This window comes from Diabrotica undecimpunctata, chromosome 9 (genome assembly GCF_040954645.1).
Source record: "Diabrotica undecimpunctata isolate CICGRU chromosome 9, icDiaUnde3, whole genome shotgun sequence".
Classification (NCBI taxonomy): Eukaryota; Metazoa; Arthropoda; class Insecta; order Coleoptera; family Chrysomelidae; genus Diabrotica; species Diabrotica undecimpunctata.
The window spans coordinates 103,554,434-103,842,791 of NC_092811.1; the positions used below are offsets into that span (position 1 = coordinate 103,554,434).

Genomic DNA, 288,358 nt, shown 5'->3' on the forward strand with positions numbered 1-288,358 from the left:
ATTTATAGTTTATGGTTGTAAAAAAATAAAGTCATAAAAAAACTCTCTAGATCTACACTATAAAAGCAGTCATACCAAAATGTAACAAATCTCGTATTTGATTCAAGATTTTTGGCCAGATTTTACTATGCCTTTACTCTTAACGTTATTGAACCATTGCTTATTATCACACACATCCATTGTATGTGCACTAATTAAATCGAAATGTTAAATTTTTTATGACTTAAAATATGACAAGTTGTTGGTAACCATAATTTATTGTGATTATGTCAAAATTTAGGTGGTATACATATTTTCTTATTATTTAAACACACTGATCGTTATAATATTTAATTTTAATACAGCTTTTATCGAGCCTTTTACTTCCTCTACTTTGTCAGCTATTAATTTACATACCATTTATAACTGCATTCTGCTAGGATACTTTACATTTTTGTTACCCGAAATAGTTTTGCAATGCACTGACCTCCCATTTCCTAGATTTTATAGTAAAAGTCCTTTTAAAATAGCATGATAAGAGAATAATAACAAAGTGTAGATACTTGGAACTGATGGCCAAACCATGCGCTGAGTAGCATAGTGAATTTAAGGATCGTATGCCCGCGAAGACCAGAAAAGAAAAAAATTGAATGCAGTATGCAGTAATCAAATATGATTTAGCTAAAATGCAATTATTAATAAACTCGTCTTCCCAAAATAAGAACTAAAACCCAATATCTAAGTTGCAAAAGCTTTCTTGATCCTATTTCTTCGGAGTTTTTTCCTGAGTCTTCTTAAAATATCTATAGCCAACTAGATCTTGGTCTTTCCCTTTCCTTTCTTCCTTATGGATTCCATCCAATCATCGCATTTACTGCTTCATCTCCTGCTCAACAGATGTGACTTAGCCGTCTAGTTCTACATTGCTTTATTTTGGTCACGATATCTTCTTTCAGTACTTTCTTAATCTTCCCATTTATTCTGCATCTATTTTGATCTGGTTTGATTGGTCCCAGTATGATTCTCATGATCTTCCTTTTCACGTTCCTTCTTCCTATTTGTAAATCTTCTCTATATATTTTATTAATTGTCATTGTTACTTTTGCGTATAACAATATTGTCACTCACGGGTATTTGAAGTGTTTACTTCTTTAAATTCTGATTTCATTATTTTGGTTTTTTTCTTTTTTTTTTCTCAATTGTAATATTCATACATTGATATACCAGTAAAATTGTTCAATGAAATTTTCTATTCGAAAAAGCTTTGGCACTAGAGAAGCATGATTTACCATACAAACACTCATAGACAATATCTAGATGTCAACTGTGAAGCATTCAAATATCTTGTTGACTTTGAGAAAGCCTTCCACAAAATGCAAAATAGAGGGCTTGCAAAGATATTACGGAAGACAGAAATAGATGATCAGAATGTAAGAATCATTACTTACTGATAGCGGAAAGCTATATCACTGGAAGAACAACAAAAATCTAAAAATATACCTATAAGAAGAGGTGTATGATAATGATGTGTACTATTCCCTCGACTTTTTAATATGTGTTCAGAAAAAATGTTTAAATATTTACTAGAAGACATCAATACAAATACAAAAACAAAAAACACGATTGTCAGTAAGAAAAATATCGAAGACGAAACAATCTATGGATCTACGGTAAAGGAAAAGCTTTAGTAGAAAAAGTACCCAAATACACTTACTTGGGTTGTGAGCTAAATAAACAATGGGATAGCAGCATTAAATTGAAACGATTATTGAGATGTTCAGAAGCGCTTTTAACAAGATAAAAACAGTATTATGCAATGAAAACTGGCTCTCTACCCTTTTGTATGGAGTTGAAGCCAGGAAGTCAGACTTGCCATCTTTGAGATGTTGTGTTATCGACGAATGTGGAAAATATAATGAACACAGCCAGTAACACGGAAACATCCGGAAATATAAAAAAAAGGAATACTCAACACTCACTAGAGTTAATGCGATTGTTTATACAGGAAAAAGTGGACGGAAAAGGACCAGAAAAACAACGCAAGTCCTGGTTGAAAAATTTAAAGCAGTGTAGTGGAACACCAAACAATAGAACACTTCAGAACTGCTGCAGGCAGAGTAAAATGGCCCTTAATGATCGCCAATGTCCTTAATGGATGAGGCACATGAAGAAAAATAATTCTTTGTACTGATTTTCGGCTCAATTAGGCCAAAATATATCACCTCTTGTGGTTGACTAAAGTTTCTTAAGTCTACAATTTGTAGAGGCAATATATTTGGGAACTACAAACAGTTTGTTAAACAACTAAAGAAGCAAAACAAAGTAATTTTAATTACTGGTAACGAAATTGCTTATACTATTGCTAAAGAACGATCTATAACTTTTAGTAAACCAGAACCATTCTGACGTATCACAAAAATCCCAATCCTGAAATACGTCCGAAAATGGAAAACAAAACGGAAATCGTAGTCTAATGGGAAAATATTTCAGGCAAAAGCAAAAAGGATATAACAATATTTTGTCTACGCGAAAATACTATTAGAGTTTCAGAAAATTGAACTTGAACTAAAATTCTGCTAAAATTAAGAGGAAACGGTCGATCATATTTTCTACAATTGCAAGGTAATTATTCGACAACAATATAAATATCTATATCATAGCTTTTTAAAATCTGATCAGTACACAAACTTAGCTTTGAAAAATATAATAAGGTTTCATAGAAATCTAGGTCATTTGGAGTCAGAAGATCTTTTAGATAACATTAAAACAAGGTCTAAGAGACCCAACGATTCCTTTGAAATATAAATTAAAAATTATTTTGAGACGTGTGAAATAAATATTTTGTAAACTTTAATTACAATATATAAATATAGTAAACTAGACAAATTGCAGAGCAGAGCAGCAGCATCTAAGATCAGAATAGCCATGATGATTGCCAACCTCCGTCGCGGAGATGGCACGTGAAGAAGAAGACAAATTGCAACGTCTTTCTTAGACCATTTAATTTTTTAAAAGATACTCTTTTCAAATATATTCTTCCTATGGATACTTTTAGTATAAGTCTTTAAATAACTTATTAATCTTTAAAATTTTAGCTCTGTTAGGATCAAATTATTAAAAACAAAAATCTATTCAAATTCGTTTGTTTTAGTCTAATGTATGTTTGATTCTAATTTGGGTAATAGGTTGTCAATATAGCGATCAATGTGTTAATATAATAATTATACATTCTTCATTACTTCAAACAGTTTCGGTTGTTTACTCAATTTTAAAATTGCAAAAACTCTATATCGTAAGAATACTCCAATAAATTAAATTAATTCTTAAGTACTTTTTTCGTGCCAGACACTACGTAATTAAGTACCAAAGGATATTTAAATAAAATCTAATTAATAACTAAAAAATAAGTACAATATAGACCGTTGCATCAGCAGGAGCAGGAAAATTAGAGTTCGCGTCTGGCATTCAAAATCGTAAACCAGAGACAATTTTGATATAAAGTATTAAATATCTACATCCGAATTAAAGTTAAAAAATGAATGAAATGTATTTATTAAATATATATTTATAATTTATTAATAAATAAAGTTTTTGCAATTCTTTATAATTATCTAATTTAATAAAATTATTCTAGACTCTATTTTCAATAAGCATATCCGCCTCCAGGACTATATTTCTGTCTATTATCTGGTGGTAAGTATCCAGGCCCGGGTCGACCGGGTGTAGGAAAAGGCGGTCCGGTTGGTCTGCCACTGGGATATCCTGGACCTGGAGAGGGACTTGGGTAGCTTGGAGAGGGACCTGGGTAGCTTGGTGTGGGCCTTGGGTAGCTTGGAGACGGACTTGGGTAGCTTGGTGTGGGCCTTGGGTAGCTTGGTGATGGACTGGGGTAGCTTGGAGAAGGCCTTGGGTAGCCTGGAGAGGGACTTGGGTAGCTTGGTGTGGGCCTTGGGTAGCTTGGGGACGGACTTGGGTAGCTTGGAGTGGGCCTTGGGTAGCTTGGAGATGGACCAGGGTAGCTTGGAGAAGGCCTTGGGTAGCCTGGAGAGGGACTTGGGTAGGTAGGAATTCCTGGTCCTGGACCTGGCGCTGGTCTGGGATATCCGGGAGTTGGACCAACAGGGACTGATGGTCTATTGTTAGGGAATGAGGGGTAGTTAGGCGTTCCTTCGTAGCTTATCTGTAAGTTTAAAATAAATAATTGTATGATATTTTAGATTGTTGTTAGATGTATAATAAACTTTTAATTAATTAATTCTTTTTTATTTTTGTGCAATCATTGCTTATCAACGTCGTGGTTTGCATATTTATTTTTATTTTACTCTTTTACTAAAAATAATGAATAAAAAAATAAAACAAAGCGCAAAATCACAATCAGGATTAATGATATATAAACTCTAACATATGACCTGGGCCAGGTTGATGCTGGGCCAGGGTAAGCATTGAATCGGAGTGGGAATCTCAAACTGAATGAATTAACACTCAATATCAAACAGGTCATCGGGTGAATTTTAACTATAGCGTCATTTGTTTCTGTAAACCAAGAATTATTCAAGAACCCATTGAAATTAAAAATAATTGACTACTTTAATAAAAGGAACGACGGATTTAACACGGAGACTTCTTCACAAGTACAATAAATCACTGTTGGTTCCATACAATAATTGACCCTTTGTTTTCAATACTATTTGAGGTATATCCAACCAAATACTACACCAGTGTCACCATTACAGCGCCACGTAATAACGACAGGAATTGATTGAATGATGAACTGACTGGTAGTCAAGTGATAAAAAATTAGGATCCTAAAAGTCTTGATAAAGATTCCAGAGACAGAGTCGAAAGCTCAGAGTAGCAAAATGTGACCCAGTCCAACACGGAAACTAAATATTGGTATTCATTTCTATAATTATCTAATAATTTATTGCCCGTAATATTTCTTTTGTAAACGACAATAATTATTCTAATGAGAAAAACAAAAGCAATTCAAAAACCACTCAAGAAAGAGAATATCGATCACGAATGTATGTAAAAGAGAATAATGCTAATAAAAATTTAAAATTAGTTCCAAAACCAATCAGTCAACCAAGCCATATTCTGCAAAATGCAGTAAGATCTGCTTACTCATATTAAAAGAGGAAGTTAACAAAAGGAAAATACCACTATTAATAAGTCAGTAACATATCGATACATCATTTATGATATTTATATATACCACGTCGGGATAGTAGTATGAGGTTTTTTTCCTGTTTTTTCCTCATGATTTACGATGGAATCACTAACAGGAGAATTTTACTGTCATCATGGCATTCGGTTGTCTTATTAAATACGAATCATATACTACGATTTTTCTGACAAATATTCTCAAGTTAAAGTTGATTTCATGTAATCGAATGAACTCTTACAATAAAGTCGTCTCAGGAACGCAACTCAGCTATATTGTCAATATAAATGAGTCAGATAAAATTAAATTATTACCTACAAGAATTTTTCACCAAGTAACAAAAAACAAAATTTGTTTAATTTAATAATGTTTGTATTGTAAAAACGATTTCCGAAGTGGAAATTAAAACGTCCATAAACTTATTTTAAACTTTATTCGTGGCTTATTATAATACTTGATTAAAATTTAGTACATTTACTTCAGTAAAATAGTATGTAATTGCTTTAAAAATGTAATATTGCATTTAAAAAGGTGGCTGTATCTTCTAAATTAATAATTTTAGAAACAAATACAAAGAGACAAAAAATTGGTAAAATAGATATATCATTCTATTGACGTCCCGTTTTTAATACAATATTATACAGCAAAAAATTTGGAGGGAGGGAAGGTAAAACTGGTCGCTACTTTGGTTTTATTGGTCGTGGAATACTAACACAATATAAATGTTCATAAAAACAATTTAAGGCGCTTTGGGTTTTTGAAAAGATTTGAAATACTTTTGACGTGTCTTAGATTTGACAATAGCATGGATCACGAAGAGCGGAAGAAAACTGATAAAACAGCGACTATTTAAAATATTTTTAATAATTTTGTGACTAATTGCCAGAGGCTATACACGTTCTAACCGACATATTACTGCTGACAACTATTTTTCTTCAATAGAGTTAGTCACAGAGTTGCAAAAACGCCATTTCACGTATGTGGGTACAGTAAAAAAAATAAGCGAGAAGTTCCTTTGGAATTCCAGGCTAATAAAAGTAGGGAAATTGGTATAACATTCTATAGTTTCTCCAATGACATAACCTTGATATCATATGTACCGAAAAAAAAAGTAAAGCTGTTCTTTTATTATCCTTTATGCATCACAGCAAAGACAATGAATTAGGAAAACCAGAAATAATTCGACCCTATAATAATACAAAATCGGGAGTATTTTAGATATGAAGTGTGCCAATTATAGTGCAAACCGCCAAACAAGGCGTTGGCCCTTATTTTATAGACTTATAAATATAAGTTCAGTCAACAGTTACATACTTTATCTTTGTTACAAAGATAATAAATTACTTTCACGTTTTAAATTTGTAAAAGATTTGGCCTTTGAACTAATTCAGCCTCATCTAAGGCAAAGACTTGAAACAAATCTTCCCCTAGACCTTAGAAAGCAGATAGAGATTTTTTTGGGAATAAATCCCGAAGTGCTTGTAGAGAATATCGGCGACAATGTTCCAGATGATAAACTTCCTAAAAGAAAATTTTGTAGCATTTGTCCATCAACAAAAATGAGGAAGACAAATTATAAATGTGTGCGTTGCTCAAATGCTATTTGTTTGTAGTGTAGTAGAAAGGTTTGCGTTACCAGTCTTCAAAATTAGTGGGTAGCTGTAGTATATTTTTTGTTTTATCTGGAAATATATATGTTTGTTTACTTAATTACGCCTAATAATGTTGTTTTCTATATTACACATTTTCTTTTATGTAAGTATTATATATGAATAAGTTTTTTTTGCTCGTTTATACCAAATAAACTCTTTAATATTTTGCTTTTCTCTTCAAATGCTACATTTGTTTTTGATTTATTTCAATTTTTACCTATACTGGTCCAATAGACCATTTGTTTCGCATTAGCAATAAAAGTACTATGTTTCGGGTTAAAGGTTAAATTCTTCAATAAAGCTTATGTTGATTGAGACTGGCTGAATGATAATTATTGTCCAAGCTAACAAAAATGTCGTCATTCATTCAATAACAAATTTGAGGATATCCTTATGTTTTTTTTTGCTTCATAATGTCGTTTATTTCTGTATTTCTTTGTTTCATCTACCAATTTAGGGACGTTGTGTCTAATTCGTTTTCACTTTAGTTTGGCAATTCTTAATTATCGTAGCGCATCGATCATCGTCTAGAATTTTTTCCAGATTCTAGCAGTCGGTACTTTCTTACATGCATAATATCTAATATGGTTTAAATGTCTTCTATTAATTAAAATTCTCTTATTTTCTCAGTCCAGTGATACCATTACAATTTTTGTTTTACTTTTTTTATTTTTTTGTATCTATTTTAAGACACATTTTAATTGCTTTTTAGATTAGCGTAGTGTGTTAGTAGTAGTTGTTGGTAAATTTTACTAATTAACAATAAAACTATTAAAGTGATGAATAAAATACCATCGAAAAGATACACACAACACAACTTTTTTGCCCGTTTCTGCTCGGTATCGAATGGACGTCTTCCGTTAACTGATAAGAACAACTCCCGATTTTCTTGTTCTTATTGTGGGAGGTATACAGGGCGTTTTAGAAATAGGTTTCAGGAATAGGATCAGATTCTATACACTTTTTGTCAAATATCCAACAATATAACAAATGCTTTCAAATGACGTCGTTTGTGGCATCCATCCAAGAGTTGCACCGAGAAAACTGTATGATCTCAACACTTTGACTGAATTAATTCAAACAAATCTTCCGCTATCGAATGAACAACAGAAGTATGTATTTAATACACTTATGAAAGTAACAAATGATAAAACAGGAGAGATTTACTTCTTAGATGCACCTGGTGGTACAGGAAAAACTTTTTTGATTTCATTGATATTAGCAACAATTCGCTGACAAAATAAAATTGCACTTGCACTCGCTTCGTCGGGAACCGCGGCAACGTTGCTTTAAGGTGGTCGAACAGCCCATTCAGCACTAAAATTGCCATTGAACATGCAAAGTAACGAAACTCCAACCTGCAACATTTCGAAGAACTCTGCAATGGCAAAGGTTTTGCAGCAATGTGAATTGATTGTTTGGGATGAATGCAAGAATGCAAAGAAAAATCTTTGGAGGCTTTAGATTGAACCTTACAAAATCTAAAAAAAATCATAACCCATTTGGTGGTGCAATGATTTTATTAGCAGGAGATTTTCGTCAAATATTGCCAGTGATTCCACGATCAACGTCAGCTGATGAACTCAATGCATGGTTAAAGTCCTCCAATTTGTGGAAACATGGCAAGGTATTACACTTAAGCAAGAATATGTGTGTCGAGTTGCAAAATGACCAATCTGGAGACATATTCTCTAAGCAACTCATTGACATAGGTAATGGCAAATTTCCTATAGACACCTTGACTGGTTGCATTAACTTTGCAACTAAGTTTTTGTCAGTGAACTCGATCAAAAGATGAACTTATTCAAAAGGTGTTTCCAGATGTTGCTTAAAATTACAGAAACCATGATTGGTTTAGCGAACGGGCTATATTAGCTGCAAAAAGCATAAATGTAAATGAATTAAATTTTAAATTTCAAGAACAAATTACAGGCGAATTGAGGATATATAAATCAGTTGATTCGGCTACTAACCAAGATGATGACGTCAACTATCCGCCTGAATTTTTAAACTCGCTGGATTTACCAGGATTGCCACCTCACAATCTTCAATTAAAGGTTGGATCGGTAGTTATAATGTTGAAACATATTAACCAACCGCGTCTTTGCAACGGCACACGGTTAGCGATAAAAAAATTAATGAACAACGTGATAGAAGCAACTATACTGAAAGGAAAGTATAAAGAAGAAGACGTTTTCATACCACGCATCCCAATGATTCCGACTTTTCCTGTTGCTTTTGTTTTTAGTGGATCCAAAGGGTGGCCAAGGTTCGTGAAAGCGAAGATACTTAGGTCACCCGAGCTGACCCTCACACACCGCCCTATTATCATGGTGACGGTTCTGTTCAGGAGAATTAAAGAAATAAACTGCCACATTCCAAATCTATTTGACAAAACGAAGCTGTCGGGTCCGCTAGTTAGTAATAATTTTAAGTGAACTTAAACATACAATTTTACACCAAGAAGTAATTTTGGTAAAACTCGATACTGTGTATTGTTTTCGGAATATTTATAAATTTAAAAATTATGAAGTAATAACCGATTTTGGTATAAAGTTCTAAAAGTTATATCTCAATTTTCTCTTTGCCAAGGAAAACTTGACAAACTTAGAGAAAACAAGACATTTATTGATTGTTATGACGATAAGTCAACAATAATTAGGTTTTTGAACCATTTTTACTTGTAAAATTATATATCATTAATCCAAACGTATTCAAATGTTGAATACACTGACATGTTATTAAACTTAGGCGAGTATTTAGGAAACTGTAATGCAGCTTTTACGCGTTATGCTGAAAAGTTTCGTAGAAAAAACCAAGTAAAAAACATTAACAGCCGTTGGACGACGTTGTCGAGAAATTGGGAATGTGAGACCAAATTAAAAGAAATTCTGGTAGACCAAGAACAATTAATTTACAATTTAGAACAATTTACTTGATCAAGATCCAATAGTTAGCATAAGGAATATGGCAAGACAAACAAATACGTCTTCTTCAAAAAGATAACACCGTCGGGTACTTAAGGAGTAGCAACTACATCCTTATCATTACAGACAAGTCCAAGAGATCTTACCAGAAGAATCTACCGATCTACTGGTTATAGCGGATTTTTGTCAAAAATTGCAAGAAAGAACAGCCCTCAATCCAATTTTTTAAAAATGCAGTCCCTTTACGGACACGGCCACCTTTACGCGACAATGTATTTTTAACTCCCATAGTGCACAATACAAGTGTAATGAGAATCCATGAGTCAAAAAGGTATCGCGTTACCAACACTCATGTAAATCTAATGCTTGGGAAGCAGCTTTAGCTAACAAATTAATAGGTTATCATATTCTAAATGGAAATTTAAATGGTGATATGTACCTTGATTTTTTAAACAATTACTTATTCGAAATATAAGAAGCTTTAAAGACAAGTGAGCGAAGGTCTATATTTTTTATGCACGCGTGCAATTTTGGTTAATAATTCTACCCTTAAAAAAGTTATGTTGAATAATACTTGGTACAAACCTTGTAACTAGTGCCCTATAAGAGAGTTAGATATAAAAACAAAATCATGAGACATTGTAGTAGTTTCGCCAAAATCGTAAACATTTTTTCTTCAACTCCCTTTATCTTGAAAACAAATGGCGTTATAAAAATTTTTTACCAAGCAAACCTACATTATTTTCCTATCCTACAGACGGTGTAACCTTTTTTTTTAATAACTTTAAAATATTTAAAAATATATTACTTTTGCGTGGAATCCTGTGGCCCAATCAGCTGTATATTTGACAACCTGGGTTCTGCCGTCTGGAAGCTGAACTCTGTATTCGCCGTTAGTCTGGTCACCGTTGTTAATAGCGTTATGTGAGTAATCGTTCCCGTAGGATGGTTCTTTTACTTCGTAGTTGAATTGGAATGGTTCTGCGGGTTTGTGTGGAAGTTTTAGATGGTCGTCCTAAAAACATAATATCAAAATTATTACAATTAACCTATTAAGCTACGATTAAATTTTTATTTAATTTTATTTTATTTAAAAAATATTTATTTATGTAAGAAATATGTAAAGAATATAATAGACTTACAACAAAGCAAAACAAAGCCAAAGATAGAAAGGAGACATTAAATACACTGAAATCACAGAGGAGAGGCAAAGCCAAAATAGCAAGAATAATAAGAAGCACAGCCAAAAGAACTATATCGGACTGGGTGGAACAGATCAAATTTAATCACTAGTACTAAGAAATAAGCCTTAAACAGTCGAAGGATTTTATACATGAACCTTCCAAGAAGAGATCCAAAGATCTATTGAATAGAAATAATCTCCAGTTTTTTGGGTTCGAACTTGAAATTTTGTGTCTTGTTTTTTGTTGTTATTTGATAATAAAATAGAGAAAGATTTTTTTATCTTGCTTGTTGATTGCTGGGCCTGACATTCAGCAGCCGTGCTCATCAATGTGTTACCACTTATACAAGTATATTGCCCGGCTGGATTTAAAAAGCCGCATTTGGTATTATGTCATTAATCCTTTTTATTCATCGTCTTGCTACCGAAGACATAAGAATGGAATTCATATTAAATTCGAGGGTTGATTGTACTAGCTGATTTTAAGTGAGTGAGCAAATATTTGATTTAGACATTTTATATGACCCACATGAACGGGGTACTGTGGGATAGACAGATTACCAGATATACAAAGAAGAGAATTTATAACACCTTGGTATGCAGTATAATGACCTATGGAGCAGAGAATTGGATAATAAATAAACGAAACAGATCCAAAATCACAGCAACTAAAATGGAGTTAATGAGAAGAAGCTGCAGAGTGACAAAAATAGATCGCATCAGAAATGAGGAGATAAAACGAAGAATGGCAGAAGAAACGTTTAATTTGGTATGGACATGTGAGAAGAACAGATCATACAAGGTGGATAGCAAAGATTTCGAATTGGAGCCCAATAGGAAGGAGGAAAAGAGGTAAACCCCGAAGATCATGGAGGAATGAAGTGGACGAGGCCATGGACAGACGAGACCTTAGAGATGGAGAATGGCAGAACAGAAAGAACTGGAGACGTTGGCTGAAAGAAAAAGAGAATATTTAAGAGTTTATTTAGTATTATGGAAATTAAAAAATACCATTTACCTTAGAACAATGGTTTTATTTTGATTTATTTGAGATGATTTCAAGTAAAACGTAAAGCGAGTTACAACAAAGAAAGATCGAAGAAGTTGTTAATCTATGAAAAATCTTAAATAACATTTACCCATACGGATTTTTATTATTTATTTAAAGTGACCATTTACGTTAACAACTATAACTTTATTGCATCCGATAAATTGTCTTAAGGGACAACGTTTATTAGATCTTAGTTGAAAAATACAAATAAGATATTACTTTAAGTTTTAAAGAAGTTGAAAATAATAAACATTGGTAGTGCCAATAAAGGTCAGAATCAAAATAAGATCCAAACAACTTAATAGAAAGATCGACAAAAACATAGGCAGTATGGCTACAGCAAAAATACAAGAAGAGGAACACTTCAAGTAGAATACAGGAAGAAAGCATTCCACAAAAAGAATAAGGATGTCGCACGAATTTGGAAAACTAAAATTAAATACATTTTTAAAAACAAGGAAATAGAACCTATTCAGAAAAACAAAAGGATATTTGAAACAGATATCTTGCAAACCTATTCAAAGGTGATAAACCAACAAAATATCCCAAAGTTAATATTAATGAAGCGGTCCACATATTAGTGAAGGAACAGTCGGGGTAACACAAGCTATGAGAAATAAAGCACGTAAACCAATAATAATAGAAACAGAAATCAACGAATGATGAAAGGAATACTTTCGAAGCATACTGAATATTGTAAGTGGGATGGTGGAAGCAGATATTCTATTCTGCGGATGTAAAAATGTCAGGACTAACACTGCAAGAAGTAAAAAATGCGATAGCATCTCTTAAAGATCACAAAGCGCCAGGATATGATGATACAACTGGAGAATTGATAAAAAAAGAGGAAACGTTCAACATCATCAATTGTATTACATTATTCTGAGAGTATAGCAAAAACAGAAAATGCCTAGGGAATGTAATGGAAGCCTTATAATACTCATACATAAGAAGGGAGATAAAGAACAATTTCGAAATTATAGAGGCATATCGCTTATTAACACAGCATATACAGTTCTATCAATTATCTTGCTAGAGAAACTCACTCCGTATTCGAAAGATATTCTACGCGACTACCAATGCGGTTTTCGTGCTGGAAGGTCAACAATAGATCAAATATTTACGATCCGACAAAGATTAGTAAGCATATAATTCGATAAAAAAAACAGACTATGGCTAGCAATGCTAGAAATGGGAATACCAAGAAAATTAGTGGAGCTAACTCAAATGTGCGTGACAGACTCATATGTACAGCTATAGATAAGAAACAAAACATTATATATTATGCTATTCAATTTGGACTTAGAATATGCAATAAGTAACATATCGTCTAAGCTGACTAGACAGTGGGATTTGCAAATCGAGGATCAAAACTATTGTTGGTGTTTGCTGATTATCTAAATGCAGTCGCTCATCCTACAAGAGACGTAAGAGAGGTATTTTCACAACTCGAGGAGGAAGCAGGTAGTCTGGGTATTTAAGTAAATAAAGAGAAGACGACAAAGATGCTAGTAACCAAAAATTCAAGACCAAGAGTTAGGCAGAACATAACTATTAATGACTACAACTTTAAAGTAGTAAAAGAATTTTAGCAAGGATAGATGAAAGGAATTATTATACCATTATACTCTCTAACATTATTATTAAGATCTAATCTGCTAAAAATAAAATCTAAATTAAAAGTATACAATTCAATTATTCGCCCAGTTGTTACATATGGAAGTGAAACATGGACTCTACATCAGCGTTAAATAAATAAGCTGCTGTTATTTAAAAGGCAAGTTCGCAGAACGAGATTTGAACCTCAAAGAGATGAATTAACAGAAGAGTGAAGAAGGAGCCGCATTGCTGAATTGGTGACTCTGTATGGTAACGAAAACATCGTCAGACATAAAAGCTAACCGAATAAGATTTGCAGGTCATGTGCTAAGATTAAAGAAAAATAGAGTGCTAAAGACAGTGTTTTTTAAAAGACCAGACGCTAGAAGATCAGTAGACCGTTCCAGAAAAATATGTAAGGATGATGTTGAAGCCAATATATCTAGGATTGGGGTACAACAATTGGAAATGGAAGCGCAAGATCAGCGAAGATAGAGAGCTATAGTGGTTGTGGCGGAGACTAGCCCCGAGTTGTAAAGGCAGTCAATAAGAAGAAGAATCATAGGCAACTTTAACAAAACAAAGGTTCTTGTAATATAAAATCTAAAATTTGCTGCCAAATTAATTCCACTGTTTTGAGAGCACGAGTCGACCATGATCTATATTTTATCGAATTTGATCATATCATTTGACAATATTGTAAATAGTTCTTTTGAATTTACTATTGCTATTGAGTACACTAGTTTGTAATACAGAAGTAAGTCCAAGACAAAGATTCGTCTTTAGCAAATTCAAAACATTGTTGCCAAGTCTTGTCCGACAGTTTATTATAATTATTTTATTTATAACGAGAAAAACAATTTACAATAAATCGAAACGTACAGCAAGTGTTTAGAGTGGGTAATCGTCAAACTCAGAAATTCCCGATACAACGCGGAGTACCTGAGGAAGACACCATATCACCGAAACTGTTCACTGCGCTTTTGAAATTTATATGTAAAGGGGCAAAACTGACCGAGAAGGGCATAAATATAAATGGAGAAAAACCTAGCCACCGTAGGTTTGCAGACGATATTGTGCTCATAGCTGATGGGATATATGTCGCCGAAGAAATTCTAAATTAGCCCTACCTTTTTTCGCTATAAGGAGGATTGAAAATAAATATATCTAAAACCCAGATAATGACAAGGGTTGTAGTCAGCGAAGATATATGCATAGGAACAAGATCCATAGACCAGGTAATGGCCTATAAATAACTACGTCACGAAATTCGCATAGCAAAAGATAACCAAACTGTTGTGCTTCTTCGTCGTATAAGACTGATTTGGGCAGCGTTTGGCAAGTTAAAACACATTTTTATATCGTCCGACATACATCTCACGGACTTACGGAGCGGAAACGTTGACTGTGATAAGGAGAATAGTGAAAAAGATCCGTGTGGCTCAAAGAGCGATGGAGAGTGCTATGTTCGGTGTTTCCCTGCGAGACAAGATCCTAAACCGCCAGCTATGACAAAAATCAGGAATGGATGATGCTGTAGAGAGATTAGCAACACTGAAGTGGAACTAGGCAGGTCACGTGGCTCGAGTGACAGATAACAGATAGACAAAGCGAATACTGGAATGGAGACCAGGAGATAATGCCTACTGATGCAAAAGTCGTCCACCAACCCGTTGGACGGAAGATCTAAAACGTTGCCATAGGAATTGGATGTAAGAGGCACAAGGTCGAAACAGATTGAAAATTATGAAAGAAAATCTATATCCACCAGTGGACAAGCGATGATTGAATTAAAATACTTCTTGTATTAAATCTAAGATCTCTTAAGTCATTTTTGTTTATGTAGTATGTTTTCTAAGTTCTTGTGCATCCAAAATTGCACTACTTTATTAAAATGAAACTTCAAGTCTGCACTATGCTTCTTTCAATTTTTATAGGTTCGATTTCTGTATTTTATTGAATTTAACGGTTGTTTATTGAGTTTTCAAAAAACTGCTTTTTTGCTGTCATCTAACATTTCTATGGCATCAAGTTCTTTTATGAGTATTTTTAGCCACACTTGTATTTGTTCTGCCACGGGATTGTGATTTGACTCCACGCCTATACCAAGGTAAAATTTTATACTATGAATGACGTTTCCCTATTTTTTTTGTGCTAGCTCACAGTCAAATTTATTTCTGAATGATCCTGGTATCTTGGAGAATCTTTATGTATAAAGGCTTCTTAAGTATAGTTTGAACAGGGTGCTAGAGATCAACTTTGTGTCATCTTGGCAGAATTTTATAGTAAAAACAATAATATAGTAGGTATTAAAAATAAATGTTATTAAAAAAAATTGTATTTAATATTAAAGGTATACGTACAGGTCCATTTCCTGGTATGGGTCCGCCAGGTTTGAATGGAACTATTGGTCCTCTTGTTGGTGGTGTTCCTGGAATTGGTGGTTGACGAGTTCCAGGTATTGGAGGAGGTCCATATGTTGGCCTTGGTGTAGGCTGAGTTACAGGAGGTCCAACTGGTGGTCTGTAGGGAGGTCCATATGTTGGTCTTGGAGGTTGAGTTACAGGGGGCCTGTAAGGCGGCTGAGTAACTGGAGGTCTATAAGGAGGTTGGGTAACTGGAGGTCTGTAGGGTGGTTGAGTGACTGGTGGTCTGTAAGGAGGTTGTGTTACGGGAGGCCTGTAGGGTGGTTGAGTGACCGGTGGTCTATAAGGAGGTTGTGTAACGGGAGGTCTGTATGGTGGTTGAGTGACTGGTGGTCTATAAGGTGGTTGTGTTACTGGAGGTCTATATGGCGGTTGCGTTACTGGCGGTCTATAAGGAGGTTGAGTAACTGGAGGTCTGTAAGGAGGTTGGGTAACTGGTGGTCGGTATGGAGGAGACGTTGGTGGTAGTGTAGCAATGGGAGGTCTACTTGGGAATGGTATGGGAGGAACAGGATATTCGTAGCCTTTTTTTGGAGGTAGATATGCATTTTCCCCGGGTGCTATGGCAGCAAAAGCTGCTGCAGTTAAGCAGCAAAGTACTGCCGGAATCTGCAAATTAAAACATGAATAATTAATTATAGATCGATATATTGATGTTAAACTGATAAAACCAACAGTAATAAAGGTATTAAATAATGTAGTAAGATAAAAAATAGTATTTCTTCTCAAACCTTATTTTCACTACTACATTTCAATTTAAAATATGTCATAGATAGCAGAAAAAAATGTATGTCTGTGATTATTTGTCGAAGAAAACTATATCATCAACATATATGCATATATTCACACATTTTATTATGTCACATATTTATTTAATTCGCATTTATTAAAAAAAATAATCGAATTAAAAGCTTTATTTGGTATTTAAATTCTTTCTAAGGCATTGAAAGACAATCGTTTATTAGCAAGGCATAGGTACGTTTGATGCCACAATTTCAGGTAAGTTTTACAGATCTTGTATGAATTGTGATCGCTTTTTATTCCTGCTAAGATCCTTTGGATTTGATAGCAAAGAAACAAGAGAAGAGAGAAAGACAAATGATCAGTTTACATAGATTCGAGAAATTTCGAACTTTTTTATCGATACGTGTGGAACATCATCGTATTATCTATCCTCATACGTCACAATTGATGAACAACTTTTGGCATTTCGAGGACGCTGTCATTTTAGAAGGTATATTTCGAACAAGCGAGCGAAGTATAAGATAAAAATTGATACGACATGCGATTTCTCAACCAAATATATGGTAGATGCAAGTCCTTACTTGAATTTTATGTAAACGAGTTGACTAAATCAATTCACGGTATGCATGGCAACATAACTATGGACAACTGGTTGATATCGGTTTCTCTCGCTGACCAATTGTTACAAGATCCCTACAAATTAAACATGATAGGAACTATGCGTAAGAATAAGAAGGAGATTCCTTAGGAGTTCTTGAAAGTAAAAGACCGAAATTGTACTACGTCAGTGTTTTATTTCGATCGAAAAAAGACGTTAGTATCTTACACGCCAAAGAGAAACAAAATTCGACCAAATGTATTCTAATGTGAGTTCCAGCAGAAAAACACGGAGTTGGCCATTATGCGTATTCTATATTCTATCTATCTATCTAATTAGCCTTCTTCGGTCTATCTTTGGACATAGGCCTCCCCAATCCTTTTCCATTCTTCTCTGTCTGTCGCTACAGTCATCCACCTAGAGCCCACGTGCTTCTTGATATCATCTGCCCATCTCATTTGGGGCCATCCTCTGCTTCGTTTATATTCCCACTTATAATTCCCACTGTTTATATACAACTTATAAGAATTTTGTTCCATCGGTCTTCTTTTTATATTGTGTCCGGCAAATCTCCATTTTAATTTTGCAACTTGTCTAATATTCCTCACTTTTGTTTTCTCTCTTATCCACTCGTTTTTCTTTTTATCCATTAATCTTATGTGCAACATTTGTCTTTCCACTGCTCTTTGGGTTTTTATAATTTTGTCCATGTTTGCTTTTGGAAATGTCCACATTTGGGAACCATAAGTGAGAACAGGGAGTACGCATTAATTGTATACTTTGGTCTTAAGATGCTGTGGATATCTTTTGTGTTTAAGAATATAGCTTATTTTGCCAAATGCCGCCCATGCCAGTCTAACTTGTCTTTTTATCTCTGCTGTTTGGTTTTCTTTGTTAAGTTTTATAGTTTGATCCAGATATATATAATCCTGAACTTGTTCTATTTCATCTTGTCTGATCCTCATTGTGATGTCTTCATCTGTATTTGTTATGATTTTGGTTTTGCTGTAATTCATATTAAGGCCTATCTTCCAGTTTTTTCATCAATTCAAATAATTCTTCTTTTTTATCGGTTATTAATGCGATGTCATCAGCGTACCTTAGATGGTTCAAGCGTTGTCCACAAATTTTTATACCTTTTTCTTCCCATTCTAATCTTTTAAAAATATCTTCCAGAGCCTATTGAAAAGTTTCGGTGATATTGTGTCACCCTGTCTCACGCCTCTATTTATTTGTATCGATTTTGTTCCTTCTATATATATTTTAATTGTTGTTTTGGCTTCCTTATATATATATTGGCTATTAGTTCCGTATATCTGTGGTCAATTCTGCTGTTAATCAAAGAACTTTTAACTGCCCAATGTTCGACACAGTCGAAAGCCTTTTCGAAATCTATGAACGCTATATATAGAGGAATATGGTATTCATTTTCTCGTTCTATAAGTATTTTCATACTTAGTAAATGGTCACTTGTTTTTACTGTCCAAGAAAAAAAAGGCGTATGACCTCCAACTATTGCAAGGAATGCAAGAAGCCAATTTGCGGAGAACAACGAAGAGATATTTGTGCCATATGTTCCTAAAAATACCTAAATATGTTTCTTCGTAATTTTATGCTTTTTTTACTGAGAATCTTTTTCTTCTTAGAGTGCCATATCCCTACGGATCGTCGGCGACTACCATGCTTATAATATTTTTATACTGATCTCGGTCTTGCGCTACGTGTAGCAATTGGTCCGCTGTCAAACCTGTCCACTGCCGCAAATTCCTCAATCAAGAGAGTTTCTTCCGTCCTATCCATTTCTTTCCTTCGATTTTACCGTTGAGAATTAGCCGAAGGAACTCATATCTTGGTCCTCTGATTATATGTCCAAGATATTCTAGTTTACGCCTCTTAATAATATTTAATAGAGTTCGTTGATGTCCCATTCTTCGAAGAACTTCTTCGTTTCTGGTTCTACTAGTCCATGGAATTTTTAGTATCCTTCTATACAACCACATCTCAAACGCCTCGATTTTATTCATGATATCGGCGTTTAAAGTCCAAGTTTCACATCCATACAAAAGTACAGACCACACGTAACATCTTGTAAACTTTTCACGGATTTCCAAATTTAATGAGTTATTGGATAATAGAGGCTTGAATTTTTGAAATGAGTTTCTTGCCTGTTCAATTCTACATCGAATTTCGAAGGATGGATCTAGATTTTGGGTAATCCAACATCCAAGGTATTTGAATCTCTGAACTCTCTGCAGCGGTTGTTGGTTTAATATCAGTTGGGTTGCGCCGATATTTATCGACAGTCCCCAATTTGTGCATTCCATGTCAACTCTATTGATTAGCTCCTGCAGATCGTCGATGTTTTCAGCTAGAATCACAGTATCGTCGGCGTACCGTATATTGTTAATTATTTCTCCTCCTATGATAATTCCTTTTTGATCTTTTAAAGCTTCCCTAAATAGATTCTCAGAATACACGTTAAAGAGGGTGGGAGATAGTATACAGCCTTGTCTTACGCCTCGTTCAATACTGATTGGCTTTGATTCTCTGTTGTTGGTATTAATAATGGCTGTTTGGTTCCAGTAAAGTTTGGCAATAAGTTTGATGTCTTTCTCATCTAGTTGGATGCTCTGCAAGGCGGTAATTAGTCTGGTATGCTGAACGCGATCAAATGCCTTTTCAAAATCAATGAAGCACATATATACGGGTTTTCTTACCTCCCAACATCGTTGAAGGAGTGTTTGCATAGAAAATAGTGCTTCTCTAGTTCCAAGGCATCTCCGGAACCCGAACTGCTCTTGACTAATTATTTCTTCGCACCTGTTGTTAATTCGGTTTAGAAGAATATGCAACAGTATTTTAACGGCATGGCTCATTAAACTAATGAGTCTACAATCGCTACATTTCTTAACGTGTGGTTTCTTAGGTAGAGGAATAAAGATCGACTTTAGCCAGTCCGATGGAATTTCACTGGTATCATATACTTGATTGAAAAGTACAGTGAGTTCTTTTATATTGTCATTTGAGAGTAATTTTAGCCATTCGCTGTATATTTGATCTGGTCCACTGGCTTTGTTGTTTTTGGCTTGGTGTATGGCTTTTTCCACTTCAGCGTTTAAGATTGATGGTCCTGTATTTGCACTTAAGTTAGGTAGTGATCCTCGATCATCCTTAAATAATGCTTTAATGTAGTTTTCCCATTCCTCCATTACTTCGTCTTCTAGGGATAGTGCATGAACTTCATTATTCGTTAATGTTATGGGTGTATTTGTTTTGTGTACTGTAACTTCTTTTATTTTCTTATGTGTGTTAAATTCGTCATGTTTTCGTTGCAATTCTTCTAATTCCTCACATTTTGCTCGCATCCATAACTCTTTGGCTTCCCTGATTTTTCTTCGAATCAGATTATGCTTTCGTTTATACTCTGAGTTATTTCTATTTTTAAGCTGTCTTCTTTCGTCCATCATTTCGATTATTTCATCTTTCATCCACGCTTGCTTTTTATAATGGGTGACAGTTTCACTTTGCGTTGCTGTATCGATGATACTATTTTTTATGTTATCCCATCTTTCTTCGACTGTTGGTATATTGTATACTTATGTGATGTCTCGAATTTTTTTATTCATTGTCTGTTCAAAGTGATGTTTAAATTGTTCTTCTTTTAGTTTTTGTCTATCGTATTTCTTTGTAATGGAAGGCTTTTTGATTGTCTTTAATTTTAGGTTGATTCTTCTTCTTTTAGTTTTTGTCTATCGTATTTCTTTGTAATGGAAGGCTTTTTGATTGTCTTTAATTTTAGGTTGATTCTAGATGCCAGTAAATTGTGATCGGTGGCTGCGTCGGCACTTGGATATGTCATTTACATGAGTTTCGAAATCTATTGTTATTTATGATATAATCTATTTGGTTACGCATTACACTACCATGGCCATCTCTCGGTGATATCCATGTATAGAGACGTCTTTTTGGTCGTTTAAAACATGTGTTGGTGATAACAAAGTTTTTCTCTTGGCAGAACTCCACCAATCTATCACCTCTTTCGTTTCTTTCCCCAAGACCGAATCCTCCAGTAACTCCGGAAGTTATGTCTTCTGAGAATCAGTAATGAAAACAAAATTTAAAATAAAAAAATATAGGCTTTTTTCGATAGAGTAGTAAAATTTACGATAGCCTCGTATTTACGTAGTAGTTAAAAGAAACCCCCAACTGATACAGCTTCTTATACTTGATTACCGACTAGGAAAAATCTTCACGTTACAAAAGAACACTTTTATTTTCATTACTGTAGTTATATAAAATCTTAATGTAGACGTTTCAACATCTTGTAACAATCCTCGGTAATGACGCTTATCTAAAATTACACGCCATCCAAATGATATCATATGTTATTGTTAATAATTGCCCGAAGTACTTTGTTCAATGATTGATGACTTGTCTTCTATTATATCATGTTGTCTTGTATGTATAGATAACTCAACGTTAACGATATTTATTGTGTCTCGTTATTTGTGTACAAGCGTTATGCGAACATAAATCGATTAGACCGAAGACAACTTATAGAATACAGAAGCAGGTAGTTGTCAAAACAACAAATTTAAGTGTCTAAAAGTTGATATGAGCACTTGATTTTTTAATTAACATTTTTGTGATTTGTTTTATTTTGATTGGGACTTAATAAAGAGGTTCTTAAATTTTTTATATATAATTTAAATAAATAAAGAGATATTGCTTGAGAAAGTTCCCTGTTTAACGTCGCGTTGATTTTATTTGCTTTATGTATACTTGCTATAGTTTTGCTCAGTTTATTCGGTATTTGCAAAGATGTTTGGCATTTAAGTCAACTCAAAAGATTTTTTAGTTATGATGCATGAATGAAGAGTTGAGCATGTCAAATGATGTTTATGCATTTGTACAAACATTTTACAAACAAAAAATATACGTTTAATCTTCTTCATCCAGAAAGTAATACAGGTAGAGGTTTTCACTGTTTTTATTATCGGCTTGAGATGTAGTAAACTTATTATAAAAAGTCCTGGTATCTGAGTTGATCAACAATCGTATAAAATGTTGCAGGTCACTGAGCTTGTGTTGAGAAATCGAGAAGAGGGCTTTTCAAGATTTCCTCTTAATGGAGCATGTTTTTCTTTGTTTTTTCTTGTTTTGGGTGGTTTCCACACAGCATTTGCGCTCAAGTATGTACCGTAGAATGCCTTTCGATAAAAAAACTGTTGTTTGCCTGCTCTAACTTTTAAACAACGCATTAGCCTGGTAAGGAAAGGGCATTTCTTTTGGTAAATTGGTGCCAAGTATTTGGTTTAGTCACTAAAAAAGCTCTTTTTTAGTTAATTACAGCGAATGGTGAGGGCTTTTTTCTGCTTTGCTTGATAATTTCTCCCCATCCATTACGTAATTCAACCTAAGACTTTTGGTTGATGTAGCTCATGTTTTTATTCCATTTAAGATGTGAGTGCCCTCGAGTAGGTAAACATACTTAAATGCTGTCGAAAAACAATATTTTACAGTAACGAGGTAGTGGAATTAGCGAATGACAGTATAGTTTTTGTTTTGCCCTCCGCAAGACTCGCAAAAAATTTGTAATTGACGAATTTCGTGAGACAAAAGTTTTTCCACAAAACTGTTGAGCATAGAACATACACCATCCGACCCCTTACGAGCATCTGTTTTATCACATGTGTAAAAGGCTGCATCTACACTGAATAGAATGTGAATATTGAAGCTGTAGAAACTCAGTTGTCTTCTGTAATAGACATCATTGGTAGTGATTTAATTCATCATGAGTCGGAAGATTTCTTTGGAAATTCATAGTAATAGATACTACAGTGTTTTTCTTTCTACTGATTTTCTTGGATCTCTTTTTAACTGAATAAAAATTTTAAGATTTTGCAACGTGAAGTTTGTATTCTCTTTCCAGGTTCTTTAGTTCTTTTACTCGAATCAATTTTTCTGGATCAAGGAGACCGTCGTTTTCTGCTTTTAGCCTAGCTTTCTGAGACTTTAAAGTATGTTATTTACTACATGTATCTTTTCGGGGAAATTGATCCAAATGTGTCATAATGAACAGCTTTATCAGGGTAGGAGTTATTGTAAATTTTTCTCCTTATGTCAATCGAGTCAATCACCGATGTATAATTTTCTTCTAAAACTTTATGTGGTCAGTTTAAATGTTTCCCCTCCCATCTTTTGAGCTACACCCACAAGCCAGGAGCGATTTCTGAATTTCTGATTTCACAGTTTGCGCTTTTGCATAGGAATCAGAGTAAATAAGAACGGCAGTACAAAATTTCGAATTAAAAAATAATAGAGCCCTAGGATGGACAGTCTCTGTGCCAAACTCTTTAAACAAAGTGGCGACATAATGGTAAAACACATAGGTAAGTCAATAAATGAAATCTGGCTTAGGATAGAAAATAGGACGCCAAACGCGGAATTGACCAAATAAATCAACTTCTTCTTCTTTTAGTGCCGACTCCACTAATGAAAGTTGGCTATACCCATTACAAATTTGTCTTTATCTTCTGCTTTTCTTAAAAACGTCTATGTATTTAACCCGGCTCAGTCGCGAATGTTTTTCAGCAAGGATATTTTCTTTTTAATTTTCCCCTCCATAATCAGCAGCAACAACTCGTACTTCTATTTCTAAGTATGTGCCCCAAATATGCTCTCTTTGTTCTTTAAATGGTGGTCAAAAGTTCTCTGTCTCTTCCCATTCTGTGTAACACCATTTCGTTCGTAATATGATCGGTAAATCGTATTTTTAAAACTCTTCTAAAAAGCCACATCTCAAAAGCTTCCAAAGAAGAATAGAGTGGATATAACATTTTACCACACGATATCGGATTTGCAGATTAAGACTTTGGTTACTTAGTAATTATCTCATCTTCAAAAAGGTTACTCTTGATTGGTCTATTCTTGATCGAATTTCTGATTTTGGATTAAGATCTTTAGTAATCCATACTCCTAAGTACATACAAGTAAAGCAAACATATAATTGACTAAAAGTAATATTCAGAAGTTTAAAGCTTCGTGGGCATATGTTAATAAGTAAAGAGACACGATGATAAAAAAGTTAGGTATGCAAATGTTTCGCCATTTTGTCTAATAAACCTTGCGAATGTAATTTTAGACGTCTTTTAATGTCTTCACAAATTTAAGGCACTGCTTGCATGATGGTGCGCTACTGGTATATTCAAGTAGGGAAGTGTATTTTAAACAGTAATTATTATTTCGCCTCTAGCGGTCTTTCACAGACTCTGTAGTAGCTTTATCAAGAGTAAAATGCCGATGGCATGCAGAACAATTGATTAATACATTGAGATTTTTATGATTGTCAAGGATACCAAATCAGGATGCAAATCGTGATTAAATAACATGCGGAAAGATGGGTATATAGATATTTAACAGTACTTATTGATTGTGGGAATACTGCTGTTTGATTTAAGTTAATAGGTTTTGTTAGAAAAGGATACAGAATTAAGTTTAAAAAAAATATTTTTTTTAGAAAAAAGAAACTAAGAGACTAAAACGATTTAAATCGATTTTCAACCGACATTTATTTTGCTTATTGACAAATAAAAAAGCCAATTAAAAGGAAAGCAATGCTGAATAGAGAGTACCTGATCAATTTAATTAGATATATATTTAAAATATTAGAAAGACAGTTAAGATTTGATTTCACGTATATGTCTCTTTATATTCGCTTCAACGTATTTTATTCTTACAGGAATCATCAAAGCGACTGCTACTGAAGCTCTAAACGTCAAAACAAATCTCCATCGAAAGAAGCAACAATTAAATGGCTTCAGTATGCACGCTACAGAGAATCTAAAAGTTGCATTCCACGGTATATCTCCTCATTTAAGCAAAAATCCTTGGCGAATTGGTTTCTAGTACTCATAAAGAGTATATCGAAATAAAAGAAAGACAGTTAAGATTTGATTTCACGTACAGTGCCTATCTATATTCGCTTAGACGTATTTCATCCTAACAGGAATTATTAGAGCGACTGGTACCTTCCATCTTTTAGCATCGTCTGTTTTGCAATTCTTAGAAGGCACAGATTAAAGCAAAAATCTAAATCTTAGTTTCGTCAATAGCAATCTCCGGATTTCTACTTTTGTGATTTAAAATATTCTTAAAAATTATAAACAACAGAATTGTTACAACTTCTGAATAGGACAGTAATGATACACAATTTGGTTCTACAATGATATGGGCATAAAACAAACTTACTCTCGTTTGAATCTGCTGTCCTAGAAATGTATAAAGATTAAGCAAATTATTAACTTCCGTTTTGTAGAAGCTTTGTAGTCTTTTTTTAGAACCTAACTATAGGTTTTAGAACTAAATCAACATACCGGCGAGTTGTTTAAATTTGTTGGATGGAAATTAAGGGAGTTTTTTCACCGATCATATCACCTCTCCAGAACATGATATGTCCTCCTTTAAATCTGTGAACAGATCTGTCAGTTTCTGTTTTTGCTTGTCTTCCTCGCCCCTAAGTGCACGAACTCATCGGTCATCTGATTTTACATAAATCCTGGTTTCGTTTGAAAATAGCACATGTTACCTACTTCCAATGTTTTAGTGTTGGTGTTGAAGACACTAATTTAGACGATCAATCTTGTGCTGCTTGGATAATTCGGGAACCCGTAACTGTTTACTGCTACACTTGAAGGTTCCAAAAGTTATCTTTGGAGCTGCGAATGAGAAACTGTTGAGTCTTTTCTAGCGACTTAAATGATTTGAACGTACTCAAAAGTTTGGGGAGATTTAGGGCTGCACACCCCCCTTAAAATTTTTCTGTGCGCTTAGATTTTGTTGTTCCTTTTTTATGAAAAATGATTTCAGAACAAAAAAGTAATGTGTCCATTTTTATTACAAAATGTCAAGTAGTTTAGGAGATAATGCAAAAAACAATTTTTATGTTGTAACTTCAAAGGGCTGTAACTTTTTTTGTGTAGACTTTTGTACAAAAGTAAGTTGGATTCAATCAATTTATTTTTGTCCCCGGAATGCGTAATTTAATTTATGACATACCCTTTTAAAACACCCTGAATAACGTACCGTTCGATAAAGTACGACATAAACAATTAATGAATGTCCCGAAATCAAAAAAGATTGATTAAAATGACCTCAGAATTATATCAAATTTATACTATAAACAGCGAGCAAAAGTACGTGTTAACTAACAGCTGTCAGAAGAAATTGAAATTAGATGTGGAGTGAGACAGGGATGCGTATTGTCGCCAATTCTTTTTAATGCCTACTCTAAAGAGATCCTAAAAACCGCTCTTGAGGGTGAAACCATTAACAACATTAGATATGCGGACGACACTGTGATCTTACCCGAAAATATTAAAGATCTTCAGAGACTGGTGACCAGAATAGCGGAGTATGGAAAAGAGTATGGTCTAACAATGAATGTCAAGAAGAAGAAATTTATGAGAATATCGAAAACTCAAAAGAAATAACGAGAATCTTCTAATAAACGGAACCAACGTCGAACAAGTGGACAAATATGCATATCTGGAAACAACGATTAACTCTAGAAATGATTACATTCAAGAGATCAAAATCAGAATAGAAAAGGCTAGAGCAAATTTCAACAAAATGAGAAGAGTGCTATGTACAAGGGATTTAAAATTGGAACTTAGTGTTAGATTGGCGAGGTGCTATGTTTTTTCGACTTTATTTTATGGAATGGAATCTTGGACCTTGAATGCGACATCAATGAAAAAACTATAATCATTCGAGCTGTGGGTGTATAGAAGAATTCTGAAAATATCGTGGACAGAACACGTCACAAACAAAGAGGTTTTTGAGGAGGATGAATAAAGAAGTAGAAATTTTAAATATAATTAAAACAAGAAAATTGGAATATCTCAAACATATTACACGTGGAGAGAAATACACCTTGCTCAAACTGATTATGCAGGGAAAGATCCAAGGAAAGAGAAGCATAGAGAGGCGTAGAATGTCATGGCTGCGCAACCTGAGAGAGTGGTACGGATGTACATCAAATGCACTTTTCAGAGCAGCCGTCTCAAAAGTCCGAATAGCTATGATGATTGCCGACCTCCGCCGCGGAGATGGCACTTGAAGAAGAAGATAACGTACCGAGATGTGTTATCTAAATATTATATCTGTTTGCTTATTTTCAATAAAAATCTTTAGTTTTGCAACAATAACAAGTTTTTTCAAAAGAAATAAGTATACATAGATCGATGACTCCAGGTAAAATATAGGTCGCTCAATTCCGTGAACATTTTTAATCCAGTTAATGCGGTGGACTTGTCCGCATATATTCATTAGGCTATTTTTCAAAAATTTTTATTTTTTTTTGCTTTGTCTACAACCTGTTTCCACTCTCTCCAGTCGTGAATCTTTTCTGTCCACTTTGCAATTTTCATCTTTGATATATCCTCTAGTAGTTGGTCTTTCCATCATATTTTTGGTCTTTCTTTTGGTCTGTGTATTACTGATTCTCATCTCAGCCTTTGTGCTTTAATGAATTTAACTATGGCGTCCCCTTCGGTTATATTTATTATTCCATGGTGCACCAGTTTTCTACATTTTCCCTGTTCTGACTTTATTGGGCCATGTATTCTGCTCAAAATTTTTCTTTTAAGTATTCTTTGTTTTTCTGTATCTATTTTCGTAAGACACATTACTTCCACTCCATATGTATCTCCGGTCTAATTGCTGCTTTATGTATTTTTGACTTTGATTTTTTTGCTCAGATTTTTATCTTTAAGTGGTTGGTGACATTTCCAATACACCCCGTTTCCCTATTTAATTTTTTCGCTTATTTCTCCAATTCTTTTCACTTTTGCCATCCACTAAAATCACCAAGTATTTAAAATAATCGACCCTTTGGAATTTATGTTCACCGATTATTATTTCTATTATTATGTTTACATCGTCTTTTCTTTTCCTTTTTCTTTTTCTTCTTCTTCTTCTTCTTTTTATGTAGACATGACTCTGTCTGTTTTTTAAAGTGCCTCCAGTAAGTTGTCGTTCCATCGTTTTCGTGGTCTTCCTACTGATCGTCTTTCTATCGGGGAACCGTCTATTGCCGTCTTTACTACTCTAATTGTTGTCAATTAGCTTATATGACCGTTATATTCTACTCCTCTATTTCTTACCCAGTTCTTGATGTTCTTCACCTTGCATCTACGTCTTGCATCACCTTCTAATTGATTATTAGTTATCGGTTCTTTGCTTCTCTTATTAACGTTAGAAGTGTTTCTTCTAGCTTTTATTTGTCACGCGCTACCAATGCTAGGTCGTCCGCGTATCCTATGATTTGTGTTGAACTTTGAATAATTGATTGTTTCAGCCCTGCGTCTCTGATTACTCCTTTTAGTATGATATTAAATAGCGCCGTTGATAGACTATCTCCTTGTCTTATGTCTCTTTCTATAATAATGACGTTTGTCTCTCCTTTGATTATTGTGGCTCTTGCTGAGGAGTCCTTCATTGTCATCCTAGTCAGTCTTAGTAACTTTGCTGATATTTCCAATCTTTTCATTTCTTTTAATAATAATTATTGTCTGTATATGCTATCGAATTCCTGTTGAAAGTCAATGAACGATATGTGTAGTTTCATGTGATGTTTGTAGCTTTTCTTCATTTTCTAAACCCCTGTTGATAGTGTCCTATATTGTTTTCTACCTAACAAGTTAGTCGGTTTCTGATGATTCTAATCAGGATCTTATACGTTGTGTTCAGTAACATAATAGCTCTATAGTTTTGTACTTATTTGGATCGATTTCTTAAATATTTGCGTAACAATAATAACATTTACAAATTTTAACGATTAGTTTGTACATCAGTTTCAGCAGTTTCTCTCCTCCGTTTATGATCAGTTCGTCGTTAATTTCATCTGGCCCCGGAGTTTTGTTTAGTTTTAGTTGTTTACAACATCTATTAATTCTGAATAGGTAGATGCGTCTTCCTTTGCGTCTCTATTGTCTGCTATATCTTCGTCTTCTGCATATGTCTCTTTTTATAGTTTTATATAGATCCGTAAAATATGTTTCCCAATCTTTTGTGTTTATTTTCATAGTTGTTTTTTTGGTACTATACTGTAATTTTATATATTCGAACAGTCTTTTGTTATCCTTATTATTTATTTCTAGCTCTTTCATTTGTTCAAAGATCAATGTCTCTTTCTTTCATCTATAGAGCTTCGTAGCTCCCTGCTTTTCGGTTCGGTATTGTTTTAGTTGTTCCTGCCTTTCATTCTCTAACCATTAGTTTCCCGCGAGGTTTTTAGTTTGATTTTTTTGTTACATTCTTCATCAAACCATTCTTTTGATTTTTTGTTTTATTGGAGTCCTATTATTTGTCTGCCGTTTCTATTATGCTGTTTTTATGTTGTTCTATTCCTTTTCTATGTCTTTATTGTTGTATCTTTTTAGTTTCTCTCCCAAATCTTTAGTATACTTTTGTTTTGTTTCTTATGTTTTCATTTTATCATTGTTCTATTTTTTCTGTTCCTTTTCTTGTTAATATTTGTTTTGATTATTTTCATCTTTAATTTTGCTATTAATAGTATGTAATCAATGCTCGCATTTGCTTTTCTATAAGATCTCACATCTTGTACTATTTGTGTCCACTTTTTCGAAAAAAACATATGGTCTCTTTGATTGCCATCCGTTTTTCCCGGTATCGTCCACGTTACCTTGTGTTATCTTTTGTGTTTTTGTTTTGTACTGACCATAATATGTGTTTGTTGCAGATGCTAGGTGATATATTGTTTCTTTGTCTGCTGCATTTCGGTTATCATCTTCCCTTCCCACCTTTCCATTTAAGTCGCCCAATCATAATAATATATCATTTCTAATTATATTTTTCTAGGTTTCTTTTAAGATATTATAAAATGCTACTTTATCTTCTTGGACTGCTTCTTCTGTAGGGGCGTAGTAGTTGAGTGTCGATATGGTTGCTTCTTTATTCTCTATTCTCATATAGTATATCCTTTTATTAACTGCTTTGAGTTGTATTACTTTTTTTCTTAATCTTCTATTCACCATAATGACTGTCCCATTTTCCCCTGTTTGTTTTCTCCCAAATAGTACATAGTACTATTTTTTTTCCTTAATTTTTCCTTGATTCTTCCATCGTATTTCCTCCAGAGCTAAAATTTTTAGTTCATATTTTTTCATGTTTAGGGCTAGTTCTTGCATCTTACCAATGGCAAACATGGTTTTTATAACCCAGGATCCGATTTTATTGGGCTTTGTTCTTTTCTTCCTATTACGTTTCTTTTTTTCTTCTGTGCGTCTTGTTTTGTTATTTTTACCAGGTTTTTCTATTGCCGGGTCTGTTGTCTTACTCGTCATAATTATAGGTATCGTCTCTTCATTCCGTATTAGTTTTTTGAGAGGCCTTTCTCGGTGGTTTCTGTTCTTTCGGTCAGTTTACCATTTTCTTTATCATATTTTAATTCTTTTCTGTTAATATTTAGCTTTTTTCTTCCTTTGCTATTTTTATAATTATTGCCTGCATCTCTCAATTCGTTTTTGCCATGTCAGATTCCATATATTATTTTTATTTTGTCCAGATGTAATCCATCTTCCGTATGATAGAGCAGTTTCCCTAAATATTATAAAAACTTTTGAAAACATTTACCAAAACAACAAAATGGAAGTCAGAATATGTAGATGCACAACTTACAGAACCTTTAAAAATAGGCAGCGGAATAAGACAAGGGGACTCATTGGGGCACATATTTAACATAAGAGCAAAAGAATTTATTATGACAATCTCATCCCAGAAAACTAAAACAATAGTAATCAGCAAAAATCCAACCAGATGAAAAATAGAAATTGATGGCATCAGTATTAAACAAGTAATGAAAATAAAATACCTTGGAGTAACATTGTCCAGCTATGGAGACCTGGACAAAGAAGTGAGAAACCAAGTACAAAAAGCAAATAGACTGGTAGGATGCCTTTAACACTATATGGCGAAACAGACACTGAGATGAAGTTAATAATTTATAAAGCCAGTGTAAGACCAATATTGACATATGCCTCAGAAACAAGACCCGATACAGCTACAACACAAAGGCTACTGGAAACGGCAGAGATGAGAGTACTGAGAAGAATTACAGGAAATACGCTGAGAGGTTGAAAGAGAAGTGAAGACATTAGAAGAAAATGTAACGTAAAGTGAATAAATGAAGATGAAGATGAAATGATGACACAAAATAGAAAAAAAGAATGGAATAACCACATAAGTAGAATAGGGAAGACCCGCGTTGTCAAGATAGCAAGAGATAAGTCACTAATCGACAGAAGAAGTATCGGACAACCACGGAAAAGATGGAGTGACAACCTTCCATAGAGATATTAATCAGCTAATAACCAAGCAGAATTGCTTATAAAGAGGAAGAAGAAGAAGAAGATTTGTTTTGTCCTGATATATGTTTGAGTTTTTACATTGTTTGAAATGGTTGGATTTCTGTGAAATTTTGTGAAGAGACAAGATGTATAAAAACAGTTATTGTAATAAATTCAGTATTACTGGGTGTTATTTTTTCAATTTAACTTAGTATATTGACATTGAGATCAAAGAGTAAAGTAAGAGCTGACAACCAGGATACAAGAGTCATATTAAAATATATTATGGAGTCTGTCGGGATAGCTGACTGACCCTACTGCTCTTCAGTGTTTACAGTAAATGGTACTTAAAATTTTCAGTAATGTTATGCAGATGATACAGTATTATAGTGCGCCACAACAATAATTTACAGAACGTAATTGCAACGCCTCAATGCATGATCTAATAAATAAGGTCAGCAGTTGCAAATCATTAGTCAGCAGTTGCAAACATCCAACTGGTCATTGAGAATATTGCTATTAAGAGGGTGGGTACCTACAAATACTTAGAAACGTGATACCATCGATGATTACTCATACAAGAGCCAATTTTGGACGTCCTTCATGACGTGTGAATTCACCGATTTAATGTGTATCTTAAAAAGACAAACATTGCCAACGCTGTTATATTCGACATTTCTAGTTATAATTTTTATTATAACCAACTAGAAACTTGCATTAAAGGAGTAAAAATTTAGAGTTACAATAGTTACAAAATTTAGAGAATTCTTCAAATTCTTCTTTATACTTCTTCAAAAGGAAGTATTAAAAAATTTAAATATTATTCTGTGTTGTCTATGTTCAATTATATTTTATTGACAAATAAAACTGTTCAACTTGTGCCTTATACTGTACTGTCATATGCTAAATAATGCATTAATACTTATCACATATTTATAGATTGAAGTTGAATGTAGAGTACGAATTTAGTCTGAACCTTTTAAAACGAATAACTGCGACATGAATACCCTTTCTCCTGTAAACTGTTCAGTCTGGCTCCGAAAAAAGTAATACGTATGTCCTGTACGTCCGTAATTGTATACCTGGGAGCGCTCCTTACAACTGAAAAAAATACTACCGCAGAGATAAATCGCAGAATTTGCACGGCCAACAGATGCTATTTTGGGCTCAATCTCCTCCTTAAATGCACAATTATATCGAGAAATGCCAAAATAAAACTCTACAAAACAATAATACGCCCAGTCCTAACATATGGTTCAGAGACCTGGATTCTGTCTAAAAAATAATGAAAACATGTTAGGATGTTTCGAAAGAAAAGTACTAAGGCGAATCTATAAAGCACTGAATGACAATGGAGTGTAGAGAAGGATACAACTTGAAACTTTATAGAATGTACCAGGAACCTGATATCGTAAAACATATTAAGATATAATGTGTGAGGTGGATAGGGCATGTAATGCAGATGGAACAAAATGACCCAGCTAGAAAAACGCTCCTTGATATACCCATTGGTCAGAGAAGAAGAGGAAGACCCAGAACAAGGTTCCTTGAAAACATCGATGAAGACATGAGAAATATGGGAATACGTGCTTGGCGGAGAAAAGCGATGGATAGGGACGACTGGAGAGAAATTCTTGAGTAGGCTAGGACCCACGCAGGGTTGTAAAGCCAGAATGATGATAATGATGACGATGAATGAAGCACTAAAAAGCACAAAATCCAAAAACTTTACGCAGCAATATGAATCGGAATGCAGCTTTTTGCATTTGATTCGGAAAAGTGTCAGGAAAATTTTTAAACAAAACTCATGGTGGTAAAATTTCATTTTTTGCATAAGGAAAGTAATGCATTTACAAAGTGAATAAAAAATAAAATATATGCAGCTGGGAAAATATCGACAGAAATTAGTTCCATTTTGTTATTGGGCGGTTTTCGAGGCCGCTGAACACGAATATGATAACGACGATGATTCCCGAGGTACCTGATGTCCAGGGTGTAACTCTTCTTCTGGAGTATGTTAATTTTATTATAAATCAGTCGTCAGTCATTACTCGTGGCGTTTTTTGGGTAATTACTTGGGTAATGACAAAAACTAATTACGCAAGTAATGACTTTTGACCGGTTTTGAATAAAAATAACATAAAACAACTCCAGAAGATAAAATCTACCATGGGCTCGAGGATCATTCATCATCATCTTTGGCTCGACAATCCTCTGTGTATCCTGCCTGCTCTAAGATTCGTCGCCATTCTGTTTGGCTTCTGGCAACGTGTTGCCATCTTCTGATCTCTAGTATCCCTAAGTTGTTCTCAACTTCATCTAACCACCTAATTCACGGTTGGCATTTCCTTCTTCTTCCTATAGGTGTTCCTGTCATTAGCTTTTTAGCAATCATATTTTCATGCATTCATATTATGTGTCCAGCCCATCTAAGTCGCTATATTTTAATGAACGTTATGACATCTGGATTATTAAAGAGTTGGTATAATTCGAAATGATATCTTTTGCGCCACTGCCCTTGATCGTTTATAACTCCAAATATTTTACCGAGTATTTTTGGAGGATCATTGTCGTTAGAACATTCATGATCAGCGACATTTAAAACCCCTAAGTAATGACGTTCGACCGATTTTGAATAAAAAATAACTTAAAACTCCAAGAGACGAGGTCCACCATGGGCACTACGTAGCTCAAGGTCCATCGTCGGTATAATATTCGTGTTCAGCTACCTCAAAATCCCCAAACAACAAATTGAACTCATTTTTCATTTCTGTTGATATTTTTTGTTGCGAATGTTCCATTTTCTACGCAATGCAAATGCATTTGCCTTATGCACAAAATACAATTTTCATTTTACCACCATGGATTTTGTTTATAAACTTTCCTGACACTTTTTCAAATCGAATGTAAACATTTACACAGTGATCTTGCTGTGGAAAATTGGTAGGCTTAGTGCTCCGTTGCTTCACGTAGTTATAGATTTATGAATGCTAATACCATGGACCTGCTTTTCGCCTGATCTAATAAGCGATTCATTAACAAATAAACATAATATTTAAAAATAAAATAAGCTCAAAATGCTATCGGAAAGTGATAGAAGGTTTGATCTTGAGTTTAAGTACTTGATGATTTCAAAAATATTATCTATTACTCGTGTTTTTAAGCCTTGAAAATCTTCAATTTACAGAAGATATTTTTCCAAAAATAAAAAAAAATAAGAGAATTGTTAAAGTCAAATAAATTGATTTTTACAATTTTTTGTTACAAAAATAGTTTAAATAAAATTGGGTCCACTTTTTGCATAGGAACTTCTTGAATCTTATTCTAGGTGTCTTACGAATTTCATTATACAAAACTATTTTATGATCATTTTTGACTTATCTAATGTGCTTACGGAGTGACATGAATCTACGGACCATGCGGACTGCTACCTGTTACTTTTTTGGCACTGTCCTTTTATCCGATAAACGAACATATTGAATATAATCGAACCATTTTGTTCCCACAAAACGTTGAAGAGTTACCAGCAAACAATTAAATTTTACAAACATTAATTTCTAATATTTTGTTTTTAAAAAAAGATTAAAAATCTGTCGAATGCATCAAACTCACGTCCTATTTATGTTATCGATCGTATGAACTCACAACACTATTTCTACAGCATATAGTAACGTTAATAATTTTTGTGCTCGCCACTTACTTTTCCAATTACAGTAACTAGTAGTGAACATGAACTTTTCTGCGAATACTTTGAAAATGTCAAGAAGTGAACTTATAATCGTGTCCAACTGAAGCAGAATAATAACATAAAAACTTGATCGGATAACTGTATTACAATAGCTCTCAGTTTCAGGTGTGGTGGTCGATAACTATCCCATAAATTACGATTTATAAATGCTGTAATCAAATCTGAGATCTCTTAAATATAGAATGATAGATGCAAAAGTACGAGATTGTAGTTTTTAATATAACAAAAGGAGGTTTAAAATATAAACTATTTGTAAATGAAGGTCATTTATCTAATAAAATCCATCTGCTAGTTCTTTGTAAGAGTGTGACATTATTTACGAAATATTTTTTATAGTACGTCTTTTTGTATTTACAGTAGGAAAATCCGAGAAAAATTAATGAACTAAAGTAGATCTGACAGAAAAGCTTTCTTTAATTTGCTTATTACATAAAGTGGTATTCTTATCTAAAGCATGTTATTTAACCCTTTACCGCTCTCTGGTAGCTATATATACCACAAACTATTACGACTTATTTTGTCATTAGAGTTGAGGTGAAAACAATCCTTATAGGCGTAGTCTTTACAATGAATGCTTGCTGGTAGGTAGGTATAAATAAGGAAAATCTGTAAGCGGCGTGGCAAACACGTGCTTTTCTCAAAACTGGTACGATAGCTTGCCTTACTGCAACAGTCTATGTAAAAAATTGTTAAATTTTATTTTTGTTTTTTTGCACACGTGTCACTTGAACAAAAATTAAAGGTAAGTGTCAAGTGTGCTGTTTTCATTATTTTTTACTAGCAGATAATTAAAGTAAGCATTACTGCATACTAGCAGTAAACTCATGAATGGCAAATGACAAGTAAAGTAAACAAACTTACTGATTATGGAGCACGGATTCCAAGATCAAGGGGAGGAATAACTGTTGATCACAGGGCCTCCCAGGTCGTAAACCAGAGAAATCCCTGTGCAGTTAAGACATTGAAAATAGCAACCTGGAATGTCAGAAGTCTTTACGCAAGTGGTAAATTAGCGAACGTACTGCTTGAAATGGAAAACCTTCAAATTTATGTTTTAGGTATAAGTGACGTACAGTGGCCAGGTTCAGGCAAACAAATGGCAAATAATGGAACCATGTATTATTCATGTAACAACGAGGTCAACCATCGCTATGGTGTTATCTTAGTTGCAAAAAAAAGTCAATTACTCTGTGAGCAGTTTTACTCCTTATTCTGATAGGATCTTATCAATACAACTTCAGTCTAAAAAAGGTACAGTAAATTTTATTCAAGTTTGTGCTCCCACGGCAGAAAAAGATGACGACGATATCGAACTATTTTACCATGATTTGGAACAAGTCTTAAAATCAATGAAGAAACATCACACTACAATAGTAATGGGCGACTTCAATGCCAAAGTTGGCCAGGGAAGAGTGGATGGATATGTGGGGGAATATGGTCTAGAAATGAACGTGGTGACCGTTTGATACAATTTTGCCAGACGGAAAACTTTGTAATACCTAATACACTTTTTAAGCTACCAAAAAGAAGATTGTATACATGGAAATCTCCCGATGACACAACGAATAGAATAATCCGAAATCAAATTGACTTTGTCCTCATTAGACAAAGATTTCGTAATTCTATACTATCTGCCAAAACTTACCCTGGAGTAGATATCGGTTCAGACCATAACCTCATAGTAGTCACATTACCAACCAAATTGAAACTGGTTAAAAAACCCACACAAAGTAGAATTTATATTAAGAGATTAAGGGAACCACAAACAAAGGAACAAACTATAAAAACTCTTACTGAAAATCTACGTAATGCCCAAGAACTGAATAAGAGTTGTTATAACATTAATCAGAAATGGGAAAATATAAAAGTAGCAATAATTAAAACAGCAAATGAAAACTTAAAATCAAAGAAAATAAAACATAAAGACTGGATGACTGAAGAAATACTACTATTAATGAATGAAAGAAAATCATTCAAAACAAAAAATCCAATTAAATATAATGAAACTGATCAATTAATTAAAAAAAAAATAAAAGAATCTAAGGAGAGAATGTTACATGAGCAGTGCCAAGAACTAGAAGAAATTGAGAGAGAAAATATGACTTTTTTAACATGCATTAAAGAATTAGAGAATTAACAGGAATGAGAAAAACACTTTAAACTAGGCAACTAAGAGATAAAAGTGGTGCACATATAACAAATATAAACAAAAAAATGCAGAGATGAACACAATATATAGCACAACTTTTTGAAGACAAAGAGAGAACAGAAACACCAAAAGAATTTAAGGATGATACTGGGCCTGTCATTATACGAGAAGAAATTGAATATGCAATGAAACAAGCTAAAGGTGGTAAATCTCCCTTGCCTGATGAAGTTCCTATCGAATTACTCAAAATTTTGAATACTGAATCTATTGATCTTCTTTTGGATCTATTAAATACCATTTATAGAACAGGTATAATACCTAAAGAATGGCTCCAATCAACATTCATACTGCTACCCAAAAAAGCCAATGCAAAGGAGTGAAATGAACATCGCACCATAGCCTTAATGAGTCATGTCTTGAAATTGTTTTTAAAAGTAATTCACAGTAGAATACATAAGAAATTAGATGAAGGCATAAGTAATACACAAATGGGATTTAGGAAAGGACTGGGAACACGAGATGCACTGTTTGCAGTAAGTGTTCTTTCGCAGAGATGCTTAGATATAAATCAGGAAGTATATGCCTGTTTAGGCTTAAAGAAATTTTATTAAATAAAAACATAGACAGTAGAGACATTAGAATCATATGTAACCGCTATTGGAACCAAACAGCAAAATTAAAGTGAAAGTTGAAAATGAACTAACCGAGGATATCCAGATTCGCCGTGGGGTCCGGTAAGGGTGTATTTTATCACCCTTGTTATTCAATTTATACAGTGAAGCCATCTCAGAATTAGCGCTTGCCAAAGTCAGTAAGGGCTTTATAATAAACGGTGAGCCACTTAATAACATAAGATATGCTGACGACACTATCCTTCTGGCAGGAACACTAGAAGAACTGCAACACCTTGCTGAACAACTTAATATATATTGCAACGATTATGGACTAAAAATAAATTTGAAGAAAACCAAGTTCATGATATTTACAAAAGTACAAAACATCAAAGTTAAGCTAGTACTAGATAATACAGAAATTGAACAAATATCTTCGTACAAATACCTTGGAGCATGGATCACAGAAGATACTGATCGGACAAAGGAAATAAGATGCCGCATTGAAATTGCACGGTCAACTTTTAATAGAATGAGAAAACTTTTTTGTAATCGCGATATCAATATATCGCTCCGAATAAGAATGCTTCGATGTTATATTTTCTCTACCCTTTTGTATGGGGTTGAAGCTTGGACACTTAAAAAATTCAACATTAAAAATCTAGAAGCATTCGAAATGTGGTGTTACCGAAGTATTTTGAAAATATCATGGATGGATCGCAAAACAAACGAACAAGTTCTCGAACAACTAGAAAAACAATGCGAAGTTTTAAATTCCATAAACATCAGGAAATTGGAATACTTGGGGCACATCATGAGAGGTGAAAAATACGAACTACTAAGGAATATAATGCAGGGTAAAATCAAAAGCAGAAGAAGCGTAGGTAGACGTAAAATCTCGTGGCTACGCAATCTCCGTGAATGGTTTGGATGCAGTTCAATTGAACTATTCAGGCGCGTAACCAAAAAAATTATAATTGCCAGAATGATTTCCAATCTCCGATAGGAGCGGAACATGAAGAAGAAGAAGCAGATAATTCTTTAAAGCATATTGGCATATTTTCAAACAATATAAGGATAATATCATCATCATCATCATTGGCTTTTACAACTCTTCGTGAGTTTTTGCCGCGTTTACTATTGCCTTCCATTGATTCCGATCCTGTGCTATTATTTCACATGGCCTTACTTCCATCTTCTCCAGGTCTTCCCTGACTGCGTCTTTCCACCTTTTTCTAGGCCTTCCTGTCGATCTTCTACCATTTGATCTTTCCCAAAACACATTGCTAATCAGTCTGTCGTCATCACTCCGTACCACGTGGCCTGCCCATCTTAATCTATTGGCTTTTATGTATCTTACGATGTTTCCTTTTCCGAAGAGAGTCTCTATTTCATTGTTGTATCTGCTCCTCCATTCATTTGTCACGCTGTCCTTGCAAGGACCATATATAATTCGACCATATATAAGGATAATATGGGTATCATTAATTTAAACAATTTATTCGGGGAAAGTCAATTCGGTTTGTCTTCAAACAGTAAACAATGTGTTGCGCCGAAAGTGGGTATACTTTTATACCGAAATATACACTAGAGAAAAGGAATGATGAGCATGAAGTCCAAGGTTGAGGAGCATCTATGATACTGAATAATATATCTGTTATCGAAAAACCATCAAACCACGTCTTCTATTTTGATAATTTTTTCACAAGTTTTAACTTAATGAAGATTTTAACTGACAAAAATAGCAGCCACAGGTACAGTGAGATCTAACAGAATGAACAATTGTTCGCTAAAGTCAGAAACCGACTTGAAGAAGGAAGACCGAGGTGCCATAGAATATATATTTGATACCAAAAATAAAATGTTTGGTGTCATGGAAAGACAATAAATGTGTCAGAATGTAGTCAAACCACCAAGGGATGAGTCCATTAGACAAATTAAATCGATGGCCACGGACTCAAAAAAAAAACAGATCAACGTTACACAACCTCACTGTATACATAATTACAATACATTCATGGGTGGCTTGGATAAGTTGGATTGGTACATCAATAAATATCGATTACAACTATTGGCCAAAAAATTGTATTTTCCCATTTTTACAAACATTATTGATGTAATAGTTGTCATTGCATATGTAGTGTATTGTCACGCTAATAAGACTATACCGCTCTTAGAATTAAGAAAGCAAATAGTTAGAGCTTATTTTCAAGTAAAATTTTTTTTCAAGTAAAATTTTTTCAAAAAAAATTTCCAATCCAAAAAATCTTGGCCGGCCCTCATTGCAAAAGATATCTCAAAAACGTGTTTAACAGTCAGTTAGGAAAGATCCTACAGGTCACTTTTTAAAAAAGACCAACGGGAAAACAGAGAAAATATGCAATATGTAAGACTAATGTAAAACAATGCATCAAATGTAATATCGGATTACATATAGAATGTATGGTAAAATGGCATTCGTAAATATATTGAGTTTAGTGTAAATTAATACCTTCAATAAAATACTTTTTCGAAAATAATTTTTCTTTCATGGCACTTGCCACTACTGGTGCACTAAAAAAACACAAAAATTAATAAAATGTCGATTTTTTAATTTTATTTAATAAACTATTTTTCTTTTTAGACAAGAAGGCAACCTTTTAAGAAAACAAAACAGAAAAAAGAGTTGGGCAGGGAATCGGTTAATTTTAATTCCATCGTAATTTGGCCCGGTAAGTCAATTTTACAATATATATATTCGGCCATTTTGTTATATCTCTAAAATGATTTATTGTCATATTTCCTTCCTTTTCATAAGAAATATTTTATTTATGTCATATTATATTAAGAATAAATTATTTTTTAATAATTTTGTTTTTATTTTAGATCCTGAAAATCGTATAATTATTCTAATTTATCAAAGGACGTAGCATTAAGTTTTTTTTGTCAGCACCAAACCAATTTCTTTTGCGAACTTTTATCTCTTTACAAGTAAAAACCTTGTTGTTTTTTTTGTACCTTTTGCCCTACATAAAGAGAACGAAAATTAATAGGAGCTATAGTCTTTTTAGCCGGTTCCCCCTAAAACACATCATCACATACACCATAAGTAACACTGGACAGAAAGTTTATTTAATTTGAGGCTGTGTTTTCTGTTTTTTTTTTTAAGTTATACTTCTATACGCGCGTTCGATGTTGGAAATTTGTATGGGAGTGAATTGGCAAAACCATTAAATATGTAAGATATAGGTAAGAGAGAGACAGAAGATATTTACTCCCTCTTTCTCTCTCGAGAATAAAAAATATATTTATTATTTATTAATATTATTATTATTTTATATTAATTCGGTAGATATATACATTTGGCCAAAGTCTTTTGCAAATAATTATTCTTTCTGGAACTTCTATGATTCGTAATAACCTTTCCATTTTTGGAATACAATAAATAAATAAACACAAACACAAAATACAACCAAAAAACTGACATAATGTTCTTGACAATTAATGACATTGATTAACCACCTTATAGATTAAGGTTTCTAGTCGAATGAGTTGAGGCGCGGTATTTAGAACCAGAAGTCGCGAGTTCAATGCTAATAAAGGAATATATTTTTTTAATTATTATGTTCTGATTTTTGTCACTTTGGTTTTAAAAATCAAAGAATGGAGAAATCATAATATATTTTTTAATATTGTTTCGCTAATTTTATGCATTATTTAATTTTCCAAACTATTTTATTTATCATTGAATATTTAGTACATATAGTAGTCATGAGCGCAGAGATAAAAGGGACAAATATAATGATTGTTATTTTAAATTTCTTTTATGTATATGTTTATATGCATGACATAAATTTCAAAAAAGGTCGATTTTATTTTTAAATTATGATTTTTGCCATATATATGATACTAGTGACGTTATCCATCTGGGAAGAAAGAATTATTCTTTCACCGAAACTTAATTTAAGATTTTCACAATTTGGTGATTTTGAGACGGTGTCATACAGAATAAATAAATCCAGGACCTAATGATTTATACAAGTGCTTTCAAATAATATATTAATTTCTTTATGGTCTCATTTAAAAGTATCTTACAAAATGGCGCCAAGGCGCTATTAATAAAACTGAGGCTTAGTTCGGTTGCCTAAAAATTTAGTAATTCAAGTTTGAAGGTTCAGAAAAGAGTTGTTTGGGTGGGACTTATTTCGTTTTTGAAGTTATACTTCTATACGCGCGTTCGACGTTAGAAATTTTTATGGGAGTCAATCGGCAAAATCATTACATATGTATGGTAAGAGAGGTATGGTAAGATATAGGTAAGAGAGAGACAGAAGATATATTTTCTCTCTCTTTCTCTCTAGAGAATAAAAATGTTCTTTTTGTAAATATATTTAATATTTATTAATATTATTATTATTTTTTTATTAATATTATCATGGTAAATTAAACTATTATAGATCCTGAGTAGATCTTGAGTTTTCCGACTATCAATTGAAAATTAAGATCATGAGAATTATTTAATATTATACAAAGTTTTTGTATACCAGTGTACTTATCCTCGTATAACAGTTAAAACAATTGTATATGATTTGTAAAGAATCTTAAACAACGAAGTAATTCATGAGAAATGATTAAGATAACAATACATTTGCATAATGTAATCATGTGTGAAAGATGAATTAACTTCATATTACATAAGTTAGATAGTAACGATCAACTATTACTATTTCCCATAAAATAGAAAAAATGTAATATGTTTTAACTAATGAATTGAAGATGGGAAGATTAGAACAGACGCTATGTGAATACATTTTCACACATTAAGTTTTAAGATAGATAACCTTGGATTTAAAGTAATTGCCTACTTTGCAATATAAGAAAATGTGCGTAATAATTTATGCAGTTGAAATATGCCATTGAAATATCAATACAAAGTCTAAAATATGCAATTTTTGGTTATTAAATCCCGTACTACCAGTTGAAACTCTGTAAACACAAAATATGGTGGAATAAGGGATCATAAATGCTACTTGAAATATATGAAAGATGTATAACAATAAAATACTGAAAACTTTTGTTTTCAAAATTTCTCCAAATTTATTATAAATTCTTATCACTACAACTGTTTCGACAGCCTGCCTTTCTCATGTGGTCTATTTTTGGTTGTTTACACTTTATAGTCTTTAACTGAATATATTGAGGAGGGGAGAACTGTTTGTTTTAAGTTGGTCATTCAGAATTATGTCTCTATTTTTTAATTTGTTGATTTCCATAAATTATAATAAAGATAGCTTATGGCCTTTATTTTGGATGTGAAATCTGTTTTTCTATTATCGAAAGTCCTTTTATGTTCTGCAATACGTTTGTTAAAAGTTCTACCAGTTTGACCTATGTAAGTTTTTGTGCAGTCGCCACATTTTATTTTGTACACACCACTGTCTATTTGCTTTTTCTATTGGCTTTTGTTAACTTTAAGATATTTGCCCTAAGCAAGTTGTTATTTGTTCTAAAAGCTGATGTTATTGTTTTCCTTTTTAGGTGTTTGGCTATTTTGGTTGATATCTTGCCTTTATATGTAATTGAGCAGAAAGTACTGGGTTTTTTCTCTGGCGGTAATAATACTAATTTCGGGTCTTTCTTATGTAGTTTTGGATTTAAAATTTTACAATTTTATATATTGTTTGTTCGTTGTATCCATTGTTTACTGCTAATTACTTAATGATGTTTAATTCTATATCAAAGTTGTTTTTTGACATTTAAATTTCTATTAATATAATTATGTAAGATGCTATGGTAGGCTGCCAATTTATGTTGTGTAGGATGGGATGATGAATTGTATATAGGAGTTTCAGTATGGGTAGATTTATGAAATATGGAAAACTCATGTTTGTTTTTAAGTCTGATTATTTTTAAATCTAGAAAAAATTATGGATTGATTTTGTTCTGTTTTTATTGTAAATTCAATATGACTATAAAGTGAATTAATATACAAAAAAATTGATCAAGTTGCCTGTTAGTTCCTGTAAAATATACCAGTACATCGTCTAGGTATCTCCACCAATCTAAAAAGTGTTTGAATACAGGACGTTTTGAAATCTTTGTTTCTAGATGATCCATAAAAAAATCTGTAGCAATGGGTTTAGAGGATTATCCATTATAAGTCCTGTACTATCATTCGTATATATTTGATTATTAAATTCAAAGTAGTCCTGGATTAGGGAAAGCGCCCAACAAACTGGAATGACAAGTGGCAAGTAGAAAGTAGCGCGAGTCTAGCATGTTACTTAAATGTAACCAAAGCAAACGAATGATTCAGCGCACACCAAAATGACAGTGACAATGGCGTTATGCAGTTTGCTACGACACTTCGTTAAAAATAGAACTGGTTCTACTTTTTGCCACGTGCTACTTGCATTTTGCATGTGTGTTTATTAAAAAATTTAAATATGAAACAGAGCAGAATGTAATATCCGTTTTGATTCATTAATTAAGAAATTTTTAGGTATCTATGACAAGACAAGTCCGGAATTTTTTAATTCTTTAAATACATTAAATCTACTATGCCCTTGCATCTCTTTCCAGTAAAGGTGTACCCAAAACTGACGTTGCGAGTATTGTTCATATTGTTGACGTTTAAAAGCGTTAGCATAACTTTATCCTCAAGGAGAGATATTTTGAATTTAACTACCCTTTTTAATGTCATGCTACTTTAGTGTGCGCTACCTGCCATGCTAGTGCCGTGATCGTACTATGTCACTGCCATGTCACATGTCACGCCAGTTTGATGGGTGATCTCACTTATGCAAATTTCAAGAAGATGAACAATTTCAGATGTAATGATTGGATTGGTAATATTATGGTCTAAAATAGCGACTAATAAGTCAAAACAAATCAGCTGCCCTGCTGGCCCAGCGCCAACAGATGACCTTGCATTTCACGAAAATCACCGAACATTCACACTCGTTTGTTGCAAAAAGAATGCAGGTCCGGAGCTGTACCCTTCTTGCACCACATGAGTGAGGAGGCAGATCCATAAAGACGTATAATTCCTTTATTCTCGGATCTGCATCGTTCTTATACCAGTAAATCCGCCATTTTTTTTTTTTATTTATGGCATATTTTTCCACCCAAAATGGTCTAAATATGGAGCTGCATCCTTTTTACAGCAAGCTTCTCAATTATTCTTATCAAGTTGTGTGTATTATATTCTAGTAAATCTTATAGTCGTTTTTTGGCAAAAAATATTATTTTTACTGGCAAAAATTCAAATATTATCATATAATTTAACTGGTCTTTTGCTGTTATTGAAAGAAACATGAGCGTCTCCAATAGTTATTGTTGAAAAAATTATTAGGAAAATAACAAATAAATATATCTTCTTGTTATTTCTATTTGCAGTAAAACCAATAGATAGCAGTGTAAAATATATACATAATGTATATACGTAATATACTGTAAAAGAATCTTCTTGTTTTACGATTTGTAGGTTTGCCGATAATTACAACATACGAGAAATAATGAAATATCACTAAAAATTCTTCAAAAAAATTCTACTATAAAATGTGCAATCGTTCTTTAAATGGATATAAGGAATTTTGTTTTAGCAATACATTAATTAAAGATTCCTTCATTTTACATGGAATGTAATAACAAATGAGCAGAATTTTTTAACACAACTATCGAGATCTAAATAAATAATCAATTAAAAAACTTTCATGTCTGTGTAGATTGACAATTTTATTGTTTGTTGGTAACGTTTGTGCTAGTATTTTCTGATGCTAGAAATTTAGTATCGTCAACACAAGTGGTATTGTACTTCAACTTAGACAAGTGTCTTATATGTATTTTACGTTACACAGCAGTGACTTTTTCTTTCTTTCTATACTCATATTTCGTTCTAATATTAGTTGAATTTGTTAAGATTTATTAGATGTCCAAGACATGATACTCTTTTATGTTAACCCCTTACCGCATAGTGGGTCGTATATGGCACAATACTTAGTTTTATACCTAACCGTTAGAGATCGAATCTTATTTTAAAGTATTTATGCACGACATGTCCATATTTCGTATAACCGGTAATAAAGCGCCATCTCAATGCAGCAAAGTGAACTTTTATGAAAATTTGGAAATGACCGCGGTCTGATAGCTGTTCATAAGAATTGTGCAATTTGATATTCAATTATCGAAGTTTCTACTGAATATTTTTGTACAAAAATAAAAATAGCGACATCAAAGATAGACCTCAAGAAAGAATTTCTGTAAGTATTTTTACGTATTTCTTTATATTTTGGTATTTTTTGATTACAAATATGCTTGTGCCTGCACAATCGTGAACTCTCTTTCACATCGACTGGTCCAACGAAGACTGTAGTAACTCATTTTTTATGTAATTGAGATAATTATAAAAATGTATTTACACTGTTACCAAAATTCATTAATCTATTATATGGATGTTTTTATAGCATTAAGTGATACTTTTAATAATGATCTTACAAGGGTAAAACAGATTTAAGACAGAAATGGTCATAAGTGACTTTTGAATGAGTTACTATAGTTTTCGATGGAGATATTTTTAAAGTAATAAATACCAGAATTATTTGTTTCTTAACTTTATTTATATAAAATGCTACATTTTGAAGAAACTACTGATATAATTTGCAGTTTTATATTTTAATTCAATTTTCCTCATCCGACTCTTCTTCGCTCTCAACTGAATCAACTTCGAGCTCGACTTTAGGAGGTACATAACTCTTTGAAATAAGATTTTTATAAAATCCATGGTACATTGTGGGTATTTTGCCGGTATTACACAGCCACAGTAATCCTTTTAGCTTTTTTTCTTCAATTGGTAATGGCGCATCATACAGTTTCGGTGGAAATTTGATAGTAGTGGAAGGCCGTCCTCTGCATTTTCGATTTAATTTTATGTCACAACCTCTAAAACCATCATCGAATTCGTATTTAAACATTATAGAATTTTGGTGTTCATGCGAAAATTTTATTTCTCGTATTTTGCTAACTTTTATTGATTTCTTTTTGTTGTCAAGTTTCCAATTCTCGGTATCAGTCAGTTTTTTAAAATTAAAAAAATTATCTTGGGACATTTCCGTAACATCATAAACTCTTCCTGTAGTTTTAGCCATTCTAATTAATGTAACCCACTGTTCTGGCACATATACAACCGATTGCCTTTTCTTTGCATTTTCGATAACAGCATGCATACTGTCACCCTCGTTCTGAGTGTGGCCTTTTTCCAGAAATCTGTGAACAATATCAATATGAAAATGAGCAGCACCAAAAGCAAACATCGAAAACACAAAACGATTCCTATTTTGTCCCCCACAGTTGTCTGAGTAGAATATTATCGTTTTAACACTTTGTTGTGCCTTGAGATCTAAAAATTTCCAGAGGCAACTGGCAATTTCATTAGGACCTCTTTTAGCCACCTGCTCGTGCCATACATAGCAGTAACCCTGATTATTTCCAACATCATAAACTGTAAAGTTATATGTAGAGTATTTGCTTTTGTAGTAAAAATCACTTACGTTAGACAAAGGGGTAGCTAAAACCTTTTGAAGGTCAAAGCAAGCCACATACAAGCTCTTATCATCTAGTGCAAGCTGTTTCTCTATGTCTTTTAAGTTTCTGATAACTTCTTTGTTTTTCATGGGACTCATATTGTTCGAGCAATTTTGCTTCTTCAGCATCACTAGCCATATTAAAAACAGAACAAACAGTACACTGGTCCTTTTTTGGTTTAAAGAACCCAATATTGAACTGTTCATTGAAAATATCTCTATACTGGCGTGACGTGGCAGCTGTAGTGATGTTATTTTTTTCGCAATGGTCGTGGTACAATCGGTACATTTTCTGGATAGTTAGCCCTTCTTCAAGGTACATCTTCATCGTATTCTTACGGGTATTTTTTACGTTGTGTATAAGTTGTCTATAAGTTCTGGTGATAGTTTATGTGGTCTGTTAGTGTGCTTTCCACGTTTATCTTCCTCTAAAGATCCACCATCTTTCAGTTTCCTTAATGCTGTAGTGATCCAAGTTTCTGAAACGTTAAGGGTTTCCAAAAACATAGTTTTGCAAACACGTTGTTTTTCATTGCGAATGTAGAAGTAATATTCTCGAGAGTAATTTCTTCGAGACCGTTGTTCTGCAGTAATAGTTACTTGTTTTTTGGCAACCTGTCTCACATGACGAGCAATAAAATCCCACTTTCTCGTATGATCTTTTAACTTCCAAAATTCATTGAAAAAAAGGTCTCTATCTTCTTTAGCTATTTTGGTAGCACATTTTAGTCTACATGTGTTTGCGCATGGTGCACCCATCTGTCTTCCTTTAATTTGAATACCTTTTCGATTTTCATGTTCAAGTCCCAGGTTTAGACTTGTTTTAGATTTTTCATCCGCCCACTTACTAACGTCTCTAATTCTTTTCCTACTTACTCTCTCTATATTGCCTCTGCTTCTTCTCTTTCTATTTGTGGTTGCTTTAGTTATATTCTTATTAGGTTCAATTATTACTTCAGGGATGTTTTTGTCTTCTGTCGGAATGTAATCTGGGTCAGTATCAGAGTCTGCATGAAATGGTTCCTCATCGCTTTCCTTCTCAATTATGTCATTTTCATTCCTATTGGCTTCATTCTCTTCTAAGCTTACTAAAATTAAACAAAAATGAGGTAAATGCCTACGTAATATTTTTTCATGCGGAATTTAAACCAACCTGTAGAACATTCAGGATTAATATCAGTCTCGTGGTCACCAGGATCCTCATTCGTCTTTTTGTATTTGCTTTCTTCTACAATACTTTCAGCAATATGTTTGCCTTAAAAAATAAGTAGGTTTTTACTTTGCTGTTATTATTTTAAATAAAGTTTATTATAAATTTACCTTCAAAAGAACGATAAGAAATATCTGTTTCAGTGTTTTTATACGCTTTCTCAGCTAATTCCAATATTAACTCACTTCTGGAACACATTATGGCAATTACAACAAAACTAAACTTTTGAACATAACCTTAAACTAACGCAGAATACCGTAGTAACTCATGTTACGATACCTATGCTATCGCCTCAGATAACAACGAAGACTATTGTAACTCAAGATACGATGATTTTCTACGGTTGTTTTTCATAAATCGGAGATACTATAAAAGTCTTACACGTAATATTGGTTGCATAACTACGTTTACTGAGATACGATTCTTTCCTGGGGAAGATATCATTATGTTTTATTGTTTTGCGCTAGTAACTCAAAAAGTGGAAAATTTGAGTTACTACAGTCTTCGTTGGTCCAGTCGACATATGGCACAATATGCGTTCTGAACTAGGTATTATTTTTTTTTATTTTAGGTAATGGATCCAAAAATTTTTATGGTGACCTCTTATGGTAGTAGTGGACATACCAGATGGTAGTGAAGACTAGGCTAGGCTAGTTAGCTATTATATTAGCCATAGAGTTAGACTATGAAGATAATATAATAGATAATATTGAATCGGATATTATTATCTCAGAGACGGATTTAGAAAGCAGTTCGGATAAAGAAGATATTTCTTTGGACGAATTACGACGGAATCTAATAAAGCATATTGGGGAAAACCAAACCAGTTAAAGAAAACGAATGGTTTGACAAGGAGTGCCAAGAAGCAACAGATAACAAAAACAGGGCACACTTAAAGACAAATCAAGCTGGATGCACAAGAAGAGCAAAGGAAGAATACCGGACCCTAAGAAGAGAAGAAAAACGATAACATAGAAGAAAAAAAAGACAATCTGAGCAAAAGCAGTTGAAAAGCACAGAATGGCTAAGAAATCAAAATGAAACTCGAAAGTTCTACAGAAATCTAAACAAAATGCGCAAAGAGTTTAAGCCAAGAATAAGGAGCTGTAAGGATGTAGAAGGAAACATCCTAAATGATACGGCCTCAATCCTAAACAGATGGGTTGAATTTTTCGATGCAAAATTTAATGGCCATCATATCGAAAAAGCAGATAATACCCTAGCAAATCGAAATGATTGGAATCCTTTCAACCCAAACGAAAGACCACCTACCATCGAAAACGTTGCTTAAGCCATTAAAAAGCCTAAAAATAATAAATCACCAGGAATTGATCAAATTTGAAGTGAGCTCTACAAGAATGGTGGCGATGCCCTACTACAGACACTGCATAAGCTTTTACTTCTTGTTTGGCATAATGAGACCATGCCTTGTGAATGGTCTCAAGGCGTGATATGCCCGTTACATAAAAAATGTGACCAGCTCCAGTGTGACAACTATAGAGGTATAACCCTGTTAACAACTGCTTACAAAATCTTCTTCTTCTTCTTCTAATGGCGCTACAACCCTTTGTGAGTCTTGGCCTGCTTAACAATGTTCTTCCATTCTGCCCTGTCGGATACTTTCCTTCGCCACTGCCTGATGTTCATGGTTTTAAGATCCTTCTCTACGTCGTCTATCCATCTTTTACGGGGCCTTCCTCTTGTTCTGTTTCCTTGGGGCTTCCATCTCTGGACTACTTTTACAGCTCGATTATCTGGCATTCTTTCTAGGTGACCAAGCCAGTTTAGTCTTTGTGATTTTACAAATCTGACAATATCTGCGCTCTGCATTAGTTCATCCAGCTCGTGGTTCATTTTAATTCTCCACGAACTATCGCTGCATTATGTTGGTCCAAATATCTTCCTTAGTATTTTGCGCTCAAATATTCTCAGTTGATTTTCATCAGTGGTTGGGAGGGTCCACGTTTCACATCCATATGTGGCCACTACAGACACTGCATAAGCTTTTACTTCTTGTTTGGCATAATGAGACGATGCCTTGTGAATGGTCTCAATGCGTGATATGCCCGTTACATAAAAAATGTGACCAGCTCCAGTGTGACAACTATAGAGGTATAACCCTGTTAACAACTGCTTACAAAATACTAGCAAATATTCTCTACGAAATGCTGCAAGTTTACACAGTGGGCATAGTTGGTAAATATCAAGCTGGATTCACTCCAGAAACATCAACAATTGACCAGATTCATTCAAAAAGACAGATTCTCGAGAAAACATTAGAATTCAATATTGAAACCCATCACCTATTCGTCGACTTCAAGGCCGCATACGACAGTGTCAAGAGAACAGTGCTATACCAATCAATGCATGAGTTTGGTATACCAGAGAAACTTATCCGACTAACCAGAATGACAATGTCTAACTTAGAAGCCACTGTTAGAATACAGGGAGAGAATTCTAGATCCTTTGAGATAAAGGATGGCCTCAGACAGGGGGATGCTCTGGCTTGCCTCCTATTTAATATTGCCCTAGAAAAGGTAGTCCGAGATACACGAATTAGGGACGGCGGTACTATTTACAATAGATCGATACAAGTCTTAGCATATGCTGATGACATTGACATAATAGGGCGTAGCAAGCGAGATGTTGAGCAATATCTCCTAGAATTGGAAATAGCGGCGAAACAGGTCGGTCTAGTCATCAACGAAGACAAAACCAAGTACATGTTGGTTACAAAGGATCCGATAGCAAATGAGGAACGAGAAACAGTCTTTGGAAGTCATACCTGTGGACGTATTGACAACTTCACATACCTTGGGTCGCTATTGACTGCTACCAATAAAACAAGCGAAGAAATCAAAAGACGAATAAATCTTACAAATAGGGCATACTATGGACTCCAAAAGCATTTCCACTCAAGAAACATTCAAAGAAGAATTAAAATTATTATATACAAAACATTGCTGAGGCCGGTCCTCACATATGGAGCAGAAACATGGACTCTAACGCAGAAAGATGAAAGACTTTTGGGAATATTTGAGCGTAAAATACTCCGCAAAATATTTGGAGCTATAAACGACCAAGTGCAGTGGCGCAGAAGATATAATTTTGAATTGTATCAGCTCTTTGATGAGTCAGATGTCATAACGTTCATTAAAACACATGACTTAGATGGGCTGGACACATAATACGAATGCCAGAAAATACGATTGCTAAAAAGCTAACCACAGGAACACCTGTAGGAAGAAGAAGCAAAGGCCGACCGCGAATTAGGTGGTTAGATGAAGTTGAAACCGACTTACGGATATTAAAAATCAGAAGATGCCACGAATGGCGACGAATCTTAGAGCAGGCCAAGATCCACAGAGGATTGTCGAGCCAAAGATGATGATGATAAAGAATAGAAATAAAAATCATTCAACTTGGAAAAAAGGAAATTTGGTAACATCAGATGATGATATGATTTCTCGGTTCTAGTGACTTGCCACCATCCGCTTGCAACAAGCAGATTCCCCTTACAGGGGAATCTGCTTGTTGCAGAGATGATCAAAGTTATAGTTTATCAAACTATATTAAATTCAGTGAAAAACAGACCTCAAAAACTTTTAAAACTTTCTAAAAATGAGCTAGAACAGTTCGTAGGAACCTGTATTTATATGTAAATAGTGCAATTGCCAAGCGCTAGAAGGAATTTCTAACTCCAGCCTTAATTGATTGATCTCAGATGTTATGTCATGCAGTAGATAGAAAGAAATAAAACGTTTTTTACATTTTGCGAAAAATAACAATGTTATTGCTGCCGGTAATCCTGGTCATGATAAACTTTTTAAAATTCGACCTCTACTAAATAAACTAAGGAATCGGTTACTCAAAGTTCCGAAAGAGGAGTTGGCACAAATGGGGATATAAGGCGTTTGTTCTTAATGGTGTTTTGTAGAACTGAATGCCCGCTTTTATTCCATTGATGAATGTATTTAAATGTTATTCGATTTTAATTTTTATATATAAATATTTTTTTGAAAAAGACAGAAAAGATTTGATTTCACGTTCAAAGCGTCTATGTATCTGTTGATACGTATTTCGACTTAATAAGTCTCATCAGAACAGTTATTCATAGCCGTTCTTAACGTGAAAAATAATCTTCTCTGTCTTATTAGGAAGCAACAATAAAATGGCTTATTTATGGACGCAATAGCGACATCTGATAGAAAAATCGGTAAGATAGTTTCGAAACAAATTCAGATTTGTGCTTTAATCTGGAGCCTTCTAAAAATTGCAAGGCATAGCCAGACGTTGATAAAGATGTTAATAGAGACATGGGGAATCTAAAATTTGCATTCCACGACATGTCTCCTCAACTAAGCAGAAATCCTTAACGAATTTGTTTCTTGTACTCATACAGAGTAGATTCGAATAAAATGAAAAAGACAGAAAAGATTTGATTTCACGTTCAAAGCGTCTATGTATCTGTTGATACGTATTTCGACTTAATAAGTCTCATCAGAACAGTTATTCATAGCCGTTCTTAACGTGAAAAATAATCTTCTCTGTCTTATTATGAAGCAACAATAAAATGGCTTCGTTATGGACGCAATAGCGACATCTGATAGAAAAATCGGTAAGATAGTTTCGAAACAAATTCAGATTTCTGCTTTAATCTGGAGCCTTCTAAAAATTGCAACGCATAGCCAGACGTTGATAAAGATGTTAATACAGACATGGGGAATCTAAAATTTGCATTCCACGACATGTCTCCTCAACTAAGCAGAAATCCTTAACGAATTTGTTTCTTGTACTCATACAGAGTAGATTCGAATAAAATGAAAAAGACAGAAAAGATTTGATTTCACGTTCAAAGCGTCTATGTATCTGTTGATACGTATTTCGACTTAATAAGTCTCATCAGAACAGTTATTCATAGCCGTTCTTAACGTGAAAAATAATCTTCTCTGTCTTATTATGAAGCAACAATAAAATGGCTTCGTTATGGACGCAATAGCGACATCTGATAGAAAAATCGGTAAGATAGTTTCGAAACAAATTCAGATTTCTGCTTTAATCGGGAGCCTTCTAAAAATTGCAACGCATAGCCAGACGTTGATAAAGATGTTAATAGAGACATGGGGAATCTAAAATTTGCATTCCACGACATGTCTCCTCAACTAAGCAGAAATCCTTAACGAATTTGTTTCTTGTACTCATACAAAATATTTTTTTGTGCAGTATTTTTGCCGCCCTCTCACAATTTGCCACCCTAGGCAACTGCCTGTATTGCCTAATGGATAAAGCGACCCTGCATAAGCATTATGCTTAGTTATTATTATTATTTATATAATTGTTATTGCAATATGTTGTTAATATTTATGTAATTGTTACAATATTTAATTTTTGTATGCATCCATCTTCTGTTTTGTTGTAAGAAATTTGAACGCTTAATTTTTCACCTAACCTTAAAGCTGAGTGCTCAGGAATTTAACCAGTATTAATTACAGTCGCAACCTCCGAAATTTACTGTGTTTATATTTTAAACTTGATGACTTTCGTAATGATAATGATTTCAACGGTATCTCCAAGATATTGTAGAATGTGAAGAGGTATAATCAACTTTCTTTTGTATATTGATATGATGACTTTAATTGTATTTTATGTTTAAATGATAATTTAAAAACAAGCAAGTATTATTATCCTCTTGGTTTATTATATAAGATTGTAAATAAAATATGGCATATGTAAAATATTTTATTGTGGTGTTGATTTGACTTTCTTGACTGATAAATTTTACGACTGTAACTGAGAATCAAGTCATAAATCGTCAAGAAGATCATGAAAAGAGATTCATCAAGGACAAAAATCTATTTATTTACATTTATGTTTCACAAGCAAGGATTAGTGTTCGGTTAAGTAAAATATATTCCTTTTTTGCATATATTGTAGATGCTGGTAATTTTGGTAATAATTTTTTTAGTCTGGTTTTGGTCTTGTTCTGATTCGGATAAAAGATTCGGCTTCTTCTGATTTTAAGTTATGATCTAGCTTTTTCTATAAATATCGACACCTGACATGAATAACATTGTAACTCTACTTAAATATTTTTTAACTATGGATTATAATCGGTTCACTTTATTATATATATATAATAAAGTGTATTACGACAATAATTATTTGTCGATCGCTCACTACAAGTTTAACCCTAATTAGACAACTGAAATACAGAGAGGATAGGTAATACGATATAATAGTAAAAACCAACCTGAAACTGACGGTTTAAGATATTTTCGACTAACCCACCTTGTATCTGAAGGAATACAATACCTTATAATCCGATTACGAAAACATTTTGAACGGTTACCGATGACCGACCGGTGTCGTAGAATATATCATTGAAACATTTATTTGAACTAAATAAATATATTTTTTAAATTGTACTTATGTAAATTGTATTTTTTAATAAAACTTCTTTATTTTATTCAAAAATAAAAAGTTTCTTGCCATTAGTAAAAGATACATTTATTTAATTAAGGGGAAAGGCGCCAAATGTCGCCTGGCAAAATTTCCAATGTGTTAAATGTATCCATTATTTTCGAATCCGGAGAAAACTAATAAATATTTTTGAAAAATTTAAACGCAGAATGAAAGATTACATTATTACTGAGGGCAGAAAGTCCCTGAAAACTTCTACAATGTTTACTTTAATATGTTATGTAACAGGGGTTTGATACCAAAAAATTAGAGGCATTTGAACTGTGGATGTATCGCAGAATCCTGAGAATATCATGGACCGAGAGAGTCACAAATGTCGAGGTCTTGAGAAGAATGAATAAAGAAAAGGAAGTCATATTTACGATCAATAAACGAAAACTGCAATACTTGGGACACATTACAAGAGGCGAAAGATATGAACTGCTTCGAATAATTATGCAAGGGAAAATAGCAGGAAAAAGGTCCATAGGAAGAAGACGAAACTCCTGGCTAAAGAATCTACGGGAATGGTATAGCTGTAGCAGCAACGAATTGTTTCGGTCAGCAGTTTCGAAAACACGTATAGCCCTGATGATCGCCAACCTTCGGAACGAAGATGACACTTGAAGAAGAAGTAACAGTATAGTATAATTTGTAGTAACATGTAGTAACATATAGTATAATTTTTAATTGAAAATATTGCATGCAAAAGAAACTTTTTATTTATTCTAATAAATATTTCATTCTGCCTTTAAATTTTGCAAAAATGCTTTTTAGTTTTCTCAGGATTTAAAAAAAATGGATACATTTAAAATACATTGAACATTTTGACAAGCGACATTTTGCGCTTTTCCCCTTTAATACCTTACGATTACAACTACTATTACTTACCTACCTTATATAATTACGATTGGAAAACTATTCAAAATAAATAGGATCAACTTCGGAATCCGATTCGTCTTGAGGGTTAATAATTAGCGGTTGTGTCTCTACGGTCGCATCAATTATGTTATCAAGATCCCACATTTTTTGTTCTTCTTCTATTACATATCTTACTGCATCTTTCCAGTTTTGTTCTGTAATATGTTGTAAAGACTCGTATAACAATTCACGTACAGCATGTATTTTATATGACGTATTTTTTCTAGCCACATAACTTTTCATTTGTGCCCAAATGAGTTCAATTGGATTTATTTCGCAGTGGTAGGGTGGAAGTCTAAGGACTGTGATGTTTCGCCTTTCCGCCATTTTGTCAACTAAATATTTCATGAACTTAGATTTGTGTTGCCGGGTAATTTTTAAAAGTTTTGCTTTTACCATTCCATCTTCGTAAGGCAGATACTTATTCCGCAGCCAGTCAAGAATATTCTGTTTCTTCCACGCAGTCGTTGGAAGTCTTTCTACTAGTCGTGAATGATAAGGTGCATTATCTAATACTATAATTGAATTTGGTGGTATGTGTTCAATCATCTGCTCAAAATACTCTTCGAAAACATCAGCTGTCATCTCCTCGTGATAGTCTTTTGTGCTCTGGACTGAAATTCCAACAAACCATGCATAACAAATCCTTTTTCACTGCCAATGTGAGAAATTATTAATCTACTGCCTTTCCAGAAGGTGGGGAGATACCAGTAGACCAACCTTCCATAAAGGCTTGCCTGGAGCTTAATATATTTTTATCTGACCAAATTTTTTTTAGAGTATGACCTGAGTTTACCCACGTTTCATCCTGGTAGAATATTGGCCTTCCTTCAGCCCGGAATTTTCGTATGGATCTTAGATAATTTCTTCTCCAACATATTATCTCCTCCCGGTCAGTCAAAAGTGATTTTCGGTCTGATTTCTCCCACCGGAAATTTAATTCTTTTAAAACTTGCCACAATTTAGTTCGTCCGATATGAGGCAAATCTGGGTCGTGATGGCAAATAACCAACATTAGCCGTGAAAGTTTTAATTGTTTTTTTGCTAAATATATTAGTATTAAAATATTATTATTTAATGAATAAACACCTCAGGAACGCCTATGATTTACGACCGTTTTATGAGTTTGAGGCACATTTCGTGTTCTCAACCATTTGTGAACGGAGAATAAATGACTTCCATAAAGGATAACCTTTATTTTGGTTTAATAACTTTTATCCTATCTTATGCAAATATAAAGTTATTTAACAAAATAACCTCATTGTAAGTGCCAATTTTTAAATCATTTGGAGGAAAAAACATTGTAACCAATGTTACAATAATGAAAAATTTTGTTATTGATGAATATTTTTATAAAAACATTGTAACATTATATACAATATTTTGCTCAAAAAATTTATTGAGCAAGTTTTTACAACTTTATTGTAAGTTTTGATACAAGAAAGCAAGGAATTCAAATTAACGGAGAATATGTCAATAACATTAGATACGCAGATGTCATGGTGGTATTCGCTGACAATTATGAAGCCCTCCAGGAGTTAATAAATAGAATCACAGGAGTAAGTCAGAGATATGGACTTTCACTGAACATTAAGAAAACAAAATTTATGATGATCTCTAAGAAGGAACAGCAAATTGAAAGAATCAGTGTGAATAGTCTACCAATAGAAAGAGTAAAAGTATACACCTATCTTGGTACAAACGTCAATGAAAATTGAGACCATTCCCTAGAAATCAAATGTAGGATAGAGTAAGCAATATTTGCATTTTAAAAAATGACTAAGCTATTCAAATGCCATGATTTATGAGTACCCATAAAATTCAGGTTACTACGATGTTATATCTTTCCGATACTGTTGTACGGAGTTGAGCAGTGGACTCTACCTGGAAAAAAATTGAGGCTTTCGAAATTTGGCTTTATCTTCGAATCCTGAAAATATCGTATACCGACCACGTTACCAACCAGGACGTTTTATTAAGAATGTAAAAAGGAAAAGAGTTGTTCACCACAATAAAACAGCCAAAATCGAATACCTCGGTCACATCATGAGAAACAGCAAAAGACACGGGTTTCTGCAATTAATTCTACAATCTAATTCTACAAGTGAAGGATTTTGTGCCTCAAGAATCTACATACGTGGGTTAATACAACAACCACAAGTTTCTTCAGAGCAGCAGTATGCAAAATACAGATTGTCATGATGGTTGCCAACATCCGAAACAGATAGGCACTACAAGAAAAAGAAGACATCTGGTTGGAAGATAAATAAAATAGGCAAAGAATATTTTGGTGGACAAAAAATTTGAGGCATTAAGCGATAGTATGGTTGACAAACATTGCAAACATGCAGGCTGCGTGTTTGGAGTTCGAAACTGCAAATATGTAGATCTTTTAGTAATTATACAAATCTATGAGTTCCTTGCCACTCTATTTAACTTTGATTGTAGTCGGGTATACAATATTTTCATTTTCCAATTATTATCTAACATATTTCAAGTTATATATCGATCTACGCTTCCACGTCCTACAAAATAACTAAAAATACTTTATTTCCTGAACATAAAAGTTATGCCTAGATTTTGTTGTTGATTATAATTAAATGCACTTAAGATCTTTTCTATTCTAATCTGTTAAAATCTGTTAAATCATTAATTAAGTCGTTAGCACCTTATTAATAAATAATAAAAAACCAAATTATTCCAATATTTCTCAATACCGTTGAACTTAGTCTAACCTCGAGTCAATAACGGACTAAGCGAACAAAAATTATTAAAATTTCTCAACATCAAGCTTTATAATTTATTATCACAGCACCAGAGATTCGTGTAGTATTAAAGAAATTTCCTCGTGTTGCCTCATACGAGATTATGTTCAGGATCAAGGCATGTCGAAGTGTTTAGTGGTCTACGGTCAACTTGTCTTCTAAATCTTGTTTAAGCATGGCATTTGACCACTGTGATGGCGCCTAGTGATTGTATAATTGTCCACAACTTAATATTATTATCTTTAAGGCTCATTGGATTATTAATTTATGGTCCAGATTTAGGAACTGAGCGACAAAATAAATTTTATCGGAAATGGTTATGTATACAATAAAATTGACATTTTACGATAGTTTAAAAAAATATTACATAGAAAAAAAAAACAATTTAATAACTTGGATTTTTAGCTTCTATTATCAAGTTAAGCTTATATAGGATGGACACAATTATGTTATAGTTTATTTTTATGAACGAGAGAGTAATTAGCATAATTTTAACTGGTAGCTCCGACCACTCCATGGGCGTGCTCAAGATTAATTGAAAAATTACTTTGAATAATTGTAAAAAATAAATGAATTATTTCAGTGTTATAAAGTGTTATGTGTATGTAAACAAAAGTGACCTCTTTTATCACACACTATATTAGAACTGACTGGCCTACATTAAAAAGGGTTTTAAAAAATTCACATTTTTTTTAATTTTTAAAAATTACAAAAGAGAAAAAGAGTTTTTAAAACCGTCTAAGGTATGTTAAATAGATGAATAAAAATATTAATATAAAACTTACAGCTACTTGTTACAAATCCAAATCAGATTCAGAAGATGAACTTTCAGAACCAAGATTTATAATAACTGGCTCGATCATTTTATCAGTAATATTGTCCAGCTTCCACATTTTTTCCTCTTCTTTAATAGTGTGATTTACTGCCTTTTCCCAGTTTTCAGGTTTTACATTATTTACGGCCTCCAAAAACTACTGTTTAACATCATGAATTTTAAAAGTGGTATTTTTTCTTGAAACTTCACTCTTTATCTGTGCCCATACCAGTTCAATCGGGTTTAATTCACAATGATATGGTGGGGATCTAAGTACTGTCATTCCACGATTTTTGGCAATTTCATCAATTTCGTATTTTTTAAATTTTTCTTTATGAAGGGCACACAACGAATAAAGTTCCTTTCTTATAGATCCGGGATGGTACGTAATATTTTTTGAACTCAGCCAATTCTGCAAGTCTTTTTTTAACCACTTGGTTGTGGGCAGTCCTTCTATAAGTCTGGAGTGATAACTTGCATTATCCATTACTATTACACAGTTCTTAGGAAGAAGATCTATCATTTGTTCGAACCATTCTTGAAAGACATCAGCGTTCATGTCTTCATGGTAGTCACCGGTACGAGTTGATTCAAAAGTTAATAAACCACCTTCAACAAAACCGTCTGAACTGCCAATGTGTACTATTATCAGCCTGCGTCCCTTTCCTGATGGTGGGTTTAAACCAGTAGATAAGTTATTTACAAAAGCGTGCCTTTGACTTGTAACAGTTTCATCCTGCCAAAATTTATTTGGTGTATGACCCTCGTTGATCCATGTTTCATCAAGATAAAATATTTTTCTTTTTTGGTTTCTCATTTCCTTTATGGTTCTTAGAAAATGTCTTCTCCATATGACAATATCGCTTCTTTCTAATAAAATAGACTTTCTGGGATTCTTTTTCCAGCGGAAGCCTATTTCTTTTAAAAGTTTCCATAACGTACTTCGACTCATTTCTGGGTAATCCTTATCATCTCGAACTGAGACAAGAACTTTATCCAATGTTGGAAATTCTTGTCTAAAGAAGAATTCATGCACTTTCCGTCGAAGTCCTTCTTTAAAATGATATTCTATTTGAAATTTTGGTTTCCCTGGAGCATTACGTGGCATTTGAAAACTACCACATTTCTCTTCTTTAATAACTCTGTAAATCGTAGATTTCCCAACACCAAGTGTACTGCTAACTAACTCAACGGTCTCATCAACACTTTCACAGAAATGTTTGTCTGTAAATGATTTAAAACAATTAAATATTAATGTTTTTTCATTAACTGTTAGAGGACCAATTTTTCGGCGTTTACACGGCACTTCCAAATTTTCCATAACACTAGTATACACAATAAACTGCACCTTGCAACTGAAGTACCTACTTTTAGTGAACTGTTAAGAATTTTTAATACGCCACTTGGACCTTCCTATATACAAAATGGAAAAACCCACTATCACATTTTCTGTGGAATAAGTTTAGAAGGTAATTATCTAGTCAATTACTGTCGTAGATTCCTGGAATTAAAGAATTAAATGTTTGATTGTTGAAACCCTTACTTCGTGAAATGCACTCATTTCAGATAAAATAAAACGTTTTATTTTATCTAAAGAATTAAACTTTATTTTGCAAATAGGCAAAGAATTTAACTTTATTTTGCAAATAGATAAAATAAAACGTTTTATTTTATCTAAAGAATTAAACTTTATTTTGCAAATAGGTAGGTACTTATTAAACTTTTATTGGTTATATATAACCAATAAAATAAACATCTTACATTTCTTGCAAATTCATTAGTACCTGTTAACCTCCATCACTCCGACACTGGCAACCTTATTTAGGGATTAGTAACCCTCACAACTATTGTATTCTATTCTGCTCCAACCTTTATACCTGGTGGTCATACTCAATTTAAAATTGTTTTCCTATATACTTCTGTAAACTTGTTGACCAATATCTGTTTTTCATTGAGTCACCCATATCAACAGTTTAGGGATTTGCATACATAATTTATTGTTTTATTACTCTCTCATACATAAAAATACACTATAAGGTATATTTAGGACAAACAGAAATAACAATAAGTTAAAACATAAAAAAGTTATAATAGAAATTGGAGAAATATAAATGTTCTAAAAGAGGTACTCCAATTGAAATACTTAAAAAACTTTCAGGCAAGAAGGTTTAAAATAAGATGACCTTCCTCTGGTTACGTAAAGTAAAAAAAACAAAAAAAGATTAAGTTGTGTACCATACACAGTGGACTAGTGGGCTAGGTCTTTTATAGAGGTGAGAAACACGCGAAAAACGCAAAATAATAAAAATTAAAATAGAAAAGAACATGAATGTGTTGCTTGTGTGAGTCCATTTCAAATACGTAAAAGAAATAAAATTAGACTTACAATCAATTTAATTTTACTACCAAAACGACCGGTTTCGCTTTCTAAACTTTGCAAAACATCTTCAGGTCAAACGGTACAAAGTAAATTAAATGCTGAAATAAATATTGCCTTTTTATAATTTCAGCATTTAATTTACTTTGTACCGTTTGACCTGAAGATGCTTTGCAAAGTATAGAAACCGAAACCGGTCGTTTTGGTAGTAAAATTAAATTGATAGTGAGTAAGTCTAATTTTATTTCTTTTGCCTATTAAAAAAGAACAATTATTCACAACAAAATAGGCGCCAGAGTTTTTCGATATTTGATTATAAAAAAAAGGGAATGGGATGTTTCCAATATAAAAGAAAGACTGAAATGAAAATATTAGTAAAATATAGGCAGATAAATTAATATTGAATGCCTTTTCATAGTCGGCAAATATTAAAGCTAGTGGTTTATTATATTCAGTGCATTTTTCTATAAGATTTTTTATTACCAGTAGGTGATCGTTTGTTCCATAGCCTTTTCTAAAACCCGCCTGTTCTATGGGCTGATAAAATTCCAATTTATTTTCTAGTCGTTTCGTAATTATTTTTGTAAATAGTTTATAAATATGTGAAAGTAGACTTAGACTTTCGAAAAGGCATTCGACACCGTCAATCAACAAAAAATTTTAGAAGCCTTGACAGAATGCCGAATTGACTATCGGTATATAAATATAATTAAACACATATACCAAAACGCAACAGCCAGTGTTAGAGTGGGTGATCGTCAAACCCAGAAATTCCCGATACAACGTGGACGAACGTTGGGGACGTACGCCAGGGGGACACCATATCGCCGAAACTGTTCACTACGCTTTTGGAATATATATGTAAAAGGGCAAAACTGACCGACAAGGGCATAAACATAAATGGAGAAAAGCTTAGCCATCTAAGGTTTGCAGATGATATTGTACTAATAGCTGATAGGATAGATGAGGCCAAAGAACTTTTAAATCAGCTCTACCTTTCCTCGCTAGAAGGGGGATTGAAAATAAATATATCTAAAACCCAGATGATGACAAATCTTGTAGTCAGCGAAGATATATGCGTAGGAACAAGATCCAGAGACCAGGTAATGGCCTATAAATACCTTGGTCATGAGATTCGCATAGGAAAAGATAACCAAACCGTTGAGCTTCTCCGTCGTATATGACTGACTTGGGCAGCCTTCGGCAAGCTGAACTATATTTTCAAATCGTCTGATATACCAATATGCCTTAAAAGAAAAACGTTTAATCAGTGTGTTTTGCCAGTGTTAACTTACGGTGCGGAAACGTTTACCATGACAAGGAGAGTAGTTCAAAAGATCCGTGTGTGTCAAAGGGCCATGGAGCGTGCTATGTTAGGCGTTTCACTACGAGACAAGATCCCAAATCGCCAGCTACGACAAAGAACAGGAGTGGCTGATGCAGTAGAGAGAGTAGCAACACTGAAATGGAACTGGGCAGGTCACGTGGCTCGAATGACAGATAATAGATGGACAAAACGGATACTGGAATGGAGACCAAGAGATAATGCCTACCGAAGCAGAGGTCGTCCACCAACACGTTGGACTGACGATCTAAAACGTTGTCACAGGAATTGGATGCAAGAGGCACAAGATCGAAATAGATGGAAAATTATGAGGGAGATCTATGTCCAGCAGTGGATAAGCGAAGATTGTATGATGATGAAATTAATATTACTCAGATGTAAGCAAAGAACAAATAACATAAAATTAAAAACGGTAAAATTCACTATATAAAACATCAAGTATCATATATAGTTCTAGTCAAAAATCCCTCCCCCTCTCGTATCTTTTGAACGGTTAACTTATAATAGTGAAATTTGGAGGGAGGTAATAAACAGACGTAGGCTTCTTAACTAGTCATAACAAGTGACGTCATAGTGACAAATGATGTTACAGCGCCACTGTGACAGATAATTTTAAATAGCAAGTGATACGTCGGTTGAAAGGTATCGAAAATACCTAGTCAACCATACTAATTTTATTTGAGTTTAAGCTCATTTTGATGAATAGATTAAATAAATACTAAAATTGTAGTTTTGCATTTAATTAATAAATATTAAAACCTCCGCCTCTGGGTACTTATCAAAACGTTGACGTTTTTTAATTCTCTGATTGTTTTTCAACGTCAACTTTTTTGACAATTAACCAGAGGCGAACGTTAGAAGATTTATTAAATATTCAATGCAAAACTACAATTATTTTAATATACCTATTCAATCATACTAATTTTGTTTGGATTTAAGATGATTTTGACGAATAAATTAAATATTTAGTTTTTCTGTTTCTGCTTAGTTTAGTCAATTCAAGTTTAGTCAAGTTGTTTTTAGTTAGTTGTTTTTAATTAATATTTAGTTTAATTACTAGCGGACCAACTCGACATCGAGTTTTTTAAATGAAATTTTTATTTTGCGAGAAAAATATACAATATATACAATGACCGGAAGTAAAAATATTTTTATCAATAACTCAAAAACTATAAATGATAATTTCGTGAACTTACATTTTTGAACTCTACGTTGAATTCTCTATTGATTTGACTAATAAAAACGAAACCGGAAGTCGACCTCAAAACCGGAATGCAATTTTTAGTTCATCAAATGTCGACATGGATATCATTTAGCAGTTAATTTTGCATGCTGATCACGAATCCGGTGTCAGATTTGCTCTATCTTGACGTTTTATGCGCGTTTCGGGTCACTTCCGGTATCGGATCGCAACCGGAAGTACATATTTAGATTCGTCTCGACGAGACCTTTCGATCCATATATACATTGTGGGGTCTAAAACTTAAATTAAATTTTAAATTCCGGTCATCTCAAAACCGGAAGTGAATTTTTGTACCAAAAGTATATCTTGACAATCTCATACATAATACTAATAATATTCCGAAAAAATATTTTAATTATCTAATATGGTTTTTAAGTAAAGTGGTGGACAAGAAAAGGGCTTAGCGTTTTAGTATATAAGAGGTCTAAAACTTAAAGTAAATTTTAACTTCCGGTCATGTCAAAACTGGAAGTGAATTTTTGTACCAAAAGTATATCTTGACAATCTCATACGTAATACTAATAATATTCCGAAAAAATATTTTAATTATCTAATATGGTTTTTGAATAAAGTGGTGGACAAGAAAGGGGCTTAGCGTTTTAGTATATAAGATTGTTTAACAAGACTTAAATTTTTACAAAGGCAGAATGATACGTTTGCGGTTTCTTCAATGTGGAAATAATTTTCATGCAGCGGATCGTCCTTTTAATGAGAGGTACCCAGATCGCCCTACATCGAGAGCTTATTTGAGGAAGCTTCTTCGGAAGTTTAAACAAACAGGTAGTATTCAAGATGCCAAACGATCTGGTCGACCAGCAATTCGTGATCACAAAAAAATTTACATAATTTCAGAAACGGTAGTGAACCCTACTTCTTCTACAGCCCAAGTTGCATCTATCTATGGAATCAGTCAAGAGAGTGTACACCGAGTGTTACCTGAAAACAAATTTCATTCATACAAATTAAAAATTGTGCACCAACTTTCAGATGATGACGAAAGTACTTTTTCTTTCAATGGAAATGTTAACACACACAATATGAGGTATTGGAGTGACACAAATCCTCACGTCTTTCGTGAAACAACATCAACTTCCAAAAAAAAAAATAAATGTTTGGGCAGGTATTTTGGGAAACCACATAGTTGGGCCTGTTTTTCTCAATAGTAACTTAACCGGTGAAATGTATCTAGAGATGTTTTAAAATGCAATTGAACCGATAATGCTTGAAATTCTGAAGAATAATCCAGATGAATTCGGCAACTTGGAAAAACCGTTTCAACAAGATGGTGCTCCTGCACACCATTATGGGGCAGTAAGACGTTACCTAGATGAGGAACATCATGGTAGATGGATTGGACGACGAGGTACGATAGAATGGCCAGCTCGGTCACTGCACCTCACACTATTAGATTTTTTCTATGAGGATAGTTGAAATCTAAAGTTTATGCTACAGCACCCGCCAATATTGACATTTTGAAACAACGAATTGTTGAAGAATGTAGAGCTATTTCCTCCGACACATTTCAACGAGTACGGTAAGAGTTTAGAAACAGTATGAATTACTGTCAGGAAGTAGATGGAGTACATTTTGAAGACTTAGTATAAGAACTGTTTGTTAAATATTTATTAATTAAATGAGAAGCTACAATTTTAGTATTTATTTAATTTATTCATCACAATGAGCTTGAACTCAAACAAAATTATTATGACTGACTAGATATTTATCTTAAGCAACCGCTACCTAAGCGTTAACCTCCGATGGTGCGCCACGTAATGCTACGTACTCTCTACGCTACTTTACGGAGTTGAAGGGTGGACAATAACAGCAGCAACTGTAAAGAAGTTGGCGGCTCTACAAATGTGCACTGTATAAATTCAAGTATGCACACTACAAATTTAAATAAGGTGTTAACCTAGTCAGGGACAATATTATTCCAAAGGATGAAACGGTTGCTGATGTGAGCACATATTCATGACTATTGGGGACTAGGGTCTTATACTCACAATCTATCTAAGGTTGTAGATTTTTATTAAACGAAAAATTGGGGTCAATCAAAAAATAAAAATTACCTTAAAAATAAATAAAACATTACGAGGAATTAATTTCATTAAAACTTGTATATACTTACTGCTATAGGTATCTGTAAATTTAGTTTACCTGAAACAAATAATATATATTAAGTCTAACTCATATATTTGTATATTTATAATAACACTAAAAATAGGATAATCAGAAATTATGTAAAATTATTGTGTTTTTTGTAGTGGCTTATGTGCTTTTTTTAGATCTTTTTATAAAAAAATTTACAAATTTTTTTTACTGTTAAAGAAAAATTTTGTATTTTTCACCAAGGAGATCCCTCTTTAGTAGTGGTACTTTATAATTTTGACCATAGCCCTGAGAATGGCTTTGTAAACTGAAAGCGCTTGTAGCATAATATTGAATATTGACCATTAAATATATTATGATTTATTTGATATACCCCTGGCTGATGCCGTGACAGCGACGTGAGGCTATTTGCTTCTCAAGGTTTTTTTCGAATAAGCTGAAAACAAAGTGTGTGGTGAGAAGAAGGTGATTTAAGGATAAGATACAGTATGGCAATCTTTTAAATGTGAATTATTCGTCGTTTAGTATAAGCTGTACCCTGTGTCAAGGGATTTGATAACGACTTTCTGAGGGCTAAGTAAGCCGACATTGTTTTCAGCGGAGAATAAGTAGCCGAGTTTGAAGGATTTGTGATATTTTTAATAATATCTTCCAGAATTTGTCCAGCCTCCATCTTGTGTTTGGCAAGGGTCGGAGTTTGGTTGCTTGATTATTTTATATATATATATATATAAAATACTGAAGTATGCATTTACTTATCTAATATTATTACCACAACTTTCAAAGTTAACATTAAGCTAATAGATATTACTGGAATAGATGCAATTCACCTATCTGTTACTAAAAATTCTTTTTGCCTTAATTTAGTATGTATATATCGTCCACCTATTACACTACTTGCACACGATAATGTTTTCTTCAGAAAACTTGAAGAACTATCATCTCTTGATAATCTTATCATTACTGGAGATTTTCACTTCCCAGAGATCACCTGGACAATAACTTCATTATCTGACGCCGAAAACGCTCATAATTTATTTAAAAGCCTTGTAGTAAATTCAAACCTAATAAAACTCATTACAGAACCTACTAGATTTAGAAATAATAACCAACCATCTACTTTAGATCTAGTGCTTATTAATGACGAACAGCTGATTTCATCTCTCGAAGTCAGTTCTCCTATAGGAAAGTCAGATCATGCAGTTATAACGGCTCACATTCAGTTCAATCAAATATTACCCCGAAAAAATAATATTGTAACATATGCTACTACCGACTTTTCTGAAGTGGACATTGAACTCCTCCATGACGTCTAAAGTTTCCATTCCTCTACTTCAAAAATCCAACCAGATTTTGTGCTCTTCTGAAAAAGAATCTTCCGAAACTCTCTCTTTAGCATTTTCACAGGTTTTTACTAAATAATCGAATGATGGTTATCTACCTGCTATTAACTGTAATCGTATCGGCGCATCCTTACAGCAAGTTGAATTCACAGTGGATCATGTCAAACAACACTTAATTAAACTTCGCACTGCCGCTTCACCCGGTTTAGATGGTTTAACACCAAAACTGTTAAAAAGGTGCGCAGACACGCTTGCAATACCCTTAACGTTAATTATGCAAACTTCTTTCATCCAGAGCTCCTTACCCCCTAGTTGGAAATTAGCTTCCGTTACCCCTATTTTTAAAAAAAGGCAACAAACTCGACCCCAACAATTATCGTCCGATTAGCTTGCTGCCAGTAGTTGAAAAAATTATGGAAGCCATTATCTCCGAGGAGATGACCAAATTCCTTCTCCAGGAACATGTTATTCCAACACGACAACATGGATTTGTCTCTGGTCGCTCTACTCTAACCAATCTCTTACATTGTGTTAACGACTGGACGTCATCCCTTAACAGTTCGCAGGCGGTCGACGTTGTTTATCTAGATTTCTCTAAAGCTTTTGACCATGTACCTAAGCGCAGATTTCTACATAAGCTAAAACATTTCGTAGTTCGCGGTACTTTACTTCGTTGGATAGATGATTTTCTGACAGATCGATATTACAAAGTTAGACTTGGCGAATATTTCTCACAGGACAGGTTAGTGGAAAGTGGAGTGCCTCAGGGTTCCGTCCTTGGACCTCTGCTGTTTACGGTTTACACCAGCGATGTTCCTTATTATGTCTCAAGTAAAATATCGTTCTACGCTGATGACACAAAATATATGCAAGTCCAATCACAAACCAGCTAACCCTCCAAATGGACTTGGACTCTATTTTAACTTGGTGTTCCCAGTGGTTACTACCCTTAAACGCGGTAAAATGTGTAGTGCTTCGAATTGGTAAAAGTAACCAACTTGTGCCGTACTTTGTTAACGGGCAGCCATTATATTTTGTGTTTTCATATAACAATCTAGGTGTTATCATAAACCGCAGCCTAACTTGGTCCGACCATATTACCTCTATTTGTAAACGTGCGAATTCCAGACTGTATTTTATTGGGAGGTGTTTTTCGAGGGTTTCAATGCAATCATTCTGTAAACCTTACACTCTGTACGTAAAACCCATACTTGAATACGCTGGAACAACGTGGTATCCTGATCTGGTTCGAGACAAGACTATGTTGGAAAACGTCCAAAGAAAAGCCACTCAAATTTCTTTGGGACCGAGAAGACCTTCTTATGCAGAAATTTTAGAAATCTCGATGAAATGTTTACCATTAATCAAGATTAACACCTCAGAGGTCATCAGTTCAAACTGAAAAAAGAAAATTTTTCTACTAGATCAAGGCAGAACTTTTCCCAAATAGAGTTTTTGAGTGCTGGAATAACCTTAACGATAACATTGTATCTGCTCCCTCTACAAACTCGTTTAAAAACAGACTTGACCGTTTTACATTATAGTTAAAATATTGTTTTTCTTTTAAACCATAAATTGTAATTTTATTTCTTTTATTTGTAATTTTTGTTTTTTACTAGTAGGTTATTAATTAAATTTCTTTGTTTTTGAGCATAATAGGGACTTAGTTCCTCTGCCCTCGCTTATGTATAATAATAATATATAATATATATATATATATATATATATATATATATATATATATATATATATATATATATATATATACTGTCTATAGTGAAAGCATTTGTCAGGAATTGTTATTAAGGAGAGGTTGTAAACAATATTCGATATGAAGACTATACTGTCCTAGTTACAAGAATAGCAGAAGACTTACGACTTCTTACAAATATTGCCTGTAATAATTACAGCATAAAAATCAATGTCCAGAAAACCAAGTCAATGGTCTTTACTAAGAACATGATACACCCAACGCGAATAAGTCTAAATGGCACTTAAATTGAGAAAGTATCCAACTACAAGTACTTGAGAACTTTAATATTTAAAATTAGACACAGTGAAATAAAAACAGTTATTGAAATTTCTAGGGATACTTAAATTAAGATAAAGAATTCTTAGGAAATAGGAACCTTAGTATCCTATTAAGATTAATAATGTTCAGGGGCTATTTAACACCCTTTTATACGGTAAAGATACACAGAACAACATAAAAAATATTGAAAGTTTTAAGATGTGGTGCTACCATAAAGTTAATTATAAAGCAAAGAAAACTGGAATATTTGGGCCACCTCATGCGAGCAAAAATACGCAGAGCAATATTTGAACAGTTAACGCAAGAAAAAATAGAAGAAAAAGTGAATCCAGGCCGTAAAAAAATTTTACTGTTGCGGCATTTTTTGGAAAAACCCGATGTCACTTTTTTTTCGGAAATGAACTTACGTCATCTATGGATTGAAGGATTAATTACCTACGTTCCTTACGTAAGACAATTGCATTAAAAATAGTAGTCCAAGATATAAGTGACAAAAATATTGGCGATCCTAAATAAACCCCATATTTCAAGCACAGTTTCTTGCAAAAACTACAATCAATGACAATTTGTGTTTTTGCAGGAAACTTTATTGCTTGGCGATGGGTTTTTATAGGTCAACATTACTTTGAATAGTCGAATTGTGTGATTTTTTTTAATAAACATAACTCGAACGACCAGATTTTGACGTGGACACCACAAGGAAGACGAAAATGAGGAAGTCCGAGAAGAAGCTGGAGAGTGGGAATTGAAAAAGAACTAGAGGAAATAGAAATCCCTCCAGGCCGATGGTTAAATAGAAAAGAATGCGGTTAGGAGTCGGAAGGCGTCGGAGAACGCTGTGAACCGATAGTAGTAGTAGTAGTAACTCGAACGACCAGGTTCAAGTGAAAATGTGCCATTAAAAAAGAAAAGGTAGGTGCAGAGACGTACAAATATAAAGCAGACACCAGTAAAGGGACAAAAACATGTTAATTAAAAGGGCATAGGAAAAGCACAAGTAAAACTAAGTCAAAATTTCAAGTACGTTATAAATAATATTTGTATATTGGTGAGTGAAACATTTATGTTCCTTTCAAATATATCCGGTTTAAAAGTTATTCTAAAATTATTGATGAAGAGAAATCTCGAGTTTTCGATCACTTCTATGCTTTGGAAACTAAAAACCAGCAAAATAGTTTTTGGCAGGTAAAATTTATAGCTGTATATAAACAATTAACATGTAAACAAGTATATTTCACTGTAGGGCTAGTATTTTATCACATTTCAAAGCAAAGAAAAACCCGAAAAAACGACTAACAAAACTTAAAGATGATGCGCCAAGTCAAAGCAATGTGCCACAAACGCTTAAAGACCAACATTCTGAAGTCTATAATTATAAAATAAGCTTAAATAATAAGAGAATAACCACTATGTGTAAAGGCTTTTTGCGGTCTTTATGGAATAACATATGAAAAGTTTCGGAGGCTACAAAAACATGTATTTAATGGTTGAATGAGCACCAAAGAATAAACGAGGCAAGCATTCAAACCAACCAAATAAAACAGCAGAAAATACATTGGCTTTGAGTAAGAATCATATAAAATCTTTTAACAACCGAAAGTATAATCATTTAGAAGAAAAAATCCGAATACTTACTATCTTTTTGAGACCATCTGTGAAAAAGATGTATAAAATATTCACAGCAGAACATCCCGGTGTCAAGTCTTCTTATAAAGTATATTAGAAAATATTCCAAATTTAATCTTAAATTTAGCTTACCGAGAAGTGATACATGTGGTACTTGCGATCGGTATCAAAGTAAACTATTAGCTAGTTGTGACGATCCAGAAGACATGCGAAAATAAGATATTGAAAAAGAACTCCACTTAGTGCTGATCTCAGTGCTGATCCAGAGAACTACAGTTGCTTCTCCTTTGACTATATGCAAAACTTTCCAATGCTACATATACGTACTAATGTAGTTTTCTATGATAGGCAGCTACGGTTATACGTATTTGGTGTGCACAATGATGGAAATAATACTGCAACTATGTTCTCTTACGATAAAAACATTGAAAGAAAAAAACAACACGAAGTAGCTTCATTACTGTTTCAATATTTACCATCTAATGAGGTGACGACAAAGGATATTATCCTAATAAGGGACCGATGTGCCTAACAAAATAAAAACAATGTTCTTATGAAATTTTTGTACCTGCTTGTCCATGGTTTACACATGTTTGAAACTATCACACATGTATTTAGTATTGGAGGCCATTAATTTTTAAGTTTCAACAAAGATTTTTAATTAATTGAAAAGCATAAAAAAACTGAAACCATCGAAATACCTAAAGAATGGGAACACGTTATCAATAATGCGCGGCGCAAACCATCACCGTTTACCGTAACTGATGTTAATCAGTCTATGATATTTAACATTTTTTTTTTATTTAAACATAGAGAACCCACATCAACTACCGAGGGTTATTAGTGGGGGGACATACACAGTAGTACATTTTGATAAATTAAAGTTTATTATAAATGTTTATGTCCTTTAGAAACTGCAATAAATCCGAGATATTTGTCGTAAGCGCAATTCTCAGGTTTCCACTAATTCCTCGGCATGTTCTCTGATGTTGGAACTGCGGGCAGTCGATTATCAGATGCTTCACAGTGAGTTGAGTAGAGCAGTAGGTACAAATCGGAGCTGGTTCTTTATTTAGAAGGTGTTGGTGTGTCAGTATTGTGTGGCCGATTCGAAGACGATTTAACATTTTAGAAGCAGTAATTCCATTTTTTTAGATCAGCTCGTTCTCCAGTGAAAATCAAAACCATGGGTATGTTGAGATATTAAGTTGATCAACCTGGGGTTGTTTTAGTAAGACAGACTTATGCAGGTAACTGGATATCATTTACAAGAAACAAACGTGACATACCGAACGAGTTGGAATTTAAACCGTTATATAGCACGAGTTTGGATATTCTTCAGAGGAAAAAATAAAACCTTGGGGATTTAACCCAATATTTGAAAAAACAGAAGCTCAAAACTTCTATAACCAACTGCTCACAAAATCTGATCATCAGTCTGCAAAGATTACCGATTTAGACGAAGACTATAACAGCAGTGGTGTTAGTGATACAGATAAATATTTTGTATATATTTTAAATAAAAGTTTTCTTAAATTTTTTATTTTGATACTATAAATATCATATTTCCTATAAGTTAATGAGAATTTCCTGCAAAAACACCGTATGAAAAAATAATGTTATTTATATAGTAAAATGTGTTTAATCATCAAAATAATAAATCACTAATATAAGAATTTCCGCAAACTTAATATCGTTCAATCAAATACTTAACTGTTTTTTAATTTTCTTCAATGTTGTAATTAATGACAAATGGGGTTTGTGCAAAGAACGCTTAAATTTGATAGAGCGATTTGTTGCGCCACGAACAAACTCTTTAGATCAACTTTACCTAAGATGAAGATAGCCTTGATGGTTTCAAATCTCCGATAGGAGAAGCAAAACAAGAACAAGAAGAATTAAAAAAAAATGAAGAAGACAATATGTTTTATTTGCTATATCAATTATTAAATTTGTAATTGTTTTATTACTGCAATAATATTACTCTACTAAAAGATAAATTTACATTTATATTATTTTTGTTACCGCTATAGTATATAAATTAATCGCACTTCTGTAGTGTGGTGTTCCGTGTCATAGATATTATTAAATTTCAGAAAAGACTTAATATTCCTTATTTACAATCCCAGCTAATTAAATTTTCATGTTTGTGGCAATTTACGAATATTTTTCTCTGCATAAATTCTCTTGAAATGCGACTATGACATTACCTATTTACATATACGAATATTTCATTTGAAGTACCTGTCAGGAATAACTACAACTTGGAAAAACTTCCTGTATGCTCAATTACATTTTGTAATTAGCATCATTTTATGTTTAGTTTGTTTAATTTTAATCTACCAGCTATCTTGTAATACCAAACACTAATATCATACTCTTACTCGTATATGAGTAGATATTATTACAACTTATAAATCAAGAAATTGCTCTAACGATCTTTATTTAGAGATACTACTCGTTAAATTAAATAATGTATTTATATTTTTTGAAACTCACTTTGTGTTATATAGGGCGATGTCAGGAACAACCTTGCAGTCTGTACAACAGCAAATTTATACTACTACTATCGGTTCACAGCGTTCTCCGACGCCTTCCGACTCCTAACAGCCATTCTTATCTATTTAACCATAGGTCTGGAGGGATTTCTCTTTCCTCTAGTTCTTTTTCAATTCCCTCTCTCCAGCTTCTTCTCGGCCTTCCTCTTTTTCTTCTTCCTTGTGGTGTCCACGTCAAAATCTGTTTCGGAATCCTCTCATCTGCCATTCTCTGTACATGGCCGTACCATATTAACTGTTTTGTTTTTATGTCATCAACTATTGTATGCTTGACTCCCATCATTTCTCGTATTCACTCATTTGGTATCCGATCTCTTCTTGCTTTGCCTGCTGCTCTTCTCCAGAAGTCCATTTCTGTTGCTAGTATCAGTTTCTCTGTTCTTTATTTCATTGACTAAACTTCACTACCATATGTGATTACACTTTTAAGTATGGTGTTGTATATGAGTTGTTTGTTCGCTTTAGATATTGTTTGGTCCCACAGAATGCCGTTCATCATGGATATGGCTTTTCTACCCTGTATGTTTCTGTCTTTTATAGCAGCATCAAGTGTTCCATCTTGAGTTACCTTCATGCCCAGGTACTTGGACTGCGTTGTCCCTCCAATACACATGGTTTCAGTTTTCTTAATGTTGACTTTGAGACCCCATTTGTTATATTCTTCTATTAGCTTCTGAGTCATGTAACTCAAGTCGTCATGATCCTGAGCAATCAGTATTTGGTCATCAGCGAAACATAAAGTGTACAGTGTAGTCTTGTCGTTAAGAGGGATTCCCATGCCATTACATTTTCTTTTTCACAGCTTGAGTGCTTGTTCCAGATAAATTTTGAAAAGGGTAGGCGAAATTTATGAGATTATTATTTATGAGACCTACGTGACTTTGAGACGTAAAAATATGTTGATTTTTTTTATTTAGTCTGTTGCTAAAACCGTATCAGCTATCTTATTATGACCAATTCCCTCATACCGCGGCACCCACAGCAAGTTATTTTGTTAGTTAGTTTTTTAAGGCAATGTTTTCATTTTCACGTTATTAGCGACTCACACGTTGTAGATTTTAGAACTTTCAGTACAACTAGACTGTCCAAGGCAATAAATATTTTGGCAGAGTTGAGGAGTTTTTCCGACATTCTTGGGCATACAAATAGATTGCTATCAGTTCATCTTGAAATATTGTAGGATTATTTCCGAGGGCTTATGAGTGTCGTTTATTATGGCCAATACCTGTTATTCCCAATTTCTCTTGTGTTTTTGACCACATGATGGCACTGATACAGATATAATATCTGTGAGCATCCCCTGGGAGTTGTTTTATTCTACTGAATTAGTAATTATATATACCTTTATAAATGAATTAATTTTTTTAAGTTTCGGACCGCATGTTCTAGCACATGTTTTTCTTATGCATAATCCATGGTTTTTAAGTGGCGACATTTGCAAGGTAAGCATTTCACGGAAGTTTCTAGGGCTGCGAAAAATCTACCGGTTATAATCTAAAACCTGTTTTTTTACTTAGCAATAATCGGTTTTTCCGATTGTTTGTTTGTCCCTGTTATACCCGCTTTTTCTTTTTATAGTAATAACCGGGGAGCAACTGGAGAACAAATACTCACGAAAATAACAGTCTTGAGACAATGATTATAGGAGTTCGACGCCTTTGGAAAGTCATACTCGGGATTATATCTATCCATGAAGGAGTTTTTTAAAGAATTCGGCATCTCTCTGGCTAGAGTTGTTGGCGCCTGCACGGATAGTGGAGCGAACATTGTGGTTGGAATGATGAAGTTTCTCGAAAAGGAAAAAAACCTGCATTGTTTTACATACATATTTCCAATGTGTGTGCAATATGAAAAAATTTAATTACCTAAGTTAAAAGAATAATCACTTTTGCTAAACGTAGCAACGTGTTTATGGAAAAATTTTATGGAGCTTTTGGTACAATCCATACCAACTAAAAGAAGTTCCACCTACTATATGAAATATGCTCCAAAGTTTCGCACTAATGTCTACTTACATAGCTGCAATATTGGCAGATCCTTTAATTAAAAAAGCACTTAGAATAATTTGTGGTGCACACATATAATTATTCAATGAAATTGTAAGCATTTTGTTGCCTTTCGATAAGGCCATAAAGGAGATCTCAGGTTCCCAGTAGATTGCAGCTAACTTGTAATCAGCTTTGTGTCCATCGTCGAAAGGTCGTTAAAAAACCTTTACCCCAAAAACATAGTGCAGCCCAAAGGCTATGCCAAAAACTTGTAACTAGCTTGCAAAATTCCTCTGCTGTGCCATCCTACATACAAGGACCCAAGGTTTAAAAAATTATTTATGAATCCGTTCATAGCGGGCCACAATCCGTTCATAGCCACAACCAATTTAGGCGCAGAAGTGCCTTGCTGTAATTTGAAAACTTTCTCATTTTTGCTCTTTCAAAGGTTCAAAGTTAAACCCTCTTTGGTCTTCACACTATCTGGAGTTTCAGTTTAGGTTCCCTGGAAACAAAGCTTCAAAGTTCTTTATCAAACAAACTCACTCTTTACCCGCAGCAACCTTTGCTGCCGAGATGGAGTGACCAATTTGTATTCTGGTAGCAGAGCAGAATCTGTATGCCAGGTTTGGCTTTTAGCGCCAAAAAATAGATAATCATTACATATCATAATCGTTACATAATAATATTTATGTATATATATTATCGTTTTTATATATATATATATATATATATATATATATATATATATATATATATATATATATATGAAGGGTAAGGGGAAAAAACAAACGATGTCCATTTTATAAGAATTTCAGGTAATCAACTCATTGTGTTGACAATATCCGGTCCCAAACACGTGCTAAATTGTATGGGAATAATACCAACGGTGTCCAAATAAGAAAGCATTAGAAAATACCCATACTGGTTTAAAACAAACGTTGTCCGCGCGGTACTGGTAAACAACCGACGTAGTCCAACTAGTTGCATAGCAACGACAGTTAACAGGGCGTGACAATTTTACGTCATGTTTTGTTCTTTTCGTCTTTCGCGGCAGTTTATGTCAAGATGAGTTCGAGTGAAGAATATTTGTGTGACGATCTGTTAAAAAAAATCAAGAAACGACAGAAAATTGGTCGAACTGCAGATGTAATGAAAAAGTTAAGATTGCAGGCTCACGAGTTAGGAGATGATTGTAAGTGTAAAAGACTGAAGTGTTTTGAAAACACTACTGCTCAAGAGAGGCAAAACATACTTAACAAATTCAATCAACTAGGATCAATTGATGCTCAAAACTGTTATTTAGCTGGATTGATTGCTGTATTGCCAGTTGTAAGACGAAGGTCACGACAAGTCGATGGAGAACAACACCATGATGCTACCTACCGCTACAGAGTACGAGTGAAGAGAGAAAACATAGAAGAAATATCTGTCTGCAGTAGTGCTTTTACTGCAATGCATGGTATTACTAGATCTAAGTTGGTTCATATTCAAGCATCTCTGAAAACATCCGGACTTGCTCCTGTCGACAAAAGAGGAAAGCATTCTTCGAAACATCGTCAGTTAACTTCTGATTTGAGTAACCAAATTCAGCAACATATTGCTTCATTTCGGGGCAGGTTAAGTCATTATAGCATTCAGGACTCGAAAAAAGTGTATTTAAGTGAAGAGTTAAATATTATGAAAATGTTCCAAATGTTTAAAGAAAAGTATCCTATTGCATCTGTTTCATATGACACGTACCGAAATATCTTTAATAACAAATTCAACATTTCATTTGGATACCCAAGGGCAGATACCTGTAGCAAGTGTGATGAGTTTAATGCAAAAATCAAGACTTTTCATTCTGTTGACGATGCAGCACAGATAAAAGCTCTATCTACTGAAAATAACTTGCACAAAAGTCGTGCCCAAGTTTTCTATGATAGAAAACGAGCTGCCCGAATAAAAGCTAGGAGAACTTTTGAATATGAATCAATCGTCATGGACTACCAGAAAAACATTTCGCTACCCAACATCAGCACTAACGATGTTTATTATAGGAGACAACTTTCTATGTTTTCTTTCAACATTCATGTGCCGTCTTCAGGAAAATCCTGTTTTTTTACATATCCTGAATATGTGTCAAGGAAAGGATCCGACGAGGTATCATCGTTTCTCTTCTATTTCATTTTTAATGAACTACCAACAGAAGTCCGTCATCTTCACATTTTCTGCGACTCAGCTGGTGGACAAAATAAAAATTTCACAGTTGTTCGGCTACTTCATTACATTGTCCATGACATAAAGGGTCTAGATACTATTCAAGTTACATTCCCCATTAGAGGACATTCGTATCTAGAATGTGATAAAAACATGGGCTTGATAAATTTGAAGACTAAGATGGAACTATCCGTAGATTGGATAAATGTGTTAAAAGATGCAAGAAAAAAGCCGGAACCGTTCAAAGTTAGAAACGTGGACCAGACATTAACGAAACAGTGGACTACATTTCTCCAAGAAAAATTTATTCGTAAGTGTCCAATAGCTCTGCAACAAGTAAGAGAACTTCGATTGGTGAAAGACAAACGCGGATTGGTTTTTTACCGAACCACTTATAATGGCATTTGGGAAAGCAAGCAAATAACAGGTAGATCAATAAAATCTGTTGTTCCAAGAAAAATGAAAGATGGCGAATTTGAGCTACCAAGTCAAGCATACCATAGACCATTACCGATTTCCCAGGCTAAGTACAACGATTTACAAGTTTTAAAACGATTTTGTCTTCAAAATGCTCAAGAATTTTACGAAACATTGCTATACAAATGAAAAATCTCTGTGTAGGCTTATGTAGAAAGTGGACAACGTTGGTTTTTAACAAGTTATTTGTGACGTTAACGTGCTTTTTTATTTTTTCAACAAAATCTAATAATGTTAAGTTCGTATTCTTTTGTTTAGATATTAATAATATAGTAATAAACTACTTAAAAATATTTGTATGCAGTTTTATTTATTTCTAAGGTCATAACCAGCAGATTAGTAACGTTGATTAACTTTTCTCTGTAAGTTACTTTTGTGACATCGTTTGTTTTTTCCCCTTACCCTTCATATATATATATATATATATATATATATATATATATATATATATATCTATATATATATATATATATATCTATATCTATATATATATATATATATATATATATATATATATATATCTATATCTATATATATATATATATATATATATATATATATATATATATATAACGAGGTTTTCTTAATAGGCTTCCTGAAAAGTCCTGGTCAAACACAATACAAAGTGTCTATTTTATATGATGCATCTTATTTGCAACCTATTTGTGTACTTTTTTACTTAAATTATTACTTTTATTTATCAGTTTTACATATATTAGGTATATTTACGCTACATTATATTTATTAATAAATAAATGTAATCAATAAAATAAACTGTTTTGTTAAAACTTTGTTTTTTATTACATATATTATATTAACGCAAAGTGTCTGAGGAGGCATTAGCATGAATGAAAAAACTGCTTCAATTTCGATCCAAACAACGTTAACAGATCGTAGATATGTAGATTTACCACCTCCACATATTAGCAGAGTACCTACAGACTTCCTTGAAACAGAAGATATCACTGTTCTGCTTGCACACCCAATCTTAACCCTATAGACTATTTGTAAATTATGCCTAAAAGAAAAATTAGAGCTCACTGGCTAACCCACAAAACACCACACAGCTAGTACAAGCTGCTCTTGAAGTTGAAGAATCTAACGACCCACCACAATAAAATGTTGACAATTTTATTAGGAGCATGCCCACGGAATTGAAGGGGTGGTAACACTGACTACTGAAAAAAACGTAACTAAATAAAAACAATTTAAATATTCTTCGTTTTACATTGAAATTTTTTATGTTAATGACTTTAATATGGACCGGGCGGTTCTAGGAGAGCAATAAAAAAGTATGGATTCATAATAGTTTCCAAAATAAGTAAGGTTATTTTTTGCAACAATATTTTCTGTTTTTATTTAACACATAATTGCTTTGTTTACTATAATAAACAAATTGTTCGGACTATTTTAATATACTTCAAGAAGCCATTTTTGGATACTAAATTACTAATAATATACTATTTTCTAATTTGTTTAAATTACTTATTACATTGAATACATAATTATATATCAAAGCACTATTATTATCATTAATTATATATTAGGTGCGTATATCCTTTTCTCGCAATAAACTTATTATTAGCTCAGTAGATTTTGCTAATAGTTTCCTTGTTAGATTGACCACATCGATTATTCGTTTTGTTCAAAGCATTAAGTAGAAAATGAGAAAGTATATGTCTGGTATTCGAAAATAATCAATACTTTATGAATTAAAAATAAAGTCAAATGTTCTGTATTTCTTAAATTTGACAAATAACTTGTATCATTAAATAAAATTAAAACCTTAACGAATCAAACTACTGTCTTATATGAACCTAAATATTTGTGCGACTAGGAAATTAAAATATCTACGAATAATAATAATATCGTATGTTATTTTTGCCAGAGAGATCATTTCGGATTGTTAGGCTAGCCCTCCACTTGCGATTTGTAGTCGCGCGATTGTTTCGTCGCAAAAATTAAACACATTGTTTCATTTGCGTTGTTTCAAATACTTATAAGTCAATCCATTTGCGACTAAACAATCTTAGCCCTTAAGAAAACGTAACCTGTCTTATTTTTACCACGACGCGATAGTCGCCTACCACAATGAATCATACGGACAAGCATAGATATGCATCCACTTACGATTGTTTAGTCGCGATTCTGAAGTCAGCTAAGCTTGGTGTGTCCTCAAAAATATTGAATTTTTATTTTTTTTTTTAAATTGCAGACAACGAGGAGTATGCTGCAAATGTTGGGGGCATTTTGAGTACTATTGATTTTGAGTACTATTGTTTAAATAACATGTAAAACTGTCCTATAAAACTCTTTGATTTGTTAACTGATGAATCCAGTAACTACGCTTTTGTCGTTTAGTTCTGGCCCGACGCAAAAGAGCGATTACACAAGTAGTTTCGATGTTATCCATATTAAAACTGATGTAATTCAGCGATTTATAAATCGCAATGGAGGCACCCTCTAGATTTTCTATAACAGCGATTTTTTTGTCGCTGCGACTAAAAATCGCAAGTGGAGGGCTAGCCTTACAGCGCCAATTGTATATTTAACCCTGTTTCAAGTAGCTAGTGTCGGTGCATCCCAGAGGACCGATGACTTTACGTGCACTCCAATGCACGCTGACTGAAGCTGTCGTTGTTGGAGCCAAAATCGAACTCGTATACTCTGGCTTAGAAAGCCAGTATCTCAGTTGATGAACTACTACTATGTCAACCAATAAAGTTTGTTTTCTTAACATATAGTGAAAATGTGACGGACAGAATTAGCAAACAGTTAAGTAAAGCATACTGTACTGGCCTAAATGTGTACGGTACAGAGATAACCAAAGTCTCCAAGTGTAAATACCTGGGCAGTAGTGAAGATCTAAATATTCTTCTTCATATACCATGTTCTTTCAGAATGTTGGTAACCATCATAGGTATCTTAAATTTATTTACTTGCTTAGCAATCTCGCAAGTTCCCCAACCATGAAGTAGTAAAGGGGCAGCACGGGAACGGGGCCAACTCTTATGGAAATTAACATGGGAAATCGCTAAGGTTCATTCTGCTCATTTTTGACGCTTTTTTTGGTGGAGGCGCGACGGCATATCGGATCGGGACGTGTGAGGTATAGTGCCGTTTTGGCAATGTCTTTGCGGTTGATTTTTATCTTAACATATTCGTTACCCCCTCCCCTTTTCATCGATACCTTACACGTTGTTATACGTTGAGCCGTTTAGACGTTACAAGCTTAGTGCCGTTTTGGCAATGTCTTTGCGTCTCCTTTTTGTCTTAACATATTCGTTCTGACCACCCCTTTCCATCGATACCTTGCACGTTGTTGTACGTTGAGCCGTTTAGACGTTACAAGCTTAGTGCCGTTTTGGCAATATCTATGTTTTATTTTTATCTTAACATATTCTTTATCACCTCCCCTTTCCATCGATACCTTGCACGTTGTTGTACGTTGAGCCGTTTAGACGTTACAAGCTTAGTGTCGTTTTGGTAATGTCTTTGCGGTTGATTTTTATCTTAACATATTCGTTACCCCCTCCCCTTTTCATCGATACCTCACACGTCACGATCCGATATGCCGTCGCGCCTCCACCAAAAAAAGCGTCAAAAATGAGCAGAATGAACCTTAGCGACTTCCCATGTTAATTTCCATAAGAGTTGGCCCCGTTCCCGTGCTGCCCCTTTACTGGAAGTCTTTCTTTGTCATAGACTTGTATTTTCTTATGCATAATATTTTGTAGCAACTCATATTTGGGACCTCTCATTACATGTCCGAAGTACTTCCTCCTCCAAGAAACTTTTAAAATTCTTCTATAGCACCACATTTTGAAAGCTTCTAGGCAATTTCTTTTATTCACAGTCCAATAATCGACACCATAAAGTAAGACCGAGAACACGTTGCAGCGAAGTAGAAGGATCCGCAATGCCAATTTTAGGTATTTATTACATATAATACCTTGGACATCCTTCTAAAAGCGGCTTTGGTCTGCTTAATTCTGGATCTAATTTCACCCGTGCCACTTCGCGTTACAATTTAACTAATGCCCAAGAAAGAACAATTTGGTCAACTAGCTCAAGTTTGGTACTATTTACATATACAGACGGTTGTATATTCTGTTGTTTACTTATTACGAGTATTTTTGTCTTCCATATCTTCAAATCCAGTCCTGCTTCCTTATAACTCTCAACGACACTGTCAAGTAATGTTTGTATAACTTTTAAAGTAAACACTAGGAGTACTGTATCTTCCGCATATCGCAAATTATTGATGACTTCACCGTTCACAATTATTCCTTCTTGATTTTCAAAAAGAGCATTTCTGAAAATTTTTTCGGAGCAAATGTCAAAAAGAAGGGTTGATAAGAGGCATCTCTGCCGAACTTCTCTTTTAATATTTAAAGCCCGTGATTCTAAATTGTCTACTAAAATTGAAGTTGAAACCTCAAATACAAATTTTTAATTATGCGAACGTCTCTGCCATCCAAGCCAATGTCTCACGGAACTTCGATTAATATAGAGTGCTTAATACGATCAAATGTCAATTAAATAACAGTACATGTCTATTGTCTACCTATATACTCACCGGTAAGAAAAACGTAGCACTTGCATTTTTAAAATAAAAACTTTAAATTTTTATTCTCTTTAAATTTTTACTATTATATTAACGTAAACACAAACAAAACAAACTGTTTTAAGTAATTTCTTATAAAACTTAAGTGCTTATCCGAAAAAAAATGCATACAAAATCAGAAGTAAAAAATACACTATTCTTATCACTTTTAAAAGTACAAAGGTAGTTAAATCAAGTGCCAAATACAATTTAAAGTTAAATTACCTTGATTTAATCTCAAGAATTATGGTTGTAAATCCCGAAACAGTGGCTGCTATTGTTGAGTTGCTTCAAGACAGAAGAAGTGAGCGATATGTTGCTTAAAAGTATCAAATATTCAATAGCTCACAGTATTTTTACACGTTTCTTGGATGAACTGGAGCTTACACTAGATGACTGGAACCGGTCCCCAACGAAGCACAAGTCCCCGTGATGATCTCTTCATCCTCTTCCAAAGTCTACGAGATCGTCGTGCTACGGCTGTACAAATCCGAAATCAACTTCAGTACGTCTGAAATACTAACGTTAGTAAACGAATAATTAGACGAAGGCTTTAAGCCTAGCAAATTTAGGCGGTCGCAGACCTGCAACAGGTCTACAACTTCTCAGGCGCCAGCAAATTGCGCGGCTTAAGTTTGTCAGAAACCACTATCATTTTGCTGTAAATAATTGGAGGAACGTTTTATTTATCGATGAGTGTAGGTTTACCTTGCGGTCTCCAGATGGCCATGAGAGGGTATGGCAAAGACGACATGAATGTTTTGCAGAATGTACCTTCAGTAGTAGGGTAGGCTATCCAGGGGGCCCAATTATGGTGTGGGCTGGAATTTCTCTAGAGGCACGTACAAAATTGTACATCATTCTGAGAGGCTCCATAATAGCTGCCAGGTATATTGATGAAATTCTTTAAGATTTTGTTGTGCCTTATGCTGGTTTTATTGGAAATTACTTTGTTTTTATATATGATAATGCCAAGCCTCACAGTGCAAGAATCATTCAACATCACAAACCCTGGACTGCCATAGGTATCCGCATATCAGCCAAGAATATGCGTTCCCTACTAACTGTACATCAAGAAATTTACTACCAACTTCTTTGTCACTGACTATATCTCCAAGTACAGAGGAACTTATGTAAAACTTATCAAAACAGCTAAAAAAATTTACTATCAAAATCGTCTGTAAAGCCCTAAAAATGTTGCAAAAAGAAATTAAGTCTATAATAAACGATCTTCAAAATAAAACTAACACAGTTCAAACATTTTCCCTTTCAAACCCCGAAAATCTCAATAAATACTTCGTTAATACGAGTAAAAATATAATATCAACTATTTTGCCACAACAAGATCCTATTTCCTATCTCCTTAATTCAAAAAAGGTCTCGAATTCATTCTGTATAAGAACAGTGAATAAATCTGAAATGATCCAAACAGTAAGTAGTATCGAAAGCAAATCTTCCTGTCTTGGAAGTCCTGGTCTCAATAATTAATTATTCCTTTAAAAAAGGTATATTTCCGGAGTGTCTAAAGATAGCCATTATTATTCATCTTCATAAGAGTGGTGAAAAATCTAAAGTCTGCAACTATAGACCTATTGCCTAACTACCGGTCCTATCCAAAATTATTGAGAAACTTATACAAGCCCGACTTATGTCCTTTCTCGTTAAAAACAATATTTTATCACAAAGTTCGGTTTTTTATCTAATAAATGTACCAATGATACTATGTTTTCTCTACTACGTGAGGTTACCAGGCCCTAACCAATAATATTTACATTGCCACTGTTTTTTGTAACTATGCCAAAACTTTAGTAACATTTTGATAAAAAAACTAAATCAATCTTACTTGAGGAATAGAAAACAACTAGTTAGAGCAAATAATACTGACTAGTTACAAAAGCATTGTATGTGGAGTACCTTATGGTTCAGTACTGATTCCTCTACTTTTTCTTATCTTTATAGATAACATCACCTTAAAGATCGATGGAAACATATTTCTTTTTGCTGAAGAGACCAGTATCACTTGGAGAAACAGTAATTATGCAACTATAACTTCTGATCTATTTAAAATAAAAACCTGGTTTGACTCTAATTTACTCTCTTTTAACGTGGATAAGACAGTGGCATTATCCTATAAAGGAGCTCTTCAACCTATGCTTCTTAATAACCGCCAGATCAGTATCGTTGATTCTGTAAAATTTCTGGGCATTTTTATAGACATCAACCTTAAATGGTCCCTTCATATCGATTTGTTAAGTAAGAAACTAGCCTCAGCCTGCTATGCAATAACATCTGTTTCGAAGGAAATCAATTTAGCATCTTCCAAAATAATATATTTTTCCTTGCTCGAGTCTCATCTTCGACATGGTCTTCCTTTTTTGGCTTCCAGTACAGCTAGCTGTCCAATTTAGATGTTATTTTTAAATTACAAAAAAGAGCAATACGGTATCTTTTTGGTCTCAGCAGAATAACACATTGCATAAGTTGTTTCAAAAATCAGAGGATGGTAACTCTTCCCTCTTTATATATTTTAGAAACTGTTTGCTTAATTCGTAAATACCTACATGTTTTTCCAGTAAGACCTAATCATGGCTAATCCATCAAAAATTCAACCTCTGATATGTATTTACCGATCCCGTCCACTGAATTAGTCAAGAAATATATATTCGGCAAAAAAATTATACAACTATCTTCATTTGCAACTTAAATCTGCAACTTTTTTCGTAAGTTCTGAAATTGACTTCTGACTGAATCCTGACTTTGAAATCCGAGCCCAAATTGAAATGACCAGTGCAAACTTTTTGAAAATGCGATGCCTCTTATGCGATAGGTCACTCGATCTCCAATTAAGATAGAATTTTGTAACGTGCTACATATATTCCACACTGTTATATGGAGTTACAGCTTGACGCTAAAAGTTGCCAATTTGAACAAACTTGAAGCTATGTTATTTATAACATAAAAAAGCGAATAACGTATGTAATGAGAAACAGCAGATACGATTTTCTATAGCTCCTAATCGACGGTAATATTAAGGGCAAATGAACGAATATAGTACTCCTGGCTTAAAATATACGGGATTGGAAAATCTTGGGCTCGAACAATTTGGTAAAAAAATCCTAACACAGAGAAGAATTTAACAAAATTCCTGCCGATCTTAAATAGGAATATGCACTCGAAGAGTAAGATGAAGAGGACCGTTAAAGACATCAACACAGTGAGCAAAGAATCAACAAAACCAATAAACATATATGCACAAAGAGAAAAAACATTGGATTGGAAAAGGGTTGGAAAATTGTAATCAATAATCATTATTATCTTACCCGTTTTAATTAAAGCTTTTTCTAATTATCACAAGAGCCACCTGGTATACTACCAATCAATCCATCAGTCTTAAAATGGAAATGCTATTATATTATGAAATAAAAAGGCTGAGCTCATCTAGTCTCATCCTTTCTTCACCTTTTTGGGATAATTTCCAAATATCCAGAAAATTACGGATTATAAGGTATAAATGAACTTCTTCTTCTTCTTCTTTGTCTAGCCATTCACGTCCACATCTGAACATAAGCCTCTTCAAGTCTTCCTTTCCATTGTTTTTTATTGTACGCTACTTGTAGACAAATTTTTCCGGCAGTCCTTTTCAGATCATCTGTCCATCTCATAGGAGGTCTGCTTCTGGGTCTTTTGTGTTGGTATGGTCTCCAGGTTAAAATTAATCTGTGCCATTTGTTTAGATCGCTCCTAGCTACATGTCCAGCGTATTCCCATTTCAACTTTAATGATTTTTGCACCACATCGGTGACTTTGGTTTTCTGTCTTATCCATGTGTTTGTTTTCTTGTCCTTAAGTGATATACCTAGCATTGCTCTTTCCATCGCGTGTTGAGTGACTCTACGTATATTCATATTCTTTTTTGTGATTGTCCATGTTTGTGCCGCATAAGTTAATATCGGAATAATGCATGCATCAAAAACTTTAGATCTAAGATGTAATTGAATTTGTTGATTTCTGAGTATATAGTTTAGTTAACCGAATGCTGCCCAAGCTAACTTTCTTCTTCTTTTTATTTCTTCAGTTTAAATCTCCCTATTTAGTATTATTTTTTGTCCTAAGTATATATATTCTTCAACTTTTTCTATAACTTTATCGTTTATTATTGTCACGATGTCTTCGGAGTGCATGACTTTTGTTTTGTTTAAATTCATTTTCAGTCCTATTTTGGAAGATTCGGTATGTAGTTCTAAAAGCATGGTTTGCATTTCTTGTAGGTCAGTAGCTAGGTCAGGATTATGTCATCTGCAAATCGTAGATTACTGAGGTAGCGGCCATTGATGTTTATTCCCTTATATTTCCAATTTAGGTTTTTAAAAACGTCCTCCAAAACTAAGGTGAACAGTTTGGGTGATAAAGTATCTCCCTGTTTGACTCAGCTGTTTAATGGTACAGGGTTCGTGTGTTCATTTTCATTTAGGTAGTATGTAGCTGTAGCTTAGTTCATAGTTTCTTTTATTAAGGTAATATATCTGCTGTCTATTCTACAATTTTGCATTGCGTTTATTACGGCCGTATGTTCTATGGTATCGAAAGCTTTTTCGTAGTCTACAAATGCTAGGAAAACTGGAAACTTGTATTCGTTACATTTTTCTATTAATATTTTTGTGGTTAACAGGTGATCGGAAGTTGAATAGCCTTTTCTAAAAGTAAATGAACTATACAGATAAAATTTTAATACTAATAGTTTGTTAGAATCGCAAATAAACTACTGCCAAATGGATTCGAGCTCAATAGCTTGCACGTTTTTTATACCTCGCCACACCATGATAAGTCTCCATTCACATTCACTATGATTATTGTGCCTTCATGGCCATTTTTTTTTAACTTTAAAAACATTTGTAGTTTTACTACGTTTTTATATACTTTTATAATTAAATTGTTGTTAATTTTTTATATATTCCATACAACGAATAGTTTATGTAGCATTTATTGCCACAGGGAAAAAATTATTCGCAAAATAATAATAAACTATAAAGTAATCACTCACAAATTACATAATTGTTATTAGGTCAAGTGCAAAGAATTAAATCTTAAAACAAAAGAACAAACGGTCGCGCAACATTGCAACTTTAACGTTCTTTTAACATCTCCTTAATATTAGGCCAGTATTTGAATTATTTCAATATGCTACGTACTGAATAATCAAATCAAAACCTCAAATAAAACTGTGAATAGTTACGGTATGTAAATTATTTTAAAAAAGTAAATTTAGAATAATCCTTTATATAGGAATTTCAATAAAAGAACCTAAGTGAAAGGTCTCAAGGAGTGATATGTCCATTACGTAAAAAAAGGCATCAGCTCCAGTGTGACAACTACAGAGGTATAACCCTGTTAACAACTGCTTACAAAATCTTCTGTATTGTTTAATGTAGGTTTTTTCTTTAATTTTCATAGCAAAAACCGATTTCCGTAAGTAATTTCTATAACTTATCTCGGCCAAAGTGAGGAAAATTATTGTCTCTTATTGCCTTTACTATTATATCCAATGTAGGAATATCCTTGTTTAAATAAAACGAATGAACTGTTCTCCGAAGGACATTTCTATGTACGTCAGTGATTTTTATTGGTTATTTCCTTCATGTCTTTTTGGCTTAGTAATGTTTTCCTTTTTTTCATTCGCTTTAAAATCTGTAAATGGTTCTTTCACTAACAACTTGCTGTCATAAAGAGAGCGTTTGATAAAACTACATTCCCAATCATCGCCCATCACCTTAATGTCAAGAATGTTCTCCTGGGCGTGAGCGAATAGATATTCAGTATGCTCTCTAATAGAGCAATAAATATAAATGTAGAAGACGTTTCTGTTAAAGGCATGGTTATGAGGGGGTGTACACAGAGAGGGTTAGTATCACCACTTCTCTGGAACATAGCTCTAGACACCCTGATTGACCATCTAAGCAGCAACGGGTTTTACACAATAGCCTATGCAGACGATATTGTTGTCCTGCAAAGCTGTGTAAGTTTTAGATCACACTATGTGGGAGATTACAAGTTGCTCTTCGGATAATAGAAACATGGTGCAAGGAAATTCATTGTCTATAAATCCTAAAAGACTAAGATGGTCCTCTTCTCCAGAAAAAGAAGAATAACGGTCACAGTCTAAACTTTTTTGACGAGGTGAAAGACCTTGATTTTACCCTTGACAGGAAGTTAATCTTGAACTCCCACTTAGATGGTATCAGTGTCGATGAATGGTCAGACGCACCTAGGGTGATCGCCTGGATCTACACTGCTTTCATTAAGCCAATGCTAACTTATAAAACTATTGCTTGAGAGCCAAAGTGCTACAGGCAACAGCGACTAAAAAACTAAATCATATTTAGGGGATGGCTTGCATGAATATAGCAAGTGCCATGAAAACAACACCAACTGCTGCAATGGAGTTCAATGGTCATCGGCATCACTTCTTACGACATATATGTCAAAGAGGTAGTGATAATGATGTGACTGCGCTCAGCTGGCGCAAACCTTGATGTGGGAATGGGACAATTGAGAACTCGTTTTTGGTAAAAAGAGCGCAACCTCTGCTACAGGCAGGCTGCGACTCAATTAAACCAAGATTTATCTTTGACAAACCCTACAAAATTGAAACAAGACAGTATATGGAGTCAAACGTGGCAACTGCATACTGTATATACACCGATGGCTTCAAAATTAAAGAATCCTCTGAATGCGCGATATACTCTTGTTAACTGGACCTAGTTCATACAGAACTGGCTGGTATCTCCATAGCTGCAAAAGAGATAAACCAAAAAGAGATAGCTAGGAAAACTGTAATAATCTTCACAGATAGCAGACAAGCAGTACTAACCATGAATAGACCACGTGTCACATCAGGGTTAGTAAAGAGGTGTCACGAGTCACAAGCTTCGGATAGTAATCACGTCATCCTGGGGAGGATTAAAGGACACAATAGGAATAAAGGCAACCGCATTGCTGACTAATTAGCTAGGAAGGCGGCAGGCCTAAGACTCTTACCTTGGGATCTTTCTGGTTGGTCAACTACAACAAAAGTACCTAAAAGTAACCTAAAAAACTCAACTAAGTAACCTAAAAAAGTCAGCATCAAAGAAGTTCTTGACAATGACCCGGAAAAACCTACGCTTGACAGTTGGTTTTTTTAAATGGTCATTGTCAACTAAGCAAATATCTCCACACAATGGGGCTAGTAAATAAACCTCTATGCAGAAAGTGTGAATGAGAAGACGAAACTGTAGAGAAAATCCCATGTGAATGCCCGGAGTTATCGTAATACAAGAGTACGCGTTCGGCAAGCCCTGGCCTACACCTGCCTAAATAAGGCAGATGTCCCCTGGTGACTTCTCCACCTTCCTAGAAATTACAGGATGAGCAATGAGCTAGGGACGACCGCTCCTTGGGAGGATGCACAATGGTTCAATTGTGGTCTAAGTGTTGTGGAACTTAACTCACTCTCCCTACTCTACAGATACAGAACACCTGTCATACCGGAGTACATAGTCACTACATTATTAACCGTTGTTAAAGGTTTTTGATGAACAAGGGTGTCATGAACATTTACCACAATAGTTTTTCTCTTAGAAAATACGAGAATACTTGGTCTCGTGAAAATATAATTGAAAAAGAACAGATCTGCGATCTGTGAAGATGGAGAAGAATGTTGCTGTCTTGTGAAAGACGACATACATATCATATGATTTTTTTTACCATATTGCTTTCCAACAAGCAGAAATGCGATAGTCAAACTATATTTTGTCCTTTAGCGACAATCAAACGGCGTTTCGTCCAAAACTAATAAAGATTGTTGTTACTTATAAATAGGGCAAATTAATAATAAAAAAGTATATTTTTTTTTACCTTGTGTTATTTTTAACTTTATTTATTGAGTAACAGTTTTTCTCATTTCCTGAAAAATGTAACAAATTAACAAATTGCGATTTGAAAGTCTACTCCACAAATAATAAACATTAAAATAATAAAGTTATTAACGGATGAGATTCTGGAATTAAATTGAACTGACATAGTTTTATTTCTTTTTTCAAGACAAAATGATTGTTGAACAAATACTGGCCTAGTGTGTGAAAGTGAACGGTCAGTAAAGCAATAAGAAGAGGCTGTTTGTGATCAGCAACAGCAACGAACACCAACCATATCCTTCCGTCCATTGTAGCCCGATACGTCGAAACAACCTTAACCTATGAGTGGTATGCTCAGATCACGATTATTCAAAGTGAGTATCCGGTTGCTGCATGCAATACCTACTTTGGATGAACTTTTATTATCGTTTTGTTGTCTATATCGCAATACTTGGCGAATTCCTGGCGTGGGCAGAGGCACGGTACTAAAAGGTTTTTATCGGTCTCATCAAATTTAAGATCATTGCTTATAATAATAACTTTAAACGTTTATTAGCTCGTTTAATTAGCGGTATAAATAGATCTTTACTATAATAGTAAAGATGTATCATTTTATCTATTATCTGGGCTTTGGTTTATAATAAATTTGTCTTGACCAAGCCTTAAAAAGGAAAAAAACTTTACAGATCCTTGTAAAGTGCAGAAATTTTGCAAGAGAAAATAATGATCGTAATTTAATATTTGTATATTATATGAGGTTGTATACTTTCTCCTCTTCTATTTAATATATCCTGAGAAAAGTTGGTAAAGGAATTGGTACAATTAAATTGGTAAAGCAAAAGTAATTAGTAAAGCAGATGTAGATCTTGCAATCGCAGAATATATAGATCTTGAAAGCTGTTTTAAACGCTATAATCAGGGATTGTTGCAAATAGGGACTAAAATAACTACAAGAAAGGTACTGGCAATCACATGTTATCATGTTTTAATACCTAGCCAAAAGCACTTTCGCGACAATGCTCTCCTTAGGAGTTTTCATATTTCTTAGTTTCGCAGCCACTTCTTCTTTCAATTTCGATTGTTATGTATTCTTTCCAACAAACTTTGATTTGTCAATGAAATCTATTACTTTATAAACTGGATATTATGTATTATCATTACTATTATAAATATAATACAAAAATATATCATTTTAAAGAAAATTGTAGTTTGTTCTCAATGAACATAATAATTTATTATTATAAGCAGAATTATAATATTCTATTATATGCAATGTAAAGTAACCAACAATGACGACTGACTAATTTTATTATTTCTTTGTTATAAAAAGATAACCATACTTTTCTGTGTTATAGAATAGAATAGAATAGAATATTCTTTATTAATCCCATCAGATCACATTGTGATATAGGACAAATCATATAGTACATACAGCATGATCAACAAGTTATATAGGACAATTACATAAAACAAAATCAATACAATATAGATTAATATAAAAAAAAATATGCGATATAGAGCGTCTCTGAACCCGTCGGTCCTCATTCCCTGTAGTCTTTTAGTCAAAGTAATTATTTAGGTTGTAAACGCATAATTGGATCAAGAATGCTTTTAATTTATTTTTGAATTTTTGAATATTATTTTCATTTCTTATAGTATTATATATATTTCATTTTCATATTAAGTGGCAAACAATTGTAAAATTAAGATCCTGCAAAATCAGGGCTAGTTTCAAAGAGAGTTGTGGAGTGTTTACACACGCTTATCAACCTCCCGTGTTTTGTCGGGTAATTATGAAAGTCAGAGTTAAGGGTAAAATTTTGAAATTTAGTTTTGACGTAAATAATACACTTATAAATATATAAAGCATGAAAAGTCACAGTCTGTGTTCAATAAAATATTTACAACATGATTGTCTATTATCAATATTGAATATCAATCTAAGAATTCTCTTTTAAGTTATAAAAACTCTAGAAGAGTTTCTAGAGTTTCCTCACAAGACAACATATGAATAAACCAATGCATAATACACACTTATCAATTGATTGGTGTTAAATAGAGTTTTCAACTGAAGGATCGCATAGTAACCCTTATTCATTGTTTTGCAGACTTTAGTGACATTTTCATCCCATGTCATATTACTTTGTAGAATGCTACCAAGAAATAGTGTTTTATCACTAAAGGGTATTTCCTCAGAACTAACTGTGATTTTGTAACCATGGGATGGCTTACAGGGCGAGTAGAACTGCATACAAATAGTTTTCTTTGCATTTGCCATTAAAGAGTTCCTTTTAAACCAGGTTGTAAATTCCTGTGCTACTAAGTTCATTTTTGAAATGAGTTCGACTTCAGTTGACTCGTCCACTACAATTGTTGAATCATCTGCATAGAGAACTGTATGGTCTGCAGTTAAAAAATTTATCAAATCATTGACATATAAATGAAATATTAAGGGTCCCAATACGAAGCCTTGCGGTACACCTTGATAAAGATTAAAAATAGATGACTTCTTATTATCGATTTTTACTAGGAATTTACGATGTTGTAAGTATGACCTTAACCAGTTTAAGAAATGACCCCAAAAACCAAGGGCTTCTAATTTATACAGTATAATTTCAATGTCAATAGAGTCAAAAGCCTTAGTTAAGTCAAAAAAAGAGTGCACCCACATACCTTTTTCGATCCAAAGCAGCGTGGATATAATTAAATAATGAAATAGAAGCACTCTCTGTAGATTTATTAGGAAGAAACCCATGCTGGCATTTATTTAACATATCATATTTATTCAGAAAATTTAACATTTTACTGTAAATACACTTTTCGATAATCTTAAAAGGTACACTTGTTACGGTGATTGGCCTGTAATTATCAACCAAACATGGATCTCCCTTTTTGAAAATTGGACTAACTACTCCCGTTTTAAGGTCACTTGGAAACTTGCCATCCTTGACAGATAGGTTGATGATGTGAGACAGAACAGGAGATATATATGAAGAAATCTATTTAATTATTTTAGTGGGGATTTGATCAATACCTACTGAGCTGGTATAGTTTAAGGAAGATATAGCATTCTCAATATCAAATGGTGAGACGTCAGAAAAAAAGAATGTGTTGTTAATTGTCATAGTTGTGAAATCGTTAAAGGTATAGTTATTGAAATGTTTTAATAATGTGCGTTTGACTGATGTACAAAAATACTCACCAAATTTGTTTGCTATGTGTTCTGGATGTATCAATAATTTATTATTGTCAGTAATGCTCCACTCAAAATTGTTTTTATTTTTACCAGTTTGACGATTCACAGTTTTCCATATCTCCTTCCTTCTTTTATTATTATTTTGATTATGTGGATAACTTTGATATGAGTTGACTCGCTTTAAACAATGCTATGGGATAAAGGATATAGGACTTCATGAAGTGAAGCTAAGCGGTGACCAACAGGAAAATGAATTTTAACCTTCGTCTTCCCGGGTGGGGTACAGCCCGTACACATTTTTTGTAATATTTTTGAAATTAGCGCCTGTTTCTTTTGGCTAATTTTATTTTGTATCCATTAGAGCATTGCAAATAATATCCTATTCATAAAATCAGTAACGATGTTTCAAATTAAAAACAAATAAATTATGATCGGCTTGGGGTACATCTGTACCCCGCGTGGGAATCTGTGTCATCTGTATTATCGGTGGCTTTGCAAATTATTACGCGCATGTCGCAACTCTAAGAAAAGAATATCGAACGAAATAGATACCACAGATAAGATGGTAAAGCAATACTCTGCTCGTAGGATATGCAACCGATGGCCAATGGCAGTGTTTGGCCAAATATTGGATATTTCTGGCCTGAACGCTTACATCTTAGGGTGTATCAAGTACCCGGATTCATCTAGAGAAAATAAAAGAAAATATTACCAGGCGATATAATGAGGGAGTACGATTAAGTAAGACGTTGAAGCAGTACATGCAAGATGTCGTTCCAGAGTTGGTTGACGTTGCTACTTATGTAGTCGAAATAAAGATCGTAAATCAAGGCAATTATGTAAGCAGTGTAAAAATTTTTTATGTGCATAACACCATATCAAGGAAGTAATTTGCACCCAATGCCAAGAAACTTCAGACTAGTTTTCGGTCCTAAGATTTATTTTTTACTCCTTCACTTAATTTAATTAAATGATGAAAATTATTTTTTTGTTCGATATACCCTTTGATTAAATATACGCATTTTTTTCTCTGGGGTACAAATGGAACCCACATGGGACTCCACGTAATTTTACCGACGTGGTAAGACGAAGGTTAAAGTGAGTTCGAAGAGTTCCTTTCTTCAAATAATCTGAGTTACGAACAAATTTATACTGCAAACCAGACGAATAGGGCCTGTTGTGAAAATGTATTCCGATTTGGATGCTAGCTTTTGCAAGTGAAGGTAAAGCAGAGAGCCAATAAATCCAGCAAAGAACAGACCACCATTATGTCTTGCAGCAACGCTAAAGGAAGTCAGAAACTGAAGATGACGGTGATTGGCAAGGCAAAAAACTAGATCTTTTAATGGCACTAGAGCATAAAAACTACCTGTTAATTACTTCCACCAAAGGAAATAATACATGGATAAAAAAATATTTCAAGAGTGGTTCGAAGTCAAATTTGTACCAGAAGTCAAAAAACATTTAAAAGCAAACAATTTGCCACAAAAAGCTGTCTTGTTAGTTGACAACGCTCCCTCACATCCTGAAACGCGTATGCTTAAGTCTGGTGACGGAAAAATATTTGCCAAATTTTTGCGTCCAAACGCGAGTGCGTTAGTTCAACCTATGGACCAAGGCGTCATTGCATCTAGGAAGAGAAACTGCAGAACAACGATACTTCGCTCAAAAATTGAAGAAGGATATGACTTAAAAAAATTTGTAAGTCATTCACTATTCTCGACTCTATTTACGAAATCGCATCTGCGTGGGAATCTGTAAAGTCTTGAATAATTGTGAAGTCATGGAGAAAACTATTACCAAACCTTAAAAATTGTATCGAACTAGCAGTTGGAGAATATAGAAATAAACTGCCTATCCTTACAAGTTTAATAAATTTAGTTCCTGGGAGAGAGAATGTGGGCGTAGCAAACCTGCAGGAGTGGTTAGACTACGACGTTACCGACCCGGGATTTAAGCATTTAACGGATGAAGGCGTCCTAAAAAAATCACAAAGAGAAAACGAGGAAAGTGACGAAGAAGAAGAGGAGCTTGTACCTGGTGAACGACTGTCTCACGAAACAGCCTTGTACCACGTAAATAAACTTCTAGAATTCCTAGAGTACCAGGACGGCGTGCAACTCGCTGAAAAACTGAGGCTGCGTTAAGTGCAATGTAGAATAAAGAAAAACGTTTTTCACTCAAAGAAGCAGAAACAAGTGACAGACTACTTTCAAAAAGTGTAAAAATGTAAGTACGCATTGAAAATTGTAAATCAAAGCTTTAGGTAAACTTATACGCGATTTTCGTTATCCGCGACAACCATTCTACTCAACCCCATAAATAAACGGGAGTGTTTGTATTTATATTTTACTAGCGTACTATTCTGCTGTAGTTTTCTTTAGTTTAGTTTATTAGTGTTTTTTTATATTTAGCCATATAAAGATCCGAAAACACCGACCAGCTATGAAAGATCGTTTGTATAATAAATTTAATCAAAAAGTATACATTGCAAAAATGTTGTATCGTTAAAAATCTGATAGGCGAAAAGAAACGGGATGTTAGAAATTTGTTTTAATATATCGGGAAAAAATTATTGGTCTTTAAAGTCTCATGGTGCACCACAAATAGGATAAAAACTGCAGCAGCATAGTAGCTACCATGGAAAACTCAATAGCTGAAACTACAAGTTCGATTCTTGGCATCTTCACCAACTTGAGATCTACTCATTCAACTACAATGCATCCAACCAGCATCTGAGACAGTCAAAAAATTATCCTATCAATTACATGAAGGCATAAATATAAATTTTAAATTGTTTGTAAAGCTATAGGCAGGATTGGCTTTGTTGATATTAAAATTTCTTTTTTTAATGTACAATAAATATGACTGGTTAATATTCTGTGTTATTTGTACCAACCAAACTCATTTCTCGTATTTGCAAGTAAGATGAAATGTTCTTACACCTGGGAGACTCAGCTAGATAAACAAAAACAATTGGGTCCCAAGAAGGTTAAGTTTTATTGTAACACATTGGCGCTTAACGTAGTGCTTTGAGCGCTACGTATAGTATTATTATTTTTATTGGGAATAAGCTACAATTTTACTTCAAAATAAGTTGATTTTAACGTTTTTATTTCCACTTCGAAAATAGTTCTCAAAAATACAAAACATTCTTCTTCTTCTTCGTGCGTCTCATCTCTTAAGGCCATTGGTCGTCATTATGGTTTATTTTACTCTGTCTGCAGGAGATCTGAAGAGATTTATTGTTGTTTTTCTACTCCACTTCTTTAAATTTTTCGACCAGGACGTGTGTCGTCTCCAGGGTCCTTTTTTTTCTTGTAATTTTCCTTGTATAACCAATCGCATCAACGCATATTTTTCATTTCTTAGTATGTGACCAAACTAGCTTATTTTTATTTTCTTCATAATGTTGAGAATTTCTTTTTCTTTTTTCATCTTTCATTTTGTTTATGTGTTACGTGTTGTGTCCATGATATTTGCCACATTCTTCGATAACATCAGATCTCAAAGCTGGTCATTTTTTCAATTGCTTCAACTCTATATAAAAAGGTAGAAAATACATAGCATCTCAATACTCCAGTTCTAATTTCTATTGATAAAACAGTAATAAACTAAACCATTTTTTTGTTGTTACTCGATAAACATTCTTCTTATATGTTGATTTTATCTGACTCAATAATTAATATTGTTTAATCTGACGGCATAATCTGACTAACTTTTTAATTTCTTTGTTTATTTTTAAGAATATATTAAATATTGCAAACCTTATGTACTTAATTGTTTTCTTTCATTGTTATACATTCACACAAAAGCGTGATATATTATATGTTTTTAATTTTGTACGTACAAATCGTTAAAATAGCCAAGGGCTTGCCCAATAAGCAAACTTGGTAACCTAAGAAGGTACTACGACGCAGTTGTTAATTTTATCTTCAGCTTTCGTGATGGTGACACGACGGTACCATTCGCAAACGAGCTTTTTGGTGCTTTTATGGAAGAATCTAGCCTTCATTTTGTAGATTACCAAGAAAGTTGTGCAGTAACGAATTGAGTAGCCACTTAAGTCTCCGTGGGTTACCTAAATCCTATAGAACATTATTCAAACGTAAGCGACTTGTGCGTAAGACGTGCATTTTTTTTTTTTTTTCGTTTAAAATGTATTCGTTTTGTTTCGTTTAAAAAGTTTATTCGTTTTCATATTTCCTGCCGTTCTTTTCAATCATATATGTCTTAATTGTCAATATTAATGAATCAGATAAAATTAAATTATTAGAAGGATTTTTTATCAAGTAATAAAAACGGGTGTGGCAGTCCAGTGGGACTGCCGGTGGAAGTTACACTTCTATACTCGCATTCGCCGTTACAAATTTATTTGGGAGTCAATCTGCACGATCATTACATATGTAATTCTATAGGTAAGACATAGCAGAAAGAGAAACAAAATTAATAACAACTTACTAACAATAAAGGATTGAATCAATATTTTGATGAAAATGTATATTTTTATTTTCATATATGTATTAAAGGAGTTGAATGCAAAATTTTTTTACACATACTCTGCAGTAAAATTCATTGTTTATTTTGTTATTAACATAATAATACAATACAAATTAAACTGCAATATTCATAAGTATTTAAAAATGAGAATAATATACATAAAAAAAATACACTACAATACAGTGCAAGATAATTTCATATAATACAATACAAATTAAAATGCAATATCCATAAGTATTTAAAAATGACAATAATGTAATAATATTAATAAAAAAGTCTTCCCCGGCTGGGAATCGAACCCCGGTCTCCCGCGTGATAGGCTGGGATACTGACTACTACACTACCGAGGACATGGCACAAATGTATTTCAAAATTGACAGTTCTGGATCATACAGTGATTTATTGAGATTAATATTTTGAAATACAAAAGAATAATATAATTATGAACATTTAATAAATAATACAAAACATATCACATAAATAATAATATTAATAAATATTTTATTATATGTATAATATAATATGTATATATATATCTTTATATAATACATATATATATATATATATATATATATATATATATATATATATTATATATATATATATATATATATATATATATATATATATATATATATATATATATATATATATATAATATTAAATTATATATACAAAAGGAACATTTTTATATTCGAGAGAGGAAGAGAGAGAGAGATTATATTCTGTCTCATTCTTACTCATTATCTTACATATGTAATGATTTCACAGATTCACTCCCATACAAATTTCCAACGTGGAGCGCGCGTATAGAAGTATAACTTCAAAAACAAAATTTGTTTAATTTCCGAAGTAGAAATCTAAGCGTCAAAATAAACTTATTTTAAAAATAAAATTGTGGCTTATTTCTAATAAAAATAGTAAATTGCATTAAGATGACACAAGGACATTTTTTAATAAATAAAGTTAAAATTCAAATCAAGTTGTGTATAAAAAATTATCCTATCGGTAGTTAATATTATTCAGTTTATGATATTTTTTCATATTCAAGTTTCACTGTGGTCATTTTATACTCTTCACCCACAATGTACTTTTTCATTGATTATTAATAAAGTACAAAGTTGCTATAGCATGTGATCTTACCCAATATCAGCACCACATAATATGCTGTCAGTTAGTCTTCTTTTAAAACAGAAGTACTAATATATTTTATAACGTTCTGTTATTCAAGCGTGTGAAAAAATAATATTTCACTTATTTTTCATTCAAAGCGCACGAGTGCAAGAGCTATGTGACTCTTGTTACGATTTGGGGTAACTATCTGTTACCTTGTTTTTTAAACATAATCTTATATAAAACTTTCTTTATGACTAAATTTATGAAAATATATGGGTGTTTTAAAATTAAGTTCCTGTAGCGGTAATTGTAATTTCCTTATTTATTGTAAACCTTTCAAGCTTTATTATTTATTGCAAATATAATCAGTTATGCACATTCATTTATTCATTTACATTAACCATTATATTATTAAAACACTTAATGTATGTTTTAAAGATTATAATATTCCTTTTTTTTCATATCATTTAAAATTAACCGGAAATGTTGTTATGTCACATTTTATTTAAATCATTCCTTGCAATTTTTCGTCTTTTCTATGTATTCTTCATTATACAGGATTTCTCATCTTATATGGTCGAATATATAAAGGTCACACAGATAATAATTTAAATCCATAGAGTTTATTTGCGAGGTGGACCACTGTCTAAGTGGTATCAATCGCCAAAATTTAATTAGTATGACCTAGAAAGCTTTAACGATAATAGTTATCCTTCAGTAATAACTCACAACTTGCGGTATGGTGAAGATGCTTCATCTTGTTAGAACCATTTTTTATTCAAGATTATTTTTTCTTCTCTGGAAATCAATTATATATAATTATACAATTAAAATATATTGTGGTAAAGAAAAAATTAATGAACAACCGGTTGCTGAAATGGTAGTTATGGAAATGGTTCAACCCTTATTGGATCGGAGTAGGACTCTTGTTACGGACAACTGGTATACATCAGTTAACTTCGCTGAAATTTTGAAAACTAGATCCACTTATCAAATAGAAACGTTGTGGACAAAAGCTTTTGTGGACAGGTCAGGTTAAAAGACAGCTTACTCAAACTGTTTACGAAAGTCTGTCAAATGGTGCAGAAAAGTGGCATTTGTATGATGTATGAAAAGTGTATGCAACTTTTTCAAAGTAGTAATCTACCCCTTAATGTACAAGCTAAAAAAACATGCACTTTCCCAAAATGCTTTAAACAAAAGAGGCACATGCACGATTTGTTACAAAAAAACTTTGAACTACATGGTCGAAATTATGCTGTAAAAAAACACAAAACTAGTAACTTGTCTATGCTACGGATGTAAAGGCAACCATTTTATGTGTTTAGAATGTTTCTTTGCCAACCGTGTTTTCACAAAAAAATATCTACAACATGTACAATAAAATTCACCATCAGTACTTAATTTTCTAGTTAAAAAATACTGCTTTCTACGTTATCTTTAATTATCTTTGCTGCACTGTTACAAAAATAATAAAAACAGTTCATGTGTAGGTAATTTTCATTTTAAGGTCCCTTATACCTTTAAAAATTAAAAAAAAGCCCAGGCTTTTTTTTAATATTATAGTTCCACCTCAGACTCAATTATATTCCTATTTAAATATTCAGTAAATGTATACCAACTACAAATACATGGCCGAAAGGCTGATAAAATCTTACCCAATTACCTATATATGTGCACATGGCAGAGAACTGAAATTGCCTGTGTGTTCATATATGGTACTCGTGGCAGTTAAAGTGTTAATGAGCTGTGTTAATTGATTTGTCATCATTGTTTCGCAATATTTGACTAACTCATTTGTATTTGTTGTTCCGTTTTAAATTCTTCTTGTGCTTCCTCCACTTTCTTTGTTCACTAGTTAAAATTTCTGGTGTCTGTGGTTCTAGTGGTGTTGGTTGGTCTTCTAAGTAGGTACAATATTTTTAAGTAGTCTATTCACGCGTTTGTCTCAATACCTTTAACTGCTACAATTTTTCTCATTTATTTCAACGCTTTCAAGCATTTCCGTTGTTTTTGGTTGTACATAGTGGTATTGTGAATATATTACTATTTAAATGGGGATAAGACACAATTACAGGTTCGAGTAAGTTTATTGACGTTTCAATTTCCACTTCGGAAATCGTTCTCAAAATATAAACTATGAGACTCAGGTGTATAGAAAACCAAAACACACCAACAGATATTTAAATTTCAAATCAAATCATAATATTAATATTAAAAATCATTAAATTCTTATACGATAGAGCCAAAATTGCTTGTTCTAACGAAAATTCATTCTAGGAGGAAAAACATTTTTGTTAACATCTATAAATAGGGAATTTTCAACAATTGACCAAATAGAACATAAACAACTTAGAACGAGATTCTACAGCATACACAAGGAATAGTACGGGGAAAATAACAATACCATACATAAAAGGATTATCAGAAAAACTTAAAGGGATAGGTAATAAATTCAACATTGCAACAACATTCAAAACAACAAACGCATTGAGGTCTATTTTATCTAAAACCAAACGTAACAATGAACAAGAAAGGACAAAGAACTGTATTTATAAAATACCTTGTGAATGCGATAAGTTTTATTTAGGTGAAACATCAAGGCCATTAAATATTAGAATAAGTGAACATCAACCTTATATTAAAAATAGAGAATTTGATAGATCTCAAATATGTAAACACGCATCGGATAATGAACATAGGGTTTAATGGAATGATTAAGTATAGTCCTAAAAGAAATGGATGGCAAAAAGAGAAAAATCAAAGAATCAGCCCTAATTATGCTAAAGAGACCAATTGTGTCGCAAATTCCTCGGCAAAATGTAGTAGGATCTGGTTGCCCATATTAAAAGAGAAAGTTACTAAAGGAAAATACCAGTATTAGTAAGCCAGTATCATATCGGGGATACATCATTTATGTTTTTTAAAGAACAAACATATAACATCAGAATTTGGTATTTATTGAGAGTAAACTAAAAAAATGTAAGACCAAATTCTTACCATGTCGGGATACATTTCCGAAAAGGAAATTGAAACGTCAATAAATTTATTTTAACCTGTAATTGTGGCTTATTCCCATTTAAATAGTCTCTACTTTAAAATGCCACAAGAAATAATCTTAAATAAAAATGCCAGGCCATAATAATATGCTACGTTTTTACTGACATTGTTTCCCAAAAGAGCAGCGACACTTGGGGAATTTTCCAGATCGTCTGATTGCCCAGTCCAAACCTGCTTTGTCCTCCACAGTATTTACGTTAATCGACAACACATATATTAATACAAAATGCTACTACAGAAAGAAAACAATCTTCGTAACACCGGTAAACAATATTATAACTCATACTACAGATATAATTTATACTACACCAGTAATCGTTTTCAGACACGAAAGAGTTCTTCAAGTGTGTTCGAGACATTTTGTAATTGGCAAAAATTTATAGTCATCTACCGATGCGTAATACACCAACAATATTTCATTACTTTCTGTTAATAATTCATACAAAATAATAAATCTCCATGTTGAATGAGTGTACAATTGACGGAAACAACATTAATTGAGTAGTAACCAGTAAATAACAACTACCAAGGAGACTTCTACAATTCGATAAGTGAACTTAGATGTTGTGATTATTAAGGGATTTTGCAATAACAATAAGCAAAACGATATTATTTATGTGGTTTGTGATAATCCAATAAACAAGTACACTAAGTTAATTATTATATTTGTATGGACTTAAGTCACAATTGATTGTAATTAAAATTACATTTTGAACTAAAATGACGTTTGGATTTAAATTATTTAAAAAATGCTGCGAAAATGTATAACCAAAAAAGTTGTTGTAGGTTATGTTTTTTTAGAATTAACGGTTGACTTAATTAACTTCGATCTTGCAGGCAATAGCGCTTAATTAAAAATTATTTGAGGGTGGTATTTGTACTCTTGGAATATCAAATTCTAAATGTGTTGTCTGTTTTTACGTAATATTTGTTTGTGTAATATAACAGCTCTCCTACTTAATGAAGAAAAATATGTAGCAAACTCATTAGCAGAATGTAGCAGGCTTTGGTTGCCAGTACTAAAAGAAGAAGATAACAACAGGTATATACCAACAATAGCAAATTAATAGAAAGTCGGAGACATACCATCTATAATTATACACAACGCACATGCAACAGATATACACAAACATATATTCTAAATTCATCATCATCAGTTGGCGTTACAGTCCTTCCTGAGCCCTGTCCTGCCTGAAAACAATCTTCCATGCTTCTTTGTCGAGTGTCCGTCTTCTCCATCCCCTTACTCCAATCTCCCTTAAATTGTCCTGCACATCGTCGAGATACCTGAGTTCTTCCGAGTGGCCTATTTAGCACAGTTATTTTAAAAGGATCACTTTCATCCAGCCGCATAACGTGGCTGGATGAAATGCTGCATCCATCTTAGGTGGTTAATTTAAATTTAATTGATTTAAAGTTAATTTAAAGTTCGAAATTATATCGCCTTTTCCATATACCCTGTCCTTCATCATCATGCAACCTCTTCTGTCCACTGCTGCACATAGGTCTTTCCCATTTTTCACCACTCTTCACGGTTCTGTGCTTCTTGTTGCCATTTCTTGGATATTCGTCCAATGTCGTCCATCCAGCGTGTTGGTGGTAGTCCTCTGCTGCGTTTGTCTTCTCTTGAGCGCCAGTCAATTAGTTTTCTGGTCCATCTTGTGTCTTTCAGTCTTGCTATGTGACTTGCCCAATTCCATTTCAGCTTGGCTATACGATCGACGACATCACTGATAACTGTTCTTTTCCTTAAGTCTTGATTCCTTATTTTGTCTTTTTTTGTCACGCCGAGAATTGATCTTTCCATGCGTCTTTGTGCCACTCGCATTTTTAGTGCTGTTGTTTTTGTGAGCGTAAGAGTTTCTGCTCCGTATGTCATAATAGGAAGAACGCATTGGTCAAATGTCTTCCGTTTCATAGCTATCGGGATGTTGCTCTTAAAGATGTCTCTTAGTGAACTATACGCCGCCCAAGCAAGTGTTATTCGTCGTTGAAATTCGCAGGTCTGGTTGTCCTTGCCTATTCTGATTTCAACTTTGTTCCTTAAGTCCGCCATATATGATCCTCAATACTTTTCTTTCAAAGATTCGTAGTAACTCTTCATCTCGGGTCGTCATTGTTCATGTTTCCAATTTGTAAGCGATCACTGCGCGTATTATTGTTTTATGAAGTTTGCACTTTGTTGCTCTTGATCTATTTCTCGCTCTTAGTTGAGGGCCCAGGTCAAAATAACAGCGGTTAGCTACGCATATTCTTACTGCTTCTAACGCAGCTCTCACGTTATTTTGTATTCTTGATATAGCCAGCATTTATTTAGTTTTCTAGGAGTAAATCAGATGTCCGATGTTTTCTGTAGCGTTTTTAATACGTGTGAAAGGGTCGGGTTCTTCCAATGATCACGATATCATCAGCATATGCCATTATTTGTATACTACGGGTATATACCGTACTCGTTAAGTTTATTACCGAATCTCTCAGATCGCCTTGCACTCGCACTTTACAATCAACTTTCCTCATTGTAATTTTAATTCATTCTATCAATCCTTTTGGTATTACAAATTCGATCATAGCCGAATATAATTGGAGTCTGTCAACAATATTCTGCTGCATTAAATCAACGAAAATATAGTGGTAGTCTGTCGTACTCCGTTGTTTTTTCTAATATTTGATGGATGATATGTGGTCAAAGGTAGATCCCTTTTGCAAAAAGCCTCTTTGATATGAGACTATTATATTGTCAGTATACTGTGTCAATCATTCGTTAAGTATCAAGGACAAAATTTTGAATGCGTATTATGATGGCGTATTAAGAAATAATAAATATAGCCTTCTGCAGGTCATCATGCAGGGTAGAGTCGATGGCAAAAAGGGAATAGGTAGAAAGAGGAAGTCATGGCTGCGAAATATTCGAGACTGGACAAACATAACTGTAGACGAATTATTCCACGTTGCAAAAGACAGAGAAGCTTTTAAAAATGTGGTCGCCAACCTCCGGTAATGGGGACGGCATAGGAAGAAGAAGATTATGATGGCAAATCATTTCCTTTTTGGTGTATAAGACATATAATTCCAATATTCCAATATTTGGGTAAAGCGCGTTTTTGCCATACCTATAGTAATAGTTTGTGAAAGAGGGTTACAAATATTTGACCACCACATTCAAATATTCCTGCGGGTAGACTATCTGATTCGGGTTACTTGTTTTTGGCTAGAGACTAAATTGATTTATTCATTTCTTCCAAACTTGGTAAAGTTGATAGCTCAGTTTTCTCCTGTTCCAGTTCTATATCATCTTTACCTTAATTCTATTATCTCCATTAAATAGCATACTAAATTATTCCTGCAGTCTTTTCAGTACTTCTGCTTTGTCGTTCAAAAGTATTTCATTATGAGCCTTGACTTGCTTCGCTTGTGGCTTAAAAATTTTTACTTGTTTGTAAAATTTTCTGTATGCGTATTCTCTGTTTAGTTTCTACATTACACAAACAAATAATACATAATAACACACAAGACAGTCATAATTTGATATAAAAAGTGGGTACAAACACCAATCTCAGATATTTTTGCAACTAAAGTCTATTGCATGCAATATCGACGCCAAGTAAGTTAATCGGTTGTAAATAATCAGCTGTGGCTTAATCCCATACAAACATAATATTTATCCATTAAATTAATGGGCAATTTATTCCTTTTTTGGATGACATAATTTTAAATCAGGTGGCAAAGACATACATAAACCTTTATTTTATGTTTTCTTTAAAAGTTCTTAGATAAGAAGTAACTGTGTCCTTTATATGGTCAATATTTGTGTTTAGTATGATTCCGAAACTTGTCGACTAGAAAAATAAACTAGGAAATAGAATGAAATTGAAAAAAAGCAGTTTGACAGCTTATTAAATGAAGAATTTGTGGTCACCATACAATACTTCACTAACACAGCAGTGGTCACCAAAAATAACAAACTGGGAAGTTATTCAAGCACAAAAAAAAGAACGGTGAAGCAGTTGGAAAAGCAGTTGAGCTAGGCTGTCTATGGCAAATTAAGATACTTCTTCAAACCGGGTGTGCTTATCAGTATCAGAGCAAGGACGTTCAACCAGTATATCTTGACAGTTCCTACACACGAAGCCGAAAGTCACCCTTACTAAAAATTAGCCAGACAGTTAAAAATAACTCAAAGAAAAATGGAACCCTCAATACTTGGCATAACGCTGAGGGATATGATAAGAAACGAATAGATACATACAGATAGATACATACAGATAAGATTACAGGTGGATGATGTTTGTCAAGATTCTTGAATAGATGCCACGAAGTAATGAACGCAGCCATCGCAGACCTCCTACCCGATAGTCATGTGAGGTCAAGAAAATCTTGATGAATTGGATTGCGTTAGCATACGACATGAATAATTGAAAAAACTTAAGGAGTCCTATATCTGACATTGGACGCAAACGTATGATGAAAGCAATTGGCCCAGATAATATTCTTGGGAAAGTGTCGACAGCTTAAGGAAAGACAGGAACATGTTTCTTTAATAAGTTGGCAACATGTTTCTTTAATAGAATTATGAAATTGAAACAAATGCCAGATGAATGGAGAAGTAGTATATTAGTACCTGTTGAAAAAAATCAAGGAAAATACTTATATAACAATGGCCAGACTGCAGAACTAGAAAACTATTTAGTAAAACCATGAAAATATAGGAAAAAGTAATAGATAGATGGATACGACGAAACCGAAATATTCGACGATTGGTGTGGTTTTATACAAGGCAGATTAACAACACATGCAATTTTTAGGAAAAACCCGCTGATGGAAAGATACAGTAATAAAGAAACAAACGTTCATATAGTACGAGTTCCTCGAAAGGTTCTGTGAAGGGCGCTTAATAAGAAAGAAGTTCACTTCTGGGGGGAAGATGCTTAGGCAGGATATATCGCTAAAAGGAATTGGTTTTGTAATTAGATAAGTCGTAATAGGAATAAAGGCAAATATATTGATAAAGATAATGACCATTTTTTCAAAATACGTCAAAAATTTGATATAAAATCCAAACATAGCAAGATGTTCCATTAAAAATAACAGAGTTCTTAAAACTTTTTGTATAACTGAAAATGAGAGAGTTCTTGCTGTAAATATTTTAAAAATGTAGATCAGTTCTGCAGCAGCGCAAAATTTCGGATTTCATATCATATTATCGCAGAAACTAAGAAAAACGTCTCATATTATGCATAAAACATACATGTATAAAATATCTATTACAAAACCAAAAGCATGAAGATGTAGGTTAACTAATGTGTATATACTCCATCTCAACGGAAGTGATTACGACTAAGAACATCTTTTGTTAATTGGTATGAGAATTTACAAAAATAACTGAAGTTGTTCTCTTAACGACATTACACTATTATATAATGGTTGTAAAATATTACTTAAATATGTTTAAGTAACAGATTACTTATCAAATCTTACAGAAAAATTTACAGAATTTAGCTTTAATATATTAAAGAAAAATAAAAGTATGACTTTATACTATAATAAAAGGGTTATGTGAAAGAACATAAAATATTTATAAGAGTGTGACCAAGTTATTAAAAGGTTTAGTTATTTTTACATATCTGGTATTAATAAACACGATCCATTAAAGTAACGGAAAGTATCACAAATTGGTTTCGTAATGAATATTTTCTGTTAATAAAAAAAACTCTTTTGTTTTCATGCTGGTAGTTTACAGACGATTTACAGAAGAACCAGCACATTTAAATGGCACTTAGGAATTTTATGATATTGTTGGGTAATTTAAACCTTTTTCGAGCAAAATTTTCTCATTTTTTAAACCATTTAAGAACAAAAAAATTTTCTGTTCTTGATGCATGTTTGATGCTCGTTTATCCTGACATTTAGTGGTTTTGCGGTTTCTCCTACGTAGAAATTGTTGCATTTACAGGGTATTTTATAGATGCAGTTTTACTTGTTTTTTCTCTTTTTAATTTTTCTGATAACCTCTTTACATGTGGTATTGTTGTCATATTTTTGAGCCTCTTCTTGTGAGAGTTTCTGGATTGTTTGTGGTGTTTTATTATTTTCTTTGTTCAATCTTGTGGAATCCCTTATTTATAAATGACAATGGGTAGTTTTTTTTTAGTCAAAACCTTTGTGAGTACTATTTTTTCTTCCTGAAATGCATTTTCATTACAGCAGGTACTTGCTGCTCTAGCACATACTGATTTGATATTTCCTTGTTTGATATTTACGTTATTGTTTGAGTGGTTATTTAAATATCTGTTGATGTGGGCTGGTTTTCTATAGACTTTGGTTGCATATGCTGTATCTTCTTTTGTGATTAGCACATCCAGAAGGGACAGTGAAATAATATTTTTTTGTTCTATGGTGACTTTGATTGATTCTTCTTTATTTTGGATGTTTATCAGAAGTTTATTTAATGCTTCTGGTTTGTGAGGCCAAATTTAAAATTTATTATTTACAAATCTCCGCCATACTCTGGGTTGTTTGTCTTGTTTGTGTAAAAAGTGTTTTGTTTGAAATCCTCCACGAATATATGTGCTAATAACAAAATTTTGCTTATAGAAATCATTATCTAGTTGAAAATAAGTGATATCTTTACAAAGTTTAGTAGCTCCATGATATCTGATATATTCTACAAAAACTAAATTTCTACAGTGGTACATTGGAGAAAAGACTGGTAAAAACACTGACTAACATATTACTGGAATTGTTATCTATTTCTTCTGGTTTTTGGAAAAATTGCTGTGAGTTTTTTTATAAAAGATGTTGTGTTGTATGCTAGAGGCTGTATTATGTCTAGGAGGAACATTTGACAGTCTGTTGCAAGGAAAACCCATGTTTCTGCAAATTGGTCTGTGGGGTACATTTTCTTTGACAATTTTTAAAGTTCGTATGGTTGTGGTGTCCTGCTATAATGTGGTGTTAATGTCCTTCTTTGGTATCCAATATTGTATCCATATTGGTAAACCAAGCGGATCTTTGCCTGATATACAAGAGATTTTTTTTACAAAATTTTAATTGCGAAGCGGTTCCTTTTTTTTTGCTGATAATAGACTATTGTATAGTTCTATTGTATTTGTATATAGATCTAGATTTATTGAAAGAGACATTTTTGGGTCAAAGAGAGATTGAAGAAAAAATGTAAAGAAAAATCTTACCTGAAATACATGTCAACCAAAACACAAGAGACATATCATAATTACAAGACAATTAGAAACGAAACACATACACTTGTAAGAAAAATAAAAAATGATCACTGGGAACGCGTTTCGAAAAAAATGGAACATGATTTTTACGGTCTGCAAAAGGAACTATGGCGCTTCATAAGAGGTCAAAGAACGGAGGTAGAGAAACTAATAGAACCAAAACACATAGAAAAGGATACGTGCATTGACTACCTAAAAATCTCTATGCACAGGAATTACAAACGACGCTAGAACCGGAAACACCAGAAATTACCACAAATGAAGAACTTAATATAAATGTACAGGAAGTTCGGAAAATATTGAAAACTTGAAGAAGAGAAAAGCAGCAGGTAAAGACGGGATACCAAACGAATTGTTGAAATATTGTGGAGCAGTAATAACAGAACAATTAGCAACAGTAATTAATAAAATTATAAAACACAATAAAATACCGGAAGAATGAAGAACGAGCGAACTAATTCTACTATTCAAAAAGGAGATAAAAAAACAGCCAGAAAACTACAGAGGTATAAACTTATTAAATCCTACGCTTAAACTTACAACTAAAATTTTACAATGTTAATAAATTAGAAGATAAGTTTAGCAGATGAACAACAGGGTTCTCGTAGTAAACGATCGTGTATATATGCAATATTCGTTATAAAGCAAATTACTTAGAAATCACTAGAGCATAATAGACCAGCATTTTTGTGTCTGATTGACATAAAGAAAGCGTTTGACAGACTAAGGCTCAAAGATGTAATCCATTTTCTATATAATAGAGAAGTTTTCCTAAATACTACAAAAACTATCGAAAACATCACTATCCAAACAACAAAATGGGAGTCAGAATAGAACCTATAGAAATAGTCAGCAGAATAAGACAAGAGGATTCATTGAGCCCCATACTCTTTAATTTGATCATAAATAAAATCATCAAAAGCGTTAACAAAGGAAGAGGATACAGAATGGAAAACAAAGAAATAAAAATACTCTGTTACGCAGACGATGCAGTATTGATAACCCAAGATGAAGATAGTTGCAAAGACTGGTCCACAGATTTAACATAAGGTCAAAAGAATTTAATCTGACAATCTCATTACAGAAAACTAAAACAATAGCAGTCAGCAAAGAACCAACCAGATGTAAAATAGAAGTACCTGGGATTACCTGGGAAGTGCACTGTCTAGCTACGGAGAAATGGACAAAGAAGTGAGAGATCAAGTACAAAAAGCAAATAGACTGGCAGGATGCCTTAATAACACTCTATAGTATTAACACTGAGATCAAATCCAGAATTTATAAAGTCAGTGTAAGACCAATAATGATATATGACTCAGAAACAAGACCCGATACAGCCGCAACGCAAAGACTACTGGAAACGGCAGAGATGAGAGTACTGAGAAGAATTACAGGAAATAGGCTGAAAGATCAAAAGAGAAGTGAAGACATTAGAAGAAAATGTACGTAAAGTGTATAAATGAATGGCCACAAAATAGAAAAAAGAATCGTATAACCACATAAGCAGAATGGAGGAGGCCCTTGTCGTCAAAATAGCAAGAGATAAATCACCAATCGGTAGAAGAAGTATCAGACGACCGCGCAATAGATGGAGTGACAACCTTTCATAGAGATATTAATCCATCAATGAATAAGCAGAATTTCTTATAAAGAGTAAGAAAAAGAAGAAGAAGAAGAAGCTGTTCGTTTTCTCTTCTTAGGAGCTGTATTTCTGAGGCGCAAACATTAATGTATTAGTTATACATGTTGCGATAGCGTTACTTAAATAAGCAAACTGAGCCATAATTACATTGAAGTGCATTGGGCTAACATCTACTTCTGTTGTACAATTTTCACACTTCCATATCAACAGGCAGGGAGAACGGTACTAAGAACAGGAGAATTTTATTGTCATCGTTGCATGTGGTTGTTCGTTGACATTAAAATGTATAATATAGGTCTAAATTGTCAATATAAATTATTCAGATAAAATTATTATTAGAAGAATTTTTTGTATTACTAAGTAACAAAAACAAAATTTGTTTAATTTGTCTTCTAAGAACTATGTATGAAGTGAAAATTGAAACGTCAAAATAAACATATTTCAAACTATTTTTTTTTTATTTAAAATTAATGTGTCGCGACAGCTTATGGTCATTGACACGGGTACAGTAGTTTACAACATTATACATATTTTATATAGGTATAGGTACAAGAATTTAATATGAACATTTTTTTTTATATGGAAAGATTAAAACAATAAAGCTTATCACTATGCACTGTTTATCTTAGCTGAATTAAACTTGTTTCTTTTAAAAATCTACGAACACTGTTAAAACTGTTTGGAACACTGAGAATGTCTTTTAGATTTCCTTTTAGGCTGTGCTTGTTTCTGGAAGAATCATACTGGCAGCAGTCCACTATCACGTGTTTGATGGAAAGGACGCTATTACTACAGTAGTGGCATACTGGAGGGTTTTCTGATGCCATAAGGTATCCATGTGTGAGACGTGTATGCCCTATTCGTAGTCGGTGAATAACTGATTTTTCTTTCCTGTTTATAGAGGAGATATTGACGCAAGATAAGTTGGGTTGAACGTCATGCAGCTTAGTTTTTGTTTTACTTCACAGGTTCGCCCATGAGCTGAGGATTTTTTGTTTTTTCAATATTTTAAGATCCGTATGGATTTGGACCTCTTTGAAGTCTATGTCAGAAGAACTTGCTGCTTTAGCGGCTTGGTCTGCTTTTTCGTTTCCCAATATACCAGCATGAGATGGAGTCCAGATCATTATGACTTCTGCGGTATAGATACTACAACTTTTAGGCAATCGCACAGAGCTTATTTTCGTCGTCAGTGTGGACACAGCGGAGCCACAACAGTCTTCATTCTTGGACGCATCGGTGTCTAAAATTTCATCAAATTGTGTTAAGTTAAGGATGTTTTGGAAGGATTTTCCAAGGATTGAGTTTGGGGTTTCTGTTTTGTCGAATCTGCATAAATCAGTATTGAATATTGGAAGATTCTGCATCCATGGAGCTGTCTTGTGGGTATAAATAGAAGTATTATTGGAAAGGTTGATGGAATCTAATAAAGGAGATAATGTTTGTGGTAATGTGAGAGACTGATTGGAAGCGTTTGCTGGGGGAGGTTCTATGTGATTGATTAGATTTATTACCGGGTTACTTGGGTTTGCTGATATTCTTACAAAGTATGAAAGTAGAAGCTGCTGCCTTCTTAGATAGAGTGGGGGCTCTGAAGATTCAACGCACAGACTTTCAGCTGGGCTTGATTTGAAAGCACCGAGGCATAGTCGTAGGGGTGTATTTTGAATCGTGTTTAGAGACTTTAGTAGGGAGCTACTAGATGCCATATAAATTTAAAATGATAAATACCTCCATTACTTGAATTAGTCTTTACAACAAAAATGTTTTTTTTAATAAATTATTGCTGGTATTAAAACTTATTCGGTAAGCAGCAAATTAATTATAATATTAATAATCATAAGATAATGTATTTCTATAATTTAATTTAATCTTCTATGTCTAGATCTTGGATATTGACCTGTCCTTCTGCAATTTTTAAAACCATCAAGGACCGCAGTATGCGTAAAAGCTTTATTTACTACTGTTATTTAATATAATGTAAGCTTAAATCGACGTCTTAATTGTTAAATAATTACCTTTCCTACATAATAACCTTTGACACTCTTCATATAAGATACCATCAAACGCATGATTATTAATCTCTACCTTTAGCCACATGCCGTAAGACATACTTTACTGGCATAGCCTTGAGGAAATACCTAACTTTAAGATTAATTATGAAGAAGGTATTAATGGTTTAATGGTTTTCCGACTTCGTAAATTCGCCGACTAAGAAAATTGCAGAAGAAATTTATTACGCTGATAAACAGTAATATTGACGTTTAGCTATTGGAAAATATATAATAACTGTTCAACTAAGCGACAAGTAATGATCAAATAAAATAAATTGGCCGATACTATAGAGGTTTTATTGGAAAAGGTGTTGAACTTGCCTCGAGCTACGCATAGGAATAGAGTTTTTGTGTGATGATAATAACTTGTTATTATGTGTATTTATACACACCTATTTTAGAATTAAAAGATTTATCTGTAGAATACTAATTGGAAAACACAAATAATCTGAAATAACTAACACTTTCCCTACTCCATGAATATTAGAATGAGTTTAAATACTAGATGTTTAGCAGCATAGTATACAAATATTAGTAATATTAACTAAAATACTATTTTTATATCACGTGACCTGAAAACCAGAGGGTTCTAAGTCACAAATCAGAAATTTTACAGGAAAGAAAAGTTTAGAATATTACAGTATCACAGTATATTAATGTTTTTTTTTTAATAAATATTATAAAATAAATTTTAGTCATTTCTTTATGTGAAATGTTAAGATAAAATTGATTTTTTCATTAAAAATTGAGCATATCAGAATAACGTAAAAATTTACTTAGAACCTTGTGGCACTATACATAGAACCTTCTAGTTTTGTATGAATAAAATAGTTAAAAAAGTTAATTATCAAAATATTATTTTAACCACGAATAAGGAACAAGGAAGGAACAATAATAAACGACGATAAGACAATAATGGAAAGATGGATGGAACATTTTTAGCTGATACTGAATGGAAATCAAGCGAATACAATGGAGAAGGAAAGCCACAACAAGAGAGTATCCATGAGAAATACGGAAAATCCAGAAACTATAGAAAAAGAAGAACTGGAAGAAGCAATAAGAAAGATAATGATTGGAAAAGCACCAGGAAGCGATGAAGTAGCACCAGAAATGATGAAATATATAGGAGTCAAAGCAAAAGAAAAATTGTTATACATATATAACCTAATATGGAAGAAAAAAGTAATACCCAGAGAATGGACAAATGCAGTAATTATACCTATATACAAGAAAGAAAACACAAGAGACTGTAAAAACTATAGAGGTATATCACTACTATGTGTAGCAGCAAAAGTATACGAAACCATAATAGAAAGGAAAATTAGAAAAGAAATAGAACATAAATTAGAAGACGTACAAAGTGGATTCGGGAAAGGACGCAACACACAAGACCATATATTCACCATGCAACAAGTAATAAAAAAAGCCTTAAAGAAAAATAAAGAAATATATCTGAGCTTTATAGACATAGAAAAAGCATTCGACTCAGTCAAAAGAAAAGATATATGGGAAAGCCTAAAGAAGAAACAAGTAAGTGAAGAACTAAGAGAAGCAACAAAGAGTATATACATGAAAACAACAAATACAGTAAGAATGTTAAATATACAGTCAGAACCATTTGAAACAACACAAGGAGTTAGACAAGGGGGAAGTCTTAGTGCAGTGCTATTCATAAATGTAATATATGAGATAGTGAAAGAATGTAAGAAAACATTCAAGAAATACTGCATCGGTTGGAACAAAATGCAAATGATAAATGCTGAGATGTGTATATTTGCAGACGACATAGTATTAATTGCGGAAACTGCAGAAAAACTGAAATACAACTTAGAGAAATGGAACCTAGAAGCAAGCAAATATAACTTAAACGTAAACAAAGAGAAGACTCAGATAATGAAAATACCAAGGAAACAAGGGACGGAAGATCAAATGGAAGTAATTATAGACCAACAAAAAATAATACAGACAAATTCATACAAATACTTAGGAACAGTAATCAACAACAAAGGAGACATCGAGGACAATCTTAACAACAGAATGGAAAATACAGGAAAACTATTCCAAGCACTAAATAGCGGATTCCTTAATAACAAAGAAATATCACCAAAGACCAAAATGACAATATATAGACCTACAGTGACATATGGAGCAGAAAATTGGATATTAAACAAAAGACATCGAAGCAGAATTCAGGCAGCAGAAATGAAATACCTCAGAAGAACGATAGGAGTAAAAAGAACTGATAGAATCAGAAATGAAGAAATAAGAGAAAGACTTAAAATCAAACCAATACTCGACTCAATCAAGGAGAAACAATTGGCATGGTTCGGACATCTAACCCGGATGGACAATAATAGACAAGTAAAAAGAGTGTGGGGCGCCAAACCAATAGGGAAGAACAGAAGAGGAAAACCCATTAAAGAATGGAACAGTGACATCTCGCAGATACTGCAGAGTAAGAGTAAGACTTGGCAGGAAGCAACACAGATGGCATCCAATAGGAAGGAATGGAGAAAGTTTGTTAAGAGCTAGGACACCTCAGAAGACTGTCAAATATTGTAATTTAATGAATTGTATTATAAACAGCACAACACCGAAAGGTACAAATCGGTCTACTGATTAAGTAAAGTAAAGTAATGTATTTTAACCACACCAGTTTTCTTAAACTTTATTGATAAAAAAAACAAAACAGGCTACAATCTACTTTTCCTACAAATACTTTAGATTATTGCTAACATGTACTTAGAACCTTGTGGCACTGCACATGCAACCTTCTAGTTCTCAACGTATACAAATACTTTCAAAAATTTAACAAAAAAGCAAATTTAACCTTAACCTTAACTTAACTAAGAAGAAACTGTGATTTAATTTTTCTTTTTTAAAACTGAAATCAATGCTGCCATATAATGTCAGTCTTCGAGGGGCATATTGGAAAAGGAAAACTGAATACTTTCAATTCTCTTATCTGTAAATGATTTATTTTGTTCCTATTTATTACAAGGACATATTGTAGATACCTCTTCCAAATTTCGTCCTCTTTTCTTCCTAATTGTGTAAATGTTAGCAGACAAACTTTCGAATATGGAACTTTACCATAGTGGTACAGTTCTGGGATTTTTTTAAAATCCTTGAAATATTTTGACTACTGGTTACATCTACGTTTGTGCCTATACATAAATCAAACTACGCAAAAAATGTAACGACTTTCGATTAATAAGTCTCATGCCCCATATTCTGAAGCTATTTCTAAAAATTATCCATAACCGAATTTACAAAAAATTCGAAGAAGATATGAAAGTGTCGGGATCAACAAAAAGATATCTACTTGTGCATTATAGATCATGAAAAGGCTTTTGACAAAGTCAAACACGATCAGCTAATAGAATGCTTGCAAAAAAAGAACATGGATGCAAACGACATTAATACAATACGTGAACTCTACTGGAACCAAAACGCCTCTGTCAGAACTGAAATGGGTGATACTGAAACCATAAACATCTAAAGAGGAGTTAGACAAGGTTGTATACTACCACCATTATTAATTAACTTGTACTCAGAGGACATCTTTGCACATGAACTACAAATTCTATTAACCAAAGTAGTGCGAGAAGGAGAACTATACGGCCTTATGGTGAATGTAAAAAAAACCAAAACAATGGTAATTTCAAAAAAACACACACCAGTTATAACCATACTAGTCAACAACAATCTAGTTGAACAAGTGAAAAAGTTTAAGTATCTAGGCTGTTGGATACATGAAATCTTAGACCAAGAACAAGAGGTTAAATGTAGAATAGAAAAGGCAAGAAACACCTTCTTAAAGATGCGACAGTTACTCACTACCCGTAATCTTGATTTGTCTCTACGATACCGCATGAAAAAGTGTTATGTATATAGTGTACTATTACACGGCGTGGAGGCTTGGACGTTAACAGTCAGCTCGTTACGACGTTTAGAGAGCTTTGAGATGTGGGTATTTCGTCGAATGCTGATAATTCCATGGACCGAGCGCGTTAGAACTGAAGAAATTTTAAGTCGTATGAATAGAGAACGTGAACTCACAGAAATTGTCAAGAAGCGTAAAACGTCTTATCTTGGACACATATTTAGACACGACAGGTATAACTTCCTTCAACATATTATAGAAGGGAAAATAGACGGCAGACGCGGCCTGGGTAGACGACAAATGACCTGGCTGCGCAACATCAAAGATTGGACAGGATTAGACTTTCAAAGTTTAATAAGGAAAGTCCAAAACAGGTAAGACTTCGCAGAGGTCATCGCCAACCTTTGCTAGGAAGACGGCACTGAAAGAAGAAGAAATTTTAAAACTTTGACCAATTCTTTGTAACAGTGGTAGCTCTATTTACCATCGACATTGTATTACTGCTCATGTAAGTCACATTTTACATTATTATTCTCCTTTCACTCAACATGAGAGGTCACTTATTGGCCTTCTCTTTTAATTTAAGAGCTTCACCAATACTTTTAAAAAAGTATTACTTTTGCAGATTTCGACTGATGCTGTTTTGTAAGTACAAAACTAAACGTTTCCGCTAATATATGGAATAGTAACATATTGCTTTGTTGCTTTTCTCCTCTTATCTGACTGAGATCTTCAAGAGTTACAGTGTGAAAGGGATTTCCACCCCCTTTCCATTGTTTTATCAATGCTTATTGAGTATAAATATCTATACATATATTTATATGATTTAACATTTTTTTTAACGTGTCTAGTGAGCCATATAATTAAATTCTTCTGATCCAATACAAAAATCATTTAAATACTAACGAAATTTCCGTAATTAAATTACATAAAAACCTCTAAGTAATTCCCTGTTTGTTTTAAAATTATCTAAACTAACAAAGTTCAAAGGATGTTTTCAGTAATTAGTTACGTCTGCTCCTATACTTAAAACGTTAACATTTCGGAATCCTGCATCCAAAGTAGAAGGAAATTGTATACTTGATTAGATGCTTCCAGCAACGTTTTTTACTATTATTTAATCAAAACTCATTTGAAATGAACTTTTAATCCAAAACCAGCGATCGCACGAAACAGTTTAATGTACTTTCTATTTAGTTTAAAGAAAAGCAAGTACTGTGTTGCATACAAGGTATGTTGTAATGAGCTCTGACGAAATATTGAAAGAAATGATAGTTTTGTGACTTGTAAGATGTCTAATTAAATGTGTATGTTTGTTTTTCATGTATAAATTACAGTAACTGATATATGTCTATGTGTAGCTGTTTATGTAAAGCAGTATGTTTGTTTATATACCAGCAGAGTTATAAATGTTTTGTGTAAAATTGTATGTCTTATTAAAGTCTATTATTTAAATCGGAGTTAAATCCTTTATCGATTCTTAAAATAAATATGTTATATTTATTTTACAAGCACACATGAGCGATAAGAGCTCTTTTGCCAATCTATCGGTAGATCAGAGCGGTAGATGGATCGGGCCCTGGATCAGGATAGCACAACAAAAGGGTTAACCTAGTAGTTAAAAATTGGACTGGAATACACTGGTGTATCTGATCAACCAATAGATGAGCACTACAGCAAGAGATGAGAGTTTCTGGGTCAGATGAGAGAGGGTGAAAGATCAAAATATCATGTTGGAATGCAACATGATATGCAAACAGTTACAAAATATGACAATACAAATTTATTACAACAAATAGTTGTAAAATACAAAAATACAAAAAAAAATTTACATGTGTCATCTGTCTACAAATTCCAGGAGTTGGAGATACTACATAAACTTACAAATGTTACCGCACAGAGATTAACCTTATTTTTTAAAACAAACAAAACAAATAAATATCGAAAATAATAAAGCTAGCTGTCATATATTAACATTAAATTTAAAACAAAACTGAACAAATAAAATGACAGCTAAAGTCAAACCATAAAATTTACTACTTTAAATATTACAATTTTTATCCTATATGAAAGCAATTATTACTTTTTTAAAAAAAATGTCTGCTTTACTTTTAAAATTTAAACAAAAGTTACCTGGATTTCACAAAAAACACAAGTTCCTGGAAACTGGAGTTGAATTCTCTGGACACGAACACACGAACAAAAGGACTGCATCTCACACTGCGAATTGAATCGACCATTTGAGGCCGAAGCCGGCACTGGACACAAACTTATGACTCTGCCTCTTAAACAACAGGAACAGGTAGAATTAGACTGCATTAACTAATTAACTGCTACTAAAATTGTTTTCCATAACGTAAAACGAAGATTTCCCTGAAAAGGGATAAAAAAAAGGAAACTACAAATTCGACGTGAATTTGGACATAACGCTGGGGCCTATCACTCTTGACTTGACCGCAGCTCCAGCGAGAGTGACGAAATTATCTTCAAACATTGATCGCATAAGTTGGAATAAACAAAGCACTTTGGGTATAAACAAAACACAACGGAAATTAAGACGTAAATTATTAATTTGAAAACGCAATATCGGGCGGTTTAAACAAAGAAATATTGAAGAATTTGCGCCTGTGACATAAACAAACAATAAAATGATTTATTATCGACTTGGTAACGTGAAAAGAACGAAATATTATTTGGGTCTTAAATTGAAAGATACGAACTAAAAAACATTGAAAAAATTCTTCGTTATTATAATGCATATATAAGTGGATTTCATTTAATACATATACGAGTGGATTTCAAGAAATTTACAACTGCTACACGTTGCCTTCAGGGACTGTTCCATTAAGAAAACCTATTTTCTGGAGCTCATAGTAAACATTATGTAGGACTGACACCATCATAATGCGTGGAGTAATGTTGAATCCTTTCATAACTGCAACAAAATAAACATCCTAATGTCCTTCAGAACGTTTAAACAAGAACGATTCGTCACCAGCTTCAGGAATATCTAGCATTACCAAGTCGACGTGCTGCAAAGAAGCCCTTGCTTGCAAAAGCAATAAAGAAAAAAGATTAGATTTTTGTAAAAGGTATCAGCATTGGACACCTGAACAATGGAAAAAGTCATGTACAGTGACGAAATTACGTTCAGGTTAGTAAGAGAGTTAGAGGAAGCTCCAAATTTGTTCGTAGTTCACACAGCATCAAGGTACGATCCAAAGTTCACAGTTAAAACCGCCGAACATCCTGAAAGTGTAATGGTATGAGGTGTGTTTAGTGGAAATAAAAGAAGAGCAGGGTTGTATTTCTTGCCAAAGAATATTACAATGAGAACAAGCAACTATGTGGCTGTTCAAGAACAACATTTATTGAACTTGTGGGAAATTCACGAATCCGACAAGACAGTGTCAAAGTTCTTGAATGATCACAATATCAACGTATTGGAAAGACCAGCTAACTCGCCTGACCTTAATCCCATCGCGAACGCCTGGAATATGATGAAAAATAAGGTTCAAGAGTGTCGACCGAGCAACATAAATCAGCTAAAAACAGAGTTGAAGAGGGTGTGGGTGACCATGGAAGAAGAAAGTTTCTTGAACCTTGCTCAATTCATGCTCAAGAGAATCCAGCTTGTTATCGACTACAAGAGTGATATAGCAAAGTAATAATTTATAAAATTAAAATAACAATTATCCTAATTTATGTGTTTTATTCACTGTGTAAAGATTTTTTTGTATGCACTGTATGTATTTATGTGTTAAGAGCAATATATACCAAGCTTAAATCCTAGTCAGGCAGAGACAATAAGGCATATACTGGGCATAAACAAGGCTGCCGAACAATTTCGATGAGTTGTCATGTCAGTGTACGAAGACAATTGGTTGGAGTAAGTGAGGAATTCAAGTACCCTGGCAAAACGACAAACTGGCAAATTACAGAACAGCAGTTAAACCAAGTCTGTCTTACTGTATGGCTGTGAAAGTTGGACAATGGACTCCGAAGTAGAAAAAAGAATAGATGCCTTTGAGATGTATATATACAGACGAATGTTGAGGATTCCATGGGTACAAAGAGTTACTAATGTTGAGGTACTTCGTCGCATGTGTAAACAAAAAGAATTACTAAGAATAATCAAAGAGAGGAAAATGCAATACTTGGGTCATGTGCTGAGAGGCGAAAGATATGAATTACTTCAAGTTATACTGGAAGGAAAAGTACAGGGCAAAAGATCAGTAGGAAGACACCAGAACTCGTGACTGAAAGACCTGAGGAGATGGTTCGACCGCTCATCCGCAGAGATCTTTCGCGCAGCAGTTTCCAGAACTACAATTGCCATTTGGATCGCCAACCTTCGAAAGGAGACGGCGCAATGAGAAGAAGAAGTTAAACCAAAATTTAATTTTGCTAAAATATTAGAAAAGTAGGAAAATGATGACAAAGCTCTGACTGATTGTATAAACTGAGACAAGCAAACAGAGAGTAGTGGAAAAGGCAATTCGATGAAATGTCAAGGCTCCATAAAGCTAGCTTAAAGGTATATATTATTAGTATTTCCTCGCTTCAAAAGGAGTATGGCCAATACACTCAGAATTGGGAAAGTTTATAAAAGAACCTTTCAGGCTATACTTTACGGAGTCTAAAACAAAACGGACACCACTACACACATAGCAGCAAACTGGACTGGATACCATGACTGACGTTTCTGCGGAAAACTGGTATATGACAAAAGAGCAGGTACACAGAACCAAATCAAATAGGAAATAAATATATTTGAGTTATATAGGATGCAGACAAGATTTAATTAATAATTCCAAAGACGAGAAATTATATAATGATATGATACTACAGGCTAGTTTAAGACTGGGTGAATAACAAAAGCCTGATGCCTCCTTATAAGGGTTGATACTCAATAAAACAAGCTGTAGATGAATAAACGGCATGCTAAGGAGCGGTGTGATATTCGCAACAGTACTGGGGGATACTGTGTCAGCACAAGAAGCCAGAGGCTGTCCGCAGGGATTCCTATCTCCTTATTCGTGCTATCTGGTCATAGATGGACCGATAGGTTATACTCAGAAACTACAGGCATCCTGACCTGGGCTATACGGATGAACTGAACATCTTACGGCAAATGTATTTTTAAATAATTAAAATAATTGAAATATTTATATGTTCATTAACAATAAATTTCACGGTCCCCTCTAGTTACAGTCTCTTGTTTTCCAAAAGTAGTCACATAATTGAACAAAATCAATCACGGAATGCTGAGACCCGTCGATTTTTATGTCTAAATGTGCTCTTTAAAAACATAAACTTGTACAGGGTGATTCACGCAAGCCTAGCGTAGCCCATAAACTTTATTTTTAATAAAAAACCCGGTATATTTTTATATTTTTTGTAAGCTGCTTAACAGTGTAGGATCTATTATGAACAATACAGGGTGAAATTTTGAAATTATAGTATGGAACGCACGTATGGAAAAATTGGTTGTAACCTTATTTTAGAAAATTACAAAAAACATTGGAATACTTCAATTTTTAAACTCACATGTGCGCTTTTTAAACATAAATTATAAATGTACAGGGTGATTCAGACAAGTTTAGCATAGTATATTGTTTTATTTCTAATGAAATACCCTGTAATTTTTTATGTTTTGAAAAGCGAAGTTGAGGTGACAACCTCATTTCAAAAAAGTATATTATTTTACTCCGTAATATTTACAATAGACCCTACATAATATAGTACGTGGAGATCGTATTGTTAATGAGCTTTATAAGTATAAACAAAAAGTGAATCTTTATATATAAAAATCGGCAGGTCAGCATTTTTTATAATTTTTTAAAACAAGGACAGAAATTATTTTCAGAAGTGATTTCCACCATATATAACGCACAATACGAACATAGGTATATAAGCCTTTACAGGTTGGTTCAGAATATATGGATTGGTGATCCGTCTACCATTCAACCATATCTCAACTCCAAATGGCTTCTTTTTATTGTTGTCTATCTAAAATAAATTATAGGGTATGTTTTAAAAAGCAAGGTTTAGACTTCCTCGGTCTGAAGAGTGAAAAGAGTGCTTCCAAAATTGTTTGAAAGGCATGGAAAAGAGTTATTCAGCAGTAATATTCATTGGTTGCTGATTTTTATTTGTGTTTAATTTTATTTTTTTAAATTTAAGTAAAAAGTAAATGGTTGCTTAAAAGATGTTTTAATTTTATTCCATAATTAAATATCTTCAACTAATTTAAAGTTAAAACACTACATCGTTTTGCCATTCTCATTAAAACCCATAGATCAGCGGAAATTAAATAGAGATCAATACAAATGATAAATAGTATTGTTATGTTTTTTACTTGGAAGAGATGCGTTGCATAACAAAAGAATGCAAAACGTGCATCAAAAAAATGTTTACAACATTGACCTCAAGGATTTTTTTGTACTTTGTAAAATAATGTTTATCCACGAGGATTTATGCAAAATAGTTATTCCGATGGCGTAGACAGAAATTATTACATTTGTTTGTTGTAGCGTATATGTGTCTGTTTCTACATGTAATGTGCATTTCAATGAGTTTTATCATATTGTTCAATTTCTTATATATTCTACAAAAATATTCCCATGAGATTTTTTTGCATATTCACTCTGATGAGATACCCCAGAATTTAGTTCAAGAAGCCGCTGATGCGAAAAGTAACCCTAAAGATTTATTTAAACAATTTTTTTTACAAATTTTTAATTAAAAAAAATTGAAATTAAAATAAGATATATAATAGAGAAAAAATATTGCTGGGTTGTTACAGATTTTATTACCTTAGTAATAAAATTTTTAGTTAGTACCCAAATTTCTTATAGTACGAGTATTTGTTATCCTAAAATTATTTTGCATCTGAGAGTAATTTTCATATGGTTTTATAGCAAGACTGCTACAGAGAGTTATCCGATTTAAGCAGAGTGTTATTATTTTACTGTTATATTAATGTTAGAATGATGTACTTACTTGTTTTCATAAACTTATTGATAGGAACTGTTTATTTTAAAAGCTTACCTGAAAAAAAAAAGATTATTGTTAATAATTTTCTCTTAATTTCAATAACTATAAAAAAATAATTACAAGTATCGAATTGGAAAGAAGAACATAAGTAAATTAAATTGTTGAAACATTAATATAAATCTGTACTTTTACATAAATTTTAAATTTATATCATATCGAGATATCATCATCATCATGGTGCTACAGCCCTTAGACGGCCTCGACCTTCTTAAGCTTTCTACGCCATTCTATTCTGTCCCTCGCTTGCATTTTCCAGTTGCCGACTCCGATCTTCTCGGCATCTTGTTTTACCCCGCCCATCCACCTCAGCTTTGGTCTACCCCGTCTTCTCATTCCCACGGGTTGCGCTGTTAGAATCTTTTTTATCATGTTTGACTCAGGGGCCCGGGCTACACGTCCTGCCCACTGCAGGCGGTTTCGCTTAATTATAGTGGTAATATCTTTACCACCAAACGTATGCTTGTAGATATTCTGCAGTTCAAAGTTATATCTACGCCTCCATATTCCGTTCTCACAGACCGCTCCGAATATCTTGCGTAGCACCTTTCTTTCAAAAATGGATAGAGCGGATTCATCTGTTTTCGTTAGCGTCCATGCCTCTGATCCATATGTGAGAACGGGGACTATCAGTGTTCTATACAGCCTTATACGAGTTTTTTGAGACAGACGTTTGTTAGCTAAGTACTTTGATAGTACTTGTGTTGGTGTTAGTCGCCATGAATTTGGTTTTATTTTGATTTATCTGTAACCCCATTCGTTCTGCTGCTGCTACTAGCTCGGTTAGGATTTCCTCAGTTCTCGCCCTAGTTCTTGTTATAATGTCCACGTCGTCTGCATATGCTAGAATTTGGACTGATCTATTAAATATTGTTCCCCTGCTATCCAAATTAGCGTCTCGTACAACTTTTTCTAAGGCGACATTAAAAAGCTGACACGCCAGCGCATCTCCCTGCCTTAATCCCCTATGTATTTGAAATGGGGTTGACGAGTCATTTTGAATTTTTACTGCTGATAGCATCTTCGCCATTGTCACTTTTATTAAACATATAAGTTTTTTTTGGAATTCCTAACTCATTCATAGCGTTGTAAAGACTTGGTCTTGATATGCCGCTTTAAAATCGACAAAAATATGATACATATCTATGTTAAACTCTTGCGCTTTGTCGAGGATCTGTCGTAGTGTAAAGATCTGGTTAATGGTTGAACGTCCACGCCTGAATTCTGCCTGATATTCTCCTAGAAACAGTTCAGTATAAGGCTTTAATCTCTCGTGCAAAATATTTGACAATATCTTGTATGCTGTATTTATTCCGCGGTAATTATTGCATTCCAGTTGGTTTCCCTTTTTGTGTAACGGGCAAATTAAGCCTAAGCTCCATTCTTCAGGCATTTGCTCCTCAGACCAAATTCTACAAACAATTTCTCGCATCACCTTGGTGAGCTGCTCTTCACCGTGCTTAAATAACTCTGCTGGGATGCCATCGCTACCTGGGGACCTATGGTTCCTTAGTTTTTCTATAGACATTTTCACTTCATCTACCGAGGGGGGTTCCACGAGTTCCTCATTTCGGTATTCCAGCTCTATATTATTAGTAGGTTCCCCTTCCAGCAACTCTCGAAAGTGCTCTACACATCGTAAAAGCATATCCTCTCTGTTGGTAAGTAAGTTACCTTCCTTATCATTACAATAGTTGATTCTTGGTTTGAATTTTTTTCTAATAATATTTATTTGATGATAGAACTTTCTTGTTTCTCCGTGACTCATATGGCTTTCGATATGTCATTTTCCGAGTCTCGTTTCTTTTTTCGGTGTATGCGTTTTTCCTCTCTCTTTAAGTTTTTGTATCTATCTATTGTTGTTCTAGTTTTTCGTTGTTGCATGGTCCTCGCAATGCCTCGTTCTTCTCATCTGTTATTTTTTTGCAGTCTTGGTCGAGCTAGTCGTTTCTTTCTTGGGTTCGGTATATTCCCAATGTGCTTTCGGCTGCTAATTTCAGAGCCTCCTTGCAGTTGTTCCACATTTCCGTGCTTGACTGGTCGACTGCTCAGGTGTGTTCTAGGGTTTCTTTTATATGTGACTGGAACTGTTTCTCTTTGTTTTCATTTTTTAGCATATGTAAATTATATTTTACTTGTCTAGTGCCCCTTTCTTTCTTGGCATTGGAAATTCTTTGTCGTAACTTGGCCCTTACCATGAAATCGTCTGAGTCAATATTTGCGCCTCTGTAACTTCTTACGTCCATTAGGTTTGTAAAGTGCCTTCTGTCAATTATAACATTGTCAATTTGATTTGTGGTGTGTCCATTTGGTGATATCCAAGTTGCTTTATGGATATTCTTATGATTAAAACATGTACTTCCCACAATTAAATATTTTTAAGCTGCCATATCGAGATATGCCCTTTTTAAAAACATATATCGATTTTAAAACGAAAATAAAAGAAAATATTATAAACTAAACGTATCTATCAAATTAAAAATTCTTAGTTTAAAATAATGACAGTATAATATGTTGTTGCAAGATATAAATGACGAAAAACATGCAATTGCTGTTAAAACGAAGAAAATTGTTGATACAAGTAATTTAATCTGACGGTCTGGTAAATCTCTTGTTCTTGTAACATCTTTTGGTATAATTCATGATTATTTCTTAAAAAAATTATGTTATATTTAATAATACGGATGACATGATGGGAAAAGTACAATTTGAGTTATCGAATGGTGAGAAAAATGCTTTATAAGCTGATCCTTATATATTATATCTATACGTACATCGTTTTTAAGTAAGTGTCTAGCTGCAAGTGCAATCAGCTATAGAGACGCTAAAGTACCTACAACGCCAAATAAAGAATTAAAAAGCGGTATGATATCCGTTCGATACAAATACGAGATGCTAAAATACCTACAGCATCAAATATGATATCCGATGGATACAATTTGGAAGATTAATTATATTATCAAATTAAATCCTAACACTGGCTGGGATGATTGCAGGGTGGATCGCGTAACTCTGCGATAAAATGTGAAGGGTGATCGGCAAGGTTAGCAACCTATCAATGGTATTAACCAATACTGCTCAAAGAAACAATGTACAGCCTCAGAACCGGATTGATACTATGAAGACGACCACAGCAAGAAATAAGGACAAGCGAAAAACATTCAAAATCCAGATGAGAATTACTACTTGCAATATCAGATCGCTTAACTTAAGGGACCAAGAAATAACCCAAATGCTGAAAGAGAAAGATATAGACATTTGTGATCCACAGGAAACAAAAAAGAAAGGAAAATGACAATCATAATTAAGTGAATACATCTACAATAATACTATATACTATCAATAATCTACAATGGAGACGCAAAATAAAACAAGGTCAAATAAGGTGTAGCCTTACTAATACACCAAAGGTACCAAAATCACATCAAAGAGTGTCAATACATATTAGAAAGGATTGTAACAGCAAAGATAAGAATGGAGAAGGAAGACCTGAACATCATCTGAGTATACGGCTCAGAAAATAACAAACCTCAAATACCAAGGGAAACGTTTTATGACCAATTACAACAAGTAGTAGATCAAGTCAAAGGATGATAATATTGGGGGATTTTAAAGCTCGAATAGGCAATGAAGTAATATCCGGAATTAAGCAAAAACATAACAAGGATGTTAAAAACGAAAAGGGAGAACTGATGACAAACTTCTGCACGAATAACGAACTTAAAATAAACAATATATTTTTTGACCACAAAGACCAATACAAATATATATACATGTAATAACACCCGTGGACAAATGATAGATTATGTTATAACCAACAGAGATATATATCCAACAAAAATAATCGACTTAAGATGTCTCAGAAAGGATTTAACCAGAAAGGATTTAACTTTGATTATGGGTGATCTAAATACCAAAATTGGTAGGGGACAATCGGGAGAATTCATAGGACAATTTGGACTTGGAGAAAGAAATGAGCGAGCAGACCGACTGGGTGAATTTGTAGCAGAAGAAGAGTTTGTGACTAATAACACTTACTTCAAACTCCCACACAGAAGATTATATACATGGAAATCACCACAAGATACTCCAGGCCGCATAGTGAGAAATCAAATAGATTACATTATGATTAATAAAAGATTCCGGAACAGCATAACATCAGTCGAGACATACCCAGGAGCTGATATCAAATTAGACCATAACTCACTGATTGGCAAAATTAGGCTCAGGCTAAAGAAGGCTAGACGTAGTGTCAATCCAAAATTCGACATCAAGCTATTAAAAGATCAACACACAGAACATAGTGTAAAGCGGTATATACAGTACAATTTCAATACCGTTATTCAATCGGATGTAATGGACCAGGAGCTAGAAAAGTTACATACTGTTTCAAAAGACACGAGAGAAATTTCTGAAACCACCAAAAATAAAGAAGAAATCGTGGATGACAAATGAGATTCTAGATATGATGGAAGAGAGGCGAAAGTTCAAAGATCAAGACATGTCATTATACAAAAGAATCGATAAAAAGATCAAAAAAGCTATTAGAATAGCTAAGAATACACATCTAAGAAAACAGTGTGCGGAAATACAGCAATTGCATCATAAACACGATTCATTTAATATGCAAAAAAACGTTAAAGAAGCCGCAGGCTTATACAAACCTAGAAGAGTTGGGTGTTTGGCAGATAACCAAGGCAAACCACTGTTAACTGTGGAAGAAAAACTAGACACTTGGAAGAATTATGTGGAAGTAACTTTTGCAGATGAAAGGCAGAATACCATTGAAGACACTGAGTGCCAAACAGGACCCCCGATTATCATTGAAGAAGTCACGTCAGCTATTAAAAGAACTAAAGATGGTAAAGCGGTAGGGCCTGACGAGTTTTGTGCAGAATTCCTAAAACTTATGGATGAACAGGGAATAAAATGGATAACAACTGTATTCAACAACATATACGTAACTGGAAAAATACCCCAAAGCTGGTTAAAGTCGACCTTCGTGACCATACCAAAAAAAGTAAATGCCAAGGCATGCGAAGACTACAGAACAATTAGCCTAATGAGCCACTTACTTAAAACGTTCTTGAAAGTGATACATGGCAGAATATATAAAAAATGCGAAGAACAAGTATCATGGACGCAGTCTGGATTCCGCGATTCCTTAGGCACCCGAAAAGCTCTATTCTCTGTCCAAGTGCTTATCCAAAGATGCAGGGATGTTAACTGTGATGTGTATACTTGTTTTATCGACTACAAAAAGGCATTTCATAGAGTAAAGCATGATAAACTTATAAACATCTTGAAAGAAGTGGGGTTAGATGATAGGGACTTAAGAATCATCTATAATTTATATTACAACCAAACAGCCAATAATAAAGAGGATGACCAATTGACAGAGGCAGTCTCCATAGATAGAGGAGTGAGGCAAGGATGCATTCTGTCCCCGGTGTTATTTAATATATACTCTGAATATATCTTCTACAAGAAGGCGTATTAGTCAACGGAATACGTCTAAACAACATTAGATATGCCGACGACGCAGTAGTTTTTGCAGATAGTCTGAACGGTTTGCAAAGAATAATGTCGCGTATATCAGATATAAGTAGAGAACACGAACTTGATCTTAATACGAAGAAAACAAAGTACATGGTAATCAGTAAGCGCGAAATATTAAATACACAGCTTTTGGTTAACCAACATCCAATTGACAGAGTGGACAGCTACACATACCTTGGTACCAACATTAACAGCCAATGGGATCACTCCAGTGAAATAAAACAACGCATAGGAAAAGCGACATCGGCGTTCATAATGATGAAGTCTCTTTTCAGAAGTCACGATTTACCACTTGCTACCAAAATCTCTCTCATAAGATGCTATGTATTTTCTACGTTATTATACGGAGTAGAGGCCTGGACACTTTCCGAAGTTTCTTTAAGAAAAGTCGAGGCATTCGAGATGTGGTGTTACAGACGTATTTTAAGAATTTCATGGCTGGATCGTGTGACTAATGTTTAGGTCCTACGTAGAATAGGCAAGGAATGCGAGATTATTAACACTATCAAAGAGCGCAAACTGGAATATCTTGGCCATGTTATGAGGAATGAACAATACGGCTTGTTGCAACTCATTCTTCAGGGCAAGGTATTTGGAAAGAGAGGACCAAGGAGAAGAAGAATATCTTGGCTTCAAAACCTGAGAAAGTGGTTTAATACATCGACAACCGGACTATTCAGAATAGCAGCAAGCAAAGTTAGGATAGCCATGTTGATCGCCAACATCCGGAACGGATAGGCATCGTAAAAAGAAGAAGAAAGATGTCTCAACTCAGCAGATGTAGGTAGCGACCATAGCCTAGCCATCTCATCATCCTGAAATACTTCACACCCAAGAGAGCGGCGCCAACACAAACAAAAATCAAAGTCGAAGGACTAAATACGGAATCCACAAAATACATATATAGAAAAAACAGTAAACACCGTGGTTTAGAGAGGAAGTGAAGACTAAATGTAAAGAAATTTTCCCAAAAAGACAAAATGCATGGTTACAATAGCAAATTTACTAAGATGTAAATTGGAGCTGGAAGGTCAGATAATAGAACAAGTGATGGAGTTTAAATATCTAGGCATCACATTATCTAGCTACGGAAAGCTCGAAACTGAAATGGAAGATCAAGTGACAAACAGAACCGCAGGCTGCCTGAATGAAACAATATGGAGAAATAAAAATATCAGGAAAGAAAGAAAGGAAGAATTTAAAAAACAGTCATCAGACCAATAATGACATAAGCGGAAGAAACACGACCTAACACAGACAGAACAAAAAGAACAAAAAGAATGTTAAAAACAACAGAGAAGTACATATACACGACGTAGATGCAAGGTGAAGAATGACAACAAATAGAGTAAATACATCAAGAGACGGTTCTCTAATAGTAAGACGACCAGTAGAAAGACCACGAAAACGATTATTTTTGCAATTATTTTTTTGGCTCAAGCATAATACAATTATATTTTAAACAAATTAATTGTTGTAAACATTGTATATTTATAAGGAAAAATTTGTCCCCATTGATCAAAAATTGACCTGTCGCTGGTTTTTCAAAAATGTGGTCTTAGTTCATGATTTCGTTTCGTCCGGACACTCTGTATAATATATGTCTGAATTCTCAATATTAATTGGGCAGATAACGGTGGACGATAGCGAAAATTGGGACGATGAGATGATAAAGTTGAATGGTGAATTGATTGTGAAATATATTAATATAACGGAAAAGACAATTATGAAAAAAGTCATATTATATTAATAAAAATAATATTATGTATATTTTATATATAAGTATAAAAATTCTGATCAAATTCTCAGAAATAATTGATAAATGGTTTAATTTTATCTACATACATTCTGGCGCCTATGCTGTCACCTCATTTATTAAAGAAAAAATTATAGATGGCTTGTCAGATAATAATGAAAAATACAATCTCAAATGTTTTTGTAACATTGACATTCTCAATTCAACCTAATTTTCTATTGTCAGTTAATTATATAATAACACTTCGACACTTCGGCAAAAACAATTGCAAGCTTGGGCGTTTTAGCATTGGCACAAGATGCCTATTATAATCCACCCGCACAATAATTCCGTGTGCGTGTATCACAATGACCTCACGAGATCTATATATGAATACTTCTGACAGCACTGTCTATACATAGTTATTAATGCATTTCCTTTTTGTTACAACATTATTTTCGTCACCACAGATTGGCGAATCTATTTTTCTTAAAAAGGTGGTGGTACTGTAAAAAAAATATAATTAGTATTTTAATGAATATTCATTAAAATAAATCAATGTTTTTATATACTAGTTTTAATTAACATATTAAAATAAATATAAACCTATGCAAACGGTTTTTTTAATGAAAAATTTTTAATTACTTAACTAGTGCATTAAATAATATTCCGTCTGCAGGTTTTTATCCATAACTGGAAGGGATATAACAAAAAAACATGAGACTACAATCGGTTCACAATTTGTTGATAGCTCACTACAAGTTTAACCCTAATTAGAAAACTGAAATACAGAGAGGATAGGTAATACGATATAATAGTAAAAACCAACCTAAAACTGACGGTTTAAGACGTTTTCGACTAACCCACCTTATATTTGAAGGAATACAATACCTTATAATCCTATTACGGGGGTATTTTGAATGGCTAGACATGAACGACCAGTATCGTAGAGTATATGATTGAAACATTTATTTGAACTAAATAAATATATTTTTTGAATTGTACTTATGTAAATTGTATTTTTTAATAAAACTTATTTATTTTATTCAAAAATAAAAAGTTTCTTGCCATTTGTAAAAGATACATTTATTTAATTAAGGAAAAAGGCGCCAAATGTCGCCTGGCAAAATTTCCAATGTGTTTTAAATGTATCCATTATTTTCGAATCCGGAGAAAACTAATAAATATTTTTGAAAAATTTAAACGCAGAATGAAAGATTACATTATTGACGCAGAAAGTCCCTGAAAACTTCTACAATGTTTATTTTAATATGTTATGTAACAGGGGTGAAAATAAAAGAGAAAATATAGTATAATTTTTAATTGAAAATATTGCATGCAAAAGAAACTTTTTATTTATTCTAAAAAATATTTCATTCTGCCTTTAAATTTTTCAAAAATGCTGTTTAGTTTTCTCAGGATTTGAAAAAAAATGGATACATTTAAAACACATTGAACATTTTGACAGGCGACATTTTGCGCCTTTCCCCTTTAATACCTTACGATTACAACTATTATTACTTACCTTATATAATTACGATTAGAAAACTGTTGAAATTCAAAATAAATAGGATCAACTTCGGAATCCGAGTCATCTTGAGGGTTAATAATTAGCGGTTGTGTCTCTACAGTCGCATCAATTATGTTATCAAGATCCCACATTTTTTGTTCTTCTTCTATTACATGCCTTACTGCATCTTTCCAGTTTTGTTTTGTAATATGTTGTAAAGACTCGTATAACAATTCACGTACAGCTTGTATTTTATATAACGTTTTTTTTCTACCCACATAACTTTTCATTTGTGCCCAAATGAGTTCAATTGGATTTATTTCGCAGTGGTAGGGTGGAAGTCTAAGGACTGTAATGTTTCGCCTTTCCGCCATTTTGTCAACTACGTATTCCTTGAACTTAGATTTGTGTTGCCGGGCAATTTTTAGAAGTTCTGCTTTTACCATTCCATCTTCGTAAGGCAGATACTTATTCCGCAGCCAGTCAAGAATATCCTGTTTCTTCCACGCAGTCGTTGGAAGTCTTTCTACTAGTCGTGAATAATAAGGTGCATTATCTAATACTATAATTGAATTTGGTGGTATGTGTTCAATCATCTGCTCAAAATACTCTTCGAAAACATCAGATGTCATCTCCTCGTGATAGTCTTTTGTGCTTTTGGACTGAAATTCCAACAAACCATGCTTAACAAATCCTTTTTCACTGCCAATGTGAGAAATTATTAATCTACTGCCTTTACCAGAAGGTGGGGAGATACCAGTAGACCAACCTTCCATAAAGGCTTGCCTGGAGCTTAATATATTTTTATCTGACCAAATTTTTTTTAGAGTATGACCTGAGTTTACCCACGTTTCATCCTGGTAGAAGATGGGCCTTCCTTCAGCCCGGAATTTTCGTATGGATCTTAGATAATTTCTTCTCCAACATATTATCTCCTCCCGGTCAATCAAAAGTGATTTTCGGTCTGATTTCTCCCACCGGAAATTTAATTCTTTTAAAACTTGCCACAATTTAGTTCGTCCAATATGAGGCAAATCCGGGTCGTCTCTAACTTCTTGTAAAATTTTGTTTAGGTTTGGTATTTCTTTTTTGAAAAAAAAATCCATGAATTTTCCTTCGAATACCAGTTTTGGCAAATTCATCATTTTCAATAGGCTTTTTCCCTCTCTTTAAGTGTTCGTTTGTGTTTGGGTTAGCTATACCGTGTTTTTTTCTTTCTGATAGGAACCTATATATAGTTGACTCTCCTACGCCAGTCATATTGGCACAACTTTCGACTATGTTGCGAACAGTGTTTGTGGGATTCTGAAAAACCAGAGCATCGTGAACATTCAGGACAATAGTCTTCTCTCTTGGTGAATAGACAGACTTACTGACTGTACGCAACAGTACCGGTGTAAAACTTGATGATGTTGATGATGAAGCCATCACAAACAATCCAACAAAACGAGCACGAGCGAAAGGTACGTATATGTTCGTAGGTATATGGAATAAAAAATCACTCTTATTTACAAAATTGTTAATGGTTAAATTCTCATTTTTATTAATATAATATAATTACATAACATTAGCCGTGAAAGTTTTAATTGTTTATTTGCTAAATATATTAGTATTAAAATATTATTAATATTATATCTATAACAGTATTAAAAAATATTATATTATTATTTAATGAATAAACACCTCAGGAACGCCTATGGTTTACGACCGTTTTATGAGTTTGAGGCACATTTCGTGCTCTCAACAATTTATGAACGGAGAATAGGAAACGGAAAATTAAAAATAAAGAATAATGAAAATGAAGTATAAAGTTTTGTAATAGGAGAAAATCAACGATAGTATATACAAAAACACAGATAAGAATATACTGTATAGTAACCTCTTGGTAAGTAGGCATCAGTAATGTATGAAAGTTAAAACTTGGGTGTTAAAACAAAAGAATATAAAAAGGTGGCAAAAATGGAAAACAATTCTTGGCAGGATAAAAAATGTAACCAAACATCATGGAGAAGAAGAATGATTATCAATGTCAGCACGTTATATAATCATCAGAGCATGGTTAAAAAAACTCAAGAAGATATTATGTTGTTTGAGTGTGGTCTACCAAATGGATTTACTCATAATCGATTTTTATTGTAACTAGAACGACTGGTTTTAAGCAAAACAAATTTAGCCCATCACCAGATCCAACGTTAACAAGTTAATTTACCACTAAAAACTAGAAACCTTGAAATATATCTACTTATATTAAAAACAAAATACAAACCTTGGTTCGTTCTAAAGATCAAGATTTATATTTACGAGATCATCATATCAATCAAGAGACTGATGTGGAGACTACATATGTTATATACGACTTTTAGATCCTGAACTTTTGGATTCAGGATCCTGGGGTTAGATCAACCCTCGTATGAACCACAAGAATCAAAAATTTTTCAAGCAGAAGTGATTCATGTGAATATATTTAAAGGAAAAGTGGCTTTCAGTGGCATGGGATAAATAAGGATTAAAATAAGCCCTCTAAGACAGATAGATGAAATTTGTTGATTGATAATACGATGCGAGAAAAAATTTTTACTTCTATAAACAATACTTCCAATTACAAAAGCACAAATAGAGTTAAGATAAAAGCTTTAAGTGGACTTCTTATGTTATATTTAATTATAAAATATTTTTATGAAGATTATTACTATCATCTACTTGTATGCGTCCATTGCTGGATATAGCTCTCCCTTAGCTCTTTCCATGTGTCTCTGTCTTGTGTAGCTTGCATCCAGCTACTGCAAACACGCTTCAGGCCGGCAGTCTTGGTCTTCACTCTACAATATGTTTTGTTAAAAGATTGTCTGATAATCTGGCGACGTGTCCTGCCCAATTTCATTTTAGCGACGCGATTTTTTCGATAGCATCTGTTGTTTTTGTTCCACGACGTATTTCTTCGTTTGGGATTTAGTGTCACAGAGAGACACCCAACAGCTGGCGCTCCATAGCCCTCTGAGTCACGCCAATCTTATTCACTAGCTTTTTTGTGAGTGTTAATGTTTTCGCTCCATAAATTAGTACAGGAAACATACATTCGTCAAAAATTTTCCTTTTGGGGCATATAAGTAGGTCCGATTTAAATACATGGTTTAATTTTCCAGACGCTGCCCAGGCTAATCCTATGTGGCAGCTCATATGTCTGGTTATCTCTGCTTAACCACAATTCATATCTTAAGTCCTTTCATCAACAGCAATATATCGATTTAGCACTAGATTAGTCATTATTTGCGTCTTGTTCATATTAATCTTTTAGTCTGACCTCCAACGAAACGTGATATAATTTTTCAAACATTATTGTATCATCCTTACGATCGCCTATAAGGACAATATCATCTGCAAATTTCAAATGTCTGAGCTCCTCTTCATTTATGTTGAAACTATGCTCGTTCAGATCTGCCTTCTTACAAGTATGTTCTAAAAGCGTCTTGAATAACTTTAGAGAGACGGTGTCTCGTTGCCGTACTCCTCGTAGTATACAGAATTTATTTGGTTTTTTTTTCAGATAGTCTTTCGCTAGCTATGGCGAAAGCTATCGCCATAGCTAGCGAAAGCTATTTTAATTCGCTAGCTATTTTAATTCGGCATTTTGTCAATGCTATTAACATTTTCTGATGGCTTGAGGTATAGAATGCTTTCTCGTAGTATACGAATATTAGTGCCAATGCTTTGTTATATTCTGCAGAGTTTTCTATAGGTTCTTTATCACCAATAAGTAGTTGTTAGTGCCCTATCCCAATTTAAATTCAACTTGTTCTCTAGACTGATAGAAGTTTAACTTAGCGTCCAGTCCTTTTTGATCATTTTTGTGAAGAGCAAACTGATTGGACGATAGTTTTTTAGATCTGTTATGTCTCCTCGCTTGTGTATTAAAACAATTACTGCATTCTTCCATTGAGAAGAAGTTTTTCCTTAGTAGATGCATTTGATGAAAAGCTTGGCAAAAGCCTGGATAATTTTATTTCAAAATCCACAAGGAAAATAAATTCCTGCAGCTAGCTGTATACCGTGTATCACAAAAAGAGGTTTAAATCTTTGTATGTAGGTATATTTAAAAACCCTTAAAGGGCTTCATCAAAAAACACAAACATTTTCGGAATAATAATTCCATTATCAGGTTAAAAAGCAGGTTAACATGCCTGAGCCACCAAAATATTAGAATACAACCCTTTACAAAAAATTTAAGTTACCAAGAAATGTACATGTTGTTGTTTAAAAGTGAGTGATATTTAATACTTTATTAGATTTAACTTCAGGCAACACATAACCATGTCTCACGTGAGTTCCAGCGTCCGGAGAGTAAACCTCTTCAAACGGACATCAGCTGGTAACTGAGTTACCAGCTGATGTCCAGCTGACAACCTCGGGACAATTCATTTTTCTGTTTGACCGAACAGTGCCTACAAGGTTAGTTGTACGGCTCACAATCAGCAAGGGTGACGCGGGTATAATAATTATCTGTGAAGAGAGTACGACCACTATCTAACAACCCTTCCATAAGTGATAGAACAATAGATAAAGAGGCATTTTGACCACCCTGACTATCTTTTCCATAGTAAATTTTGAGGTCATAAGTGTAGCCGTTTTCTAAGCAAAGCTTATATAATTTGATACCAAATTTGTGTTTTTTACTTTTGATATATTGCTTGAATTTTAAGCTACCACGATAAGGTACCATCGTTTCGTCAACACAGATATTTTCTCCTTCTTCTTCTTCTTCTTCAGTGCCTTATCCGGTCCGGATGTTGGCGATCATCAAGGCTATCATGGTTTTGTTGACTGCTCTGCGAAACAGCTCTGCTGAGGTCATCCCAAACCATTGTCGGAGATTTTTCAACCACGAGATACGACGGCGTCCCGGTCCTCTTCTGCCAAATACTTTACCCTGCATAACAAGTTGAAGAATTCGATATTTTTCTTCGTTCCGCATCACGTGGCCGATTTTCTCCTAGAGTAACAATTTGCTGAAATCTAGAAATAAGTTTTTGAACCAACGGAGATATTTTGTGAAGCCGATCAAAATCCGGTGAGTTTGGTTGTGGCGATGTTTCATTATTGTTGAAGTGAATATTTGAAAGTAATTGCTTAAAATATTTCTAGACATTTTGTGTCTTTGTAGTTGGTATTTAACATTTACATTTAGATTTGGCTACAACAGGTCGGCTATTTATCAGTTGATCTGCATATAAATTCGTTTGATCAACTATATAATCGATTAAGTCATCAGTCACAAATAGTTTGTAAAAGAAATAAGGAGTTTCTGTAAAATTATTGTAATATTCCAGTCTTACCCCAGCATTCTGAATAGTCTGCGGAAAATTTTTCAATTTGGAAGTGTTAACTTCGCTCCATAATAAATCTGAACTCTCCCCTTCATCTTCTTCTGCGACAACAGCAAATGCAGAAATCACAGTTTCTATTGTCTGTTGTATCAGGTCATCCTAAACAGAAATTAGGTATGACTTCCCAGAATGAACATAAAAGTTTAGTAAAACTTATCTCATTTTCAACGGCTAAGGCTATTTTTGGTATACCGCTAGGCCCTGGCACTGCAAGATTGCGTTCGTCCGGTACTTCACTGATGCCATGTAATTTTCTCAGATTCCTAGAAATTTCTTCGGAAGAATCCGAGATTTCTGTTTAACTGGGTATATAATCATCTGATGATCCAGAATTTGCATAAGGGTCGTTCACTCCTACGTCTTCATCTGACACAAGCTCTTCGTATAAACTTACAAGTCTTTTCTGTTCTTTTTCGTAGGAATCCATCGAAAAAATTCGTGAAATCTTATATTTTATAGTACACTTATACAATAACCGTACGCAAAGAGCACCGAACAAAGAATGACAGTATAACGTCAAATACTTCAGTCGCTTCAACAAGAATGAACAGGTTTGAGGCATCACGTAAATGCCACGCTGTCCAGACAAACAAATTTATAGTTCTCGGACAGCGAGGCATCAATGTGATGCCCTTAAAAATGTTGTGCAATAACTCGATGGTGAAATATTTTTTTTGAAAATAAATCAGAAATGCGGAAAGGAATTCACGACTCCCGTCTTATTTACAAAAAATAAAATGCTGACCAATGGACAAGAAATTATAAAAAAATTATAACACCGGGACTGAACGTGTTAACTTATGTAACTTACAGTGTATAAATGAATGAACACAAAATAGAAAAAAAGAATGGAATAACCACATAGGCAGACTGGAGGAGACCCGTGTCGTCAAGATAGCAAGAAATTAGTCACCAATCGACAGGAGAAGTAGTATCGGACGACCGTGAAAAAGATAAAGTGACAACCTTCCATAGAGGTATTAATCCGCGCCAATGAACAAGCAGAATTGCTTATAAATAAGAAGAAGAAAAAGAAGAACTATTTTTCTTCAAAAGAGTTCCTCAATGACTTAAAATAACAGATCTTATATAAGATATATAGATAAGGAAACAGGTCTAAAAGAAATGAGGTCATTGTGAAAGTTAAGACAAATCGTTTAAAAAAAGGGAAAATTGAAGAACGTTGAAATCAATGTATTACCCTACAAAATTATTGGTGAATAAGATTGAATATTATCTAAAACTTATCCAAACAGTTAGAAATGTCGTAACGTATCTTGTGAACAACGATTCTTCTTTGTCATAATTTTATTTTACAGTCCAAGACGATACTATCTTATCCCATTAAAGATATTTCTTAAATTTCCCACTATTTTTGTGGCAAACACAATTTGTGTGAAATATGGTACATGGTCAAAAGTATTTTAGTAATTTATTTATTACAAAAGTTAATTAAGATACGATTACTTTTTAGCTAATTACGATGGTTTGTATATAATAATTATTGTTTCTAGTAAAATTTTAACCAGATAGTAATTTAAAAAATTATCAAGTAAAAGTATTCGATAATGGCAATAAAGACAACAAAAGACTTCACATTACGTAAGGTTGGGAACACTATAAAAAATTTTGAATGTATGTCAAATTTTGAAACTTAATATAATATGAAAACAAAATAAAGTAAGTATATTGCATTGCACTCAGGTGCAAAAAATATACCTCAAATTATATCAGCAAGGCTTACTATGTATACATATATATATATATATATATATATATATATATATATATATATATATATATATATACGTGTGTGTGAAAGATTTGTTAAAGGATTCTTCTTTGGGTGCCGTACGCTATATAGCATGTAGGCGTTCATGCTGGTTATCAAATGTACAGGGATCCTTCTTCTGCGCTTCATATTATAGTACTAATGTCAAATACTCCGCACTAGTTTCTCATGTATCTGAAACATGAATATTGCTTTTGCCCAGGTCCTCTTCGACCTTCAAATTTTTCTATCAAGATGAAATTTGGGAGATTATGTCTGTTATTTTAGAAGGAAATCGTTATAAAGGTTTAGAAATATATCCATTCTTGACTCTTTTTACATAAGTCATGACAATACTTTTTACCGGCTAAATCTTTTCATATCTGGATTTAACTGCTACAAAATGCAACACCATTACTCACCAAAAATCTAAATACACTCATATTACAAACTAATCCCCTTCAATTACCGTCGTAGATTTAACCCACACTACATCATTATTATCTTAACAAATCCTTACAACATCCTCAAATAATGTAGGATATACCAACCTAACAAAAAGACATATCACATCGTCTCCTTAAATTAACAAAGATAATTCAAAAACTATCCATCTTCAATATCCCCAAACAATTTAAGCGAGCAAAAAAAATCCAAAACTGATTTCAAAATATCACGGAAAAATCTCATTTACTCATTACTCATAAAAAACAATCAAAGATAAAATCCAAAAAAAAATCATTTCCATTTTTAACAAATTCTAATAAAACATGACTTTCTGCAAAATACCTAATGTCCTCATAAAAAATTTCAAAAGATTACTTCAACGAACCAACTGAAGTAATTATGATCCAAAATTCTGTTTTTTGTTATACACAAAATTCTAGATTAGAAAATATTGTTACCAGGTTAGAAAAAAAAATAATTCCAACCCAATCATTATCACAAGTTAAAGGATATAGGTTTTATGCCCATTATGAACAGTTATACTGTACTTAGCCATAAATTGTGACATGGCGAGTATTCAGATCTAGTAATGTTAATTCAATTAAGTAGTTTCCCAGTGGATATGAATATAATACACGTTTATGCACCAACTGCAGACAAAGAAAATACCGTGATTGAATGGTAAACCGATGGCTACAAGAATCCTGTTTAGAAATTAAGAAACTAGAGCAACGACACGACAGCTTCCATTTGCATAAAAAACTAAAAGAGTGAACAGGCAAAAGCAGAAAGGGAAACGAAGGAAGACTTCTGGACCTTTCTTTCTGGAGAGTAGACATGTTCTAAACACCATACCATTGCTCGGTATGTGTTGGATTCTGGGCAGAGGAATACATCCGAGCTTATTTCCCCCGGGCTAGAGGAGGTCCTGCAAACGGATGTCGTCCTGTTGCCCTACCTACCAACTAAAACCACTCATTCTTTATTAAGACACACCCGTACGTAAAGATCTTCAGAGACTGGTGACCAGAATAGCAGAGTATGGAAAAGAGTATGGTCTAACAATGAATGTCAAGAAGACGAAATTTATGAGAATATCGAAAACTCAAATAAATAACGAGAATCTTCTAATAAACGAAACCAACATCGAACAAGTGGACAAATATGCATACCTGGGAACAATGATTAACTCCACAAATGATTACAACCAGGAGATAAAAATAAGAATAGAAAAGGCTAGAGCAAATTTCAACAAAATGAGAAGAGTTCTATGTATTAGGGATTTAAAACTGGAACTAAGAGTTAGGTTGGCGAGATACTGTGTTTTTTCGACTTTATTTTATGGAATGGAATCTTGGACCTTGAATTTGACATCAATGAAAAAACTGGAATCATTTGAGCTGTGGGTGTACAGAAGAATTCTGAAAATATCATGGACAGAACACGTCACAAACAAAGAGGTTCTGGGAAGGATGAACAAAGAAATGGAAATTTTAAATTCAATAAAAACAAGAAAGTTAGAATATCTCGGACATATTACACGTGGAGAGAAATACACCTTGCTCCAACTGATTATGCAGGGAAAGATCCAAGGAAAGAGAAGCATAGGGAGGCGTAAAATGTCATGGCTGCGCAACCTGAGAAAGTGGTACGGATGTACATCAAATGAACTTTTCAAAGCAGCCGTCTCAAAAGTCCGAATAGCTGTGATGATTGCCGACCTCCGCCGCGGAGATGGCACTTGAAGAAGAAGTACGTATTCAGTTAGTGAACGAAACTTAAGGGTGCTTTGCGCTGTCTAAATTAATTATGGAGATTTGTTGCCGGTTCTTAGCTGGGAGCGGTACGCAACCAGAAGAAAATGTATGTAAAATAGAGACATGGCCTTACCGATGGTATTATATAAGAGAGGTAAGGAACCTGGGGGAAAGTACATGGAATGTATAGGTATACTACGTAACAATAAGGTATTGGAATACTAGGTAATAGGTAATACTAAGTAATAATAAGTAAGTATAGTTAAACAAGTGTAGTATGTACATACGTACACATATACACATATACACATATATACATATTTAAATATACATACATAATATATAATAAGTAAGTAATTTTGATCACTCTCATTGTGTCTCAGTTTCTTTCTCTATCATGTACTTTCTCTTCATAATTTTTGTTACTTGGTCTAGAAGAAATTCAAAGTACTCTCTGCTTTCCATAGCGACATTTATCAAGTTGTCAGAGGATATCTCTCCTAGCTTTGTTCGCATTATATGTTGTTTCGACGCAAACATCTTGCACCTAAAGATACATTGCTCCGCGACGTCTTATACGACACAATTCCCATCGCTGGTTTTTCGAATACGATAAGTATAAGACCTGAAAGATGCATGTCCGGTCAGGAATTGCATAAAATAAAAATTTACTTGCTCGAACTTACATTGTACCACTCTATCACATTGAGTATTAATTTGTTCGTCCATTGTGTCTCATCTATCTGTGCCTCCCATTCTGCTTGCCATTCTGTTAGTAATTTGTTCTCTAATAGTGGCTCTGACCTAAGGTAGGTGGCCGTCTCGAAAGTTATAGAGCGTCTGTCGTCTTTTCACTAGGAGGTGAATGTAGAGCGTACCCGCTATCACCTGTAGGGCCGTCGCTGACCCACCGATTCTAATATCAGAAGTTCAGAAGGCCATTTTCTGAGAGAAACGAAGGAAAGCTGCTGGATCTGACGAAATACCTCTAGAATTGTACCAACTACTATATGATGAGAGTATATCGATTATCAGCTCCTTCTTTAACAAGATATACAGCAGCGGTAAATTGCCAGTCAACTGGTTACAATCATTATTTAAAACTATTCTTAAGAAAAGCAATGCCAGATAGTGTTGCAACTATCGCATTGTCGCATATATAAACTTTGTGAGGGGATAACTGGTGCTGAGTAGTTTGGTTTTCGAAACGGTATGGGAACTCAGTAGGCTCTTTTTTGCATGCGAATACACTTACAAAAGAGTTTATAAAAAATATTTAGGTATGTTTTATAGATTTAAAAAAACCTTTGATAGAGTACCATATACAGTTACTATTTCAATGCTTGGACTCGGATGGTCTGGATACGTATAACATTAGTGTCAGATAGGGATGTGTTGTATCACCGATGTTGTTTAATGGCTACACTGAACCAGATTTTGAGATATAATCGTCGCGAAGGTATTAAAATCGGTGGTGAAATTATTAATAACATCAGATACGTATATTACATCGCCATAATGGGGCGTCTAGAAGACCTTCAAACCCTGTTGAACGCTGTAAACAACGAATGCAGTGAAAAGGGCTTAACAAGGAAAATAAAATGGATGGTGGTCGGAAAAATTAATTTCGAAGACGTAGTACTAAAATTAGATAACAAAATCCTGGAAAGGGCGGATTACTTTAGATATCTGGGTAGTTGGATTGACTGCAGGGTTGAAAGTGACGAGACAATTTCGACCAGAATGGAACTTGCACAAAAAAGCTGTATTAACTGGCGTTCTGTATTGTGCTGTAGAAATCTGCCATTCATTACACGTCTAAGAGTATTGAAGTGCTACATCTGGTCCACTTTTTTCTATGAATGTGAAACCTGGACATCAAAAATAAAAAATCTTAATAAATTAGAAGCGTTTGAGTTGTGGTGTTACTGTCGCATGCTCAGAATCCCGTTGACAGCACACTTATCTAACGAACATGTACTAGAGACTATGCACAAGGAGCTAAAATTGATCAACATCTACAAAATGCAATCGGTCTTTATTGTTTAGGGCAAAATTGAAAGAAAAGCAGGGTCGGAAAAAAACAACTGGTCTGGCTGTGTTTCATTAGACAGAGGACAGGTCAAACGGTCGAGGAATTGTTTCATCTAGCTACCGACCAAGAAACATTTCATCAGCTTAAAACACGATGATAGAAAACGCTTAAAAGCAAGCACAAGAAAAACCCATACATTTTTAATTAAAAAAGCATTTTTGCCAAACTGCAGAAGCTGTTCTCTCCTGTTGATAGTAAAGTATATTCTGATAAAGAAGAAAATATGGAATCTCAACTGATATTAAAATCACCTTGACTACAAATACCGAATATGTATTAAATTATTTAAAAGATTTATTTTTATATACATATATTTAATGTAAGTAAATCGAATCTTTGAGTACGTTACTCCTCTAAAAACTCTGCGTGATTGATATAAATTGTATTTTTTAAATCAGTACCTCAGAGGTGAACTATCGTATCTGCAAATTACACTGTTTTCTGATTATATTTTTAATAGGTACATCCCAACACGAATTTTCTGGGGGTAAAGTACCGTAACTGATACTCTTTGTTCTAGTTTAAAACACAATGAGAAACTATTGTAAACTACTTAAGTACTGCAGTACTAAACTATCGCAAAGGCCGTTACATTTGTTTAGCATAACAATTCGGCCGATAATATGAAAGTGTTTACGTGTTCAACAAACGTAATCGCACTTACGATAGTTTATAATACCATTATTCAACTGTTCGTTAGCTGTTCGTTAGCTGCGTGTTGTCTAAAAAGAATTTGCGAGTTTGGAAATATGAGTGGCAAAAGAAGTCGAAGAATATTGAAGTTAGCTTTATTAGATATGGAGATAAGTGATAAAAGATAATATTTTTGTACTGCATTGCAGCTTTTAGGATATTTTGAATTCTTAGAAACCTAACCTCAAATATCAAGTTTAATTTAGAAGTCTATGTTTACACAGTAATTGTTATTATTAAACTCAATATATCATTCCTAATCTATAATTCATAAATTAGTTCTTTACCCATAGTGTTGAGATTTACAGTTGCAATTTTATATCTTTGGATAATATAGGCCGAATATCTAAAATGCAATTAATTATCGGTCTTTTAATACAATATACAAAAATAACGTTCCTATGAATTTGTCTTTCTTGCTGAGTTCTATAAATAATTTATTGGTTATCGAATTACAACTCGTTGTAATTCTAATCTATAATAATAACAAAAAGTTTAATATGAGTATTAAAAGATTTACGGTCAGATAGCCAAGCGGGCTAGGCGGCCGATTCTCATTAGCTTCACTGTTGACTGGGTCAGTGGATGTGGGTTCGAGCCTCAGCTCGGTGTACAGAAAAATAAAAAAGGCTAACTCAGCAGTTTAAAATTCTAGATGAATCTGCTGCTTAGACTAGAATATGCTGGTGTCTGATCGGCCTATGGTGGAGCAGTACGGCAAGAGATAAGGGCTTGTGGTTCGGTGATACTCCTCCATAGATCCCTACTGGAAGGGCGTGGCGCCTAAATATATATTTATATATATATATATATATATATATATATATATATATATATATATATATATATATTAGAAAAATTACACTTTAAGCAAAAATATTTTATATTTGGTAGTGTTTCGTATTAGTTAGTTATTGCCTTCATACTGGTAAAAATATTTATATTTTGTTAGAAATCATTATAAAATTTGGTTGTTAACTTATCTCATTTATATGATCACTGTTTTCATCATAAGCCGGGTATGAAATTAAGAATATAAAATTATTTCTAACATACATAATGTTTTTAGGCACTGATCAAAAATAAAATTAAATTTAATTTTGTTTATAAGAAAATGCATAAATATGTTTTGTTACAGATTGTTAGAGAAGAAACACCGTCTAATGGAAACGAGGACAATATAATGAATGTATTCCTGAATTTAACAACTCCATGACTGAAGAATCGACTGATATTAAGAGCAATGATTTTATAAATTCGGATGTTGACGATTCACACCAAGATCCCGATTATGAGGTGGATGAAGAATCTACAGACTCATCTGGTGAAGATGTCGTAGCTCAGGAGAATATTCTGACAAAATAATATATCTACCGCATCAACTGTATCAATGAAAAAAAGGGAAGGAAACGTGATTGTGGTAGTTGAAAGTGCAACATCAGCAAAAGAAATAACCTAGCAGGAAACAATATATTTCTAAAAAAGAAAAATTAATAGCAGCAAAAGCAATAAAACCACCGTATCTGCCATTCTGCAAAAAAAGTGTACCAAGAAAATTTCCCATGATGATAGGCAGAATATATTTGACAAGTATTGGCGTGAAGAAAATTCTGATAATGTCAAACGGCAATATGTATCCAACAATATTAAAATAAAACCTGGTTCTCGAAGGTTGGTTACAAACTTAAATACTCCACGGCGAAATGTACGTTACGCTATTTTTTTTTTGTTATAAGAGATACTAAAATACCAGTCTGCAAACATTTCTTCTTAAACACACTCTTCGTATCAGATATGTTTGTGAGAATCGCTTTAGCAAAATAAACGGATACAGGAATCGTTGAACCAGATAATAGAAGAAAGAAACCACCGCCAAATGAAATTAACGACAAAAATTTTTAATATGGAATTCAATCAATGCGTTACATGTGATCATTTTAATATGAAAATTAAAAGTACTGAGGATAAAGGTGAAAAACAAGTTATCCAAACACGATATGAGGAACGTCTGATGGAAGCCAGTCTCCGATATACTCTTAAAAGAACTGATAAGGATATTTCTAAAGAAACTGATTCAAAGAAAATCAAAATTCTCGTAGAGGAACCAATTGGTTAATAGATATTCATCCTGTAAGTAAAGAATTACCGCCCATATCATCTAAAAAGTTGAATGACCTACAACAAGTTTGCAGTGGATCCGTTCATGTTTTTATCATTTCTCAAGAATATACCACATGGAAATAACATCGCTGAATTTCCCGAAGAAAAAGAGCCATAATACTTGTGTGTGCGATATAAGTGAGTAGTTTTCTAAACAAAACTTATACGGAATAATTATAGTTTTTATATTTCTTGTCATATAATATAGTTGTTTCAATTCTTACGTATTTTGTATAATATAACTTAGAAATGTGTAAATTATTCAAGGATATACCGCCTTTTTCCATTTATTTTATGTGAATCTATCTGATAAAAGCTAAATTTTTTCAAGGGTAAACGTAAGTGCTCACATCTCTTAACTGTAAACTGAAATATTACCAGAATGTTATTTTATCAGTAAATCGGCTCTACTGTAAAATTAGTAAAATATTACATACGATAGTTGTTTACCTCTGAGGTACAGAAATATTCTGATGGTAGACAACCTCTTGAGTTTAATATGATGTGAAATAGATATATTTAATCTCAATTGAACAGTTGACCATAGTAACAAAGGCAATACATTAAATTATCTTCACTCAATTTGCAAATACGAAGTTTATGAAATCCCCATATTGGTGCATCGCCTCTGCTTCCAATTGCAAATAATTTATACATTCTTGTTTGTATTAGTCACACCGGCAGGAGGATTAAAACGTACATTAGGTAATTCTGAATTTCCTCCTTCGATAATATTGTGGGTGGGTATCGACGAATTTAAAATTTTCGCCGGTAGACCATGCGACCGACATGTTATTAAAGAGGAACAAGTTTCGTAAAGCCGTTAACCCAAAGATTATGTAATATATTTGAATATGGGTATGCGGAAAATGTCATTAGCGTAATTAATTGGTAAATAGGATAGGTAATTGCTCTAAAATGCTGTTCGAAAATCTAATAGACAAAATCTTCGGTGTTAAGTTATTAAACAAAATGTTTTTTACAAAATTGGAATAAATAATTATAAAAGTAATAAAGATACCAAAGTCGGGATATTAATATTATTTTAATTATATTAAATTTTTACAAACGACTATTTCTGGCGTAAAATATTACTTTGATCCTTATCAATTGTTGAGCACTGTATTATCTCTATAGCCTGGTTTCAAAGATGGCCAACTCCATTTTTTTGAAAATTCAGATATTGACGAATTCTTGTGTAAAATAACATGGGGAATCCAAATCTAAATAGTTTTGGTGTCAAAAATGGCCAGAACAATGTTAAAACTGCATTTGAATAGTACCCTTGGTTACAAAATCGGCCAGCTCTCAAATATGTAGGTGACAAAAACAGCCAACTCACAAAGCACCAAGATGGCTTTATTCTGTCACGTGACTGCGTGACCTCACCGCCTCAGGTAAAACAGAAGACAGCAGTGAACTGAGCTATTCTGGTCTGTTGTGACTGGCGTTGTTTTATTGTTTAGTATTTTAAAGTTTTACTAATATACTAAAAAGATATTACTGTAATACACCTGCAGAAATAACATGGAAGGAACTAATGTTAAAGAATCTCCTTTGTTGAAAGGAAGAAAGAAACTACCAAATCCTTCAAATTGGAAAAGAGCCAAACAGAAGATTTTGAGGTTAATATTAAACCGTAACCTAACATAGAATAAACTAATAGACAAACTTAAATACCATTTATTCAAAGTTACTATTACTTAGGCTTAGGCCTAGTTATTAGAGTGAAAATGGACCAATTTCTGGTAGGCCTAACCTATTCACACGTCACATTATTTTTATTTTTCTTCAACTTATGTTAGAATAAAATAAGTTCTACTGACATAAAACAGTTTGTATTTTGGTTCTGAATCCAATGTTTGTTTTAGGTACAGTTCAAATGGATTACGTGATGCTCCTTCATGTGGCCACAGAGGGAAGAAAAATTGCCGCTTATTGAAGATACAAGATATAAATAGGTTTCATGGTACATTTTATTCTGAATAGACAAAATCCAGCCAAGATGCTTTCATTCTTAAGTATTGCACAGCAGAACAACCAAGAAGAACCAGACCAGGAGATGGATCAAGACATACTAAAGGCGTAACCTACCAATATTGTATTGAAACAACAGCAGGAAATAGATTAGAAATATGTAGGAACACGTTTATTAATGTATTGGGAATCACAAAACACAGAGTTGAAGGTGTTTTCACAAGATTTAAAAAAGACGGATGCCTCATCCCCGTTGAAACTCGAGGTGGTTATAGCAAGGCTAACACATATCAGAAAAAAAATGATTCTGTAATATATTTTGTAAAGCAGTTTAAAGGCACAGAATCACATTGCAGTAGAGCGAGGTGTACTCGGATTTATCTTAATTCCACCGTGTATATTTCTAAAACGTGGAAGATCTACGAAGAATCAGTTGTTGATAAATTTAAAGGTAAATAGTCGTTTTTTCGACACATATTCGTAACTAGGTTCAACATTAGTTTTAAAAGGCCTTCGACAGCTGTGTGTTCAACCTGTCTTCAGTTCAAAGAAAAAATTAAAGTTGAAAAAAATGAGGCAATACTGCAAACGCTTAAAGCAGAGTACACTGTTCACACTATTCGTACTAAAGAGTTTTGTAACCTTTTGAAAAAAGATGAAGCTAATGTTGCTATAATGTCGTACGACATGCAAAAAAATGTCTCTGCTAAAGCTAGCAGATCAGAGTGTGTACTATTCAAGACAGTTATACTGCTATAATCTGACGATAGTTTCTGGATATTCTACTGGAACCGAAGCTTTACGCAAAGAAAATGTATCAATTTACTCTTAGGCCGAACACGAAATGAAAATTTGTTTCTGACTGTTCTACTGGAACCGAAGCTTTACGGAAAGAAAATGTATCAATTTACTCTTGGGCCGAACACGAAATGAAAAAGTCTTCGAATGAAATAGCCTTTGCAGTGTTTGAAGAACTTGAGTTCAGATCTAAATCTGGTTACTTTGAAGGAAAAGGCACCTTAAGACTGGTAGCTGATGAGTGTCCAGGCCAAAACAAGAATACTAGTATATTAACGATGTACATTGCTTGGCTGCACAGGAATAAAACTTCAATCACAACAGTGGAGCTTGTATTTCCTGTTACCGGTCACTCATATATGCCTAGTGATAGAATTTTTGGTGGCATAGAACGAAGTGTAAAGAAAAGAGATACAATTGTGCAGCTTGAAGAGTATCATTCAGAGTTTAGTAAGCATGGGACAGTCAAGCTTTTTAGGAAAAGACTGGACCAATCAAGATTGGAAGTCAGATGCTAAAAACTGTGTTAAAGACCCAACAAATCTTTATTTCACAAGTCAAAAAATTAATTCTGACCAAGAAATAAAAGTCAGTAACTGTTAATGGCGAACAAAACTAGTTTCCCAATTAATTCAAGTTTGAGTGTCATGAGACCAGGAAAAAAAGTGTGGAATATAAACCCAAGTGAACGTACGCTTGGAGTCAAAGTGAATGCGTTAAAAATTAAAGACGTGCGCGTTTTATTACAAAAACATGGTGAAAAATGGAGTGAAATGGAAAATGTGAAATGATATCACGCAGTGATAAACAATAATGAAATGATACCTGAAAATCCACTTCCTGAATGTGAGTGTTTAAATAATGCAGACTGTGATGAAGTCATAAGTTGTAGTGGACTTTTCATTTGGAATTATTGTAAGATTCAGGTATTGTCTACCGATCAAGCATGTATCTAAAGAACTTTTGTTGTTAGTGTACTGATTGGATTTTTAAATTATATTGACAGATATTGTATTAGCCCAATAAATTATTAATATTTTTAACACATATTTCAACTTTTTTTATTTTCACCAAAAAAATCTTCAGTATAAGGCAAGCCCTGATGCATTGCTACTGATATTTTACTGCTGACTTAAGATATCAGCGACACCATCAGCAATATTTTTGGTGTCCACATCTCCACATGTTGGTTACAAATACGGCCAACTCCATATTCCAACGTTAAATATCCCTTTAACTACAGTAAAAAGCATAAACATAATTATTCCTGGAAATATAAGATACTCTGGAAATAATTATTAATCAACAAAGAAAAAGTCAACAGTACTAATTGTGTGGAAGTAGTTTAAACTGTTTTTTACCTATACTGAAAATTTTGCTAAATGGACTTGGCCATCTTTGAAACCAGGCTACATAATTATCTATTATATTTATTGTGAATAAACTAAAATTTTAAATATTGAAATTTGTTGATTATTGAAACTGGATTTCTGTCCAAAAGTCATAAGTTTCTCATAAAATCAGTATCTTCGCTGGCGCATTCCTAAAAGCTTGGCACGCGTTCACATTAAATTTCACTTTTTTACAATCTAATCGTCTATAATAATATGTACTAATGAGTTTATAATAATACCTTTATCAATCTTCTGATTTAAAATCTACCATTTACGCCACTCCCAAATTTCTTTATCATAAATTAACATCCATCACTACTTGCTGTTAATTCCAATTGACATTTTTTATTAAAATAGTTCTACAATACGAGGCGAAAGTTTCAAAAGCAGTAGCTATTAATTGTGTCCGCTTGTTAAGTCAGTCAAAACTTTTTTAATCGTCTAAACTCCGGTTATTTCATTTTTTGTATGACGGCCAATGTCAAGATTATCGAGATAGATCATTAGAAATGTAGAAATGAAATCATTTGTAAGAAGAAAGGTATTAAATACATATTTATTTATGGTTTCTTGGACGTCATGTAAATATATCGCATTAACAAATTACAGTGAAAGCTTTCTGTAAAAACAAGTTGTTTTTATCACGAATTTTAATGATAAAACTGTCAAAATTATAATATATAGATTGAAATTATAATAGATAAGATTGAATAGATAATAGATAGATCACAAGAATTACCAAACTCTGACTAGTTAGGAAATGTGGCTACTAACACCAAAGGATTAATATTTTACATGGAAAAGAGAAGTTGAGAGGTGAATTAGGACTACTTTTTATTATTCTGTAACTATTTTCTTGTGGAATCTTAATACAATTGACTATTTTTACCAGAAATTAACCACCATTTTAGTGGTGGTTAAATTAAAAAGAAATAAAGTGGTGGCTAAAATTTAGAAATCTAAATTAAAGTTTTAACTAAAGTGGAAATCGAAACGTCAAAATAAACTTACTGAAGTGAAGCTTCTATACCTTTTTCTCTGAAGTAAAATACTGAGGCGGGTGCAAATTCCTTGTGCAGACTGCCGCCGATCCTATATAGGCCAAACAAATCGTAGATTCCAAAATAGGATTTATGAACATTTCATTTCTGTTTGGAATTCCGACTCAATTTCAGCTCTATGTCAACACCATCTTCATACAGGTCACAAAATTTTGAAATCTCCAAAACCATAGCCCCCATTCACTTCTATAAACCAAGAATTATACGAGAAGCTATAATTGAAAAAAGGCCAAGTTGTCTGAATAAAAGAGATGACGGCATACGGTTACCTTTGACTTGAAGACTTCTCATAAACAAAATATCGTCCGCTCCACCCGTCAATCAAAATCCTACTGTCAGAAACGTTCGCGTCAACCCTCGCGCCAATCTCCGCGCCGATCCCCACGTTAAACCCCAAGCCAAGATTCACCCAAACCACGTCACCATCGACGGTATCAATGTTTCGAATATCTCTATTTTCTTCATTTTAAGTTGACTGTTTTTGTATTTTGTTGCTTTTATTTTTTTTGTTGCCTCTTAACCTCTTTATGCGAGTCCAGGATTGTCTGTTTTCCAGCTTTTTTTTTGTTGTCATTTTGATTGCCTTTTTTGCTATGTTTTCTTTGTCATATATTTCTTCCTAACGCTTTCTATAATTGTTTGGTTATATTTCTCTCATTTGGTTTTCTTTTCCAATATTAATCTTTTGATTTCTTGACTCCGCATACTTCTTCGTCTTTATCGGTTATTGTTTTTTAAAATTTTTCCCACTTTTCTTCGAGATTTGTTTAAATTTATTCACTTTCTACTTTTTGGAATACTTCCTTTGTTTCGTGTATGGTTTCTCTTCTCTCTTCATTAGTTTGTATATTGGTATTTCCCTATACTTAGTTTTATTTTCTTTTTTTTTCCTGGTCTTGTATTCTGCTACGACTAGCATATGCTGTGATCCTATATATGCTTCTCTTCTTGTTTTAATTTTTAGTTAATTCTTTAATTTAGATTATATTAATTGAGAACAAAAACAAATTGTAAAATAAATTTTTTATACTGTTGAATTTCGAGGTTTAGATAAAAAACCATTTAAAAAAACGTTTTGAAAACTTGTTACTGGTAAATCCAAACGTTAGCAAATAAAGAACTGATTTGATTTCAATAGAAGACATTTAAAATCCAATTTAAAATCGTTTTATACTGTAACAGAAATCTTGAATAATGTATAAAAGAATTGTTAATAAATTAAATCCACCTACTAATAACAATTTAATTGCTTTATAAAATATGCCTTCCTCATAACAATCCTTGAAATATACCATCCCAATAATCTTCGCAAATACCAATTCTACGCTTTTATCGGAATCTTGAGAGTTTTTACGGGCAAGGCAGTGCGATTTATGCTTACGGATCTCATGCAAAGGCTCTATATCCATATCGAGAACGGTCTTAATGTGAAGTATATCTCTTCAAGTCACGTATTGGTATTATTTGTTTTGTACTTCAGGCACGCATTTCAAATAATCTCTTCAAATTATATAATGGTTACAAACGTTGAACTCTTAAATTATAAAAGTTAGGACACGATCTATTTTGGAGCACGAATTCTTTATTATGTAGTCAACCTTAATTCTTAAGCCAGATGCTACAATTTTATTATGCAAGGCAATCAAGCGTTTCAAATTTGAGTTATGAATCAATTTTTTTATAAACAAGCTTTGTTTTGTAGATTTAGATACTAATTTATGTGCTTGCTGATTAAGATTATATAAATTTACAAAATAAATCAAATTTATGGTATGCTTAAAAGAAATAAACTAGTTATTTTGATGGTTTTAAATATTTATTTATCCAGATTAAACTGCTAGAAAAAACCTCTAATAGTTGAATTTTGTGAACAATCTGCAATTTTTGAAGACGTAGGACTATTACCGTAAAAGTAATAATATATTAATGAACAAAAGTAACTTAATTATTCCGAATTAAATCAGGTAACTATAAGTTTAACTGTTTTGAATTACTTTTCCGTATATTCTACTGATCGAGTTTGTCACGACAATGCCTCTGTAATTGTCACATTCATCCCTTCTGCCTTTTTTGTGCATATGAATGTAGTGAATATTAATGATGTCTTCCACTCCTCTGGGGTTGTCATACCATTAATGCAGTTTTGGAACAGTTTGGCTAAACTTGTATATAGTTTGGTTGTACCGTGTTTAATTAACTTCGCAGGAATGTTACCTGGACCCGGTGCTTTGTTATTTTTTAGAGATACACATACATCTTCCACTTCTTTCGTTGTTATTCGTATGGGCGAAGTTAAAATATTTATATTTTGTGTTTCGTTGCTGTCTTGAAATTGTGGTCTATCTTTACTTTTCTCAAAATATTGGTCCCAGTCATCCATTGTTATTGTTAACAATATGTCTCTCTTCTTATCTTGTCGTAAAGATTTTAAGACTCTCCAACTTTCTGTGCTTCTTCGTCCTCCTAGATGTGAATTTATCATGTTACACTTTTGTTGCCATGCTTCATTTTTCTTCTGACATATAATTTTTCCCACTTAAGCTTGAGACTCCTTGTAGATTATTTTATCCGTTATATTCTTTGTATTTAACACATTGATCGCCATATCAGACATATATGGCCGACACCAATAGTGCGTATTAGGCCAAGTCGCTCATATATGTCCGACACCACGATTTTTCTTGTATATCATATAGCTCCGCGTCGCTCATATTTGAATGACACCATACATAATTTAGCATAAGTCATTACATGTGTGGCCTCCTACAAAGCAACTGTGGTTGGATTTCAACTGAAATAAATTAATAAACAGAATTTACAGTAAAAACAAAAAATTTATTTTTTCATCCAAAATAAAATACAAAATAGTCAATTGGGTTTATGATTGACTCCAAAACATTCCAAACACATAAATGGTTGAAAGGTACAATCCGGGCAGTAAGTGTATACTCTTTTTGCTTTGTTCCGGGCAACATATCGTCTTTCTTCTTCTTTCATTTTGGCGTAACAAAAGACACACATTCGTCGAACACTTTTGTTATTTTCATCCTTTTTTGTTTGTAAGAAATGCGTGTTTTTTATCTTAAGAGTCTTTGTTGGTATCTCCGTTATATTTTAAAGATCTTGAATCAGTTGTTCCCTAAATAATCGTATTTTTGTGAGGTTTCTTTGAGTTTTAGAGGCTTTAGGACTTTTAACAATCTTATAAATTAGAAATGCATTTACAATTGAAATTCCAAGCAGGTATTCAAACGCAAGCTTTCGAAATCACAACGCCCTTGCGTAGTGTAGAAGCATAAATCGAAAATTTGTTGGACACATTAATTCCTAGTTTTCCCTTGTTGTACCCTACCACTATCTCCGGCTTTTCTTTTGTTTGTTTTTTACGACTCTTACTTTGCATACAGGTACTTGGATGAATGTTGCTCTCTTCTATTTGAGTCATATTTGGTGAGTGTTTTGTTGATAAAATTTTAACATCACGAGTGTCGCGCCATTTCATTACCTCTATCCCATTTTCGTCTTCTCGTGCTATTGATTCACCTCTTTTTAATTTTGCAGATATAACATTTTGGTGTAAGTGTTTTCTCTTGCTTCTAACTGTTCCCACAGTGTGTGTATTTTTATCAAGAAGTGACAATGTTATAACTGGTGTAAAAGTTGTCGATATATAATGTGCGGCCTTGATCTAAGAGATTTTCTGAAAGCTGAAGGCAAACTGCCTGACCTAATCAAACATTTTTGTCATAGTCATCAGATTTCACAGCATAAATCTTAGTATTCCAAAGATAACTATTGGTAGAACATAGTTTGAACACCTTTACACCATATCTATGCGCTTTGTTTGGTATATATTGACGGAATATTAGTCTACCACGCCAAGGAACTAATTTTTCGTCTATTACAAAGTCTTCTCCTGGAAAAATCGTTATTTGAAATTTTCTATGCAAAATATCTACAAGAGGCTGTATTTTATTTAGACGATTTTGGAAACTACTATTCTCCGAAAATGAATAAAACAAAGCAGCAACTCAAACCTGTTGCAAACTTTTGAAGCAACACTGTTTTGATAAATTTGTTTGGTTGACCAATAAGATGCAATACTACCATATTTCACTAACCCCATCCAGAAGACCAAAAAATTGTCTTATTTCTTGATTATTTGTCTAAACCCATTGTTTCAAGCGACTCGATCGTGATATACGTGTTGTTTTCATTTGTGCTTCAGCATATTTATTTGTCTAATCGACTATAAAATTTATAACCTCATCGTCAATAAACAAAAAAAATGTCTCGTAAGTCGATATAGTATTCGGTAAATTTACCTGTAGGCCATGCTTTCCTGTAAAAGGAAAATCTTTGTGACGACCCTCGTACAAATTCCAATTGGGTGTATCTGGAACAGTGTTCAATTTTGGTTCTGTTACTTCTTGCAAATCGTCATTAGCTTCATCTTCACTTTCTTGATTTTCTTCAGCTTCAAGATCTTGCAGTATTGATTCTACAGATTCTTCTAAATCTAATTCATGATAGGATTCCCAATTTGGGTCGTTCAAAGATTCGTTTGAGTCGTAGTCTAAACACCTCACATCACTTTCACTATCATCACTTTCTTCTAGTAATGCTCTTAATTCGTCTATTGACAATCCTTTACGCTTAGATATTATTTTTCTTTACGTCGATGTACTCACGACCGAATTCAACCTTGTACTGACATATAACTGCATCGTCTCGACTCGTCGTATCGTCGCGCATATACGGCTGACGTGGCCCTGAGCGATGAATCAATGCTCACGAGGCCACGTCGGACATCTTCTTCTTCTTCTTCTTCGTCTAGCCATTGCTAGCTAGCGTCTAGCTAATTGCTCTTTCCATCGCGTGTTGAGTGACTCTAAGTATATTCATATTCTTTTTTGTGATTGTCCATGTTTGTGCCGCATAAGTTAATATCGGAATAATGCATGCATCAAAAACTTTAGATCTAAGATGTAATTGAATTTGTTGATTTCTGAGTATATAGTTCCGTTTACCGAATGCTGCCCAAGCTAACTTTCTTCTTCTTTTTATTTCTTCAGTTTGAATTTCCCTATTTAGTATTATTTTTTGTCCTAAGTATATATATATATATATATATATATATATATATATATATATATATATATATATATATATATATATACGTCGGACATATTTGAGCGAAATATTTGTTAAGTAAAATCAAGTTTCAATCAATTTAGGGTTCTATGAATGCGAAATCACTAAAAGTAATGTCATAAAAACAAATACTCCTAAATACGCTTAAACAAATAAGCTTTCACAGGTAGCTCCTCTTAATACTCTTACATCTTGTACAATCATATTTGTCTTTTTGTCGTATGATTGATTTTAACCCTCTCGTATTTTGCGTCCATGTATATTTGTGTATGTCCATCTGTTGAAAAAATCCATTTGCAATTTTCATTTCATTTTGTTCGCATAATAATATTAGTCTGGTACCATTATCATTTACGTGGTCCTCTCCGAATTGACCTATAACTGCGTTATGGAATTTTTTCCAGTTCTGCTGTTTAAATCTCCCAAGATGATAATTTCTCAAGATGTGCCGACTTTTGCAACCTCTAAATTCAATTTAAAAAAAAATCGTTTTTAATGTTTACTGGTGCTTCATCATTTACTGCATATATACCCAAGATTGTGCATTTGTGTCCTCTAATCGTAAGGTTCATTTTTATCATTCTCTCGTTTATGGCCTCCCAAGTAGTTATGTATTTCCTTAGCTTCTTACGTATTAATATGGCAACACCTTGTTGAGCTCTTTTCTCCTTTGGTACCCCGCTGTAGAAGTGATCATATTCTCCGATGTTTTCTGATTCTTGGCCCTTTCGTTTAGTTTCGGTGATTACTGTGATGTCCAACTTCAACTTACTCATTTTAGACATTATTTCATTTATTTTAGGTCTAAAACCTTGCACGTTCCAAGTTCAGAAATTCATATCCTTTTTTCGTAGCATACGTCGTCGTTTGTTGATCGATTCATTCCGAGGCGTTTTGCTGGGTGTTTTAACATTTTATTTTTTTTTTCTGAGTAACGGGGAGTTAGCCCGATGCCTCATGCATGACCTAAATCATAGTGTTACAAATGCAATACTTCCCGTAATTATTTCTACGTATTATGTTTACGGCAGTAAACAGAACGAAAAGCAATTATCCAGATTCAAAGTTTGTCTGAACGTAATTTAATTCTCTTGAGTGTCAAATAACCGAAAAGTCTATTTAATAACGGCATTAATCAACGTTCTGAAATTATGTCAAAATGTGTTTACGTAGCAAAATAAAACACCACAGATAAATCAATAGCTGAATCAGCCGACTGAGGCAACAACACAACGAAGCAATTACTTTCATTTTTTAATTGTCAATAAAGAACTATAAATTCCGTTAAAGGAAGAACTGGAATACAAAATAAAAGTTTAACTCGCATGGTATGGAACAGGAATGATAACACACCCCAACAAAATGAAAAAATTTGTTGTTTTTCTGATTTTCTTCTTTTTTGTTTTGGTGATTTCCACTTTCGCGATTTATTATCAGATGTCACTATAGCGTCCATACTGAAGTCATTTTATTGTTGCTTCTTTCCACGGAAAATATTTGTTGTCACGTTTAGAGCTTTCGTACGCGTCGCTCTGATGATTCCAGGTAGGATGAAACCAATTCCGAGATATGTTGTGGAGTGCATCTTTTATATTCTTCATATCTCTCGTACATCTTTTAGCATCGTCAGTTTTGCCTTGCAATTTTTAGAAGGCACAGACTAAACCAAAAATCTAAATTTTGGTTTCAATAGAACTCTTTGGATTTCTACTTTCACGATATTTCCCACAATAATTTAAAAAAAAAAATTTATAATTGCAATTGCGATTAATTTGTATATTTAAGCAACAATCAGGCTTCAATTTAATTTCTTTGGATATCTCAAGGTCTTTTAAAAGGTTCATTTGTCTAAAAATTTTATTTGCAATGTTATGTATATTTTTGGAAGGAGAAAAGAAATGATTAAATTTGATGTGATGTCCAAAATTTGATTTATCTGTTGTGTTAAGATGTTCTTTGATTCTTTGCGTCAGGGTTCTTATTATTCTACCCACATAAGTTATGTTACAATCTTCACAAGACATTTTATAAATACCACTTTTCTTTAATTTATCCCTGTCTTTAGTCTTGCTAAAGATGGACTGGATGTTGTGTTTGGTTTAGAAAAAGATGTTTAAGTTACTGATTTTATTACAAAGTACTTAATATTTTTTCGGGAATTATCAATTTCAGAAAAAAATCAAGTGAAATCAAGTGCTATTATATTTTGCTATCATCATTTATGACAAGACACCTACGCAGCAACTTCGTTTAAAGGAACTTCGTACTGAGCTTAAAACTCGTAAAAATAATGGAGAAAATGACCTTACGATTAAATATGTGAATGGCTGTCCAAAGATAATATAATTTCGTTCATAATTCTTCTGCACCAAAATTTACGGATTGGCTTCTTATGTACAGTCCATCTAATTTACAAACCCTTGCACGTCATCGGCGTCATAGCCCGTGACGTCACATGATACAACACGAAATATTTAGACGGTAGGTGTGTTCTTTTTTAGAATCACTTTGCCGAGTACACTGGCATTACAGCCACTAGACGTATTTTATTATATACGCGTAGAACTAATATTTAAAGATTTCTATTAATGTTAACTTAAAGAAATAGACAACAATATGTTTCATTTAATTTGTATAAATGCATTATAAAGCGTTTTTATGAAGAACATTTGTTCGGAACACACTGTAACTGTAATCGAACGAAGGTGATATTTTGGCATAAATTGGTAACACCTATTTAACAGTTGCGGTGTTGACACTTTTTGTACTTTATTATTTTGAATTTTAAAGTGAATAGTTTTTGTTTTATATTTTTACCTATTTAATAAAATCTGTTCTTTTTAGAACAAAATTAGCGTGTTTTATTTCAAAAATGTCACGTAAGAATTTAAATAGTCGTTGTAAAGAGTATAATAATAATTATGTGACCTATTTGATTTAAAATGGATTCAGGATTTTTTTATACTTTGGCAACTATGTCAACTTCGATCTCTGACGTAGATAATGACGTGCAACGGTTTGTAAATTAGATGGACTGTATACGAATCTAAACTCTCTTATGTCCAAATTTAATGAATTTATAAGTACTGTTCAACTTTTAAAACCATACATTATTCTTCTAACAGAAACGTGGCTTAATTCTTCTATCCCCAATGCTATTGTAAACATTGATAATTTTATTATATTTCCTAGAGATAGAGGTACTCGTCGAGGGGGAGGAGTATGCATCTATTTAGCAAATGAAATTACCAACACTTTTTCCATCAGTAATAAAACAATAGAAGTACCCGGTATAGAAATTATCCACTTACTTATTACTAATAACTCTTTCATATTTATTATAGTTTGCATATACCGACCTCCGGATACAGTACTTACTCAGGACAATATGCTTATTAACAAACTTGAGGAATTATCATCCCTTGAAAATCTCATTGTTGTTGGAGATTTCAATTTTCCAGAGATAAGCTAGCCCATTATTTCCAATTCCTATTAGTTCCTACAATTTGTTTAAAAACTTTATCATGAACTCAGATTTATTACAACTTATAACTGAACCTACAAGGTTTAGAGCCAACAATAATCCTTCAATTTTAGACTTATTTTTTACAAATGACGATCAATTAATTTCTACACTTGAACTCCTCTCCTGTGGGTCTTTTTGACCACTCGCTTATTACTGCTCACAGTTAAACTGGCAATCTATTTTTCTTAACCACTTTAATCCATCGTCAATGTGGGACTCTTTACTTCATACTGCTATTACAACAATTCTGATTATACAACCGAACGGCAGCTATACAGAAATCGACTAAAACCTTGGATTAACCTCTCAGCTATCTATTTAACTCGACATAAGCGAAAGCTTTGGCGTAGATATAAACTCACTGGTTCCCCTAATGATTTTTTCGCCCACCGTAATTTTTCTAACTGAGTCAAACAATATTTGCTAAAGTTAAGAACAGAATTTGAAGAATCTATCATTGCAAGTGGTAATAGTAAAAAAGTTTATCGGTACATTCGTACATCTTTATCTTCTAAAGTCTCCATACAATTACTTCAAAAAGCTGACAAGTCTTTATGTTCTTCGAATAACGAATCTTCGAAATGTTTATCGTTATTCTTTTCTCAGGTTTTTACAGATGAACCTAACGATACCATTCCTCAAATAATATGCCCACGTTTGTCTAAAACTCTTGACAATATATCTTTCACACCGGATGAAATTCAACATCATTTAAGAAAACTACGAAATAATTCATTACCTGGATTAGACGGACTCACATCCTTTTTCCTCAAACAATGTGCAGAATCTGTAGCCATCCCTATATTTTTCATAATGAATGCTTCTTTTAATCAAGGTTCTCTTCCCTCGTCCTGAAAATTAGCTTCGATTACTCATATTCAAGAAAGGAAATAAACTCGATTGCAATAATTATCGTCCAATCAGCCTGGTTCCTGTTGTCGGCAAGGTCATGGAATCGATTTTTTCGGAAGCTATGTCTGAGTTTCTTCTTCAAGAAAAAGTCATCCCTCATCAACACCATGGCTTTATCAAAGTTCGTTCAACGATCTCAAACTTACTTCATTGTGTAAATGATTGGTCATTATCTTTAAACAATCGGAATCCTATCGATGTAGTCTACTTAGACTTCTCCAAGGCTTTCGACCGTGGTCCAAAATGTTGACTTCTAGCTAAATTGGATCACTATGATATCCGCGGAAAGTTAAACATTTGGATTCAAGATTTTCTATCCGACAGATACTTCAGGGTTCGTGTTGGGGAAGACCACTCACTAGATAAGCCAGTCAAGAGTGGAGTCCCACAAGGATCAGTACTTGGACCGCTACTTTTTCGTGTCTACACTAGTGATCTTCCGCTCATTGTATCCAGTAAGGTTTTTATTTGACAAATATTTTAGGATCACTAATGCTCAGGTTAACTGAAGGGAAGGAACCACACTGAGTATGAAACTATGTGATACTCTATGAAACGTTGTCACTCCATCTTTTGCGCTGTCGTTCGATGAGGCATATGTCATTATTGGTCTTACATTGGTTGTATACAACAATTGATTTGGAATATGGAAATCATAACAGATTAAGGTAAATTGTTTATTTTAAGGCTGTATTTAAAGTTATATTTTGACGTCGACAAAAGGGAATAAAATACGAAAATAAAAAATCCTTGTTTTATGGAAAAAATTTTCACAGTACTTATGGCACTTAACTATTTTTATGATGGAGTGATACTAGTTTGCTCAAAAGTTTAAATAAAATTGCTACTTATTCGTTAAATAATTAGCTTTTTTATTAATTTCTTATCGTAGACCCTTAAAAAATTATATTGCCATTTTCGCAACCTAAATATTTTAGCAATTATGTGAGTACACCTAGTACACGTTGGCTTTGCCAAATGTTGCCAATTATAAAATTATGATCTTAATTGCGCCAGTGAAACTAGAAATTGCCTACTTATATAGTTGAATAACATTTTATGACAATTATGCAACTAGATCAACACTAGATTTTTGAATAAATTAAAAACTACTCAATCATCTGTTTCAAGTAAAACGTAAATATGCAAATGTCAAGTTAATTTTATGCGGTAGTTCTTGAATCATTGTATGCTATAAATAAACAATAACACCTCTTCCACACGTATAATGTGAATGTAGGCAGAGAATTACTTATCTTGACCATATTTTAAACTCATTGTAAAGAGTTTTTGTTTTCTCGTTCTTAAAAATACATAAAAACCACCATAATGTACTATTTATAACATTTTTATGTCAACAAATGTGTTTTAATTATAAACTAATAGCTACCAGTCTTCTTCTCTGATTTGTATATTGGAATAGAACTGTTTCCTTTTTCAATTCAGTGCTAATATTATTTGTTGGTATTATATTTTGGAGAAACAGCTATATTTTTTTTATGTTACAACCCTTTTGATGTTTCTTTTACTATAGTCCAACAATATATTGGAGACGTGGCTCACTCTCAAAAACGAAATTTAACATAGTAAAGTATTGGAGAATACCACAATTCCAACGGCGTCCTTATTTCATTATTTCTTTTGGGATTGAATTATAGTACCAATAATTACTTCCATCGTAATGTCTCTGTAGGTACCTTTGCCTTCCGTGACTTTCTTACTTTCCTAGGTTGAAATATTGTATTTATCAGGGAATACACTAAAATTAATTGTAATGAGAATTACATCTTACATTAGTTTTGACGTTTCGGCCCAAAAAAACGAAAATCTTTAAAAAAAAAATTATGTTAAAATGTAATTTTTATCAATTGACAGAAAGAGTCAATAGGTAAGCATTTACAGATTAACATATTTTTTTAACTTTTAATGTTTTTTTGAAAACGATTTCCGCTTTGGAAATCGAAACGTCAATAGGTACTTAACTTTAAAATGCCACAAGAAATCAATTTCAGAATCTCTTTCCTCAGGTTTGGTTTGCTAGTATAGGAATATGGATACGTGACTTGCTAGAAATAATGATTTCCTTTAAATAAATCTCTTAAATCCACATATACATGGTGGTCCTTAAGTAATTGTACAAAAAGAAACAGTAGATTCTACACTTTGTTGTATACAAATTTACAACTGGGAATTTTTAAATATGAGAAATTATAATTTGATGCACACTTTGATGTAACTGATAGAGGGCGCCACTTATGCCACATATGTGGTATAAATTTGCACTTAACTTTTTTGCTCTTTAAGTTACCTGTATTTGGGATAAAAAATATTAAAGATACAATATTTGAACAAAAAAAAGGTATACTTATTAATAACTTCAAAACTCAACAGTTTTCGATGTATTCGCATTTTAAAAATCAGCTGCATAATTCTGATCTAAGGCAATTACTCCAATCAACGAAGAAAAACTAGACAAAAACATTAATAGTTCTGAATTTTTAATATAAAATACCTTTAACTAAAGCTAATAGTTAACGAACTATTAAATAAAATAAATATATCAGCAGGATAATTAATAATAGGATTTGACAAAATAACAGAATAATAGGATTTTACATCAAACATTTTACGTTTTATGTTAAATTAAAGTCATAATCAAAACATTTTGTTTACAAACCAAATTAAGAAATAGTTAAACTAAATAACATAACTTTTTGTCAAAGTAAGTGTTCGATATGTCCACCATTTTCTTTAATTTATTTGTCAATATACTCCATAAAAGATCGTCTCATATTAAATAGCATCATTGGTTCTAAAGAAACTGCTGCAATATTTTTTCCCATAGTTGTTTCCGAATGTTTATGGGATTCTTATAGGCACGTTGTTTTAATGCGCCTCATACACCAAAATCAAGCGGATTAAATTCGGGGTTACGTGGTGGCTATAATGTATAATGAATGAATATATTATTTTGGATACATATCCAAATCTTATGGTATATTATGGAACTACATCTTATTTGTCGCAGAAGTTAAATAATGTATTAAACTGTGATGTATCTCGTTCATTGGTTACTTATATAAACACGGAATAACCTATCGATGACATTACTTATTTATATGATTACGTTACAGCTTACGAGTAACTATAATTAGATCTCGAACAAATGGACTATTATGATTTACTAACGAACTAATATTATGCTGAACTAAATTGCCTGTGTGTTTACTATATTTATAACAATATCGTTTATTAGGACAACGATGAAATTTTTGTAAAAATTCTGAGTCTTTTAGGTTAGATTTGTAGCAAAAGTATTATGAAACAAGACACATATGTGTTATTTAATACCTGTGCTCTAGTTTCTATTTGTCCTAATAAAAATGGGTAAACAATTTACGTAATGAACAATAAGCATTCTTTTCGGATTCTTTATTAATTAAATAATTATATCAATATCTCACCACATTGCCAAAGAATATGACTACCACGACCAATCCAACGTTCAGAAAAGTTGTATTTAAGTATGTTCTAACTGCCTTCTCTCTAGGATGTGGTGGTGTACCATCTTACATAAACCACATATTTTGGGTTTTTAGCATTTTACAATAGAGAAAAAGTGATAAAACGCCATTAGAGAAACTTAAGAAGCGATAGCAAAGGGAAATCGTAAACATGATGACAGCCAACGTCTGAATACGGACACGGCACCTAAAGAAGACGATGAAATATATTTTCTGTCAATGTCAAATGTCAATAAGACATTTAGCACCCATAAAAAAGCATTTTGTGATGTTACATTATCATCTTTGAGTTGTTTTAACAAGAATAAACTATGAATTATGCTTATCTACAGATATTCAGCGCTTTACTGCACTAATATCAAACTAAAAATTATCGTGCAGCCGACTTATAAAATGCATTTATCTCGAAAACGGTTGAATTTTTAGGTTACTAACAATTATACCTTTTCTTTGTAAAAATAATGTATCTTTTTTATTTTTTATCACAAATAGAGCTAACTTAAAGAGCAAAAAAGTTAAGCGCAAATTTATGCCACACATGTGGCATATGTGGCGCCCTCTATTAGTTACATTAAAGTAAGTATAAAATTATAATTTATCCTACTTAAAAGCACCTAACTGTAAATTTTTGTTCAAAAATATTTACAAATGTAAAAGTTATAGCAAAAAATAAAATTTTAAATTTCAACTTTAACACTCTGTATCTTTCTTAATATCAACATTTTATTAAAGCAAGTTGGCTTAAATCATAATATTTTAAAGTGCAGAATCTACGGTTTCTGTTTGTACAATTACTTAAGGACCACCCTGTATAATTAAAAAATAATTCATGTTACCTAAAAATTGTAATGTCATTTACGTCTTTATCATCTCATATACACAATAATCTTCTTTTTCATGTACCATGTCCTTTCAGAACATTGGTTTCTGTCGGAGTAAACGGTGAAAAACAGGGTCGACAAGAGGCATCCCTGATGTACTCCTCTATTAATATTAAGAGTCTGTGATTCAAAACCGTCTACTAAAACTGTTTATTGTTTGATTGTAATACAAATTTGCAATTATGCCAACGTCTCTGCCATCCAAGCCAATGTCTTTTAGACCTTCGATCATTATATAGTGCTGAACACAATCAAACGCCTTTTGGAAGTAAATAACACAACAGTACATGTCTACAGATAAACAATCAGCTGACCTGTAATATCAACAAGAAAATATCTGCTGGAAATATTACCATTGAATTCTTACTTGTCCTCATATTACATTTTTGTTGATGGTTGAAAATTAAATGATCTGATATTATTTAATATTTTATTGCAAACTAAATATCGGATTAATCTACAGTCGGCAACATTGTTATTTGAAACATGATAGTTTTTGCAATCCATGTTAAACTTACCGTTATTGTTATATCGGCAGGTAAATTTGTTTACCATTTCTTCGCCTTGATAATTTTGGTATTCATTTTATCAATTTGTTTTTTATTCTGAGATAAGACAAAATATTATGTTGACGTGAGACGATTTGCAGTATAAGTAAAAGGGCTATACGGATTCTGCGTATTTTCCCATGTTAAATCCTATAAGAAAACGCTAAGGTCCATTCTGGTCATTTTTGGCTTATTTCGTTGTGGATGCGCGACGGCTCGTCCGATCGTGACGTGTGAGGTATCGTCGGAAAGGGGAGGGTGTAACGAATACGTTATCATAAAAAAGAAAGATGGCGGCATTGCCAAAAGGACACTAAGCTTGTAACGTCTAAACGGCTCAACGTACAACAACGTGCAAGGTATCGATGGAAAGGGGAGGGGCCGACAAATACGTTAACATAAAAAACAAAGATGGCGGCATTGCCAAAAGAACACTAAGCTTAAAACGTCTAAACCGCTCAACGTACAACAACGTGCAAGGTATCGATGGAAAGAGGAGGTGGTAACGAATATGTTAAGACAAAAACAAACACAAATAGATTGCCAAAACGGCACTATATCGTATCTTCGGTATTATTGGACTGATTGCTACGTACAAGGCATCAAACGAAAGGGAGGGGCCAACAAATACGTAAATACAGAAGAAAACATGGCGGCGTATTGCCAAAAGGACACTAGGCTTGTAACGTCTAAATAGCTCAACGTTACAACAACGTGTAAGGTATCGATGAAAAGGGGAGGTCGTAACGAATATGCTAAGACAAAAACGCAAAAACTTTTTCAAAAGGGCACTATATTGTATCCCCGTTGCTATTGGTCCGATTTTAACGTATGAGACGTCAAATAAAAGAGGATGGAATATCAAATATGACAACAATAAAATCAAACATGGTAACATTGCCAAAACGGCACTATATCATATCCTCGTTGTTATTGGTTTAAATACTATGTATGAAGCGGTAAATGAAAGCGGATGGGCTAATGAATATGTTATCACAAAAAACAAACGCAAAGACATCGCTAAAACGGTATTACATCGTATCTCCGTTGTTATTTGTTCGATTACTACGTATAAAGTGGTAAATGAAAGAGGATGGGCTAATGAATATGTTATCACAAAAAACAAACGCAAAGACATCGCCAAAACGGTATTACATCGTATATCCGTTGTTATTGGTCCGATTTTGACGTACGAGACGTTAAATGAAAGGGAAGGGGAAAACGTAAAGATTTGCATACTATGACGAACAAGTAATTCATTTTTAAAGTTGTTATTGTATTACTCGTGCCCGGTAACAATATATGTTAGTCAAAGAAGGTTCTTATAAATCTCATCTGAGCAGTCATTACAAGTATCCTCGTCATAATTGGATCATACTGAATATTATTGTAAAATGGTAATTTTACTCTTGACTCTTTGAAATCTGTAATTAGTGAAACAGGCGAAATCTATAATTTTTTTTTTTAAAATGAGCGTTAAGCATTACAAAAATCAATACATGCCAGAATTCCATTTTAACATAAAAAGAGGAAATAATATCATGACGACATAATTATCTACAATCAATTCGGGAATATCTCGCGACAAAAAAAAATATTTAATAACTCAATGACACTTGGATCAATGTCGGACATACAGTTGTCAAAGTTTGGCAATCTAAAACAGGAACAAATGCTTGAAAATCTTTTGTTAAAAGTTTGTCGACAGACTTGGCAGGTAAGGACCAGAGTCTTATTGTCGCCCATATTTGCAGTGACAACGTTTTTCTGCAAATGGCCCACTGTTTTTATTTCGAGAAAAACAGGAAACTATCATGAAAGCAGGAATCTTGAAGAACTGAATTTCTTAGAAAAAATTTTAAAATGAAGACTTTTTGTTGATGATTTTAATATCCGCTAGAAAGTCATCATACTCCACAATGGTAATAAATACTCATTAAGTTTGTTGCCCACGCAACAAACATGAAAGAAAATTATACAAATTTGGAGGTATTACTTGAAAATTGATCTTAAGGTCGTAGCTATACTTACTGAATTACAGAAGTTTGGATGTTTTTATGTGAATGAGATATCCGTGCAAAAAATTAACATTAGGTAGTGAAAAATTGGCAACAATAAAAGGTTTAACGCATGGAGTTAAAAATGTATCTTAAAAACCTTTAGTGCAACTAGACAACTGCTATCACTTCACATAAAGCTGGGAAATAATAAAGGCTTTCAGTATCTTAAAACTAAATTTTCCCAGTGACGCGAAGTTGAAAGAAGAAATTTTTGCCGGTCCACAAATACGAGAGTTTACGACAGATAGCTATCGTAATAGCAAATAGAAGTGTGTCTTAATTTTTTTAGTAATACAATAGCTATCAACTACCGAAAAATCATTCAAGAACTTCTTTCTGCTTATGAAGCTCTAGAAAGCAATTTTTTCCTCAAAATCTGGTGCCTTATCAGATGAGCATGATGAAAGATGCCATGAGCATATATTGCACATTAAAAGACGCTGCAATGGGAAGTGGTTAGCCTCAATGCTTGCCGGTTTCTGTTGGTCGATTTACCAAGAACCTTCAATGAAGCAATTAAAAGGAAGAAAACTACAAAATAACTTTTTGTCATGATTTTATGATTTTATCATCATAATGAAATATATTTAGTGAAAATTTCATGACCTTAATTGAAAAAATAGCATCTTATAATGTAAAACTTAAATATAGTACTTTATACCTTTTTTGTAGTTGTTGTTACTGTAATAATATCGTTTTTCCATTCGATAAACAGTGTATAAAAAGTCTATGTGCTGTATTTATTCTCATGGTAATTTTTTTGGCGCACTAGTGTATATAGAGATGGAAAGAGCAAGAAAGAGAGAGAGGAAGAGAGGAGATTGAGAGAAAGAAAAAAGTAAGAAAATGAGAAAAGACATTTTGAACTCCCAGACACAGACTCCCTCGTCGAGAAACTGGGCTTTTCCAATTATTTCGTGTCGCTAATTTAGTGACGATCACCTCAGAATTTTATTACAGCGAAAACTTAATACAATGCAAGTATAGAAGCTTCGCTTCAAAGATAATATATGGTACCAATACAACAAATGGCCGGTAAAAGTAATTTGCGATTAAAAATATAAAAGGTAAAGGAATTATGCGAAAAAAGAGCTAATAGAAAAGTTTTAACACTAGAAAGTCGGAGGGGCCAATTTGGCCCCTGTTGCGATTTGAAGATATTGTAGTTCTTTTATTTGACACAATAATAATTTCATATTTTATGACTTTTAATATTTTGATACAAAGTCTTATTTAACGCAAAAAAATATTGTTTACTAAATTTATTAAATGGATTTTCTAACCAACCTACCATACAAGTCTGAAGGGCCAAACTGGCCCGGTATTAATTATTATCGTTTTCTCGGAAATTTGACGATTTCTTTTAACTTTCTGTCGGATAGATACAATTATGTTTATGTACGTTTATTCCTAGAAGGTATTTTGTTACATACTGTTTGTTCCTTGAAAGTATTTTGTTTATTGAGCGGTTTATTAGGTTCTGCTGACTCTCGTTTCTAGAATATTGAAACATTTGTTTAATTGTGAAAATTCAAGACGACTGTAAAGATGTCTCGTCGTGGACTATCAGAGCTTGAACTTCTTGAAGAAATACGAAAAATACAAGAAGATGTTTCGGGAGGTGAATCTGAATTTGCAGAAAATAATGAGTCAGACGATGAACAATACGTACCACCACAAAATAATGATTCAAATGACTCTGATGCTTCAGAGCAGTTAGAAAGTTTTATTGTACAAGACTCACCAATTTATGTAAACACTGCTTCTACAACTCAACAGCACGAGTCAGCTAATTTTATTGTGAATCCAAGTGCATCTAAGCCAAGTCACAAGAGAAAAAGAGGTCAAAAAGGAAAAACTATTTCAATCGGAGACACCGAACAATCGAAAGACGGAACAACGTGGAAAGTTATTGATTCTGGATCAGTACCTGGTAAGATTATGATTTTTAGTATCTTCATATTCATTGAATGTTTGCTCATTACAGGACGCCGCGCTCAGCACAACATTTATCGAGAGGAATCAGGTCCTACGTCGTATGCAAAAAGGAACGCGAGGAACAATTGTGTGGTAAGTGCTTGGCATCTAATAATTAACGACAGCATGTTACGTCATATAAAAGAATGCACTATTGCAGAAGCACATCGATGTTTGAAAAATGACACGTGGACTATAACTTTGGAAGAACTGGAGGCAGCCCTTGCTATTATGTACGCAAGAGGAGTCTACGGCACCAAAAATTTTCCAACCAACAGCTTGTGGTCAACAGTATGGGGTCCTCAGTTTTTTAGGCAAACTATGTCACGAGACAGATTCAAGGATATTATAAAATATCTCAGATTTGACATTAAGCAAACGAGATCTGAACGATTGAAAACCGACAAATTTGCTCTAGTCTCTGCGGTTTGGAATGGATTTATAGAAAATAGTGGTGCATGTTACAAACAGGGAATAAACCTTACTGTGGACGAACAACTACTGCCTTCTAAAGCCAGGTGCCCATTCACACAGTACATATCAAATAAGCCGGATAAGTTTGGCATAAAATTTTGGCTTTTGACATGCGTGGAATCAAAATATATTGTAAATGGTTACCCTTATACTGGCACTGATCATCTACGCAAGAAAGATACAAGTGTTGGTGAACATGTTGTTTTGCGGTTAATGGAAAATCAACTGGGAAAGGGCAAAAATGTTACGACAGATAACTACTTTAAATCGTTAAAATTGGCCAAGGCATTGCAAAAAAAATCAACAAGTCTTGTGGGTACTTTGAATCGCAACAGAAAGGAAGTTCCTCTAAGCGTAAAGAGTAAAAATGGAGAATTATATGTTACCCATATATTCCAGAGCGACGAAAAGATAACACTTACTGCATACCAAGGAAAGAGCCACAAAAATGTGCTTTTGTTGAGCTCATTACATCAATCAGTGGATGTTGCTGTCAATGGAAAAAAGCTTCCTCAAACAGTAAGTTTTTATAATAAAACAAAATACGGGGTTCATGTAGTGGACGAAATGGCGCGTCTTTATACTACAAAAGTTGCTTCAAGACGATGGCCAATGCACGTGTTATATAACATTCTTGACTTAGGAGCAATAAATGCATGGATTATTTATAAAGAAGTTACTGGAAGTAAAATCAGTCGTCGTAAGTTTATTCTTCAGCTGTGTGAAGAATTAGGGGCTCCATACCTTGCCTCCCGAAATCTGGTACTATACCCAGCACCACCGGATTTACCAATCACCAGCACTGTTACTAGCCAAAAAAGAAAAAAATGTCAGTTAAAAATGTTTTGTAAAGGAAATCATACTTCCAATGAGTGCCACGTATGTAACAAGGCAATGTGTGGCAAATGCCAAAAACTGCAAACTGTATGGTGTTCCAAATGTTTAAAATGAAACTAAAAAATTAATTCAAATTCTATCGTCAAGAGTTTATATAATTTCTTAAAACTGTTTATTTTTCTTTTTTGTTTATTCCCAAATAAATAGTTAATTCTAAACTTGGTTTTTATTGATTTAGGAACTTGGGGCCAAAATGATCCCTTCGGGCTTTCTAGGTAGGTATGCTAAGCCCGACTTTCTAGTGTTAAACCAAAATATGATAACGGAGTTCTTAAAGATTTTATTGCGTTAAAGTATCCAAAATCCGTTTCCTTATGGTATTTGGTATCCTAAAATTATTTTGCATGTGAGAGTGATTTGTATATGGCTTTATAACAAGACCGAGATTAAACACAATTTAAGCAGTTATATCAATTTTAAGTAGGTATTATTTCCTTATTATGTTATTGCTAGAATAATGTACTTACGTTTTTTCAGAAACTTATTGATGAATTGTTTTAAGAGCTTACCTGAAAACAAATGTAATTATGTTAATAATATTCTCTTAATTTCAAAAGGTTTAAAAAAATTATAAAAAATCTAAATAGACAGAAGAAATTAAATAAATTCCATTTTTGAAATAAGATTCTATCACATACTAAATAACTTCATTCAATATACTTGTTTAGCAATTATTGTTTTATAATATACAATATATTTTTGAACCGTAAGTTTGATGTGTCATATTTTAATTTTTTTCCCACAAGACTACTTATTTTTTTATTAAAAAAATTTAACTAATAATTATATTTTAGTAAATATTAAACGAAATTATTTATCCAAAATTACATTACATTTACATTGTAACAATAGAAACTAATATTTCTGCTTATAATAATAAAAATAATACATTGGATCTAGTTTACAAAATAAGCGTTCATTCACATTAATAATGTGTAGACTACGCGGATGAGCGGAAGTCGATTATATACCTAAAGATTTAAATGCTCAAATTAGTATATTCTTTTTATTTCAAAAGGATATTTAATTAATAAGTACATATGTCAATAGAAAGAGTACTCATCATCAGCCACAGATGTTTGTTTGGTCTGTATGTACATAATATATCGCACATCCAATTCAATACCGCTACAACTGCAAATTTATAAATTTAACAGGAGAGGCAAATGAAAATATGAGTGACGGGTTTTTTCCTCTACAGAATAGATATTTTAAGAGAAGTAACTGAATATTAGAATATTAGTAATTCAATAGCATACGAATGGATATGTTTTTTTTTAGATTTTCCATGTCTCTCTTAACATCTTTATCAACGTCTGTTTTGCCTTGCAATTCTTAGAAGGCACAGATTAAAGCGAAATTCTGAATTTGGTTTCGAAAATTAGTCTACGATTTTATTATCAGATGTCGCTACATTGCGTCTATACAAAGCCATGTTAGGGTTGCTTCTTAAGACAGAAAAGATTTATTTCACGTTCAAAGCGATTGCAAAAGCCGTTCTGATAAGGCCTATTGGGCCGAAATACGTATAAGCGGATGCGCAAGCGCCTTGTACGTGAAATCAAATCTTAACTGTCTTTTCCTTTTTATTTCGATATACTCTGTACGAGTACTAGAAACCAATTCGCTAAGAATTTTACTTCTTATTTGAGGAGATATGTTGTGGAATGAAATTTTTAGATTCCCCATGTCTCTCTTAACATCTTTATCAACGTCTGTTTTGCCTTGCAATTCTTAGAAGGCACAGATTAAAGCGAAATTCTGAATTTGGTTTCGAAAATTAGTCTACGATTTCAAATAAAACAATTGGTGTACTTTTGCAATAATATTTTTTTGCATAATTCCAGTAAATGCTCTTTTGTTTTCTCTCCTACAGTAGGAGACTTTTCGTAGGCTGGTTTTAAGTTATATTGCTCTAAAACATTATTGTTATCAGAAAAACGACCACTAGAAAGGTCAATAGTTCTATAGGTTGTATCGTCAAAGTTAGTTTTGTAAAAAACTTTTGCAGGAAAACACTTGTCTACTTTAAGAATTTGTATATTATTCCATACTACCTTCTCGTTATCCAAATTTTTGGTGAATTTTTGCCCAAAAATTTTTGAAAGATCCTTAAAGTCAAAAAATTCTTTTGTGACCATTTCATTCACTTTATAAAGTCTACCATTTTTTTTGGCAGCACTTGTTAGAGGTTGCCACTGAGATGGAACATAAACTGGGTTACTTCTTAATGCTCGCTTTTTTGCTTTCTCGATTACCCACTGCATGCATCGAATCCCCCTCATTTTGGGTATGACCTACGGTTAAAAATTTGTGAGTAATGCTATTTAGTTCAGCATGTGTAACTGCATATAAGTACATAACCAAAACCGCCTTATTCTTATTCTGGCCAACGCAATTTTTGGAATAAAAAATAATATCTTTTCCTGTAGGCAAATTAGATTGATAGCTATAGAGGCATATTGCAATTTCATTTGCTCCTCGCATAGCGATGGATTCGTGCCAAAAAAAGCAGAAACCGTTTTTCGATGCTTCCTCGAAAATCGTAAAATTAAAGCAATTTAGGCGGCACTTATAAAAGAATGTACTCTGCAAGGTGTGGGTAATACTGCTTACAAATTGAAGCAAGCTACTATGAGTTTATTATTTTCTTTAGCCTTAGTAATATCTTTTGCTTTTTCTTCTTTCTTTACTACGAATGTGACTTATGCATTGTTATTGGCCTTTTTCTTTTTCTTCTTGATTGCATTGTTTATACGCCTCACACATTGCGCACTGATCTTTCTTCGGTTTGAAAAAGGAGATATTAAATTCTGTGTTAAAAATTGTTTCATATACATCTTTTGACAAATGCCAACTACTTTTCTTCTTGTTCCTCTTTGTAGAATCTATACATCTGAGCTAAGGTTAATGATCCATTAAGGAATTCTCTACGAGTTTGAGCTCTTAAATAGTGAGACTCTACGTGTTCAAAGCTATTAATGTGTTTTCTAACTGTTTCCTTAAGTTTCTCGTCTATAGTTGTGCGTTTTTGATGATTTCCTCTATTATCTTTCTGAATGATGTTATACTCTTTTAACTTAGCCCAACTTGTTCGAATAAATCGATATCCAATATTAAGGGTATTCATAAAAAATGTTTTGCATACTCTTCTCCTTAAATTGTTTATAGTTAAATAAAAACATAAATTATTTTTTGTCATATTACTTCCTTGTACAACTCTCCTATACTTCGGAATTATTGGTTCGATTTGTAACGCAACGAACTTTCTTTGGAGAGTATTGTCAGCAAGTCCCCAAAAGTTAGTGAAAATAGTCTTCCTGGAAATATCATCGATAGTGTAACATTTAAGTTTGCAATTTTCTTTACAAGGTTTTCTCATTTCTTTAGCAGGTATCTCTCTGTTACCCTCAGAAATGTACTTCTCTCCAGATTTAACTTTTATTTTTTTTATATTTCGTTTCCAGTTGTCTACTCTGCGTTGTCGATTTCTAGAATTTATTTTTTCTTCGGAACCATGCTCGTCCTTTACAATATCAATTATTTTTTCCTGCTCGGTTTCGATATTTTGCCCGTCGGATCCTTGTCGAATATCAAATACACTGTCTTCTTTCGATCGTTCATCTATATTTCTAATAGCACGTTTAACAATTAACTTAGATCTTTGATTCAATATTTTTTTATAACAAAGAGAATTTAAACATAAACGGTTGTCAATAAAATAATTTTAAACTGAAAGGTTATGTTAAACTAATCAAACATTTTTTGTGCAAACATTTCTGTAAAATACCACCAGCACTCGCAACATGTGGCAGTATTGCATTGAAACATTGAAATATTATATTCTCCGTGCAATATCGATACATGATACAGTTATGAAACATAAGATTTATAAATATATATATATATATATATATATATATATATATATATATAACATATAAATTTCATTAACGCCATATGTGCAAAAATCATTGCTTCTAATGACCTTGTCAGTTGTCGGCGTATTTCACTTGATAATTTAAAGTATTATAAATGCATTACCGCAATAAACGAAATTTTTAAAAATTTGCAGTTGTATCGGTATTGAATTGGATGTACGATATTCGAATATATTCTACATAATATTTCTAAAAACATGCCAAAACGCGTTTTTGAAAGAAGTTAAACATAGAGTCATGTATTGATGAATTATATTTTTACAAATACAGTACTCCTCGCAATTAATTCTACGTACTGCGTTTGCGTCAGTAAATTTATTTTGGTTTCGAAAATTAGTTTACGAATTCTATTTAATAACTTATTCAATGTCCTGACATTACGGTCAAAATATGTTTACACATACATATATATATATATATATATATATATATATATATATATATATATATATATATATATATATATATATATATATATATATAAGAAAATAGGGACTCAACAAACGAATCAACAGAGCAGAATCAGCAGATTGCTACAACTGCACAGCAAAGCAAATATTTTCATTTTATAAACGTCAATAAAAACTAAAAATTCCATCAAAGAAAGAATGGGAACATAAAGTATACGTTTAACTTGTATGGCATGGAACAGGAATGCCACAGCTCATCAAAATAAAAAAATAAATTGTTTGAGAAAAAATAAATTTAAAATATTTTTGATGCTCTCATTTTAAAAATGACTCCATTTTATGGAATGATGGAATTATTTCTAATAGATTAAATAAACAAATTTCACAAGTAAAATCAAAGTTTTATATTAAAACAAAATATATCAAAAGAACATCGTGTGATTAGTTTTGTTCTACTTAGTATAATGTAGATTTGTTTATCTTATTTATATCTTTGTCTATATTTTCTAAGAATCAAAGTCAAATATGGTTAGGCGAATAAAACTATAGGTTTCTTAATCAATATACAATCAAACACAACATTAGGTGGAAAATGTAAATAACCCATAACAATTTCTAAATAGACAATATATAAGACTCACTAGACTACAAGCAATCAAAATCCATTTGCAAGATCCTATCTAAACACATAATTGAACAACCAAAGTCCATTAAAAAGTACCTGTATTTTTATCCAACAAATTGGTGTGCAATTACAGGATGCACAAAAGACTAATGATTAGGTCTAATTTATTTAAAAACTATTAAATACGATTAGTGGGTAAAGAAACCTGAACGCAATTATGTTTCGGAATTATTATTTTTGGAAAAAACTGTGTTAGTTGCAATACCTCATTATTTCTATTATCTAAATTAAGTCGCAAAAAGTTGTATATGCATAGATTCATTTCTTAATTTATATGATTATGATTAGACTTGACGCAATAATTTATAGAAAGCATGTATCTTGGTCTGAAGCTAATTTTGTAGATTTATCATCACACCAATATAATTGGAAATTACAAAAATTACTTTTTATTTCATATTATTAACCGATTTTATATTCGGCCCGTATTACTTTCAGTTTCATTTTTACATGTAAATTTTACGGTTTGATTACCATCATTTTTTTCAATAGAAAAAAGACTTATTTAAATAATATTTCCCTATAAGTTTCTATCTTGAATTATACAAATATCAAACTCCATCACAGAGATGCCATCCCTAAACGTCTTCTACCAGGTCTTCTTTGGTTTTTTTTCCTCCTTCTTCCAAAAGTCTTTGTAGGGGGTGATTACACAGGCCAAAAAATTGCATAATTATATTTAATTGCGTTTAACGAGCAGAGAAATCTAATATTACTTGGTTGGCAGCACTTTTAATGAATTATAAAACACTCTTTGTTCTTCTTCCTCTTTTATAACATCTGTTTAGTTACTTTATTCTATTAAACATCTCACTTTTCATTGTTTGACTCATACGCTATTAAGTATGGCTAGTCGCGTTTGTCCAAAACTGTCCAAATACATTTGGTTATATATGTAGTGATTTTGTTATTAAAAAACATCAGAGAAACATTACTGACTTTGTAAAAAATGTGTATTTTGCATATCTTGGTGTAAAAATTTGTGACCAAGATAAAGGTTGGGCTCCTAAAAAGGTATGTTCTATTTGTGTTGAGGATTTAAAGGAAGTGGTCGAAGAAAAAAAGCTTTCAAATTTGTAGTGCTTATGGTATGGATAGAACAAAAAAATCATTCAAATGATTTTTATTTTTGTACTATCGATGTTTTCGGACATAACTCCAAAAATTAGAAAGTGATTGTTTATCCTAACCTCCCGTTTGATATCCGTCCGGTAGAGCATTGACCTGAACCGCAAGTCCTTGCGCCTCCTTCATGTATTGATGACATTTTAAATACTAGTAAATCAGAATCTGATGAAAATGGTCCAGGAAGTGATGTGAATTTTAGTGTCCTTCAGAAAATTTACAATCACAGTTGTTTACACAAGCCGAGTTAATAACTTAGTAAGAGATTTGGGTTTAACGAAGAAAAAATCAAAATTGGTTACCTTAAGATTAGAAGAAAAGAAACTGTTGTCGCCTGGTACATATATTTACAAGTACAGGTACAGAGATCAAAAGTTTGCTCAGATTTTTGCAGAAGAAAGGGGTTTGGTCTACTGTCATGATATTGCTGATCTAATGAATGACTTTGTTATTGAATATAATAAAGATGATTGGATGATTTACCTTAAAAACAGTTTAAAAGCTCTACTCTTACACAATAGAAACACTTATGCTTCACTTTTCATTGCTCATTCAATCCATATGAAAGAGACATATGAAAATGGACAAATCTACAAAAAATAGGCTATTTATCTTACAATTGGATAATTTGTGGAGATTTAAAAGTTTTTTGCATGCTACTTGGTAAACAAAAGGGATTTACAAAGTTTTAATGTTTTATTTGTGAATGGGACAGTAGAACAAGAGATAAACACTGGTCCACAAAACAATGGCCCAAAAGAAATGTTTTAACACCAGGCGAGAAGAACATTTTTTACAAAACTTTGATAGATCCAAAAAAGATTTTCCTTGCACCTCTTTACATCAAGTTATTCTTAATGAAACAGTTTGTCAAGGTCCTGCCTAAAGATGGATAATGTTTCAAGTACTTGAGTGGAAGGTTTCCCCTTCTATCAAAAGCCAAATTGAAAGAAGGTGTTTTTGTTAAACGGTATATTCGTAAAATGATGTTTGACTCCACCTTTGAAACCAAGATGACTACTAAGGAAAAAGACATTCGAAAAAGTTGTAACCAAGTTTTTAGGTAATGTGAAATAACCTAACTACGAGCTTATGGTCGCTAATTTATTACAAAAGTTAAAAGGTTTGAGATGTCTAATAAGCCTCAAAATTTACTTTTTGCTTAACCATCTTGACTTTTGCCTGAAAATCAAGGTAATGTCAACGAAGAACAAGGCAAACGATTTCACCAGGATATCAAGGTACTGTAGAAACGATACCAGGGACGTTGGAACATCAACATGATGGGTGATTGCTGTTAGTCACTTCACCAGAAACAACAGAGTGCCTCGCATAGGAGAAAATGCTACTTGAGAAGTTTTACAGAAAAAAAGAGAAAGAAAATAGAAAAAAATGTAGAATAATCCAGCGTCATATTGTGGAAAAACTGTGGGTAATACCTAAAATCTAATTTCAGATTCTTTTTTGGCGCAAATAAATACATAGGATTCACATCACATAAGTTTGTTAATAAAAGTTTTATAAATCTTTTTTTTTTTTTATTGTTGCCCAGTGTTAAACTATTTCAACGTTAAACATGCACTAATTATCTTAATCTATTGTCTCTCATATTGTCACCAATCGCTGATATTACTATCTATCAACCCTTCTTCTTCTTCTTCAGGTACCATCTCCGCTACGGAGGTTGGCAATCATCATAGCTATTTTAATTTTTGAGGCAGTAGCTCTAAAAAGTTGTTTTGAGCTGCATCCAAACCATTCTCTCAGGTTCTTGAGCCATGAAATTCGTCTTCTTCCGATGCTTCTTCTGCCATCTATCTTTCCTTGCATTATGAGTCGCAGGATGCCATACTTCTCGCCCCGCATCACATGTTCGAGATACTGTAGCTTTCTTTCTTTAATTGTTAGTTCAACTTCCTTCTCTTTACCTATTCTTCTCAGTACTTCATTGTTCGTAACTCTATCTACCCAGAAAACCCTCATAATTCTTCTATAGGTCCACATTTCAAAGGCGCGAATCTATCAACCCATTCTCTAGTAAAGAGGATATGGTCTGAATATGGGCACATAATGTGGGCCCCCAGGAATTCTCGAATACCAGTGGTGCTATCCAGTATAGCAATGCATAGCTGTCGTATATCTAAGTTATAAATCACTTTCCATAGCGTGGTTAGTCCTCAGTTTATAGTTTGTAAGTATATTCTGTGATTGTTTGTTTTCCAGTTTTCGAATATTTTTTACGTAAGTTTTTAAATTTTTTTGTATAAATATTGCCGTTATATTTTGTTGAAAGGATAGTAGAATTTTGATACCAAAAGGTTATATGTATACATCGTTTTTAGGAAAACCCCTTAGAATTGTAAGGTTAGACAAAATTTTCCGGCGAAACCTTCAAACATGTGCTGAGTATAATATGAGCCCTTTTAATGTTGGCAGTATGAGCCCGGGCCCATATTATGATCATTTAATAATAACATATTTTCTTGCAGATACACTATGGGCGATGACAGAAAATCCCCTGAAAATCGAATTAGGAAGGTATGGAAAGGTAGTGACATGGTGTTGGCGATACAAAGTGTGTTAGACAAAAGGATGGGAGTAAACAAACTCAAACAATTAAACGTTACTAGAACAACTCTACGTGAGAGATTTGTGCATCAATTTCAACAATCAAACGCAACACCCTCTGAAGGAGTTCAGTCGAAATTGGAAAGAAAAACAGGATTGGGAAGAGAACTAGAGGCTGAGTTAGTACAGTATATCTTAGCAATGAAGGTAGTCTTTTATGGTTTGACCAACAAAGACATATGTACTATGGCAAACTTATTAACTGTGAGTAATGCCATAAGACATACTTTTAAAAACGAAACAGTGGGATGCAGTTGGATAGACTCATGTGTGATGAGGCATAAATCAGTTTTGTCAGTATATAGGCCAACTAGCAAACTTCGTTTTCTAGAGCTTTCGGATCTAACAAGGAAATCGTTAACGAATTTTTTAACTTATTGTAGCTTGTATATTCAAAACATAATTTTAAACCACATAATATAATATTTAACGAAGACATGACGGGTCTATCAGTGGTGCATATTAAAATTCCGACAGTTGTGGGCCGTAAAGGCAAAATGCAGATCGCTACATTAGCATGGGTAGAGCATGAGTCACTGGTAACACTTATTATTTCTATGAGTTCTGGGGTCAATATATTCCACCCATGTTAATTTTTCTTAAGAAAAATAGAAACGAATAACTGATGCGCGGAGCACCAGCTGACTTAATTTATAAAGTTTATCCTAGCGGTTGGGTTCAACAGAACAGTTTTACTCAATGGCTTCATCATTTTCTCAAATTTGTTATACCAAGTAAAGAGTCGTCAGGTGTTCTCGTACTGGATTGGCATTACAGCCACATACGAAATTTAGACATTATCAGGTTGTCTAGAGAAGATCATGTAGATATCATTTCATTGCCGCCTCACACGACTCATAGGCTCTAGCCCTTAGATAAAACATTTATACGCGCTTTTAAAATCTATTATAGCGAAGAAATACATGTATGGCTTAGGAAAAATCAACGAGCTTTAACTCAGTATGATTTTAACTCAGTATGAGTTGCTTATTAAAGCTTTTCTTAAATGTCAAACAGCTGAAATTGCACTTAAAGGCTTCAAAGTCACTGGAATTTGGCACTTTATTACGAATATATTTTCTGAAGCAGATTTAATTGCAAAAAAAGATAAAGCAGCAAATAATTGTAGTTCTGCTTCTTTAGAGAACTATAGTGAAAACAATGATGTACTACCAGAATTGGTAAAAGATCATTTAAAAGACATCGAGTCTCAACCTGGAAGTAGCAAAGTATTTTTCTTAATATTTAAGCGATTATGTAGCCAAGATTGTTGTATTATCAAAATTGACAACAGTCCTGAACAGTTGTAACTGGTAGGCAGCAAAAAGATTGATTTTCCTAGATGTTCAAGAAAATATGTAGCAAATCTAATGTTTGTTTCTCCATTTTACATATCACCTTTACTAGCTATTAAAAAAAACAGCCACCCGAGGCAGAATCACTGCTAATTCAAAAAATATATCTTCGTCACCGTACAAACAAGAGTTAGAGGTCTCATTTGTAAAAGCAGCTGCAGTAAGAAGAAGGCTACTTCTGAATTAGAAAACAAAAGTCAGGAAAAAAACAAAAGAAAACTGAAAACGATTCAGAAGAAGATGAAGATTTTATAGCAGCGGACAAAGACGATGATTTAGAAGAAAAAATTTACATTCCAGAAAACAATGAGATAGAGTACAAGTTTTGTGATGGTCGATTTTTAGAAAACAAAGGAGAAGAGATGTGGTTTTGTTGTCTCATGTGCTAGTTATAGGCACATGAACAAAGTATTGGCGCAGAGCTGTAAAATTATATTTTTTGTGATTTTTGCAAATAAATGTTATCAAATGTGTATTTTTTGCCAATAATTAATTATTGATATCTGCAAAATATCTATTTTGTGTTTAGGTGACAGAAGGGGATCCATATTCACAGCAATGTGGTAGGAGTGCTTAAAAGCACAACGTTTCATATTTTTTTAAACATCATTTTTGAACTTAATTCTTTTTGGAAAGCAGAATGCACTACGTAATGCAATAAGATTTGTGGAAGGTCTGCCCAAAAATATAAAGAAATTGGTAAAAAATTGAAAGTGTTATCCTATAACACAAAAGTGAGAGCCCATATTCGGACCATTTCACCTATTCATTTTATCATGTATTATCACTTCACTTATTCTAGCATCTAGGCATTTTTATTTCCACAATATGCATTAGCTTTCCTTCTTTCTTTTTAGCTGCCCAAACAGCATTCAGTTCCGTACATTATAGCCGTTCTTATGGCAGTTATTTATAATTTTTATTTGTTTCATTGCAATCTTTCTATTACATAACATACCACTTATTTTCTTCCATTTATCCATCCCACTTTAACTTTTATTCATATATCTTCATTTAGTTCGCCACTAGTTTTTTAATATCAAATCTAAATGGTTTAAATTCTTTTTAACGTTTAAACGTTTTATCTGCTAAGAAGATACCAGTGCAAAACTTTACAAGATCTTTTTATAATTTCCTTATAAAAAAAAATTTCAAAAAAGGTATTATTTTCATGGCTAGCGCAAGTACTATAGTCATACAAAAAAGCAAAACATATCACGTACTCAAACTGAAATCATAGCAGAGTATCTGTTAAAAAATGAAATCTTTCTACCATATAATGGTGTAAAGCTTACTGTACCTCTAAACAAATTTCTTAAATTCTTTGCGGTTTCGTCTCAATATCTTTGCGTCTCTATATGTCATTTTTCTTTTCTCCAATATCTTTTCAATTACTTTACCTCATGTCTGTCTTAGTATTCCTCTTTTATAGTTTTTTAATATTTGTGCTTCCCATACTCTTCTCGCTAGTACGATATTTTTCATCTGGTGTCAATGATCCCACTAACTCAGCTCTCTCTGTTCTCTTAACTTCAATGTGGATTGTATTTTCATATTTTCAGTTCTCTTTTAAAGGTGTTGCCTATTCCATCCATTTTGGTAGTAACTTTAACTCTTCTTAAAAACTTTACTTCTATTATTACTCCTCAGTATATATGTTTTAACTTGATCTTGAACTTTCTAGTTCTTCTTCGTTTATTGAGTTGTATGTGTTATCTTTTAATATATTATTTTGTTCTTTATTAATGTCATCTGGGTTTATATCCGTTTATAATTCTCCAAAGTATTGTATTCATCTTTTATTTCTATTTCTATTTCTATTATTCAGGTATTACTATTTCTTTTATTCAGGTTCTTATCATCTTCAGGGTTCTGTAGAAAAGCTTTTGGTAACTTTTGCTATTTTCTTCCATTTTATCTCCAATTTTTTTCCAATTATCTCTCTTTGCTGCTGTTACTTATATATTTACCTTTTTTTCAAATTAGTTAAATTCTATTATAAAATCGTCGAATCTATATATAAAAGGGGAAGTACACCAGTATTGCTGGTTTAAGAGCCAAGTTTCTTCGTAAATATATTGAAAATCTTAATAGTGTGCATCCCAGAGACCTTGCTTTTTTGGAGGAAACGTGGATTTATTTAAAGGAAAAGAAAACGAGAAAGAGAAAGAAAATGTCGGTGAAATGCAATTTGGATTCCGCAATTCCATGGGTACACGTGAAGCACTTTTCACCTTACAAGTCCTACTTCAGAGATGCCGCGATGTCAGTTGTAATGTCTATATTTGTTTTATTGACACCGCTAAGGCATTTAACCGTTGTCAGCACCATAAGATGTTCGCCACCCTACAAAGAGTAGGATTGGATGAGAAGTACATTCGGATCATCATGAATTTATACTGGAACCAGCGTGCTCAAGTCAAGGTCGAAAACCAGCTAACCCACCAAGTGAAGATCATGCGAGGAATAAGGCAAGGCTGTGTGCTCTCGCCGACTCTTTTCAATATATACTCTGAGAAAATTTTTACTGAAGCCCTCACAAACTAGAGATGGGAATTCGAGTGAACGGTGAATACATCAATAATATCCGCTAAGTCCTAATAGACCTTAATATTAAGAAAACTAAATTCATGGTTGTCAGCCGTGCAAATTTAAATCCCGAGGCACTAATAGCAGGTAGCGAAGAGATCCAGAGAGTCGACAGATTCACTTACCTCGGAACTACCGTCAACTCACAATGAGACTACACTCAAGAGATTAGATTCAGAATTCAAATGGCACGGTCTACATTTATCAAGTTGAGATCTTTGCCGTGCTGCAGTGATCTCAGTTTGGGAACCAAGATGCGGATAGTGAGGTGCTACATTCTTCCAGTGTTACTATATAGAGTTGAAGCCTGGACACTGATGCAAGCCACAGAAAAGCGTATTGAAGCGTTCGAGATGTGGATCTACAGGAGGATACTAAAAATATCGTATGTGGATCATGTCACCAACGTTAAGATGCTACAGCGCATGAGAAAAGAAAAAGAAGTGCTTAATTTATTTATGAACGTAAGCTTGAGTACCTCGGCACGTGATGCGGAACGAAGAAAAATATCAAAATCTTCAACTCGTTATGCAGGGTAAAGTATTTGGCAGGAGAGGACCGGAACGCCGTCGTATCTCGTGGCTAAAAAACTTCCGACAATGGTTTGGGATGACCTCCGCGGAACTATTTCGCAGATCAGTAAACAAAACCATGATAGCTTTGAAGATCGCCAACATCAGGACCGGATAAGGCACTGAAGAAGAAGAAGAAGAAGAAGAAAAGGAAACAATTTTCTGGCAATACAACAATGGTAAAAGTGTACCTAAACCAAAAAATTATGATGGTAAACTTTTTATAATTGCTGGTACTTCGAAAAAATTTGTTACTAAAGCAAGTTTATTATTTAGCTCAAAATCTAAAGTAGCTGATTATTATGGCGAAATCAAAAATGAAATGTTCACTTAATGGATTCTTGCTGTTTTTATTATTTCATCTGTAATTAGGTTGAACAAGAGAGGTCTCTTGTCAATGTCTATCCCATTGCCAGCTCCAAAACGGTCACTTATATCTTGTTCTACTTTTACTTTTATTGTATTGTTTTGCTAAATATTTTCGATCGTTGTGATTATTCCTATAGGTATCTCTCTTGCGTACAATAAGTGGATAACGTCCTTTAATTTAACACGGTCAAATGCCTTCTAAAAGTCCACGAAAAATAGATTTATTATACATAAATATTTATTCTGGATAATAATACCCGTTTCGAGACTCAAAGCTCTTTGATCTTGAATCCATCAATCTTCTTAACAATAGTAAAAACAAAGTCATTAATTATTTCTGAAAATTACATTTAATACTGAATAAACGAAATGATTAAGATGATGGAGCCCTGAGTTAGATTTCTATTTAGTTTTTAGATCATAACCCATACATTAGCTTAGATACAATGAAAACACTTTGATTTTGTAAGTACTATGGTTTAAATATTTATTTACTGTATGTGTTATTGGATAATCTGTAGGTTTCCAAAAATTGGAAAATCACATTCATAAATATATACTCAGTTTTTAAAATGCAATACTTTACTTTACTTTACTTAATCAGTAGACCCATTTGTACCTTTCGGTGTTGGGCCGTTTAAAATACAATTCATTACATTACACTATTTGACAGTCTTCTGAGGTGTCCTAGCTCTTAACGAACTTTCTCCATTCCTTCCTATTGGATGCCATCTGTGTTGCTTCCTGCCAAGTCTTACCCTTACTCTGTAGTATCTGCGAGATGTCACTGTTCCATTCTTTAATGGGTCTTCCTCTTCTGTTCTTCCCTATTGGTTTGGCGTCCCACACTCTTTTAACTTGTCTGTTATTGTCCATCCGGGTTAGATGTCCGAACCATGCCAATTTTTTCTCTTTGATTGACTCGAGTATCGGTTTGATTTTGAGTCTTTCTCTTATTTCTTCGTTTCTGATTCTATCAGTTCTTTTTTACTCCTATCGTTCTTCTGAGGTATTTCATCTCTGCTGCCTGAATTCTGCTCTGATGTCTTTTGTTTAATATCCAATTTTCTGCTCCATATGTCACTGTAGGTCTATATATTGTTTTGTATATTGTCATCTTGGTCTTTGTTGATATTTCTTTGTTATTAAGGAATCCTCTATTTAGTGCTTGGAATAGTTTTCCTGTGTTTTCCATTCTGTTGTTAAGATCATCCTCGATGTCTCCTTTGTTGTTGATTACTGTTCCTAAGTATTTGTATGAATTTGTCTGTATTATTTTTTTTTGGTCTATCATTACTTCTATTTGATCTTCCGTCCCTTGTTTCCTTGATATTTTCATTATTTGAGTCTTCTCTTTGTTTACGTTTAAGTTGTATTTGCTTGCTTCTAGGTTCCATTTCTCTAAGTTGTATTTAAGTTTTTCTGCAGTTTCCGCAATTAATACTATGTCGTCTGCAAATATACACATCTCAGCATTTATCATTTGCATTCTGTTCCAACCGATGCAGTATTTCTTGAATGTTTTCTTACATTCTTTCACTATCTCATCTATTACATTTATGAATAGTACTGGGCTGAGACTTCCCCCTTGTCTAACTCCTTGGGTTGTTTCAAATGGTTCTGACTGTATATTTAACATTCTTACTGTATTTGTTGTTTTCATGTATATACTCTTTGTTGCTTCTATCAGTTCTTCACTTACTTGTTTCTTCTTTAGGCTTTCCCATATATCTTTTCTTTTGACTGAGTCGAATGCTTTTTCCATGTCTATAAAACTCAGATGTATTTCTTTATTTTTCTTTAAGGCTTTTTCTATTACTTGTTGCATGGTGAATATATGGTCTTGTGTGTTGTGTCCTTTCCTGAATCCACTTTGTACATCCTCTAATTTATGTTCTATTTCTTTTCTAATTTTCCTTTCTATTATGGTTTCGTATACTTTTGCTGCTACACATAGTAGTGATATACCTCTATAGTTCCTACAGTCTCTTGTGTTTCCTTTCTTGTATATAGGTATAATTACTGCATTTGTCCATTCTCTGGGTATTACTTTTCTCTTCCATATTAGGTTATATATGTATAACAATTTTTCTTTTGCTTTTACTCCTATATATTTCATCATTTCTGGTGCTACTTCATCGCTTCCTGGTGCTTTTCCAATCTTTATCTTTCTTATTGCTTCTTCCAGTTCTTCTTTTTCTATAGTTTCTGTATTTTCCGTGTTTCTCATGGATACTCTCCTGTTGTGGCTTTCCTTCTCCATTGTATTCGCTTGATTTCCATTCAGTATCAGCTGAAAATGTTCCCTCCATCTTTCCATTATTGTCTTATCGTCGTTTATTATTGTTCCTTCCTTGTTCATTATTTGTTTCAGTTTCGTTTCTTTGTTGCTTCTTAGGTTTTTCAGTGTTCTGTAAAATAATTTTACGTTTTCTGTGCTGTTTTCTTCCATTTTTTCCCCGAATTTTTCCCAACTTTTCTTTTTCTCTTTCTTAACTATCTCTTTAACTTTTGTTCTTTGTCTCTTATAATTTTCATATTTTTGTTGTGTTTTGTCTTGGATGTATTCTTTCCATAATTTCTTCTTTTCTTTTATTTCTCTTTTCACTTCATCGTTCCACCAAGATGTTCGTTTTCCTCTGTTGTTATTTCTTGTGGTTCCACATATTGATTTAGCTGTTTTTATCATCGCATTTTTAAATTTTCCCCATTCTTCTTCTATTGTTTCTGTTATTTCATGTTCATTATCCATCTCTTTCTCTAGTCCTTCTGAGTATCTTATTCTAGTTGTTTCTTCCCTTAGTTTATAAATTTTTATTATTTCTTTGTGTTTTCTGTTTATGTTCTCATTTCTTTTTATTTCTTTTCTTTTGCTTTTGAATGTGGTTTCTAGTAGATAGTGGTCACTACCAATTTCATAACTTCTTTTTACCCTTACGTCTCTTATCCAGTTCTTCTCTGTTTTTTGCACTATAGTATAGTCTATAATTGATTGTTCGTCTCTTGATTTGACTTCTCTTGTGATCTTGTGTATCCTTTTATGTTGGAAGTGTGTGTTCATAATCACCAGGTTATTGTCTAGACAGAATTCGAGTAGTAATTTTCCATTTTTGTTTAGTTTGTCCTCCCCATAAGGTCCGATGACATTGTTCCATTTTTCTGTTTCTTTCCCCACTCTACTGTTCATGTCTCCTGTGATCACAATTTTCTCTGTACAATCATTTATCACTTCTTGTAATTTGTCCCAGAATTCATTCTTTTCGTTTTTTGTTGCGTCTTCATCTGGTCCATAACATATGATTAGGTTTGTATTGGTTTCCTCTGTATCCATATCTATGTCTACTCTTAGTATACGTTCGTTGTAATATATCCAATTTTTTATTTTGTTGATACTCTCCTTCTTTATCATGCACGCTACTCCTGCCTGAGCTCTCTTCGTTTCTTCCACTCCACTGTATATTAGTAACATTCCGTTTTCTAATATTATTGATTCTTTTCCTTTTTTCTTTGTCTCTGTTATAGCTACTATTTCAATGTTCTTATCTCTAATTTCTTCCCCCAGTTCTATTTCCTTCCCATTTATACCTCTCACATTCCATGATGCCATTTTCCAAATTGTTTTGTTCTTTTCTGTGTTTAAGTTGTACTTTAATTTGTTTTTACTCCCGTTTGTGTTATTATCTTTAGATCTGCTCATGTCCCTGTTCTGTGCCTGTTTTGTTTCTCGGTCCGTTATTGTGTTTTCTTCAGCTAGTTTTTTGAACTAGTTGGTTCTGTATTGTATGTTATTTTTTCTATCTGGCTTGTTTTTTGATTCCATTTCCACTTAATGCCTTCAATAATTATGAAACCATATCCAATTTTTGTCCTTTTTGCATTAGTCTTTTCATCTGCTGCTATCTTCCTAAGATTTCTTTGTATCTCTATCTCTTTTAATGTTAGGTCACATTCTATATATACTCTATGTTGCTTATAGTTTATTAGTTTACCCTTGGCTTTCAGTATTTTCATTTTATCTTCGAATTTTTTACATTCGATAACACACATTGTTTCATTTATCTTTTGTACCCTATTTATTTCTGATTTTACTCCCATTTTTGTTTCTATGAAGTTCTCCAGTTGCTCTGCTTCTATTGTGTCTATTGGTAAGCCTCTCAAAATTAGGTTATTTTTCTTCTTTTCTTTCTGGCATGCTTCCAATGCTATTTCTATTTTATCTATTTTTTGTTTCATCGCTGTCATTTCTTTCTTTAGATTTTCATTTTCTTTTATTATTTCTTTCATTTGCAATTTGTATTCACTATTTTCCTTCCTAATTTCTTTTAGTTCGTCAATCATATTACCCATTGTATTTTTTATCTCTTCCAGGTCGTTGTTTTTCTTTTTATTATCGCTTGCTATTTGTCTCATTAGTTCCATCATTTCGTTCTGGCTGCTGGTTTCATTCGTTGTTGGTTTCGACCTGTCTGGCGTTTGGCTCACTTTTCTGCTCCTGCTAAATATATCTATCTCCTCTTTGCTTTTTCTTTTACCATCTTCATCAACCTTACCATCCGCCATTTTTCTTCTTATTCAAGTAATTAAAGTATTTATAAATATAAATATTATAAATAACGGTTACGGATCTCGACAAGCGCCGCGCCTACCTCTACAGTTAAATCTTAGCAATTATTCTCGATCCTAATCAGTTTCGACTTCTACCACTTGTAAATACAAAATACAATAAATATCAAAACAGCAAATAAATTCAGCCTTTATAATTCTGTATAGTTTTACCGAAACCTGAATAATAGACCTATTGTTTTTGTTGATAATTATTATTGTTTATCGTTCTTAATCACCCGTCTAGCGTAAAAAGCTCAACTCGTTTCGACCACTCAGAAGTTTCACTTTTATCCGTAGGGCAATTAAAACTAACTATCAATTTAATACAGTTCAAAATCAGATAACTGATTATTTACTTACATAAAGGTCCCTTTCAAACACACTTTACACTAACTTGCATGCAGATTACACTCGAAACCACCCAAAATTGGAATTTAATTTCGGAGCGACACTACACACGTCCTACTAGTCTGACCACCAATCTATGTCACATCTAAAATGCAATAAATACAAAAAAAAAGGAAATTATGAAAAGCTTTATTGTAATATTAGCCATTTTCTAATTCTCATAACCGATGTAAGTTCGGCTCACATCTTTTGGTTTAATTCCTATAATACAAATGATGACAATGTTCAAAGGTCTCGCGGATCTACTGTATTTATCATCACGTAGTGATAATAGAAAACAACATAAGTATGAGTTAAAATTAAATAAATTATATGACGCAAATATTTATAAAATGCAGTAGACATTTATATTCAGTGTCTGATTGCAAAATAACGTTGCATTTTAAAAAATTCGTTATACCTATTATTAATGCCCATAACTTTGGTAGTAAAAATTTTTAATGCAGTTTTATGATGATTTATTATTTCAAAGTAATTAAGTTTTATTAAAATTTAGCTGTAATAAATATTTACATTTTAGGTATTTTCTGTAGTAACTAATGACACACCCATGCATTTCTTTAAGTTCAATAAAAGATGATGAATACTTTAATACACCTTATCCGAATACAGGCAAGGCGATTTAAAAACAATAAAAAACGTATATAAATATTTAAAGATCATAATATTAAAACTAATATGGATAATTTTAATATACATATTTGTAAAAGCACCTTAACATTGGGGTCTGTATTAAGCCCAATTCTCTTCAACATATTTTCGGCAAGTATACACGACATTTTTGTTGATTCCATAAAATGTATACAGTACGCCGATGATATATGTATTTACTCCGTCCGTGATTCATATGACGATTGTGTGGAGGTCCTGGAACACATCATGAAACTAGTAGATAATTGGACTAAAGACCACGAACTTACTATATCCCCAGAAAAATCTGCCATTATGATATTTACAAGACATAGGTTACGTACGCCTGATAGTCTACACCTGTCAGGATATGATATACCCGTTGTCACTGAATATAAATATCTTGGTATAATCCTAGACCCCAAATTACTATGGTCTAAACATGTCCAATATGTAAAAAAAAGATGTGAGAAAGGCATTAATCTTCTTAAATGTGTCACTTGCAGAAAATGGGGTGCTGATCCCAAAGTTGCATTGATGTTTTACAGGACCTACGTGCGATCAATTTTGGATTACGGATGTGTGTTATACGGATCAGCAAGCAAAACACATTTACTAAAAATAGATCGTATTCAGTTTAAAAGTTTGAGATTAACTTTGGGTGCTATGAAATCAACACCATGCCCCCTGTTACTTGCTGAAAGTAATGAAATGCCATTAGAATATCGTAGAAATTTATTAGCAACAAAATATGTATTAAAATTAAGGGCTAGAACAAGTGGCCTACTAAGTATGCTGTATGAGTTATCCATTCAAAATCTAGTAAACAATTATTGGAGAATAAAAAATTCACCACCATTAGCAGATGCCTTTCTGGAAACCAATGATTTACCGGTTACACTTTCAACAAATTATATTAAACCATCTTATAAATTAGAATTTAATACAATCTTAAAAAAATTAAATATTATATTTCCGAAATATTCAGATTCACATCAAATAAATAACAAGCTGTTGAACTCCATATTGAGTGAATATACTAATGAAACTATAATTTACACAGATGGTTCTAAACTGAACGATGGGAAAGTCGGGTCTGCAGTGTATATTCCTTCCAAAAACAAATCACTTAAAATAAAGCTTCCTCCACATTGCTCTATTTACACTGCAGAAGCGGTAGCTATTAGGAAAGCTCTGGATTGGCTAGAGCACGCAAATTTGCAAGATGCTGTGATCATCTCAGACTCTAAGTCAATTCTTAGTGGACTTAATAATACTGAGTTAAACCATAAAACATGTGAGCTGATATGTGACATTAAACAAAAAATGAGAAACAAAGATATAACATTTATTTGGGCAAAAAGTCACTCCGGGATAAAAGGTAATGAAACAGTAGACGAGCTCGCTAAGGATTCTACTCATTCAGGTATACAAGAACATATTTACACAGTATCAGACCTAATCAATTTTTATACTAAAAAAATAAATTTTAACTGGCAAGACAGATGGAAAATATTGGCGAATACTTCAAATAATCATTATTACAAGATCCATCCTACGTTACCATCCCTAACAGAATTACCACACATATTCCATTATAATATATCTAAACGATCAGCAGCAACTATCACAAGATTAAAAACTGGTCACGGTGCTGTTCCTGCTCACCTGGCTAGATTAAACATTATAGAATCAGGAAAGTGTTTATGCGATAATATTTCCCAATGTGATGTTAATCACATCCTGTTTGGATGTATTAAAAATAAAGCACTCTCATCTACGTTTTATGAAAACCTAGTTAAAAGTAATGTGCAACTTCCAGTAAACATAACCCACCTACTGTCACTGAATCAGAAATCTATATACGAACTCATATGTAATCACTTATATGCATCCGGATATATAATATAAATTTAGTACAATCAAGTTTTTAATTGATAAACATAACATAAATCATTTAAAAATCTGTGGCAAAAGGACTGGTTTCCATGCCAAACACACTATCATCATCATCATCATCATAAATTGATGATGAAGAAGAATGTGTTAAATGAACAACAACAACACCTTAACATTTGTTCTAAATATTAAAAATACTAACTCAATAAGAAGAAAAGTACAAAGTGCAAAGCAATAATATTCTTATGTTCATTTTATGATGATATATTCCAATCATTTTAATAGTCCAATATGCCTCTGCTGTAAAAACTGAGCTTTGCTTATTCATTTGATAATTCTTTTCGATTTTTGATTTGGGAATAAAAATTGCACAGCCTGTCCATTCTTCTTTTTTAGATGCATCGGTGTAGGTACACGGTTAGGTTACTTTTATTATTATTTTTTAGAATATTTTTAATTTGTTGATTTTGTTTTGATGTAAAATATTGTGGAATTATCACTTTTGTTTAATTTTGGTATACAGTGTGTAAAAGCCAAATGGAATAAATTCATTATTTACGTTACTGTACATATTTATAAAAATACTCGAAACACGTCAAATTTAAATTATAACTTGACATTCTTTAACGTGAAAATGCAACCCCTACCTTCAACCCCCTTAGAATGACAGGTACAACCCCCAATTTTTAAAATAGGAAGTATAAGCTTGTGATATATCGTTTGAAACGTCTTTTCATTCTCAATTCAAAAATGTTTATTAAGATTAATTAAGATAAAATAAATTAAAATCATATGGTTATCAAAATTCGCTAAAATATACTCAAAACTTATTTCCCGTTTAGGTCTTGATAATGAGAAAGTAAACAAAAACCATAGCAATGTGGTTTTTAGATGGTAACCATTAAAACACTTTATAGAATTTCTGTGGCAACATTATTTTAACACGCATTAGTAAATTGTTTTATTTAAGTTGTCAGTATTTTAATTTAAGTAAAAAGTTCGTTCAATTTAATTCTGAAAAATGGTTAGATTAACGGAAATGCATAAAATAACAGTTTTACAAATGATTGGTTACGGAGATAACACCCGAACACAACAGGAAGTAACTCCCAAGGAATAATAAGTAAAATAGAGAAGCAGTTTCGCGAGTTTGGTCATGTAAGGCAGATAAAAAAACAGCTGCCAATGCACTGAGTGATGAACTCAAATTAGATGTGTTGCTTGAGTTTCAGGAAAATCCACATACATCGAGTAGACAGGCATCCACTACATTCAATGCTAGCCATACATCGATAGTAAACATATTACAAGAAAATAAATTGCATCCCTATAAGATGATACCTACTCAGGAGCTCATGGAAGACGATTTTGATAGGAGAACTTTTTTTTGTGAGCAAATGATGGCCATGTTGGATAACAATATTATCCAGCTAGAAGACGTTATATTTTCTGATGAGTGTACTTTTTCACTTAACGGTCATGCTAATCGGCAAAATTGCCGCTACTGAACCACGGAAAATCCTCACTGGATGAGAGAAGAACACACTCAATACCCTCAAAAGGTTAATGTTTCGGCAGGAATTATAGGAAACAATATCATTGGTCCATTTTTTATTGAGGGCAACTTGAATGGCAACAATTATTTGACACTACTTCAAAATGATGTCATTCCAACGTTGGCAAATTTATATCCTGATCCAGGAAACCCTCAAGTTCGAGCGAATACGATATGGTTTCAGCAGGATAGAGCACCACCACATTACCAACTTAATGTCCGGCAGTACCTCGATACAATATTTCCCAATCGATGGGTAAGGAGGCGAGGATCGATTGAATGGCCAGCGCGATCACCTGATCTTACATTATTAGATTTCTTTTTATGGGGATATGTGAAGAGCCATGTGTACAAAACTAAACCTTCTGATTTAAATGACTTAAAAGAACGAATAACGCTTGCGATTAGGTCGATCACGCCTGTTATGTTAAATAATGTTAGAAGACAGTTTTATTTGAGATTAGGATGTTGCCAAGACGTTCGCGTGAACATTTTGAACATCTACTTCATTAACATTCATAGTTCTTTCTCGTGTTCTACATTTAATTACGTTTTGCATTACATTTTAGTTTTTGATTGTATTGTAGCGAATTTCGGTAACCACATGATTTTAATTAATTTTATCTTAATTAATCTTAATAAACTTGAAAGCGACAACATTTTTGAATGGAGAATGAAAAGACCTTTCAAACGATATATCACAAGCCTATACTTCCTATTTTAAAAATTGGGGGTTGTACCCGTCATTCTAAGGGGGTTGAAGGTAGGGGTTGCATTTTCACGTTAAAGAATGTCAAGTTATAATTTAAATTTGACGTGTTTCGGGATTTTTTATAAATATGTATAGTAACCTAAATAATGAATTTATTCCATTTGGCTTTTACACACTGTATATCAAAATATTCATCACTTGCAGTTTTTGTGAATTTAAATTGAGCTGCATTACAAAAATCTATGCATAATTGAGGCGATTTTTTGTTTTCTTAGATTTTGTTTGTCAAGTCGTTGGTGTTTAACGTAGATATTTTATTTATAATAAGAGATTGTTTCATTTGGCATTTTAATATTATTTTTTTCTTCCAGGTATTCTTTTCTAATTTGTAAGGGTGGATCTATTGCCTCCACTCGGAAATCTTTGTTTATTTATTAGTATCTATTTTACATAATAAGGTAAACAATTGGTTATAGTTTTCAAATAAATTTTAACGGATATCATTGACAATTATTGATATTCAGGGTGAACTACAAAAGAAAATACATTTATCTCATATTTTTTAAATGTACAACCCTATATTTTATTTTTTCAAAATATTGAATTTGTAAAACTCTTTTAAAAGCATTTGCGATACCTAAACTTCCAAGATATTTTAGTTTTTTACAAATTTCTGAAATACCTTGAATTTTTGTGAGTAGAAATAGCTTACTCTTGTGTAATAATATAACAAAATTATTTTAATTCAATAAATATCTAATACAAAACCTAAATCAAAACAATATGCAATGAATGTAACAGTTTTTAGAGTAATGTTATATCAACAGCATTTTAAGTCAAGACTTTTTAGTAAATCATTCTTAACTGCCGATTGTGATGAGCAATTATTAATAAGTGAAAGGCCTTTTATATCAGTTAACAATTGTAAAAGAGTAGGCTTCGAAAAAATGACAGTTTTGTCTTTAATTTTAAAATTCAATAAAATTGTTAAATAGATATAATCTGGGTGATAGGAGAACGTTCGAGAAATTGCCTACTTGCTTCCAAAATATATCAACAGCGATTTTTTGAACGGAGGAAGCCAAACGTAGGAGCTTTTTAAAAATTATTAAATCGTTTTGTTCACAATCGTTGAACCAAAACTGTTATGAGTGAAGAAAAGTAATATAATGTATACTGTTTGCTACTACTGAAGATCCTCATATCAGCACTCATATCAGTAAAATTTCACGTCAACATGACATTAGTCAAACTTCGGTGCAAAAATCTTTCGTAAACATAAAATGCGTCCATAGCGCATACAGTTACATCAAGAATTGGTAGTCGATGATTATCATTGCAAATTACCTTTTTGTCAATGGTCTCAGCAGCAAGTGCATAGCAATCATTTTTTTTTCGATTATGTGCTTTTTGTAGGTGAAGCTACATTTCACAAAAATGTCACAGTGAATCGGCATCATTTTTATTACTATACATAAAACAATCCCTACTTTATTAACAGTCGTAGTCAAACTAGGTGGTTTGTAAATGTTTGGGGTGGTATTGTTGGGGACTAAGTAATTGGCCCACATTTTTTTAGCGGCAGCATCACCATAACCTCAATTGAGACCGAAAACATTATCCACTACTGTTGATACAGTATTTTCAAACAGTATTAATAAACTAGTAAACCAAACATTGGTCAATAAAATAAGATGCAAAATAAATGAAAGTTATAAGAAAACATGATAGGATAGATGAGGCCAAAGAACTTTTAAATCAGTTCTACCTTTCCTCGCTAGAAGGGGGATTGAAAATAAATATATCTAAAACCCAGATGATGACAAATCTTGTAGTCAGCGAAGATATATGCGTAGGAACAAGATCCATAGACCAGGTAATGGCCTATAAATACCTAGGTCATGAGATTCGCATAGAAAAAAATAACCAAACCGTTGAGCTTCTCCGTCGTATAAGACTGACTTGGGCAGCCTTCGGCAAGCTGAACCATATTTTCAAATCGTCTGATATACCAATATGCCTTAAAAGAAAAACGTTTAATCAGTGTGTTTTGCCAGTGTTAACTTACGGTGCGGAAACGTTGACCATGACAAGGAGAACAGTTCAAAAGATCCGTGTGTGTCAAAGGGCGATGTAGCGTGCTATGTTGGGCGTTTCACGAGACAAGATCCCAAATCGCCAGCTACGACAAAGAACAGGAGTGGCTGATGCAGTAGAGAGAGTAGCAACACTGAAATGGAACTGGGCAGGTCACGTGGCTCGAATGACAGATAATAGATGGACAAAGCGGATACTCTAATGGAGACCAAGGGATGATGCCTACCGAAGCAGAGGTACCTACCGTCCACCAACACGTTGGACTGACGATCTAAAACGTTGCCATAGGAATTGGATGCAAGAGGCACAAGATCGGAATGGATGGAAAATTATGAGGGAGATCTATGTCCAGCAGTGGATAAGCGAAGATTGAATGATGATAAGAAAACAGCATGGACAACATTTGCCCAAGAATGTATACTAAGATATAACGACACAGAACATACAATTACAAAATTTGCACCAAAATATTTATTAGAAGGAGAAAATGTAAGCATTATGCCTAATGAACTGAAATCTAAGGGTATACAGGCAGATCTCGAAAACGACCAAAATTGCTTCGAAAAATACAAAAAAAAATCACATAATTATAATAAAAAGCAGTTTGATCTGCGAAGTTGACACTGGGCACAGAAAAACCGGAATCAAAGCTTTTGGATATCACTTAACTTATCCCATTGTTGAAAGAGAATATTCACTATACAGTTAGACTAGATATTGTTTATAATTATTTTTCAAAGGGAAAGGAAAAAATTTAGAGAAAAACAGAACACCCTTTTTGCTTTTCGTTGATTTTTTTTATTATTTAATTAATAACTTTGAAACACTTAATCCATTCAGCCACGATAATTTTTCTTTAATTAATTTATGTAATTTAGATTTTAATAGTTTGTTCTGCCACTGTCAAAATATTTTAAGTCTTATTTACCATTTTGCAGAGAAATTCAATTAAGTTTTACTAATGAAACTTTACGAAGAAAACAAAGTGCATGGTAGTCAGTGCATGGTCGAAATATTAAATACACAGCTTTTGGTTAACCAACATCCAATTGACAGAGTGGACAGCTACACATACCTTGGTACCACCAACATTAACAGCCAATGGGATCACTCCAGTGAAATAAAACAACGCATAGGAAAAGCAAGATCGGCGTTCATAATGATGAAGTCTCTTTTCAGAAGTCACGATTTACCACTTGCTACCAAAATCTCTCTCATTAGATGCTATGTATTTTCTACGTTATTATACGGAGTAGAGGCCTGGACACTTTCCGAAGCTTCTTTAAGAAAATTCGAGGCATTCGAGATGTGGTGTTACAGACGTATTTTAAGAATTTCATGGGTGGACCGTGTGACTAATGTTGAGGTCCTACGTAGAATAGGCAAGGAATGCGAGATTATTAACACCATCAAAGAGCGCAAACTAGAATATCTTGGCCATGTTATGAGGAATGAACGGAGATACAGCTTGTTGCAACTCATTTTTCAGGGCAAGGTATTTGGAAATAGAGGACCGGGGAGAAGAAGAATATCTTGGCTTCAAAACCTGAGAAAGTGGTTTAATACATCGACAACCGGACTATTCAGAATAGCACCAAGCAAAGTTAGGATAGCCATGTTGATCGCCAACATCCGGAACGGATGGGCATCGTAAGAAGAAGTAGAATGAAACTTTGCTGATTGATAAAACAAACATTATTACATACAGTGGTAGAATGAAAAAAAAAATGCATGGTTTAAAAAATATGAGAAAATTGTAATTTTGTTTGTAGTTTACCCTGTATACGAATATTCATCAATGATATGTTGGATTTAATTTGAAAACTAGAACATATTGTTTATCTTATTATGTAAAATTAATAATTATTTATGTATTTTTTCTTTATGTTCAAGATGTTTACTTCATAGCGATAACGAAATAAAAATGGTCCTAACATATAGTAGTAATAAACTGTATTTTGTAAGAACAGCGATAATGAGAGAAATCTAAATATGAGGAAGTATACAGGGTGTCCAATAAAAAAAAATTCTTTACCACCTAGGTATTAATTACCTTGTATAATTTGACATATTTTTTAACCTGGTGAGTAACATAGCCTACATTTTTTCTAACTAACTTTTTTGGACATTCTGTACCATAATAGAATTATCGACCAAAGTCGCATTAAAAAATCACACTGTATATGCCAAAAAATAATTATTTAAAAATTCAAATCGACCTGTTTTGAAATTTGTCTCGAAAAATTGAATTTAGTTCATACTATTGCCACTCACTGTATACAGATCACACAAAAATATAACCCAATAAATCGTAGAATCATAAAAATTGTTTCATATTAATTTTAACCTACAAACTACAATAAAATAATAAAATTAAGAGTTTGGAAATATTTAGAAACTCATCTAAATATTGTTCATAAATTTACATCGGACAAACAAAGAGAACAATTGTTGAAGTTTATCGAAATCGATAAAATACCTAAATGGGCATAATTTTTAATCGCCTATTTTAGACGAACAATTCTTTCCTTGTAAATCAATTAACCAGACAACCCATAAATTGTAAAGGTGTGTCAACATAGAAAAATTTGTAGTGCTTTAATTAACAAATCTTTTAATTTTTTTGTCCCAAATCATAAATTATTCTAGTTTTCAATTTATTACACAGAGACATACACGTCTTATGATTCACATAAGATTTACGATACAATAAACGCAAAAAGCACAAATTTATAAATTATTATAAGCTCAGTTGAAGTTAAAGATTATTGCTACACAGGTTTATATTATTTTCATTATTTTTTTAATCTCATTAGACATTATGAGTAAAGTGAGGATATTAAACTGCATATAGTATTATATTTTTCATATAGTGCACAAATGTTAAAAAAAAACTGTTTAAAACATGAATTATAATAATAAAACGATATTGTTATTAAATGCACAATATAAAATATTCACACTAAATCCTCACAATGTTACCACTTCGCTGAAAAAAATAATAAACTCCGCGCACCGTTTAAGCCACTTTTGAGAATCCTACCTTAATGCTCATATTCCTGCCTTATCAATATCCACACAAAGTCCGCAGTACATCCAAAAATTCAGTCACTTTCAATGAGAAATATCCCCTTGAACCGGCACTGAAACTTCTATTGAAAAGGATGCTGCAAATATAAACACTTTTATAGCGGTATCTTCAGTGGGAGGATGCCGAAGAGAAGGGGGACGTCTTTTCTTTATTTCTTTGCAATAATTATGTGTAATAGTGTAACACTTATAGACCAGTAAAAATACTAAAATCGGATGGATACATTCTTATTTTGTGCAATCTTTTTTCTTTATTTTTGCCATAATTTGCTTGTCTTCTCAGCTTAATAAATGAGAGGCATCTTATTGATTTCACATTTGTCAGTTTGGCTATAAGTGTACACTTCATGGAGTTGTTTTTAAAATCACTTTGTTTCTAAATTTGCTTTTATTTTTTATGCATCTTTTTTCTCCTTTCCTATCATTTTTTTTTTATTTTAAAAATGAAAACCAGTAAAAATTCTAAACTATGGTAAAATAAATATCTTTCAATATAATAATTGTTACAATATACAGGGTGTTCCAAATTGTATGTTTTGCAGAGTATACCGAAAACTACTTCTTCTTCTTTTGGTGCCTATCCTCTGTGGATGTTGATAATCACGTTGGTCCATACAACTTTGTTGACAGCTGCTCAAATATGTTGAAGTGCATATTACATAAAATCTTCCTGAGGAGATTGAAAACAGCTCTCGCCTTTTCTATACGACATCTTATTTCCTGTGAGTGGTCCCATTCCCTATTTAGGCTGCATCCAAGATATGTAATTTTGTCGATTATTTACAAGGGTTCATTATTAGCTGTGAATTGGTGCTGTATTACGTCGTTTTCACTTACTACAAGAATTTTGGTCTTCTTACAGTTTAATTTCATATCGTATCTGTTACAGGCTTCTACTACACGGTCTATTAATGTTTGCAGATCCTTCGCATTATCAGCAATCAAAACCGTATTTTCTGCATATCTTAAATTGTTTATGATTTCACCATTGATTTTTATACCTTCTCTTAAATCATCAAAAGCTTCCCTGAATAGCATTTCCGAGTAAGTATTGAACAACGTCGGTGATAAAATACAGCCCTGACGTACTCCCCGTTTTGTCGTGAATTCTTGTGAGGTTTCGTTGTCTACTCGTACAGTTGCCCTTTGCTGTAAGTATAAATTTTTAATTAGGCGTAAATCTTTGTTATCAATACTAGATTCTTTCAGTATCTGAAATAATTTTTGATGTTGCACCTTTAAAATGCTTTTTTAAAGTCTATAAAGCATTCGTAGACTTCGCAATTTACGTCTCGAGCTCTTTTTATCAATACTTGTATGGAAATAGGGCCTCTCGCGTTTCCAGTCCGCTTCTAAACCCAAACTGAACACTGCTAATGTTTTCTTTAAGTTTTCTATATATGCGAGAGTGAATAACAGAAAGAAGGATTTTGAGTGCATGGCTCATTAAGCTTATAATTCAGTAATCAGAGTATTTGGTGGCATTTGCCTTTTTGGGGAGAGGTATGAAGGTGGAAACTAGCGAATCTGTATTAAATTCTGCAGTTTCATAGATAGTAAAAAATTATGGTCTGATGGAACATCTGCTCCCGGATATGTTTTTGCGGATTTTAAGGCATTCTGAAATCGTTTGTTCATGATAATTTAGTCAATCTGGTTTCTAATCATTTTTGTTTTTGACAGTCAGCTAAAGATTTCCAGCTGTAAAGTCTTTAAGGTGGTAATTAAAAAAAAGTGTTCATTATTGCACTATCCGTTTCCTGGCAGAACTGAACAAGGCTGTCTCCTCTATCATTTTGTGTTCCTAGTCCAAAGTGTCCCACAGTATTGCCAACACCTCCTTTGCCTACTTTGGCGTAGAAATCTCCTAGCAGCATATTCACTTTTTGTTTTTTGGTATTTTTTAGGGATTCTTTCAATTGTTCATAGAATAATTTTGGGACCATTATTATTCCTAATTTTTATTAATGACCTACCAGATCACATAAGAGCACTTATAATATCAATGTTTGCTGATGACACCTCGTTAATAGTCTCTGCACGTACACTCGAGGAATTAAAAATGACGATGAAGACTGTTGTTGACTGCTTTATACGCTGGTGTAATACCAACAGACTAATATTAAACATTGACAAGACGCAAATTATTTATTTTCATTCATACAACTTATCTAAATATGACTATATCTTAACCATCCATGATAGAAACAATATGTTATCTTCCACTCACTCCACAAAGTTTCTGGGTGTATTCATTGATTGTAATCTCAAATGGTCAGAGCAAGTGAATTCAGTGAACATGAAATTGAATAAAGCTTTTTATGCTATATCTAGAATTAAAAACACACTACCCATCTCGGCATTAATGAACGTTTATTATAGCCTTGCTTACAGCCACATGTGCTATAATGTAATTTTGTGGGGGAACTCAGTAGATAGTAACAAAGTGTTCATTAACCAAAAAAAAATTATCCGTAAAATTTTTAATTTGGATTATCAACAGTCTTGTAAACCAGTTTTTATTAAACATCAAATTTTAACTTTCTACTGCCTATATATCTATAAATGTTTACTTTATGTCAAAGAGGAAATCAATACATTTCCAGTAAATTCAGACAATCACTATTACAATACAAGGAGTGCTGAATCTTTACGAGTTACTAAACACAGAACATCCAAATTTCAAAATTGCTTCAGATATAATGGGACTAACCTTATACAATCATTTGCCAAAAACTGTGAAAGAAATACCACTTATCTCTAAATTAAAAAAAAATGTTAAAGATTTACTCTTAAGAAAAGCATATTATTCTATAAATGAATATCTTGAGGACAAACTGCAGCAGCTTCATATTTTACTTGTAAAAATGTTATTTTATATATTTTATGTTTTGTCAATTTTTTTTACACTGTGAATATTGTATTATACACATTAATGTTTTTTACACTAAATTCTCTAGTGACGTATCCTATACATTTATTTTGAATGTCTTAAAGGAACAATAAAGATGACTATGACTATGACTATGACTATGACTATGACTATGACTATGACTATGACTATTTCTATTTTCTGCTCTGAGCTTTCCGACGTTGGAACATATGCTTAAATAATGTTCACGTTAACTGGTTTAGCATTAATTTTGAGTACTGCAACTCCATCTGATATTCCTATAAAACTAAGTACACATTTGTTAACTTCTTTATTTACTATTATAGCCACTCCGTTTTTGTTTCTTGTTGCAGTATCTCCATAGTATTATATTGTGTGGTTTTCTATTTCGCTTTGGCCTAAAGTGGGCAATCTAACTTCACTGCATCCAAGTATGTCAATGTTGAGTCTTCGCATTTCTTTAATTACCTTATTAACTTTTCCGGCCTAGAATAAACTTCGTACATTCCATGTACCAATCTTCTTATCATGCTTAAATCTCAATATTTGTGGTAACCGGGGGATTCTTAGCAGCTTCTCCCCACTTAAGGGGTGCCCGGGACTAAGGGTCGTTTCTATATTGACTTGATCTATTGTGATTATACTAGGGAATGTTAATTGGGGTGGTGTCCCGTTGCCTTTTCCAATGATTTTTCTTTCGTGTGAGGTTTACTCCTTGGGAATGGATATTTTAGAGGATGTATTTGTTTTTGGTAGGGACCTTGGGGTGAGGACATGACTCGCGTGGGCAGGTTTGCATACCTGAAGTAGATCTATCTCATACCGAGATCGTACAAGAGTATCTACCCGCTACCAGACCGAAAACTACAAGAGATGGAAAAAAAGTTTAACAATAGGAGGTACTGTAGACTGGTGTCAAGCTTTATACTATGTTTTCTGTATTTTTAAAAATTTAAATACAATGTTTAAAATTGAATTAAGAAATTTTTTATTTATTTATTACTTTTATAGATTTTAATAAAATTGAAAGAGTTAACATGTTGTATAACGGACACCCCTCGTCACGTAAATGGACTCTTTCGATTATTTACTGTGACTAGAATTTCGTAAAAAGCCATATTTAATATGTGCTGATTTAGAAACCATAAGTATTGCCGGATATTTAAAGGAACGTCATCTAACAAATCAGGTAAAACATTTTGCAGGAAATGTAAGTAATCAAGAGCATTTAAACGAGCAGGCAATACCACAAATCAAGTAGATAATCGTCAACTACTCCTATCCAAACGTTGAACATGAAATTCTTAAACAATATGTAGATTGTGACTAACTTAATAAAGTGCATTATGAATATTAAAAATTCCATTTTTTGTGAATGAAGCTTTGTCTTAAAACAAAATGTATCTGAAAAAATGTATCTTTATTTTGATTTTTCTGATTTTGTAACCATTTACTGAATTCTTGACGAGCAGGAAAATTTCCTTGTAGCAGTGCCTGTACCTTTGTAAAACGAAAAGGATATAAATTTTCGTTGTACAAGATATGTCCTACGGAAGATTTTGAAATTGTGGGATACATGTGAGATTGACTTCAAACGCTAATTTCTGGATTTTCCTCAACTTTCATTAGAAAAACATCTTGTGTCACCATGTTTCATTATTTTTTGGGACAACTGAACCTGTTTATCGTAATAGTTAATGTAGAACTGTAAATGTTGAGTCAGAGGGATTGGGAAATTTTTCAGAGTATCTACATTGGGCTCCTCGAGTGTTACGCATCATTTCAGCATAAACCATAAACTAAATGCATATTAGCGTAGTCCTCATTAGTAAAAACCATTTTTGTTGAATTGAAATTGTTGTGTTTGAATGTCACAAAGTCAAAAACTAAAAGATATACTTCGTGAACTGACAGTTTGACAATGAAAAACGTAGATGATATATTTATTGACAGTTCAAAGCCAACTAGTGCAAAAAGTATTAATTTAAGTTTCATGACGAAAAAACGAAAAATTTTTAAATGGATTTTTCTAGAAAACAGTGCATACTTCGGAAAGTAAGAGTACCTTTTAGTACTATAATAGCTGAAACTTTAATAATCTAGTATCATGAATGCTTAAAAGTTAAATTTAAAAAACTATGCGTTAAAATAACCGTTTACCTACCCAAAACGGCCGCCTATGACCGGTACTAGAAAATTGCAATTAATGGAATCGATTCAACTGGAGGGTAAATAATCGTACCAGTTTTAGTTTTTCTAAATAGAACCATTCTGAAGGATTTTAAAAAAAGTAATTAAGGCGTCTTCTTCAATGAGCTCTAACTCCGCTTAGGAAGCATTTTCGGACTAGGTGAATTGGGTAAATTTTCTTAAAATTATCTGTGGAATCTTCGTCTTTGTTTGTCAGGAAAGTTTCTAAGCACCCTGTTAACGGAATTGGCTACAACGTATGACTCCACTGTTACTAGCCCTTAGACGAACTGTCTTTGAGAACTTATTGATAGCAACTAAGTTAGCTAGTTAACTAGCGATAGTCATCTAGCAACTATCTAGCTAGTTAACTTAGTTGCTAGTTTGTGGCACACAGAATGCCAAAAAAAAATGATAGAAAGCATTTGTCCATTGAAGGGACAACTAGACGAAGATGCCACCCATGTCACAAAATAAAAACAAAGAAAAAAGAACAATGGTCTTTTGCTGTTATTGTAATATTGCATTATGTATGGATTGTATTAAGATGTTTCATACATGATAAATATTGTTATTTTATATAATTTTCTACAATAAAAACCTTTTTGTGTATCTTCCTTTCATTGAGTCTTGTAACCACTGGGACATAATTATAACCTGGAGGGACATATATGTTCCATAGTGATATTTATCAAAATATATGTCATTCAATCTGACAGGTCCTTGTGACAAATGGTGCAAATCGTTCTGGTGAACAATGGGGCCTAAGATCCAATACACCGATTATGAAATTTTTCATTTAAATAATTTCCAACGAATTCAGCATTATGCGAAAGTGCTCCATCTTGTTTGAAGCAAAATAGCTTCTCATTCAAAAATTTCTCATCAAAGATGTTATTTAAATTCGTTTCTAAGGTATCTATATATGAGGCAACAATAAGATAAACTAAATTTATTATGCTTGACAAAAAAAACTAACGTTAAAACCGAATCTTTTTTGCCTTCTGGCCCTGAACTAAGTGGGCACTTGAGTTATTCCAATAAAGTTCATTTTGTTGGTTAAATATTCCTGCACTGAATATGCGTATATCAGCGTCATCGCTAAATATTACCTTTGAATAAAAATTTGGATTTTCATTACATTTTCTTATATATGGTAGAGGCACCACTTATGGCCACTACCTCGCCTATGACCATTTCACTATGATTAGTAGGATAATAAGTATGGCGTCCATCAACCCATAAGATTGAATCTGCTAAAATGTCGAATAATCTATAGTAAATGGGAACAGTGATAGAAACCTATCTAACTGATCCGTTTATTTCATTGTTGATGTTTGAGTGGTAGTATATTACACGTGCCAAGCTAACTATCGAATTTTCTTAAGAAAAATATCTGAAATGCAATACCATATGATAATTTTTTCTGTGCTGGAAGTGCTAGTTAAGGTAAATAGACACTTTTTATTTTATATTTTTTATTTTTTAATATAATTAATAGTTTAACATTTGGAACAATGAAGGGGTCATAAGTGGAAACCAAAAAATCACTATTTACCCACTTATGGCCTACATGATGGCCACAAGTAGATAAACAAAATCCGCTTTTGGCCAGTTTACTTTTCTACTAATATAGCATGTTTGCATAAATTTACCTATATTCTTTCTTTTAGTGAAAATGCCAAACGTACTGACTGATTGCAGAAAATAATGTGGTCTACAGTAAAATAATATTGATAACTAAATATTTTGAATAAAAAACTGATGTGGTTTAAAATCCACAAGGAAAATAATTCCTGCAGCTGGCTGTATACCACGTATCACAAAAAAGAGGTTAAATCTTTGTAAATGGGTATATTTAAAAAAAAAAACCTTAAAAGGACTACATCAAAAACACGAACGTTTTCGGAACAACAGTTCCATCATCAGGTTAAAAATACAGGTTACCATGTCTGAGCCACCAAAATATTAGGGTAAAAACCCTTTAAAATATATAAAGTTACCAAAGATTGTACATAACGTTATTATTATTATTATTTGATGTTTAATATTTTAATTAAATTTTACTTCAGGTAACATACACCCATGCTTTAAGTGAGTTACAGCGTCCGGAGAGTAAACCTCTACAAACGGACTTCAGCTGGTAACTCAGTTACCAGCTCAGTATTTTACAATGTGCTCACTTGCCCTAAAGAAAAGGAACCAGACTTAAAGAAAAAAAAATATACACCAACTGTTGTCACATCTGATAAGTGGGTGGAGTATAAGAAAAACAAAAGCAAAAAAGCAAGCAGGCTCGAGATCATAACAAACGGATGAAGGCATAAAAAAAGTCGAAAAAATGGAACAAAAGATAACAAAACCTAAAACGACAAAACCAAAAAAAAAAGATCTAGGTCAGTCATACGTGTTAATTTTTCTTGAATTATGCTTATTATTTTTATAATGACGTTTTCTCAAAAACATTACAAACTTTGTATAATTATTACAAATGAAAATTATGGAATTAAACTGTGTATATAATTAACATATTATAATTTACATAGTTAATTTTACCATTTTTATTTATAAGTATACAGAGTTTATAACAATTAATTTGTTTAAAATATATTTGCAATGTTTTTCAGCTAAGGAAAGTAATTAGCATAATTCAAGAAAAATTAACACGTATAAATTTTACTTTCAAATAAAAAATTAGTTTTTTTGTAAAATTTATTTTTAAAAGATATTATTTATATTTTCTACAAATAATAATAAGATAATAGTAAATATTTGAATAATAAATATTTATTTTATATTGTTTAAAACAATTACTTGGATAAATAAACAAATAAAAGATACATACATTTTCATTGATTAGAACCGGAGATATTGCAACTTTTATAAATTTGAATTTATGAATTCAGTTTTTGAAATGCTAAAATCGAGAAATAAACAAGGGCTAACTCCAGTTTTGTATTTTTTCTAAATTTGTGTAAAAACATTTCGAATAAAAAAAATTAACTTTGTACGATAAGTTTTAAACTTAATGTTTCCTTAAAATTATCTCAGCACGTGTCTTTAAATTGTCTATTCACTTCTAAATTTGGCGTAAAGAAGTTTTAAGGTATGCTTGTACATCTTTGCATGATGCCGTGGTTTTACGAAAGATCCATACTGAAATAAATTTAAATCTAGCTTTTTAAAAATTTTATTGTCTATAATAGTTGCCTTCTTTCTGGTTGTCATTTTTTTAAAATTCAGTACCTATATGCCAAATGCATATCGTATTTTTCATTTTAAACTTTGAAAGTTCATGTCTTTGTTAGGCACAAAACAACTAACATAGGCCAGGCTACCACTATCAAATCCTACTGAATGAAATGAACATTCTTACAAGTTGTAATAATATGTCATTTTAGATAAAAACACATAGAAGACAATAATATTATATCGGGTAAAAAAATTTTAATGTTTTACTTCGTGATAATGTTATTTAAAAATATAGAATAAATAATCTAAAAATAATAATTCACTTTGGACCAACAATAAACAGTTAAGTATTTACTTTGCCCTCAAGATAAGTAGGTAGTTATTTTGTTTTTGCCAAGTCAAGGAATAGTATCCTCACAATAAAATGTTAAAATGCGTTACCGAGTGTTTTATTATTAAGTGCCTTTAACATGACGTCAACTATAAACATTTTATTTGAAGAGTAGCTCCAACGACTAAAGTATGGAGTGATAGTATGTCATATATCAAGTGAAAGAGAATTAAAAATGTAAACAAAAAATATTAAAAAATATAGGAGGTTCCATATAAAAAAAACATAAGTGGGTAATATATTTCCTTAGTGAAACCATCTACAAAAAAAAGTGTATGGCAGGGAACCCTTATACAAGATATTTATCAAAAGTTATATTGATAATTTGATGGGGTAATCGTTACTTTAACCAAAAAAGAAGTCATGACATAACTACTTTTTTTCTTCTATCTTATCTAGGTTTTGATGTATCCTGCAAAACATACCAATTCAGGTATTGACGAAAATTTATGGAAACCACTAAATCTCTTGGTTCGGACCAAATACCAAATGAGTATAATGAATCTAAATCTGATAAATAACAAAAATCTAGATATTTTGATGAAATTATCCATTATTATGTTAAAACGAATATTTATACCGGGTATGCAAAAAAAAGCGGGACGGTGGAATATTTCACGAAATCAACATTGGATCAAAAAACTGAAAAACACATGTTTTTCTCAATATTTTTCAAAAATCTATCAAATGACACCAAATAGGACAATATTCTGAGGGTGGGGCGAGGGTAACTTTAAAATCTTAAAGAAAAGAATATAAAACACAAGGAACGATTTTTATAGAAACGATCTAATATCTCGAGAAATAACCTTCTACATGAAAAACCAAATACGACGTGTTTAATATTTTATAAACATTTATCGAATGGCATATCGACTCGCCATAGATGGCGCTGTAATCACCGAAAAACAAATCAGAAGTTTGCAAACTAATTTTTATGGCATTGAGTATAGTTTTGTACGAATTTTTTGCAGAATCTTAATCTGCAATAAAAAGTGGGTGTTTCTATTTAAAATTTCAAAGTTGCTCCTTCCCCGCCCTAGGGGGTGGGGCCGAAGTGTCGTATTTGGTGTCATTCGATAGGTTTTTGAAAGATATGATTAACGTGTTTTTTAGTTTATTATTTAGCACTGCATCTGTCGAGACATTAGATCGTTACGATTCTACTAAAGTATCAGGATAAATCGTTTTTCCGGTTATAGCGCCATTTATCAACAATTAAAAACAATGAAAGAACATCCGCTCCAGATGTTGCCATATTCATCCACTTTAACTATACAATTTAGGTGGCAAATACCTAGTGAAACAAATGCATACGCTCATAAATAAGATTTGGAAGGATGAAAATATCCCCAGCGGCTGGAAAACCGGCATTATATACCCAATCTAAAAAAGAAGTTACACTGAAAGGCATAAATTGTGTGCAGCGTACAAAGTTTTTACTTACATACTCAACAGACGACTCCAACAATTTAATTACAAATATTGTCAGTAAATATAAAACCAGAATACCGACGTGGAAGATCTACAACTAACCAGGTATTTACAGTAAAACAAATTCTGATACAAATAACTCGTGGAAATACAACTTTGACGTCGACAAAATTTTTATATATTTTAAACAGACATACCGACTCAATAAGTAGACGCAAGCTTTATCGAATAGTGCATAGTTTTAACATTCTCAAAAATACACCCGACTAGTAAAAGCATCAACGTACTCGTCAACAGTAACTGTCAGAATATAAAATAAGCTCGCTAAGAACTTTTCAATGGTCAAAGAATTAAAACAAGAAGATGGGTTGACACCGTCACTATTCAACCTGTCTCTTAAATATATGAAAGGACAGTTAAATGTAGGAAGAGGTAATCTTCTAACAAATAAACTAATGCAGATTGCCGACTATGCCGATGACATCAGCATTATGTCTCTAACAATTTTAAATATATTCACAATAAAAACAGAGGCAAAGTAGACCGGAGAAGAAATACTTACTCAAAAGATAAGTTTAAAAGAGGTCACGGCTCCATTTGAGCTGTAGTTCCATTAGAAGAGAGAGAGAGAGAGAGAGAGAGAGAGAGAGAGAGAGAGAGAGAGAGAGAGCTAGTTCATTAATACTGGCGATTCGTTGAAACATTTAAAGAACAATAAACTGTTTTATTAGTCTCGGACCAAAAAATCAAAGAAACTAAAACAAAAATTTTTCTTTAAAACTCACGGTCAGGAAATGCATCCGTGTGAATATTATTATAAAAACGATTAGAACAGGATACGTTACCTGACTGAATTAATATAAAGCGATAACAAAAGCTAGGTGTACCGTCTTATTATTCCTTTTATTAATTTATTTTATAGGTTTCACTTTTTTCTATAAGGTAAGTGAATTTATAGATCATAAATTGTTCATGTTTTATTGCAATCTCATTGAGGATTATTTATTATTACCTATTAAAAATAAATATTACTGAAATGGATTATAACTGCGGCATCTAATGCTTTAAAACGTTGTGGTATAATAATGTATTTTATATTTTTCTTTTGATACACGAGAGATTCAAAATAAATAAATAAGCAATAGCTTTTTTAAAAAAGGTAAAAAAAATAATAATAAATTAGACTTACTCACAATCAATTTAATTTAACTATCCAGACGACCGGTTTCGCTTTCTATAATATGCAAAGCATCTTCAGGTCACCATACAAAGTTAAATAAATGCTGAAATAATAAACCCATATTAGGGTTGTCTAATAAAGATAAACAAAGATAGATGATATAAATAATATAAATTACAGTAATTATGTCAATATAACATGTCTGTGGTTATTCAAAATGAATAAAATGTTTAAGCAGACAAGGTAAGACCCACAAATTGGTAAAATAGTCTATTAAACTGTAATGAATTAATAAATGAACAAATAAATAAAACATTACTTACATGCCGGTACTCTATTAATTGATGGTTGAAAGAACATGGTTCAAACTATCTTGTATTGTTGATTGTAGAACTCAAGTCTGCTATTGTAATTGTTTGACAGTAAACGGGGAAGTTCTTGAGGAGACAGATTTTATCCAATGAAGTAGAGATAGGTGTAATGTAATTGTTTGTTTGATGAAAGTAATGTTCTATACCATTAAGTTATTTAAAAGTTATTTATATTTATTCTAGAGATATATTTATGAAATGTGTGTTATTTATTGAGATTTTTGTATTTGAAGGTGACAGTTGTGAGACAATGAATAAAAATAGATGTACAAATTTTGTGGGTGTGCAATTATATCAACTTGTAATTATCAAATTTCTTTGATAAAGTTCTGTTGCAATATGTGGCAAATGGTTGTAAAGTCCAATATATAAAGTTAAAAATTAAAATTAAGGACACTTTAAGACACACAGAAAACATTTAAAAACGGGGGGATGAAACAGACATTAAATTTAAAAAGGGGAGGATTTGAAAGTACTACATCTCTTACTTGGAGGCAATGAGTTTTTTATGTTGTGTATTAGATTTTAGAGGTAAAATTTGACAAATGTAGGTTAAAGTGTGACAGTTCTTCTCTATAGAAGAAGAACTGTCACACTTTAATCTGAGTTCATCATCCGCTTGGGCCGAAATTTGAGGTAAACATTGCTGTTCATTCTTAGCTCCGGCTTCAGGCTAAGGTGAATGTTTTGGTCCAGCCTCCGGTTGGGCAGAAATTGGAGGTGAACATTGCTGTCCATCCTCAACTGCGGCTTCAGACTAAGGTGAACGTTTTGGTCCAGCCTCAGAATTTGGTTTCGGTTTTTTGTTTTTTTTTTGTAATTGAGGGCACTTTATTGAGACCATGTTTTTTTTATGTTTCGTTATTAAGACTAAAGAAAAACATTGTGCCACCACCCGGAACGAGGGAAACTATGTCTTTTTTGTGAATGTTAAAAAATGATCGAAATAATAGTGATTTTGTAGTGTAAAAATGTCTCGACTAAAAATCACTGTAGAATCTGTTTAAAAGCACCTCCAAATTAAAAAAAAAAATAAATAAAAATAAAGGTCTTTTTTATACTTTTAGAATGATGTTTTTGTTTTTTTTTCTCATTCTTGATTTAATTATCTCGTAAGCGGTTTGCACGCTTTTTATAGATTTTAAGTACGTAAAGGTCTTGTGATGCCGCCAACAATATGGTGGTAATATCATTGTTGTCAGATCTTCAGTTTTGTTGGAAATCTAATGAACTTTCTTATCTTAAATGGATCATCCTGTATATTTTTTACCTTTTGACGTCCTTAAGAAGAACTGGTTATTTTATATAATATTCCACAGACCAAAAAGTCATAGTTTTGGAGTTATCACTACATTTATGTTACCTTCGGTGAATTTAACAGATTAAGTGCCACCATATTAAAAATTTTACGGTCTCCATTGGCCAATCACTTTTTTTTTGAAAAAGTATTTCTATTACTTTCTTTAACTTTCGCATCAAAAACTAACACTCTAAAATGCGAACTTTGGTCAAAATTGCAATTTTCAAAATGTGAGTCCACGTTGGAGTTTCGCGGCCACCAGCAAGACTTTTTTGACAAAATGCCAGTTTGAGTCCAACATGGAGTGACGCCTTGACTTGTCTATTCCTGTTGATAACGTATCGGCAAATCTAACAAGCGAAGGCACCGGGCCGTGGCTTGCGGGTATTTCTTGTCAGTACTTGATAAGAGCGGTACAATGCAGTCGTACGAGAAAGAGCAACAAAAACTTGAAAAATATTGGCAAGAAATTCTGTCAGATGAAGAGTTGGATGAGTTTGGCGACACGTATCTTTCGGACGAGTACCAACCAACTGATTCTAGTGATAGTGAAAATGAATCGAGTGCTTCAAAAAGAAAACGAGTGACCGGAAATACCAAACCGTTGGGACAAGATGTATCGGCGTCCACCAGTAAAGGAAAAGAATATACGAGTATCGGAGAACATGTTGATGCTGCTATAGAATCTGTCATTGCCCAACATTCTGAAGTCTCTGAGGAGGAAATTTTAGAAGGACCAATAGTATCTAATGAAATGAATGCAGCTATAGTCTGGGGGCCGGTTAATAGCGAAAATTTACAGAAATTTACATTTGAGGACTATGATTCTGCAGGTTTTCATACAAAATTATACGAAAACTTCTACAACAAATCGCCCATTCAATTCTACGAATATTTTGTAGACGATGATCTTTTATCCATGATGGTAAAAATGTCTAATTTATTTTGTTCAACTGATTTTGATTTTTTTTTAATTTTTGGGTTGAAAACACAAATCGTTATGCCCTGCAGTGTCAGGAAAAAAATCAGAAAAAAAGTGCACGTATTACCGCGTGGCACAACACTGACGTCGCCGAGATAAAACGATTCCTGGGTATAGTTATATGGATGGGATTATGTCATTTTCCATCTTTTCAATCCTACTGGTCAAATAATAATCTTTATGTGAATAATATCAAAAAAGTAATGTCAAGGAATCGCTTCCAGTTATTGTGGAAAACGCTGCACTTCAATGACAATTCAGTAACAACAGATGACCGTTTGCAGAAGATTGTTCCCTTGGTTAGCAGACTGAAGGATAAATTCAAGGCTGCCGTCATTCCAAAGTAAAACGTGTGCATTGACGAAACTTTAGTGCCTTTTCAAGGGCGCCTAAAATTCAAGCAGTATATTACCAACAAGAGGCACAAATTTGGGCTGGAACTTTGTCTGGAAGGTCGTTATACCTACGATTTTAACGTATATTGTGGAAAAGAACATGCTAAAGGTAGTAGCGTACCAACAAATGTAGTGATGAAACTTATGGATGGACTGCTTGACAAAGGACGAACACTTGCGATTGATAACTACTACAGTTCTGTCACACTTGCACATGAACTCCTACTCCGAAAAACTTATATGATTGGTACGCTGCGTGCAAACCGCAAATATAATCCCAATAACGTCATTTACAAAAAATTAAAAGTAGGCGAATATGTAGCTGAACAAAGTAATTCGGGCATCGTTGTTCAGAAGTGAAAGGACAAGCGAGATGTGCTGATGATTAATACCAAATTCGCAGACGAAATGGTGACAATGCAGAAGGCACGCGGTGATGTTGTAAAGCCAAAGAATGTCATCGAATATAATAAATTCAAAAGCTTCATTGATATATCAGATCAAATGAAAAGCTATAATTCGCCATTACGTAAAGGAGTAAAATGGTACAGAAAATTATCGATGGAGCTCTTGACTGGAACAGCACTCATAAATGCCTATGTCGCCTATCAAAGCATTGCCAATGAAAGCATGACGATTACCAAATTCAAGGAAGAGGTAATTCGGGGTCTATTAGGAGATTTTATTGTCACACCAGTCATTATGGAAAATAGTCACAAACTCATCGATGTTGGCCGTGCAGGCAGAAGACGATGTACAGCGTGTTACGCAAAAATGGCAGAAGAGGAAGGAAGGCAAGTAGTACAGAGGAAAGCAACCAACACCACATTGACATGTAATGGCTGTAAAAAATTCTATTGTCTTGACTGTTTTTTTTTGTCACACATTCCGTAACAAAATGTGTTCTTACTATGAATATATAACAAAAATATGTATAAGTACGCAACTGTTATTTATACATATTATGGGCCATGTGAGTCCTCGTTGACATCTCAGAGGCACAGGTCAAATATAGTTTATAGACCATCTGGCCAGGCTCAAAATGTCCCCGTGTATTTTAAATGAGTTCGAGAAGTCGCTGTTGAGAGACACAGCATTTTCTGATGAACTAGTGCGTGGGTCCACGTTGGCATCACGCGGCCCGTATATACTTTTATGTGAGAGTCCGTGTTGGCCTCTCATGGCACTTAACCTGTTAAAATAAATACATTTAGATGGCTATGACTTTTACAGTAACAACTTTGACGTTTTAATAAATTAGTATTGTTGGTGTTTATTTAAACTCACAATAGATTGTATATCTGAAAAAGACCCAAATGAGATTTTATTAATATTAGGATATGGTGATACGCGTAGAAGTCAACAAGAAACGTGTAATACCCTAACCGAAATCCCATAACAAGTTCTAATGTCAGTAAATTGTTAAAAAAATTTAACAAGACTGGTTAAGTAAAAGATGTATTGAAATGAGGGCTAAGAAAAAATGTATCAACTAAAAACATATCTTTAGATGTTTGTTGTTGGAAGACAATCCACACTTGATTAATAGAAAAATATCCACGAAACATGAGATTTCGTAAACCTCCATAGGTATTGCAAATTTTACGTGAAAATATATTCCATTCGTACAAAATAAGATTATTTAATCTAATAAAAGGCATATATCAAGCACAATGTTTTATTTAATCTTTAAGGGCAAGATTTAATAAAAAACTGTGCTCGATATCTACCTTTTATTTGAAAGTTAATATTCGAGCATTAACCATTATAAGTATTACTTTAAAATAAGATTAGTTAAGGAGTTGTCAGATGATTATTTCGATGGATTTAAAGAGTTTATAGACATACTGATGGGAAAATGTTAAAATCAAAACAGGTAAATTTTTTTAAGGAATGATGTGTTTTGTGATGCGGAAACTTTTTTACGCGACAAAATAATAGGCCCTTTTTTCATTGAGGGAATCTCAAATGAACCGACGTATTTAGATTTATTTTCAAATAGTATTTAAACTAAGTTGGCTCGGATGTTTGCAAATGCAAGTAATCAATCAATCAATCAATATTCTTTATTTCATCTGACTTTCACAAGTATTGAAATGCGTCAAATACAATCTATGCTCAGTAAAAACTATAAGTACATAAATACATATAGTATAGTACATAAGTACATAAATACATAAAAAATATACACAAAACATATAAATTGTTAAAAAGACGCCTGCAAGTATTCCTCTATCGAATAGAACGTGTTTACCAGAAGTAAATCCTTAACTGTTCTCTTAAATACATAAATATTTGACTCTTAACATAATTAGGTAATTATTTTTCAAACGAATGCATGTTGGGTAAGGATCCTTGCCTACAACGGTCAAGTGACGAACAGGGGTCACCAAATCATTTCTGTAACGAAAATTGTAACCACTCATTAAGGAAACATCATTTCTGCAAATAAAATTGCATCTATGTGACTTTACATAAACAACACAACTAAAAATATACAGCGAAATTACAGTTAAAATATTTAATGGTTTAAAAACTGTTCTACAGGAATCTAAGCGCCTTCTAAACGTCATGGTACGAATATTTTTTTTTTTTTTTGAAGAACAAGCATTTCATTAATTCGCGAGTATTTTTAATGATTTTTTAATATGAAAATTTCATTATTTGAAAGTTTCAGACAATAGCAATATCCTAAACGAAAATATTTGGCTGCAACAAGATGGTACTCCACCTCACTATGTGCGTGTGGTGAGGCAATATCTAAATAATGTGTTTCCCAGAAGATGGATTGAAAAGTAAGGTTTTATCGAATGGCCCCCGCTACCACTCGACATAAACCCTTTAGCCTATTTCACGTGGGGTAACTTAAAAACATTGTTTATAAAACAAAATCTGCCAATATTTAGTAATCAAAAGATAAGATTACCACAGATATAAGAACAATTGGGCAGTCAGGGATAACATAAAATGTATTACAAAATTTTAAAAATTGCACGCCTTGTTATGTTAAAGTGAACGGACAATATTTTGAGAATCTGCTGTAATCGCCTTTATTGGTTTTCCAAAATTCCTAATTTTTGTACTACTCAAATATTGACATACCTCTACATAAATTTGATTTTTGCTGCTGTAGGTTATCTGCACTATGGTTTAAATAGCTCTTTTCTCATTCCTTTATTCTTCCAAACTCTAGTTACCTACTTCCTATCCCTCCCTGGTGAAGGGCAGCGATCATCAGTACCAGTTCAAGGCGTAGAGGAAATGATCGTGGACCGGCTGGAAACTGGATTACCACAAGCATGACTGGAGCAGGTTAAATGGTTGTCGTACTGCGATGGGGAAGGCAACGGGAAAACCAATCCATTATATTTTCCACAAATCTAAATGGTAGACGAGAAAAAGAAAATGGCCCTCAGTCCGGGGCACCCCTTAAATGGGAAGAGGGTGCGAAGAATCCCCCCGTCAACTACCCAAGAAAGTGCACAGAGAATACAAATATACGACCGAATAGTGCGCATTGCCACCGGAAACGTACGCAGCTTATTTATATCCAGGAAACTGGCAAACACTGAAGCCGAGAAGGTAAGACTGAAAATAGACATCTTGGAGATGAGTGAAGTAAGATGGCCTGGATCAGGAGTACAAAAAACAAAACATGGATAGATATACTATTCAGGTGGAACTGACCCAGAACATCAATATGGAACTGCTATATTAGTGTCGAACAAAATTGCTCAATCAGTCATAGACTTCATTCCTCCAAATGATAGAGTAGCAATGTTGAAATTACAAACAACTCACAGAAAACTAAATATTATTCAAGTCTATGCACCAACAAGTGACAAGTCAAACGAAGAAATCGAAAAATTTTATAACAACATGGATGAAATAATAAGACTGACAAAACGAGGTGAGATAACGATGATCATGGGTGACTTTAACGCTAAAATTGGTCGTGGTGCTGAAGGAGACCACATAGGAGCATACGGTCTTGGTACCAGAAATAATAGAGGAGATAGACTTGTACAATTCTGCGTAGAAAACAATCTGTTAATAGCCAATACCTTCTTCAAACAACATCCCAGAAGGCTATACACATGGAAATCACTTGCAGACAGAAAAGACAGAATTGTTAGAAATCAAATTGAATTTATTTTGCTCAATAACACCGTTAAGAAGTACATACAATATACGAAAACAGACACTGGAGCTGATATACATAGCCATCACAATCCAGTTATAATGGATTTTAGAATAAAAACATTTCTCAAAGTCAAAAAGAAAACAGTGACAAGAAAAATAGACATCTCACAACTGAAGAACCCTGAACAGAAAAAAGAAATAAGTATCAAGCTTGAGAAAGAAATAAAAACGATCGAAAACCTGGTACAGACAGACATTGAAGTAACATGGACTGCTCTAAAAACAAAAAGAACAAAGATACAAGAAGAAGACATCGGGTTCATAAAACACAACAAAAAACAAGAATGGATAACGCAAGAGATCATGGATCTCATGGACGTCAGACGAAAACATAAAACAAGCCCAATAGAATACAAGCGAATCAACAAAATCATTAGAAAAAAGTGCAGGGAGACGAAAGAAAACTGGATGTCAACAAAATGCCTAGAAATCGAACAACTTCAGGAAAAATACGACACCTTTAATATTCATAAAAAAGTAAAAGTAATGACAGGTAGACACAAAAGAGACAAGCAACAATATTAAAAAATGATAATAACGAAATAATTATGGGTACAGAACACAAACTACAAAGATGGAAAGAATACATACAAACTTTTTTGACGACGATAGACCTTGTTCTCCACCATCCACAAATAATCGAATAAATGAAAAAGGCCCAGAAATAACCAAAGAAGAAGTGATTCACGCAGTAAAATTTCAGAAAGATGGAAAAGCCACCGGTCCAGATAATATCAATGTCGAAATACTAAAACTAATTGCAGATAACGAAAGTAAAAGCCTAGATTTAATAACAGCACTATTCAATAAGATATATGACACAGGTAAAATACCAACAGACTGGCTAAAATCAACATTCGTAGTATTACCAAAAAAATCGAATTTCTCACAATACGGTGATTATCGAATATTAAGCTTGATGTCTCATGTCCTTAAAACTTTTCTCAGAACTATCCATACACGAATTTACAAGAAGTGCGAGTTCCAAATGAAGGACACTCAATTCGGATTTCGAAACGGATTGGGAACACGAGAGGCTCTTTTGCTTTAAATGTGTTAACGCAACGATGCAGAGACATGCATGTAGATGTATATGCATGCTTTGTTGACTATTGAAAAGCATGTGACTGCGTTAACCATCAAAAGATGATCGAAATTCTGAAAACAACTGGAGTTGACGAACAAGACTTGCGAATTATCTCAGAACTATACTGGTACCAAACGGCAACCTTCTTATCACCGCTACTGTTTAATTTGTATTCGGAGTCTATATTCAGAGAAGCATTAGACGAGGTTCAAGGCGGAATTAAGATTAACGGAATCAGCATAGACAACATCAGATATGCTGATGATACCGTCTTAATAGCAAGCAACGCACAAGAACTACAAAATATAATAAATGCGGTAGTTTACCACAGCGAAATGTTTGGTTTACATCTTAACGTTTCCAAAACTAAAACTTTAGTATTTTCAAAGACACCAATAAACGTACAGGTGTATGCCAAGGGTCAAATAATAGAACAGGTAAATTCCATAAAATATTTGGGAGCAAATATCAAAAGTCAGTGTAATCAAAAAAAAAAAGAAATCCTATCAAGAATCGAACAAGCAAGGAAAACATTCATGAGCATGAAAACATTTTTTACAAGATCTTAGTCTACAGCTTAGAATCCGAATGATCAGATCTTACGTTTTTCTGTCTTACTGTATGGCTGTGAAAGTTAGACAATGGACTCTGAAATAGAAAAAAGAATAGATGCCTTTGAGATGTATATACATAGACGAATGTTGAGAATTCCATGGGTACAAAGAGTTACTAATGTTGAGGTACTTCGTCGCATGTGTAAACAAAAAGAATTACTAAGAATAATCAAAGAGAGAAAAATGCAATACTTGGGTTATGTGTTGAGAGGCGAAAGATATGAATTACTGTAAGTTATACTGAAAGCAAAAGTACAGGGCAAAAGATCAGTAGGAAGACGTCAGAACTCGTGGCTGAAAGACCTGAGGAGATGGTTTGACCGCTCATCCGCAGAAATTTTTCGCGCAGCAGTTTCCAAAGCTACAATTGCCATTTGGATCGCCAACCTTTGAAAGGAGACGGCGTCATAAAAAGAAGAAGCATTTATCTGTATCTGTCGTTCTGAATCAATGAAGATTATATCCTAAAATACCCATGTCCTGTAAGCACTTGCGTAAGGAAGTAATCTAGTCGCCTGTGACCACAGTCCACCCAATCCCTTAGTATCTTGGTCCACTGAGCAACATCTTCCATGTTGTTTATTCATCTAAATGTATTACTTTAACATCGGCGAAGATAATGTAAATGTATGTACAGTAATAACTTTGAAATTATAGTATTTAGGCATAGAAAACATTAAATGATCAACATTTTTTAAGGACTTCAAAAGGCAAAACATATATAATGTGATCTATTTGAAATAAGAAAGTTCATTAGTTTTAGAATAACACAAGATCTAACAACAATGTTAATACCACCATAATATCGGCCGCATCGCAAGATCCTTACACAACAAAATTGCTAAAAATCGTACACGCCGTTTCCGAAATAATTAAGACGTTCCATAATTATAACTCACCCATTAGATTGAGAATAAAAAACAAAAGCATTATTCTAAATGTATAAAAAAACCTTAATTTTTTATTTTTAAACGGTTTTGTAAGGTGCTTTTGAACAGATTCTACAGTGATTTTATTTCGCGACATTTTTGCACTCCAAAATCATTAGTATTTCGCTCTTTAAATTTGTGAAATTTCGCAAAAAAAGGCATGATTACCATAGATTCGGGTAACGGCACTATTTTCTTCTTCAGTTTTAAGGACCACAGAACAAAAAAAAATGCTTACCAAGAGTGTGCCCTCAAATTTTAAAATCAATGCTCTTGCCATCAAAAAAGTGGATATTTTCCATGAAATTCGACATATTTATCATCCAAATTTTATTCCCAGAAGTGATTTCCTATTTTTATATAATAAGCAATAAGCAGTAAATAAATAATTAGTTTTATACAATAAGTAAATATACAATAGACTGAAATAAAAACTAAACTACTAAGCTAACTAAGATGATTCTGCAATTTCGATGTCCTTAACTTTAGCACGAAAGCTTCTGGGGCTTCTCATACATCATCACGCTTCGATTTCAAGGTCATGATAAAAAGCGAAAGTTATATATTTAGCGGAAATCAATACTATAAAAAATAAAAATGAGATGCACGTTTGAAATCTAATTTTATAGTAATTAAGTGGATTAGTTTGTTAGAAATATTGATATAAAACTAAATAGAACTGTATCTTGTATCTTGATAGTGGAACTATTAGCGGTGATTTAGTTTTATGTGTTTAAAAGGTCAAATTAAATTTATATGGTGTAAATTGTGTTTATTTATTAATTATAAATAGAAAGTTTATTATATATATATATACTCTTGATTAGATCCAATATCGCAATTATGAATGACCTCATCGTAATAGTTTTTGTTGGCAAAAATATTGCCCTTTTTTCTATCGTACTATTGAATATTTATCTTTTTTGTTTAACTCGTATTTTTTCTTCATAATTGCCTTCTTTTTTCTTCTTTTTATACTTTTTTAATCCGCTTTTTGTTTTTTGACTACCATGTCTTTTCCCTTGTTTAGGCTTTGGCGCCTCTTCAAGGGTGGGGTTTTTTATTGAGGAAACGTCAATTTGCATATTGCCGGTGTCAGTAACTAAGTGGTGACTGTAAAGCAGTAGTGTCAGAAGGATTTTCTGCCTTTGGGTGCCGGTTGGACCAAGCCCGCTACTAAGTACAAGTTCTGTTAGAAACGGTCCTTTTCAGATTGTTGCCTTTTTCTTTTGTTTGGTTTAAACGCGTGGAGGATAGGATAGTGTCCTCGCCTAGGATCAGGTATTGTTGTGCAATGAGATGGGGAAACCACAGAAAACCAATCTCCCCCTGTCCTTGTGATTATGAATGCGGCTCTTAAGGAGTGTACGGAGTGCTCATTGTTTAATGTTTGGTGTGTGTGGATTGTGGGAGTTTGTGTATTTATTGGTTGTGTGTTGTTGGCTTGTTTCTTCTTTGGTGTTTTTATGTTTATTATTTGTGAGTTTGGGTGAAGGTAAAGTATATGTGTGGGTAAATGATAAGTGTATATATGAATAATGAATGTCTGTGTTGTATTGTGTGTTCATGTGCGGGGTTGAGTGAAAGTTTGGTTTATGGAATTGTTGTAGCAGGAGGTTGATGTGGCATACCCATACAATGCATTGGACATTTGCTTGGAAGTGTCTACGGGTTGTGTTTGTTTTGTGCCTTTTGGTTGGATTCTTCGGTGTGGACATTTTTGTGAAAATGCCGGGGGGCTCCAATATAGTTGGGACATTTGGGAACACATATCGTGGAGCATGCAGTAGGTCTGTGTTGTTGTCCACAGTATGGACAGATAATTGATTTTTCGGGGCATTAGTTGTTGAGGTATCTGCTTTTGCTGAATCTCGAATAGTATTTTAGTCAACCGGAACGGAATTGGTTGATCTTGGAATCTCGCATTTCAATCATTTTCCTTCGATCCTAATACTATTCGAGAGTGCATCAGCGAATTTAGTTTCAGAGTTTGTAAAAACTCTAATGAAAGAGGTGGGTTGATTTGTAGAGCGGGCAATTATACGAACTGCTTTGGTGAATGGGAATTTGTTTTCGGATAGATTATCCTCGATGTTTTTTTGAGATATTTTTTGTCGACGCCGGCAATGACTATATAAAAGTTTTGTTGATGATTTGGAATGGATTGCGGATTAGTTGGGCTTTTAGATTTGAAACCTAAATTTATGGAGATTTTGCTATCTCCGATGATTTGTCGAAGTTTTGCCATGAGATCTTTGAGGTCTAGAAGATTAATAGTTCGTACGTAAGCTGCCTTTTGGGTTGAAAAGACTTTTATTGAGTCTAAATATGGGATTATATTTTTGTCTTTGATAAGTCGATAGAATGGTCTTTGCTGACAGATGTCTGGGGGGATGTCCTCTATTTTGTAATGTTGAGTGATGTGTAGTGATTGTTGTGTGTTTTGTGTTGTGGGTTGCATGTTGGTTGTTTGTAATTGTGTTGGTGTTGTTTATTGCAGTTTGGTGAGTGAATGCATGAGTCAGTGTATGGATGATAGTGCTGGTTGAGTGTGTGTTGATGAGTGTGTTTTGTGCTTGTAGGCGTGTGTAGGTATGGTGGTTTTGGGGTGGAGGATCGTTGTAAGAAGTGGATGCTTTAGATGTGGACGGGATAGGACTGTGTTGTTCTGTGTGCGTGTTTCTTTGTGTTTTCTTTGGTGTGGTGAGTATTTTTGGTGTTGTGTTGTTTGCACATCCTCTGTGATTGTTTGCACATCCTCTTCCCATTCTTTTATATTGGGAATAGGACCAGTTGTTGAGAGGATGGCTTGGTTTTTGGATGGTTACATTTCTAGGTTGAAGGGGATTTTTCCAAGGAAGTTGTGGTTTTTGTTTTTTATTGATCATTCTCTTTTATTTGACGAGCACTACAAAGATTCCATTAAAAGTCATCAAATCATCATCATCATTCTCTTTGCCTTTATCTCTATGCAAAGTCGGCTTCTCTAAATACATTTCTTCATTCAAGTTTCTATTTTGGGTTATAACAAAATATTCTGCCTAAGCTTCTCCCCAGGTCTTTTTTGGTCTTTCTCTTCTACTCCTTTCAAGAACTCCATGACACAGTATTCCATGCAATATAAATGTTATAAGTTTATTTAAAAAAAAAGATATTAACATTTATAAAAAACCAAAATTTTTGACTTATTTTGCAAATTCCTTAGCAGCAAATAAACATAGAAACATTTAAAAAACGCTATTTTGAAAGTATGTAACTTATAAGTTTCTTCTCTTCTAAAATTTGTTTAAAATGCTTCATTTTTTGCTGATAGATGAAAAAAGCAAAAAAATTTCCGTTTTTGACCTTAATTTGTTAATAATTAATAAGTCTAAAAAATCGACTACAGGAAACATATAGGTTTTTGTTACAGAGGTCCATACTACTCAAAACAGTTGTCGTCTGCCTGGCCGAACGAGTGTCATGAAAACTGCTTATTTTCCTGGGCTATCAGTGCTATGTTCTAGGCGAGGATACCATGCGATGGTCTCCGTAATGAACGCACCCTATAAGACTATAGAGTATTTTTGTTGTTCATGCTCGTACGCGATACACTGTGTAAGAATTTGTTGAACAATTAATGATTCACTACACTTTTTACAGACAGGTGATTTCTCCGAAACCATGAGGTGTCCATGTCCATAATGTGCCTCTTTTATTTAAGTTAGGTAGCTGAAAGGTTTCGATGGGAGGTTGTATTTTGTATAGTTTCGAGGTTGATTTCTTCTGGTTTTGCCAGGACTTTTTGTTTTGGAACCTGAATGGTGGTTTTAGATCTGAGTTTAGTTGAAAGGATTTTTGATATCTGATTTGGTTGTAATTACTTTCTTTGCAGCAGTATCAGCGGTCCAATTAACTAAAATGCCAACGTGTGAAGAAATCCAGATTATTGTTATGTTTGTTAATCATCTAATGTGTACATATTGCAGTATTCTTGGCTTTAGGTTTGGTTATATAAGCATTTGAATGCTTGAAGTATTGCCTACAGCTGTTTTGTGTGGATAGAGGTGTAAGGCAGAACTTTTGAATAATATTATTTGCAGTTGTTACAGAAGAGTTTGTGTTGATTAGTTCTAGAAAAGATTTCCTCAGAATTTGACTCTTGGTCTCTTTTTGTGATAATTATTAGCGAAAGGTTAATTTTTGGAATGTTATTAAAACAAGGAGTGGTTGATGACAGTATGAGTATCTCTTTCTGAAAAATCAATAGGTCGTGAAAAGGAAAGTAAAATTTGAGGTAATGTCTGGTATTTATTGTTAAGCTTACAATTATACGTTTTTTTAATCGGCTCATATACCGGGTTTTTTTTATTCGAAGACACCGTAGCAAAGTACTTATGTCAGAAGAATTTGTTGCCTCCGAAGTCACCTGTCTCAGAGCGAAGGTTTCGACAGAATTGGATCTGAAAGCTCCAAGACATATTCGTAATGCGGTCTTCTGTCGTCTATACCAATCACCCATAATCCAGTCGAGAACGAATGAGAGATCTGTATACCTTAATTATAATGTCTTTATCAACTTCAAAGTGATGTTTTGTTAGAGATTTTATAAGATTTTATCTTAACATTTGTAATCTGTGGTTTCCATTTTAGTCGACTATTGAAAATTAAACCTAGCATCCTTGTTTTCATTAGCTGCTGTGAGCGGAGTACCATTTACTGTAATTTGAGGTAATAGAACGCTATGTAGTTTTTAAATAAATTTGAGTACTTTTGATTTTTCAGCAGAGAAATTATACCAAAATTTATAGATCAATAAGTTAGTTCATTTACTGCTATTTGGATTAAATTTCTAGTTGTGATTGTTGTGATCAAGTTGTATCATTGTTGTTATTATGAATAAAGTGGAACTTAGAACTGATCCTTGGGGTACATGGTTTTCCTGAACGTTGGTTGAGGAAGCTTTTTCGTTAACTAATACTTTGAAGCGGAGACCCGAGAGAAACTGTTCAATAAAAGACAATATATTTCTCGTAATATTGTATTCTTTTAATTTGATTAATACAGTAGAACGTAACGTAGTAAAGTGTCGAAGACGCTCTCGATATCAAATAATGTTGCTATTAAATCTTGCTTGTTTTGAAGAGCGGTTATGATCTCAGTTTTTGTACTAAGTTGTCAGCCGTGGATCGAAACTTTATTTATTTAGTTGTATAGAGCCATATTTTGGGAATTAGTCACCCCTACATAGGAAAACAAAAACCAATACAAATAAAAAAATTATTTAAGAAACACCGAAACAAGTATTTTACCTAAAAGAATATGTCGTTTTATTGACGAGATAAATTTTAATTCAAAATTTGCTAAGGTCGATCCTGAGATAATGGATCCCAATTATCTTGTCTTCCGAACATATCGACAGATCTTACTAACTGCATTTTTCGATTATACCCACACTTGAAAATGACTTGCAGGAATGTTAAAGCACGCATGTGGTATGTAAATATATCCTTAAACTTATCAATGGTTCTGGCAACTTTTCACGAAGGCATTGAAAAAAAAATATTCACTGTTAGATAAACATCTTAAGATTAATTTAATTTGTCCGAGAGCTTTCTCGTTTGTATATATCTTGAACCTGAATAAAATGGTAAAAATCGTTTTTGCACATTCTTTTTTTTTAATTCAATATGCTGTATTACTGTACTAATGTTTGTCAAAACTATTTAAAAAAAGTAATTATAACATAAACTATCATATATAGTCTCTTTGGGTTTTGTGCTATAAGGACAATTTTTATGGAAAAAAAGAATTCTATTACATTTACTTCACGAATTATAACAGTATGTTAGTTAAATATACAAATTTCTTACAAAATACCTAATCCTGGTTGGTAAAATCCTTGCTAGATCAAAACTTAAGGCTAATATATAATTATTTTACTTATCTTGGACCAGATCTGACGTTTGCTATATCTACACGTTTTCGTTTATGGTTAAAAATTAAATATTCTGGTATTAATTATGCCCAGAAAATTTATTAGATCCGAAAAAAATATAGAAAGTTCGAATAATAACAAGGAATACTAAGCTCAGGTTGGTTAATGCCCTTATTTTTCCGATTGCTACATATGTAGCTGAAACATGGACTCTAAAAAAGTAAACCGAGCATACCTATATTACGTCTGCCCCATAGCTAGAAGAAAGGGGACTGTTGGTAGTAGAACGAAAGGTAAAAGGCCGAAGACCAAGAGGAAGATCTTTAACACGACGCGCAGACCAAATGAAGTCTCTGGTGGGAAAATCCCTACATGATGCTATCCATATGGTACAGGATCGCAACCAATAGAGACAGAAAGCTAATAATATTAAGAGTGTCATCACGCCCTAACAAGGGCTCAAGGCATGAAGAGAAGGATTATTTAATTATAAAGGAGATACAGTTTTGCAATCAGTGTTGTTATGGTATCGGCTGTTAAATTTGTATTCAATTGCTTTGTCTTGATAGTTTTCGTACTCGTTTTGATAATTAGTTTTATATTGCGACGTAAAACAAAATATAAGGTTAAATTAAGACGATTCGCAGTGATTCGCAGTGTTTTCCATCAGTTCTGCGTAGACTAAACATGTATATAACAAATCATACAAGTACACGACATCCATGTCATAGCCTCGTCTCACAAGAGAAAAACAAATTACCTGAAAGGTATATGATAGACTAAAAAACACTACCTTTAACGAAATATGTTCTTTTTTAACAGGAATATCAGTGTCAACAGTTGAACGTATTGTGCGTGAGAAAAAGCACCATATACAAATAAGCGTGGACAAAACTCTCAAATCTGTTTTTAAGTAAAATAGGCGAAATATACTATTTTCTTATCATCATGCAACCTCTTCTGTCCACTGCTAGACATAGGTCTCTCCCATTTTTCGCCACTCTTCACGGTTCTGTTCTTTTCCTTAAGTCTTGATTCGTTATTTTGTCTTTTTTTTTTGTCACGCCGAGAATTGATCTTTCCATGCGCCTTTGTGCCACTCGCATTTTTAGTGCTGTTGTTTTTGTGAGCGCGAGAGTTTCTGCTCCGTATGTCATAATAGGAAGAACGCATTGGTCAAATGTCTTCCGTTTCATAGCTATCAGGATGTTGCTCTTAAAGATGTCTCTTAGTAAACCATACGCCACCCAAGCAAGTGTTATTCGTCGTTGAAATTCGCAGGTCTGGTTGTCCTTGCCTATTCTGATTTGATGACCAAGATATATGTACTTTTCTGTCAATTCTACCACTTTATTTTGGATGATTAGGTGTTCGCTGGGAACTAAGTTTGTCATAAATTTGGTCTTACTGATGTTCATTTTTAGACCTATTGTTGAAGATACGTTTTCTAATTATTGTACCATTTGTTGTGCTTCACCCAGATCTTCGGTAATAAGTACTATGTCGTCGGCAAAACGCAGATGATTGAGCATTTCTCCATCTATCTTTATTTCTCTATTTTCCCACTTTAGCATTTTAAAGGCGTATTCGAGGACCGTTATAAATAATTTAGGTGAGAGAGTGTCGCCCTGTCTCACACCTCGCTTGATATGAATTTCTCTGGTGGTATCATGTAGTTTTACACGCATTGTGGCGTTTTGGTATAATGTTGGTACTAACTTTGTGAGCCGGTAATCTATTCTACTATTGTTCAGAGCAGTTATAATGCTGTCTAATTCCACAGTGTCGAAGGCTTTGTGAAAGTCTACGAAGATAAGTACCAGTAGTCTGTTATATTCTAGCGACTTTTTTATTAAGATTTTTAATGTTTGTAGGTGATCGTTTGTTCCGAATTTTAAGCGGAAACCAGCTTGTTCTCGGTGCTGGTAGAAATCTAACTTTTTCTCTAGTCTTGTCGTAATTATTCAAACATTTTATAGATGTGGTTTAATAAGCTGATTGGTCTATAGTTTTCTAGGTGCGCCTTGTCTCCTTTCTTGTGTAGTAAAATTGTTACTGCATTGTTCCATGTTTTTGGTATGCAACAATCTGTTAGACAAAGATTAAACAACATTTTTATTTGGTTGAGAAGGGCACGTCCGCCCATCTTTATAGCTTCTATTACGACTCCATCTTCTCCTGGCGCTTTGTTGTTTTTCATCTTTTTCATTGCGTCCTTGATTTCGCTTGGTGTGATCTCTTGATAATTTTGCGTGATGCGGCGGCTTTCAAGTTCTTTTGGTCATCTCTTTGGCTTGTGTATAGTTCTTGATAGAAGTCTTCAACTATGTGTAGTAGTTCTTCTCTATTTGATGTGGAGACTCCTTCTTTGTCCTTTAGTTTGTGTATTTTACATTTTCCATTGTTTAGTCGTCTTCTCAGGACTGTCAGACTTTTATTCTCTTCTATAGTTTGCTGGACTTTTTCATTCTTAAATTTCCTTAAATCTTTCCTTATAGCTTTTGATACTTCTTTGTTTATTTTTCGCAGTTCTTGTTCGTCAATGCTTTCTTTTCCTTTGATTTTTCTTCTAGTTTCCATTAGTTGCTTTATTTAAATGGTTATTTTTTCGTCTTGGTGTCTTTTAGGGTAACATTTTACTTGAGCCTCTCGAATAGCTTCTACGATATTTTCGTTCAGGGCATTTACATTATTCATGCATTCATTTTGTTGTAGGATTTTATTGATAATGCCTTGATATTCATTTAAATTCGTTGAGTCGTTCCATATTGGGTTGGCTTTCTTCCTAATCATTTTGGATCTTTCTGTTATTAAGTCTAATTTTAGTTTGGCTCTTACCATTCTATGATCGCTGCCTGTGGTAAAGCTATTAAGGACTGTGATATCGTTGAATATATATATTTTGTCAGTAATTATGTAGTCTATCTCGTTTTTGGTCTTACCATCTGGACTTTTCCAGTTCCATCTTCTGTGATCTTTTTTAGAGAAGAAACTATTCATCTGGTATAGATTTTGTTGTAATAGAAATTCTAATAGTGTTTGTCCACGTTCGTTTCTGCCTTTGGATCCAAATTTACCTAGTGCTGTTTCCTGTTCATCCTGCTTTAGACCGATCTTTGAGTTAAAGTCGCCGCATATAATCGTGTAGTGTGTTGGCGTTTCTTTCAGTGCCGCAGAGATGTCATCGTAGAAGTCTTTAATCTCCGCATCCGGATGGTCCGTTGTTGGTGCGTATACCTGAATAATCTTTATTTTATACTTTCGGTTTAGCTTTACGATTAAATAGTTTATAGATTAATAGATTAAATAGATCTTGTGGATATACTTCTTGTAATTACTATGTCATCTGCAAGTCTTTTGTGTATAAAGAAACCGACTCCCCCGATTGATTCGGTTTTACTACCTACACTGTAAAATATATGCCCTGACTTTAGTGTTGTTAGGTTTTCTCCATGTCGTCTTACTTCACTGACTCCAATGATATCCCATTTTACTTTTGACATCTCGATTTCCATTTCAGTGAATTTTTCTTATAATAATATTCTGGCATTGTAGATACAGATAAAGAGTGTTAAAGGTTTTTTCGTCTTTCGCGTCGTCAGTTTTTTGTCCCCCCCAGAATCCTTGGGACAGACTGATAAATCACTGTAAGAGTTTCGATTTCTCGCTATACTCACCTGGGGTACATCCGCTTTTGTTTTAAAATCTGACATTTTGTTGGGAGGTATTTGCCTTAAAACACCATGCTGGCAAGGCGGGTTGGTGAGTTTTTAATTCAGCCGCTCATTGTGAGTACCGACGCTGTTTGAAGCCGCCCGTTCCGGGTCAGACGCTTCTAGGTTTTTGTTCTTATACTACCCCTAAAATCAAGGGTTGCCAGCTCCACCATCTCGCAGTACCGGAAGTATTCTTCGTCGCCTTGGATGCCGTTCTGGACTTCATCCGTGACCCTGGACAAGGACACCCTTAGCAGGTGCTAGCTTTCCGGGTCAAGAAGCTCCTGGAATCTGCGGGGGGCAGGGATTGATTCACTTTCGCTGATAGGACTATCCAATAGAATCCAAGAGACTCCAAAGGAGTTCCTACCCGCTACCCGCTTTTCTTATATTTAGCCGTAAATTATTACGAAATACATTACAAGATCTTAATTTTCGATATATAAAATGATGCCCGATTGCCATTCTAACAGATAAAGAGGAAATAATATCATATCGACTTAATTATCTACGCTCAATTCGGAAATATCGTGCGGCAAAACGAAAAATTTATTACCTAGACGAGACTTGTGTTAATGCCGGGCATACAGTCGCCAAAGTTTGGCAAGATACAACATTAAAAAAATGCATGGAAAGCCTTTTGGTTTATCGATAGGATTGCGTCTAATTGTCGCCCATATTGGCAGCGATTTGATTATCTGCAAAATGGTGGCCTTGTTTTTATATTGAAAAAAAGCCTGTACTACTATGAAGACATGAGCTTCATATTCTCCGAGAAGAGGTTCGAGAACATTCTCTAACTTGTAAATAGTAACACTAGTAGTGGATAATGCATCTATTGCATTTCTCATGTATTTCTCTTTGTAGGAAGGTTTTCAGTCTCTCATTTGTTATATGTAGCAATATTTGGTTGGTATGTGAGATAAAGGAGGTGTTTCTATAGTTGATGCATATATGGAAGCTGCCTTTTTTATGTATTGTCTATTGTAGATTTTGTCCAATTGTCTGGCCATTGCTTGAAAAGCCATGTTTTGTTACAGAGCAAGTGAAGCAATTTTATTCCATTTTATCCTGTGATTTTGAGTATTTCGCTGTTATTATATCTGAACCTGATGCTTTGTTATACTTGATTTCTTCAGGGGTTTGGTAAACCAATTTCTGGCGTTGATCATCTTCTATATAGATCCATAGATTTAATATTCTCTCTGTTGTTGTGATGTAACCTTACCAACAGAGAGCATACTTTATTGCACTTCTTAAAGAAGGACGTTCTTCTTTCATAGTTTTAACCTCTTTGTCTTACTCCGTTTGTTGGGCGCTTTAGTTTGAGCTTTACTTTAGCAACAAGGAGAGTATGATTTGATCTGCACATCGCCCCTGGATATGATCTGAAACTATTTGGATTTGGATTTTACTAACCAATGCGTTTTAGCTAGTCCAGAGATTTTAATGTCATATCTTGCCAGCTTTTTTTCAATAATTAACATCTTACCTGTGATTGTTTTTAGTCCTTGTACGTTCCATGTACCGGCAATAATTAATTTGCTGAGTTTTAATTTTTGTGGACCAGTAGCTGAATTTCCTCATGATGCGATGCCTGATCATTAATATTCACGTGGCCGGTGACCAATTTCGCACTCTTTGACCCGGATTTAAGGCAGCGCCGGGCGTCACTTGCACTACGTGACAACATCCGAGGCATTCTCTTGGACACCATGCATAACTTTCTTGGAAATAATTATGCAATGGATTCCTCTGCTCTGTTGCATAGAAGTATCACAACCATTCTGCTGAGATAACACCGCTTAAAAAAATTCAATGATTAGCCCATCCAGGAATATTTCCTAGGAGCCTTATTTTGGTACTGCCTATGGCTGCTGTCCTCCGCAATGAATATTTAACGACCTTCCGGTCGGGAGCTGTGACGGAAAGTATGTACGGGGATTAAATGGAGTACAGGATTGGCACCTTTTTTCTTCTAGCAGGTTAGGGGCTTAGGAGAAAAACTGTAGATGGCATAGCGACATGGTTGTAAAGCCCTGAAGTAGTATGTCCTTAACTGGGAACTATAAAAAAGTACTGCCGGCTCCCTATTTTATAAATAAGTACCATTTTGTAAATACCATTTATAAAATGGCCGCAATCAAAATGGCAAATATTATTACTCATTATAGAAAGTAACTTAAATTAATAATATATATATATATATATATATATATATATATATATATATATATATATATATAATTAATAAAACAAGCAGAACCATTGAACAAATTAAGTTATACCGATGTTTAATATTGATGAAAACGAAAACTTTTTTTTATAGTAATCTTAAACGTTTTTGAAACAAATCATTGGTTGTTGTAAGCATTATTTTAAACTAAGTGTTCATTTGACCCCGATTTGCTTAAACTCTTTGATTACTTTGTGTTCTTTCTATCAATATCGTATTGATATGCTTTTTATTAATTATAAAACATCATGCATATTTATTAACAAAACTTCAAAGATTATCAGGAAATATCATCAGGATAAGATTGTTATTCATCCTAAGAATGCGGAGTTCTTGCTAACCCTCAAAAACCTCACGTCGCACAAAATTACAGGGTCCGGTCGGACGATATCAAAGGTATTTAATATTATTGCTATTTTAAGTGATTGTTTCGGTCGGCATCCTTGAGGTACGCTATTGTGATATACGAGAAATAAAAAATATAATTACAATACAAAATGCTGTGCGATTTCGAGATCTAAATGTCGGCGCTCTAATCTAAAGGCTCGTTCAGAGAGTGAGTGCACCTTCTTTGACTTATGTAATCCAGTTTTATCTTTGAGAACAAATTTGCAGTGTGGCAATAAAGGCGGCAAACTATATTAAGTGATAGAAAATTGGCACTTGTTTATATTTGGTAAAAAACAATTTAAAATTATTTTAAGATTCTCTGAGCATGTACTAAATATAGAAAATTAAATTACGTTTGATTAATTTTATCTACTTAATTATCACATCTTAAAATAGAGTGACATAAAAATAAGATAACACATCGTAATACATATAACTGTTTTAAAAGATAAATAAGACAAAAGACTTACCAGGGCATACAATTATTAAACAGTCCGGTATTATTAAATATTATTCTATAACTACATTTCCACATACGATATGACTCGTTAAGGCATCGTGTTAAAGGTCGTGGTATATTATCGTGCACGTTGCGTTTCCAGCACATAGCGTTTAGTTTCCGAAAAATATAAATTAAATGGTTTTAAATATCAATAACGCACACTGTCCGGAACATAGCGTTTCAGACACTTAACGTTTCCGTTCAGTATATTCGAAAACAATATTTTACTGATGCCGACGGCTACGTAACGAGTTGTAACCGGTTGGTAAGGATAATGTGAATTAGATGTCCGTCGTTTTCCCCTTGTTGTTTATTTAGGTCTTTGTTTGATTTTGATACAGAGTATTTAAAAAAAATTATTTTCGAGGCTATTTTGTCATTTATGCATGTGTTTTTATTGCTTTGTGACAATTAATCACGGAAGTGATAAACAATTAGGACTTTTGTACGGAAGTGATACCTCTTCTTTTTAAAAATACTTTTTGGTTTGATATGTATGACTTCGTTAAATGTAGTATTTTGTTTTTTAACTTAAGGTGAAATTAAATTTAAAACATATTTAAACTGAATCCTATTCATTCTAAAATAATTGTTAAACCTATTAATTATTATTAAATTCCTAATTGTTTATCACTTCCGTGATTAATTGTCACAAAGCAATAAAAACACATGCATAAATGACAAAATAGCCTCGAAAATTATTTTTTTAAATACTCTGTATCAAAATCAAACAAATACCTAAATAAACAAAAAGGGGAAAACGACGGACATCTAATTAACATTATCCTTACAAACCGGTTACGACTCGTTACGTAGCCGTCGGCATCAGTAAAAAATTGTTTTCGTATATACTGAACGGAAACGTTAAGTGTCTGAAACGCTATGTTCCGGAGAGTGTGCATTGTTCGTATTTAAAACCATTTAAATTATATTTTTCGGAAACGCTATGTGCTGGAAAAGCAACGTGCATGATAATATGCCACGACCTTAATAATTAATCATACAATTTTAAATAATTACGTATTTTCAACTTGAAAAACATCTCTGGCTCATCTATATTTAATCGTCATCAGCATCATCATTCAATCTTCGCTTGTCCACTGCTGGATGTAGATGTCCCTTATAATTTTCTATCTGTTTCGATTTTATGCCTCTTGCATCCAATTCCTCTGGCAACGTTTTAGATCGTCAATCAAACGTGGTAATGGACCACCTCTGCTTCCGTAGGCATCATCTCTTGATCTCCATTTCCGTATTCGCGTTGTCCATCTGTTATCTGTCATTCGAGCTACGTGACCTGTCCAGTTCCACTTTAGTTTTGCTATTATCTTTACAGCATTGGACACTCCTGATCTTCGTCGTAGCTGGCAGTTTGGAATCTTGTCTCTCAGTGAAACGCCCAACATAGAACGATTCATCGCCCTTTGAGTCACACGGATCTTTTGCACTGTTCTTCTTGTCATAATCAAACTTTGCGCTCCATAAATCAACACTGGCAAAACACACTGATTAAAGGTGACACATTGGCATGTCGGACGATTTGACAACGTATTTCAACTCGCCGCCCAAGTCAGTATTATACCACGGAGGACGCCAACAGTTTGGTTATGTTTTCCTATGCGAATCTCGTGACCTAGGTATTTATAGGGCATAATTGGTCTATGGGTCTTGTTCCTACGCATATATCTTCGCCGACTATAAAATTTGTGATTATCTGAGTTTTAGATATATTTATTTACAACACCTTTCTAGCTAAGAAAGTTTTAGAATTAGCTATTAGCACAATTAACAAAGGATATCATATCATCCATTCCATCTGTATCGCTGTTTGGAATTCAGGAAAATGGTCATTTGATTGGTGTACCTCAATTTATATCCCGCTACACAAAAAAGGGACTACTACCAGATGCGAAAACTACCGCATACTGTTACTGATAACACATGCTAGTAAAATCTTGTTGCATATCATCAAAAACAGATTAAAAACCTATTTATATTACCAAATACCTGAGAAACAAGCGGGGTTTGTAAAGGGTAAAGATACACGGAAACAAATCCTGAACCTGAGACAACTCATTGAAAATTCTACAGAATTTCAACTACTTATGATTATATGCTTCGTTGACTGATAAAAGGCATTTTATTGTGTAAACTGGGTAAATCTGTGGTCCATTTTTATAGAAATGGGCAAACCAATGCACCTGGTAACACTTATTAAAAATCTGTACCAGTCCTATATAGCAACAGTACGACTAGATCAGAAATTCTCAAACCAATCAAGACCGAGAGAGGTGTTAGACAAGGATGCGTATTGTCACCTGACCTATTCAACATTTATGGTGAACATGTCATGAGGATGGCTTTGGACGGATGGGCCGGTGTAGTAACAGTATCTGGTAGGAAAATCTCCAATCTACACTTATAGCAGCAAATAATAATAATAATAATAATAATAATAATAGCGTTTATTTTCCAACAGAATCCGTTTATAGGACAAAATACAATACTAAAGTTAAATGAAATATTAATAATTCATAGGTACTAACTAAATAACACATTTTTCGAGTATTTTACCTTAACATAAAGAAACTACTCAATCACCTAGGTAGATCTCAGCCATCCTAGTAAGCTGCTTTAAACTGCAGTGAAATATATCGCAGTAAGCACTTAAGGAATTATAATAGTTGCACATGAGAAATAGAGGAGAATTTAACATACGATTAGTTCTAGCTTGTGTATTTCTGAACGTAATCGAATTGAGCAAAGAATGAGCAAAAGCAAATGAGCAAAAAATGTTTATTCTCCTGCGAAGAGTTGAGTACGAAAGCAATAAAGTTGGTCTGAAAATCAATAAAGCTAAGACAAAAATATGGCTGGTCAACAGATTTCACACTACTCAACTGACTAACATGTTACAGGAATACCAGATAGTGGACAGTTTTGTCTATATCGGGTCTAATATAACTAACGATGGAGACTGTGAAGCAGAAGTTCGGAGACGTATTGGTATGCCTAATTAAAGTTTGGAAAGACAGATTTATTTCTCAAAATATCAAGATGACACTGGTAAATGCCCTTGTATTCTCAATATTTCTATACGTGGCAGAGACTTGAACTCTTCGCGGACGTGAGCGCCAAAAAATTTATGCCTTTGAGATGTGGTGCTGGAGAAGAATGCTGCGCATACCTTGGACAGCTCATAGGACATACGGTTTCATTTTAAACCAACTCGAGAATAAAAAGGAGGCTGTCCACAATATGTCTGCAATGAATTCTACAATTTTTGGGTCACGTGGGTCGCAGAGGTAACGATAGTTTGGAGAGATTAATTATTTCTGGAAACATTCCGGGGAGAAGATCAAGAGGATGATAACCAACTACATGGTCCGACCAAATTAAGAATTCAGCTAAAAACTCATTCTGCGAAGCTCCCAGAGCAGCTGAAGATAGACTGTTAGAAATATTGAAAGAAATCACGATCCTCAGTAATATGGAAACGACAAGAGAGAGATAGAGAGAGAGAGAGAGAGAGAGAGATATTAGCACAATATCAATTGCAAACCTCAGGTGGCTAAGCTTTTGTGTTTATGTTTGACAAGGTGGCTGTTTATGCCCTTGTCGGTCAGTTTTGCCCTTATATATATATATATATATATATATATATATATATATATATATATATATATATATATATATATATATATATATTATATATTCCAAAAGCGTAGTGAATAGTTTTGGTAATATGGTGCCCCCTGACGTACTCTAGGTTGTATCGGGAATTTTTGAGTTAAACCATTCTAATACTATAATCACTCTAACACTAATACGGATGTGAATTTTGGACCCTAGGAGAGGCGGAAAGAAAGAAGATAGACACCACTGAAATGAAATGTTCTGTTGGAAAAGAATGTTACGAATTTCGTGGACGGATCACTGTACAAATAATTCAATTCTAATTGAGCTAAAAGTCAGCAAACAGTTATCCAGCAAAGTTTATCTCCAATAATCAAACTACTTTGAACATGTTATGAGAGCAGACTCAGAAAAAATGAATTATTATCCAAGAAAAGGTATAAGGCCGAAGATTACGGGAAAGATCTCCAACAAGATTCAAAGATCTTTACAGGCGGACAATACACAATGACCGCGACACTCCCTCCGGGGGGGGGGGAGGTCAGCATTAAAGAGAGAGATATAATTCATCAAAAAGTAAAAAGTAACCAACAGTATAATGTCCATCACATTTTTCAAGGAAAAGTTGGTTTGTCAACTAGTAGATTTTTCTAGACTAAATACAGAACAGCAGATTACACGGGCGCTTAAAAGCCACTATCAAGAGAAAATGCAAAGTTTAGTAAGAAGAATATTTTGTATTAAAAATAAGCAAGTGCTTACGTTATATAAAAATAAAACTTGTTTCAACCTACTCAGGTACCTATATAGTTTTATTGATGGACACTAGTAACCTTTTTTTTGGATGAGGGGAGATTCTGTTAGTAATTGTTCTCTAATGGCGGCTCTGACCTGAGGTAGGTGGCCGTCTCGAGAGTTATAGAGCTTATGCTGTTCTTTTGCTAGGAGGTGAATGAAAAGCGTGCCCGCTATTACCTGTAGGGCCATCATTGGAGTAGTCCTGTACGCACTTGTCACTTTTAATAGCGGCTTTTGCTGGGCTCTGGTTATCATGTCTCTGTACTTTTAGTAATTTAGTACATCTGCCCAAATGGAGGTTCCATATAGGAGGGTTGACTGCACCACGCAGGTACATTCTTCGTTTTTGGCTGCTTGGGCCTCCTATATTCGGCATGATCCTTGGTAGGGCTGCCGTTCTTTCTTCCTCCCTCTGTACTACATTTGTCAGGTGTTTCGTGAACCTTAGGCCTGTGTCGATGTATATGCCTAGGTATTTTGTACAGTTTGTAGGCATTATAATAGTACTACCAATTTGAAAAGTCATCTTGGATCAGACACTAGTAACCTAGACACAGCAAGTTCAGTGTGTAAGATGCACACTTGCTTATTGTGGCAGTTAACGTGTTAAATGAGACAACTTTTACATCCGTATATGTTACAAAATAATATATTTTAAACTCTGTTAGGGCAATTGGTTTAAATAATGCTTATTTAAGCTAATATAGGCTTTTCAAAATTTGCTCATCCTTTAAATGTTGCCGAGCTATTAACATCTTTAGTATAATACTATTCCAATTACTGTTTTATAATACTTTTGGCACAAGAATATTCTTCTTTTCAGTCACTAATTAGTGGAATTTGCATTATTGTGCATTGTATAAAAAAAGTAATAATAAAACTTTTTTGTTTTGCAAGGTTAATTGACTTTTTTAATATTGTTTCTCGTATATTTTTTAATACAGAATACAACACCTCGAATAAAAATTAGACTATCTCATTTATTATTCTATGATCAAAATTATAATGAACTATTGACATAAAAGGACACAGCTTTGCATATTTAATAGAAGATCAATTATGTTAATGTACCTTTAAATTTTCACGTCGAGTAAAAATGTAATCCATCAAAATTTGTGAATCCATGTGGTGCCTATCATTAAAGATCATTGCGTGAATAAGAACCATTTGTACAATTTTCATGATTATTAAATTACTAATGATAATTGTATCATGCACTAGAGATCAGTGATCGATTTGTGTTAAAATATGATAGGCAGCAGATTGAATGATTTTAATTGTTAAGCCTTGACATCAATAGAATCGGTAAAAAAAGCTTTTAAAATTTGATCTCTTTAGAAAAAGTAAACCCTTACTTTTACACCGGATTTACGTTATCAGATATAAATTATTATTTTGTAAGATAAAAAATTTGAAAGGAAACGGACCGATATTCCTCAACCTGGTGCAATAAAAGCTTCTAATTTGCTTTTCAGTAAATCATTATGAATGTTGTAATGAATACCATAATGAGTTTCTTTGTATTAAAAAATTTTAATTATGACTTGATGACCAATAGACACATTAATTGTAGTCACTATAAAAGGCAAAATAATAAAAGGCTATACCAATTTGATTTTTATCGGCGTCTAAAAAATTTTTCTTCTCACAATTTCAATAATTCGAAAAACAAAATTAATAATATAATTTGTTTACTAATATCCATATTTACTTATCTACTATATACAGTGTTAGTCAAAAGTCACCTGCCACACTACATCTTTTGAACGGTTATACTAATGTGTACCTGCGAGGGAAAGGGCACTATGTCATTTTTTTTCAAAATTGGGATCTCAGGACTATCTTACAAAATGCGTTGTGCTCTACATAGTGGTATAGAGGACTATGTCAAATTCCTCATATTTACAAACATAGGCTGTGGTAAATAGCATTAAGTCACATTCTTGGTTGAAGGCATCATCTTCACATAATGCTATCATAACCTTAAACAATATTTTATGGGTTAGAGAGAAAAGCATCATGTGTGATTGAATCTAGTCTTGACAGTTGGAAGTTTGTGTTTTGATATACTTTGATTGTTTCTCTTCAAGTTTTATGTTACAATTTATAATTATTATACTTCTTTTGTGGTAATATAGTGATTAGAAGTAAAAAAGAAAATGAATCCTGAGAACTCTCGTGAAAAAATGCTAAGCAAATTAACATTAAATTTATAAGTTACTGAGACTGAGACCACAGTATAGATAACAACCAGTAGCCCCCTTTCAGACGAGGATACTGTATCCGAGATACGCGTATCCGAGACGCAGATATTACATAGACTCAAATGGAGCTTTTCACACGAGACGCGCGAGAGATACAGTATGCGAGATACCGAATTCAGTATCTCTGACTTTCCTGTCGCCGACGACTGAATGCGTATCCCAGATACAGAAGAAACATTACGTTAAATGAACGCTTTCAGACACGAATACTTTTGCACCACATTCCATAGACGCGCGATTCTCTGTCGAATAACTGTGAATGAGCAACGAAAGAAAGACGGTGTTTTCTGAATATAGTTAAATAATGGAACGTACTGTATTTGATAGTGACAAATTTATTTGTTTGGTACAATCAAATCCCTGTCTATGGGATACAGCATCGCCAGATTACTGCAATAGAAATAAAAAGCAGCAGTGCTGGGTCGAAAATTCTAAGCGACAATTTTGAGGCCATGACTGCAGTACAGCAAAATGAATATGGTAAGAAATAAACATGTTTTTATTATAAATACATAGTAGAATAGTTTAATATTTTGTTTCATGCGTATACAGTTTAGTTTTAAAAGTTTGCTAATTGGAATTTTGATTATTTAACGAATATCAAACTACATTATTGTGAAAGGAATACGGTCATTTTTTATTTAGGGCGAGGTAAACAATTTACAAATTGGAGATAAGTACACATATTTATTTTAAATTTAAGTCATAGACTTTAACTTTAAAAAGTCATAGGAAGCCGTTCTTTTGATGAAATAATTCTACGCATAGTTGTGTCTTTTTTACTCAATTGAATTTCCAAAATTTTGTGAAGTTCTTCAAACGACTTCACAGACATTCGAAAATAATTAAAAAACTTCGATGGATCTTGCAATAAATCTTGATACAGCAAACTATACGTTCCCTTGGTTTCTCTTAATTCTACAATAGGATGAACCCACAAATTACGTCATCTTTTCAGTTTCTTTTTCTTTTTATTTAATATGTACCACAGCATAACACACTCTTCTACATCCATAATCCAAAAATATAACCGCACTGCACTGCTACTATTTTCATACTGACGAGCATGCCCGTGAATCCGATACAGCCGCCATCGAAAATTCTGTATCTCGCATACAGTATCTCGGATACAGTATCCTCGTCTGAAAGGGGGCGTATTCTCACTCTACCGCGGTACCTTTGATCTTTTTAGACAAAATTCGGTGACCTTGACGCCATATTTTCTGGACGAAAACCGTGGACTGGCCTTGCACATATGGACGCGACAGAGCCGACTTTGATTTATTTAACAAAATTGATTTTAATTTCAACCAATTTCAAAACTCTTCTTGCTACTCTTTCATTCTTCGAGAAATTAAAAAAAAAAACCTAAAATTGTTTCTTTCTCTGCGTTGTATTCATGATTTTGTTTTCTAAAGTTTCACAACTATTTGTTACAGAACTGTCTTATCCACTATCAAAAAAAAAGTCAAATGGAGAGTTATGCAACAGTTTTTAATAAATATGCTAGTTTTAAAGCTGTATGGTTATAAAGTAGAATAAAATGCAAAGTTTCATTTCAAAATTCAAATACAGAGTTTGAAATCAGTTAATATATTTTAATTATATCTCACTAAAAACACAAGAGGATGTGAACAAAACTCCTAAATATGTATATTGATTAGTGATTGATCTTACCTGTTCATTGTAATAGACTATTTTGACTTGTTATTTCGATATAAACGATTAAATAATGTGTTATTGATGTTTCCAAATAATCATTTTATTATTTTTTCTTTTAGTTTTGTTTTCATATTTTTGAGTAGGGAAATTTCTGTTATTGAATTTTAATAAATAGTACAAACGTACACGGCTAAATAAAGTTGTACAATATTTGAGTGGACTTTGTTTAAAAGGTGACTAAAAGTTATGGTACTAAGTAGAGAAACATGTTTTAATAATATTCGGCTTTACAGCTAATATGTCAAAATTCTTTTGAAAGAGAATGTCAAGTATACCTACTTATAAAGTCAGCAGAATCACCAGTAGGGATTTTTAGATTACCAAATGTGTCACCGGTTCTATTTTTATATACATTAACATATTGATATACAGTTTTAGCCGACAAATTAGTTACACTTTTTGAGTAGCTGTCTGGTATATTATTTTTAAATAATATATTAGGGCTGGGTAAACAAAATTTGCTACACAAAACATTTTTGTAAAACTTTTGGCCCCTTGAAGTACATTAAGAGACATCCTGTTTAAACTGATTACTGAATCTTCTACCTCTTGTCTTTTTTCTAGACTGTAAAATTTGAACATTTATGAAATTAGCTAAATTTAACGAAGGACAAAATTTAGATGTAAGTGCCATGTAGTCTTCAATTGTCACATTATCGACACATTTCTTTTCTGTAGAATGTACAGAATGTTTTCTGAATTTTTTATTTAAATAATGGTTTTCCTTCCATAATTTTATAACTGTACTTTATAGCACAATTTTTCTTTGAGTTTTTTCTTACAATCCTTGTTGATGTACATTAGACGTCTAACGGAATCGTACAAAGTGCTAAAAGTAGAGTCATCCTTTTAATGGTAGGAATGTATTTGTGGAAATAAAAAATAAATTTTTAAATGAACTTCATTTATTATTACATGTTGCATTAGATATTACATTTATTTGTTTATTTAATAATAACAAAGGTGACAGACCCACTGTCAAAATTAGACAGAAATACATTGTAGATAAATACAATTACAGATAAAAATCAAATATACATTTATAAATCAAGTACACATTAAGTTTACAAAGTATCATTTTGTAGTTTAAAATTTCAGAAGTTAAACAAATTATATCTCATGAGCACTGGTTTGCATGTATGAGAAGTCAGATCATACCTATATTTGAACCATAATTAGTTCTGCGATGAGATATAAGGAAATGTAAATTCTGAAGAAGTGAACAGGAAGGAATATGAAAAGAAATTAGCTAAAGCAATTTAGGAGTATGGATTATTCTATAATTAATTGCTTTTGTTCAAATGTGATTTTGAATGATATTTTACATTTTTGTTTACTTGATCTTGATTAATGTCAATATAATTAATTATTAATTAATTAGAAGAAACGCTCTAATACATTTTTATGGAATATGATCAGATATTTTAGTTATATCTCACTAAAAACATAAGATAACGTGAAGAAAACCCCTAAATGGGTATATTAATTATTGATTGATATTATCTGTTCATTGTAATAAAAAAGAGTATTTTGACTTATTATATTGTTATAAACAAGTAAATAATGTTTTATTGATGTTTCCAAATAATCAATTTATTATTTTTTCTTTTGGTTATATTTTCATGTTTTTCAGTCTTGAAATTTCTCTTCATGAATTGTATTGAATATTATAAACATACACAGCTAAATAAAGTTATACAATATTTTATTTTAATAATATTCGGCTTTGCAATTAATATGCCAAAGGAATATGAAAAGAAATTAGCTAAAGGAATTTAGGAGTATGGATTATTCTATAAACAATTGCTTTTGTTCAAATGTGATTTTGAATGATATTTTACATTGTTGTTTACTTGATCTTGATTAATGTCAATATAATTAATTAGAAGTAATACTCAATACATTTTTATGGAATATGATCAGATATTTTAGTTACATCTCACTAAAAACATAAGATAATGTGAAGAAAACCCCTAAATAGGTATATTAATTATTAATCGATATTATCTGATCACTGTAATAAAAAAAGAGTATTTTGACTTTTTATATTGTTATAAACAAGTAAATAATGCTTTATTGATGTTTCCAAATAATCAATTTATTATTTTTTCTTTTGGTTATATTTTCATGTTTTTCAGTTTCAAATTTCTCTTCATGAATTTTAATGAATAGTACAAACGTACACAGCTAAATAAAGTTCTACAATATTTTAGTGGAAATTGTTCACAAGGGTGGCTAAAATTTATTGTACTAAATAAAGAAACATATATGTTTTAATAATATTCGGCTGTACAGCTAATATGTCAAAATTCTTGTAAAAGAGACAGTCAAGTATACTAATAAAGTTAATAAAATCACCAGTAGGCATTTTTAGATTACCATATGTCTCACCAGTTCTATTTTCATATCCGTTAAATATAATTGTTGTGACACTTGAGTTGAACTTGGTGTTACTGGACGTGTAGTTACATGTTCAGGTTCTCCATGGAATATGTTGTTTTTACCAGGAGTAATAGTAATATCCTGAAGTACAGTTATAGTGGATGGTTTATGTTTAATACTAACATTTTTCTCTATATCCATAGCTGAACTTTTCACTACTTCTAAAAGAAAAAGAGAAAGCTTACATATGTGTTACATCTTAATTATTTATTTTATTTACCTTCATTAATAGGACATCTTGGAAGATATATGTTTTGGACTACTGCAGAATAAGTATGATCAAAAGTTGATGAGCCCTCTGTTAAAGGAAAGTTTGTGAGAACTGCAGAAGGTTGTAATCGATTTCTCATATCATTCAGAAACATCTTATTGTCGAAATGAGTACCATAAAGACGATGACTTCTATGTAAACTTTCTGCCTTATGCAATAAATCTTCTCGTCCACATGCCATTAACCAAATTTTTGCCTAAATACAAACATTTTTTTAATACAGGATGAAACGTTAATAAATAATATAACATCTTAACATCTGTAATACACAATTTTAATCCTAATTTAACACTCACCTATTAACATCTTTTGGAAACGAAAACATTACTTTTTCTAGAATTATTACAACACTTTGTAGCTGCACAAGTGTGGCAAGGCTTTTTGTTTTTATTTTTGTACATATCGACGTACTTATACAACGTAATTGCGAAATAAAAAAAGTTTATTTGTATCTATAAATACACAAAAAGTAAACAAATACAATGGCCTCTATATTATTTATTTATGACAAATGACAATGGCCAATGACCAATGAGAGCCGTCAAATTTTTCGGAGTCCAGAGAAAATGGCGTCGCTGTCTGCGCGAGTAAAATTGCGCGAACTTTCGCGCCAAAGCGGAGTGGGAATACTGGTTGTTGTCTATACTGTGCTGAGACTGAAAAATGTAAGACAGTTTTAAGGTTATGTTACAAATCTGTAAGTATTTTTCTAAGGCAGAATATGTTTTTTTACTTGATTAAATCGTATTTCAAGTATTTTAAAGGAAATTTAAACATAAGTTTAATACAATCAAATAGAGTGTCGGGCATGAATGAAGTCTGTTAAGCAAATACTTATAAAAATTAGTTAGTCCTAGAATATAAAAGAATAGTAAAAATTGTTATTGTATACTTTATTCATAGCATTTCTTGTAGGCTACTTTATGAATAAAGTTAATTAAGCATAAGTAATAGTAAACATATACATGTGTGTGTGCGTGTGTGTGTGTGCGTGTGTGTGTGCGTGTGTGTGTGTGTGTGTGTTTTTAGATTAACAACCTTGGTTTAGACCAATTATAATTTTCCTGGAACCTTTGACCTAATAGGCAGATATCGTCCGCGTATTCTAGATTGCTTAGGCGTGTGGTTAACGTCCATTGTATCCCTCTTGTGTCGGAGTCCTGTCTAACTCCAGTAAGTACGTCGAATTCGCCACTGTTGATCCCATTGTGTGTCACGCTGCATTTCGCATCAGTATATAGTGACTTTATAATAGAAATTACTTTTTGCGGGATGTTTCTTAGCTCTGAAATTTTCCATACAGCAGCGTGAGACAAGCTATCAAAGGCACGTTCAAAATCAACAAAAACCATGTATAGGGGTGTGTTCCATTCAACCGATTGTTCCATTATTACCCTCACAGTATTAATGTGGTCTATGTATTAGTTTTAAGTATTTCTTTCTTTCAGCTTTAAGTATTTCAGCAGCAATGTTATAGATTTCCGGTGACTTGTTGTTTCTCAGAGATTTGATAGCTGCTATTATCTCCGTTTTGGAAGGGGCCTCGCAAGAAATATGCAAGTCTATATTCTGCGGGGTTTCGACAATTTCGTCTGCGTTATCTCTGGGAATACCTAGCATCTCCTGAAAATGCTCTTTCTATCTCTCTACTTGGTCATTTGTTGTAGTAAGTAATTCGCCTGTCTTGGATCTTACAATGTTCGAACAGTTGGACCCTTTTTGTGTTAGTCGTCTAGTAATTTGGTAAAGCTCCCTAGTTCTGTTGTGTTGTGCAGCTGTTTCTGCTTGTTTTGCCAGTTCTTTGGCCCACCTTCTTTTGTCTCTTCTTGTTTTTCTTTTAACTGATTTATTTATTGTATGATATTACTGTTGTCGGTGTGCTCTTCTTTCTACAGTTCTTGCTTGCAGGATATCTTTTTTTCGTTGTTTTCTGTCCTCGATAAGATTCCATGTTTCATCTGATATCCATTCCTTTCTATCTTTCTCTTTTTTACCCAGTTTGTCTTCAGCTATTTCTGTAAAAACATCTACGAAATCTTCCCAGCTATTTATTTCACGTTCTCTTGTTTTGAGTTGAAGTTCCTCTCTAAACATATGTCTTCCTGGGACCGATTTTAGTTTATCTAGATTGTATGTTGGTCTCTTGGTATTTCGCGTGGTTTTGCTTTTTGCCATCTTGATTTTAATGGTACCAATTACGAGATGATGGTCACTTGCGATGTCTGCTCCTCTTTTATTACGTACATTAAGAAGAGATGATCTCCATCGTTTTGATATAGCGATGTGGTCTATTTGATTTTCTCTTATATGGCCAGGTGCAGTTCATGTTACCTTGTGAATATTTTTATGTGGAAAGATCGTTCCACCAATAACTAAACTATGACTGGAACAAAAATTTGTAAAGCGCTCTCCGTTTTCATTCATCATTCCTAGGCCAGGTTTGCCCATTACGGTTTTTAAGTTACTATTGTCTTCTCCAACTTTAGCGTTCATATCGCCCGTCACTATTAGTATATCACCTTGGCTTACTTGTTGGTTCGTTTGTTCTAGTTGTTCGTAGAAAATGTATTTTTCTTCGTGGAGAGATGTGTTTGTGGGAGCATAGCATTGAATCACTGTTATCCTACGGTATCTCGTATAAAATCTGGCAGTCATAATTCTATCATTAATGGGTTTCCATGAAATAAGAAGAGTGCTATGTACCAGGGATTTAAAACTGGAACTAAGAGTTAGGTTGGCGAGGTACTATGTTTTTTCGACTTTATTTTATGGAATGGAATCTTGGACCTTAAATGCGACATCAACGAAAAAACTGGAATCATTCAAGCTGTGGGTGTACAGAAGAATTCTGAAAATATCGTGTACAGAACACGTCACAAACAAAGAGGTTCTGGGAAGGATGAACAAAGAAATGGAAATTTTAAATACAATAAAAACAAGAAAATTAGAATATCTCGGACATATTACACGTGGAGAGAAATACACCTTGCTCCAACTGATTATGCAGGGAAAGATCCAAGGAAAGAGAAGCATAGGGAGGCGTAGAATGTCATGGCTGCGCAACCTGAGAGAGTGGTACGGATGTTCATCAAATGAACTTTTCAGAGCAGCCGTCTCAAAAGTCTGAATAGCTATGATGATTGCCGACCTCCGCCGCGGAGATGGTACTTGAAGAAACAGATGAAATAATGCTTTTTTTGGCTTGTTTGCTGAGTAAAAGACCCACTCCGCTCTCGTGGCTCCCATTTTCTTTACCACTGTATCATAGGAGTTCTCCTGTTTGGGTATGGTGTTTACTATTGCCCAACCATCTTACTTTTGACAAAGCTTAATTTGTACCTATTTAACTCTTTTACTGCTTGAGCTAGTTTAGAAATCTCATACAGAGTTTTAACATTCCAGCAACCAAATCGTGTCCGTGTTTTCGGTGATGCCAAGGTCGTCAACATGTGTTCCGTCCAGTTTGTTTCTACCAAAATTTCGATATGACCTAAAAAAAAGCAGATGGTAAGGCTTCAAAAGATAAGACTAATTGGCATAAGGTTTTGATAGGAGACCTACAAAAATATTTGCCAACACCTCTGCTTTCGACTGGCCTCAGTTTTTGTCAACAAAAGAAAGTTGTGGACTATTAATTTTACCATTCATAAATCTTCTGATTTTTCAGCCCACTGCATGATGTGGGATGAAATAAAATAAAATGGGGGAGAAAATGAGTATCTGCTATATTAAAATGGGCTGATAATTATATCCGTCAATCATATATTGAGAAAATAACAATGTGGATCGACAAAAATTGTTACCACCAAAAAAATCTGTCATAATTATTTCTTTTTTGATTATCCTTAAATACCCTCAGACCAAGGTAATTAATCAAACATTTTTATTAAAAGGCCAGACACACATGGAAAAAGGACACCATTTATGCTCTGGAAGAGAAAAAAAACGAAAAAAGGCAGCAAACATGAGCATATTTACCTCCTGGCATTCACAACAGCTGGATCGTGGCACATCAAACTAGTGTTCCATGTACAACATAGAATTGAAGGATTTTAAGACATTTCATGATCTGTTTGTTGGAAAGGATGCCCCTTTTATTTCCAGAAGAGTAGACTATAAAAAGGCACCTATTCTTGGACCTGGTACGATCCCAAAGAAGCAACATATTACCCTGGCGTGAGGATCTTAATGTTTTAACAAATCAATTGCATCCCATTAACAAACAAAAGTATGACGATATTATGTCTTTATTGCCATTTGTACTAACCGTATGTGATCCATTTTACAAAAACTTTAAAGTGTTCAAACTCAGCAGGAGACTACCCAAGTGCTGAAGATGATGAAAATCGTGATGTCTAATGAACAATAGGCTCACCCTTTTCTTATTAATTATCCATAATAATCATTGTTCTAGCTGTGTGTTAGGCTAATAAATACATTACTTTATACATTGTCACAAAACACAGTGCCTTATTATTAATAACTATCATCCCTACTATTAAAGGACATGCTTAGTGGTAAAGGACACTATGTTCAATAAAAATAAATTTTAAAAAAATTATAATTTGCACTGCTACCTTCCTGGATATAGAACAAGTCATTGACCGTGTTTGGCATGACGGCCTCCTGTATAAACTTAAGTCATTATTTCCCACTCCTCACTATCTAGTCTTAAAATCATACCTTACAGTACATCACTTTCAAGTCAGATTCCTTACAGAAACCTCTCATTACTATCCCATAAAATCCGGTGTCCCTCAAGGAAGTGTCCTGGGTCCCCTCCTGTACCTCATATACACTGCTGATGCCCCAATAACAAATACGACTACAGTAGCTATGTTAGCAGATGACACCACCATAATATCCATCGATGATGACCCCCAAGTAGTATCAGGAAACCTTCAAATACTCCTGAAACTACTACAAGACTGGATAAATAGATGGGAAATCAAAATTAACCATACTAAGGGCCGATTGTTCGAACGCTAATCAAAACTTGATTGTAATCAAATATTTAATTACAATCAAATACGTCACAGCAGCTGTCAAAATTATTAAAAATTGCTTATTATTATTATTGATTTGTAAATAAAAACATCAAATTAACATCAGAAAGAGTTTAATTACGGTTTATTCCAAATTAAAACGCAAAATAATAAAATTGAATAAAATAAATCAGTCAACATAACCTCAAAATGTGACGTATTTGATATTTATTAAATATTTGATTACAATCAACTTTTGATTAGCGTTCGAACAATTGGCCTTTAGTCTAATCAAATTACATTCACCAACAGGAACATCATATGTCCGAGAATCGGATTGAACAACATATTACTACCAGTAAAACAGAAGTCAACTCCTGGAAATGACACTTGATCAAAAGCTCACTTGGAAAGCACACACATCTTGGCAAAAAAAATCTAAATCAACATGAAAATACGTCAAATCCAAAATCCAATCCAAAATACTCTGAAAGGCGCTGTGGTACGTTAGTAACTAAACATTGCATGGTGACTCTGGTATATCGTCCGTTGAAGACGAAATCAGCAGACTAACAAGAAATTTTTTAGAACATCTGCCAGCCCACCCCAACGAGAAAGCAAGACAACTACACCTCCAATCAGAAGTCAGACGAAGATTGAAGAGACAGTTGCCAACAGACTTTATTCACTAATTTAAATTTAAAATTTTAATTTTCATTTTAATTTTTTAGTATTGGGAGTGTTATTAATGGATAATTTCTCCTCTCATGTATTTGCAATACTCACATTTACTAATAGCTTGTAATAGCAGATTGTAAATTTGCAAATTTCATAAAAAAAAAATTATAATTATATTATTTTGAAAGTAAACAGTCCTAAGTTTTTATGTTTTGTTCAGATATTTCTAAAAACATACTCTCTATAACAAATAAGTTTGAAAAAAAAACTTTAAACAAGCGTACTGAAAAGTTTTAGTTTTGTGACATAGTGCCTTTTCCCTCCCAGATACAGACTATTAATTGTGAAATTTGGAGGGCGGAAATAAACAGACGTAGGCTTCTCTACACAAAGCTAACTAGTTATAACAGGTGACATAATAGTCATAAATGACATTACAGAGCTACCTACTGTGATCGATAATTTTTAAATGGGACCAATCACTTGCCATAGTGATAACTCGTTTGAAAGAAGAACTTTTCGTAGAATCAAAAAGTAAGAATATAAAAAAGATAAATCAAAATTAATTGAACGCCCTTTAAACGGCAGGGTATATAAAAAATTAATTAAAAATTACTTGAAAAATATAGCTTATGGGTAGACTTTTGCGTTTTGAAGAAGCACTGTTCGGGAAAAATAAAATTAAGAAAGATGAAAGAAGTAACTCAAGGCTCAATCTGTAAAGAATATTTTATTAGTTCAATGACGTAATGCTGAAGATGAGAGTTATCGGTAATATTGAAAATACGGATACATACCTAGTCAATTTATGTCACGATTATTTAATTGGACTCACTGAAGCAAAGCAAATTAGGTACATGGTGGTCCTTTATATAGAATACACTATCTTAATATAGTTTTTATAAAGGGGTCACTCGAGTCTACATAAGTTCGTTTGGCAATTCTTTTATTATGTATTATCCAGATTACCTATGAAGGTTATAAATGAAGTAATTGGATTTGTACTGTGTGTTAACCCTTATCCGTGTAAGGTCTCCGTTCCATTGGAACCAAGACGCCACTTCTTTTATCAGAAACAGATAAAAAATGAACAGGCTTAAAAGAAGAATGAACGATAAATTAACAGGAATACGCTATGTATAAACTTAAATTAACAAAAACTTTCAGAAATACTATTTACCAGGAAAAAACATAATGGTGGATGAGCAACTTGTTCCGTATCGAGGGAGGTGTCATTTCAAGCAATATATGCCTTCAAAACCAGATAAATAGGGCATGAACATATGGTGGGCCTGTGACTCGAAAACATATTACCCTGTAGGTGGAATATCATATATAGGAAGAAACCGATGTTGCTCTTGCACATGAATTACTAGCTTTGCTGAATACTAGGGCAGGGTTTAAAGATGTAATTGTACAAAACACTAATAAGACTTTTTGCTACCTATACTTGTAAAACATGGATCCTGTTGAAGAAAGATGAAGATGCTCTAAAACGTTTTGCAAGGAAAGTGCCCAGGAAATTTTTGAATCTCTTCGCCCAAAAATTGTTTTGGGACTTTTGGACATTCATCAACTTTCAGTAATGAAAACGTCAGTATTTTCAGTCAAATTTTCAATAATCAAAAAGTTAAACAAACACGTCAATATTATAAAGTTCGTTAAATCGCATAGAAGTTGTTGGACTTCCTCCGAACGGGCAACAGAAGAAATCCAAAAAATATCACCGAATTGATGCCGGCCGAAAGTAGACCATGAGACCGCCCTAGAAAGCGTTGGTTAGAGAGTGTCGACAATGATCTATCTAAGTATTTGAAGTAAGTATATGATAGTTCGGAATTGGAGAAGAGTCGTCAACGGCAGAAGGGAATGAAATGTAATTGTTGAACAGGCCAAAACCTACAGATGGTTCTAGCGGTAGAGGAATAATACAATGAGAAAGATGAAAGAAGCATAAAATAAACATATACGTCCTAATAAAAAATGCATGAAAATGAATTAACCAAAATACGCTTGATCCTTGGATTACAACGAAGCCTTTGATAAAGTCAAACATACCCGCCTTATATAATTACTTTTAACGAAAACCATGGATATGGTAAATGTTCAAATCAACAACAAATACTATTATAATCAAAACGCTGTATTAAAATAAGAAAAATTTTTAGAGGAAATGGAAATTGAAAGAGATGTTTTTCGTGGTTGTGTATTGAAACCTATCATATTTAACCCTATCATTTCTTTCAAAGAAATAATCTAGACCGAATTTAAGAAAATCATGGAAGATATAAAAATAAATGTTCGACTATTCATAAGATACGATTTGCATAGGACGTTGTGCTAATAGCCCAGTGAATAAAATCATCAGAACAAATGATTGATGTTAGCAAGAAAAGGTTAATGTTTAAGATAAAAGACACAATTTATAATCATCACAAATATGTAACAAAACACAGTAATGTAAAGAAATCTTAAGACTAAAAAAAATAAAGTCCAAAAATATCAAAAAGTGGAAATAATGATTAACGAAAAAGATTATTACGTAGAAAAAATTAGATTAAAAATAGGACAAGCTAGAAATACGTTTATCAAAATAAAAAAGGTACTCTGTAGTAAGTCTTGTTGTTCTACGGAATGAAAGTCTGTATTAAGAAAGATATTACCAACAGAATGGAAGACTTTGAGCTGAGTTCGTAAATTAATATCGAATATATAATAACAAATATCGAATTATTGTGAAGTTTGTTAAAATATATGAAAATTTAATGTAAACAACCATTAATATTATATTTCAATAAAGAATTTCATTCCTGGTTGTAGAATTTAAGCACCTGATTTAGATGTACTTTAGTTGAGCTGTTTAGAACAGCAGCATCAAAAATACGAATTAACCTAGTGATTTCCACAAATCTAATAATTTGAAAAATCGGTAAGATAGTTTCGAAACAAATTCAGATTTCTGCTTTAATCTGGAGCCTTCTAAAAATTGCAAGGCATAGCCAGACGTTGATAAAGATGTTAATAGAGACATGGGGAATCTAAAATTTGCATTCCACGACATGTCTCCTCAACTAAGTAGAAATCCTTAACGAATTTGTTTCTTGTACTCGTACAGAGTAGATCCGAATAAAATGAAAAAGACAGAAAAGATTTGATTTCACGTTCAAAGCGTCTATGTATCTGTTGATACGTATTTCGACTTAATAAGTCTCATCAGAACAGTTATTCATAGCCGTTCTTAACGTGAAAAATAATCTTCTCTGTCTTATTAGGAAGCAACAATAAAATGGCTTCGTTATGGACGCAATAGCGACATCTGATAGAAAAATCGGTAAGATAGTTTCGAAACAAATTCTGATTTCTGCTTTAATCTGGAGCCTTCTAAAAATTGCAAGGCATAGCCGTTGATAAAGATGTTAATAGTCTTTTCTGTCTTTTTCATTTTATTCGGATCTACTCTGTACGAGTACAAGAAACAAATTCGTTAAGGATTTCTGCTTAGTTGAGGAGACATGTCGTGGAATGCAAATTTTAGATTCCCCATGTCTTTATTAACATCTTTATCAACGTCTGGCTATGCCTTGCAATTTTTAGAAGGCTCCAGATTAAAGCAGAAATCTGAATTTGTTTCGAAACTATCTTACCGATTTTTCTATCAGATGTCGCTATTGCTTCCATAACGAAGCCATTTTATTGTTTCTTCCTAATAAGACAGAGAAGATTATTTTTCACGTTAAGAACGGCTATGAATAACTGTTCTGATGAGACTTATTAAGTCGAAATACGTATCAACAGATACATAGACGCTTTGAACGTGAAATCAAATCTTTTCTGTCTTTTTCATCTAATAATTTGATTTTATAAACCATTTCTGCGCAGTTGTGTTAAAAGTTTAGCGTATAAACTCGCTCTATTACAATTTCTCTGAACAAAGTGTAGGAGTGACTTAAAGTGTCTTGGATGTAAGTACAAATGATAAAATAGTTTTATCAACATGAATGTTAGTTCGAGCAACTTTTCATGCGCTAGCTCCATTTTACGATAGCCATAGTCGCCCTATTGAGAGGATTCGTAGTGTGGTGGATAAATTCGAGTCTTCTAGTTCAGTGAGCAATTAACCAATACCCCTACATCGACAAAAGGCAAGATCTGCTGAAAATATCGCCGTTGTTCGTGTGAGTGTGCAAGATAATCCGGGGCAGTTGATTTCACGTTTTGATTTTTCACGTTTCAAGAACTTGGCCTTTTACTGATCATAACTTGACTGAGTAGGCTGAGTAGGCTCTCGAGCAGTTGAAATGTACATCTTCTTCAAAAATCATCTTTAACGATGAGGCCCGTTTTTGGATTAATGAGTAGGTGAGCAACCAGAATTGTCGAATTCGAGACAATCTGTGTTCTAAAAAATTACAATTATTTTCAACACAAATGTATTGGAAAGCAAAAAATATTTTGTAATTTATTTGTTTCATATTCGGAAATCATTCATAAAGTGCAAGCCTCCCTGTAGATACCATAAAAAGCTTTCTCTTATTTTTATGAACTTGAAAGGAATTTTAAACTGGATGAATTTAGTAATATGTTTAAAAGATTTTATTATACCTGTAAGTTATTGCAGCTGGCGCCAGGAATGCAAGGGAGGAATTCGCAAAACATCGTTAACTGATTATTAAAACAAGAAGATTACCAAAAGTGTTACCGCATCGTTGGCATAAGATAATAAAACATTAATATTATTTTATAGTCAGGTCGGTAGGTTAGAGAAAAGAAGAACATAACCCTAAAAGTATTAAATAGATTAATTAGTAGCTTTGAAATAAATGGACGATATATTTTTTCTTGATTCCTTATAATGAAAACAAAAGTTTAAAAAAATATCACTGACACACTGACCATACAGTACAATACAATCAAATAATCTGGTATGACTTAAGAAAACATTAAAAATTCTTCTTTTATCAGCCAAACACGTCATATATCTCAGTTGTTAAATTTTTGGAAATTTAGGGGTGTCAGTAAATCATTTTTATACAGTGTGTCCGTAAAGTATGGAATAAATTCGATATTTCCTAAATGAAAAGTCTTTTTAAAGAAATCTAAAACACGTCGATTTTTAAATTTAATGCTCTACATTTTACAATAAAATTTCAGTATACAAGGTGATACACATTACAGTGATGACGTCATCGGCTCTTTTTTTAAAGTAACACCCTGTATTTTAGAACATTTTTAGATCGATAAAAATGGGCTGATTTCAAAAAAGTATAATACTTGGGTCTAATGGATATAATTTAAAAGATATGCGCTTAGTAAATAAATTATTTATTATCAATTGCAAAAAAGTAGCCTACTTCTAGTTTTTGCTAAACTGTAATTATTTTTAGTAACGTTCAATAACAATTAAGTAGTACAATAATTGTATTAATTCGTGAATGTTCTGTATTATTGCTTAGAATTAATTTTAAGTAGAAATATATTTGAGTGTAAAGCAAAGAAATGAAATCTCATGATGATTGGGTATGGAGACAAATCGCGAACTCAGATGGAAGTGTGTAATTTATTTAATGATAAATATCCAGAAATATCCATCACGCAGTCAACAGTAAGTAAGATTGAAAAGAAATTTCGAGAAACTGGTACGGTTGAAAATGCACGCAAATCAGGTCGTCCTTCTGTAAATTATGTTACAACATTAGTTGTTCTACTTGCTTTTGAAGAAGATGCGCACACATCTGTTCGTAAGGTTAGTAGTGATCCCGATTTTTACAAAATAACGGTACACAAAGTTAGTAAAAGTAAGTAAAATGCAAAGTTGTACATTAATTAAACGAGGATGATCCAGATAAAAGAATACAATTTTGCGAAATAATACTGGGCAAAAGAAAACTCCAACTGGATGCGGGAACATTATACATTAAATAGAATCATTGTACCCTACTATTTCGAAGGTAATTTAAATGATCCAGCATACCTTCAGTTTTTAAGTGGGTATCTCGTACCTACTTTAGTTAATTTATTCCCCACTACAATTAATCTTGGAGGTTTTGATAAAAGTTTATGATTTCAACAGGATGGTGCGCCTCCGCATTATGCTTTAGATGTTCGAAGGTACCACAACGAAATTTTTCCGAACAGGCGGATTGGAAGACGTGGACATATTGAATGGCCAGTGAGGTCGCCAGACCTCAATCCTTTGGATTATTGTATGTAGGGTCATTTAAAGAATGTTGTTTATAAAACGAAACCTGCAAATATTGGAGACTTAAAAACAAGAATTCGTAAAAAAATAAACAATATTTCTCAAGAAAGCATAAACAAGGTTCTACAAGAATTTGTACAATGTTTGGGTTACTGTCAAATACAACAAGGGCTACAATTCGAACATTTAAGATTAAGTAATGTATTAATTACTGGATTACTTTCAAGTTATTTATTATAATTTATTTATAATTTATTATTTATTATAAATCAATAAAAATTAATTTTCTAAGCGCATATCTTTCAAATTATATCCGTTAGACACCCAGTATTATACTTTTTTTGGAATTAGCTCATTTTTATCGATCTTAAAATGCCCTAAAATACAGAGTGTTACTTTAAAAAAAGAGCCGATGACGTCATCACTGCAACATGTATCACCTCGTATAATGAAATTTTGTTGTACAATGTAGAACATTAAATTTAAAAATCGACGTGTTTTAGATTTTTTAAAAAGGCTTTTTATTTAGGAAATATCGAATTTATTCCATACTTTTCGGACACACTGTATACTAAAAGCCTAATGAAATAGGTAGTAGATGGGAAGCTGTTTTTTTCTTCTCCGTTTTAAAAGGAGCCAATTGTCCTATTTAATGATAGACATTGTAACATTCTACGACACTGTACTAGTTTGTACAAGTTCATTGGATGCGTACCATATTTTTTTTATTTATTTTCCAAGTAAAGATTTTCAATCTGTTGTATTTGGACAATAATCAAATTTGATAATTCAATCAGAGAAATTAACATAAGCGAAGAGTGTCTGCCAGTGATGGTAACCTTCCTAATTAAATTTAACTAAAATTAATATCTAGAACTTTTTATATTTTAAACAATTTACTTAATAAATTTATCTGGTAAGTCCAATGGTTTATGTCTCTTAAGTCTTCTCACTTCCCTACTGTTGTCGAATAGGTTTATAGCACTGGAATTTAGCGCAGTACGTCTAACCGCAGCAATTGCCTACCACTACACTTTTTTATTTCTTTGCGCATAACACTTACTGAAATATCACGATGAATGACTTCGTTAGGGACGTAATATGGTGCATTAATAATATGCCTAAGCACCTTCGATTGAAATCTCTGTAGATCTGCAGTTCTGACGGGTTTTAAAACTGCTTTATAAACTAATAATTTTTATTTTCTGGTGATAATTTAAATCTTCTTTTAAGTAGTCAGTAAAGTTGTTTTAATTTTAGTCTTCAAAACCTACAGACACTTGTTAATGTAATTTTTAAAAGTATAGTCTCTCACTAAATACGAAAAATTAAAAATTATGCTTGTAACAAAAACAATATACATGCATTGGAGAGACCGGCCCTGGCAAGGTACGGTTAAGTTGTACTGATATCGTACTCCTAGTTTTTAATAAAAACAAGTGGTTTTATTAAATAGTTTTTTAAAATTAAAGTGTTTATCTACTAGATACTACTACGTAAGTCATCTATACGTAATTATTATTTTATTATTGTGAAAAGAAAACGTCAAATAATAAATATACACTACCGTACAATCATTTTGTGAGGTTAGCTGCTATAAGTAGCTTATAGTAGCATGCGATTGGTTTTTCATTTACCAGAATCGGAGTAAGGCCTTCGCCACCGCAGCTTAAAATGACTTCACACAATGTAAACACACCTGCCGATCTAACCAGTCCAGTAAATCAACGTTCGAATATCACAAACAGTTATGCTTCAGCCGCTTCACATTCTTTTCCGAGTAAGAACTGCAGGCTAAACTGCAGGATTATCTCATTCCTTTGGGTACAATCATCAACCCAAAAAATATTATTTTTTCATCTAGATTATCTCATAATAGAATCTGCATGTATTTGGCAAACAAAACCGTAGTAGATAACTTCATGACACAACATGGCTCTATAGAAGTACTCGGCGAAGTTGTAACAGCACGAAGACTTGTCTCTCCAGCAGACAGACTAGTCTTGTCTGGAGTCTGCCCGTCAATTCCTCATCAAGTATTAGTTGAAGAATTACAGAATATCGGTTTAAAGCTTATTTTCCCAATAACATTTCTGAAAATTAGCTCGACTCTTCCCGAATATAGTCACATATTGAGCTTTCGGAGGCAAGTTTATATAAGCCCTATAACATCACCAATTCCAGATTCTATTCTAATAAATTTCGACCAAACACCTTACCGCATATTTTTGTCACAAGGTACACTCACCTGCTTTATTTGCAAAAATGCAGGACACATATCATCCCAATGCAAAACCAGTTCAGTAACGGAATCAACTCATATTGAGTCAAACAATGGAGTACCAAATCAAACAGCTTCAACAAGTATACTGCACAAGGTACCAAACACCCAGCAGTCATCAAGTTATCCATTATCAAATCCGAGCATATCACCTACACCTACAAATCTCCACGACAAAGAAACTACTAATACTCCTACTCATAGCAACATTTTTAATCAACCTCCTTCAGCGGCAATACCGTTTTCACAAACTTCGGAAGCAATATTTTCCAATCTATCAGCTCCTTTTCCATTAGATACAACTGCAGAAAATTCTAATAAAACTGATACATCACCACAATTTTTTGAAACAACCATTTCAACCAATCTTACAAATAAAACTACAAGCTCGACTTCTGTCACTACCAATGAGTTTGCTCCAGTACTTCCAAATGTAATAAAGCCACATCATCTAAGTGAAAACTCTAATAGCCATTGCGAAAACGCAAGTTCTTCCATAAAACGCAGTATTGGTGAGATCGACACGCATCCTTCAGATTCAGCAATTTCATCAGAAAATCTGTTTGCAAAACCCAAACTCTCTAAACCAAAAAAACCACGCTCATCTAAAGTCCAATCTACACGGGAAACTCTTGAAAATTTCATTGATAATCATACCCCACCATTCGTTTTAAATTTCCACCAATTGTCCTTACTGATTGATAATGTCCAAGGCTCCCCCGACACTATTAGCGTAGTAAAAGAATTTACAACTGATATGGCTGGTTTACTCCATCTTTTACAAAGCAGCTATCAATATGCAAGTGATAGATCTACAAAAAGCAAGTTTACAAAACTTCAAAAGAAACTACACAACCACTTAGGGAAAGAGATTTCTGACTTAGATAGTGACTCTTCTGTAGACAATCGTTCAGTATCATCTAACTCTCAGGTGTGAGGTTCCCTCACACGTCGGAATAACAGGAAATGAAGAAGCTGACAGGATTGCACGAGAGGCAATTTTAAGTGATTTGTCGGAGCCGATAGACAAGTGTGTTTCCAGTGACTTAAAAGCTTATTTTAAAAAGTGTTGTGTTTGTGGCGAAATGAGTGGTCTCAAACTAATTCCAATTTAAATAAAATCAAAAATAATGTGTCTCAGTGGTTTCCATCGTCGCGCAATACACGAGAACAAATTGCGGTTGCGCGTTTACGTCTAGGACATACCAGATTAACGCACTCCTACCTTTTCACAAAGAAAAATCCACCTATATGTAATCAGTGTAACGTCCGATTAACAGTCGAACACTTTTTAACAATTTGTAGTAAATATGACCAAGAAAGACAGCGCTACAAGATCCACTCGCTCTACCACAGGCTTTACTTCAAAACTGTTCCTGTGACAATATAGTGAATTATCTTAGATCCATAAACATTTTGTATAATCTGTAGGTGTTTAACTTTGTTATTTATATTTTGTTCCGTCGCTAATAACCTTTTGGTGGATGCGACATCTTTTTCTTATAAAAAAAAAAAAAAATATACACATGCATTGTTCCATTGAGGAGTTTTTCCTTGGTAGATGCATTCGGTGAAAAGCTTGGCGTAAACCTGAATTTTGGACAGAGGCTGATCGTGACTTTCGTGAGTGCTCTCATACATTTCATGATAAGAGCAACAAGCTCAAAGATTTTGGTTCTATCAGTAGTAATGTTTCCATCTTTATTTTTTATTTTGTACATATTTTTGTTACCTATGTTGTTCGTATTTCGCCTCAAAACTTTGAAACTTTTGTTTTCTTGAATTATTTTAGTTATTTCTCTTGTATTGTTTTCTCTTACGTCTTTTTGGATGGACCGGTGGATATCTTTATTTAATTCCTTTATTGTTGTATAGTTGGAGCTGTATTTTTCCGTCAGCTGTCTTCTTTTACCTATTAGCTCTTTGGCATTTTGGCTTAGTTTCTCTTTATAGGTCAGAAAAGTTGGATATTGGACATTGAACATTGGAAAAGAAAATGTGAACCTATGGGTGTTAAAATTGGAGACCATACACTGTACAGCTTGCATTTTGCTGATGACCAAGTAATACTTGCAGAAGATCAAGATGATATCCACCACATGTTACGAAAAATAGATGAAGAATATACTAAGTGGGGCTTATCAATTAATCCATCAAAAACAGAGTACGTAGTAGTAGGAGGTGAAGGAAAGCACTTAGAACTAGGAAGCAAACAAATTCAAAATACTGATAGCTATAAATATCTCGGTGTAAACATTACAAACAATGGTCGGAATACAAAAGAAATAGCTACTAGAATTGGTCAAGGAAATTCAGCAATACGTCAACTGAATAGTATACTTTGAAATAACCACATCACCCGAAACACAAAAATTAGGATATACAAAAGTATCATAGAAAGCATTGCTACATATGGTTCAGAGCTTTGGGTAATAAATAAAAATGACGCATCCAAAATAAAAGCAATGGAAATGAATTATTGGAGAAGATGTTGCCAACTCACTAGAAGAGATAGAGTAAGGAATACTAAAATCAGAGAGCGTATGGGCATAGACATTGACGTCCTGGAAACTATAGAATGCAAAAGGCTGAAATAGTATGGCCATGTAGAAAGGATGAATGATCAACGATGGCCAAAGAGAATATTACAGTGGATCCCGACCAACCGCAGGAAAAAGGGAAGACCAAGAAGATCGTGGAGACAAAAAGTAAAAGGTGCAATGGAAGATAGGGGTCTACAAGTAGATGACTGGAACGATCGCAAGCGTTGGAAGCTAGGTTGCGAGAAACGGCGACAGCTATATTAACTGTAATAAACTCGTTATATATATATATATATATATATATATATATATATATATATATATATATATATATATATATATATATATATTGATATGATTGGTGTTTAAAGAAAATAATTTATAAGTTATATACTAGATAATTTTAGATATAACAAGTATTTGGTTATTTTAAGAAGTTATATACTAGAGAATTTAATAAAAATATATTTATGTGAGGGCATTTTTAAGAAATTAGCATATAAAAAGTATTTTTTTTAGTAATTATGATGTTGTAGATATATTTAAGTGAGCCATGTGACTAGGCAACCAGATATACATACTCTGAAGTGACGTTTAAGAATAATTACGAATATAAAGTGGGGTTATAATGATAATATGTTGTTTAAAATGTGTAATTTATTAAATTAAAATGTTTAATTTATATAAGTTACTGATTTAAATGTATACTCTGATCTGAAAAGCCTAAATGCCAACAAAATTCTCGATAGATAAGTAAGGAATTCTCTAGATCACCGGAGATGGCTTTGTTTGCGAAATGGTTTGTTCCAGAAAATTCAGACATGTATTTAATAGAACAAATGGAACATGATTTCTTACCAGATGGTTCTGGAACATCCAAAAAGATATAAATACCCGGTGATTTGGATTCAAAGCAGTCAGAAAGTTTAAGTCAAGCAGTCAGAAAGTTTAAGTCAAGCAGTCAGAAAGTTTAAGTCAAGCAGTCAGAAAGTTTAAGTCAAGCAGTCAGAAAGTTTAGTAAGAAAGTCGATTCAGTTAGTTATGAGTTTTTTTAGTATGAAAATTAGTTAGAGGCAGTCAATCAGTTAAAATTGTTCAATATAGTGAGTTAAATCAATATTAAGAAACAGTATAAAGAAAATAATATTGAAGATTAAAAATTATGTTATGTATAAATGATGATAATGGAAGAAGTATTAATTGAATATTAAAATTAAATGATATTTTGGTGATTGGAGATTGATATATTGAAAAGAAGAATAAAAATAAATGCTGTTGCTGGTTTGCTTGGTGGTTTATAAATGCTGTGAAGAAAAATATCTTAAATTGGTGGAAGCTGATAATTGGAAAAAGTAATTTCACAAAAACAGGGATAACCGAAGCTGAGAAGAAGACATTTGAGTGGTGATTATAATCTATATAGTGGAAAACAGTTCATTTAGGCATTCAGTGACAGTGATTTGAAGATATTTTGTTTAAATTTTACATTGTCTATAGAATTTAATTAGTTTCATAAGAATTTCAATTTAAAGATAGTTTATTTTAAATTTACATTGGCTAGGTTAGATATATATGTGTGTTTCATAATAGATATAATAAAGATAATTTAAAAAAAATACTTACAAACTAATTCTTTGAGAACCGCGATAAAAACCCTATATTATTAAAAAATACTCATTGCTCATCATTTAAACAAACAATACATCATAACAATATATATATATATATATATATATATATATATATATATATATATATATATATATATATATATATATATATATATATATATATATATATATATATTGTTATGGATCAGTTTATCGATCAGAAATAGAATAAAGAGTTTTTTATTATTTTAATATACCGCGGGCATATAAGTTAAAATACAACCCTGTACTTATTTGTAATAGACCATAAGAGAAAACATTGTTCCGTGAAAGACTGAGTGAATAGTGAAAGGACAATGGAACCCGTATAATTATAGATTTAAGGAATAAACTTTGTAATTGTATTTTGCGGTGGACATTGAGTTATTTTAAGATGGAGTAATAAAAATTTAGGATATGATAAAATGACTACAAAAGAAAAATTTTGTGTTGAGAGAAAATAATATTTTTTTTTTGGTTACACTTAAAAAAAAAAGAAAATTTGTATCTCAAAACAAGGCGGGGATTTGTTATGGATCAGTTTATCGATCAGAAATAGAATAAAGAGTTTTTTTATTGTTTTAATATACCGCGGGCATATAAGTTAAAATACAACCCTGTACTTATTTGTAATAGACCATAAGAGAAAACATTGTTCCGTGAAAGACTGAGTGAATAGTGAAAGGACAATGGAACCCGTATAATTATAGATTTAAGGAATAAACTTTGTAATTGTATTTTGCGGTGGATATTGAGTTATTTTAAGATGGAGTAATAAAAATTTAGGATATGATAAAATGACTACAAAAGAAAAATTTTGTGTTGAGAGAAAATAATATTTTTTTTTTTTGGTTACACTTAAAAAAAAAAGAAAATTTGTATCTCAAAACAAGGCGGGGATTTGTTATGGATCAGTTTATCGATCAGAAATAGAATAAAGAGTTTTTTTATTGTTTTAATATACCGCGGGCATATAAGTTAAAATACAACCCTGTACTTATTTGTAATAGACCATAAGAGAAAACATTGTTCCGTGAAAGACTGAGTGAATAGTGAAAGGACAATGGAACCCGTATAATTATAGATTTAAGGAATAAACTTTGTAATTGTATTTTGCGGTGGACATTTTTCGAAAGTAAATAAGAATTAGATTTAGATATGAGATAACAAGAATTTGGAAACTTATTTCTGTTAAAAAAGGTAAAATTGTTAATGGTTTCTGAAAAGTAATTTGAGTGAAAGTAGTTTATTTGATTTAAATATCATGTTGGAAATTTTCTAAATCGAAAATAAGTGGGAAAGATGAATGCTTATGATTGGTTAAAAAGGAATGGTGGAAATGGGAGAGTTGAGAAGGTTGTCTGGAGAGATTGAAAAGATTATTATGTTACCGGCAGACCAGAAGAGAAGACGTGTTTTCGTGTAGTCAATCTGAGTGCCAGTGTTTTCGTTTGTTAGTGAAAAAGGTGGAAGCTGAGAGCAGATCAAAATCGAGAAGATTAATACCTCTTTTGAGTCTGCATAGTCCACGAGATATAATTGAGAAAGAAAGGAGAGTTTGTGAGTAAAGAGTACCGGTCAAAAGAGGATTGGGCTTGTGTTTTTTCGGAGGAGTAGTTTGCTGGTATGCGGTTTGGATCGATGCTGAGAACGGGAAAGATTTGATGGTAGCCGGACATAATCAATCAAGGAAAGGACTGTGGTGTGATCGAGAGGAGACATCATTGGTGTAAAAAAAATAAAGGTCAGTCAAATAATTTGAATGAAAGAAAAATCTAAGATATTCTAAAGATAAAATCAAATATAAGCATACGAACTAAGATTCCAAGTTTCAAAGAGTTATTTTTTTTGTGAATAAATTATATTTTTATATGGTCATTTTTTTAGTAGATATTATTATAAAACAGATCAATAGATAGTTTGTAATTAAAATTAAATTTAGAGTATAGGAGTTTGTTGGGAAAGATAACTGCCCACAAAAGTTATTTATTAATATTAATTATATTTATTATAATTATAATTATATTTATTAACCTCCATAATATTGTCTCTAAATCGTAATTCTGTTTAAGACTAATCATACTTTATCATAGTTATAGAATATTAATTTATTTTTACAACAGGTATTTTCCTAACTTTATTGTTTTTATACAGCACCTAAACAATAAAGAAGAGGTTAAATAACTCCATAAAACGAAAGTAAAAGTACTTGTAAGGCAAAATAGTTTGATAATTTACAGTGTACATTTATCTTGTTGATCAGGATTGGATTTAGTATAATATTGAAATTTTTATGTTAAATTCATCTAAATAAGTAAATTATCTGTTTTTATTTGACTGCAACAATTAGTAATGTTATTATTTAATTGCTCTCACTGATGTCGAATATCCTGTCATAGTTATAATTAGACTTAGGCAAATATGCAAATTGCATACTTTGCATAAAATGCATAAAAAATGCAAAAATGTCAAATTTTGCATATTTTTATAAAAGTGAGCAGAAAGTGCATATAATTTGAAAATTTGGTGTTAACTATATATTTTTATATCCAAACTTACAGATAGCATGAAAATGCCATATTTAATTTTGTTTTATAATCACTTGGTATTAAAATTCTTGGTATAGTAACTAATAAAAGACAGAGGCTTATAGTTTTTTCTCGTTTTGTCCTGGAATTAAGGGTTTGTGTTTGCCAGTTTATGTCTCTAGGTAAAAATTTTTATTTTGACGGTCAGTTTCACTTGGTTTTACTTTTGTACGAGTAACCTTCAGTATCCAAGTGCTTTCAGTCAAGTTCCAAAAAACAAACCGAACAAGAAACTTTTAACGAAGACTTGTGTCGTGCATTAGTACCTTCTAATATACCGCTTTCAAAATTATCTAATGAAAACTTTAGTTCTTTTTTAAAAAAATATTGCAAACAAAACATTCCCAGTAAACGAACTCTAAAGATAATTAATGTCAATTTGTTATACTCCTCAGTTATCCACAACATAAAAGCCGAAATAGGTAATAATTATTTTTACATATGTGTGGACGAGACCACTGACTCGTCAGGAAGATACATTGTGCACTTATTGATTGGTGTATTTAGCGATGAAACCTTTTTAAAATCGTATTTAATTTACTGTAAGAAAGTGGAAAAAACCAACGCTCTAACAATAGGGTTAGACTGCTCACGGTTTCTACAAGAAGCATTAGCAAACTTTTTCCTTCCTTCCGCTGTGCCTAATGATAAATTATTGCTTATTTTATCTGAGTCTGCACCAAATATGGTGAAAGCAGGACAAAATTTAAAAATATTTTATCCAAACTTAATACATGTCACTTGTTTAGCGCATGGAATAAACAGAGTTGTGGAGGAAGTAAGAAAAAAATTTCCACTAGTTAATAGTTTAATAGCGAGTGTCAAAAAGGTATTCCTGAAATCACCTGTAAGAATACAATGTTACAGAAATATGCTTTCTGCTGTTCCACTGCCAGCGCAACCCATTTTAACACGTTGGGGAACATGCTTGGAAGCAGCTAATTTCTATGCTGATCATTTTGTTGATTTAAAAAAAAATAATTAACCTTTTAACGGATGCTAGTTGCCAATCTTCCTAACATCCTTCAACAGCAACTGTCATTCATAAAATTAAATTATAGTTTTGTCCAGAAAGCTATAACTCAATTAGAATCCTCCAAATTATCATTGTTAGAGAGTACAGTTTTAATAAAAGAATTTGAGTCATTGTGTCAAAACGGTAAAGGTACTATTGGAAAGGAAATTTTTTTAAAATTTAAAGAAACCATGAAAAAAAATAGTGGTTACCAGGTTCCTTCTGAAGTGGTTTAAGTACTAGCTGGGACATTTTCCGAACCACTTAATTTAGAACCATCTATTATAGTAAAATTGGAAAATGCCCCAGTTACATCAGTTGATGTCGAAAGAAGTTTTTCTATTTACAAATATATGTATTCAGATAGAAGCCAACAGATAGAATGTTTTTATTTTTTTGATAATCTATTGTTACCATAATTTAAAATAATATTTATATGTTAAAATAATTGTATATGTTATGTATTTATAATATTGTAAGTATTTTTGTAAATAAAAAAATATTGTAAATATTTTTTATTACTAATATGCATATTTAACTTATAATCTATCGTATCACTTAAGGTGTAAAGTCCTGATATATTGTGCTACGTGTGTGATGATTTAACGATAGAAAAGTGTCAAATTTATCAAAAAAGCTTATCATGCTAAATACTGTGTAAAGCTTGGTGATTAGGACAAACCTTGGGCTCCACACAAAGTGTGCTTTCAGTGTTTAAAGCTACTGAGAAAATGGAGAAAAGGTACACGTAGCTCCGTACCCTTCGACATTCCAATGGTATGGAAGGAATAAAAAAACCATCGAGACGACTATTACTTTTGCTCCTGCGATGTCAAAGGCTTCCAGTGGCGTAACCACAATTCAGGAGTCCCGGACCGGAAGTAACCGAAGAAACCCCTCTCCCCAATATAAGAAAAAGCTAAGACTTACCTCCATATAGAAACTACCTAAATACAAGATGTTTGAAATTTAATAAATAAAATAAAATTTTTACCTATGCTATGCTTAAAATTACTTTTAATTCAAATAATCTGGTTTGGTGTTATTCATTATCCAAACATTAAAGCAAGGGTTAATACTGATAGTGATAACACAAGATTATTTTTTTACTTACAAAATTTTTTTTCTTATTTTCATTTTTAAAAATTATTTGATTACGTTATCGAAGTTGATGTTGTCTGCTACTTCACGTTTAATCGAAAGCATTGCCAAATTGTTTAGCCGGGTCTGGCTCATCGTGGATCATAAATAGCTTTTTATGAGTTTCAATTTTAAAAAACTCCTTTCATTAGAAGCAATAGAAACACATACATACATACATTCCAAAGACATTTGGAACAGATTCCATCAGGTCCATATCAAGAATAAACTATGCCATCTTCAATGTAGTGCAATTTTTGGCCTCTTTATTTATTCTTGCATCTTTTATATGGTGGCGAAGTTTTTGGATTTTATTAACAACTTCTTGCTTATAGCCCAGGCTGTAGGGGAAAAAAGGAGTGATTTTACACTGTAATCCAGGAATTTATGTAATGTGGCCCAGGTTATAAAGGGCAACCTCATAAGCAATCCCCCAGCTCATTCAACAAATAATTAATTTTTGGTAATTGTTTATTTATGAGCGTTTATAGGAGCAAAATACGTATTTTTTGAGTTGTTTGCCCAAAGTAAGTGTTGTAATGGGTAATTTCTGTATAGATTATGAAAGTACTCTAAAAGACCTTCAATTTGAGCCGGTTTACGTTCAATTTAATTTATTTGTTATTGCAAAAATGACGAATGAAGGTCAAAATTAAAAAACGTGATATTTATTGCAAAATTGTTTTTTTTTTTATTTCAAATATATTAAATTCAAGCTTATAAAATTACGAATCGAATGAGCCGTAGTAGGCCTAAATCGCTTAATTTGTTGCTGAGATACGTTAATTAGTTTATCCCACGACCTTCAACTTCGAATGCTCATAGGATTGCCAAAAAAATGGTAAAGGGCCAATTCTTGTTTCATTCTCTTCCTAAAGCCGTAAATTTTTATATTCCACTGGAAAATAATGAAAACAAATTTTTTAACCCGTTAAAAACAAATATTTATAAAGTTGTAAAATTGCAGTTATAAACATTTAGAGCTGCAGCGACCCCTACGTACCCCACAAATTTCTAATTTGAGATTATTGTAGCTGGCTTCGAGACGAAGATTTAAAAAAAAAAGAGTTTTCTACGACCAATAGGAGCCGAGTTAGCATAATTTTTTAAAAAAATTACAGAGGCTTTATTATTAACAATTAAGAAATGAATCTGGCGACGCTCGGAAAAATTTGCAATATCTCGGTGAAAAATGAACCGATTTCGTTTACATTCTTTACATTCTAGTTTGGAGCTCTTGGTGGAGCTTGTCTAAACATTCATCATACATCTTTTAGTTTTAACTTCGGGAGATAGTCCGGCATTTTCAACTATTTCTCCAGGCATTTTTAAACGTCTCCCACTGGTTTTTTTTTTCAAAGGAGATTCCCATTTTATCACATCTCTCCGAAGTCAACTGAAGAGCCTTCGTGACCAACTCATATCGATTGTCTTCCAAAAAGACTTTCAAACTTCGAAGTTTAATTACGACGTTTTCAAGGCTTAAAGTGTCTGTAAATACCTCTCTGTGCTCTTTATTTTTTGCAAAATGTACCCCCATAAATAAAGGAATCCAAGAAATTTTAAATCACAAATATTCGAGAGTAAAATTTCAGCAGAGCCTTGTGTTATAATATTTTATTTGGCGTCATACAATTTTTCTGTAACTTGAACTAATTTATCAAAATGTTTTAAAATAGGTTTCACAGCTTCGCAATTGGCACTCCATCTAGTGTCAGATAGCTGTTTAACAGTTACACCTATAACTTCCATTAAAATCCCCCATCTATGTTTAGAGGACGAGAAGAAATTATATACACTTTGTAAAGTTACACAGCTAGGGTTGATTGCAAATATATGAACTTCACTCAAATTGAGAGATTGGTTTGCACAAAGCACAAACATGATTGTGCTATTTTTTTCTTTTATCCTTGCTTGGACAATCGTATGGATGGCTAACATAGTAAATTTCATTATCATAGCCTTAACTTCTACACAATTGTAGATTCAATCCATCATTTTCCAGTACATTTATAATATAATTGCTTATTCATTATTTAAATAAGCTTTTTATGTGACTGCAATGTGTTTTACAATGCGTACTAATTTTTTATAAAAAAAAATACAAAGTAAACAATATAAAGTGTAATTTTATATGTTTAAAATTTTTTTCCGTTATTTCTTAATTTTTATTTTATAATTTTTATGTCAATTTGGAGGCCCCACATTTCCCCCTAGTTACGCCACTGAGAGCTTCAGTTCGAAAAAAAACCATACAATTTAGTATCCGGATTTACCGCCTACTAAATGACATGTACCTCATAGACCAGAAACCTTCATTCCTCTATCTTTTTTTCACATCATCCAACAAGAATCATCGGATGAAAGTTCAAACGAAGAAGCCGATGAAGACGAATTTAATCCTGGGACCAACCTTAACGGTTTATCTAAGCTGAACTAAATAACTTAGTGGGAGATATGTGCCTATTGAAGGATGCTGCACAAATCTTAGGATCACGACTGAAAGCACGACTGCAAGACTGGCAGATAAAAATTTTTGGTTTCAGGAACCAAATTTTCGTAGTATAGGCATTGTGAGAAAAAGTACACGGAATATTGTTCTCAAGCAGGTTTACTGGTGTATTGTTATAATATTCCTGAAGTAGTTATAAAACTGGGAGCTGACAATTACGATTCCACGTCATGGTAGTTATAGCATTTTTCACATAAAAATGCTTGCACGTTATTCAAGATTTACTACGTCAGAACCCCACAGCGTTGCCAAAACATCACAATAGTAAGTAAGTGAGGAATTTTTAAAATGTCAACTATTTGTCAAACTATTATATTAACAGTAAATACACTTAGTTTTAAGACTACTGCAACACTAAAATACATAAGAAAACATTTTAATACAAAATTATATATTCTAAATTTTAAACTTACCTCTTTTAGGGCTGTAATAGTAAAGACGTCCCGACATTATTTCTTGTTCAAAATTATCTATCTTATATGAAAACTTATCAGCTTTCTACAGACTATTTATTTGTTTTGACATAGCACAATCATAATACACAACAATAATTAGTTTTTAAAGCTATTAGTCTAAATTTAATATGTATTTATAAATACAATTTATTAATATATATTATATTATGACCAAATTGTGTAAGAAATCAAAACATAAACAAAATTCTTACTCTAAAAAAGCGGCAACACTTTATACACTTTTGCCACACGCTGAACTGTCGATAAAATTTGAAGTATTCCGGTATCAGTTGCGTAAAATTATCTAATCTATTTAACTAAAATTATTATTTTGTGCAATATTAGACTTGAAGAGTTATTTTATAAAATATATATTATTAATAATAACAAATGTTTTTGGTTATTTAATCAATAGAATTCTAAAATTTTCAATATAATGATGATTACATTTTTCTGATTATTACACCATGTTGGCGCCTATGAAAGATCGAGCAGTTCCGTATGGGTTTCGTATTATTAGCTGTGTTAGAAACATTTGAACTCTAATGTTGACGTTCTGGAAATTTTAAATACAAGTGACGTCACTTTGTATAAATCGTGACGTGCAAGTGTTTTACTTTGAAAAATGGTATATTTACTGATTCTTTTAAGAGAAGTTTGAGGGATATCTTGTTGCACAATGGTAATACTTATGCCTCGGTGGCTGTTGCTTTCTCCGTGCATATCAAAAAAATGTCGTGTGATAATCTTAAGCTGTTGCTGAATAAAATAAAGTATAGCAAATATTGGCAGCTCTGTTTGAAGACTTCAAAATAATATCCATGTTTTTTGTGTAAGTGGGACAGTCGGGACCGAAATTTACATTACGTTTAGAAAGAATGGTCACTCACATAAAAATTTGGACCGGGACAAAAAATGTGTAGCGTGATGCATTAGTTGACCCTAAATTACTTCTTCTGATATAAAAGCAGTGTAGCAAAACTTTAAATAAACAAGGAGACTGCTTTAAATATATGTGCGATAAATTTTATGTACTTTCTATAGCTAAACTTCTTCTTATTCTTCTTTGTCTTCTACTTCTTCTTCTTCTTCTTATTTATCTTCCTCTTCTTCTTCTTCTTCTTTTTCTTCTTATTTTTCCTCTTCTTCTTCTTTAAAAGCAATTCTGCTTGTTCATTGGCTGATTAATACCTCTATGGAAGGCTGTCATTCCATCTTTTGCGATTGGTGACATATCTCTTGCTATTTTGACGACACGGTTCTTCTTTATTCTGCTTATGTGGTTATTCTATTCTTTTTTTTTTCTATTTTGTGTCCATTCATTTATACACTATACGTTACATTTTCTTCTAATGTTTTTATTTCTGATTCGATCTGTCAGCGTATTTCCTGTAGTTCTTCTTAGCACTCTCATCTCTGTCGTTTCCAGTAGCCTTTGCGTCGTGGCTGTATCGGGTCTTATTTCTGAGGCTTATGTCTTATTAGTCTTATACTGGCTTTATAAATTCTTGACTTCATCTCAGTGTTAATGGGTCTGTTTCGCCATACAGTGTTATTATTGCATTCTGCCAGTTTATTTGCTTTTTCTACTTGACCTCTCAGTTCTTTGTCCAGATCTCCATAGCTAGACAGTGTAATTCTCAGGTATTTTATTTCCATTACTTGTTCAATACTGATGCCATCAATTTCTATTTTACATCCGGTTGGTGTATTGCTGACTACTATTGTTTTACTTTTCTGAGATGAGATTGTCATATTAAATTCTTTTGCTCTCATATTAAATCTGTGGACCAGTCTATGCAGACTATCTTCATCTTGGGCTATCAATATTGCGGTCGTTTGCGTAACAGAGTATTTTTATTTTTTTGTTTCCCATTCTGTATCCTCTTCCTTTGTTAATCCTTTTGATGATTTCATCCATGGTCAAATTGGTCATAAAAAAGCTAAACTTAAAGAAGAAATTCTTGTAGACCCTCAAATTCTAATTTTAAAATCGGACAGATTATTTCAGAACATAATGACCCAATATGAATCTGAAGCATGTAGTTCTTTTGTAGAAGTCATAGATGGTTTCCTTGGAAACAACAAGTCTTCACTCCAACATGGTCAAAAATTATAGATGCAATATGAAAGTCAAACTTCATTTTTTGGATTCCCACGTAGACTATTTTCCCGAAAATCTTAAAGCTGTCAGCGAAGATCGGGGAGAGAGGTTCCATCAATACATAAAGTAGATGGAGAGGCGATGTTAGAATAATGTTGATTACTGCTGAACCTTAAAAAGAAAAATATAAAAAGCAGTTTTCAGGAAAAAAAATAACGATTTTAATTACTATTTAAATGGGAATAAGCCACAATTAAAGGTTAAAATACGTTTATTGACGTTTTTAATTTCCACTTCGGAAATCGTTCTCAAAATACAAACATTAGTGTTTAAAAAAAAGAAATTTTAAAAAACAAACTAATGTTTGTATTTTGAGAATGATTTACGAAGTGGAAATTAAAACGTCAATAAACGTATTTTAACCTTTAATTGTGGCTTATTCCCATTTAAATACACTCGCGATCATAAAATCCGGGTCACCTTGGAAAATCACCGATATTTCATTTTTAACGAGCTTTATCGTAAATAATAATAACACAAATACAAATTAATGCATGTTTCTGAGAATTGTTGTGGTCTTAGCGGTTTCCTTTGCAACAAAGAATTTCAATAGTGCCGATTTCGCGGGAAAGCGCACACTTCCCAAAACGAACGGTACCTGTAACTGCCGCTTGTTTTAAATGTCTCATTTGTGCTTCGACTTTCTGTTTAAACGCAACAAACAAACGTTTATTATTGCCACCATTAGTGTTTATTAGTGCCATTATTAGTGTTTATTATTGTTTATTTTTTGCCAAAAATACCCTTGACTTTTGTTGAAACGGCACAAATTGTTGCTCTTGTGAAAGACGGTCACACTCAACGGCAAGTCGCAAGAACTGTTGGCGTAAGCCTTTCTACGGTTCAACGAGTGCTTCAACGCTTTCAGTAGAAGGGTTTGCTATCCAGACGACCTGGCTCTGGACGAAGAAGAATGACCACGGTACGAGATGACCGTTTTCATGTGTTTCAGGCTTTACGAAACCGGACCTCAACTGCGATTATGTATCGAAATCGTCTACAGGAAGTACGAAATGGCAATGTTAGCGTTGCAACAGTCAGGAGAAGACTTCGTTCTTTTGGACTATCTTCTTGGGTAATGGCTACAGAACCGCCACTTCGCCTGGTGCATCGAGTTGCACGACTAGCTTTTACTCGACAATACGCGCATTGGGGAATTAACGATTGGAGCAAAGAGTTATTCTCAGATGAATTCTGTTTCTGCCTAACTGGATCCGATGGACGTGTAAGTGTTTGGAGGAGAACCGGTGAATGATTTTCACAAGCTTGCATTGCTCCAAGAATGCCATTTGATGGAGGCTTGGTCATGGCTTGGGGAGGTGTATCTTCCGACTTCCGCACAGAATTACTCTTCATCGAAAATGGGTCCTTAACTGCACGAAGGGACATTACGGAGATTCTGGAACAACATGTTATGCATACCATGGCAAGGCTTGGAGAAAACGTCGTTTTTATGCAGAACAACGCGCGAAAGCACGTTGCCACGATCAGTATGCAATACTTGGTCGAGGTTGGAATTACGAGGTTACCCTATCCAGCTAGGTCTCCGGACCTGAATCCCATCGAACATATCTGGGACGTTTTGAAAAAACGTATTCAACCCCTAACATCTCCTCCTAACAACGGACAGGAGCTTAAGGATCTGTTAGTGAGAGAGTGGAATAACATACCACAACATGTAATCCGGAGAAAAATTGAGAGTATGCCCCGTCGTCTGCAAGAGGTCATTAGAGCAAGTGAAGGCAATACACGATATTAGTCATTGAAATTTCACTGACATTTTACAACATTCTGTATTTTCCATTTTTTTTCGTATGCCTGGTTTATCAATAATTTGGTTTGTTTTCAGCTTTTTCAATAAAGACAATAAAAAACCTTTTTTTTTTCAAAACAAACATTGATGACAAATAAAAAATACGTTAACCTAAAAAAAGGTTATTACTCCACCAGAGGCAAAAATATTCCAGAAACTTGAAATTAATTTAAAATGCCACAAGAAAATAGCTTCAGAACAATATTTAATAACGATTTTGTTAAAAAAGTTGTCTAACGTTGATTATACTGCATTATTTTTTTATGAGAAACTCAATTTTGTAGTGTAATTTTCTAATAAATATAGTTTCAATAAACATTTTTGGCAGTTTTTCACAGTATTTTTGCCAGTCAAAAATTTTAAACACATTTTCCCTGGAAATCCGACGTGCTGGAAAAAACTAAACACAGTTTCGTGATCACTTAAAACACTTTTTCGTGAAATAATAAACTGAGTTATTGTATATAACAATAAATGTGTTATTTTGGTAATTAAATCATAAATAATGCAAAAAAGTGTTGAAACAATTAACCTTTACTCAATTGTTTTAGTCCTGCTCTGCCTTTGCATTCCATTGTCTCTTTAGGAAGGTCAGACTTATTTATTTGCTGACCGAGAGTTACTTGAAATATGAATTTGTTGAATTATTTATAACATACTAGGTAGGTCCGTGAAGATACTAACATCATTAGCAAAATATTCCTATTGCAGTTGTTATAACAAATCGTCCCACCAGTAATTCGAAAATTGAATAATTTTGATTACATAGTGTCGCCAAAGGGCCTTTCATCCTTAAAAATACTAAAGTATAATAAAGACAGTGTATGAAAAACTGAATCTAGAATAATGGGGTATATATGGCACACTGTCGTATGTCAAACTTACTTAACTTTCAAATTGTATTTGGATTTTCTACACCTATATCTTTTACTTTTGCCCAGATATGTCTTAAACTTATTTTAAAATATTTTTAAATATTTTTCTCCAAATTTACGTGGAACACAAACATATTTATTTAAAATAAGTAAAAAAATACTGTAAAAAATATGGTACACCAGGCATATAACCCTACTAAGTTTAGGTATAGTATAAAATAAAACATTTTACGTGTAAGCCTACATTGCATTTTGAACAAATTATCTTTAATCTATCATGGCACAAACCATATTGAGTTGGTTTTTCCCGTAGAATCACCAAATAGTCTAGTCGGTCATAGCCGTAGAATATCGGCCATAGAATATCGCCATTCTCATTGGATGATCGATGGTCGACCTCGAGAAAAAGAAACGAGTAAGTTATAGGCTTTATAATTTCCTTATCAAAGAAGAGTAAAAACCATTGAAGGGAGCTCTTAAAATCATATTCTAGAAGTTCTTCTACAATACTAGATTGATCTTCTGTCTGAATGTCTTATTTTACCCAGCGGTAGAGTTTTCTTTTTAAACGTAATGAAATTTTGTCTTGAGAATCGAGTAACAAGGTGTCAGTGTCAATATTTTGCAAATTTATTTTAGCAGGAGCTTGTAATTATGAGCTAGGTAAAGTATACATCGCCAATTATATCTCCATCATTAAAGTCTTCGACTGTTAGGACATCATATGAATTTATCAGAGGCACCAAACTAATAGTCTACAATTACTACTAAATTTTCATGATTCTCTAACATAGTGAAAATCCCCGAAAAATAACTAGTATACAAGATATGTTTTTCCGACAAAGCAATATTTACACTACACACACGCATGTGATCAACTCTCCCCTAAGGAATATGTGTATACCATTATAAAAGTGGGATCTAATGTCCGAAGATCAAACCGGTCACACTTCGCTATTGAAGTGGTACCTATCTGACCCCCAGGCTTCTCCTTCACCCCTCCTCAGCGTGTGACTTTCGTGAGGAGGCTTATGATCTGAAAATTACTTTGGGTGTCCTGGGTAATGGGACACCCTCTGTTTTTATTGACTGTGGTTAAGCCACCTAACTGTAGACGTAGTATACAAATCGGCTTTTCTCCCTATTTACTTTACTGACTCTATAGAATTTACTCTATCTTGACATCGGGACTGGTGTCCCTAAAAGAAAAGTGTATGTTCCGAGCAGAATACACACTTTTCTCTGTCCGAATAAAGTGTGTGCTCGTACACTCAGCCGCCGATTTGGCAAAATAAATCTTGTTCTCCTCGCCGGCTGAGCATCCGAGTAGATCAGCATAGATCAGCATTTAGATCAGCATACGATCTGCCTGAGGGGCATGTACCTGACGGCTGGTATAAAAGGCCTGACGCACCTTTTATACATTTTAATTTGGGTTTATTAAGTTTTTGGACAAATCAGCATAAGACTTTCGATGTTTTGTAGAAGACATGGTTTTGTTTAGACAGTGAGCGATTTTTTTTGTTATTTATCTTAACTACTACTACTAATCTAACTTAAGTATGGAGTGTGCATTCCTAAGGGTATACTGCTCTCACACACTCCGTGTATATGTTTTTTGGGTTTTATATTTTTCTACATCTAAACTACTACTATGTGTGCGTGAGTTGGGGTGTGCATTCCCTGGTGTATATTGCCCTCACACACCCCGGTGTATATTGTTTTTATATACTATCGTTTTAGTCTCGCCAGATTGAGACTGAGTTGCTACAGCCATCCAAACTCATCCAACCAGGCATCTCTTGATTGGCTGCAGCAACTCCGCCTCATTTTTTTTGGTGCTCACTGTCTAAAAATTTGTTCCTATGTGGCTATTCTTGATTTGCTCTGAATCCAGCTATTTGTTGCTTAGGTCGTCTGTATACCGTTCTAATATTTTCGTCGTAGTCTATTAGCTCTCTTAGCAGTCTGCTTGGGTGGTTTCTTAGCCCGTTAAATATTTTGTAGGCTCTTTCATCCATTTTCCTTCATATTCTTTTCTGCCCGGAATCTCTGTATAGATTTCTTAGGGGCATATACCTTGGTAGATCTATTGCTTCCCTAATCATTTGGTTTTGTGTCGTTTGGATTTTTTTCCTGTTGCTTTTGCAGGTGTGTCCCCAAGCAGCGGATGCATATGTAAGCGTTGGTATTATTACGCTGTTTACTATTCTCATTTTTGTTTTGAAACATAATTTGCTTCTTCTGTCTATTAGTGTGAAGAGCTGTTGTTTTAGTGCTTTGGCTTTGTATACCGTTAGTTTTTTGTTAAGTATTATTGCGAGATATTTTTCTTCGTTTGACCATTCAATGGGGGTGTCATCTATTGTTATGTCGTTTTATAGTATACTTCTGCGATGTCTGTACACGACGGCCTTTGTCTTAACTGGGTTTAGGGCGATTTTTCACATTATACACCAGCTTTGAATGTATCTAGTGGTCTCTGCAGATAGTTAGCTACAGTGTTCGGATTTCTTTTGCTGACTGATATGACCATGTCGTCTGCATAGAGGCGTGTATATTGTGTACAGGTACGGCGACAACACAGCCCCCTGAGGCACCCCCGCCTCCAGGGTTACGACTTCGGACAGGGTTGCCCCTATCCGAACTCTGAATCTTCTGTTGGCTAGGTATGACTCAAGGAGACATGTCATTGCCTTGCTGTACCCTTGTTCGTTTATTTTATATAGCAGTCCCTGGTGCCATACTCTGTCGAAGGCCTTACTGACGTCGAGGAAGGCGGCTGTTGTATACATTTTATCGTTGAAGCCTTTTGTTATATATTCAGTTAATCTGAGCACTTGTAACTCGCATGAGTGTTCGCTTCTGAACCCGAATTGAGCTTCTGGTATTATTCCTAGGGTTTGAGATTCTTCATTTAATCTTTATATTTACACTAAGTGGGAATGTAAATCGCCAAATTTAAGGTTAATTTATTATAAGACCGACACTTGCAAGTTAAGCGACATTTACTGTAATATTTTAAAATTCAGGTGCTGGAGGGTATGCTGTTTGGGTCTTCTGTGCTTCCCTCTATGCTACACATCATATCTTAATATCCTGGCAAGACCCAGTTGGGTGTGTCTGAGTGGTCTTCTAACTCAGCAAATTTTGTTCTGGCTTTCTCCTCCATCATATCCAGTAACATTATTTGATTTATGTTTCTAAATAGGAACCGTTTAGTGACGTATCTGGGTACGTTTTCAGCTTCTCCAAGGTAGTTGTTATGTACTACTTGAATTTTTTTTTGTTGAGGGATTTGCGTGTCCCCATGCAAGAGATCCATATGTAATTATTGGTAGTATGATGCTGTTTTCTAGTATGATGCTGTCTTAATTTTGTTTTCATCGCTAATTTGCTTCTTCTTCCTGTGTGTCCTCTTATTGTGGCTCTGGTTATTGCTGTTTTCTGGACTGTCGTGTTAACATGTGGTGTAAATGTTAGACCTTGGTTCATTGTGACTAGGTATTTATCTTCGTTTTGCCATTCGATGGGTTTGTCTTGCACTGTTAGCTGTTCTTCTGGGTATCTCTTCTCTTTTTGCAGATAACCGCTTGGATCTTTTCTGGATTTATTGCTATTTTCCATTAGATACTGAATCGATATGAAGAACCGCTGTTTTGTGGTGGCGAAGCTATCTTGTGGGGCTATTTTACTATAAAGAAAAAAGTAATACAACGCTAATATAGAACCTTCACTCCAAAAAAAAACTAACGCTAGCAAAACATAATCATAACAGATTATTTTTGAAGAGGTATAACATTTTTTAATAAAATAATACTTATTTACAATAACAGATTTAATGTGAATAAAAAAAATCATGAATGACTAAATTCTCTAGCGAAATACCTACCTAACGAAGTGTCACACATTATGATCTATTCCCTATTTCAAATTAAGGGTATGTGGTACTGGCAGGGAGGAGTTGATAAACGATGACCGCTTTGGAATAAAAATCGACCAGTTTCAGCATTTTTACAAAGTCCAATGAATATTGCTAAATATCAGGGTAGAGTCTTTTGACTGGGAAAACATTGTAAAAAATTTAACGTATACAAAACATTATAAAAATTGATAAACAGCAATAATATTGAAAGAAATAGAAGACTATACGGTTTACAATAAAATCTGACGACAAAATTAATTGCGAACAAATGTTTGGAATTTTTATGTGTTTACGAATCCAATAACTTTTTTTCATCAATAAATAATATCTTCCAATCAATCATTTTTAAATAAAATCATGTAAAAAACTGAAACCATTTTAATTAACAAATCGTGACAAGCTAATCATAACTTATTTTATATAATCCGCTATGAATTATAATAAACATGTATTCAAATTTATGTGTACAATAGTAATTGAAAAATTAGCTGGGTCAGGATCTTCGCCTTAGGCTTCTGAAATTTAATGATATGTTAAGAATTCATCACGTATGAAGACAAAATCAATATCTAGATATAACTTGGGCTTGATAATTACTAGGATTTTATCCCACACGAAATAAAACCGGTGGGTGGCTTCAGTATGAAAGAAATACTATTTTCTGTAAAGTGGAATCGTTATTTTAATGGACTACACAGCGTTTCTTAAACTGTATTCCGCGGAACCTGGAACACAATAAAAAAGCTACGTGCTTTTTTAATAACATTCAAGGAAGTATATAAGACAAAAAAAAGTATTTTAATAAAAATTGAACACAACTCAATTTCACTTACTATTCTGGATATTCTCATTCGGTGCCAACGCGATGTTCTGATGTCGCGAATTGTATTTTTACATAAAACGGTAAAATATGCTTTATTTCAAAATTGTCCTGATCCTAATCTGACCATAGAAGAATTAAAAGTTTTTATTGGTATTCTGATCCTCAGTGGAAGCAATGTTTTGCCATCGAAAAGAAGTTATTAGAATTGCTGATAATAATAATATAGACACCTCTGATAAAATGTACAAGCTTCGGCTAATTACAGACCACTTAAAATCAAGTTTTCTTAAACACTTTACACCTGAACCAAATCTTTCCTACGATGAATCGATGATTCGGTATTTTGGTCGCCATGGATGTAAACAATTCATCCGTGGCAAACCAGTAAGCTTTCGATACAAGGTTTGGTCGTTAAATACTCCAAATGGTTACTTGGTGAATTTTGAAGTAACATCATCATCATACAACCTCTTCTGTCCACTGCTGGACATAGGTCTCTCCCATTTTTCGCCACTCTTCACGGTTCTGTGCTTCTTATTACCATTTCTTGAATATTCGTATCCGGATGGATGGACGAATTTTGAAGTATACCAAGGAAAAAATCCCAGATCAAATTCTAATTGTGAATCAATTTTTGGACAACCAACGGCTCCTCTTCTGCAAATGATTAAGGAACTAAACGAAAAAGGAAACTTTTCGTACAATTTTTTTTTTTTCGATAACTTGTTTACAAATCCAAATTTATTATGTACTCTAAAAGCTAATGGTTATAATGAAACCGGCACTATAAGGGAAAACCGCTTGCCAAAGGACTGTCCTCTTTCTTCAAAAAAGAGGTTGAAAAACAAAGAAGAGGAGACTTTTCATACATTTTAGACAGAGAAACTGGAATAGTGTATGTTAGATGGATGGACAATAATGTTGTCATCCTTGCTAGTACGAGTTATGGTATTGAGCCAGTCAAGGCAGTAGACAGGTTTAACAGAAAAGAAAAGAAAATACTTCCCATACCAAGGCCTAATCTTATAGCGCAATACAATAAAAATATGGTTGGAACTGACCAGATGGATAACAACATATCTTGGTAAGTTTGTCTCTTTGTCTACCTTCCTTCTTCTTCTTCTTCTTAGCCTTCTGTCGTCCATATTTGGACATGGGCCTCTCCCAACTCCTTCCATCGGTCTCTATCCTTAGCAACATATTTCCAATTTGTTCCGGCTATTCTTTTAATATCATCAACCCATCTCATCTGTGGTCTTCCTCTTGGTCGTTTACTTTCGTAAGAATATAATTTTTTATATGATTGTAGTTATCGCATTAGTATTAGGTCAAAGAAATGGTACTGACCCATATTTACTTATCTAATTGAAGCTGCATTACAGAATGCATTGATTTTGTACAAAAAAAGTGACCGAAAAATTAGTCAGCTAGATTTTAGACGAAGTATTTGCCAGGTACATAAACAGGTAGAAGGAAGCTATTCAGTAGTACTCTTGTGTTTCTTTTCTCTATTTCAGACGTATTTAACAAGATACAGGGTACAACCGAAAGCTACTGGACGAACACCGAAAGCAGCAGCGACTGATTTTCGAGTTAGCAATGATATTAGATATGATGGAATGCATCATTATATTATTACAGTCCCCGAAGGTAAAAGATGTGGGGGTGACAATTGCAATAGTAGAGGACGAGAAATGTGCTGCAAATGCAATATTGGACTTTGTATAGATTGTTTGAACACAAACACAACAAATAAAATGGTTTTGCCATCTGTGCCGAATGAGCGACAACCGACCCGTTAAGCAAGTCTGGAAGGCTAAAGTGAAAAAGTTTAAAACCAGAGGCAGACCACGGAAAACCTGGGATGACGAAGTAGGGCAGATTTTGAAAAGTAGGGGAATGGAATGGTCAGAAGCTCAAAATAAGGCAAAAAACAAGAAAGAATGGACAAAATTCGTGCACAGAATAGAATAGAAAAAAAATTCTGTATTTTCATTGGATTTGAGATGTAATGTATATCTGTAACCTGTATTTGTATTTACCTCACACCTTAGGGTAGAGAGGTGTTCGATTATATATATATATATATATATATATATATATATATATATATATATATATATATATATATATATATATATATATAGATTGTTTTCGAATGTTTCATAATCAATAGTTAAAAATAATTTTTTTTTTGTGTATAACATAGGTTGCGCCTAACGAGCCCATATGGGACAGCTATTTTTAAGCATCTTGTTTTTCCTAATAAAAAAATATGGTCAAAAGTATGTTGTAGGGTCTTATTTTAGTCATTATTATTGTTAATTTCTAAAATTTTAATAAACAATTTGGGAGGCTAATATTGAAGAAAAACAGGCTTTAAAGCCTACATACAAGAAGAAAGAAGAATAAGATGATCTTGGAACAACTTTAGTCCCGCTGTTCTATGCAGCGTTTTTAGATTCCAACTACCAATCATCAACTCATTGTCCTTAGTTCAGTGCTTAGGTCGTCTTGAATTCAGTCTGGCTTTTCTGTCTTCAGATTTCGTAACACTAGTTTTTACGGGATTAGGCAGCTAGCCTCACATCCAACCCCTAACGTGAAGGGCCAAGAATAATACTGTTAGGGTCACCATGCCTTAGCCAAGATGGTTCAGATTAAAGGTACTGGAAACTCGCCTTCACACAACTCGCTGTGGATAGGATTTGGGCATTACTTGACATTTATTGACAGCACCCACTTGTTATGGATACTATTACCAAGCTCCTTACACTAGTCGTTTACCCTCATCCTTTCTATATACAATTTCGTTTTATATTTTTTAAACAGATTGCAACAATTGAAGTAGATCATTTTAAAATTCCTAAAATTAACATATAAAACCATTTTTATAATAATTGCCTGTACTATGCTCTATATGCTATCTTGATTTCCAAAATTTTTTGCATGTGGTTTTTTTCTCTTTATTCTTATCGGCCTTATCTCGTACAAAGAGAGACATGTTGTTCCAAATATGAATATATCATTCGTATAAAAGTGCTTGTATTGGCTTTACCAGTTTTCAATAAGTCAAGAAATCTCTTTATCACAAAAACATTATGCCGCAAAGACGTTTAGAACTAATGCAGCTCGAGCAATTAGTTTGTTGGATCCATCAAGGCTAACTCAACAAGAGGTTGCTATGAGGCTAAATGTGTCGCAAAGTGTGATAATTCGTGCATGGAATCGGTATGTAGCAACTGAATCTGCAACATACAGGCATGGAGGAGAAAGAGAACGATATACAACTCGTCTCCAAGACCGTTTTGTAGTTCTGACGGCAAGAAGAAACCCAACATTCATGGCTTCCAGAATTAACAATATCTTCAGGCATGTTACTAAGTGACTTCCAGTCAAACTGTCAGAAGACGGTTACATGCAACCAATTTAAGGGCTAGACGGCGCGCTACCCATCCACGACTAACTAGGGAGCAGCGTGCATGCAGATATCGCTGGGCTATGGAACACTATCGGTGGAATTTCAAAAATTGGAGGAATTGTCTCTTTACTGACGAGTCCAGATATCGTTTGTATACAAATAATGGCCGAATATTGGTGTGGAGGGAAAGAGGACAGCGTTACAATGAAAATCTGAGAGTCCCAACCACTCTTTTTGGAGGTGGATCCGTTTGCGCGTGGGGAGGAATATGTTTTGACGGTCGCACGGACTTAGTCGTCTTAATCAATGAGACAATGACTGCTACACGATATCGAAACAGATCATAGTACCAATAGTTGTTCCATTTTTTGGTGCAATAGGCGAACAATTTGTTCTGATTGATGATAATGCTCGCCCTCACCGTGCGAGAATTGTCAACGAATGTATAGAAGCTCATGGCAATACAAGAATGCAAAGGCCACCGTGTTCACCTGATATGAATTGCATTGAACATGTTTGGGCCGAAATGTCTAGGCAACAAAACAGGCACCTTCAACCGCCCCAAACCTTAGACCAGTTGGCCAATACATTACGCGCGATTTGGGAACGTATACCGCAGCAGTTTATCAATAATTTAATAAGAGGTCTTTCAAATAGAGTTATAACACCAAGGCGACACAGAGGTGGACCCACACACTATTAATTTTTCTTTTCGGGATATCAGAAATTGAGCAGGAATAGAAATTTTAAGTTGTTAATTTTACAATTTTTGTTTAATTTTTATTTTTTTTTTTTTCTTAAATAATTTCTTTCTTTCGGTTCATCTGTATGAAAATAAGAAGTAAAAATAAATCTTTATTTATATCCCTCCATTTTTCTATTTGACCTTATGAACAAAAAATAAAATACACATTTTCATAATATTCACTTCAATTGTTGAGAAGGGTAGTAAACGTAGGTCCAATTAACTAACAGTAAAAAAATGTTATAATGTCGTTAAATGTTTGAAATATAACTATATTTGAATTTTTGTCAATATATAGTTGCAAGGATTCGTATAATTGTCTTTACATGTAACTACCACAAAAATTGATCCCAGTATTACAGAAATGGTTAAATCAAATAGACGGTACAACAATTTTCTTAACTGCACCAACCCCTCGGGTTATTAGCATGGAGGTTTATTTTTATTTTAGAAAAGTTTTTACACATAACATATTAACATTTACATAGTTTACAATGTTTGAAAAAGTTTATTGTTTTACAGATGTCTTCTATTAGAGCTTCTTTTAGATTGTGTGATATTTTCGCTGTCGATCTTGCTGTTGTATATACTGGACCATCTATCATTATATGTTGCACTGAAATTGATATTTGACAGTTATGGCAAATTGGCTGGGGGTCCTTGGAGATAATGATATGTAAAGGACTAGTTGGTCATGTCTTTGATCTGAAAGCAGTAGGAAAGCAGAAGTAATATCTGGTTTGGCTTCATTTTACTTGCCAGGTTTTGTTAATTTATGTTTGGTATGTTAGGGATTGTTATGTTATTGGAAGTTTTTGTTGCTGCTTTAGCAGCTGCTTCATTACCCCATATCCCAACATCGAATGTTACCCATAAGAATGATATTTTTTGCCACGTATTTGGGCATTGTATAGCATGTCTGTTATTTGTGCTAAATTGGCATGAGTAGGATACATTGCATCATTGCTGGTACACCAGTTCAGTGCATTGGAGATTGCTTGCAGTTGTCCAGTAATAGCTGCAGCAGCTACATCATTACTGCGTTTGCACGCATCA

General features: G+C 33.2%; 1 protein-coding gene across 1 annotated transcript; it reads right to left on the minus strand.

Moving 5' to 3' along the window:
• Nucleotides 1-3,096: 3,096 nt before the first annotated feature.
• On the minus strand, nt 3,097-202,490 carry LOC140450358 (uncharacterized). The gene is made up of 4 exons (XM_072543950.1): nt 202,390-202,490; nt 15,919-16,590; nt 10,531-10,737; nt 3,097-4,159 (listed from the first exon to the last, which is right to left on the minus strand). Exons 1-4 carry the CDS (start codon nt 202,399-202,401, stop codon nt 3,623-3,625), a joined length of 1,428 nt encoding a protein of 475 aa, XP_072400051.1. The 5' UTR covers nt 202,402-202,490; the 3' UTR covers nt 3,097-3,622.
• Nucleotides 202,491-288,358: the final 85,868 nt, after the last annotated feature.

Coding starts and splice junctions, on each gene's coding strand:
- LOC140450358 (XM_072543950.1), bottom strand. Junction 10,738..15,918: donor CCATACCAGGAAATGGACCT/GTACGTATACCT, acceptor TTATGTTTTTAG/GACGACCATCTAAAACTTCC. Junction 4,160..10,530: donor CCACAGGATTCCACGCAAAA/GTAATATATTTT, acceptor TTAAACTTACAG/ATAAGCTACGAAGGAACGCC.